The 287,059-nt window shown below is 47.2% G+C and overlaps 2 protein-coding genes and 6 long non-coding RNA genes across 15 annotated transcripts in view; 4 read left to right on the top strand and 4 right to left on the bottom strand.

Moving 5' to 3' along the window:
* The first annotated feature begins 3,741 nt into the window (after positions 1–3,741).
* Srl (sarcalumenin) lies at positions 3,742–47,883 on the top strand. 4 transcript variants are annotated; one of them, XM_063268900.1, is made up of 8 exons: positions 3,763–3,896; positions 29,452–30,744; positions 33,462–33,563; positions 35,533–35,628; positions 37,692–37,727; positions 40,196–40,312; positions 41,411–41,644; positions 44,761–47,883. In XM_063268900.1, the coding sequence occupies exons 1-8, from the start codon at positions 3,836–3,838 to the stop codon at positions 45,570–45,572; spliced, it is 2,751 nt and encodes a 916-aa protein (XP_063124970.1). In that variant the 5' UTR covers positions 3,763–3,835; the 3' UTR covers positions 45,573–47,883. The 4 variants fall into 4 exon arrangements, with proteins under 4 accessions (XP_063124971.1, XP_063124970.1, NP_001358562.1 ...); XM_063268901.1 differs by lacking the exon at positions 29,452–30,744 and having other exon boundaries at positions 3,742–3,896; NM_001371633.1 differs by lacking the exon at positions 37,692–37,727 and having other exon boundaries at positions 3,820–3,896.
* A 20,905-nt stretch (positions 47,884–68,788) lies between these two features.
* LOC134480754 (uncharacterized) lies at positions 68,789–72,523 on the bottom strand. Its single transcript, XR_010055520.1, has 2 exons — positions 71,711–72,523; positions 68,789–69,806 (listed from the first exon to the last, which is right to left on the bottom strand). It is a non-coding gene; the product is annotated as an uncharacterized LOC134480754 (long non-coding RNA).
* A 53-nt stretch (positions 72,524–72,576) lies between these two features.
* Positions 72,577–83,652, top strand: LOC120095031 (uncharacterized). Its single transcript, XR_005490023.1, has 3 exons — positions 72,577–72,683; positions 81,232–81,303; positions 83,150–83,652. It is a non-coding gene; the product is annotated as an uncharacterized LOC120095031 (long non-coding RNA).
* A 7,272-nt stretch (positions 83,653–90,924) lies between these two features.
* On the bottom strand, positions 90,925–96,777 carry LOC120095032 (uncharacterized). Its single transcript, XR_005490024.2, has 3 exons — positions 96,252–96,777; positions 94,718–94,964; positions 90,925–91,291 (listed from the first exon to the last, which is right to left on the bottom strand). It is a non-coding gene; the product is annotated as an uncharacterized LOC120095032 (long non-coding RNA).
* An 11,972-nt stretch (positions 96,778–108,749) lies between these two features.
* Positions 108,750–231,839, top strand: Adcy9 (adenylate cyclase 9). 2 transcript variants are annotated; one of them, XM_008767525.4, is made up of 11 exons: positions 108,750–109,402; positions 109,587–111,322; positions 192,710–192,900; positions 204,111–204,272; positions 205,188–205,405; positions 209,909–210,011; positions 212,511–212,719; positions 217,456–217,615; positions 219,524–219,672; positions 221,938–221,979; positions 227,641–231,839. In XM_008767525.4, exons 2-11 carry the CDS (start codon positions 109,630–109,632, stop codon positions 228,833–228,835), a joined length of 4,122 nt encoding a protein of 1,373 aa, XP_008765747.1. In that variant the 5' UTR covers positions 108,750–109,402; positions 109,587–109,629; the 3' UTR covers positions 228,836–231,839. The 2 variants fall into 2 exon arrangements, with proteins under 2 accessions (XP_008765747.1, NP_001358619.1); NM_001371690.1 differs by having other exon boundaries at positions 109,222–109,402; positions 204,111–204,215.
* LOC102551062 (uncharacterized) lies at positions 231,794–243,084 on the bottom strand. 3 transcript variants are annotated; one of them, XR_005490026.2, is made up of 4 exons: positions 242,666–243,084; positions 241,969–242,077; positions 232,621–232,763; positions 231,794–231,931 (listed from the first exon to the last, which is right to left on the bottom strand). It is a non-coding gene; the product is annotated as an uncharacterized LOC102551062 (long non-coding RNA). The 3 variants fall into 3 exon arrangements; XR_005490025.2 differs by lacking the exons at positions 241,969–242,077; positions 242,666–243,084 and adding an exon at positions 234,877–236,101; XR_005490027.2 differs by lacking the exons at positions 241,969–242,077; positions 242,666–243,084 and adding an exon at positions 232,944–233,716.
* Positions 243,085–283,920: 40,836 nt separating this feature from the next.
* Positions 283,921–284,801, bottom strand: LOC120095034 (uncharacterized). Its single transcript, XR_005490030.2, has 2 exons — positions 284,279–284,801; positions 283,921–284,149 (listed from the first exon to the last, which is right to left on the bottom strand). It is a non-coding gene; the product is annotated as an uncharacterized LOC120095034 (long non-coding RNA).
* The window catches only part of LOC120095035 (uncharacterized), a 14,775-nt gene continuing 12,354 nt past the window's right edge, over positions 284,639–287,059 (top strand). Inside the window, exons 1-2 of one of the 2 annotated variants that reach the window (XR_005490031.2) lie at positions 284,639–284,808; positions 285,286–286,045. This is a non-coding gene — a long non-coding RNA (uncharacterized LOC120095035). Of the gene's footprint in view, positions 284,809–285,285 lie in introns of both variants that reach the window. The other variant, XR_010055528.1, reaches the window with a different exon arrangement.

Here is a 287,059-nt window from a genome sequence, read left to right on the forward strand (position 1 = left end):
CAAGTGCTTAACACTGAGCTACAGTCTCGTCCTGCATGCATCCCCTTGTATACATCCACTTAGTTCTCACCTATCTGGTTGGTTACTGAAGGTGCCCTCATATAAATGGAGTCACAGGATGTCTGTTAGGACTTGTCTGTTGTCTCACACCCCCATGTCACGTGTTGAATCCCAACCCCTAGCACCTTAGCATGTGATTTAAAGATAGGACTGATAAAGAAGTAGTTAAGGTAAAACGAGGTCACTGGAGTGGGCCCTAATCCAATCTAACTGGCGTCCTCATAAGAAGAGATTAGGCACAACACACACACACACACACACACACACACACACACACACACACAGAGGGAAGACCATGTGAGGACACAGGGAGAAGGTGTAACTTGCAAGCCAAGGACAGACACCTCAGAAGAAACCAATCCTGCTGATACCTCGGGCAAAGATTTCCAGCCTCCAGAATTATGAGACAATAAATGTCTGTGGTTCGTGATTTCTTTTATAGTAGCCCTAGAAAAATAATGCACTCTCCTATTTCACTCAGGGTAACATTTACTGGAAGGTTGACACGTGTCGAAGCGTGTACTATAGCCTCATATCCTTGTATGGCTAAGTGGTACTTCACTGTGTGAAAGACGGAATTTTGACTCTGTTTACTTGCAGAGACACATGATTGCTTCCAGCCTTTGGCTACTGTCAGCCATGCTGTTATGAACGTGGTGTGGTGTCTGATACTCCAAACAAGTATCTCCCCATCTCAGAAGCACTGGGCCTATGAGCACTTGTTCTTCTTGCCCAGGTTTTAATTCTCCGGGCTCACGTTGACACTTGTGTCATCCCCATATTCTTGTATTCCTCAGCTCCTCTTTGCTGACATTGTAATCTTTTCCCAATGATGGTGTTCACTACTCTGATTGATGGAGGGGGTCACAGGTACATTAGGAAGACTGCTAGGGTCAAATTCACACAGCAGCGTTTTGACTGGTACTGCGAAGCCTGACCTGGCTTCCCTGACCCTTGAACTGGTGGTGAGGTGGTGAGAATGTGCCTGCTTCTCACTAAATGTGAGGCACTCAGCACAGAGAAGGTGCTTTTTTTTTCCTGTGACCAACTGTTCCTTCCTCTTCTGCAGTGACTGCTCAGCCATGATGTGATTGTGACAATCCTTAGTGATGTGTTAGATTAGCAGGACCAGTCGATGCTTTAGAGAGAGAACTTGAAGGCTGGAGAGATGGCTCAGTGATTAGGAATGCTCGCTGCTCTCCAGAGACCCCGAGTCTGCTTCTAGCACCCCCACCCCGAGGTTTGGTTCACAACATCCCACAACTCCAGCTCTGGGGGGGGGGATGCAATGCCTTCTTCTAATGGTGACCAACATGTGACATACATGTGCACGCACACAGATGTGAGTTAAAAGAAAAAAGGTTACTAGCTTTCAATTTGGAAGGAGAGAACTGTCTTCTGGCCTGTGTGTGCACCATAACGTGTGTGTGTGTGTGTGTGTGTGTGTGTGTGTGTGTGTGCGTGCACGTGTGTGTGCATGCACACACATCCTTGTGCACATATATGCACACAAAAATTGTTTAAAAAATAAATCCTTCAGCGAGGCACACCCGTGCATCTAAAGAATGCCTCAAGGTAAGGGCTAAGGCATGCTCAGAAGGGAGTTCTTGAGTTCTTGGCTGGCACATGGAAGGCCTTGAGTTCCATTCTCAGGACCACACATACCCACTAAGTCAAGTGTTAGGTCGGGCAGGGGCTGAAACTCTAGTGCACCTTTGGGAACATAAAAACAAAATAGTACAATCACCAGGGGAAATGTTTTAAACATATTTATTGTTGGCATTTTGCCTAGGCTCCGCCCTACAGTTACCTGGCAACAGCGAGGTATACCTGACTCACTATAAAAGGGGCTGCTTGTCCCCTCCTCAGTTTCTTGCCCTTCTTCCTCTCTTTCCTCTCTGTCCCTTCTTACCCCATTCCCTTCCCCCCACTCTCCACATGTTCATAGCTGCCACCCACCTATTTCTCTCTCTGCCTTTCTCTGTCTCTACTACCCTTCAACTCCCTTCCCCATACCTAAATAAACTTCTATACTAGATAGTCGTTATGGCTGGTACCTTAGGGGGAAGGGATGCCTCAGTATGGGCCCACAGAGGCACCCCCTTCCACCTCATCATACCTTGCCTCTACCAAATATGTCCCTGGCTTCTTTTTCTTTTTTATAAATCACAACAGATATCATATGACCCAACTATTTCACTCCTAGGCATTTACACAAGAGAAACCGAAGGTTCGATCTGTACGTTGGTATAGATACAAATAAAAGTTTATAACAACTTTACTTGGTCTAATCTTGGAGACAACCCAACATGCCCATCAGCAGGTGAGTGGATCACCAATTGTGGCTTGTTCCTCCAATGGACAGCTGGTCGTTGATAAAAGGGAACGGGCTATTGACACAACGGATGAATCTCGAAATAATTGTGCTAAGTGAAAAAAGCAGATAAAGATCATTGATCGCACTTGCAGCCATAGTTGTGAAGAGCAAACTAGTGTGTGTTGACAGCAAGGAGATTAAAGGTTGCCAGACTGTGAGGGGAGGGATCTGTTCGTTATCTTAACTGTGCTAGCGTACGTGACATTGCAGACATGGGTCAGATTTTATCAGTTTGTACCCTTTAGATAGGTGTGTGTATTAGGCATGATGGTGCACACCTTTGATCCCAGCACTTGGGAGGCAGAGGTAGGAGAATCCCCAAGTAGAGGCCAACCTGGTCTACAGAATGAGTTCCAGGACAGCCTGGTTATACAGAGAAATCCTGTCTCAAAAAAAGCAAAAACAAACAAAAAACACCCAAGAAACCCTATGTAGTATATTTTTTGTTGATCGTAGATCAGTAAAGCTGCATTAAAATGATAAAGCACAAGAGTTGGGAATATGGTTCTGTGGCAGAACGTTCTGGCCTAAGCCGGATGTTCAATTCCAGTACCATGAAAACAAGCTTTGAGAAATGTCAAGTTCCTAGCACAGAACAGGTGCCCAGTTTGCTTTTTGTTCATTTACTCCATGGTCAGTTGCTGCCTCCTCCCTTCCTGGTGACACTATCCCCCTGGCTAGACAAGCCAGCGTCTGTTGTCTCTCAGCTTCCTACAGCTGACTTTCAGGGCTACCGAAAGCCCAGAGGAAGACTGCATCCTAAAGCGCTTTGGAGAGGCGACTGAACGTTCAGGAGCCCCTGCCCACTGGAAATGGATCTGCCTCTCCGACTGACATCACGTCATTCAGGCGATTCTCTAAGCCCCCTTTTTCCCTCTGCTCAGCATTCTCTGAACAGAGGCCCTGGAAGGACAAGCTTGTAGTCATCGAACTCAAAGGTCAGATGTCGTGTGTTTTTCTATTTGCTAGATTGCAGATCAGTGACTATCAGATAGGACTGGTTTCCATTTGGCTGATAGTCCCTCATTTGGAGGCATTTCCAGGTCCTTGACCTATCTGAGACTTTAGTTCAAGGTAGCAAATATTCTAGGAAGACTCAAGTTCCTAACTCCTGGACCTCAGCCCAAGGGGCGTCTTTATCCCCTTATCCCCTACCCTGGACTAAATGATCCTGGGCATGTTAGGAGAGCCCACTGATGGGCTCTGCTTCTGATGCTTGGAGCCTAGGACAACGCCCACGGTAGCCCTTGGGGGTCTGGGCTTCTTCCCCATCATGTTTGCCCAGTTGCCCCAGTGACTGTGTGACCCTTCTCCCCCGCCCTCCGCCGCCTGCTGCGGCCGCCTGCACCCACCATATAAATAGAGGCGAGGAGCAGCTGGGCTCTCTTGGCAGTCACCATGAAGGCGCTGCTCCTGCTCTGCTGCTTCCTGGCCTCGCTGCTGCTTTCAGGACAAGCAGGTATGCCCCCTGCACAAATGACTCCCACCGCGCCCCTCATGTTCCCAAGCTTTCATCGGAGTGGAGGGCTGGGACGACGGCAGAAGTTTGCTTCTAGCTAATATCACTGCCCTTCTCCCAGGGGCCTGGGACACAGGGATGAGGTGCTAGAGAGAAGTGGGGGCCGGTGAGGGATTCTGAGAAGAAATGAGAGCAAATGGTCCTGAGGTCTAGGCCAGGTTCAGAGAGCGGCATCTGACTGGAATATGCTGGAGAGAGGACCCTTCAGAGTCAAGCCTAGAGGAATCTCTGAGATGGATAAAAATAAGATAGTCTTGGAGCTGGAGGTTGTCTGCGTTAGCATCTTGGTGGGATAGGACAGAGGACTATTTCGGTGAGTGACTTGGGAGGTTTGCATGTCCGTGGACGGAGCGGGACACTGCAGACAAAGCTGGAAGTCTTCTTATGGACAGTGGGACAGAGTTGGGATTGGGAAAGGGTATGATTGCATGGGAAGCGGAGAACTGGTGATCGGGTCGAGAGCAACACGGGATGCGAAGAGAGCCTTCCGAGGGGCAGGGCCTTTCATCAAGAAGGGGGCTCGCCTCTGCACACCGTGGCTCTCCTTTGACATCTCAGCACTTTGTGCTGCAGAGGTGGTGGCTTGGGTTGCAGCATGAGGATTATTTATAGGCTGCAGAGGGGACACCCGATCTTTCTGCCACCTCTCTTGTTCTTTAGGCTCCCAAGGCTGGCTTCCCCTTGGGGATTCTTTGGGGAGGTGCTCTAAAATTCCCCCTAGGGATCTAGGACACCCTGGTCTGTCTCCTGAGCTAGCACTTCATCTTTGTGAGATTTCTGGGACTACGTTTTACCTGTAAGATTCTGTCTCATGGACTGGAGTGACAGAGGTGCAGTCCCAGTGAGAGTACAGGCATTTGAGGAACAAAAGCCATTCTTTGGGGGGTGTGAGAGGTAAAGCTGCGTGCTCTAGGCCATTGAGCTTGCTACTGGGCCCTGCCCTTGTCTGCCCTTGAGTTAATTTGGTCTCCATGGGGCTGTGGTGGCTGGAGTGGCGAGTATTCCAAGCGGCAAGCGGCTGTCAGGTGGCTAAGTATGGAAACAGTCCTGTAATTGGATCCCGAGCCCCAAGCCACTGCCACCCTCTCCTCTTCCCAGCCCCTCCTCTGCTGGGTCCAGCCCCAGCTGCCACCTTGAAGCTTCCACATAGCAGAGTCCCAGGAATTTCTGTCCTTTTAGGGGCATTTAAACATTTTTCTTTCTTTGTACAGAGGGGGCAGGATTTCTAAGTTATTCCAAAAGCTCTGCTCAGAGCCCTTGCTATGGGAAAGAGGCATGTAATTTCTGGGAAGGTTTTTCTAGGCTATTGCTTTTTTGTACCCAGGAGTGTGAGCTTGCTCCTGCTTGTCCATTAGTGTACAGATTCCCCTGCTGGCTTGTTCTACCACAGGCATCACTGCTTTGCCCAGTTGTAGATTGTGTATCCTGAGGTGGCTTCCACTTCAACTCAGTGAGAGGTTACAAGACACCTGATGGTTTCCCTATACACCTATTTTCTCTTATTCTTTCTTTCTTTCTTTCTTTTTTTTAAAAAGATTTATTATATATATACATACACACACACACACACACACACACACACACACACACACACACACACACTGTTGCTGTCTTCAGACAATACCAGAAGAGGGCATCAGATCCCATTACAGATGGTTGTGAGCCACCATGTGGTGGCTGGGATTTGAACTCAGGACCTCTGGAAGAGCAGTCAGTGCTGTTAACTGCTGAGCCATCTCTCCAGCCCCTTCCCTTTACATCTATAATAGCAGTCTTTGCTAGTGGTTGATTTCCCCCCAGAACTTGCCATGTTAAAGGTTAAAGGTCATGTCTTTGTATCTGAACTCTTGTCTCCCCTCTTCTTCCTGTCAAGAAGCAAAAGTCTTCTCCAGCTCTACCCCCATTTCCAAAGATAGGAACCCTGGAGCACAACTGACCTTACCTCCCACATTGCTCTCTCGGTTTCTCTAGACTGGGTGGTTGACTCAGAAGCTCTTCTCATTAGGAGACCCAGCACCCCTGTTTCTCTAGACATTTGTCACAAGTACCTACACTAGAACTTGGGAGCAGCCGTTGGCTCCTGTCACCAGGCTCCTCTGGTTCCTTCCCTTGTCCTGCTGCCCCTAGTTCTTTCTAATTACCTGAGTTGTCTCCATGGTCTAAAGATCTGGAAGGGAGATAGGTCTCACCAAGAACTCCAGAGATGATTTAATGAATGTTTTCATTGGACAGTGAAGGAGAGAAAAACCCAGAGAAGTGATGGGACCTTCCCAGTCAGGGACAGAAGCACATGCTTCAGTGCTGTTAGCACTCCACTGGGAACCATGTCTCTCCCCTGCCAGCCTTCCTGTGACAGACCCAGTGGATGAATGTGAAAGGGGTAGTGGACGAGGACATCCAGGAGGTTTCTGAGAATGTTGCTTCAGATCCTTTGACCCTCACCCCTCCATCCCAATGGCAAGAGATTGGTGTGTACTGGGGGTGCCCATCTACAGACCTAGGATGTGTCCATCTCATTCCCTGAGAGCACAGGTTGCCTCCTCTTTACTGTAAGGCTATGTATCTAGAAGGAAACCTCCTTTCTGTCTCTCCCACAGGGCAGTCCAGCTCCTACTGTCTTCTGTTGGGAGGTTTTAAGAGGAGTGAATTCAGGGTTCCAGGGAGAGCCGACCTCAGAAGCCTCAAAGCAATGTCCCCTTGTCTAACGTGTGAAAGCTGGACAAACTCATAGGGTGCATCTTGTTTCCCCACTTTCCATATAGAGCCTGTGATGTGCTGTGCTAGGATGTGCTTAGAAGGATGTGTGGGGTCCACAGTTTGGGAAATCCTGCTTTTGCCCCATATATGTTACAATGAGCACCATATGTTACAGTGAAGGTCAGATAACTGTCAATGGCCAGTCAGAACAGGATTCAGGTCTCTTTTCTTCTCACCCTGTGCTCTTGCCCATTTATCCTCCTGGGAAGGTGAAGAGAAGGCCAGATGCAACCAACTGGCCTTTGATGTCTGCTTGTGAAGGACCCAACTTCCGTGAACACAAACGGAAGACAAGATGGCTGTTCTGTTGCTGGCTGGGCCTCAGGGGTGGGGGTGAGGCTGGGTGCTGTACTTGCTGGCTGGGATGAAGGCGACAGCTGGAAGAGTGCGCCATGTGGAACAGGGTCTGTGACTGTGGGTGGGGGTGGGCACACTCTACTCTTAGTCCAAGTCCAAGTCTATTGTGTGGAGTGTTGCTCGAGGAGTTGAAGCCATTCATTCACACAGCTTGAAATAGTTCATCATTTCACATTTGCTGTGTCTGCTGTTTTTAAAGTATGATATTGGAGGAATTTGGAAGACATTTTCGGCATACCTTTGGTCTAGAAGGAAGGAGAAAGACAGCTTTCCCCTTACACAGATGCTGGGCTGATAAGATACTATCATAATGGAGATTTGAGAAAGAGAGGAGCTGAGGTAGGGCTATTGGACTGAGAGGAATGAAGAATGTCTTTTTTATGAAATCAATAATGTTTGCACTTAATGATTGGGAGAGGCAAGTGTGTGTCCCAGCATGTATGTGGAGGTCAGAGGACAACTGTTGGGAGTCTTGGTGGTCTAATTAGTGTCGTCAAGCTTGGCAGCAAACACACTTTCCTGCTGACCAACTTGATGGCTCTGAGGAGAAGTTTCAGATGAAGTGAGATGAGTTTGGACCTTGAGGGAAGAAGGATTCCGCTGTGAGAAGATAGCAGGAAGGGAATGTGTGTGAAGGGAACCAGCCAGCCTTCTGGAGTGAGCCGTGAACGGCCTTGAGCGAAGGCTGAGGAAGTTCCTGGCTGAGGAAGAGAGCTTTCTTTTGTGGTCAGTGGGAGCCATGGAGAGCTTGGAGGAGACGTGCTTGGCTATGTTGGTAGGAAGGAGCAGGACTGGGGGAGACATTAAAGTCGGCTATGTCAGAGAGTAAAACGCCAGCGAGTGTGAGAGTAGGTAGAAGAGGCAACCCAAGCAGAGTTAGGATCCCCAAGCCAGACTTCCCCACCTGGGCAGGACCCTTAAAACCAGACTTCTCAACACCAACCCTCACAGGCTTCCTTGCAGTCAGTGGAGGAGTTGTCAGAACAAGACACTACCATGCAGGAGAGAACACATGCTAGATGTTCAGTTTGGGCTGAGTGTGGTGATACGCGACTTTCATGTTAGCCCTCAGGAGGCAGTGGCAAGTAGACTCTGTGAATTAGAGACCAGCCTGGTCTTCCTAATGAGTTCCAGGCCAGCCAGGCGTGAAATTCTGTTATACATGCACCAAGTTCAGTTTGGGTCGTTTTGAGTGCCACAGACTATGGGACATCTGGATGGGGATTAGAAAGACTGAGTGTGTTGGCCCATGCTCATAATCATAACACGGAGGAAAAAGGTAAGAGGATTCAATTCTGCATTCAAGTCATTCTGGGCTCTAGAGAGGGTCTCTGTTTTAAACAAATAAAGGAAAACAGAGGAAAGATGAGATTGTAGCCTGGAACTGGATAAAAATAAGGCCTGGGAATGCAGAAGTTCCGTTCATTTACAGAGACCAGCAAGGCTGGGAAGGAGGGGGCCATTGCAGAGGGAGAAAAATAAGACCAAGAACTAATCTTTGAAGGACACTGGAATTGAAGATTAGGAAGAGGAAGAAGATAACAAATGAGTGTCGGAAAGACGGAAGAAATACCAGGAGACGGAGTGTCCGGTGGCCAAGGGAAAGGGTGTCTCCTAAAGGAAGGGGCAGTCAGGGGATTAAACGCCACAGAGACCTGGGGCACGAAGAGGTGTTGATTTTGACCACCCAGAGGTCACCGTCAGATTAGGAGGGATTTAAGAGTATTTAGTGGTCACATTGAGGCGGCATATTTAGATGTGGGGAGTTAAAGATTAAATCAGCTGGATAAAAGCCAGTAACAGAATTTCGGGGCCAGAAGGCATTGCAGACACAGAGAAACTTTAACACTGGGCACGTTTCTGAGCCAACAGGGAAGGCTCCTGTTGAAAGGAAAAGATCTAAGAGCACAGGGAAAGGCTGGGGTTGTGGCTCAGTTAGCAGAGTGACTGCATAGCATGCATGAGGCCCTGGGTTCAATTCCCTGCACCATGTGAAACCGAGGATGGTGACGTGCTCTGGTAATCCCAGCACTTGGCCGGCGAAGAGAGGAGAACCAGCAGTTCAGGGTCATTCTGGGCTACGGGGTGAGTCAGAGACAGGCTGGACTTCATGAGATCCTGATTTAAAAAAAAAAAAAGACAAGAATGAGATGGCCAATGGGATGTCTAAGATGTCAGAATTCTCAAGGCAGACACAGAAGGCCTGAGCATACTGAGGCTCTGATGAGAAGCGGTGAAGAGACCTTGGATAGATACTGTGTTAGAATCAGTCTCAGTGGCCTCTGCTATCCAAGGCGCTGAAGTAGGCAGTATGTTTGTAGGATCTGCTGGGGATTTCTCTAGAACAGTGGTTCTCAACCTTCCTGATTTCCTGACCCTTGAATACATGTGGTGAAGCCCAATCATAAAATTGTTTTTGCTGCTACTTTATAGCTGTAATTTTGCTACTGTTATGGATCAATCATAGCGTCAATATCTTTGAAGGTAGAGGTTTGCCAAAGAGGTTGTGACCCACAGGTTATGGAAGGCCATAGAAGGGAGAACCTGACAAACCTTCCAAGAGCTCTGCGTAGCTAGGGAGACTGGTTACTCTGAGCTCGAGTTGAAGCCAAGCCAGTGTCCACTGTTGAGAAACAACTGGGAGATGCCTGGAAGAGAGGGCTGAAGGTGGGACCCCAAACCAGCACAAAATCTCATCAGTGAATGTCAGGGGCTGCCACCTCCAGTCAGAGTGGCTGAACTTGCCCTGACTCCATCACCCAGGACGTGTACTTAGCAGATGCCTGTGGAGCCTGCTGTGGTTTGTAAAGCACTGCTCGGGGCCCCTCTGGACTCGAGGTTTTAAGTAGATAAAGTAGATACTGACAGGGGAAGCCCATGGCCTGGGTGGTGATCTTGCTATTGACGAGAGATGAAGACAGGCTCGGCTCGCCCCTCTAGCTCCATCTTGGCTTGGACAAAAGGGACAGACAAGATGGTGAGGCTCCTCTCCTTCTTTTCTACGTCGGGAGCCCTGGCTCCTCAGAATCTGCAGACCTCACCCGCTTTCTTAGGAAGGCATTGGAGCAGAAGCTGCCTGTCCTCAGGAGGCATCCATACTGCAGGGTCCAGTGATTCTTTCTCGGCTTATTTCTCCGTCTCCCTGCCAGCCCTGTGCCTCTTCTTCAGATCATACCCTACCACAGTTTAGTCAGGAAAAGCTATACTCGTGCCAGTGGAAGACCAGGGATCAATAGCTTGAACCGTTGTTTTTATCTCAAGAAAGGCATCTCTAAGGTAGAATTTCCCATTGGTTTGGTGAGCAAGGCCTGTGGAACCCCCTAATTACAATACAGAGCAATGGGTAGTCCCTGATTTCTGTAGACTGGGCCTCCTCTACCTGGTGCTGAGTAAGAATTGGAGACACAGGGAGCCCAGGTGCAGGGCTGCCAAACTGGATCTGTTTAGTGTTCCTCAGGTCTCAGTCTCCCGGGTCCATCCCAGCCAGTATGCCCAGCAGGAGAATTACAACAAACGTAATTCAGGGAACAAATGGGACTGTCAGATTCAGCTGGGATTTTGGAGACTGGTCTCCAGACTGCCCACTCTGGCCTGACGGCTCTGCTGTTGTGAGGATCGAGGAGTCTCCCCCATCTCTCCCTGCCTGAGAAAGAGTTTCTCTGTGCAGCCCTGGCTGCCCTGGAACTTCCTCTGTAGACCAAGTTGGCCTCTGACTCAGAGATCCGCCTGCCCCTGCCACCCGAATGCTGGGATTAAAGGCATGCACCACCATGGCTGGCAGGAGTCTTAACCCATCTGGTTTCAGCCTCCTCCTTCTCCACTCTTGAAAGTGGTTTTACTAACGATCAAGGTCCCAGGTCCCTTCCACCTAGGGGGAACATACTTGTCAATTGTCAACTTACACGTATTCACCTTCCCTCCCAGAGCAGCCAGCCGTTCCTGAGCTGCTCAATTGTAAGATAGAAAACGTGTGGGGCTGGGGATTTAGCTCAGTGGTAGAGCGCTTACCTAGGAAGCACAAGGCCCTGGGTTCGGTCCCCAGCTCCGAAAAAAAAAAAAAAGAATCAAAAGAAAACGTGTGAGGAGAATCAGAATTCAAGTGTCAGAATTAAACCAGAAGTGTAAGTAACAATGCATTATATTTTATTAATAACTGGATATAATTAGTTAATAAGTAGAATTTAATCAGAATGAAAGGGCCACGAGATCAACTGTCCACACCTCTAAGGCCACCACAGCCTTTTTTTTTTTTTTAAGATTTATTCATTTATTATATATAAGTACACTGTCGCTGTCTTCAGACACACCAGAAGAGGGCATCAGATCTTATTACAGATGGTTGTGAGCCACCATGTGGTTGCTGGGAATTGAACTCAGGACCCCTGGAAGAGTAGTCAGTGCTCTTAACCACTGAGCCATCTCTCCAGCCCCCCCACCACAGCCTTATAGTGGGTTCTTTAGTCCAGTTTAACAGTTCCTCCTCAGCTCGTATGGAGGAAGCTGCTTTCAGCTGCCCTGGGGTGAATATTCCCACGGACAGATTCTGAAGACACAGAGAAGGTATTGTGGCCAGTGGGAGACAGCATGGAAGTCTGTCTTTCCTGAGATGGTGCAGTGCAGGGTGTAGGAAAGCAGAGGGATTCTATGGGACCCTGGCTGGACTCCTGGCTCTCTGTAAGAGCTTTAGGGGACAGAAAAGGGCTGTTCTCCATTCACTCCTTCCCAGGGTTCTTTGCACAGCCTCCTTGAGAGTTCTTACTTCTTCCTCTGTTTAGAGTATGCTAGGTACTGTGTGACTGTGGGCTATGTGCCAGCCTTTGGGAACAGAGGGCTCATCAGAGGCCCTCAGAGTATTTCTGTGGTCTTCCTTAGGGAACTCCCTTTTAGATAAGGAGATTGGGTGGATTCCAGTCAGGACATAATCAGAAGGAAGTGTGAAAAAGCAACAGAATGACCAAATTCTCTGGGAAGTTGAGTGAGTCCAAGGAGTGGGAGTGTTTTGCCCAAGGAGGGAGAGCTGAGGCAGATGTGGGGTCTTTAGCTCTCACAGACCCTTCTTGGCACCTCCAAGGTCCTGGCAGAGCCACATGGTACAGGCAGGAATGGACTGGCTGTGCCTCTGCCCTGGAGAGCTGACCTGCTATTTGGAGAGATGACTTGCACTGTAAAAAAATGTTACTAACACCCCCTGCAGCCTACACTCTGGTTGGAGTACAGAGGAGAGTTAAGAAGGTCGGCTCCACAGAGGGAGTCAGCCACACTTGTAGGAGGAGACAGTCATCAGATAGTCTGCTTCTGGAGCCCAAGAAACTGCACTTTTATTATTTCTCTTACAGACACATAAATAAGTAGTTTTTTTTAAAATCATGGCTTTGTTTTCATTTCTGACACTCCACCATGGTCCAAAAAGATTAAAAGGGAAATCCCAGAAATAAGCAATTCAGAAATTTTAAATAACTTTTTTCTTTTGAAGCAGAGTCTCACTCTCTGGTTTTGGCCTGGCTGGCCTGGAACTCCCTGTGTAGAGTAGACTGGTCTTGAGCTCTCAGAGACCGCCTGTCTCTGTCTCCTGAGAGTAAGGACTGCCCGACCACTGTCTAATTGTTCTAGTTCATTATTAGTTTTATTGTTACTCTTTTCCTACCTCCCCCAGCCCTTCCAGTACTGAGGGTCTCATGCAGTCTGGACATGGACTCTGCCACTGAGCTAGATCCTCAGCTCACTGCGCCTAAGTTTTAAAATTTTATCACATTTATTTATTCTGTGTGTGTACACATGCACACTCACACTCACATACACACACATATATACAGACACACACATACAAACACGCACACATGCACACACACATATGCACACTCACACCACACACACACCCACACACACATACAAACACACACACACATACACAGACACACACACATGCACACACACATGCACACTCACTCATACCACACACACCCACACACACATACAAACACCCACACACATACACAGACACACAGACACACGCACACATGCACACGCACACACATGCCTTGGTGCATGTGTAGAAGTCAGAGGACAACTTGTAGGAGTCAGGTCCTTTCTACCACTTTAGAGTTCTGGGAGTCAGACTCGGGTTATCCAGGCTTGGCAACATCCTTCCTACTGGGTCATCTGGTTGCTACCCCACCTCCCTCTTCTTGAGGCAGGATCTCAGATAGCACAGCCTGGCAATGCTGTGTAGCCCAGGATGATTGTGAAAGGTTCTTCCTGCCTCCACCTCCCAAGTGCTGGGATGATGTTTGAGCACTGCCATGCTCAGTTTGATGTGATACTGAGGATGAAACCCTGGGCTTTGCTCAGGCTAGCAAGCACTTTATCAAGTGAGCTACATGTCCGGGCCATCACTGTGCTTACTTTGTAAATTAAAACTGTATAGAGCCAGTGAGATGGTTCAGCAAGGGAAGTCATTTGCCACTAAGCTTGATAACCTGAGTTTCGTCCCCAGAACTCATGTGGTGGATGTAGTGGATGTGGTGGACATGGTGGAAGGAGAGAACTCACTCTGGCAAATTTCCTTCTGACCTCCACACACGTGCCATGGCCTGTGTGCATCCTCCTCACCAACAAATAAGTAAAGAAATAAAAATTTAAGAGGGTTATCATAGGTAGGTATGCACAGACAAAACACGCCCGATGTAGAATTCAGCACTATGTGGTTTCAGGCCTCTTCATGGGACCTGGAAACGTCCCCTGTAAGACCAGGGGGACTCCTATTGTACTGTATTACTAACACTCAGCATGGAGCTTGGCTCACCAGAGGCACTTAATAATGTCTAATGAATGAGCAGATGATTTCTGAAAGCAGCGTGATCTACAGGCGTGGGGGAAGCTCAGAGTTTTGCACTGGCAGGAACAGGATGAGAGCCATACTGGCTAGAGTGGGAAGCTCATGTTCAGGGGAGACAAGGCCACCCTGATGGATTGGAGCCAGTTGGGAAGAACCTTGAAGGCCAAGCTAAGAGGCTCTCTCCCTAGCCTGCTCTCCTTTTGACTAGACCCCACCCCCTTCTCCTCCCTCTCAGATATTTTTGGATCCTTCTAGAGCAGGGACAGCACCCTGAGTTCAAACAGGTGCAGGCAAAGCCTGGCCTGGAGTTTGGTGCTTACAGGAAGTGGGTTGTGCTGGGAGCTCAGCCCAGAACCAAGCCAGGGGAGAGCCCTGGGCCTAGGGAGTCCCCTCCTTCCTTCCCTCCTCCAGCAGGCCACTGCCAAGCTGCAGCCCCTGGTCCTCCTCCAAGTGGCCATTGGGTTAGAACCTAGCTGCCCAGTTGTCTCCAATAGAATTTTCCCTAGATGGCAATAGGTAAAAGTTTGACTGACAACACCAGACCCTTGGCTCCTCTTTCTCTCTCCTTTGTGTTAACAGTGTCTCTATGTAGCTGGCCTTGAACTCATAGCCCTTCTTCCTTAACCCCCTAAGTGCTGGGATTATAGACATGAACCATCTTGCTCTTTGGGGATAATAATGCCTGAGTTCTTGAGAACGGAGGCTATGTGACTAAAGTAAGAATAAGGGAGCTGGAGTGGGGAGAGCTCAGTTGGTAAAGCGCTTGTCTAGCACATGAGAAGGCCTGGGCTTTATCCTTAGCACCACATAACTGGTCATGGTGGTGTATGCCACTTGGGAGGTAGACCCAGACGGATCAGAAGTTCAAGGTCAACCCAATATCCTGGGACATGTAATGAGTTTGAGGCCAGATTGGGATATACAAGGCCCTATCTCAAAAAAAATGTCTGTCGGATGTTTAAAATATTCTTTGAGTCAGGCATGGTGGTGTACACCTCAGTCCCAGCATTCATGAGGCAAAGGCAGGAGGATCTCCGTGGGTTCGAGGCCAGCATGCTCTATATAGTGTGTTCCAGGACAGGCAGAGCTACATAGCAAGTCCCTTTCTCAAAAAAGTTCTTTGATATTTTTAAAATGTTTTTTAATTTTTTTTAAGATTTATTTATTTTATTTACAGATGGTTGTGAGCCACCATGTGGTTACTAGGAATTGAACTCAGGACCTCTGGAAGAGCAGTCAGTGCTCTTAACCATTGAGCCCTCTCTCCAGCCCCCAAGTTCTTTGATATCCCATGACTTTTTTTTATGCTAACAGGGCTGTGACAGTGGTGGCACGTTCTCACTGTGGAGCATATGTGCTGTCACTTGACATGTGCTGCCAGTTTCCCCAAATATCATGGGACAAGAACAACCGAGGGACTCTATCAGCGTTCCACTCCCACTGGGGCTGTTAATATCTTTGGGATTCTCTGTCCTCAAAGAGCTTACAAACCAGGAGAGGGGTTACTCCATACTCATGAGATGAACAGAGAGCCATATAAGGTAGATGGAATCAGGGGCTAAAAATAAGTAGCCAGAGAAAGAGAGAGAGAGAGAGAGAGAGAGAGAGAGAGAGAGAGAGAGAGAGAGCGCGCAGTGAAGTGGGAGCATTTGTCAGGCTCTGTGGCTGGGAGGGGGCGCTCATGTGATGCCAGGACGGTAGGGTAGGGACTGGGGCTTGGGACTAGTGAAATCACATCTGTTAGTGTGGGAGAACGTTTGACAGATTTCAGAGGCCAGGTTTAAGCGTTGGTTCCTCAATCATTTTCCTGTGGTTGCCATAACAAGTCATCCCAAACTTGATGGCTTAAAACGTTAAAAAAATGGCTGGGTGTGGAGGTGCACACCTTTAAACCTAGCACTTGGGAGTCAGAAGCAGGTGTGTGTGTGTGTGTGTGTGTGTGTGTGTGTGTGTGTGTGTGTGCATCCAAGTCCAGCCTAGTCCACATAGTTAGATCTCATCTCAAACAAAACAAAACAAAACAAAACAAAACAAAACAAATCTCACGAAAATATTCTGGCTCAGTTATAGAGTACAGAAGTCTAAAATCAACACATTGGTAGGGCTATAATTCTGAAGGTTCTTGTGCTTTTTCCAACTTCTTGTAATTGCTGGTAATTCCCAGTTTTCCTGGCTTCCAGCCTCACTACTCCAATCTCCCCTCTGCCTTCCCATGGCCTTCTCCCCTGTCTGAGTGTCTATATTTTTTTCCTTACCATATAAGGATATTAAAAACATTGGGCTTAGGGTGCACCCTAATTTACACGACCTCATCTTAACTAATTACATCTTCAAAAATCATATTTCCAAATAAGGTCACATTCTCAGGTCATAGGGGACACAAAGGTTGAAAGGACACCTTTCAACCCACTATAATTTCTTAACTGTGAGCCTCAAGATGTATAGTAGTTATGACCTCCAAAAGTCTAGTCCTCATGTTCCTTGTCTTCTGCTGGGCAGAGGGGCACCTCTTGTCTTGGCCCCCACAATGACCCGATGGCTAATATGGAGTTCTGTTGACACACCCAGCGGGAACATGTTAAATGAGTGTATAGACAGCTGGTTGCAGCAGAGGATTCCAGAAGCAGCTGCCCAGCTTACAAGGGTGCTGGGGGGGAGGGTGACTGTTCCAGCTACAGAGCAAGTTAGAGGTGGAAGACCCTGGGGAAGGGAGAGCTAGTTTCTGGACGGCTAGTGATAGAGTGTGCACAGCTTGCTTTCTGTGTGACAGCCTGTGTCAGTCCCCTTGATCTCAGCTTTGGGGTGTTGTAGGAGCATGGGATGTGGATTTCCTTCCGATCCTTTGCAGAAGCTGCTCAGAAGGTGGCCACCCTGTGAGGTCACCATTCTCACAGACCTCCTGCCAAGTAGCAGAGGTTCCATACAGCAGAGTAGAATAGCTGGTTCTTCTCACAGGGGGTGGTGGGAATACCCAAGTCTAGGGTATCTGGGCAGCAGGAGAAGGTAGGCACTGAGGTACATCCTGGTCCTAGAGGAAACAGGCTAAGGGGATTAGTGTTAGTCTTCGTTCATCTAGGCCTTCGGACCTTTTCAGAAATATCCATCCGTGAGTATTGAAGAGGTTGTCTGTGGTTAAGGGTACTGCTCTTGGGTTGGGGATTTAGCTCAGTGGTAGAGCGCTTGCCTAGCAAGCACAAGGCCCTGGGTTTGGTCCCCAGCTCCGAAAAAAAGAAAAAAGAAAAAAAAAAGAGTACTGCTCTTTCCAAGGGTCTTATTTTGGGTCCCTGTGCCCACACGGCTTGTCACTGCCTGTAATTCCAGCTCCAGGTTATCCAATGCCCCCTTTTGGCCTAATCATGTGCCCACATACACATAGTACACGCACACATACACATAAATAAAAATAAATCACTTTTTAAAATTTGGTCTTTCAACACAGGGTTTCTCTGTTTGGTGCTGGCTCTCCTGGGACTCTCTTTGTAAACCAAGCTGACCTCAAATGCACAAAGATATTGCCTACATCTGCTTCACAAGTGCTGAGAGTGAAGGTGTGGTCTACCAAGCCCAGCAATGTCTTTTTTTTTTTTTTTAAAGGACAACAACAACAAACGCTCATCAGTGACCACAAAGGCCTAGGTCACAGGATCCAGTGGTCTCCACCGTTAACCCTCTGAGACCCACCAAACGTTCTCCCACACTAACAGATGTGATTTCACTAGTCCCAGTCCCTACCCCTACCGTCCTGGCATTGCACGCTCTGAAGCCTGGCTTGCACTGTCTCTAGCTCTCTCCTACCCTTTTAGCCACATCACGGCTCCTCACACACTTGGACACTCTCCCCGCAGTGTCTGACCCCAAATAACCTCACATCTCATGAGCAGCTACTCAGCGCCTGTGTCGTCCACGGTCGCTTCTCTGGCATGGGAACTGATGCTGGGCGGTTATCTCTGCCTTCCTGTCTCCTCACCGGCTCCTCTAATCAAATTTTAATGTCTTCAAGGGGAGAAGACTTTGTTCAGCAATTCAGTTCAATGGTTATTACATGGTAAACTAGGAAAGCGACTCTCCTAGGGCCCTTTAATCACCTGAGATCTAGGCCTGTGGAGGCTAAGTACTGACATTAGCACACAGCTCAGAGGCCCTTCTGACACTGAGATGAAGAAAGGACTTCATTTTGTCACCGTCCCTCCCATTTCCATCCAACTATCTGTTTTCTATCCATTCATTTTGTATCCAACCACACGAATAGCTATTCTAGGTGCCAAGGAGACAAATCCCAGACACGACGCTACATAAACCATGCCATGTGTTGGTGCTGTTGTAATATATTTAATAACTTTGTTAGTTCTTATTATGACCCAGCCACTCGTCAACAATCAAGTCACAGTCTTATCAATTTATTTAATTGCACAGTTGCTGGGCGATTAACCCTAAACTATTTTTCTACACTAGACTGGTTATTTCCCAGTTGTGCTCACCAAGTTGCTGTTTGAGTCTCGCCTGGGTTATTTCTGCTCCATCAGTCTGTCCTCAGGATGTACTTCTCTCCCTTGTCCAAGCTATGGTCCAACCATCTAATGGAGACCTCCTGCTCTCTCCACTTTCTTTCTCTTTCTCTCTCCTAGCAGTTTCTATCTGCAATCCCCAGCCTAGTAACCAGAGCCACGCCCACCTCTATTCTCCCCAGTAATCGGCTGCCAGCCCCTTTTAAACAGTCAGAGAAGATTGGCAAGCAAAGTTTACACAACTTATTTTGGTGTATGTGAGAATATACTCGTCAGAACTGCAACCAAATCTTGGGGGCCAGTGTTTAGTATCTGAATACAAAGCGGTACCAGACCAACCCCCAACATATTAGGAAACAGTGAAGAAAAATAAAAACAGGGAAAGGAAAGACAGAGGCTAAGTGGGAGACAGTCTTCACCGAGGTGGCTGGAGGAACCCCCACAGAGATGCAGTATCAGAACACAGTTGTCTGGGAAGAGCACACTCTAAGAGAGCACACAAAGCACAGTGAGCCAGGAGGGAGCCTGGGGTGGTCCAAGAAGAACACGAGTTCCCAAGTGTCTGGACAGAGCGGGCAAGGTGGCATCAGAGAGGAGAGGAGGTCACAGGGGAAGCAGGGCAGAGGTGTGAGCCTCCGGGTCACTCACTGTAGGGCTAGAGCTTCTCCTCTGCGTGAGGTAGGAAGGTCTGGGGTTGGTGCACTGAGGATGGACATCCCTCCTCCCTCTGGCTATGCAGCACACTCAGGGGTATGGGAAGGGATGGCTGTGTGGTCCTTTTTTAATGTTGACTTTTTTTTTAAAGATTTATTCATTTATTATATATAAGTACACTGTAGCTGTCTTCAGATACACTAGAAGAGGGCATCGGATCTCTTTACAGATGGTTGTGAGCCACCAGGTGGTTGCTGGGAACTGAACTCAGGACCTCTGGAAGAGTAGTCGGGTGCTCTTAACCACTGAGCCATCTCTCCAGCCCGTGGTCCTTTTTTAGATGGCCCTTGAGAAACACTGGCTGGAAAGGAGGCTTCTTGTCATGTGCTCTCAGTCGGGAGATAGTTGCTAAGTCAACATCTGTCTTCTCTCTGGGGATAAAGGTGACAGGTTCTTCAGGAACATAGAGCAGGTACACCTAAGTTTGAGGACCAGAGAGGGAATCCCTAGGGGATGAGGCCCAAAGCTGAGCTCTGAAGTACGATCAGGGATTGGCCTTGGGACAGGAGTGACCTGAGACTGGGATCGTGGGGACTGGTTAGAAGTGCAGTGATCTGCAGGCCTGGGTGACAAACATCTAAAGAAGGACTGGATATGGACCCTTTCCTGGAGATGTCAACCTGGGAGATAGGTCACCACCATAGGGTTTGTGTCTTGTCATGCCACTCAGTGCAGTCTAGACATGAGTAATTGAGGTCAGAGACAGACAGACATCCATGTGGCCTGAAGACATTGTGAGGGGTGTGGGAGGATACATGGCTAACAAGAGGAACAGGTAAGGCTGGAACCTATAGAAAAGCAGAGGGAGTACCAGGTATAAAGACCATCACAACGTCTGTTATGAGATCGATGTTTAAGCCCTAACCCAAGTGCCTGGTTTTTTTTGGAAGTGGGGCCATTGTGGCTGTTGCTAGTTGGATTCCTACTGGAGAAGGGTAGGCTCTATGTCCAAAATGGTGGCTTCTCTCTGGGAAGAGAAGGAGGAGAAGGTCATGTGAAGATGGAGACAGAAACTGAAAGAGGCAGCTGTAAGTCAGGGGTTCCCTGCAGACACAGGAGCCAGGGAGGCGAGACAGGTCCTCCCCTATAAATGAATTTTTATTCCTTTTCTTTCTTTCTATTTAAGATTTATTTATTATTATTATTATTATTTTTTGGTTCTTTTTTTCGGAGCTGGGGACCGAACCCAGGGCCTTGTGCTTCCTAGGTAAGCGCTCTACCACTGAGCTAAATCCCCAGCCCCAAGATTTATTTTTATTCTTCTGTGTGTGTGTGTGTGTGAGAGAGAGGGGGGGGTGGAGAGAGAGAAAGAGAGAGAGAGAGAGAGAGAGAGAGAGAGAGAGAGAGAGAGAGATTGTATTTTACATATAGGTGGGTGTCTAAAGAATAAGAAGGGTTGTAGAAACTGTAGCAGGCGGTTGTAAGCTGCACTGTATTGGTGCTGGGAACTCCACTCAGGGTCTCTCTGGAATAGCAGCAAGCATTCTTAACCAACAGCCATCTCTGGACTCTTCCTTTTCTTTCTCCCCCCTCTCTCTCTTTTAGATAGTGTCTCAGGTAGCCCTTACAAGTCTGGAACTCACTGAATAGCTAAAGATGACCTTGAACGTTTGGCCCTCCTGCCTCTCTGCCTTGAGCACTGGGATTACAGACTGTGCCACTACCCCTGACTTTATGTAGTGCCGCAGATTAAATCTAGGACTTCATGCACAACACCCTGAGATATGTCACTGTCCCCTGCATTTCTACCTTTTGAAGTCTCTAAATTTGTGGTGCTTGGTTTTAGAGACTTTAGGAACTAATGCAGAGCTGTATCCAGGCTTGGGTGCAGGGATGTGGCTGATGTCCAGGAGGGACTGAGAGGACCCTAATAGCAGGTTGAGCTATAACTTGTTGTTATAGCCCACTCAGCCCCTCAGATCCAGCTTTGTGGCCCTCAGCATTGACTGGGGAGGGTCAACCAGGATCAGGAAGCGTAGAATGTGCACTCACTCTAGTCCTGCCCTTGGCTTTGACCTTCCTCCCCTAGAGTGAGCCCCTTAGGAACTAAGGAATATATGGCCTTCTGTGGCTCTGTTTGGCCACAAGGCTGCCAAAAACAAGGTATGTAACAGATTAAGGGCCCCCTGGTGACAAGACCCTCCTCTGGTTTCAGTATTTGAATAGGTGAGGTTGGAGTACCTAGAGCTCCGGTTCTCAGTGACACTGAAAGCCACCAGAGAAGGCGCCTGTTTTCAGACTGATCTGCCTGTAAAGACTCCTTCCTGAAGGGTTACATGTCCAGAGAGAGAGTGTCCAGAAAGCTGGCCTGAGGGATATTTTCCAAGGGGATGTGTCTGAGATGCTGGATCTAGGCCACTTGGGAAAATCCCAGATTTCTGGAGTGGTCTGCTTTAGAGTACGTTAGACATGTTTGCTTATGACATTCCAGTCTTGGAAGGGATAATTCAGGGCAACGGTTAGATCTGCTCTAGAACAGCAGTTCTCAACCCGCAGCTTGAGACCCTTTGGGAGGTTGAAGGACTCTTTCACAGGGGTCACCTAAGACTATGAGAAAACACAGATATTTACAGTATGATTTATTACTAGCCAAATTACAGCCATGAAATAGCAACAAAAATAATTTTATGTTTGTTGGTCACCACGAAATGAGGAACTATATTAAAGGATCTCGGCTTTAGGAGAGCTGAGAACCACTGGTCTAGAGGCTCTGAGAGTTGGTACTTTCCAGGCAGCACACAGGTTAAGGTTGTCCCTTTGCTCCAGTCACCAGACTCTTCTGATGATGAGGAGTGAGACGTCAGATCCCACTAGTGACTACAGATCCCACCTCAGCTGTTTGTGGCTGGTGGCTGGAGAGAAGGAGCTCTGAGTAGAAAGACCTTCTCTAGCCTCTTGACTGAGCTCCCAATCCCAGAGGGTCCAAAGGAGCGAGGTGAGGGGTTAGCCTTGCACCTCCTGTCCAAAGTTGGTTCTGCTGTAGCCACTCAGTGCATTTGGGGTTTGTCCAGGTGTCACTGCTCTTCTAGGTATAAGTGCCACAGATAATGTTCGTTGGATGTTCTCAGACATCATTACAGTGTTCCAAAGGGGTCACCAAAGCAGGGTATTAGGCTCTGCATTTTGTCAGTGTGTCAAGGGACATCCCAAGGCAACATTATGGTTCGGGCCCAGACTGGGAAAGTGTTAGATCTACATCCCAAGCTGGAGAACCAAGCCGACTTCCTCCAGCCTCCTTAGGTTGGGAAAGAGGTGGGTTTGGTCTTATCGCTTCCTTCATGGCCAAGCCCCAGTGACTCCAGCCCAAGGCGTCTAGAGAGAATGCACTCCCTTGGTTCCATGGTCTTTCCTCCTGGCGCTCAAGAGTTAACCCTCAGTTCTGCCAGCGTCTTTCCATGCAGAACCCAGGGAGGTGTGATTCCTTCAGGCTGGGAGGTGGGGAAACAGGGGAACCAGACTCCAGCCCCTGTCTTCCTCAGACTCCACCCTGCACCTATTCCTCCTTCCTTGTCCTGGCCACTGGCTTAGTCCTTCCAAGGTGAAGACATTATTATCCATGGCTTCTTGTGAAGATATTTATGCTGATCTCTGGAAAAGCAGCTTTCAGTAGAGCACCTCTTCTATGAGTCCACTCTAAGCAGCAGGACTGAATCTTTCTTGTTTGTTTGTTAGCCCAGGCTGGCCTCAAACTCCAAGACCTCAATCTTTAGATCCTCTTGTCTCCACCTCCCAAGTACCAGAATCATAGTCAAGTGCCGCCACACTTGGTTTGTGCAGTCCTGGGGATTGAACCCAGGGCTTTGTGTGTGCTGGGCCAGCCCTCTATCATCTGAGCTATACTCCCAGCTCAGGACCCAATGCTGTGCTTCTCAGAGAGATATTCATCTTTCAAAATAAATAAGCAAGTCAGGTGTGGTAACATACACCCGTAACACCATCACTTGGGCTAAAGCAGAAAGACTGCTATGATTTCTGTGTGTACCAAGCCTCCCAGAACTATATGACAGGAACAAAACAATTAGCTGGGCAGTGGTGACAAATGCCTTTGATCCCAGTACTTGGGAGGTACAGAAAGATCTCTATGGGTTCAAGGCCGGCCTGGTCTATAGAATGAGTTCCAAGACAGTCAGGGCGACACAGATAAAGAAACCCTGTCTCAAACGACCCCAAACAAAAAAGCAAACAAACAAAAACCAAAACCACACAAAAATAAAAACCAATTGTCTGGGCCTGGTGATGGATTAGGAACTTAAGACCAACCTTAGCTACATAATGAGTCTGAAGCCACGCCATGATATCTGAGAGCTTATGTCAAAGACCAACAAAGCCAAAAGAACCCAACCAGCCAACTAACCATCCAAAACGAACAAACATTGTCTACATCATGAACCCCCTGGCATCTACCACAAGCCCTACGAATCTGCCGATGGTCAGAGGATTTATAGCAATTTCTCCACAGATCTCTCAAACCAAATATTCATAGGAACTAGGTATGAGGTGGAAAATAAAGTTATTCTGTCAATTTGGTGTACTTTATATTTAAAAAACAAGTGTGTTAAAGTTTTTGATCTTTTTCAAGGGAGACAAAGTAGGTGGGCTGGGAATCCCCTGTTCTGAGGTAAAGGTGGCAGATCTCTGAGTGTGAGCCAGCCTGGTCTACAGAGTGAGCTCCAGGACAGCCAGGGCTACACAGAAAAAAAAATCTGTCTCAGAAAGTAAAAATTTAAAAAAAAATGAGGAGGAGGAGGAAGAGAAGGAAGAAGAGGAAGAAGAGGCAGAAGAGGAGGAGGAAGAAGAGGAGGAAGAGGAGGAAGAGGAGGAGGAAGAAGAGGAGGAAGAGGAGGAAGAGGAGGAGGAAGAGGAGGAGGAGGAGGAGGAAGAGGAGGAGGAGGAGGAGGAGGAGGAGGAGGAGGAGAAGAAGAAGAAGAAGAAGAAGAAGAAGAAGAAGAAGAAGAAGAAGAAGAAGAAGAAGAAGAAGAAGAAGAAGTTGTTCTAAGCTAAACATGGCTCTGTTATTGCTAAGTAGAGGTGGGAGTGAGGATTTGGCTTAGCACAGGGACAATTTCAACATTGCAGGGAGCTGGGTTCTAGAAGCAGATGCTGCCAATGGTTCTTGTGGCCTCAAGGCAGGCGCTTTTTAGGGTTTTGCTTAGTAAAGTTAGAGTAAGCAGTTGGTCACTGAGATGATTGTCTGTGACTGCTGTTGGGTCCTGTCCCCTTGCTGAATCGCTGAGGGCCAGGGATGAGCCACACTGGTGGGATTGCCTTGACCTTAGAGACTCGGCCATGAAGCCAAAGAAAACCTCCATTGCCTCTTCTACTGGACCCTGTCTCCCTGAGGAAGGACTAGAGGCCAAAGGAGGCTGGTTCTGGGCCCTGGGAGGACATAGACAACCTTCCTCTGGCAGAAACTTCTCCTTGAAAGCCTAAATGGCATCAGCTGGCAGCCACATTGTTTAAATAAATAAACTAATAAGTAAAATGAATACATTAATGAACACTGCAGAAGAGGCTGCTGGTCTAGGTTTGCCCAGCCCAGCAGTGTCCAGAGACGAGATGTGGAAGAAGGGTCGGCGGAAGGTAGAGGGTGTGAGATAGAAGATAGAGGGTAAGAGAACAGCATCATCGTGGGTTCTAACATTTCCCTGGTCACTTTGGATTCACAGCCCATGAGAAGCTGACATGAGAGCCAAGGGCGGCTGGTGGGACTTGGAACTCCCGTATGCCCCAAGGCCAGCAACGTCCTGATAGTGTAGAGCCAGGAAAGACTTTCCCCCTGGCACCTTTATTACTACTGATGGTTCATCTGCATACGTGTGTATGAGTGGGGGTCAAAAGGAATTGTGGGTGTATGTGCCTGCGAACTTCATAGTTTCAGACCAAGTGGATGAGAAAGCATGGAGGAGAATGACGTCACCCTATCGTTAGTGAAGACTGCTAAGAAGCCAGCACATGCCTTCAGTCACAGCACTCGGCAGGCAGAGGCAGGTGGATCTCAGAGTTCTGAGTTCAGTCAGTCTGGTGTTTACAAAGCAAGTTCAGGCTGACCAGGGACACAAAAGTAAGAGTCTCCCAAACCCCCCAAAAGAAGAAGTCCTAAAGAGACCATCTGCAGTGGGACTTGCATTGAGGTGACCTCCAAACAGATCAATAACAAAGCTCTTGGGTTCTGAGAGCTGTTCTTTGGGACAAAGCTCCCTGGTACTTGGTGCTGAGGAAGATTTAGCACTGGGGGCCTCAGGCCCTGGCGTTACTGGCCCAACCCCAGAGCCTGGGTTCAGGGCTTGAAAAGCGTTGCAGGTGTGGTCACACCGTTCCCAGGAAGAAGACGCAGGAATGGCTTGTGGAGCAAATGTACTCTGTTTCCTGTGTCTACCTCCTCATTTCAAGGGAGATCGATAAACCTTGCCTTTTCTGTCTGAGAGGGCCGTGAGGAGGATCAAAGAATAAGGACCCCAAACTCTCTCAGGGCCACGAGGGCAAGACAGGATCTTGCTCAGAACTTTGCACCCGTGGATCAGACAAGTGAAGGGCTGCCATCTGGGAGCAGAAAGGAAGAATTGTGAGTGTTGATCTTCTTCCTTCCTCCGCACTCTAAACCGGGCAGACACACTGAGGGAGGCCTTGTCTTTAGACTTTCATCTCCCTCTCCCCTTAGGTACATCCTGGAACCTCGGAGGTTCAGTGGGAACACTAGACTGAAGGCCACAGGGCAGGGCTCTGTCCCAGCCTGACCTTGTCCTCTGGCCAGCCCTTAAGCTGCTTCCCCCTTTCCAGCTGGACTCATAAGGCCCTCGGAAACTCATCTCCAAGTCCACAGGAGGTGCTGTGGAAGAAGAGAGGAGTAGAGGAAGCAAAGTTAGGGTGCTTGACTCTGGGGAGAAAAGAGAAGAACCCAGCAGGATGGGGGAGCTACTGCTGGGATGTGGGATTGGTAACACAGCAAAAAGCTTAGATTTCCCGAGAGGGCTGATGGTAGATGGGTGTCCAGAGAGAGGTAGCACTGCTTGTGCCGGGCTGTGCCTGAGTGTGAGTGACCTGAGGTGCTGGGTCCTCCCATGGGCCTCTGGGAATGAGCTGGGGGCCTGCTATTCATGTGCCCTGACGTCAATGCTCCGGCCTGGCCAGAGCTGAGGTGGCTGTGCTGGCAGTGATTCATACAGTATGATAGTTCACATCCTGAAATGGAACCACACTCATTCCACTAGAACTCAGCCCACCCAGGGTCCTCTGTGTCCTCTCAGCCCTCTTCCCTTGGGCACCAACAGGGGCTCAGGCAAGAAGCCAGGGAGGGAGGAAAGGAAGGACACCGGCCTCGGGGCTCAAGGAACTGAGCATCAGATGTGCCTCCCACCACAGTCCAATGCTTCCTGAGGTTGAGCTCTGGGAACCCTAAGAGCACAGCTGGTTTCATAGAAAATCTTTCTGCCAGAGCAGTTTTAGCCTGAGAAAAAAAGGTCCTGGGGGCATCAGTCTTTCATTCTAAACCATTTAGCAGACATTAGGGCAGGTTGACTCTAAGAGGTAAAAATCAGAGGTCGGAGATATCAATGCATATATACCCATAGTCTGGTATCTAAAAATGGAAACACAGCAGTCTGAAGGCCACAGGTAATCCCTCAACCTCTGGTTTCCCATGCTCTTTTGGATGATGCCACTCTCATTGGAGTCAGGAGTTTCTTTTGAGAATATCATAAAAATAATAAGAAGTCAGACCTAGAATCTATTTAGCACAGTATCACCACTACAACCGTCATTGTCGTCATCATCATCATCAACAACATCACCATCATCATCATCACCACCACTGCCACTACCAACATCATCATCATCATCATCATAGAGCAACAGGAGCCTGTGGAAAGGGTTAGATTCATCAGAGGAACAGCTGGTAACTACTGCTTTTCCAAGGAAAGATGCCAGGTTTTGGAGCCTTACCCCGAGTTGGGAACTCCCAGTGGGGATCCTCTCAATGTGGAGGGGCTGGGAATAGAAGCCTTGGGGTCAAAATTATTTTTCTTTGACGCTGCAATGGCTTGTAACTGTGGGACCTGTGTGCTGGGATTACTGAAGATACTTTGTTGTTGCTGGGGCTGCATCCTGGATAATTTAAATGTGAAGGGGAGGGACTAAGAGTCAAGGACAAGGTGATTCCATGTGTTGAGAACCCCAGGAAGGGAGCAGAGAGGAAGTGGTGGCGATCGGAGCCTCCCGATCCATCGTTTTCTGTACATTGGTCACCTGGGTATTACTGATCCGTGCGTCAGTGGCCCGAGCTCTCTGTCTCCAGAGAGTTCTGAGGCAATGCTGAGGAAGAAGCTGGTTTCTGGGCCACAATTTGAGTAGTGATAGCCCTGATTAGAGGTTAGGCCTTTCCAAAAGTCCTCAGTCTGTTATTAGCTATGTGACACCGGAAGGACCCAGAATGTTAATCTCAGCTATAAAAGAGACATAAGTAATACTTGTTTACCAGAAGCAGGTCACTCTAAGTCTTATGTGAGACCGAGATGTTTCCTATTGCCTGGCGTGGTAAATAATTATGACTGTTTCTCCCACATATTTATACATCTTGCTGCCCAGAGGACTGTCAGTCTCCTTAGGTTAAACCAAATTCCTGCCACAGATTCTTCTCAGGGACTAGGGAGCTAGAAACGCAGGGGAAGGAGTTGGGGCAAGTGATGTTTAACTCCCCCTGCTGTGACCAAGGGACTGGGAATTCTTACTGGTACCTACATGTAAATGCAGACTTCTTCTAGAACTTCCTCTAGGGCACCCGAGGGTCATACACACTGGGAACACACAATTAAAACGCAAATTCTCCTACCCAGGAGCCAGGTTCATAATCCTGGAAAGGGAATAAACATAGCAGGGGCTGGGTTCCCGTCAGAAGGTTCCTGTATCCCCTGAATACATCATGGACCAGGAGTTGGCATCTCTGTGTTCTGGTCACCTTCTAGTCACATGGTGACCGTGTATGTGTCTGTGGCAAAGCAAAGACCATCACCAATTTAGGTTTAGAATCTTCCAGACAGGATGAGTGAGCTCATGAATGGCCACGTACACTCGCGTGCTTGGGGTAAAGTTTTACACATTTTTATATAGGGCTCCTCTATAATAAGTGCCCCAGAGCTTCCCATCCTTCAGAGGCTGGCACAGGTTGGCTAATCATGGGAGCTAATGAGTAAACAGCCATCCCTGAAGGCTGGAGAGTGCCCCTGCCTTTTGAGAGCTGGTAAGGACTGAGGCACCTAGAGATGAAGAGTTTTTACCTCAGTGAAGGAGGCCCTGCACGCACTAGGCTTAGTCTAAGAGGGGGTGCCTTTGCCAGCACAGAGGTGGAGAGAGAGGTCTTAGCCACACTGAAGCGAGGAGCCCACATCCCACCCTATTCCCGTGGGGTTGCAGTTTTCTCTGCAGGCCTCCTCTTTAAGCAGATCCCAGTTTGGGAGAGAAGATCAGAAGGGCTAGGCCCAAGCTTTGCTTCGTACCCCATTTTCCAAAAATATCCGTCTTGACCCTCGGTGGCCGTCTCTGTCGTGGACTGGGCCCCTGTTGTTCTGTTCTCCCTGTGCCCTCTGCACTGTGGGTACAGTTGCAGGACCTTAGAAGGGGATCCCCTCAGAAGGGGTTGGCTGAGGCCACTAGGAAGCCCAGGCCCTGCCCACTTGGGATGCCTCCTCCTCAGGCCCTGTTTCCTCTAATCTGAGGCAGGGAGGCCAGCAAATGCCTGCCCTTAAGGGGACAGGGTTAGATGTGTGACTTGACAAAGCTGAGAGCCACAAGTAATCCCCTAAGTACTCTGCCTTGTAACCTAAGATTATCTGGTCTACGAGCACCTGTTTTCACTCCTTCGCCGATAGTAGTATAAAAAGCTTGCTGGTTAATGACTCTAGGAACTGACAGGGAATGGAATGAACTCACATTTGTCCCATCTTGGAATATCTCCTCAGGAGCCAGGTGGCACGTGCCACGCCTGCTCCAAGGTTGAGGAAGGGCTGGAAGGGCTCACCCAAGTTTCTCTCCATATATAGTCATTAGGACCCAGGGGGGAAGACTTGAAGGTCAGGGTCACTTGGCAGCTCTTGGGTTACTACAGAAACTAACACCCTTAGTGGTGGACGGCAGGTCAATCCTTTACGCCCTACTCTGGAGACCCTACAGGCATGGAGGGAGGCAGGTGATCCAGAGGACCCGAGTTGGGAGGCCTAACACTGGACAACCAGGCACATATGGCGCTTCCTGCAGCGGGAGCTAGATTGACGTAGACTCTTGAGAAACAGGGCGGTGCCAACCCTGTGAACTGACCAATCATGTTCTAACCATTTAGAACTGCAAGTCTCTGCTTCGGGTGGCACGGAAGATGTTGGCAATTTGTTGGAGAATCATTTCTCTGCTGGAGACGCAAGTCTAGAGGAGAAAGAAAGGGCGCTTTATGCAGATGCGGCCCCTGGAGACAAGAACCTACTCCTTCACTACCCAGACGGCAGGGAGGCTGAGAGCTTCGAGCAGCCTCCTGCAGGGGCCCCTTCCACTGCCAACGGCCAGGGCTCCGAATCCGAAGCTAGCCTGTCCAATTCCTCAGCTGCAGAGTCAGCTCCACCCGGGGATGTCGAAGGGCCCGGGGAGGAAGAGGAGGGCCCACATGCAGCAGGCACCCTTCCTCCGGGAGGGGCTGAGGGGCCAGAAGAGAGGCCAGAGTTCAGTTCTGGAGAGGAAGCAGGACAGGAGGAGGCTGGGGTGGGGCTCCCCACAGAGGGGGCTGCGAATATGGAGGCAGAAGCACAAGAGGAATTGCAGGGGCGCTTAGGAGATGGGCCTATGGAAGAAGCAGCAGCCGGGGCAGCAGAGCCTGTAGCTCCCCAGTCCACAGAGGGTGAAGAGGCAGAAGGTGAGGGCAGCATAGGCTCTGATCACCAATCCACAGAGCTAGATGGAGCCCAGGATGCCATACCCGCTGGAGAGGACTCAGACGCTGACGTGGCTGCCGAAGCCAGGGAGGAGGCAGAGGACCAGCCCGAGGACCACTCCCTGCCGTCAGAGGATGCCGCACCCCCAGGGCCTGATCACCAGCCCACAGACCCACACGCAGTCTCTGACATGGCATCTTCCGAAGTAGGGGCAGAGGAAGACGCTGAAGACTCAAAGGCTGAGGTGGATGCAGAAACTGGGGAGGAGGCTGAGGACCAGGGGGAGCCTAGACCTAGCCTGGAGGCTGGCTCAGCTAGAGAGGCCAGTGAAAAGTCCGAGGACACCCAGAGTTCCGAGGTGAGGGAGACAGAGGGCCAGGCATCAGGGATGTCGGAGGAGGACCTGGCTGAGGCCTCCTCTGAAGAAGAGGGCGGTGAAGAAGATGGAAGGGAGAATGGAGGACTTCCATCTAAAGAAGAGTCTGGAGAAGACAGTGGTGACGGAGCTAGCTCAGAAGAAGAGGGGAGCACCTCCGGGGAGGCTGCAGAGCCCCAGAAAACACCAAGAGCCACAGGACATGAGGAGGAAGGGGCCCAGCTTGATGTGGAAGATTTGAACACAGGGTCCGAGGGCGTCAAGACCCAGGACACAGAAGCAGAGGCATCTGAAGAGAGACAACAGGGGAGAGGGAATCCTGTAATTGCTCATCAGGGTAGGAATTAATTCCTCAGGGCAAAGAATCTCCAGCCCACACATTCTTTATGGAAATCTTGTACATTGTGGGACGAACAGGCTGGGTGGAAGAACCCCTGCTTAGTTCTGGCCCTTGGATCAGTCTAGAGAGTCCACTAGGGCACTTCCTTAGCCGCTTACCTCAGTGTAGATGGGTCTATTAAAGAGGCTCCAGAAGGACCTGGCTACTTGTGAGTTAGGGCTGCTAGGAGTGGATCAGTCTTATAGACAAGGGGACTGATGGTAGGTTTATGGTCCTGAGATTGGCTGGTGGAGGGAAGCGTAGGGAGTCGGAGGGGCAGGTTAGGAACCGCAGGCACTCCTCTCGTGTGCCAGAACCCAAGTCTGCTCTTGAAGACCTCCTATGTGAGGTGTCAAAGTCAGGAGTCAAGGGGTCAGGATCATGATGTAAGAACCCAGGCTGCTGGCAGCCTCCAAGTGTTCCTCCAGAGTAGAGCAGTCCTCTGAGGACAAGGGAAGGGAAGGAGAGGGGCTGAGTTGTCGGGCAGCATCAGGGGTGATGTGGTTAGGGCCCGCAGCCCTATGTGTGTGGATAGAAGAAACTGGCTTTCAGTGTAGAGGCTGCCATTTGCTCACTTTTCCAGATGGCTTCCTTACAGATTTCCTTAAAGCTGTTCCCCCTTGAAACAGGAGCTTATGTATTTCAGGCTGGGTTTGAACTCATTATATAATGGTTAAGGTGGCCCTGAGCTCCTGGTCTTCCAGCCTCAGCCTCTAGAATGCTGTGAGATTGTAGGTGTGCACCACGGGCCTGCCTTCTTACAGAACTTAATGTTCATGTTCTCTTTATGCACTCATGCTTTCTACAACGAGGTAGGGCTGCAAACAGTGAGCTTTCCTTATCCAATCTGGATCTGGGAGCAGGGACTGCCTACACCCTGCACAAGGCATGCAGACACTGGCTCCCCTCTATCCACAAGCCTAAGTGAACTCTTCTAATCCTAGATCCCTGACTAGGCAGCTCTGCTAGACATGAGTGACCTCAGAGGCCAGGGAACATGCACAGCCTCCTTCCCAGGACTCATCAGTTATGGGCATCGCTCGTTTGCTTTGTCAGTGGGACAGCCGACCTGTTGGTGGCTGTCAGCACATACACTCACCTGCCTGCAGTGGTTCCTTCCACCCATTTCCAGTCTGTGTTATCCTGATACGATGTTCGTTCAGTTGGTCTTGTGTGTGAGCAGTCTCTCAATGGCTTTCTTTACCCTGGAATCAAAGCAAATCCCAGTGGTGGTCTTTAAAGATGTCTAGTCAGCTCCTGGAGCACCTAGCCCTCTCCTTGTCAGGCAACCTGTGTGGCTCACCATGGAAAATTCTTTCTTTTCTTTAGTGTAGCTCAACAGCAGATGTCAGGGGAGGGCTCTCTGGCTTCCCCTGATAAACCTGCAGATACTCTCCTCAGACCCTCAAAGCCACCATAACTTCCTCACTACTCAAAATTACCACATAGTTTAAAGACAGCTCACCAGTGCACTCCCATTAGACTGCAGGACAACTCCCTAGGGGTAGGGGCTGTGCCTGTGTGAGCCTCACTGCATTGCCAGCGTGGCATTTGCACTGGGCATGTGGTAGGTGTCCAATTTGTTTTACTTTTTTGAAACAATGTCTTTCTATCCAGCTTGGCTCAGCCCCAGGCCTTAAAATTTACTTGTCTTGCATCTAGAGTGCTAAGATTATAGGCATGTGACACCACTTCCTGTGTTCTATGTAGTTAAAAAAAAATAAACACAGTAAATGGGGCCAGGTGGTAGTTCATCAGCCTCCTGGTTTGTGTTCTGTTGTGATAAAACACCAAAAACAACTTGGAGGAGAAAAGTTGTGTGGCTTACAGACTACAGTCCATACACTTGAGGGAAACTGAGGCAGGAACTGAAGCAGAGACCATGAAGGAACACTGCTTAATGACTTACTCCCCCTGCTTTGCTCAGCCTGCTTTCTTATATAACCCAGGCTCATCTGCCTAGGAATGACGCCACCCACAATGGGTGGGCCCCTATATTCAATTAAGGGAATCAGGACAAATGAGGCTCAGGTGACACTGGTGTGTGGCAAGTTGACACTAAATCCAACCACCACAGACAGTAAAATGCTCACTTCACAACTGTGAGGACCTGAGTTCTCCAGTACCCACCTAAAATGCTGAGTGTGGTGTTGTGCACGTGTAATCCTAACACTGGTGAGCAGAGACACACAGATCCTCGGCTGTTTAAGCCTCATTGTTGAGCCCCAGCGGCCAGTGACAGACGTTATCAAAAATAAAAGGCAGATGAGTACACAAGAGGAATAGATCTGGAAGAATGACACTACGGGTTGACCTCTGACCCCCACATGCCCACACACATGATTGTGCACACTCTTGTGAACGGGCATGCACAGGTCATGGGTCTTCAAAGTTGTGTATACCTTTAAAATCCAATCAGTTTGGCAACTTAGTTCTGCATCTTCTTCTTCTTCTTCTTTTTTTTCGGAGCTGGGGACCGAACCCAGGTCTTGTGCTTGCTAGGCAAGCGCTCTACCACTGAGCTAAATCCCCAACCCCAGTTCTGCATCTTCTTGAGGCCCAGCCCTTCTCCATGCTTGTGAGGCTCCAAAGCAGCGCTACTCTATGTGAAGCTGAAGCTCACAGTGCTACTGGCTTAGTTTCGCTGACCCCGCGTTGTCCGTTTCTCTTCCCAGAAGAGGCGGAGGATGTGAGCGAAGAGGCTCCCATGAGGGATCGCTCCCACATCGAGAAAACCCTGATGCTGAATGAGGACAAGCCAGCGGACGATTACTCAGGTAACTGGGGAAGGGAGATGGGCTGGGATCCAGGCCACCAGAGCTCTGTAGTTCTGAGGCCGGGGTTGGGGGTCGGGGATGCGGGGCCCAGGCCGGAGGAGGAAGATAGCCAAGCTGAGGCCGCAGTGTCAGAACAGGAGGTAAACTTCAGAGCCATCACCTGTGCATCACCTGTGGGATGCACCCTGCCACCCGCCACCTGCCACCCGCCACCGCCCTTGGGCAGGAAGGATGGCTTGCTTTTGGTTTTTAGTTGACAAAGCTCGTTCGTGTCTCCTGTTCTGTTTTGCCCCTATAATGAACCGAGGAGTTCAGTGGGGGCTTGTTGTTCTTTCTTAACTGATTAACTAGTCGGGCTCAGATTAATACAGCGGTTCGCTCTTGGCAAACAGCCAGAGCACAGCAGTGCAAGGACTAGATCTAATCTGATTATCACTCCTTACACTGCCCTCCTGTGCTGCACATGCCCCAAAGCTCTCAGTCGCACCCTGGGTTTCTGCTTCTCCAGAACATGGGGCATGTCCCAGGAGGGTTGTGCCACGGGCCTGCTGGGCACCTGGCCTCCTTACCTTCTAGACCTTGGCAGCATAAACAGGGGCAAAGACATAAGATTCTCATTGCCCAAGGAGAGAGCTTTCAGTCAGGCTGAAGGCAATCTCGTTTTTCTGAATCCAGCATTGAAGTGAGGAACATAGTATAGGGTTTATTTAATTTTTCCTGAGACCTGTCTCATGTAGCTCAGGTTGGCCTCAAACTCCTTATGTAGCAGGGAATAACCCTGAACTCTGGATCCCTCTGGTGGGGAGCATAGGTGTGAAGTACCTGCATTCTTTTTTTTTTAATTTTTAATTTTTTTTATTGGTATTTTTTAAACTTACATTTCAAATGTTATTCCCTTTCCCAGTTTCAGGGACATAAGCCCCCTATCCCATTCCCCCCTTCTTCTATGAGGGTGTTCCCCTCCCCAACAACACCTCCCTTTCCCCCCAACATTCCCCTACATTGGGGGGGGGTCCAGCCTTGTCAGGACCAAGGGCTTCTCTTTCCATTGGTGCCCAACAAGTCCATCCTCTGCTACATATCCAGCTGGAGCCATAGGTCAGTCTATGTATAGTCTTTGGGTAGTGGTTTAGTCCCTGGGACCTCTGGTTGGTTGGCATTGCTGTTCTTATGGGGTTGCAAACCCCTTCAGCTCTTTCAATCCTTTCCCTAATTCCTCCAAAGGGGACCCTGTTCTCAGTTCAGTGGTTTGCTGCTAGCACTCGCCTCTGTATTTGTCATGCTCTGGCTGGGCCTCTCAGGAGACAGCTATATCAGGCTCCTGTCAGCAGGCACTTCTTAGCTTCATCAATATTATCTAGGTTTGTATGTAAATGGTCTGTATACCCATGTGGGGCAGGCTCTGAATGGCCGTTCCTTCAGTCTCTGCTCCAAACCTGCATTTTGTTGTTGTTGTTGTTGTTATGGTGCCAGGGATTGAACCCAGGGCTTTGTGTTTGTGCTAGGTAGGTACTTTGCCTACAGAGCCATATCCATGCCCAACAACAACAGCTATTATTATCATCATCATAGACAGTGTCTCACTATGTGACCGCACTGGCCTGGCACTCTCCATGGTACTCTCCATGTAGACCACAGTACCCCTGGAATCACAGAAACCCAGCTCTTCTGTCTCTCGAATGTTAGGATTAAAAGTGTGTAACACAGTGCCTGGCCAAGATTTATCTTTTCATTTTATTTAAAAAATATCTCAGGAGGCTTTTCAGATGAGGTAGGAAAATTCGTCTGAACTGAAGGTTTCTGAGGGTGGGGTGTGGACCAGCTCCTCCCTCAACACAATCCCTTCACCATCTCGGGCTGCCGATGGCTCTTCTCACCAGGGAGAGATAGAATCTATGAGAACACTGTAGGCTGAGGAGCAGCCTGGGGCGGCCCTGCCTGAAGCTTACTCCTTGCCCCTCTCTCCCAGCGGTGCTGCAGCGGCTTCGGAAGATCTACCACACATCCATCAAGCCCCTGGAGCAGTCTTACAAGTACAATGAACTTCGACAGCATGAGATCACAGGTACAGCGTCATGGCCCTGAATCCAGCTCTTACCTTTACCCACCCTGGTGCCCACATAGGCTCCTGAGATCCATACGTAATGTGTGCCAGGACTCCAGGAGCTGACCCCTTCCTGAGGGGTGGAGGACTGAGACTCAGGCCTGGGAAGTGGCCTCTCCTACAGGAGTGAGTACTGTAAGAGTTTGCCAGAGAGATTTCATTGCTAAGCACTTTGTCTCAGCAGGAGGCATTTTGATCGCTAGGGTCCAGGTCCCCGTTTACACTGGCTTCCACATGACCTAGATTCTTCCTTCCTCTTTATTGTTCCTCCTGGCAGGCCTCCTGTGTCCTGGACGATGGTGAGGATGACCATGATGATGGTGAGGGCGATGAGGACGATGAGGGTTTTCGAGGCAAGGTCTCACTATGTAGCTCAGGCTGGCCCTGAACGTCTTGAATCTTAGAACCGCCTGCCTTGGCCTTCTGAGAGCTGGGTTTACTCATACACATGACTGTACCCAGAAAGGGCCTGGGTCCTTTTAAAACTTGGTTTTCAAAATAATAAAGTAAGACATACTTGTTTCAACTGTATTCAAATAATATAATTAAGCCAGGCAGGATGGCGCATAACGGTCATCCTAGATTTGGGGAGGCACAGGCAGGGGAATTGTAACTGTGAGGACAGTGAGGCTACTCAGTGAGTCCTGGGCTACGACATGGCAAGACCCTGTTCCCAAAATACAGCATCACACTATGACAACCCTCCCCGCCCCCACCATTTGATTCTTGATCTCCAATTTATCCAGTTCTACTCCCAGAGACGCCCGCTATCACAGTTTGTTATCAAAACAACAGGATGTAATAGATTCTTCCAGACATTTCTTTTATATCTATGAGCATAGAAACGTCTTTTTTCTTCTTACATACATGGAATCATGTTATTCCAACTGTGCACATGTAAATATACATGCATGTATATACATGTACATGTATGTGCATGCATGCATGCATGCATGCATGACTTATCCTTATTCCCTATTGAAGCTTCTTGGCCTTGTCTTCTAAGAAAACGCCAGGTTCTGTACAACCAGCATCCAGTTCCTGAGGGAGAATAGGTGATTTAAATTCGCTAGGACTTTAAAAATGAAGGCAAATAGCTGTGAGTTCGAGGCCAGCCTGGTCCACAAAGTGAATTCCAGAACAGCCAGGGCTACACAGAGAAACAACAAACAAGTGGGAGCTAGTGAGATGGCTCAGCAGGTAACAGCACTTGCACCCAAGCCTGAGAGCCTGAGTTCAGTTCCTGCATCAGCTCCTGCGAGTTGCCCCTTCTGACCTCTGTACACATACCAAGTTGTGCACACTCCCTCTACACACACACACACACACACACACACACACACACACACACACACACAGTGTTCCGAAGCTTGGCATGATAGCTAGGCCTATAGTCTCAGTACTTGTAAGGCTGAGGCAATAGGATGACTAAGAATTTAGAGCCAGCCTGGGCTACAGAGTGAATTTCAGGCCACCATAGGCTTTAGAGTGAGATGCTGTCTGAACAAAAGGAAACCAAACCATTCCAAACACCAGCATAACCGCTATATATTTTGTGCACAGGTGTTTGGAGGACATGTTTTGCTTGCCTGTTTGTCAGTAAAATAGTACAGTAGAGGGGCTGGCAAGGTGGCCTAGTGGGTAGGCGCACCTGCAGCTCCGACAGTCCCTGGGCCTGCGTGGTGGGAAGAGAGAACCAACTCCCGTAATTTATCCTCCTGCATACCCCAGCCCCACAAATACATGCTTAAAAATTATTGTAGAACACTAGAATCAAGCATTTCGATCATTGATAGAAAATTGCCTTGAAATACTCCAATCTGTATTCACAGGAACGTACCGGAGAATTCTTTGTTCCACGTGGCTTGGCCTCTTTAAAAGTGTCGCTCGTTTTTTCAGTGCTGGGAATGCTGGGGACACAACCCCAGACTTTAGACGTGCTAAGGAGGTGACGTTGCTGACCTGCACCCACAGCTACTCCTGGTTTAAAGCTCTCATAATTGTGATTTTTTTTTTCTTTTCAGTTCTGGGGATGGCACCCAGGGCCTTGAGCATCCTAGGCAAGTGCTCTGTGACGGAGCTATGACCCCAGCCCTTGTTTTAATTGTGACTCATATCACGAATCTCTCCCTGTGTTACCCGGCAATCTCCGCACTACCTTGAGGCCTGTTGAGTAGCAGTGGTATCTGAGGGCATCCATATTCCTACTCTACAGAAGAGAAACCTGTTGCCCAGGCAGTGCTGGTTGCCCTGGCCACTGTCAGGACTGTGATTCTGTTTCTTTCCCCAGGGAGTAAAAACCCTGTTCTGTCAGTTCCTATACTGTTCTTACAAACCTAAGAGCCAGCCGCCCTCTCCTGCTTCTTAGAGCATATGCAGACCTGGTATGAGGTAACAGAATCTGCCAACGGCTGGCTTACTTCTGTCCTCCGGACTTGCCTTCTCTCCCTACTCTGACACCAAGTGTGGCATGACCCTCCCAGAGGAACTCCAAACTTAAAGCCTCAGTGGCCAAGGGGCTGCCAGCCGCCCCTGGATTGGCTCTCAGCGAAGGCCAATTGGCTCTTTTCTGGCTTCCCTTTCTGGACTTGGCTTCTCTGTCCTAATGTCTTGCCAGCTTCCTGCATGGCCCCTGTCCCTCAAGCTTATAACTGGCCTCCCACATATGCCCATGATGCCCTCTGCTGTGTAGAGTTGGAACAGCAACAGCTGAAGCTCTGTCTCATAACCAGCACTGGCTTTTTGGAAAACTTCATAACTGGGCATAACCCCCTTGACCTGCTTATCTACCCTGTCCCCAGGCTGAGCACTTCTCGTGTAGATTTACACATAAGAGGGAAGGGCCAGCCTATGAACTTGTGCTCACCTTGTGGAAGACATCATCTTTTAGGGCTTTGCTTTACCCCCAGAGGAACAAAACCAGTACGCCCAAAGGCCACGTGCAGAGGGGAGTCACACTGCACACTGTTCAGAAAAGAAGGGACAGTGGTGTATGCAGTGCGTCTTTTTTTTAACAGTATTTTTTTAAGAATTATTTATTTTATGTATATGAGTACACTGTAGCTGTCTTCAGACACACCAGAAGACGGCATCAGATCCCATTACAGATGGTTATGAGCCACCATGTGGTTGCTGGGATTTGAACTCAGGACCTCTGGAAGAGCAGTCAGTGCTCTTAACCTCTGAGCCATCTCTCCAGCCCCTGCAGTGCGTCTTATACACAGGCAGCTGACACACGCCAGAAATTAGCATCGGTGTCCAGGGTAGTAGTACGCCACTATAGATAATCCCAGCTACTCTGGAGGCTGAAGCAGGAGAATCACTTGATTCTTGAGCCCAGGACTTTGAGAGCAGCCTGAAAAATATAACCTCACCTAAGAAAAGAAAAAAGAAAAAAATCAAACCAAACCCTCGCCTGCCCAGCTTTAGTTGCCTAATAGTTCTGGCCTAGACCGACTGGGGCTTTTTGTATTTCAGACTTTTGAGTCAGCAAGTGAACAAGAAGTCTAAAAAGAAGGGCTGTACTTTGAGGTCTATGTGCAGGCTCAGGAAGACAGAAGTCTAGAGAGCCTATGTGCTCAGTGGAGCTCATTCAGAAAAGAAGTTAGCGGACCAGAAAGCAGCAATGAGAAACCACATCTCTGTCTGCAGGCTCTCGCTGCTTCTTTGCTCACATCTGGTTTTCTTTGATATGTCTGCAGTGATGGGGACTGAACCCGGGGCCTCACAATACTGTGCAAATGCTCTGCCAGTGAGCGCCCTCCTAAGGCCCCAATCCGTACTCTGGAAAACACTAGAGAATTCCGCTTCTCACACACCCCTCTCCCCCAGTAGCCTTAGCAGGGTGTGACTCCTAGCATGACGTCTTGGAGGACCTTGGCCTCGGGGCCCAAGGCTCTAAGGGTTTCAGAGTTTGGTTTCAGACCCTGGGAGACGTGTCATGGACTAAAGAGACCAGTGTGAGCTTGAGGTGAGGATCTGAGAAGCCACAGTGAAGAGACGAGGAGAGCTGCAAACAGGCAGAGGCTGGAGTTCCGGTGGCTCAGCGTTGTGCATGTCTCTCCCATGTTCTTTTTTTCTCCTCTGGTCCTTCTTGCTGCAGATGAGCTCATCTTCTTTCCATGTCCTCCCTTACTACTGACCCAGGTAGCCAACTTCAGTCTTTCTCAGTGTGGAAGTTCTGTCCTTTTTGTGAGCCATTCTCTAGATTAAGTCAGGAGGCTGCACCCAGCGTGAGCACTGAGCCTGTAGGTATCAATCCAGCCACCTCCTCCTTCGGGTGCAGGCAGATGTGCCAAGGATCTGGAAAGGTCACAACAGTGGTTCCTGGTGCCTTTGTAGTGGATGCTCTTATGAAGCAGGATAAGTGGCCCCTGACCATTGCGAAGTCTGATCCACACGGAACCCCACAAGCTCTGGATGACAGTGGGGGAAATGGGGATGCGGATTGCTTTGGATAACAGTGCTGCCCCTGTCAAGTAAGAACTGATGTTAGGTCACTTCTGTTTCTAACCCCTGTTGTCCGCAGACGGGGAGATTACTTCCAAGCCAATGGTGCTGTTCCTGGGACCGTGGAGCGTTGGCAAATCCACCATGATAAACTACCTCCTTGGATTAGAAGATACTCGATACCAGCTTTATACAGGTGAACATTTTGGGAGGGGGAGCGTATAAATTGTGAAAGCAGATGAAAAATTAAAGCACTTGCATGCCTTTAACAATGTTAGTGAAAAATAACATGTAAGAAACAGAAGCTCGGCCACCTCCACGCAGCCTTACTCACAAAAGTCCCAAAGTAGAAACAACTCAAGGGCCCACTGCTGGATGAAGGGATAACCAACATGTCGTCTGTGCATACAATGGAAAGGAATGCAGGGCCGGGGAGAGGGTTCCGGGATAGGGGGCTCAAAGTCAGGTCCTCTAGTACCCACATAAAAGCCAGGTGTAGTAGCACACACATCTGAGATTGCAGAACTTGTATCGGGAGATCGGGGTTGGAGATGGGAAAGTCCCTGAGCGCTAACTTGACTTATGCAGCAGTGACAATCTCTCCCCTGCATCAAACAAGGTAGAAGGTGAGGACACCCACGGTCGTCTGTCCTCAGACTTCCACCCCTGTGCCGTGCAACTCTCTCTCTCTCTCTCTCTCTCTCTCTCTCTCTCTCTCTCTCTCTCACACACACACACACACACACACACATTTGCACAGATAGAAAGGGCTGAACCATGTATGTTGTCAGAACACATCAGACACATCCTTGCCACAGCACAGATAAACCTAGAAAACAATGTGCTAAGCAAAACAAGCCAAGCACTAAAGCAAAGACATGGTTTGAGTCACGTCTACTCATATGAGGTGGCACAGCAGGAAAACTTCAGAGACAGAAGAGAATAGAGGTTGCCCGGGAAGGGATGGGGAGGTGCTACGCAGGGGAGGCCGTTGCAGTGTGGGAAGACGATGAGGTCCTGGAAATGGAGAGGGAGGACAGCTGGCTTCACGACGATGTGTACGATAATGTGAATTTATTCAGTGCTACTGAATGATAGGCTTAAAGATGATCAAAACGGCGAATGTTATGTTCTGTGTGTCTGGCACAATTAAAATGCAAGAGGCAGGCAGGAACCTAGCAAACCTGTCCTATCTTTGTGGAAGTCCTTTCCAAGACTCTTTGGTTGTTCGCTCCCCCGCCCCCTTCCAGTAGTCTGTTCCTCAGTGTTTGCTGTTTTCTACCCCTGCACTCAGGTGCTGAACCTACCACCTCTGAGTTCACTGTCCTCATGCATGGGCCCAAGCTGAAAACCATTGAGGGCATCGTCATGGCTGCTGACAGTGCCCGGTCCTTCTCACCACTGGAAAAGTTTGGCCAGAATTTTCTGGAGAAGCTGATTGGCATTGAGGTTCCCCACAAGCTTCTAGAACGAGTCACTTTCGTGGATACTCCGGGCATCATTGAGAACCGCAAGCAACAAGAAAGAGGTAACTTAGGGGAAAGGGGATATGCTGAGCGGGGAAGACCACTTGCTCTGCAAGCATGAGGACCCTGGTTCAAATCCTCAGTGTCCATGTAAAAAGTCAGGCAAGGTTGCCTGTGTCTATACCTCCAGTGTTGCAGGGGATCCCTGGAGCTCTGTGGCCAAGCTAAAATGAGAGACCTGTCTCAAAGAAATGAGACAGAGGGACGTAAAGCAAGACACCTACCATCCCCCTGTGGCCAATATATGCACACTTATGGACACACACTCACCCTTACAAATAACACACACACACACACACACACACACACACACAGAGAGAGAGAGAGAGAGAGAGAGAGAGAGAGAGAGAGAGAGAGAGAGAGAGAGAAAGAGAGAGAGGTCATTTCTGAATAGCAAGAGCTCTGTTTTAGGACACTGTGACCAACAGAGGTAGGCTGGCAGAGAAGAAAGGATGGTTGATGTTCTCGACTGAGAGACGAATTCTCTTCTTCACTGCTTCTCATTGTGGCTGTGGTGACACTTCGGGGTTTGGAGTGTCTTGTTCTCTGCTTCCTAAAGGGCTGAGTTTGGAGATGGCCGGTATTTTCCTAGGGGGAGTACTGTTCTTCTCTGTAAGATCTAAGAGATGTCCACGCTAGGAACAAGTTGTCTTTCCTGAATAGTGGAGGGCCTGGGCTAATTGTGTCCTGGTGAATGGTGAATTATATTTGAATTCTGGCTAAGCTGGGACTTGGACTTACTCTCCATTGAACATGGCCTACATCTCTTCTTCTCCTAATGTCTGTTTTGTCGGGCCTGCTTCAGCCTAAACCTTCATTAGGTATCCCAGAACCCTGCTTGCCTTCGGATGACACGGGATTGCTATCCTAGGCCTGGTAGCATGAGGCCATGGCACAGGGATCTCTGCACTCGTGCCCTCAACAGGGCAGCCATACTAACATATGACCAAATGGCAAATCTCAATGTATGGTTACCACCTGCATCTGGGTTATAACCAGACCTGGTTTATTAGTAACAATGTGATTTATAGTTAATGACAACCTTTTTATGCCCCATCATCAATCAGATAACTTTATGCATTATTTGATTGGTAATTATATAAAAAGAATCAGTGTTCTCAAAACTGTTGTATTAGTCAGGGTTCTCTAGCAGAACAGAAATTATAGAATGGATCTATCTATCTATCTATCTATCTATCTATCTATCTATCTATCTATGTATCTATCTATGTATCTATATATCTATCTGTCTATCTATCTATGTATGTATCTATGTATGTATCTATGTATGTATCTATGTATGTATCTATGTATGTATCTATGTATCTATCTATGTATCTATCTATGTATCTATCTATGTATCTATCTATCTATGATCTATTAAAGTGGCTTACAGGCAATGGCTGTCTACCAACAGAAAGTCCAAGGATCCAGTAGTTGTTCAGTCTGCCAGGCCGGCTGCCTCAGCTGGTCTTCATTATACACTGGAATCCCAAAGAAGCAGGTTCTACTGCCAGGCAGGAAATGGAACTGGCAGGGAGATAGAGGGCGAGCCAGCACAGAGAGCAAGCTTCCTTCTTCCATGTCCTTTATAAAGACTGCCCGCAGGAGGTGGGGCCCAGACGAAAGGCTGTTCTTCCCATCCAAAAAAGATCTGGATTGAAAGTGGGTCTTCCCACTTCAAATCATTTAATTAAGAAAAGTCCCTCGGGTGAATCCAGCAGCTCAGGCTTTAGTTACTGCCACATGCAGTCAAGTAGACGACCGACAACGGCCATCACAGTGGCAGTCCATGTCTTCTGGTTGGTAAACAAGAAAGTCAAGGAAACAAGGGAGAAGAATTAACAGATAGTGATGGCCTGTGTGACTGCAGACTGAGCTGGGTGTTTACTGTTCCACCACACAGTAACCTCTCTGTCTCTGGAACTTGCCGTGATGACCAGGCTGGCCTCACACTCACAGAGATCCTCCTGCCTCTGCCTCCTGAGTGCTGGGACTAACGTCAAGCACCACCACAGCCAGGCTAGCCCCATAGTCTTTAAGTCAGCTTTGGTATTATTGTTCTTTCTGTAATTTAATAGCTGATGAACAAGAAATTAAGAGCAGGTGCCATCTGGCTAGCCTATAGCAAAGTCAAAAGTGCTAGCCCAGGTCATGGCAGGCATTCAACACTTTCTTTCCACAATTCTTTCCCTTAAACACACATTCTCGGGGTTGGGGATTTAGCTCAGCGGTAGAGCGCTTGCCTAGCAAACGCAAGGCCCTGGGTTCGGTCCCCAGCTCCGAAAAAAAGAAAAAAAAAACACACATTCTCTCTCCCTCTGGCTTCCTGATATTCTCCTTTCAGCATCTCTGCCGTTGTCCTAGATCTTTCAGACGTTTGGAACATCATTTGCTTTTTTCCTTTAAATATTTTACTATTTGTTAGCTGGGTCGTAGTGGTGCACACCTTTAAACCCAGTGCTTGGGAAGTAGAAGCAGGCAGTCTGAGGCCAGCCGGGTCTACAGAGTGAGTTCCAGAACAGCCAGGGCTACAGAGAGAAACCCTGTCTCAGAAACTAAAACTAAGATAAAATTAAAAATCTCTTATTATTATTATTTTTTTGGTTCTTTTTTTCGGAGCTGGGGACCGAACCCAGGGCCTTGCGCTTCCTAGGTAAGCGCTCTACCACTGAGCTAAATCCCCAGTCCCAAAAGGTGTTTTGCTTGCTTGTAGGTCTGCACCACGTGCAAGCCTGGTGTCCACAGAGGCCAGTAGAGGGCGCTGGCTCCTCTGAGGCTCAAGTTACAATTGTGAGCAGCATGTGGGTGCTAGGGGCTGAATCCGGTCCTCAGGAAGGACAGCCAGCATTCTTTTTTTTTTCCTTTTTTCTTTTTTTCGGAGCTGGGGACCAAACCCAGGGCCTTGCACTTGCTAGGCAAGCGCTCTACCGCTGAGCTAAATCCCCAACCCCGACAGCCGGCATTCTTAACCAATGAGAAATCTCTCTAGTCCCATCTCCCCCTTTTCTTTGCTATGGTTCTGCTTAGCCCATACTCTGCTTTGGTACTGAAGGGGGGCGCAAAGGGTCTTGTGTGTGCCCCACGTCATCTGACTCCTCATTCCCGTCTCCCCAAGGTTACCCCTTCAACGATGTGTGTCAGTGGTTCATCGACAGAGCCGACCTCATCTTCGTTGTCTTTGATCCCACCAAGCTGGACGTGGGCCTGGAGCTGGAGATGCTCTTCCGACAACTAAAAGGACGCGAGTCCCAGATAAGGATCATTTTGAACAAGGCTGACAACCTGGCCACACAAATGCTCATGCGGGTGTATGGGGCTCTCTTCTGGAGCTTGGCCCCTCTCATCAATGTCACGGAGCCTCCCCGGGTTTACGTCAGCTCCTTCTGGCCACAGGACTATAAGCCCGATACCCACCGGGATCTGTTCCTCAAAGAAGAGATCTCTCTCCTGGAAGACCTGAACCAGGTGATAGAGAACAGGCTCGAGAACAAGATTGCTTTTATTCGCCAGCACGCCATCAGGGTCCGAATCCACGCCCTTTTAGTTGACCGCTATCTGCAGACTTACAAGGACAAAATGACCTTCTTCAGTGACGGGGAACTGGTCTTTAAGGACATTGTGGAAGATCCTGATAAATTCTACATCTTCAAGACCATCCTGGCAAAGACCAATGTCAGCAAGTTTGACCTTCCCAACCGTGAGGCTTATAAGGACTTCTTTGGCATCAACCCCATTTCCAATTTCAAACTCCTCTCTCAGCAGTGCTCCTACATGGGGGGCTGCTTCCTGGAGAAGATTGAACGAGCCATCACCCAGGAGCTCCCCAGCCTTCTGGGTAGCATTGGGCTTGGGAAGAATCCAGGTGCTCCTAACTGTGACAAAACAGGCTGTGGAGAGACCCCAAAGAATCGCTACAAGAAGCACTAGTTTCTGCGTAGCTATCCTCGGGTCCCCGTTGGTGAATAAGCTTGCGTCCTAACTGTCTGAGAAGTCCTGGTTTGTTAACCCTTTGAGCCATACTGGCGACAACCAGTCTGCATTGGAGATTTGGAAGTTCACTGAGGCCGGTGAATCAGGGAAGGCACAGGGTTCTAGGGAGGAGAGCGGTAACTGTGAATCATAGTGTGCTTGTCCTACTGCTTCAGTTAGAAGGCCTGACACAGGCCAAGTCAGTCTACAAAGCTTCCCTTGTTTTTTCTGGGTCCTGTCTTGGAAGGGCAGAGAGCAGCTAAATCCTAATGAATACTAAGATAGTGAGGTTCTAATAAGCTAAACTCATGGAAATTTCCTGAGTAACAGAGGCTTCTCAGGTCTGTGTCAACTCCTTTCACACACGTCTTCTGTTTGATCCCTGTCCCTCCTTGGCTCCCTCCTAAGCTTGGGTTGATTTTCAGAAGTGGACAGTCTCTTGAGTTTGATCTTCATGAATTTTGAGCCTAACCTTGGAATCCTCTCCCAGTTTTCTCAAGGGGCGGGGCATCCATAAACCTAAAACAAGAGTTTTTAAATTAGGGTGTTGATCTGCCGCCACTGGTGTCCCAATTGGGGATCTCAGACAGTTGTCCCTAAAAGGAGGGTGAGTGGGTGATGTACTCAAGTACCTTCCCCTCCTTACACGGAGGTATGAAGGGCTCCGGGGGTTAATTGGTTTGCAGTGTGTCTTTGTCTGTTGCATGTCTTGGAAAGCTCAGATCACAGAGGTGTTGGGTTTCAGAGTGGACAATGGAGACCTTGCTCCTAGTCCTTAGAGGGTTCTCTGGACAGACATTCTCCCAAGTTTTGGTGGAAGCTGTTTCTACAGCTTCTTTGTGGGAGCACTTGACAGAGGACTTGCCTCCTCTGGTTCCCAGAACCATGGTTTCTCTTTTCCTTTCTTCTCCATTCCCTGATGCATCAATACTTCCAACTGAGAAAAAGTCCCTCGGATCAGAACCAGTACCAGCCCCTTGACATTGGCATTGGTGCCAGATAAGGCCTGAGGTTAGATTCAAACTGAATTCCTGCAGATACCCACCGAGTGCAGTCAGGACTGTCAAGGCCTTCAAACACCAGTGAATGTGCACTTAGTGTGTCCACTGTACAAGAGACAGCCCGGAGGATGACAGATTTGAGGGCACAGAGAGAGGACTCCTGGGAGTCGTGCAAGGCACACATACACTGCCACCTTGAAGTGCAGGAGAGCAAGACGCTCTGGAAGGGTGAAGAGCTTTTTGATGGAGCAGGCAAGGTGAAGTTCAGCCTGCCTTGAGGGCTTCCTCTGGGCACAGCCAGCTGCTTTCGTTTTGGAGCAACCTCTCCTGGAGGCCTTGATTGTGAGGCATGGGTTGGGATCCAGCAGCAGCAGGGTGTCATCTGGAGCAGAAGGGAAGTGGGAGGGAAGGCTGAGCCAACGTTATTCTTTCTGAGGATCAAATATGCAGCGTAAGCATATTGGTAACCGAGGAGGCTACACAGAGAACATCAACTGAGGGGTTTGTGTTTCTCCGAATTCTTTGAAGTCTGGTGCCTTCTAAGGAAGGCTGCTGTTTTGGCTCCTCGTAGGGCCCAGGACCTGCTGCCGTAAGTCAAAAGCTCCAGAACTGCCAGGACAGTGTCTCCAAGGAATGAGTTCCTCCCATAAGGGTCATTCATGGAGCTTGGTGGCTAGGGTAGATGAGCTGCAATCTGTCTTGGGTTTTTCTTCCCAAACTCCTCCCCTCTTCTCTCCATCATGCGCTCTCTGGAGAGACTGTCCCTCCCACCCTTCTCCTTCCTGCCCCTCATGCCTGTGAGTTTTGTGTGGCAAATCTGTTTTTCTCTCAATGCAGAAACGGGGGAAAAAGCTGAACTGTATGGAGCCTGTCCTAGCTGTCAGTGCCTGCATGCTTCGGGGGAAGCAGGTGAAATGAGGCCAATGAATTCTTACAGCATTTGCGTTTGGGGGGAGGCACCTGACTAGTGGTACCTTCCTTCCTTTTGGATTTCTCTCCATCCATTTCTTCTCTGCCTCCATTCTGTCTCTCTCCCACTCACAGGCCGCTGACAGTCCCACAGCTTTCAGCACTCAATCTTTGCCTGGCCGTGCAGAGCTGGGTTTTGAGCAGGATTCTGACTAGGAGGAGGGAAAAACGTGGGATGCAGAGATTTCCTGAGGGGAACATCTGTGTCTGTGCCTGAAGAGTGGCTGACCTTTCCAGTGTCCTTTCTATTCTGATTTCATCAGGGAGAACGTCTCAATAAAGTTCCAATCTCTCTTCAATGCCTTGGCCCTCTTGATTGTCTCCAGCTAGGGGAATTTCTTAGTTTCTTTTTTATCAAGTAGAGTACAGTTTGTTTGTTTCTTCCTTCCTTCCTTCCTTCCTTCCTTCCTTCCTTCCTTCCTTCCTTACATTTATTTTCTGTATCTGAGCACTCTATCTGCATATACACTTGTATTCTGGAAGAGGGCATCAGATCCCATTACAGATGGTTGTGAGCCACCATATGATTGCTGGGAATTGAACTCAAGACCTCTGGAAGAGCAGCCAGTGCTCTTAACCGTCAAGCCATCTTTCCAGCCCTGAGTATACTCATTTTCAAGTTTCTGGAGGATAATTTGGAAATTCATAAACATCTGCCCCTGTTTTAAATGTTTTCCGGGGCCTCTTTTGGTAAAGCACCTAGCCTCCTGGGTATGGAAGATAATTCAGTTTCTTGATAGTAGTATAGAGGCCAAGGCCTACTGTTGTACTATGGGAAACCCAAATAATTTTTTTCCCAGTAGAACCTTAGTTCATTATTCCCAATATCCAGGGCATCCCTTTTGAATAGGGTTCACTAGAAATGTCTACCCCCAGGTCCTTCACAGAAAGAGTGCAGATAATGGAACCAATTGGTTGGTGCCCTCTATTATACAGGCAGCTCTTGACCTCCATGGCTGGATGGAGTAAAGTGTGCTGGGATGGTAAGGATGGCCACCGTCCTCTGGCTGTTCCAGAAAGTGTCCATCCCTCTACAGGTGTGGGCATGTGTATTTTGAACATGTCTCAACTCCTCAAGCCAGTACAACCTACCACATTTCACAGTTTCTGGTCTCCTGATAAGAACAGGATTCCCTTAATTTGGAAGCTTTCTGCTCTGAGATCCTCCCAAGAGGTTTCATAACCCAGCATATGAACAAATTTGAAAGGGAAAGACATGGGCTCTGGGGAAGAGGTGGACGGTTGGAAGGAACCCAAAAGGGAGATCAGGGCCCATAAACCTAGGCCATAACCCATATAGTTATACCAGGAAGGGTGCCAGTCAGTGGCTGAGGCCAGTGGGTTCTCTGGCTTTGAGCATCTGATCCTAGGGCTGGACAAGTTGGCCATGTTCTCCCAGGCTCACCTTATGTAGGTCTGCTTTGAACAACTGGACAGCCTGCCCTGCTCACCTGCTGCAGCCTAGACAGCCTGCCCTGCTCACCCGCTGCAGCCTGGACAGCCTGCCCTGCTCACCTGCTGCAGCCTGGCCCCTCTCTCTCTCTTGCCTACGCCAGAAACACAGTTTTGCTCTGGAAGACGGAAGGCAAGCAACAAGGACTTTTTCAAAGAAAATACATGTAACAGGCTGAGTTCTCCCTCGAATTTGTCCTTTCCACAGCTCAGGGTTGCCACTATGGGCGTTGAGAAAGAAACAGAAAGTGGAGAAGGCAGAGCCAAAGGCCATTCCAAACATAGTCAGGAAAGGTGAGGATGGGAATGGAGAGAATTTTGTAAGGACATATGTACATGTCATCTAACATGTTACACACACATATACATATATGTACACATACACACATACACACACACACACCACATGGGATTCAAAAAAGCATTCAAATGAAGTCGGGGGGAACTGAGAAGCCAGTGAGATGTGTGCTTTTGTGGCCAAAACATGCCTAAGTATCTAGGACAGTGTTGGGCACAGCCCTTCATTAGTGTGCTACTGGAGTGAATGAATAGATGCTGGAGGAGAAGGTGACTCTGTGTGTGTGTGTGTGTGTGTGTGTGTGTGTGTATGTGAGATTGTGTGTGTGTGACTGTGTGCATGTGTGTGTGTGTGTGAAACTGTGTGCATGTGTGTGTGTGCATGTGTGACTCTGTGTGTGTGTGACTGTGTGTGTGTGTGTGTGTGTGTGTGTGTGTGTGTGTGTGTGTACCTGGATAGCCCACCTAGGATGGAAATCCAGGAAGAGGCATTCAATGAACAACTCTCTGTCAGCTCCTGGCTTTGCATGTGTGTCTTGGCCTTAGACATCTCACAGGTACTGGCCAATTCCCCTCAGTGACATGACACAAAGCCTGGGCTTCTCCTAATACAAAGACATTGTTCTCTAAAAGATCATCAAGGTGATGAGGAGGAGACAACAGAAAACAACCACAACAACAACTGATTAGTGGCCTAGAACTGTATGCAGTGTGATCAGCAGGTCTTGTCCTCCTGGTTGTCCAACCTGGTTGAGCCAGCTTGCCATCCTCACTATATTATTTTCTTCTTTTTCTTAAAAATAGATTTTTTTAAAAAAAGTATTTTTTTTATATGTAAGTCCATTGTAGCTGTCTTCAGACACACCAGAAGAGGGTATCAGATCCCATTACAGATGGTTGTGAGCCACCATGTGGTTGCTGGGATTTGAACTCAGGTCCTTTGGAAGAGCAGTCAGTGCTCTTAACCGCTGAGCCATCTCTCCAGGCCTTGAAAATAGATTTTTATACAATATATTCTGTTTATAGTTCCCCTCCCCCAACTCTTCCCAAATACTCAACCCACCCAAATACATACCTTTTCTTTCTCTCTCACATTAGAAAACAAATAAGAATCTAAAACAATAAGATAAAATAAAAACAGACAAGCAAGAATACGAGAAAACAAACAAACAGAAGAAAAAGAGTCAAAGAAAAAAATCTTAAGAAACACATACATTAGAAAAAGATCTTTTTGAGCTAGACTTTCATTATGTAGCCCAGGCTGACCTTGAACTTGCTTTGTAGCCTAGCCTGTTCTCAAACTCATGGTTCTCCCTGCCCCCAGCTTCCCAACTGGTGGGATTACAGGTGTGTGCTACCAGGCTTAACTCTACTATAGCCTATCACCACTGATGTGTGCTGACCTGGAGCCTTAACCCACGGTACATAGTATGTGTTTCTCATACACTAATAAAGGTGACTTTGAGCTTGGTGTGGTGGCTTGTGTCTGTAAGCCCAGCACTCAGGAGGCTATAGCTTGAGACTGTCTCAAACACACACACACACACACACACACACACACACACACACACACACAGCCCATAAGAAAAATAAAATTAAAAAGCAACAAACAAAAGATAATTTTTGTGAAGAGTGGGAACTATCTGCTATATTTCCATTAATTCTGGTGCTAGTGGCTTTCTCAGTACTATTTCAAAAGATTTGGAACTTTCAGATTCATAAGTTCTAATCTTGGGAAATGACTATGCACTGGGGATCCAAAGCATAGGAAGGGCAGTGATCAGGGAAGACCCCAGGAATAAGATGACATTTTTCCAAACCATATGATCAGGACAAAAGACTTTCTTGCCCACTTGTTTTTCTTTTTCTTTTTTTAAATTTATTTATTTAATGTATGCTGGCACACTGTATCTGTCTTCAGACACCAGAAGAGGGCATCAGATCTCTTTACAGATGGTTGTGAGCCACCATGTGGTTGCTGGGAATTGAACTCAGGACCTCTGGAAGAGCAGTCGGTGCTCCTAACCGCTGAGCCGTCTCTCCAGCCCCGCCCACTTGTTTTGAGATGCGGTCTTGTTATGCTGTCAGGCTGGTCTCGAATGCCTGGGATAAAGTGGTTTTCCCGCCTCAGTTCTCAAGTCTTTTTCCTTTTTCTCATTTGTAAAGAACCAATGAACTGACATCATTAAATTTTTGTTTGAACAGTAGTGTATTACTTTTGTTGAAAGGGGTATTTCCATAAAATCAGGACTCTTCTCTAGAATACCAGCAACGGAGACCAGCTTCGTAGGGGGAGAGCAACTTCAGCTATTCTTTGATGACTGGACAGGATTGTAGGACGAGATCCTGGGGAAGGTGAGGGTTTGTACTCACAGCAAGGTGAACGCTTCTGTGGCAGAGATGTATAAAGGACAGATCAATCAAGGAGAGGAAACTGGGCTTTAAATGAAATAGACCAGGGAGTCTAGGCCACTTAAAGTTCTTGGGCAGAGAACAGCATGAAAAAACAGAAGATCCAGCAGGAGTTTCCTGCTTGCTCCTGGACCTGTTGGTTAGGATGTATTGGAGTCTGTTTTCTCTTAACTCTGTCCCACTCCTAACAACTAAGGACCTGGAGGAAAAGCTCAGTCCATCAACCTGACTCTGTATGCCCGGGCTGCACCTTGTTTCCACGTAGGCACTAAGGAAGCCCAATCCAGACCGGTCTCTGGTTCCCTGTGACATTTTGGGATAGTCCACCTCACGAAGCCAGCTAACAGGGGGCAGTGTGTGCGAAGGCAAGGGTGTAATGAATGTGTTCCTGCCCCTGCGTCCCTGTGAAAACACAGGACTGCTATTGGTCCTCCACCTCCCGATTCTGCACGGTCACAGATGGACAGGGCAGGGAGAGATGCACTTGTGGAACGCACGGGTTGCAGTTGGCATCCTTTCTGTAGCTAAAGCTGGTTCCTCTAAAACAGCCAGAGACTCTGTGGCTGTACCTGGCCTTGGCCATCTTCCCAGGTTCGCCTCCTGATCTTAATGAGGAAGGTGAGGCCAGTTCTGAACCCGGGTCCTGAAGGTGGGGGGAAGTAGGGCTCCTCATGAACGTGGCTAGTCTCTCAAGCCAGGCTTCTTTCACTCATTGTCTTCCTGATGTGGGGCTCACCACCTACGGGGCAGTCACTCGGCCCTGGCCCTACAGGCATCAGCCACAGAGCAGGTTGCAAGCTAAACACTACGCGCAGGAAACAAAGTTCACAAGGCAGCAGTCTTGGTGCGCATGCGCACAGCCGCATTTGCTCCGTCGCGCCCCCTAGCGGCTAACTCTTGACACTGCCCGTGCTGACAGAGCGCGTGCGCAGACGTGGAAGCGGGTTGCGGAGCTTCCTGGAGGCTCCACTGAGTCTCGGGTAGGCGGGAACTGGGCGTTCGGTTGCAAGATCCCTTCAACTCCCTCGTGTCCGAGCCCGAGCTTTGTCTTGTATCCGAGATCTAGTGGACGCGAGGTAGTTGCACGCCAGCCCCGCAGGTCCCAGACATCCCCGGGAAGCGTCCTTCCAGGCGGTCACCCTCACCCTCCAGCCAGGGGACACCTAGGAGCCCGAAGCCGGCCCAGTTACCCAGGGGACAAGGCTGTGTCCTGAAGGCCGTTGTTGGTGAGGCTCTACCCTTCGGAAGCTGTGGTACTGACTACTTTGAAGCCCTGAGGGGACCTGCAGAGTTCTGATTCAGGACCCACAGAGGCCTTGTGCTGTGGAAAGTACATCACAGAGAATTTGGTGCTTGCTGTTTTTAGAGGGCTATTTTCTCCTGGGCCAGCCCCCAGCAAAAACAGGAAGTGAGGCTTTTAAGAGATGATCCTAGGAGCTTGAAATTTAAGCTGACCTCCTCTGTCTGTAGCCACAAAGCTGTAGCCTAGAGTGGTGGCTCATGTCTTTAATCCCAGCACTTGAGAGGCAGGTGGTGAGTACGGGCCAGCCTGGTCTACAAAGCAGACCCTACAGAGAAGCCCCATCTCAAAAAGGTAAACCAAACCAAAATCAGAAAAGCGTCCACTGACCCTGCGTCCAGTACGCTGACTTTAGTATGGGGGCGGGGGGATACTTCCCCTTCCCCCACCCCCCAGTGAGAGAGATGAAAATGGCAGCTATAGGATACCAGGGGTAATATTGTGGTTGGCTGTCCTCCAAATCATCAATTTTAGGAGCTGAAAGGACTTAAGAGATTCTGTAGTAGTTTCCTCAAGAAGCCACCGCTGGCTGTGGTAGCCCATGCCTTTAGCCGTAGAATTAAAGGAAGAGAAGGCAGAATCAGGCCGAGTTTTGTGAGTTTGAGGCCAGTCAGTATACATAGGGAGTTCCAAGACAGGTTGACTACATAGAGACCCCGTTTCAAAATAAATAGGTAAAGAAACCAAAAACAAATTAAAGAGCCATAAGCCTTGGAATATAGGCAGAGTCCTTGATTACCAGGTGTGAGGCTCCCTCCCCTACAGACGTCCTGGTCAGAAAATAAAATTATTAGACTCTGTTTGGAACAAGCCCCGTGACAGGGATCTGAATTCAGAGCAACATGTATCTTCCATCAGGGTTCAGGGTAAGCTCATTCAGTGCTAGAAGGCAGGAATCTCCCCAGCATGAGACAAGTGTGGCTTCCCTGTGCAAGTCTGTGGAGAACCAGACAGACACATTACATGTGGCAGGGCTCACCAAAGGATTTTCGCTTGTCTTGGGACTTGTCTTGGAGCAGCCACAGGACATCTGCATGAAGAAGCCCCATGGGGATTGGCATCTCCCCTAATGGCTTGAATAGGCTATCTTTAGGTTAAAAGAGCAGGCTTGGGAATCTGAAAAAGTATCCTGGATTTCTGTTTGGTTTCCCTAGTGTCAGAGAGCTTTGGGAATTAAAAAACCCTTCTGTCTGGAGCCATCTTTACCCACCTCCTGATTCCTGAGATCCTCCACAGTCTGGGCAGGGACCCAGGGTGCTGTCTCTCCTACTCCATGTTCCACCCACAAGCTCAGTTCTGCTAATTGCACTTCTGGTGCTGCTGGAGGAACACTGAGTTCTCCAGGGATAAGCAGCAACCAGTCTGGTGGGTAGTTTCACCAGCACCCCTAAAATGGGGTGCTGTGGAGTCGAGAGTTTTAAAATCATGGAGCTCTTCCTCCCAGGCTTCTTCTTTCCTAGAGGCTTCGTTAACCCTTCCCCTACCCAATCTAAGCCCCTCACCAGAGGAAGTTACAGAGTTTGTGTGCTATAAGCCTCACACTGCACTTGCATAGCAGTCCATTATGCAGAAAGTTGGGTCTTTGTTTAGAGAACTTGAAACATATTTATACTTAAACGTTTCTATTTATTGTCTGTATCTGTGTGCATATACGTGCAGATACACTCAGAAGAGGGTGTCGGGTCCTTCAGAGATGGAATTACAGGAGCTGGGAGCTGCTCAGCAGGAGCTTTAACTGCTCCTGACTGCTAAGCCATCCATCTTGCCAGCCCTTGCCTGTAGAACATTCTTATTAAATTTAAATTTAAGACTTTTACATTTTAACCCCCACCCCTTTTCCCTCCCTTTAACGCCTCCTGATTCCTGCTCTCGGAATTCATACCCGGGATGCCCGACAACTACTACCTTCTCCTCCTTCCTCACCCTCTTCTTCCTGCCCCTCCTCCCTCCTCCTACTCTTCCCCACTTCCCTCCCCTCACCCACCTCTGGCACAACCTATTGAGTCCATTATAGAAATATTTGAAAACCACGATGTTAAGAGAAAAGCCAGCATTGATCTCATTCTCCTTCAAGGCTCATCCTGACACACTTTTCATTCAGAACAAGCCCTGTTGCTAGAGCTTGGTTTCATTTTGTACTCTGGCTACTGGAATCTTTTCCTTGTATGGTCGCTGGTGTCCCGAAGTCTCGGGAGTAACGCACATGCTGTTGAACCTTGTTTGTGGGTTTGCCTAATGTCTGCGGTGTGTATGTCTTATATCCCACCGGTTTCAGCGGTGTCTTCTTTGTTTACAGGCTGTCTCAGCTAACCAGTTCTTCAAAACTCAGCACAGTCGACACCTTCCACTCGACAGGCTTGCAGTTTCAAGAGTTCAGCTTTTGTAAATCTTCCCTACACTGACTGCATTTTCCTTCTGTTACAGCAATATGGATATGCAACTTATTTTCTTGGTCAGGCTGAAGTAGGGAATGTACTGTTTGTTAGTGGATGGCTCCTGTTCCTAATAGAGGATCTCACACTTTGTAAAGCACCAGGGAATAAATGCATTCAGCCTTTTATAGTGGACAGTGTTAAGTTTTTTGTTTTTTTTTTTTTTTTTTTTTTTGGTTCTTTTTTTTCCGGAGCTGGGGACCGAACCCGCGGCCTTGCGCTTCCTAGGTAAGTGCTCTACCACTGAGCTAAATACCCAGCTCCTCAGTGTTAAGTTTTAAACCCCTGACAAAGCGCTGAGGTGTCAACTTAACATATCAAAGCAGATTCGACTGCCAGGCTCCCCCAGCATCCCTCAGGCCCTACCTGTAACAGGCCATAGCTGGCATGTTCCACCCCTACCCTGAATGCTGCAGCCCATGGGGCTGGGATGCTCTTCCCTAAGTAATACAGCAGTTTTGTATACTTGCCCCTTTTGTACCTTTGCCCTCCTGGCTAATGCACCTTGGTTCTCTCGCTCTCGCTCTCGCTCTCGCTCTCGCTCTCGCTCTCGCTCTCGCTCTCGCTCTCGCTCTCGCTCTCGCTCTCGCTCTCGCTCTCGCTCTCGCTCTCGCTCTCGCTCTCGCTCTCGCTCTCGCTCTCGCTCTCGCTCTCGCTCTCGCTCTCGCTCTCGCTCTCGCTCTCGCTCTCGCTCTCGCTCTCGCTCTCGCTCTCGCTCTCCCCCCCTTCCATACCCTCCCCCTTTCCCCACGTGGCCAAGCTCAGTCTTGTTCACTCTGGACTCTCAGTCATCTCCGGCTCTGCCTACACTCTCCCACATACCTACAATAAACTTTCCCTTCCACCACACCCAGGAGTCGAGTCCTTTCCTTTCCTTTCCTTCCTTCCTTCCTTCCTTCCTTCCTTCCTTCCTTCCTTCCTTCCTTCCTTTTTTTTTTTTTAGATCTGAGTCTTTAAAAATATTTATTTATTTGTATGTATATAAGTATTCTGTCTTCAGCCACACCCGAAGAGGGCATCAGATCCTATTACAGATGATTGTGAGCCACCATGTGGTTGCTGGGATTTGAACTCAGGACCTCTGGAACAGCAACCAGGGCCGTCCTCCTCTTCCTCTTTTTTTTTAACTCAGGAATTCAGAATTTATAAAGTGAAGATGTTTCCCTTAACGTAACTTTGTTTAAAACAGCATTCTGCTGTAAAGTGAATGCCTTGGTAGAGCAGAGGGTGAAGGAGGGGAAGAAGTCCCTTGTACTTTTATTGAGAACTTAAGATTTGGAGGGCTGGAGAGATGGCTCAGCGATTAAGAGCACCTGACTACTCTTCCAGAGGTCCTGAGTTCAATTCCCAGCAACCACATGGTGGCTCACAACCATCTGTAAAGAGATCCGATGCCCTCTTCTGGTGTATCTGAAGACAGCTACAGTGTACTTATGTATAATAAATGAATAAATTAAAAAAAAAAGGTTTGGAGGAATGAAGAGACACCAGTTAGCCAGCAGGGAAGAACAGACTGCTTGTTTCCTCTCCAGAGAGGCCCCAACAGCCTGCTAGTTGTAACCGATCACCCTGAAGAATACACTGTAGCTTTTCCCAGGCTATCTCCTTTATGTTTGTCCAGACAGCAAAAGCATCACCCTTGATTTTTATCACTGCAGGGTGACGTAGGTCTTGCCCATAACTGCGCCTTCCCTTCTCTGTGGCTTGAGTTGATTCAGAATATCCAATTCCCAAGACAGACAGATGCTGGGCCCCTTCAGCAGAGAACGGGTGTGGGCTGGGGTGAGTCACCTGCCTTGTCACCGCCTACAGCTCGGCTCAAAGCCTTTGGGAATCAAAACAGTTCTCTAGAGAGGCAGAGGAGGCTCTCCTTAGAGATAGCAGCCTGGGATCCTGCAGACCACAGATGTCCCTGTGCTGGTGGGTCAGACAGAGTCCAGGGTAGCGAGGGCCATGTGGTTAGACAGCTACCCTAGAAAGGAGTTCCCTTTCTGGACAGCAGAGGACTTAGATTCTTGCTTGGGCTCTACCAGGAGGTAACTGTTTCTGTAAAGGAAGGACCCTAACTCTTTGTTTCTATCTCTTTCTTAAAATCACCTCCAGTCCCTTTGTGCCAAGGGTAGAAGGGTTACATGAAGTGAATACCTCTCCTCTTCCCATCCACAATGGTGTCCCAAGTCTCTACGTATGAGCTATAGTAATGAATAAAATTCTAAGACTCTTTTAGTAGCACAGGAGAGACTAAGTCCGCCTTCCCAGGGTGGAAATGAACAGGTGAGATAGAATTTAACAGAGGAGAGGACACTTGAGTTAGGCCCTAAGAACAGAACTCCTTTGCCTCTAGGGAATGTTGGGTACTACTATGCCAGTGGAATGTGGAGGAGAGGAGGGTGAAAGCAGATGAGACTTGAAGATCTGTTGGGATCTAGTAGGAGAAGACCTTCGTAGACTATGCAGATTTAGGGCCTTTTCCTGAGGGCACAGGAAGGACTTGGACTGCTTTATTAATATTAGTATTATTAGTATTGACACTTTTAGTGCTGGGCATTTGCGTGCTATACAAGGACTCTGCTCACTGAGATATATCACGAGGCCTCTCTCCCCTTTTCAGAGGAAATCGAGATAAGATCTTACTAAATTGTCTATGTTGGGCTTGCACCCTTTCTCCCTTGGCCTCCTGACCTGGGATTGCAGGTGCACCTCACGCTGCCTAGTTCTCACGGTTAAAGAAACTGTGTTGTAGAGAGAGCCCCATGACAGAAATGCAGGGAATGAATTGGAAGAGTCAACAATGATTGATAGATAGATAGGTAGGTAGATAGATAGATAGATAGATAGATAGATAGATAGATAGATAGATAGATAAAATATGACAGAAAAGAAAATTTGAGGACCTTAACTATAGGGCTAGAAGAGAAGAGTGGAGTACACAGGATTATCTAAAACCAATATTCCATGCTCCTGACTCAACTGCCTCTGGGTGTTCGTTTGTTTGTTTATGTGCCCCTTCCTAATGCAGCCTTGGCTGACTATCATGACTTCAAGAACAATCAGGGGTCTGTGTCCTGTTTGGATTTTGAACCTATTGCATTTCCCTGTTTTATTTACCAACACTTCAGAGAATCCTTGGGAATCAATCAGGAAACCATTGCTAGCCTCTCCTACTGACTCTGTTGCCTGGCATTGGAACCGGGACTTTGGGTTGGTCATGAGATTGCTGTTGTCCTTGATCTTTCCAAAAGGAAGGACTAGACTCTGGTCTCGTTGTAAGATGCCCGACAAGCAGGAACTCAAGAACACTGGATTAATAACCAAGTTTGGGATCTCAGTCTTAAGAGAGATGGGAAGGTGAAATTCAGGACAGCCCTATATGGTGACCAAACATGTCTGAGTACCTTGGTTTAAATTTAGATCAGTTATATAAAGTGTAACCGGAAAATCAAAAGCACACAGCTTCTCAGTACCTCACTGTTGCCTCTTGGCTGGGGTCACACATGCTGGGGTCACACATACTGGGGTCACACATGCTGGTGTCACACATGCTGGGGTCACACATGCTGGTGTCACACATGCTGGGGTCACACGTGCTGGGGTAACACATGCTGGGGTCACACATGCTGGTGTCACACATGCTGGGGTCATACATGTTCCCCTTGCTTGTTCTATTTGTTCATGAAGCTGTCATCTAATGGTGCTTGGACCAACAGACTTTAGCTGTCAATCAAGTAGTTTCCTGCTACCTATGGTGTTCAATTTACCCTTAATTGTCAATTTGACACAGTCTAGAGCCGTCTGAGAGGAAAGCTTAGATTGGGAAATTGCCTAGATTGGATTGGCTTATGGGCATGTGCAGGGGATTGTCTTGATTGCTAATTGATGTAGGAGGCCAAGCCCACTGTGGGCAGTGCCATCTTGCGGTAGGCGGTCTTGAGGCTATATAAGAAGGCAAAAGCCAGCATGCAGCATTCCTCCAGGAATTCTCCCTCAAGCTCCTATCCTGATTTCCCTTGCAGATCTACATGACCAGGACGTATACGATGAAATAAATATTTTTCTCCCCCAAGTTGCTTTTGGTTAGAATGCTTTATCATAGCAACAGGGAGGAAAATAGAACACATGGTTAATTTAACGATTGACACTCTAGTGCACAGCTGGGGTAAGATAGAGACACCCCTTGGCTATGTTTTCAAGCAATCAGGAGACACTATTATTATTTTATTTTATTCTAGTTGGGAACATCAACACCATGAAAACCAATTAAAGTACAGAAAAGTAGACAGTTGGGCATGAGTGGAACAGACTACAATTACCACAGACCCTGAGAAAGAAGAAGAAAGGGATTAGGCCTTTCGGTCTCCTCAAGTTGCAAGTTGGATCTACTGAAATCAACCTCAGAAGTCTGAGCCAGATCCAACTAGTTGTAGCAACACTCTACCTGGTCTCCATGGGGCTGTGGCCCTGCATTCACCTGGTTTTCTTAGTCTGAATTCCCTAGAAACCAAGATTTCCCATCCATCCTTCAAGGTTCAGACCAAACACCTCTTGTTTTGTTTTGTTTTGTTTTGTTTTGTTTTGTTTTGTTCTGTTCTGTTTTCCATGAAGATTTGTCCCTCTCATTCCGGGATGGGTGATGTCTTCTTTGCTTGATCGTGTTTGTGATTTCACCGATTCCATTGGATGGTGAGGTGGTTGTTAGCAGGGCACATGGTCCGGTCCGATTGCTTTCTCTAACTAGGAGGCTAGACTGGAGTGGATCTTCACTCAGAAATTGTTTGCTTAATGGATGGAAATAGTTAAACAGATTTCATTCTCCCTGGCACTTCAGCTATATAAAATTGGTTCTATAAGATTAGTACTAAAATCAGAATGGACTGCTCCTGTTTTCTGGGTCCAGTTTCCAGCAGGACACATAAAGAGTAGTTGGGGACTTAGTTTGGTGGCAGAGTGTGGGATGTCATACAGGTGATGTGGATACAGGATAGAACTAGGCGTGTCATTGGACAAGAAGGAAGGATGGGTGGGAGAAAAGTTTGGGGGAAGGGGAGGAGACTGGAACAGAAAGGAGGAAGAGACAAGGAGAGACTTGAGAGTAGCCGCGGAGAGAGCATGGAGGCTGACGTTAAGATTCCACTCTGTGTATTTACAGGTTGTTATGAATATTCTTAAGGGATTGATGTGTACAGGGCTTTGTATGTTTAAGTGGACAATTATATCTTATCAATTGGATCATAGGTTATTGTGTTGTGTGTTCTTTCTTGTGGCGATTTAAGTTTAAGAGAGTGTGTGGCGGCTAGAGACACTGGGCCACCACGGAATTGGGATGTGTATGTCTGGCATGGTGGCAGCCTGCCTTGGGAACTGGATGGGTAGAGAGATTTTTGCCAGGCTCAGCGAGAAGCCATTGGCAGTGTGATATGGGATGGAGCTGAGCGGGTGAGAGGCTTTGCTGACTGAGATTAAGATATCTTTCAGGGGGTTGGGGATTTAGCTCAGTGGTAGAGCGCTTGCCTAGCAAGTGTAAGGCCCTGGGTTTGGTCCCCAGCTCCAAAAAAAAAAAAAAAAAAAAAAAAAAAAAAAAGGAGAAAAGAAAAAAAGATATCTATCAGATATCTTGGGGTGCTACGGTGCTGGACCTAGAGCAGGTAAAAAGACTGCCTTATTTTTTATAATTTTACAAAAACAGCAGAGCACTTGGCTATAGAATTTAAAACAAAAGGTTTGATTCCCAGTCTCATAAACAACAACAAACCCCAAGATACATAGAGATGAAATTGAAGGGATTTAAAGTAGGGGTTATGTAAACATAGGACGAGTGTTCCACTCAGTCTCCTCTAGGTCTCGCCCTCTCAGGACCAAAGGGACAAAATGGGGTATGAGAGGCCAGAAGGCTTTTCCGTACTGCATAGAGTCAAAGAACTGGGGCCAAGTTCTGATGGCTCTTTGGTGGCATGAAGGGTGCCTCCCTAACCTGATGGTATGTAGACCAACTAAGGAAACTCTTTAGGATACAAAGCCCTACTTGTATGTTAGGCAAAGACCTCTTCATGTCTCCTGCTAAACAAGCCTGGGGTCACTGTGTCCCCACATTCTCAGCCCCTCCTTTCTGTAAAGAAAGCCCTCACACACTAGCCCCTAATATCTGCCTAGAATAATTGAGTCCCTATTTATTTCCAAAGGATAGATCCAAAATAGTAGTCAGAGAAGAACATTTTTTTTAAAGCTTACATTTGTTTTGTTTTGTTTCGTTGAGACAGGATTTCTCTATGTAGCTGGAACTACTAACTGTCCTTTAACTCACCATGTAGACCAGGCTGGCCTTGAACTCACGGAGATCTTCCTGCCCATGCCTCCCAAGTGCTAGGATTAAAAGTGTGTACCACCATGTCTGGCATAGTCTTTAACGTTATGTTTGATTTTGTGCACATTTGTACAGTCCAAGCCTAAGGACCACCAACTTAATTTTTGTCTATCTCTGGGGTACAGCTTGGTGCAGATGCCCTCAGTTCTCTCTGGAGCTGGAGTTACAGGTGATTGTGAGCTGCCTGATGTGGGTGCTGGGAATTGAACTCCGGTCCTCTGGAAGAGCAGTGCGTGTTCTGAATCACCGAGTCATTATTCCAGCATCTAGATCGTGTGTGTGTGTGTGGTGGGGGGAGGGCTTGGTGGTAAAGGCCTTTACTCGCTGAGCCATTTGCTGGCCCAAAGAGTGTGTATTGTGTTTTACTTTGCTGGCCTTCTGCTCTGAGCCTAGTTTCCCTACCTGTAATGCAGAGATAATGGTATCTGTCCCACCCACCTGTAGGGCTACTGGGAGGATCCAATGAGACAAAGAATGTGACAGCCTACGGACTGTCAGCGTCTGTACAAATGCTATAGGTTTAGTTTTGAATCTCTGCTCCAGGGCTTTGCCAAGACGGTTGCACATCTAGACAGTGACATCATGTGCATGTTATTGGAGCCCAGGGTGGGGCACAGAAGACAGACCCAGAATCTTGGGGCAGGCTAGAATGTAAAAGGGAGCCCCACCCACTGCCTGCCTGCAGAAAACCGAGTCTGTTGCCTTCGTTTCCCTGGCTCCTAAACAGTCAGAGGTTTGCCCACCTCTGTGCTGGGGCATGATGGGATCGCCAGTCAAGTGCAAGAACCACACCATTCTATTTCTCTATCTCCAGGGTAGAGCTTGGTACCTGGACGTGATGGGTATCCCAGATAAGAATTTTGTTCAACAAAATACAGGCATTGCATTTCGTGAGACCTCCTCATTGCCCCTTTCTCATTTCCTCTGTGTTTGCAAATCCTACTTGTAAATTAACATGAAAAACCAGGACATGATTCCGAGAAATGGAGGCCTGACTCGTGCATAAGGATGACTGGAGGGCTTCAGAATCTGAGTCTTATTAGGTTTGTTGATTCCAGTGGCCGTGAAGCACAGCGTGCCCATAACCAGACAGTTTATGAACACCTTCATAGGCCCCCAGGTCACTGGAGCAGAAAGGAAATGGTTTTGTTAACAAAGACTTATATTTATTGTGTGTTTGACTCTGTTCTGGGTGCTTTGGGGAATAAGATAAAGGATGTTGGGGTTGGGGATTTGGCTCAGTGGCAGAGCGCTTGCCTAGGAAGCGCAAGGCCCTGGGTTCGGTCCCCAGCTCCGAAAAAAAAGAACCAAAAAAAAAAAAAAAAAAAGGATGCTATGGCTTCTGAGCTAGCAATTCTTTTTTTTTTTTTCTTTCTTTCGGAGCTGGGGACCGAACCCAGGGCCTTGCGCTTCCTAGGCAAGCGCTCTACCACTGAGCTAAATCCCCAGCCCGACTTAGCAATTCTTTTTTTTTTTTTTTTTTGGTTCTTTTTTTTCGGAGCTGGGGACCGAACCCAGGGCCTTGCGCTTCCTAGGTAAGGGCTCTACCACTGAGCTAAATCCCCAGCCCCTGACTTAGCAATTCTTAAAAGGATGGTTACGATGATGGCAGGAGGCTCGGTGGAATCCCGGCTGCAGGCAGCTTTTGCAGAGGACCAAGGGTGTGGTAGAGAATCACTGATTTAGAAGACAGGCAGAGGCGGGGTGATCCTCAGAAGCTGTAGGGCGGGGATGCTGTCTAGTGGAGGTGGAAGCGTGAGGAAACACAGGCGACTGTGGACACTTGCTTTCCTCAAGCTGTCTTTCTGACCCAGTCAGTTTTCAGGCCCAGTTGCTGCCTTACAAAATGCCACAAGCTCGGCAACTTAAAAGAAGGCATCCACGTATTACGTCAAGGTTCTGGAGGTCAGAAATGCAGGCGTGGGGCTAGGGACGTAACCCAGTTGGTGGAATGCTCACCTAGTATGCAAAGAACCCTGGGCTTAAGCCTCGGTTCTGCATAAATTGAGCGCAGTAGCAGATGCCTGTAATCCGGGGGGTTGAGGCAGGAGGGTTATAAATTGTAAGCCGTCCTCAGTTAATCAGACAGTGCAAGACTGGCCTGGGCTACACAAACCAACCAACCACCATTACCACCAAGAACAAAAAAGAAGCCTTCAGGCATAGTTTTCCCTGCTTTGGACATCACAAAAAACCGGAATCAGCCAGTGTGCAGTCTGGGTAATGAGCTGAGGCCTGCTTCTGAGCTCACTGAAGCTGTGGTGGAGTTCATGTCCTCACAGTTGAAGACCCGAGCTCCCTGTTTTCCTGGTGTCATCTGGGTTGTTCTAGGCTCCCAGAGGCCGCTCCTCACACACCTTCTTTCTGTGGTCCCCCTCCATCTGCAGTTTAGCACATTAAACCTCCCTCGCGTCTTGAGCCCCCTACTTCCTTTCTTGTCTTCTGGGAGAAAGGGGTCTGGTTTGGAGGGTTCATGTGATTACGTGACCAATTGGAAACTAGAATTACCCTTGCAGATATCACCTCTGCTGGGCGTCCTCACATAATCGCAGTCTTGGGAAGGGAGTAAGAAATCTTGCAGGCAGGAAGTTCGAGTTTCTGCTGTCACAGATAAATGAGAAAGCAAGGCTCACGGGGCTAGCCTTAGGGCTGTACAGAAGGGAAGGTGGAAGCTACAGGTGACAAGCAGTGAATCAGGCAGCTTTGCCAGCAGTGCGGCCGTCCTCACAGCAAAACTAAAAGCACGCGGGTTTTCACTTGCCTCTTTTTTTTTTTTTGTTACAACACTGAAGACAAAGACAAGAAGAAGACAGCGACTCAGTGACAGCCCACCCCCCCCCCGTGACTCCCCAGCATCAGCCTTCAGTACTGGGGATGAACCAACCATTCTGTAGAGCAAAGCAAGGAGCCCAACCTGGGTCTAGAAGAGGCACAGAGAATGGAGGTCATTCGTAGAAGTATTCCCACCTCAGCTGTTTATCGAATGGATAGTCCATTTCCGTGTGGAGTCAAATACTCAGCATCCTCGGGCTACACAAATTCTGACTTTTTACCTTCAGAAAATCTGGTTTTCCCAGCAAGGGGAGGTCAGGGCCATCCCTGTTGTATACTCGCATGCCTGGTTACTGATTAAAGAACACGAGAAGAGCTGAGGGCCCACTTAGATCCAAGCAGGTCGAGGGAGGAGAGAGAGGGAGGAGAGAGAGGGAGGAGGGTGGGATACGGAAACCTTTGTACCTAGCGTTATGGGCAGCGCTCAGTGCTCAGATCGGTTTTATGGTTTTAAAAGAGCTCTGACTTTGAGAAAAATAATTCGACTTAAAATTATCCTTGGGAGACAGGTTGGTAAAGAAGGCTGAGGAAGGTTTTTTTGGGTAGATCTGTTTAAATAGGTCCCCAATTGATGGGAAAACGATGCTTCCGTGTTTTGTCGTTGAGTTGGTTTATCTGCGTCTATGTGTATGAGCCTGCTCATCAGGGTATGCACTGCAGGCATGCAGGTGCGTTGGGATGCCAGACAGGGCATCGGATGCCCTGGAACTGGAATTACAGGAGGTTATGAGCCACGATGGGTGTCAAGCATTGAGCCCATGTCCTTTGCAAGAGCAGCAAGTGCTCTTAACCTGAGCCATCTCTCTGGCCTTTTTTTTTTTTTTAGGACTATTGTTCTTTAATAAAACCAGCACTGGTTATGGAGTCTGAAGACTGGGTTAAGTATCAATTCCAATATGAGTTCTGTCTTTGGGCATTTTTTCTTTTTTACTTCTTATTGGTTCTTAATTTCATAATCATGCACCCCAATCCCACTCATCTCCCCATCCCCTCACCCTCCACCCTTGTAACCTCCCCCACAACAGAGAAACAGAAACCTCATGGTGGAAGCTGTGTGTGTGTCCCAGTGTGTCCCACAGTACGTTTGCCCACATTTCTTTGCTGCTCTCCTGATCCCAGGGACAGCTCTCGCACCTATTATAGGTGGCAAGGGTGGCGGAGGGCATCCCTCTCTTGTCCACCCTGCTGCACACAAACAAGTTGGGACCAGCTCTTCCATGCTCACACCCTTGGGGCTCACTCACCCAGACTTTCACCACCAGGGTCAGCTCTTCTGTGCTGCCCAGTTGAGGTTCAGGGCCCGTTCTCCTCCCGTTCTCCCATTCTCCCAAGGGCTGCAGCAGGTGAGGTGCAATAGAGAGGGAAGGGGATCTCTCCCTCGCTAACACCACCATACAGCAGACAAGAGGCAGGGCTGCCTCACCCACAGCCCTCCCACACAGTGCTAGCTGTACTATGCTGCCCAGGGGAGGTGCAGGGACCTCTCTCCTGAACAGTAGGTGGGGGGGGCAGCTCTCCCATGCTCATGCCCTTGGGGTGCTCACCCACATCTTAGCCACCAGGGTCAGCTCCACTGTTACAGGCAAGTGGAGCTCATTTTTATTTTCCAAGTCCAGGCAAGGTGCAGAGACTGCTCTCCCAAGTGCTGCAGTGGCGAGGGGTGGGGGTAGCTCTTCTCCCTGGTGACTCCAGGACCAGGTCTGCCACCTGCTGCACACGTCAAGGGGGGGAGAAGGATATCTCTCTCTTCTCCGTGCCACCTCACAGAAGACAAGTGTCAGGGACAGAGACAGCTCTGTTTACAGGGTGATGTGCAGGGACTGCTTTCCCCGAAGCCGCTAGGGGTGGGGTCAGTTCTCTTGCTCTCATGCCCCCAGGGCTCCCAAGATGTTGGACAAGTTTTTGAACACCTTTGAACCTTGGTTCTACTTCTGAACACTGATCCAAGTATCAAGATCTACCTCATGATATCAGAAAGAGTATGTGAAGAGTCTGGCAGAGAGCTCAATTGGTGATCTTTAGCACTCACGTTAAAAAAAATGTGTGTGGGGTTGGGGATTTGGCTCAGCGGTAGAGCGCTTGCCTAGGAAGCGCAAGGTCCTGGGTTCGGTCCCCAGCCCCGAAAAAAAAAAAAAAAAAAAAAAAAAAAATGTGTGTGAACCAGTGTGTCTGTATCATGTGCTTGCCGCTCTTTAAAACACACATTAATTTTAATGTGTGCACATGCACATCCTTATTTGCCATGGTGTGCATGTGGATGTCAGAGGACAATGAGGGAGTGGGTTCTCTCCTCCCGCAGTGTGGAATCTGTAGCTGGGATGTGGGCTGTCAGGTTTGGCAGCAAGCATCTTACCTGTCAAGCGTCTCTCTGATTCCCTGTTTGTTCTTCTTTGCATTTAAGCATTCAGTAAATTGATCTTGCAGAGATCATTGATCAAGCCTGTTTGGTGACGGTCGAGAGCTTCTGAGCAGAAAAACCTGAGCCTATGTGTTTATTTTTCAAGTGTACTCTGTGTAATATTTTTATAGTGTTGCCTAAGATTAGCTGTTCACTGTTTTTAATGCCACTACCATTTTTATTTTCAAAAAGAAAAATTGTAGGCTTATTTTTTTTTCCCTTCAGACCCAGAGTGTTATGTAGCCCAGGTTGGCCTGAAACTCCCTGCATAGCTGAGGACAGTCTTGAACTCCCTACCCTCCTACCTCCATCCCTCGAGTGCTGGGATTACAGGAGTGTGCCAACATGACTATTTTTTCCCTCAGTGCTGTGTGTTGAACCTGCTGTCTCATGCATGCGAAGCAGGGTCTGTACTACCGAGCTACGTCTTCAGCTCACTTCATACTTTTTATTTTGACTCAGAATCTTATTAAATCGGCCAGGCTGACCTTGAACTTATAATCCTCCTATGTCAGGCAAGTGACAATTTTTAAGTATAGTGATACTTATCTTTATGGTACACACTATGGGGACCTAAGTCTGAGAAGAGCTGCTCCTTAGAGTCAGAGGACACCAAAACTACCAAATAAATGTCCTGGTAACAGACTGGGAGGTGGCACAGGCAGTAAGGCCCTTGCCTTACAAGCATAAGGGCCTGAGATCAATCCCTAAAACCCACCTAGAAGCACTATGTGTGGCAGCGCACACCTTTAGTCCCAGCACTCAGAAGGCAGAGGCAGGAATATCTGTGAGCTTGAGCCTTGGTCTACAGAGTGAGCTCCAGGACAGCCAGAACTGCAAAGAGGAACCCTGTCTCAAAAAACCAACCCCTCCCCAAAAGAACAATAAAAAGCTAGATGTAGGGGTTAGAGAGGTGGCACAGGGGTTAAGAGCACACACTACCCTTGGAGGATTCCAGTGCTGTTCCAACACCAGCATCAGGTGAGCTTACAACCACCTATAACTCTAGCCTCCATCTCTAGTGGCATCTGAAACCCTCCTCTGGCCTTCAAACACCATGTGCTGTTTACCCATACATGTAGGCAAAACACTGAGGTATATAGAACAAACCAAAATAAAACAACAACAACAACAACAACAACAACAGCAACAGAAATTAAAGCTTGGTACCACATACCTTTAATTCCAACACTTGGGAGGCAGAGACAGGAGGATCTCTGTGAGTTCTAGGTCAGCCTGGTCTACAGAGTGAGTTCCTGGTCAGCCAGGGCAACAAAACAAACAAGCAATCAAAGAATCAGAAATAATCAAAAAGAATGAAAGAAGGAAGGAAGGAAAGATAAAGACAGACAGACAGACAGACAGAAAGACAAATTGTTCTCCAAAGGATACGTGTGCAATGTCATTCCTGACAGTAGTACCTAAAGTTGTCCTCTGATACACACACACATGTGCACATGTGTGCATTTGTACCTGCATGTGTCCATGGGTGCACACACATGTTAGAAATAAAAGCATGTTCAAGTAAATATCTGGTGTAGACTCTGATGACTCAGCCCTTCACAGATTCTCACTTGCCTTTCTTCAGAACCAAGTGACTGCTCTGCGGTAGGCTGTACCAGTGAGAAGCAAAACAAGCAAGCAGAACCCCTTGTCCTTACCTAGGTGACAAGAAAGACAGACTTCCAGCATGTAGTCGCCAAAGCAAAGAAGTTACAGGAGGCCATTGTTTTTTTTTTTTTTTATTAAATCCCTTCATTAAACCCTAAAAATCCAGATGAAAAATATTTATAGTGATGCTAGGAATGGAAACTAGGCAGTGCTCTATCCAGCACACAAGAGTTTCAGATTGTAGTAAAACACAGATAGTATAAAATTTACTCTCCTAGACATTTTTCAGTGTATGGTTTTGTGGTATTAAGTTCCTTCACGCCGTTGGAAGCCATCACTCGCTGTCCATTGTCCACAGCCAGACTATGCTGCGCAGCTGAAAGTCTGCTCCCACTAAGCCCCGCCCCTCTCCAGGCCCTAGCTCCACCATTCTTTCCTTCTCTGTGAATTCGGTAGCCGCAGCGAAACCTCACATAGGCAGACTCGTACAGTATCTGTCGTCTTGCGAGGTGAACGTGATAACCACGACACTATGGAGGCTGCATAATACTTACCGTTTTGTGAGCCGAAATTCTAGTTAATGCCCTCAGGATTAATCACTATTGTGGACTATGTCAGCACGTTTCCGTTTTGTGGTTAAGTGATGTCCCCTCGCACCCTGCCCCAACCTCGTTTATCCGTCCATCCCTGAGTGCGGATGCTTGAGCTGCCCTCACTGTCGACAGTTGAGCAGAATCCCACTCGGTTGTGAACAGCTATGCAATGAATGTAGCAATGTTGCTTCCAGCCCCTGCTTTCGATGCTCGTGGGTGTGTAGCCCACAGTGAAATTACAGGAGCCGCCGTACTGCTCTGCGCAGCAGCCTCGCCGTTCACACACCCACCAACAGGGAACGGAGATCCGTATCTCTCCACAACGCAGCCTACACTTGTTTTGTGGTTTTTATTAAAAGCAGTCATTTCCCAGCGTCTTAGGCGATGTTTCATTGTGGCTTTGATCGCTTTTCCCCATTGGCTGGGGTTGCTATGGGTCTCCAAGTGTTTACTGATCCTCCGCGTAGGGGTCCTGAGATCTTGATTAAAACCCCAAGGCCACGTGACAATGGAATATTCTAGTCGCAGAAGAATGACCTAAAGGGGAAAGTGTTATTTCTTTAATCCACAGTGATAGAAAGGAGCTTAGAGGTTACCCAGGGTGCAGGTAGATTAGGAAGTGACTGCTGCTGGGTAGAGGTTTTAGGGGATAACACAGTGTCACAGGATTATATAGTTAAGCGACTGTGACCGTATTCGAAGCTAATGTGTTGCAGCTTTTGAATGGTTTTTAAATCAGGTGCAAGCCAGGCATGATTCACACATCTTTGATTCCCAACATTCAGGAGAAAGAAGCAGGTGGGTCTCTGTGAGCTTGGGGCCAGCCTGGCTTACATACGGAGTCCCAGGACAACCAGAGCCACGTACTGAGGCCTGTCCCAAAAGCTAAAAACTAAAAACGAAATCACTTGCCTTATGCCTCCAGAGACCTTTTCCGGAGGCCATCCGGAGGCGAGCTAGTGCAGAGACAGCAATACAGCAAGTGTTGCTGCTCCCCGAGCTGGCTGCACCCAGCCGGAGTGGCGCCCGCACAATTCGGGTGAATTTTCATCTGTTCCCAGAATTTCCGTCCTCCCTCCTGTCCCCATTTCTCCCCATATATCCTGATTCTTTTCATCCGTCTCTGTCGTAGGGATCGTTCAGTTCCTTCTAATCTAGGAAACATCTTCAATTCATCTGAGTGGTGAACGAGCCTCCCGGCGTACTAAAATGTGGACGGGAAGAACAAGCCAGCGTGTGGACTCTGAGCTTCGCAGAGGGAGAACGTCCCAGACAGCGGCGCATCCAGGGGTAGAGTGGGCCACTGCCAAAGCCGTGCTCCACAGGCCCCGGCCCATTGCCTTTGCAGTGACCACCCTAGGTCAGCGGCACCTCCTATGGGCTGGGGATACACTGCTACGAGCTGGCGACTCAGGTGTGGCAGGAGTCTACATGACAGAAGGTTTTGAAGTTCTTTGAGTCAAATAAGTTCGGCTAGGTGGTGGGACAGCCTTGGACCAGACACCATAGAGGAAGATGGGTTCATAGCGAACCTTTATTGGTCAGGAAAGTGGGCGACAGCAATGGACTTGTATGGGTGCAAGGTACTTATTCTGCAGGTCTCCTCCTTAGTGGTTGTTTGGAAAACCTGGACAGGTGGCTCCTTGCAAGCTTCATCCCTGACACAGTAAGAAAGCTGGATAGAGGGCTGGAGAGATGGCTCAGGACCTGCTCTTCCCGAGGTCCTGAGTTCAAATCCCAGCAACCACATGGTGGCTCACAACCATCTGTAATGAGATCTGATGCCCTCTTCTGGTGTGTCTGAAGACAGCTACAGTGTACTCATATATATAATAAATAAATAAAATATTTAAAAAAAAAAAGAAAGCTGGATAGAGTCTCAGGTGGCAGGTGGTATTTTGGTAGAATTGGGGGTAGAGAGCTGTCAAATTCTTATGGTCCAACAATCTCTCTGTAGGTGTTCGATCTTTTACCAAAGACAGAATGGACCCTCCACCCACCCTTCCAGGTGAGATGGCCCCAGAGAGAGGAAATGACTGGCCCAAGACTGTACAGACAGTGAGTGGCTGAGACAGAACTCCCCAACTCTCTTCACGTGCCACAGACCTAGCGGACTGAGGCCGGCAGCCGCTTCCGTAGCACCCCTGGCTGAAGAGCAGCAAGGGTCCTGGATTCTGCCGTGTGTCTGTGCCAGGTCCAGCTTTCCCCACATGTTGCTCCTCTGGCTCTCCCTGGATGTCTTCTCTCCTGGTTGGCATCCTGCCCTCTCTGCTGCACCCCCATCTCCATGCCTGCACCATCTGGGACTCGGTTTTTAATCACTCTGCCTGCCCCCTCCACCATGTTCTGCCGAGTGTGGGCCCACACCAACGCAGGCTTGCTAAGCACAGAAAGTTCTCCTTATTCATCTCTGACTGCTTAGAAAGGAAAAAAGAACTTACTTCTCAGACTTCAGAGTCCCAGCCCTGGAACAGTGTTAAGTTAAAAAACGATTTCCAAACTCGTCCCCCTTGGCATTTACTAGAGTTCCTCCTGTGACCTCTCTCTGCTGATGCTCGTCCTTGGCCTGGATTTGCACTGCAGACGGGATCCAGCAGTGGTTTGTTACATTTGTTGCCTTGTTTTGAGACAGGGTGATCTCACCTGTAGTTCCGACTCCTCAGACTCAGTGGCCGTCCTCCTGGTTCAGCCTGAGTGTTAGGATTACAGGTTTGAGTCACGAGGTCTGGCTTAGGATCAGTGGTTGAAAGAGGTCTGTCCCCCTGGTCACTGCCACGCACATCCTGACTGTCACCGAGGTCAGGAGTCCTAGGAAGCCCTCAAATGTTGGAGACACTGGCCCAGACAGATCCTTTTGCACAGAGGAGCTGCTGCACCCGCCTTCTCAAGCTGTGGCTTCTTTCCTCTGCTTCTCCCCCATTCTTGCTTCCTTTCTTTCTCCATCCAGCTTCTTTCGATAGCAGATTTACCCATCTTGTGGTCAAACCGACATCATCCACTTGCTACCCATGCGCGATGCCTTGTCAATGACACAGCTGTTTTCTGTATGCTGATTTGGTATAGTGGCTCCTCACGGCCCTTTGGGATACCAACTACCTAGGAATGTCTGAAACCAGAAGCCAGCTAGAGAAGTCGGCTGCTCCAGCATGGGACTCTGTCTCTGGAGGGAAATGTGTGGCTGCTTTGTGAAGCCAGGGAAGTGAGAGGCATCCAGGCATAAGTGGGCTCAGAGTTCTTCAACCTGTGACACTAGCCTAGGCTTTTTTTTTTTCTCTCTCTCTCTGTGATGAAGATTTTTATTGTTTCTGTCAAGGCTTCCTTCCCTTAGGCCTCTCCCTATCTGTGGTGAGCCTTCCTGCAGCGGCTGGGAGGAACTGAAAAGCGGCCTAGAGAGCAGCCATGAAACAGCGGTCGGTATGTAATCAGGAACTGCCTATCTCGGCTTGGTCTCTGGTCTGTCCGTACCCAGTTAATCTGTGGGTGGGAGCCTGGCTTGGTAAATGTGGTTCCATTTGCTTGGTACCCTTTCCTCAGACTGCTTTGTCAAGCTGAGATCTCCTGTGCTGGGACTTCCATCCTGTGTGAAGCTGTATTCTTTTTTTTTTTTTTAAGATTTATTTATTTATTATATATAAGTACACTGTAGCTGTCTTCAGATACATCAGAAGAGGGCATCTGATCTCTTTACAGATGGTTGAGCCACCATGTGGTTGCTGGGAATTGAACTCATGACCTCTGGAAGAGCAGTCGGGTGCTCTTAACCGCTGAGCCATCTCTCCAGCCCCCGTGAAGCTGTATTCTTGGGTCTCCTGGCTGCTACTGTGTTCTCCTCTGCCTCACCTTTTTTTTTTTTTTTTTTTTTTTTTGGAGCTGGGGACAGAACCCAGGGCCTTGGGCTTCCTAGGCAAGCGCTCTACCACTGAGCTAAATCCCCAACCCCCTCTGCCTCACTTTCATCCAAGCATTCACGAATGAGGCTATGGCCACATGTTGTTTGCCTGCTTCTCACACCAGGTTCTGGGCTCTCAAAGGACAGGAAGAAGCCTTGCAATAGCTCACTGTGGCTCTGTTGTGGTTGCCTTCCGGGTGAACGAAGCGGCCTCTGCTATGTGCACACATTTGCAAAGAGTGTGTGGATTCCGGCTCTTTTTGTTGGAATAAAAATTTTGGAGGGAAAGATCTCCATGCAGAGCATTAAGAGGGGCTTTATATAAGGGATCGTGTGCAGGCTGTATATTCTGCTGGTCCACTATAACAAACGCCTACAGACTTAGTGGTTCCAGGCACACACTGAGTAGCTTGAAGTTCTGAAGGTCAGAAGTTTGCAGTCACTATCACGGAGTTAGATTACAGCATCTCCGGGCTGTCTGAAGGCCGCAGGAGAGAATCCCTTGCCATTTAAGCATCTGGAAGCTGCCTACATTCCTTAGCTTGTGATTGCTCCAACCTCCTGCTGCCAGCTTCACTCCCAGAACTGCGATCTCTTGCACCCCTCTCCTAAGAGCTCTCATGACTTTCCTGGACCCACACGAATAGTAAGGATAACTTCTCGTTTTCATAATTACACACACAATATCCCTTTCGTCATGTAAGGTGACATGTTCACAGGTTCTGAGGATTAGAGCCTGACTGTCTTAGAGGAGCCCTGTTGTCCAGTCTGTTATATGCACAGTGATTCCTCTGCGTCTTCTCATCTGTTTGTGTTAGCTCCTCCTGCTATGGAAGACCTGTTCTGCCTCCTTCCTGAAATCTTCGGAGCACGGCCCCCAGCTGGATACTCCCCTTACCTCAGCTGGATGCTTCTTCCCCCTCAGCTGGATGCTCCCCCCCACCACAGCTGGATGCTTCTCCCCCCTCAGCTGGATGCTTCTCCCCCTCCCCCCAACAGCTGGACGATGCTCCTCAACCTTGGTTGCTGCTGCTGCCCTTCACCCTGAGCACCTCTCTGGTTAAAGCAAGCGTCCCTCCGCGTGTATGTGTCTCTCTCTGTGTGCCTTTATTCCAAGAACCATGGTTCTCTCAGGAAAGTCCCAGCCTGATGCTAGCTTACCCGCTCTCTTCCACAAAGTGCCCCTTCTCCACGCCCTTATTCTCAGGCAAAGGTTCTAGACTGGTAGGCCTGGGACACTTCTACATTTTTTTTTTTAAAGATTTACTTATTTTATGTATATGAGTACACTGGCTCTATCTTCATGCACACTAGAAGAGGGCACCAGACCTGATTATAGATGGTTGTGAGCCACCATGTGGTTGCTGGGATTTGAACTCAGGACCTCTGGAAGAAGAGTCAGTGCTCTTAACCACTGAGCCATCTCTCCAGCCCCCGACACTTCTACATTTTAACGACCACTACAGTGCACTGCAGTTCTTTGCAGCCAAGTCTACAGGGCCAGCCCGGTGAGCGAGCCTCTGGACACTGGTTGTCTTTAGGAAAACCATCTTGGGGTTGGGGATTTAGCTCAGTGGTAGAGCGCTTGCCTAGCAAGCGCAAGGTCCTGGGTTCCATCCCCAGATCCGGAAAAAAGAAGAAAAAAAAAAAAACCATCTTACCCTAGGCATCAGTATGGAGCACAGCCCATAGCACATGTGGACGGGGCAGGGTGAATACTGTTTGAGCTTCTGTGGCATCCATGAACTATACCTCTCTTTGGTACAGCAGTCGGTGTCTGCTGACATCATTGTGTCATGCATGTGTACTGCTCTCAGTCCCTGCCCCCAAACCCATTGGGATCAAGGTCTCCAGTGCAACACACAGTGTTCTACTGGGTCAAGTCAAGTGAACATGAACTTGAAGACGTGACCGTTTGCAGCCTACAAGCTTGTTAAGGGTCTTTGGACGAGGGAGCAGTCGCTCATCATATTCCGACCCATTGGTCACCACATCTACCCTGCCAGTTCTGGAGTCACTTTGCAGTTCCCTCATCCACTTTCCCACCACTCCCTACTGTGGCTTTCCTCTGGCGCTTTGCTTTTTAAACGTGCCGTCATCTATCAATGTATTGATTAATATCAAGAACGGGAACTGCCAGGCTGACAGATCCTATCTCTCTTGCAGCAGGAAAACTTCCCCTGAAGGACAACTTCGCCTATCAGAGTTGCCTAGGACGCAAAGGTCACAGATGACCTCCAAGAGAACATGGAGGTCACTCAGCTCCAGGGTCCAAAAGGGGATGGCCTGGGTCAAAGCAGACAGGCCACAGCCCCATGGGGCCCCTTCATCAGCAAGTAGGGCCTAAGGTGGTGTTATATCCTGCTCAGTCTGGTTCTGGAAAACTGTGTGTGAATGAAGAGACAATAGAGACAGACACACAAAAGCTAGGCTCAGGTGGGTTTGCCAGCTTTGATGGATCCCCTCCTCCACCCACTAAACCCAGAAACTCTATTACAGACAGCAGAGGAGGAGGCCTAAAGTCCTCTGGGTAGGAGGTCTCTCTCTGGAGGGATTAGTCCCAGGTTGTAGTCATTCTGGAGGAGGAAGCTGCGGTTGCTGGTTTTTGCACACACTGTTAACATCCACAGGCCATCAGCAGAAGGCTTTGCTACTTCTATAAGCTTTCTCCTTGGATCTGAGACCCGGTGCCTGGCTGAGGTCATGTAAACAGTACACATTCACGGCGGACTCCTCCTACCCATGCTTCTCACAAGGTAGCTCTGTAGGGCTGAGTGCACCCTGAGGCAGGTGGGCAGAGTTGATCAGGACGCACACCCACATAGCCTGGGCATCGTGGAAATGACCTTACACACGGCTCAGTCTCCTCCAGTGAACCATTGGCTCTTGCTGGACTCTTATAACTTGCAATGGCCATGCCAAAGGAAGGAGAGGATGCAGTTCCTGAAATGTAGCTTTTCCTTCCTCTCTTCTTCCTTCTGCCTGTCCTTTCTCTCATCTTTTCTTTTGGGGATTATGGCTGGATGCGTTTTGATGAAAGTAGACATTCATGCTGACCGAGAAAGCCGTCCTTCCCCACACGGATAGCAACCGAAGTGATAAATGAACGAAGAAAATACGGTTCGACCACGCAATAGAATATTACCCAACCACGAAGGGGAATGTATCAGCACACAGACGAATCTAGAGAACGCTCTAGGTGGAGAAAGGCAGCCACGAAAAGGTAGTACATTGTCTGGAATGCTAGACTAGGCAAACAGGCAGAGAGTAGGTGAGCAGTTTCCCTCTAATTAGAAAAATTACCTGAGCATTCCTGCAACGGGAAGTGAGTGCTAAGGGTACTAATTTTCCTGGAATTAAATACTGGCGAGAGCTGTATAGCTGAATATTCTAAAAACTGCTGGAGAGAGGGCTCAGTGGCTAAAAGCACATGCTGCTCTTGCAGAGGACCCAGGTTGGATTCTCTGCACCTGTATGGAAACTCACGGCCATCTGTGACTCCAGTTCCAGGGGAGAAGACAGCTCTTTCTGACTCCAGAGGGCACCAGACACGTGCATGGTATAAATACATATATGCAAGCAAAATACTCATATACATAGGATAAACAAATACAATAGAAAGACCCGATGATAACTTATTATTATCGTTATTAATTTTATTGTTACCATTATCTTGTTTGTTTGTTTGTTTGTTTGTTTTTTGGAGACACGGTTTCTCTGTGTAGCCCTGTGTGTCCTGGAACTCACTCTGTAGACCAGGCTGGCCTTGAACTCAGAGATCCACCTACCTCTGCCTCCCAAGTGCTGGGATTAAAGGCGTGTGCCACCAAAGCCCAGCCTCATTGAGCACTGAACTTCATGTTATGTAAAATATCTATCAGTAGGACTGAGATCTTAATGAATGTAGGACATTGTCATTGTACAGAGAGTGCTCCAAAGGCTGCAATCCCGATCCATCCCCGCTCCCCAGAGCACAGCACCTACAGAGACCAGAAGAGGGCATTGGCTCCTCTATGGTTACAGGTGTTATGAGAATCCAGATGTGGGTGCTGGGACCTGAATTCAAGTTGTCCTGAAGAGCCCCAGTGCTCTTAACCACTGAGACATTTCCCCAGGTCCCTAGTTCAGCTTCACTTTGTGGCATGATATAACAAGTTGGAGTTCACTCTTGCCTTTTTTTAAAAATTGGTGCCTTTGTTGGAAAATCAAACTTTCACTGACTATGCAGGTCTACATCTGGACTTCCAGGTTCTATTTGTGTGTCCTCTCGCATTACCCAGCATCTTAAAAGCCGTTGCTCATGGTACATTTTAAATCCTCTAGTGCGACGACTCCGACTTTGTTCCTTATTAGCAACATTTTAGCCCTTCTACATCTCTTTTTAAAATCCCACTTAAATTTGATCCGCTTGCTGACTTCTGACAAAATAGCCTCTGGATCTTGATTATGTCAAACCTGCATTTCGGTTTCAGAGACATCCTAATAATATTGAGTTTTTCAACCCATGAGCATGTGTGTATTTAGCTTTCCTTTAATTTAATTTCTCTCAACAGTATTTTGTACGTAGTCTTTTTTTTTTCTTCTTCTTCTTCTTTTTTTCGGAGCTGGGGACCAAACCCAGTGCCTTGCGCTTGCTAGGCAAGCGCTCTACCACTGAGCTAAATCCCCAACCCCTGGGACGTAGTCTTTACTCAGAAGACTGCAATACACACCTTTTACTAATGTATTGCCAAAGTAGCGCTTTAATCCTATTAGAAGACACTAGAATTACCAGACAGGTGAAAGTGAAGCCACAAGTAAAACAGACAGTGAGGTGATGCTTGGCCTGGGGGCCTGCTGGGCCCTGTGAATGATCCCTTCCTCCATTTGGATATCAGAGCCAAGCTGACTCTGTGTGGGAGCATGACAGTGAGAAGTCTGGGTTCTCCTTTTCTTTGTCCACGGTGAGCACCTTCTCGGTGCTCCTCTCTGATCCTGGTTGTTCTTCACAGGCCGGTTGGTCACAGGCTGGTGGGGCTTGCGTGCCTTCCCTGGCTGACCTCTGGTGTGGGCAGCATCTGATGAGTCTCTGCGGTTTGTTGCCAGAACAGCAGCAACTAAATGCCCACTGTCAGGCCTGGCTCCGTTGCTCCGCTGCTGCCGACTGGAAAACGTGGTGGAATCAACCACGTGCTTGACTGGGAAGAGAAGCAAAGAGGCAGAGCCAAGGAGGGGGAGCTGGGGCACTTTAGCCGCAGAGTCCTAGGTTATGAGTCCTGAACGCTTCAGGGTCTGTCAGACTTTCTCAAGGTTCCTGTGAAGGTTGGGTAAACTCGGATTCATTTGTTTCTCATTTCCACTAGTGGCCAAGCAGCCTTGCCCAGCCCTTTGCATGAGCAAACTTGAGGGAATGGTTGCTTCTTGATCCTGGACATGCAGAACTAACATGTCTGCTGCCTTCCCTGGGGTCTCTGGTACTTCTAGCTTGGAGACTTTTTTTTTATTCATGTAGGTCAGTAGGTTCCACGAATATAAACAAAAAACAAACCAACCAACCCCCTGGGGTTTTCCTTTTTGTGACACAGAGGCAGAGGAGTTCTAGGAACTTTGGACTGAACCTGTTGGAGCCATTCTAAAGCCAAAGAGAGGCTGACAAGAGTGTCCCCCAAGAACACCTCAGAGAACTGGGGTTCTCAGGAGAGGAGCTGGCAGTGAACTTTGGAGACTGCTCCCAACCTGAGCATACTTGTTCTGGTGCCACATGGGGAACAGCATGGACAAAGATTTGGCTCAGCGTAAAAATGTTTCAGGAGCTGTACAGCCTAGGAGCAGGCCTCCCCACCTGCCTGAGAACTCGGGACGCAAGGCGTGCACCGGTAAACGCCTTCAGAGCTTCCTTCACTGGGCACAGGGGTTCAAGGTCCACTTGATTCTGCTCTGACGCTTTACCACGTGCTAGTTGATTACTCCTCCTCTCCCCCCTCCAAGACTCAAGAGCAACAAAGGAAGACTTTTTTTTTTTTAAGTAAAAATTTAAGAGCATCGATATTAATTGTAGAGAGGTTTTTCTGGCCAAGGGTGAAGGGTTGCCACCCCTAAACTGAATTGGAGCTGGCTTACAAGATCAGCCATCACCCACTGTACCCCATTCTCATCCTCACTGATCATTGATTGAGCTCCCCGAAATTAGTTGAGCTCCCCTGCCTCTGTGCAGCTGTATCCCTGAGAAAGTACCAGAAGGGATGGCATCCGGGCTGGAGGAGAGAGTGGGGGCTGCAGGCTGTGGGCGCCTACTCAGGCTCTCAAAGGAGGCACGCTTCTCTCAGCAAAAGCTTGGAGCCAACTTTTCTGTTTCTTATGACTCAGCCATAGTTAATTAGCAAAACTGCCTGAGCGTTCTTCTTCAATTCAATCCAAAGCTCTGCCCATGCGCAAACTGTCCGTCCGCCCGCATTGCTCCCTCCTCCCCCGCAACCCCCTTTCCCTTTTTCCCACCGCACTTAAGGTCCCAGAGAGAGCTTTTCCTCTCCACTGGCCTTCTCCACAAGTTCCCTGTGGTGGAGGGCCACGTACTTTCCTTGTACTTTTTTACCAGGCCCTCTGTGATGTATCTCTCTAGAATACTTGCCCGGGGTCCAAGTGGGGAGCAGTGCAGGGGACTAGGGGTGAGGGTGAGTCACTTTCATCATGGGATGCGAGGCATCATGGGTAAAGAAAAGAGACTTGAGGTTGTTGAGCCTGATCTGTTTGCCAGTCTCAACATGAATTAGCAGTGTGACGCTGGGCAGCTGCTTAGCTCGCCGGGGCCTCAGTTTCTGTACGACAAATAGGAGGTCATGACGTCTCTTGTGCTAGATTGCTGAGATTGTTGGATGAGATAATGGAGGTAGGATACTGGAGGTGGAAGCAAACGGTGTCGGACTGGCTTTGCCATCCTGGCTCTGCCCCACCCCAACCCTCTCTGGAAATTCTGATTTTCATTTTGCTGGAGTTCTCTTTGGTGGCCTCCTAAGCAGGTGGTGATGGGTGTGGAAAGTCCCAATTTATGGGATGGAAAGTCTTGCTTCCGTTTGGGGCTCCCACGGGTCCAGAGACCCAGTATGTGGACACATTCTGCTACCCGAGAGGGTGGCCTGGGAAGGGACCACACACACCATCTGTCATTTGTTTGCTTCCCTGATGTATTTGCAGTTCCTCCCATTAGTCATGGGCATTTTCTATTGTCTTCTAGAAGCATTAGGCACACCTGGAGAAAGAGTCTGTAACGGTCTGACCCTAGAAAGCCCTTTTCCAGGGTGGAGACCAGGACCATGGAGGCCAGCGCATTGGCTCCCTCTGCTCTAGTACTTCATGGGCCCTCTGAGAAGGAAATTAGCTGACTGACTCAGAGCCGAGGCTGCCATACACCTTTTCCCCCTCAGGATCATTGGGTACAAGGCCCTGCCTGTAGCATGACTTCACAGAAAGCTCATCTCTAATTTGTACCGTATCTCGTCTGTTTTGTATGCATATTGTGTTTGTGTATAAGTGGAGTATGTGGGTATGCTGTATATGTATGTATATTATATATATATATATATATATATATATATATATATATATGTGTGTGTGTGTGTGTATGTGTATGTGTGTGTATATGGTGTATATGCGTGGTATATGTATATTGTGTGTCTATGTGGTATATATGTCTGCGTGTTCGTGGTACCATGTCTACACATGGGTGCATGTGGTGTATGCATGTGTATATGTCATACTGTGAACAATATGTATGTGTTCACAAGCACACACGTGAACAGAGTGGAGATCAATGTCAGGGGTTTTCCCCAATTGCTCTCCACCTTATTTTGTGAGACAGGGTCTCTCTGAACCTGGAGCTCATTGACTGACTAGATCCCCCTACCTCTGTCTCCCTACTACTGGAGTTAACAGGCATGGCCTCCACATCTGGCTTTCCACGGCTGTGCTGTGGCTTGAACCCAGGTTGTTGGGCTCACATAGTAAGCTCTTTGCCCGTGGATTCGTCCCTCAGTGAATGTGTTTGAAGAATAATGTGGCCTTTGACATGATGTGACTCCAACAGTGCTGTCTCTCCAGGACACACGCTGTGCCAAAGGAAGCGTGGCGAGACCCTGCTCAGATGGGCGTTTAGAGCAGTCAGAATCCCAGGTGGGCTGGGGCGGGGCGGGGCGGGGCGGGGCGGGGCGGGGCGGGGCGGGGCAGGGCAGGGCAGGGCAGGGCAGGGCAGGGCAGGAGCTAGGGTTGGTGTTTAGTGAGGACAGAGTTTTAACACATACGGAGACGGATGGTGCTAGTCATGCCCGTAACGTTACACGGATGTTACAAATTACACCAATTACATACAGCAAACAGGAAGTGTCATGATGACATGTGACCTGAAGACCTTTATGGGCTTTCTCCTTTTTCAGCCAGTGCTCCTTGGCTGCTGGCTCCACCAGACTTGTGAGCTAATCTTGGGGATGGAGAAGCCGTCACGTGTCGGCTCCCAGGTCTAAGTTCAAATGTAAGAGCAATGTCCTGGCTGTGCACCCGATCTGCCGATCGGCCGACTGCAGCTTGTTCTCTGGCAGAAGACAGGAAGGAGTGATGGCTTCCACCTGGTGTTTGGGGCCGCTTTAGGGGAGACTTGCTCGAGGCTGTATTCATCGAGGACCTGTTTCAGGAGGGTCTCCAAAGAAGGGGGCAAGGAGAAAAACTGTAGGAGGAAAATGGGGCCACCCCTTGTGAGGTCTGGACCTCCTGACCATGGTAGGACGCTTGGTACAGCTCAAGGTGGGGTTTGAACATTGGAGTAATTTCAGTGTCCTTCAACCAGGTCCAGCTTCAGTTTAATTTCTAGATTAAACTATTGACCTTGGCTATAGAGCTCAGTTTTTATATCAGTAAAAGAGAGATAATAAAATCAGCTTCTCAGGCTTGTGTGATTAAGTTAGATAATTTTTCTGGTCAAGTGTGGAACAGATATACCCATATCTGTATCCCCATCTCTTATCTGTATTGGTAGAACTGTACGGCCCATGCCTGTGTCTGCTCTCCACACACAGAGATAGATCAGAGCAGGAGAATTCCATGCATTTAAAAACAAGCCTTGATTATTAGTTCTGACAATCTGAAATTACACCTATTTACTGATTTTGTGTGTACATGCACATCCAGAGGACAGAATGGGGGAAGTCATTCTCCTTCTACTATATAGATCCCAGAGGCTGAACTCAGGTCATCAGGTCTGGTAGCAAGTACCTTTACCTACTCAACCATTTTACCAGCCCAAGCCTTGATTATTTATAGATTTTATTTCTCTGCTTTTCAACAAGGGTGTTTTGTCTGTGGGGAGTGGTGAGATCATCTCGGGTGTGCCTGACGCCCTATGTCTCCCCAGCCTGGCCTCTCTGTCAGAGTGTTGCTGGAAGGAGGATCTGGATAGGGTCTAGGGATGACTGTGAGGGTGGGGATCCGGGCTGTCGAAGCTTGAGGCTTGGCCTTTCTGTGGTCCCTGAGTCAGCAGAGTCCTGGACAAAGCTCTGTGTCTCTGAGTGGCCCATTTGCTGTTTTCTGAGGAGACTTTGCCTCAGTGTGGAGAAGCAGTTTGGGAGGCAGTAAAGTCATCTGTCTCTGTCAGTAGAAGACGATGTCCTCTTGTACTCGGTGGGGCATCAAGTATTGGTGACTTGGAGGTAATAGAGCCCAAGGACAATTTGCTTGGAAACGCACAGTTGGAAGGCGAAAAGGGAGGCAGCCCCGCCCCGGGTCTCAACAGCCCTCTGGGTTTCAGCTTAAGTCATTTTGTCAGCTCTCATGGCCACTGACAGCTCTGCGGGGACACTGAGGGGTGTGACACAAAGCATGGGAGACACAGTGAGATCGGGAAGTCATCTGAGAAGGCAATGGTGAGCCTTTGAATTCGGCCAGTACAGTAGCTAACCCTCGCTGAGCACTTGCTGTCTGCCAGGATCCGTGAGAAGCGTTTCAGACCTCTCTGTTTTTCTATCTTTAGAATAAAAACGGTTGCATCTTCTGTCAACATCTAGAGTATATTTAGCATGTCCTTCAACTACGGGTATAGCAACAAGCCGCAATTCACAACTATTCACAAGGATGACTTTGGCCCTGGGTATCCCAGACTGAACCGAGGAGAGCACAGAATGGAGCAGAAGGATCTATCTCTACTTCGGCAAGCTCAAGAAACGGGCGTAGAAGTACAATTTTTTCGTTGTTGCTTTATGAGCCATGTTGGCATAATCACTGAAGGAAGATGTGTGGCTCACGGCCAGAGAGACAGTGTGAGCAACGCTTCCAGGATTTCGCTGGTGGAAATTTCCACAGATGTGTCTTCAGGGGAGGAGGTCAACTTATTGGATTCGTATGGAACTACGAAAAGGGCTCTGATTAATTTGTTAGCTCTCTCTCTCTCTCCATCTCTCTTTCTCTTTGTGGTGGAACCAAGGGTCCTTTGATATGCTCAGAACTCTGCAGATCAGCTAAAAACGTACCATTTTAAACTGCAAAATTTATTGATTTTAGTTTTTAATATGTATCACTATTATCAACAATTATTTATTTAGATTCTTAAGGATGGCTTCAGGTAGTCCAGGCTAGCCTAAACTCACTTTGTAGCACAGCGCCGTCATAATTCCTGACCCTTTTGCCTTTGCCTTTTTTTTTTTCTTTTTTCTTTTTTCCGGACCTGGGGACTGAACCCAGGGCCTTGCGCTTGCTAGGCAAGCACTCTACCACTGTTGCCTTTGCCTTATAAGCGCTAGGTTATAGGCATCTATCACCAGGCCTGGCCTCGGTGAATATTTTCATACATCCGCAGAGGTATGCATGCTCTGATTCTAGAACACTTATCACATTGAAGAACACTTCTTGGCATAAATTATTTACACTGGCCCCTGGCTCTGGTCACCACAAGTCTACTTTAAAAAATGTTATTATGTAAGTGTGTGCGTATGTGTACCTGGGGTAGAGGCCGTGCATATGTGGAGGCCAAAGGACAACTCTGCGGAGTTCGTTCTGGGACGGAGCTCTAGGTAGTCAGGCGTATGCAGCAGCTGCTCTTTACCTTTGTGTAAGAGCCTCAGGGCAGTGAGATGACCCAGGAGTGCAGGCGCTCACCCCCAAGCCTGGGGACTTGAATTCAGTCCCTGGGACCCACGTGGAGGAGAGAGAACTGGCCCTTTCTAGTTGTCCTCTGACCTCATCACGCATGCTCTGGTATGCACATGTGCATATATACACATGCATGTACACTAGATGGTGTACACTAAATGGTGGTGCACACCTTTAATCCCAGCACTGAGGAGGCAGAGGCAGGGGGATCTCTGAGTTTGAAGCCAGCCTGGTCTACAGAGCGGGTTCCAAGACAGCCAGGGCTACACAGAGAGATTCTGTCTCAAAAAACATCAACCAACCAACCAAAGAAAATAGAAAGTGCCTATGGGATGGCAAATAACTTAATCACTTATTTATGCCTGGTCCATTTCCTACCTTTTGTTTTTCTTACTATGTTATTACGTGACTACAACCCTTCAAATGACATTGAGTAGAAAAAAAGCAGGGCTACCTGTCTCTCTTGTCCTGTTCCTGATGTTCAAGGGGTCAGTGTGTGTGTGTGTGTGTGTGTGTGTGTGTGTGTGTGTGTGTTCCTGATTCTCTGGAGTTGGGGTTACAAATGGTTGTGAGCCAACTGACATAGGTGTTTTGAACCAAATTCAGGTGTGAGTATTCTTAACGACTGAGATAAGAACACCAGCTCTCTTTAAAAAAAAATATAGATAGATAGATAGATAGATAGATAGATAGATAGATAGATAGATAGATAAAGGAAATCTCTATTCTTACTTAGTTTCTTGAAACTAATATCAACTATCAACAGTCGTCAGTTTTGTAGTGTTTTTCTGCATCCGTGGACTCAGATCAAGTGTGGTTCTAGGTTTAATTACACTGGCTGATCTGCCCACTCCCATGGTGCTGTGGGTTGACCCATGTATACGCCCAGTTCCACATTACTAAAATCTCTAATATGGTGACAGACTTGTATTTTTGGAACGGCTGAGCTGCACATGAGAGGGAATATAAACTTAGCAGAGAGCTCTGGGAACGCAGGCAGGACTTGCAGAGCGGTCTTAGGAAGAGAACCACGTGCTGCAGGGCACTGGAGGTGGCTGTGGAATCCTAAACCTCTTAGACACAGAACAAAGGTCCACGGGGCTAGTCAAGGAGCGATCAGAGAACTATGAACCATGTTAATCCTGGAGCTTGTAGAGGGTTAGGAAACATTTGACTTTGCCCAACTGGAGTAGAAAATCCCTTAGGCACATGTATAACATCCAGGAGAAACTTCAAAGGTTAACCCTAGCGGCCAGTGTGTTTCTAGAGTAAAGGCTACTGAAGGCCTTAAGAGCATCTCTCAAAAGAGTCAACTGTATCTGCAAGCAGCCTGCCTCCTGTCAAACAAATTTTAATGCTCTTAAAAATTAACATGATTAGGCGCACCTGGGAAGGGGAGAATGGAGGAGGTAGCATTTGGGCTATAAATTAATTAATTAATTAAAAAAATTAACATGAGGTCTAACATTCAACAAAGTAGGCTTTATAATAAAACGCTCCAGACAGCAAAACAAAGAGGCAAAATGCAGTCCGTGACCGGAAACAACGGCAGCAATGGACACAGACCCAGAGAGCAGAGGCTGTGCTACTGAGGGCAAGGACTTTAACATACCCACTGAATGGAAGAGAAATTACTCATGTTTGAGGAGAAAAGTGGAGGCTACTTAAAAAATAACCAAGCCAGGTGCAGTGGTCCATGCCAATAATTCCGGAACTCAGGAAAAAGGCAGGAGCACCAATGCAAGAAAGATGTCAGCGAGTTCCAGGCCAAACAGCAACAAAGAAAACCCAAATGCTGCCAACCCAAGTTCGATCCCTGGAACCTTCACGGTGGAAGGAAGAGCCCCCCCCCCCCAGTTGTCTCTGACCTCCACATATGCATGGTAACACCAGAGTGCCTGCGCTCTCACACACGTGTGCACAGTGGCACCGGTACTCACATACAAAATACAGGCTTCGTGGCTCACACTTGTAACTCCAGCACCTAGGAGACTGAGGCAGGAGATTACCATGATTTGAGACCAATTGGGGGGATAGAGTGTATCAACCCCTCCCCCAAAAACCCCAAGTTTTCTTAAAATGTCTTTAAAGGACTGTTGCTGTGTGACACAGTGCTTGCCTAGCATGAACTTGATCCCCAACGCTGCAAATATATACACATACATAAATATATCTGTGTACACACACACATATTAAAGAAACACACACACACACACACACACACACACACACATACACGTTTCTTTAAAATATAACTGCCAGGTGGTGGTGACACACGCCTTTAATCCCAGCACTCAGGAGGCAGAAGCAGGTGGATCTCTGTGAGTTTGAGGCTATCCTACTCTACAGAGTGAGTTCCAGGGCAGCCAGGGCTACAGTTTTTCCTCTAAGGAAACCAAAGTAAGTAAATAAATAAAAGATAACAGCGTCAGGGATGGTTTACTTGTAGCAGATGGTAAAGTCAGGACAGCTACAGAATGAAGAAAGGGAAAGGAAACAGAGTCTCAAAGAATTAGCGGAAATACTGTATTTTTTAAAACCATCACTGCGTCCGAGTTTTCTTCTCTTTGCTCCATGTTTTTTTTTTGTTTTGTTTTGTTTTGTTTTTTGTTTTTTCTTTTTTCTTTTTTTTCTGAGCTGGGGACCGAACCCAGGGCCTTGCGCGTGCTAGGCAAGCGCTCTACCGCTGAGCTAAATCCCCAACCTGTGCTCCTTGTTTTATAGTGGTGAAAAGAGCCCAGAATAAAGAGAGGTGATACTAATTAAGAAAGAAAGAAAGAAAGGAAGGAAGAAAGGAAGAAAGAAAGGAAAAAAGAAAGAAAGAAAGAAAGAAAGAAAGAAAGAAAGAAAGAAAGAAAGAAAGAAAAGCAAACCAGGAACCAGTATTTCCTTGAATGCCTGGAAAGGTTACGTGTGGCCATCCGAGCACTTTCTGGCCAATGCCCAGGGCTGGAGGTGTTGTGTGGTTCTCAGGAGACATAAAGGCAGAGATCAGGCCTCTCCTCTCACCTCCTCCTCCACACCTGGATTCCTGGCTGGAGCCTGGCAGTTATCTTGGATAAAAGGCTGAACTTTGTACCTCCGACCTTTACTCTTCCTTCCTGGGCAAAGAGAATGTAAGAAGACCTAAGGAACTTGGCTCCCTGACCCCGTGGGTCACCAACTTCGAGTTGCACCTTCTGGACATATAGCAGCAAGGAAAAGAATACATCTTGTTAAGCCACTGTCTGGGTAGATTCCTCTAACTCTGTTTTAACTAGTGTGATTCGTTATTTGAAAGAGTCAGGTAGTTATTAAACCCCTGACACAATGACATAAAAAAGAAGAGAAAACATTAATGAACAATACAGCTGTTAAAGGAGGGAAGAAGGGTTATTGTGAACAGCCCTGCCTTAGTGTGCAAGAACGTAAGCACTGGTGCTCTGACATACGAAGAGTCAGCAGACCAGTGGGTCCCTGAGACTTGGTCAGAAGGAGGGGGCTCATAAGTGGTGAGGACAGAGGTCACTTCAGTCCGAGGCAAGTGTACCTAGTTTGTCTGCAGCTGCTATCAAAGACTTCGAATGCACTCTTGGTGCTGGCCTGACAGGGTCAAGGTACAGATGAGGCCACAGGCTTTGGTTTATTTGTCGTATGTATGCTGGGAAACTGCGGAGAAACAAACCAGGAGTTCAGAGGGGCAATCGTCACAGTTACCAGTCAAGATGGCCACAATTGGGTGAAGGTAGACATTGCATAGTATAGCGGAGATCTTGGGAGAGATCATGAATATCATGACAGAGTATGGAAACCCTTTTGTTAAAGTCTTTCACATTAAAAAAAAAAAAAAGAGGGGTTGGAGATTTAGCTCAGTGGTAGAGCGCTTGCCTAGCAAGCGCAAGGCCCTGGGTTCGGTCCCCAGCTCTGAAAAAAAGAAAAGAAAAGAAAAAAAAAGGAATAGTTTTTTTGGGGGGGTGGGGAGGAAATTATTTATAGGAACTGTGACTAGAAAGCAGTCATTTGTATGTGAGTATTCATGTTATGCACAAGTCAGGGCGTTTGTAAGTGAAGGTGCAGACAGATAAACAGAGTTCAGAGGGTATATGCCCATATCTCAAGATAACAGCCTTCAAAGCGAATGAAACTTTCTTTCTCAGTATTGAGGGAGCAGGGTCACAGTCACCTGCATTCAGGAATTTGAGACTAGCTTGGGTGACAAGAACAAGATCCTGCCTCAAAACCCAAACCCAAGCCAACTGAGACACAGAACATACAACCACACAGTACACCAGGCATGGTATGCTAGGTGGGATAACCCGCGTATAAACCATTCTTGAGGTATTTACTTGTATGAATTTTCTAGAATGGTCAAATTTATGTATAAACAGAACACAGACTGGGCTGGGGAGATAGCTCAAAAGATAAAGATCTGTCTTTGAAAGGTTGAGGACCAGAGCCGAGATTCCTAAGTGGGCAGATGGGCGTGGGTGTCCTCCTGTGATCCCAGCACGAGAGAGAGAGAGAGAGAGAGAGAGAGAGAGAGAGAGAGAGAGAGAGAGAGAGAGAGAGGAGATGCTCTGAGAAAGCTGACTAGTGGGGGTTGGGGATTTAGCTCAGTGGCAGAGCACTTGCCTAGGAAGCGCAAGGCCCTGGGTTCGGAACCCAACTCCGAAGGGGGGGAAAAAAAAGAGAAATCTGACTAGTTAGATTATCTAAATTCTGCAGAGTCAAGAGTAGTGAGAGACCCTGCCTCAGTGAACAAGTGGCGAGTAATAGAGGAAGACACTGAACATCACCTTCAGGGTTCCACATGTATATGCATACATGTGAGTTCATAGCACATGTAGAACATACAAACATGAGAAAGGGGCCGGAGAGATGGCTCATCTTCAGTTCCCAGCACCCACATCAGGTAGTCCTGCTACAGGGAATCCAAATCATTTGGCCTCCATGGGCAGTGCACTCCCATGTAGATGCCTTACAGACACACAAGTGCTCACAGAACTACAAATTATAAAATAATTTTGTAAAAGAGAGAGAATAGTCATGGACTTGGGGACGTTCACCTTTCATGGGGGGGGGTCTGTGTTTAAGAGATGAAGTTTGTTAGATGGTAGTTGTACAATGATGTGGACACATTCAGTGTCACAGTAACTGTAGCCTTAATGATTGTTAAGATGTATCTTCACAGCCATTTACATTGTTATTACGGTGTACTATCTTACCAGTGACTGTTTTTCTATTTAGCATTGTCAGGCCTCTATGCTAATAGAAACAGGATGCTGGCCATGACATTCTAAAGCATCTAGGCTGGTTCCTTCTGTCCTTGTCCTATCTGGGCACTTAAATGATAGGAGGAAGATGATGCAGAGATAGGACATGATAGCAAGGCAGGCACAAAGCCAGGGACCGTGGTGTGTTCCCATAATCCCAGCATGCAGCAGGCTGGAGCAAGCGGATTATAAGTTAGAAACTAGATATTTATAAAGAGGAAGAAAGATGCCCCTAGAACTATCTGCTCTACCTTGTCACCAGAGAGGCTGTGCCCATTTCCTCAGGGAGCCAGCAGGGGCTTCTGTTTAGTTGCCTCATGTGAGTGGGGCTTTCTGACCTGGCCTGCCCTTGGAGTTTCTGTGGGAGTGACATTCATTTGACACCAGGGCTCTAGGACAAAGCCACCTCCCTCTGCCCACCTTGCAGAACCTGTCACTGGATGCTGCTTACCTGGACAGCTTACCTAGAGAATTACCCGAGTCTCAAAAATGCACCAGGAATTCACTTTGGAGCATAGCACATTCCAGATCCCTGTTGTTGGGCGCCGCACCCAGATTCCAGAGGAGAGCCTCAACAGCCCTGGCTCCTCCTGCAGGCCTTCCCCAGCCTCTCAGGTGTATCTGCCTCGTGACTTTGGACCAGGTGCTGTCATGCCAGGATGCGGCTGGCTCCTGCATTTCTGAGTGACGTCCCCTGTTCTGGGCAGGAGGTAGACCTCTTCCCCATCTCCAGCCCTCTTCTCTGACTGCCCGGGCTCTATTTTGGTAATAGGTATAACCTGGTGAGTCTGTGTAACATAGTTTGTCAAGGACTCTTCAGGCACTTAACTCCACCATCAATCTCCTAAGGGTTTCCGTTTGACCTCTGAGCCTCCTCTCAACCTGCCTTTCCTGTGGCATTTCCAGATGTTTCCTCCTGTGCCCTGTGCTGTGGTTTTCCTAGCCTGCTCATCCCCCACAGTGCAGCCTACATTTTTGCCTGGCAGAATGTCCTTGTGGCTCCTGGCTACCAATCTTGTGGTATTAGAGTTATTATTCAGAGAAACAGCATGGAGGGAGTAGATATACAGCTAGGTCTGTACCTCCTACCCACCTAAAAATGCCTGCCTGCCTGCCTGCCTGCCTGTCTGTCTGTCTGTCTGTCTGCCTGCCTGCCTGCCTGTCTGTCTGTCTGTCTGTCTATTCGTCCATCTTCTGTCACCAGTTCTAGAAATCTATTACCTGTTGTCATTTCCTTATCATCTATATGTCCATCATCAAATATCAGTTTATTTTAAGGAATCGGCTGCCATGATTGTGGGGGTTGGAGTCTCAAGGAGCAGTTGTTGTTACAGTTATTAATCTGTGGACAGAATATCTTCTTCCTCAGAGAGCCAGTCTTTTTCTCTTGAGACTTTCAACTGATTGGATGAAACCCACCTATGTTATGGAAACTTATCTACTTTATTCAAAGTCTACCAATTTAAATGTTAAACACATCTAAGGGGAAAAAACAAAACAAAAACAATCCCCAAACAAAAATATTCCCCTAGGAATATCTAGACTGGTGTTTGTTTATGTGCTGAGGTCGCAGAGCCTGACCCTGCAGACAGATACCTTTAGCCTTCACACAGGGCTTCTTCAGGGCTTACCTCCAGTGTGGTAGGCTCGTAGCAGGCAGGCGTTAGTTAAATATTCGCCACACACCAGGTACTGACTGCATTCAGTTCTCTTTGGCCTTTTTGACGTAATCTTCACCATAGCACTATGGTGTGGGTTCTGTGGTCATCTTCAGTCTACAGAAAAGAGGATTAAGGTTGAGAGAGGTTGAGTGACTGGTTCAAGATCACACAGAAGCTGAGGAACAGGTTGGAGGTCAGGAGCTCCCACCGCAGTGCCCACTGCATTAGCTGCCTTTTTCAGAGCCCACACAGAACGCCTTTCCAACGTAGACTTATGGACTGTTTACAGGTTTCGGAGGTAGTTTTCCATTGTCTGCCTGTGTCATTTTCCTACTCGTTGGAAACAATAGTAGGTTTTTTGCATGTGAGTAAAACCCCAGATTGCATGTGGCCAGGCATCTTGGACATCTCTCTTCTTTGTCCCGGCTTGAATACCTGGACATTTATGCAAAGCTCTGTCACAGACTACAGGGCCCTGAGTCCTAGCCTCAGCTGATAAGGAGTGGGGAGGAAGCCTGGCTCTGGGTTGTGAAGTCAAATGAGGTTAGTTAGCCCCAGGAGGGCACTGTGGCCTGGCCTAGCAGAGGCCATCAGCCCAGGTCCCCGCCCTCTCTGGATAACTGAGTTGCTCAGGAATTCAATCCGAGCCCTGTCTTAGCAACGCTGCCCCGAGCTCCAGCCTCTCTGACCCTTACAAACCACAACTCTCATACTGGTTGCTCCAAGAGCCAGCATGCTGGCCTCTGGCCAGCCTTGGCCCCAGGGGATGGAAGCCGCTTTCTCACTGCCTGCCCCACCAAGGTCTGGCCTGAGGGACAGAGTGACTCTGTGGGCTTAAGTCAGCATTTTCCTTGAAGTGAGTGGGTAGCATCTCCCACAAATGATTTGTCCACCTCTCAACTCTGAGCACCTGTGCGTCTGATCTCATTTGGAAAAGACGTTTGGGCACATAAGAAAGCCAGGGATCTAACGACAAATCAAATCATTCTCTCCTTTCTTTCCCCTCTCTACCCCGAGTCTGACCTTAAACCCCAGTTCCTCAGATTGCTGTGCATGCTCACTAACCTAACACGTAGCCCAGGCTGTTCTCAAATTTGTTAGGTAGCTGAGGATGACCTTCAACTTCTGTCCTCCCTGCCCCCACCTTTCAAGGATAGGACCACAGCAGGTTTTGTGTGGTGCTAGACGCAAGCCCAGGGCTTTGTGCATTTGTACGCACTAGGCAGGTAAGTACACTGACTCAGCCACATCCTGGAGCACAGGAGGTTTTTGGGTTTTTGGTATTTTGTGGGGATGGGTGAGGGTTGGGGTAGGAAGATCTCACTAAGCAGTCCTGGCTAAGCTGGAATTCCCAGTGATCCTCCTGCCTCTGCCTCCTCAGTGCCAGCATTAGTGGTGGATACCATCATACCTGCCCACAGGTATCCTTTAAAAAGAGAGGTATGGGAGGTGTGTGCAAAGAGATGAATATGAAAGTCAGACTGCCTCAGGTAAGACATACCGAGACGGGCTAGAGGCTTGAGGGCCAAGGAAGTATCCTTTTGTAGAGCCTGTGGAGGGAACCTTTATTAGAGGAAGAGTGTTTTTCCCCTGGAATCTGCTAGCACCTTAATCTTAGACTTCTGGCACCAGACTGTGAGTGAACGTGTGTCTTTTGTCATAAGCTGCCCACTTGTGTGATTTGATAGCGGTCCTTATATATCAATGCCTCTCATCATGGGCCTGGGGTACAGAGAAGCAAGCCTGTGCAGTGTTGCCTGGCTGTCCTGCCCTGCCCTGTGAGACAGTTTGGGCTAGCCTGTTCCTTAGCTCCACAGCATTCAGGTACCCAATAAAAACTGGGGGGACTCGAACTGGAAGAGACAGACAAACACAGGACACCCAGCTGTGGTGGAGATGGTCTCCAGGCTCTAGTTCTCGGATTTGTGGGCCAAAGCCTGATTTCCTTGAAGGCTGTTGGAGGACCGAGGGGAATTATACAGGGACAATGGCAGGCACAGGGGAGGTGAGTGTCAATGGTGGTTGTTGCTCTCAGGGCAGAGCAGAAAAAAATATAGGACCAGAAAACATGGAGTGCAAGCCTGGATAAACCCCAGCATGGCCTTGCCAAGAGCTCTGCCTGCACCCATTTTCACTTCAGGGACTGGAGTGCCCTACCCCTCCCCCGGCGCCCATCACAAGACTATCATGAGACTCATAGGAAGGAGGTTAGACACAAAACGTTTACAAACTATGCTCACAAGTCCAAGCTGTGCACACCCTGGTCACACAGTTATTATCTGTGTCCCAGTGTGTTTGGACCCTGGAACCTTCAAAAGTGCCTTCGTGCCATCCGAATCAGTGGAAGGGGCAAAGGGAAGATCTCAAGTCTTCAGTATTAACTAGATTTGAATTGTGCTTATTGAAGAAACTTGGCTCTGGGGATGGAGAGGTGGTTCAGTCCTTTAGAGCACTTGTTGTTCCTCCAGATGACCTACATTGATTCCTGGTACTCCTGTGGTGGCTTATAGCCATCTGTAACTCCAATTCCAGGGGATCCGATGTCCTCTTCTGATCGACAGACATCAGGGATACACAATGCAATACACATACGCAGGCAAATATTCATTTACATGCAGTAAATAAATCTGAAAATAAAACCTGGCTCTAGAATGGAGATTAAAACCGTCTTTCAGCCCATAACTCAAAAAAAAAATTTTTTAAAGCCTGGTAATGGTGACACACATCTTTGATCCCAGCACTCTGGAGGCAAAGGCAGGTGGATCTCTGAGTTCAAGCCCAGACTGGTCTACAGATTGGGTTCCAGGACAGCCAGAACTACGCAGAGAAGCCCTGTCTTGAAAAAACAAACAAAAAATTTAAAAAGATTTATCTTTATTATTTTTAATCATGTGTGTATGTCTGTGTGTCTGTGTGCACGCAGGCACTGGCACCTGTGGAGCCAGAAATGTCAGCTCTTCTGGAGCTAGATTTACAGACAGTTGGGAGCTGCCTAATGGTGGTGCTGGGAGTCGAATCCAAGTCCTCCAGAAGAGCAGCATGTCCTCTTGGCCACTGAGCCATTTCTCCAGGCTCAGCTCACAGCCTTCTGGGTCTCACACTATGGTCACCAACTGACTTCCTACAGCAGCTCTATGGAGAGATCCTTGTCCAGGAGCCAGGTCGCTTCAACACCGGCCTTTCCTATACCCGTCCCTGCTCTCCCACCTTAAACTGCGTTATGGTGAATCGTCAGCTCCAGGCTGTTAGAATACTGAGAGGGAACAGGTTCTTCGCGCTGGACACGTGAATGAAAGCATGTCACAGAACAGTTCCAGGGCCATTCCCATGAATCTTAAGAACTTGATATTCCTGTTCCCCCAAATTCCTGGTTACAGAGGTGTAAGGGGGGCAGTTGTATAAGGTGAGGGGTGAAGCAGGGAGAGGCATAAAGAAGAAAGATCAGAGGAACTGGAAGTTTTAAAGTAGCTCTTCCCACACAATGGGGCGGAAAGTCCTGCTTCTCTTTGAGTTCATACCCCTCCCCTACCCAGAGCTTACCTTTCCTCTTGACCCTAAGGCTGCCTGTCATGGCTCCTGCTCTGCTCTGCTGAAGATGCTGGTCTAAGTCTCTGTCCAGTCACTCTCCTCCTCTCTCCCTCCCTAATGGGTTCCTCGCACAGGCACTTCTCATATCCGGTTGTGCTGGACTGCGGAGGGCGGAGGGGGGGGAGCCGTCGCCATCTGGACGTGCAGGTGGTCGCTTCTCTCCTGAACATTCTGGGCCTGTGATTATTCTGCTTCTTAACTGGGAAAGCACAAGCAACAACAATAACAGAAGTTGTCTCACATAAAGTTACTTTCTTAGGGTGGACACAGTACAAAGTATCACTGACAGGGCGGCTCACCCAAAGGAAACTTTTTTTCTTTTTTCACAATTCTAGATGCAAGAACTCTGAGACTGGTTTTCAAACAGCCATCTTTTCTAACCGTGTCTTCCCTATATACCTATCTGCCACCAAAGTTCTTCTTATAAAGCCAATCATTTTGGATTTTGGGTTAGGACCTACTCTAACAACTTCTCCTCTCCAAACACCCTCTTTTCCGGTGCACTCAGTGCTGAGGGAGTGGGGCTTAGTGTGTTAACAGATGAGCTTGGAGGCGATGCGATCCAGTCCATCCCAACACCGTTCTAACTGTTAGGTGTATCTCTGTATCTGTAAGTGTTTGCTGTATCTACATTGTATGTATAACTGTCCCCACCATCCATCTCTAAAACTGGGCCAGGGCCAGACTAGTGCAACCGAGGAGTAACTTCAGGAGCCCTGTCCAGGGTGGACAGTGGATGATCTCAGTGGGTGTCAGCATGGGTGTCATAGGTAGTAGAGTCCTTCTGTCTGTCAAGGACTTTCACCATGTCCCTGTTAGAATTCGACACCAGTTCAGAGGTAGTGTCAATGCCATGAGGGTCGGAGCACCGCAGACTGGTAGTAACTTTAGTGTTAGGGAGCCTGGTTCCCACCCTTGACTGCAGCCTGGTGTGGCCGTGAAGAAGGAGGGCTCCTGGAATGTCATCCCCAGGGGAGCACTGCCCTGGGCTGTGCTGGCTGCTTGCAGTGGATTGCTGGCTCTGCATGGCTCCACAATGAAGGGACAGACTATCCTACCAGTCTTCATTAAGGCTGTTGGTGTCCTCTTCACTTCTTATATTGATTGTTCTGCAATATAAGAGGGCCCCAGCCAGCTGAGCCCTAAAGAGGGGGCCTGGCTCCCGGTTACCCAGTTGCCATCTGAGGGATCATTGCCTACCCCAGCCACAAAGTGAGCTGCCCCTCAGTTCTTCCTAGATGGTTTACCTCCAAAGGTGGCCTGGTGCCTACATAGCCTTGATACCTTCCAGGGAGGGCTTTTTCCTTGTTCTGTGTTAGGGTGAGGCATCCCAAGGCATGGTCACATTGAGTCCTCTGTTAGTCTCTCAGGGCACCACGGCATCACAAATGAGATAAACTCTTGTCCCAGAGCCTTCCTGTACACTCAGATAAGTATTGAAAGGCAATTTGAAGTACAAAAAACAAAATAAAAACTGAACCTGTACCTTTTTAGTAGCTCTCTACTTCTTTTGCTTAGCATAATGTCTTCAAGATCCACCAGTGTAGTGGACTCAGAAGTTTCTCTTCTTTTACATGCTGACTCATAGTCTGTTGTGTAGAGGGAAGCAGTTGAATCTTTTAAGTTTATTTTTAGTTTACCAACTCAGCAAGCTACTTTGAATATAGTGTGTAGGGCCAACCTCTGTTTAAATTTGGTGAGTTTACCTGCATGGGGTTGGGGTCAGTCCCGAAAAAAACTCTAGGTATCCAGTACCACTCCAAGGACCAGGACCTTCAGCTTTAATGAAAGTATAAAACAGAATCTCCTAGTTTCTAAAATATGGCAGGTATAGCTTAAAAGCAGAACTCTTGTTTTTAGTTGAAGAGTTAATGCCCAAAGAACACCAGGGTGCCTAGAAAGTTACCCATCTCTTCCCAGTTACCTGAGTTGGGCTAAGTGGAATGCCCTGGAAAGATTTTGGCATAAAAGAAGGAAGTGACTCAACCCTCATATCTGCTTCTAAGATACCATGGTCTGGACTAGAAGGAACTTGGGTCAAGTATACAGTCTCTGTGGAGGGAGGCACAGAAGGACTTGGGTTTCCTTTGTCTTTGGAGAAAGCAGAACAAATCTTGAATTTGCCATTGCATGAATCTTTAAGAATCTTTCGCTTCCTTTTCAGTTGTAGTTGCCTTAAGCTCCCTCCATGTAGAAAATCTCCTAGGGATGAAAAAGGGATGAAAGGTTCAAAGAAAGAAAGATGGCTGGGAACCCCCAGATACTTTACATCTGGCCCATGGACTGGTTGAGTGCTTACCACTGGGGCATGGATGTGTTGGGTACTCTGGGGACACGCTCCATGCATGATCACGAAGAGCTGGTGGTGCAGGAGGAACTGTGGAACGATTCAGTTCCCACCTCCGGCCATCTGCTCAACTCCTCCCCGATATATACTGCATTTGAGGAAGACAAAACTCTTTTCTGAGTGATGCAGAATGCTGAAGTAAAGCCTGTGAAGTATAACACCTCCGTGTGAGTTGGTAGTGCATATTGCCAGAGCTTTATTCCACAGATGTATCTCTTTCAGCACCACTGCAGCCTGTTAGAGAAGATCCCGTGTCTAGCCATTGCTGTGACCAAGTAGAACCCAGATGGAACTCAAGCCCTGGAAACCCGCTGGCTCCTTCAAGGTTAACTGTCTTATAGCTGTGGTTAGGAGGATGCAGACATTGCCTTAAACGATATGGCTGTTCTCTCCCCCCACCCCAAGATGGCAGGTAACCCCCAGATACTCTACATCTGGTTCACAGATTGATTGTGTGCGGTTGTAGTCAGGGTTTCTATTCCCACACAAAACATCATGACCAAGAAGCAAGCTGGGGAGGAAAGGGTTTATTCAGCGTACACTTCCTGCATTGCTGTTCATCACCAAAGGAAGTCAGGACTGGAACTCACACAGGGCAGAAACTGGGGGCAGGAGCTGATGCAGAAGTCACGGAGGGATGCTGCTTACTGGATTGCTTTCCCTGGCTTGCTCAGTTTGCTTCCTTGCTTTCTCTCTTTCTTTCTTCCTTCCTTTCTTTCTTTCTTTCTTTCTTTCTTTCTTTCTTTCTTTCTTTCTTTCTTTTTCTTAAAATGTGAATCGTGGAAACATTTATTAAACATTTCCTTTACGTTACAGCACAGATAGAATAATGGCTACAGCATACAAATACTCAAGTCTTACTTCTTTATATCAAAAAACATTTTGTTCACCTGCTAGTTTAATAAGTAGCTCTGTTAAGTTATGTCTTTAAACAGCATTGAGTGAATTGTGATTATGTTCCCTGGGCTGCCTAGTTTTATATCAGCCTGCAAAACTAGGGTAATCTGAAAGGAGGGAATGTTAATTGAGGAAATGTCTCCATAAGATCAGGCGTTTTTGTTTTGTTTTGTTTCTTTTTTAATTGGATATTTTTTATTTACATTTCAAATGTTATTCTCTTTCTCGGTTTCTGGCCACAAGACCCCTATCCCATCCCCCTACCCTTCTTCTATAAGGGTGTTCCCCCTCCCCAACCACCCCCATTCCCACTGCCCTCCCTGATATTCCCCTACACTGGGGCGTCCAACCTTTGCAGGACAGAGAGCTTCTCCTCCCATTGGTGCCCAACAAGGCTATCCTCTGCTACATAGGCAGCTGGAGCAATGGGTTTTGGGGTAGTGGTTTAGTCCCTGGGAGCTCTGGTTGGTTGGTAATGTTGTTCTTATGGGGTTGCAAGCTCCTTCAGCTCTTTCAATCTTTTCTCTAATTCCTCCAACAGGGACCTTGTTCTCATTTCAATGGTTTGCTGCTAGCATTCGCCTCTGTATTTGTCATGCTCTGGCTGAGCCTCTCAGGAGACAGCTATATCAGGCTCCTGTCAGCATGCACTTCTTGGCTTCATCAATATTATCTAGTTTTGGTAGCTGTGTATATATGGGCTGTATCCCCAGGTGGGGCAGGCTCTAAATGGCCATTCCTTCAGTCTCTGCTCCAAACTTTGTCTCCATATCCCCTCCTATGAATATTTTTGTTCCACCTTTTTTTTCTTTTCTTTTTTCAGAGCTGGGGACTGAACCCAGGGCCTTGCGCTTGCTAGGCCAGTGCTCTACCACTGAGCTAAATCCCCAACCCCTTTGTTCCACCTTTTAAGAAGGACTGAAGCATCCCCACTTTGGTTGTCTTTCTTCTTGAGCTTCATGTGGTCTGTGGATTGTATCTTGGGTAATTTGAGCTTTTGGGCTAATATCCACTTATCAGTGAGTGCATACCACGTGTGTTCTTTTGTGATTGGGTTACCTCACTCAGGATGATATTTTTTTTCTTTTTTTTTCGGAGCTGGGGACCGAATCCAGGGCCTTGCGTTTGCTAGGCAAGCGCTCTACCACTGAGCTAAATCCCCAACCCCAGGATGATATTTTCTAGTTCATCCATTTGCCTATGAATTTCATGAAGTCATTGTTTTTGATAGCTGAGTAATATTCCATCGTGTAGATGTACCACATTTTCTGTATCCATTCCTCTGTTGAAGGGCATCTGGGTTCTTTCCAGCTTCTGGCTATTATAAATAAGGCGCTATGAACATAGTGGAGCACGTGTCTTTGTTATATGTTGGAGCATCTTTTGGGTATATGCCCAAGAGAGGTATAGCTGGGTCCTCAGGGAGTTCAATGTCCAATTTTCTGAGGAACCTCCAGACTGATTTCCAGAGTGGTTGTACCAGTGTGCAGTCCCACCAACAATGGAGGAGTGTTCCTCTTTCTCCGCATCCTCGCCAGCATCTGCTGTCACCTGAGTTTTTGATCTTAGCCATTCTCACTGGTGTGAGGTGGAATCTCAGGGTTGTTTTGATTTGCATTTCCCTGATGACTAAGAATGTTGAACATTCCTTTAGGTGCTTCTCTGACATTCGATGTTCCTCAGCTGTGAATTCTTCAATTTGCTTTCTTATAGATCCCAAGACTACCAGCCTGGGGATGGCCCCACCCACAACAGGCTGGGTCCTTCTCCCTTGATCACTAATTGAGAAAATGCTTTGCAGCTGGGTCTCTTGGAGGCATTTCCTCAAGGGAGGTTCCTTTCTCTGTGATAACTCCAGCTTGTGTCAAGTTGACACACAAACTAGCCAGTACATGTGCTTACCACAGGGGCATGGATGTGTCCAGTGCTCTGGGGACACACTCCGTGCATGATCACAAAGAGCTGGTACAGGAGGAGCTGTGGAACTACTCAATACCCACCTCTGGCCATTGCTCAACTCCTCCCTGGTATGAGCTTATGGCCATCAAGAGCCCAAAAGCAGTTAGTGGACACAAGGCACTTCGATTGGTCATGGAAATGGCTTGGGAACACATCTTGGAATCTTACATGAGCCTCTGCTGCTCACTTCTTACCAGAAAGGCTGGTCTCACTTTACACAGCCTCCTCTACATAGTGAGGAGATCTACAAGACCCGGAATAGTGATCTTGTGGGGGAACGTGTGTGCACATACACAGGTATGCTCACATGTAGAGCTGGAGGAGGGTGTCGGGTGTTTCTCTCTATTACTCTCCATTTTATTTTTGAGACTGAACTGAAGACTTACTGATCTGCCAGGATCGGCCTGCCTCTGTCCCCCAGTGTTGAGGTTAAAGGCATGAGTGTGGCCGTGCCCTGCCTTTATGTGCGTGCTGGGGATTCAAACTCGGGCCCGTACACTGGCACAACTCTTACCCACTGAGCCATGTCTCTGTCTGAGGCTTTTGTTGTTGTTGTTGCTTTGAGACAAGGCCTAGGTTGACCTGGGTTCTGTTTGCCTAGCCTAGTGTCAGGGTTACAAGCCTGCACCACCATGTCTGTCAGAGCTGGGCTTCTATCATGGCTTGGGTAAGATTCCTGTCAGGAACCACCAGGACATGACAAATGCATTGGGATGGCAGAGACCTCCAGCAAGAACTGTTACGCCTCTGTGCAGCCTGCAGCCAGCAACGTAGACGGTCTCCGGTGTTGCTCTGTGCACTTCCTCTTGGAGTCATTCTGTGTTCATGATGTTTGTTGGGATTTTTTCTAGCTTGCGACCATATATTTGAATAATGTTAATGATTATATTATACTACCATGAGCCCAGTGTAGAACTGGGTCTTAACAACCAAGCTTCAGGCTCCTACCATGGTGAATACCAAGCTTCATCCCAGTGGGTGCAGCAACATCTGTAATGAATCTTAAAATGGTTAAACATGAATTCAAATGGCCCCAAGATTGGGTTTGCATGCCTGTGTTTGCACACATGTGTGTGTCTGTGTGCATGCATGCCAGCAGTTCATCATGGCTATCCTCCTGTACCTCTCTCTCTCCACCAGAATTCTTAAGGCAAGTTCCTCCAGTAAGCCAGGAACTCATCAGCTTAGCTGGGCTGACTGGCCAAGTTCCAGGGCTAGGATTTCAGGCACTCGTGCTCACACATGCGTGTGTGCGCGCACGCACGCACACACACACGCACGAGTGTGCACACACACACTCATGCACACATGCACGCAAACACACAGGCACAGGCACACACGCCCATGCCCATGCCATGGCTCCACTTTTCATGCGGGAGTGGAACTCTTCAGAAGGTTTGCACGGCAGGCACTTTTCTCAACGAGCTCTTTTAACTGAAGGTTTAGCTGCTGCAGGATAAGACAGTCATCTGCCCTTTCCGGCTGAGTGGCAGTGGGCTGGAAGAGCTTTTATTCATGAAAATGTGATTAACCCAAGGATGAGACCCGAAAGATATTGACGAGGGAACATTCTAGAGCACAGTGATCTACATCATCATTATAACTAGAGTGTCAGGAAGGGAAGGTGGAGTGCAGGAGTCATCGACGATCGACGACACAACTTAAGAAAAGTTTCCGGGTTAAATGAACTGAAAGAAAGCAGGAAGTGCCTGACACAATGGATGAAAACAGACCCCCCCCCCCCCCACACCCTGGTAAAACTTTACAACCTCAGGGAGAACTTACGGAGGGCAAAAAGCAAGTTCCAAGACCAAGGGTTAAGAGTGAGTCTTGCACCTGATCTCAGAGCACGGGTCCTGGGAGCCACAAGATTCTTGGCAGCTCAATAGCACAGGCCAAGAATTTTACTTCTTAGCTCCAGTTCTTTGCCCATAAAATGGGCACAATGTTTCAGGGTCCTTTAGAGATTTTCTGAATAGAAGTAGGAAGAACTTCCAGCTTCCAACTGGTCTTGTGATATCCTTGGGAACTCAGAAGACCTTGGGCTCTTACGGTGCTGAAGGTCTGCTCAAATCTGCTGGGAAGTGGGGGGGTCACCACCCACCTATCCTCTGGTTTTGTTCGCTCTGGTTAGAGGAGTCACACAACAGTTCTCTAAGTCAGGCTCTTGCAATTTGAAATGTCTTGCATTAAGCTCCCAACCCATTAAAAAACTGTCTACAGTCTACAATCTAGGTTACTCAGAGCAAGAACAATTTACTCCCTTATAGATCTAGAGGCCAGGATTCTGAAATCAGAGTGCTAGTGGGGCCATGCTCGTGTGTGTGTGTGTGTGTGTGTGTGTGTGTGTGTGTGTGTGTGTGTGGTGTGTCTTATTTATTGAGATGAGTCTTGATGATGCAGTCTTGGATTACTTAGAACTCAGGGAAATCCTCCAGCCTCAGCCTCCCAGGTGCTAGGATTACAGATCTGAACCATAATGCCTGGCAATACACTCCTACCGAAGGTTCTTGGGTAGTGGTTCTCAAGCTCCCTAATGCTGTGACCCCCTTAATACAGTTCTTCATGTTGTGATGACCCCCAACCATAAAATTATTTTGTTGCTACTCTATAACTCTGATTTTGCTACTGTTACGAATTCAATATAAATAAGCCACCACAAGGGGTTGGAACCCACAGGTTGAGAAGCCCTGTTCTGGGCAGATCTCCTCTTGCTTCTCCTACCTCTGGTAGCATCTGTCAGTGCATTCCTCTCTCCCCATTTCCATCCGTACATGGCCTTTCTCCATGTTCCTCTGAATCACCTATTTAGTCATTGGATTTAAGCCAACCTGGATCCAGGATAGCCTAACTTCATTAATTACATGTGTGCAAAGACCCCATGTCTCAACCAGGCTTGGTGGTATGCTATAGCAACATTCAGAAGGAGTAGATAGGATTGCAAGTTTGAGGACAACCGGGGCTGCATAGCAAGACACACACACACACACACACACACACACACACTCACCACCACCACCACCACCACCATCACCACCACCACCACCACCACCACCATCACCACCACCACCACCATCACCACCACCACCACCACCACCACCATCACCACCATCACCATCACCACCATCACCACCACCATCACCACCACCACCACCATCACCACCATCACTACCACCACCATCACCACCACCACCATCACCATCACCACCATCATCACCATCACCACCATCATCACCACCACCACCACCATCACCACCACCACCACCACCACCACCATCACCACCACCATCACCACCACCACCACCATCACCACCATCACCACCACCACCATCACCACCACCACCACCACCACCACCACCATCACCACCACCACCACCATCACCACCATCACTACCAGCACCATCACTACCAGCACCATCACCACCACCACCATCACCACCACCACCATCACCACCACCACCATCACCACCACCATCACCACCACCACCACCATCACCACCACCATCACCACCACCATCAGCACCACCATCAGCACCACCATCACCACCACCATCACTACCACCATCACCACCACCACCATCACCACCATCACCACCATCACCACCACCACCACCACCACCACCATCACCATCACCACCACCACCACCACCATCACCACCACCACCATCACCACCACCACCATCACCACCATCACTACCACCACCATCACCACCACCACCATCACCATCACCATCACCATCACCATCACCACCATCACCACCATCATCACCATCAGCACCACCATCAGCACCACCATCACCACCACCACCACCACCACCATCACCATCACCACCATCACCACCACCATCACCACCACCACCACCATCACCACCATCACCACCACCACCATCACCACCACCACCACCACCACCACCATCACCACCACCACCACCATCACCACCATCACTACCAGCACCATCACTACCAGCACCATCACCACCACCACCATCACCACCACCACCATCACCACCACCACCATCACCACCACCATCACCACCACCACCACCATCACCACCACCATCAGCACCACCATCAGCACCACCATCACCACCACCATCACTACCACCATCACCACCACCACCATCACCACCATCACCACCATCACCACCACCACCACCACCACCACCATCACCATCACCACCACCACCACCACCATCACCACCACCACCATCACCACCACCACCACCACCACCACCACCACCACCATCACCACCATCACCACCATCACCACCACCACCACCACCACCACCATCACCACCACCATCACCACCACCATCACCACCACCACCACCATCACCACCACCATCACCACCACCATCACCATCACCACCACCATCACCACCACCGCCACCACCACCACCATCACCACCACCATCACCATCACCACCACCGCCACCACCACCACCACCATCACCATCACCACCACCACCACCATCACCACCATCACCACCATCACCACCACCACCATCACCACCACCACCATCACCACCACCACCACCATCACCACCATCACCACCATCACCACCACCACCACCACCATCACCACCACCACCACCACCACCACCACCATCACCATCACCACCGCCACCACTACTTCCACCCACCCCAACCAACCCTCATGTCTAAGCCTGGTTAACTTCTGAGGTTCCCTGTGGACATGGATTTTTCAGGATACTGTTCAAAACATTCCACAGCTCCTGCAGCTTCATGTATTCATTCTTTTCAGTTTGTCATTGTCAGCCATGGAAGGGGATGACAAAAGCTTAACAAATACTCAGTGGGAGCTGGGCCAGGTGACAAACCTAAGTGATGGGCACCATGTCCTACTTAGACCCTCCCATCCAGTCCTCCTCTAAGTTTACCTTGCTGAAGCCACCAACCAGCTCCTCCTTACTTGGAACAGCAGTCACTCGAGGGGGCTTGTCGTCCCTGCTCCAGGAGATTTTAGTTTTGGGTTCAGAGCAAACCCTCAAGTGTAGGTAGAAAAGATCTGTCAACACATGAACATTATATAAGGTGTTGCTTGTCCTGCTTATTAACAACAGCCGAACTGGGTGTGGTGACACATGTTGGTAATCCCAGCACTCAGGAGGCAGAAGCAAGAATTTAAGAATCAACAACCTGACAAATTCAGGGCCAACCTGAGCTACCAGAGACCCTGTCTCAAAAAAGCTAGAAATAATAATAACAAGTCAATAAAGATAAAGGAAGCTAAGAGTAATTATTTTCCAGACATCTTTCTTATCTTGTGTATTGACTCACTGAAGACTTGCTGGGGGATATCCATAGCTAGTTTGAATACTCTTGGATTATGAGGGAATCTGCAAAAGAATTGGGTAGTCTTCAATCAGTCTTCTTTGCTTGTCTGGGACAACTGGCCCTGTCAACGTCAAGGCAGCTACTCAAGACGCATGAACACTACCAGGAAGTCAATGGTAGAAAAGTGTGGTAGTGTCTGACAAGCTCACCCTCACCGGTTGTACACATAACTTGCATTGGCAGCCTTGGGGATGACTCAACAGAAGTAAGAGGATTGCATCTTCCAGTGGGAGGCTCTGCACCATCCTTGCCCTCCTGACTATCAAAACATGGGCACTGCTAAGATCTCAGGGTCTGTCATGATGACTGCCCAGAACTCAGTCAACATGTTACTTTCTCTCAAGGCTGTGTGTGTGTGTGTGTGTGTGTGTGTGTGTGTGTGTGTATCTATCTACCTGTGTGTAGAGACCGGAGGTTGATGTCAGGTGTCTCTCTTAGTCACTCTCCTCTTTAATTTTTGAGACAAGTTCTCTCATTAACCCCAGAGCTCACCAGTTTGTCAAGACTAGCTGTCCAGCGAGCTCTGGGAATCCCCTTGTCTCTGGCTCTCCAGTGTGGGATTATAGGTGTGTCCTTTCTCTTACCTTTCACGTGGGTGCTGGGGAATTTGGACTCTTGTCTTTGTGTGCCTGAGGCAAGTGTTTTACTAACTGAGCATCTCCCAGCCCTTTCGTGGTTTCTTATGCTTTGCCATCAAAGTTCTCAATGAGCAGGGAACCTTACATATGAGGGAAAGTGAGATCAGAGGCTGGGACAGGTAAAGCATTCTGTAAGTGTTTGTAGAGTTTGTGTAAACACATTCTAGTTCATACTGGGTCAGAATGTACACTCTTAGCGAATCTGAGATGGAGAGATCTGGTGGATCTGGTAGCACCGTGTGTTGGGTGTTTGGAGAAAGCCATTCCATCTATCCCATACATCCTAGGTATGAAGGCCTTTGTACTTTGTGGAGATGGAGAAGTAAGACTCTTCTGTGGATCCCTCTGGCTTTTAGCATTGTGCCATCATGATTAATATTGTTTTGTAGAACTCTCTGTTACATCCAGTCTGTCTCCAGGCAGAGTTGATCCTGTCCTCATAACCAATCATCCTTCCACAGCATAGGAAAGATACGAACGCACATCACTGTACCAATGGCTTAGGTACAGTGCTGGTATCTTAGTCCCAGACCTCGAGGCCCTACAGAATGATCCACACCGTAGCCTAGAGGGCATCTCTGGCTGCTTGTAGGCTTCGACAGCAGGGGATGCAGCCTCACCACTTCCAGAAACACACAGACAAGAGAAGGGAAGCCATAAGTATGCTCATCTCCCACATCCAACAACTGATGTGCCCTGCCGCTAGCAGGGTGACGTCAGGATTTAAAAGTTGCTGTAAATGATGGGTGCATTGAGATGATCTGTGGGAGGCAAGGAGAAGTGCGGACAGGTGAGTTTTCCCATCTTTTAAGGTGACCAGGAAGGGAGGCAGCAATGCATTTAAGGGAGAAAAAATGGAAATGGTGAGACCTGCCCCTCAGAGCCTCTCACCAAGGTGGGTTGAGAGAGGAGATGGGCAGGTCCAGTGCCAGGTTGCGGTGAGCTTCAAGAGTGTAATAGCTTCCAAAATCTGAGGTCTGCTTTTAAAACACGAACTTACTATTGCCCTTTGTGGGACTTTGGTCGCGTTATGTTCCAGTACCCGTCTTCACATCTCTAAGTGAGGGACAATAATGTCTTCCTCGGGGGTTGTGGTCAGCAACAGGTCATGAGGGAAAGCGTCCCTGGTCTCTGGCACTGGGGCATTCAGGCCAGTATCAGCTGACCACTAGAGCTTGTTAGCTTTTGCTGTGTGTTCCAGTTTTCCAAACCTCAGATACAGAGGCACATAGTAACTGCTCAGTAAACCTCCATTTTTATCTTTATTCTGAAATAATTTTAGAGTTAGGAGAAAGTTGTAGAAATACTAGGGCGTTCCTCTGCGCCTTACACTCAGTTTCCCCTAATGTTAGTGTCTTAGGTAACCATGGGACATCAGAATGCCATTAAACAAACTGCATGTTTCACCAGCCTCCTTCCTACTGTCTCTTCTTGTTCTCCGGGCAATTTGGCTGTGGAGTATTTCTCGGACTAAGTTCCTTCCTCGGGTGCTTTCTCACAATTAGGTGGAGGTTTTGCACTTTGGGCTGGAACATATCAGCCGTGACACGTTTACTTTAAAAAGTTCCTATCCGTTTACTCTGGTGCAATGCACACCACATAAAACCCATCATTTGTGCTGTTTTACTTATCATTAAAGCAATTCAAAGGCACTGACCGGTACATTCATAACGCGTGCACCCTCTGCAGAACTCGCGGCGTTCTGTTCCTGCTAGTTCATCTGCTAGTTCCAGACTTTTTCATCACCCCAAAGGAAGCCCCGGGCTTGATAGTGTCGTCAATATCACACATCCATCACCTGTATTCTCTCTGTGGATTTGCTTGTTCTGGGCATTTTACATGAAAACAACCACACAACATGTGGTCTCTTGTGTTTGGTTTCTTTTACCCAGTGTGTCTCAGAGGTTGTAGTAAGTGTGCTTCATTTTTATAATTGAATAATATTCGGTTGCATAGATTTTACTTTCCTATAATTCCACAGTGAGTGTGGACTTCTGGGATGGGCCTAAGAGTTGTGGGAAGGAAGAGTCATTCCCCTGGGGTTGGCAGAAAAGCACTGTACCGTGAGGCGGCTAGGGTGGGACCAGGGAATATAGGATTGTGTTTATTCGGGCCGGAGTTTACACAGACCAGTGTAGAACTTGTTCATGGGAAGCTGATTTCTTTGAAAGTTTCTCCTGTGGAGAGGGAAAAAACAGTTGTTCGTGTGAAGGATGAGAGGTCTTCAGAAAACTTCCCCAGGGGTTGGAAAAGGTGATTCTCAGTGGCGCTGACTTTAGAAGCTATCAGAGGCGGCTTGGCTGGTGATGATTATTTTCATCCCTAAGCAAGTTCAGAGGGGCCTAGCGCCACTGGGAACACGCCTTTATTGCTGGCAGAAGGGGAGGTCACAAAAGCCAGGGGTTGAAAACTTCGTTGTATCCAAAAGGTAACCTGCCCTCGGATGCTTCCTGTGCGGACTTGGGGGGCCAGGCTGCGGGGCGGGTAGTCAGAGGCAGTCAAGGCCTTGGAGGAAGGCGGAGGCCTGGTGCCCACAGCAGGCGGCCAAGGCGCCGAGCGGCCCGGGGCGGAGGGCGGAGCCCACAGCGCGTCCGCCGGGCCCCGCCCCGCTGCAGCCCCGAGCCCGGAGCGCGCTCTTAGGCTGGGTGGCGCGCTGCGGGTGCGCGTGTCCCGGGCTTGGCGGTGGCGTGCGCGGGCCGCGCGTGCGCGCTGCGGCAGGGTAGAGGGGCGGCGCGGGCGCGCGTCTGTCAGTGACAGCGGGAGGGGGAGGGGGAGGGGGCCGGAGATGGTAGTGGTGGCGGCTGCGGCGGCTGCTCTTCCGACATGAGGCAGTGACTGCGGGAGAGCGGGCGGCGGGCGCAGCCGCAGCGGCATCTGTAGCTCGGGCAGGGCCCCTGGGGCGTGGGCGCGGCGTGCAGGCGACAGGCGTGCGGGCCGGCCGGCGTCGGGGGAGTCAGACTCTGCGGCAGCCCGCACCGCCGTCCGCGGAGGGACCGGCGCAGTGCCCCGAGCTCGGCCCTGGGCAGGGGTGCGGCGCGTTCTGCTGCGGGCAGCAGGCCCTGCTAGACCGGCTGCTCGGACCGGCGGCCCTCGGGCTTCGCAAGCTCGCGGGCCGGGGCACCGGGCAGGGTAGCCCGCCGGTGCTCAGCGGCGCGGGGACGGGACGCCGCAGGAGCCGCAGGTCGGCCCGCGCGCTTTGACGCACCGGGCGCTGCTGCGGCAGGATGAAGCGCTGCTCGCCTCCGGCCGAGTTGTTTTTGCGAAAGCTGCTCCTGGTGCCCGGAGCGCTCAAGGTCTGAACTTCCCTCTGGAGCTGCAGTTGGAGGCGCACGGGGAGAGGCCACCAGCGGGCGACGGCGCCCGAGGGGGAGCGCAGCGCAGCGCGCCAGGGACTTAAGACTCAGCGCGGCCGCCGCACGAGAACCCCGGGAGCACCAGGTACGGCCGGTGCGGTTCTCGCTTGCCTTGGCGCTTTTATTCGCCTTTATGGGCAGTTTTTGTGAACATATGGTGCCTTCCCAAGTGGCTCGCCAGAGCTCGCACTCGCCACAGGCACGGGTCTCGTGGCCCTCCGGGAGTGTGTGTAGTAAGGCCGCTCTAATTCTGCTGCTTTTGCCTGCAGGTACCCCTGACCTGTTCGGGAAAGGTTCCAAGAGCTCGGCAACATGGCTTCCTCACCCCACCAGCAGCTGCTGCATCACCATAGCACCGAGGTGAGCTGCGACTCAAGCGGAGACAGCAACAGCGTGAGGGTCAAGATCAACCCTAAGCAGCTGTCCTCCAACACCCACCCGAAGCACTGCAAGTACAGCATCTCCTCCAGCTGTAGCAGCTCGGGAGACTCAGGGGGCCTTCCCCGGCGGGTGGGCGGCGGGGGTCGCCTGCGAAGACAGAAGAAGCTGCCCCAGCTGTTCGAGAGGGCCTCCAGCCGGTGGTGGGACCCCAAATTCGACTCCGTGAACCTGGAGGAGGCCTGCCTGGAGCGCTGCTTTCCGCAGACCCAGCGCCGCTTCCGGTACGCACTCTTTTATGTGGGCTTCGCCTGCCTTCTCTGGAGCATCTATTTCGCTGTCCACATGAGATCCAAAGTGATTGTCATGGTGGTCCCGGCTCTGTGCTTCCTGGTGGTATGTGTGGGCTTTTTCCTGTTTACTTTCACCAAGCTGTACGCCCGGCATTATGCGTGGACCTCGCTGGCTCTCACCCTGCTGGTGTTCGCCCTGACCCTGGCTGCGCAGTTTCAGGTTTGGACACCTCTGTCGGGACGTGTTGACAGCCCCAATCATACTCTCACGGCCAAGGCGGCGGACACTTGCTTATCTCAAGTGGGGAGCTTCTCCATGTGCATCGAAGTGCTCTTTTTGCTTTACACGGTCATGCATTTACCTCTGTACCTGAGCTTGTTTTTGGGGGTGGTCTATTCTGTCCTTTTTGAGACCTTCGGTTACCATTTCCGAAATGAAGACTGCTTTCCTTCCCCGGACCCCGGGGCCCTGCACTGGGAGCTGCTGAGCAGAGCCCTGCTCCACGTGTGCATCCATGCCATTGGGATCCATCTGTTTGTCATGTCTCAGGTGAGGTCCAGGAGCACCTTCCTCAAGGTAGGACAATCCATTATGCACGGCAAAGATCTGGAAGTAGAGAAAGCCCTGAAGGAGAGGATGATTCACTCCGTGATGCCGAGAATCATAGCTGACGACTTAATGAAGCAGGGGGATGAGGAGAGCGAGAATTCTGTCAAGAGGCACGCCACCTCCAGTCCCAAGAACAGGAAGAAGAAGGCCTCCATCCAGAAAGCGCCCATAGCATTCCGCCCCTTTAAGATGCAGCAGATTGAAGAAGTCAGTATTTTATTTGCAGACATCGTGGGGTTCACCAAGATGAGTGCTAACAAATCTGCTCACGCCTTGGTAGGGCTACTCAATGATCTGTTCGGCCGCTTCGACCGGTTGTGCGAGGAGACCAAGTGTGAAAAGATCAGCACCCTGGGAGACTGTTACTACTGTGTGGCAGGGTGTCCGGAGCCCCGGGCAGACCATGCCTACTGCTGTATCGAGATGGGCTTAGGCATGATAAAAGCCATCGAGCAGTTCTGCCAGGAGAAGAAAGAGATGGTGAACATGCGAGTCGGGGTTCACACGGGGACGGTCTTGTGTGGCATCCTGGGCATGAGGAGGTTTAAATTTGATGTGTGGTCCAATGATGTGAACTTGGCTAACCTCATGGAGCAGCTGGGAGTGGCCGGCAAAGTCCACATATCCGAGGCCACTGCAAAATACTTAGACGACAGGTACGAAATGGAAGATGGGAGAGTTATGGAGCGTCTTGGGCAGAGTGTGGTCGCTGACCAGTTGAAAGGTATGTGCTCTTCTTTGGCATCTCCCTCCCTGTCCTGCTTGCACCCCACGATATGAACAGCACTTGGAAATCCTAACCTGTCCAGCATTATTGTCTGCAGGCAGTCGGTTGTCTCGGGACAACTGGCTGTGGGGAGTCATTGTGCTTGTTTTTCCTAGCGAGTCGGATGTTACAGACCCAGTCACACTGCAGACAGGGACACGGAGACAGGGCTGACCTAGATAAGACCTTAGAAGGAAGGAGGACTTTGAAAACTCACACCCTGCCTATTGGCTGCAGAGTCTCAGAAATTCTGCTGGAAAGCCGGGTGGGGTAAGTGTGTGGGTTATCAGAGACCTTTGGAAGTTGCAACTTTTTAACACTTAAAGGAATTGCCTTGAAATCCCGAGCAGGGCAGATGTTTCCCTATCTCTTTTGACAAAATGGTCAACCCCAACGAGCCCCTTGTTTTCTTCAGGTCTTGCTTTGGTTATGGTCAAAATTGGGCTAGAAGACTGACTCTTCTGTAGGATCTTGGAGAATTAGACATATGTACCTGTCAGCACACAGTACCTTTGCCTGAATCAGTCAATGCGTCCCTTCTTCCCTCCCTCCCTTCCTCCCCACTCTCCTGAGTTTTCATTTCTGTCTTTCAGCTTTCATTCAGTGCTTTGTTACTGTATCTGCCTGGCTTCATACAGCCCAGATTTCAGAACTCCCAACTCCACAAGCTGCGAGGTGCTTTGGAGGTGGAGTTCTTAATGTCTCCCTTACTCCCAGAGCCTTCACATCTAGCTCTTTGTCTTTAGTCTCAAGGTCCTTACTGACCTTGGAATTTTTGCTGAGTTACATCTTACTTTAGTTTATTTTCTTATTTTTTTTTTTTTGGTTCTTTTTTTCCGGAGCTGGGGACCGAACCCAGGGCCTTGCGCTTCCTAGGTAAGCGCTCTACCACTGAGCTAAATCCCCAGCCCCTATTTTCTTATTTTTATATAGGACAAAAGTCTCTGAGGTCTGGGAAATGGATGAGTAAAATGGGACCTGAAACAAGTATCCTTAGTAATCTGCTACATTTCTTGCCCCATTTCCCTGCAATTTTAAACAGTCCCTGTATTTTACTATACTTTTTTATTTTTGTTTTTGGGTTTTTGTTTTGTTTTGTTTTTTGGAAACAGGGTTTCTCTTTGTAGCCCTTGCTCTATAGACAGACTGGCCTCAAACTCACAAGATCCTCCTGCCTCTGCCTCCTGGGTGCTGGGATTAAATGTATGCACTACCACTTTATAAATCTTCAGGATTTATAAAGGGACATTTATTTTAGAAGTATATAAAGAATTCGCATGGACTTTGAAAAGCTACATTAAAGCTGTATTGTGTTCTGTGGTACCCAAATGCCACACAATTACACAATTAAAAATCCCCGGGAGAGGGAACTGAGAGGTGACGGCTTAAATCGGACAGGGAAATCACAGAGTGGCTGAGTTGTACTAGTGTGCTCTGTCTGCCTTACAGCACTGAAGAGAGTTCAGAGGGAGTTTGTGATCTGGGCTCTCTTGTCATTTATTCTTCTCTGGACAGGGAGGGTTTTCTTTCTCCTGAGTTTTTGTTAGTTGTTAAACTATTTATGGACATAGCAGGAGAAATTTCACCAGAGACTTCCCTTGGTTTAGAGAGATTCAAATGTGGGCATTGACCAGCTCACAAATGACGCTTTGAGTTCCCTTGGAAAGATCTCGCTATGACAAGTGACTTTGTAGTTATGACTGTGGCACCTGCTTTGGGGCTTCATGGTCCTGGTGCCCTCCTTGACATTTTGGTGGTTTTGGGGATTGTGGCACAGTTGTAGGCTGTGGTGCTGGACCACACTGCAGTGCAGTGTGCGTAAAGATTGAGTGTGTGGGTCTCAGCGGAGGCAAGGCAGTTTTGTGACATAGCGTACTTTGTGTGAAGTAGCCTTTGGATTTCAGAAACAATAGGTGTAGTTTAACTGTATTTGGAAGTTTTAAAGTCATAGAATTCTTGGAAATACCAGTATTTGTTAATTTATTGGTGATATTTTTCCCCTTTTAATTTATAGACCAAGGGTTTCAAAGAAATCCCCTCAAGAAAAAATACAAAAAGAAATCCCGGGTAGGGGTTGGGCGATGTTTTTTTTTTTTCTTTTTTAAAGTTTAATTGCAAATAAACTTAATTGTTTCTAATAGTGTAAACTTGGTAAGTCAACTTAAGAAGAAATGTGCATTATGTACGAACAAAAAGTTTGTAAATGGACAGAGAAAGGAAGAAGCAGAGGAAAGGAAGGAAGAAAAGATAGAAGGCTCAGATGAGATAGAACGCTGGGTTGGACCGTTGCTGATTTTTTTTTTTTTTTTTTTTTTGGTTCTTTTTTTCGGAGCTGGGGACCGAACCCAGGGCCTTGCACTTCCTAGGCAAGCGCTCTACCACTGAGCCAAATCCCCAACCCCCCGTTGCTGATTTTTAAGTTCAGTATTCTCTCCTTGAACCATTTTCTCAAGACTGGTGTATGTATGTATGTATGTATGTATGCATACATGTATTTATTTTATGTATGTACATACATGTATGTATTTTCCTCTGCTCATTTTGAAAAACCGCATGGACAGGACTCTAGCAGTAGTGTCTGTCTGCTCAGCTCCCCGAGCCCTTTTCAAAGTGTTTACCTTCTTTACTTCTTATCCCCCTTCATATTCTGGAATTGTGGCAGCATGGCAAGGCCAGTTCTGTCCAAAGGACCTGAATAGAATGCTGATCTCTTATTTCTTCCCGTTCATATTTTCTCCCTCTGTTTTCCTTCGTCTGTCTGTCTGTCTGTCTCCCCCGACTATAACACTCCTATGTCTGTCCACCACTGTGAACAGACCCATGGCAGTCCCAGCCTTGGCAGAGTTGTTGCAGAGTGTGTCTGTATGTTTGGGACACAGAGAGAGACAGGGGCTTGAGTGAGCCCTGAGACCAAGCTCTACAGTAGGCAAAGGAAGAACTCTAAGTACAGAGCAGACAGCTTGGGCCTAGGCTGTCATTCGTGTTTCTCAGTAGGATTGGGCTGTTGGACCCAGCTCATCGGGACTGGGAAGGCAATGGGTGACCTGAGGAGTTGGTTGGGGCTTATGTAAAAGCCCTGGTGATCTCGAGCTGAGAACTCAGTTCTGGTGCTCGTGGCCTGGAAGGGGGATGAGCCTGGAGATGAATGTGCTGTTTGAACAGTTCCTCGGTGAGAGGGTCGGGGGCAGCCTGAGGGGAAGTGTCGGTGGAGATGAGGGGACAGGTGCTAGCTGTGTTAAGATAACCCAATAGGACTCCAAGCCAGGCTTAATCAGAGGCTGGGCTGGGGTGTGGCGGTTTCATAGTTTGAAAGTGAGAGAGCCTTTCAGGTTTCTGGAACTGGCCTGGAGATTTTCGGATTAAAGAAGGGTCGGCATGGCATTGCTGTGGTGAGAAGGAGGGAGACGGATCTGGCTGAAGAAGATTGAACAGGTCTGGAAACCTTGACTCAGTTCTGGGTTCTGGGGCTACAATAGGGTACAAGAGATAAAGCGTCCTGTTCTCATCATGTGGAGGCTGGAGTTCGAATGAACAACTGGCTCTCTTAGTCTCAGACAGGGGAGTTAGCTTGTGGGTTAATTGAGAAGCCCAAGATTTTGGAAATGATCCACAGAGTAACAGCGGTTATGAAACCAAGGCGAAACAGCTAAATTTGAGCCACAGGAAGAGTGCTCCTGCTGTAGTGTTGAGATAAACCTCAAAGCTAGAGGGATCCTGGCCATTCTGTGTGCTGCCACCAATGGCTGAGGCCTGCTATCCAGAGGTTTGCTTCTTCCTGTGGTAGATGTGGAGTTCTGGGGGGGCAGAAAGTGAAACTGTCTCCAGCTGCCCTCTCCCCCTCCATGTGGAGAGGGTTAAGCTTCACAGAAAGAATTCCTGGTTGCCATTGCACTGTTAGTCATACAGATAAAGACATTTCCCCAAAATTCAGGCTGTGAGGCCTCCAGGAGAGAAACTCAGCTTCCACCACGTACGTGCTAGGGTAGCATCTCCCATACACACAGAGACACAGCTTCTCAGGAAGCAAGTGGCTTAGAGAAGATGAAGCAGAAAATGTGGCTTCACAGCTGGCAAAGGAGACCAAAGCCAACTGTGGAGAGGCGGCCCTGTGAGTTCCGTCTGTCTGAGACGATGCCTTGCTAAGCAGTGTGCGTGAGTATAACCCAGGCTGGGCTTAAGCTTGCAGTCCTGCCTCAGCCTCTCCAGTTCTAGCATGTGCTGCCGTGCCTGGCCTTTTCTATGTCAGTCTTTTCAGGCCCTTTGGGACCAAATTACATGGCTTCCAATAAGACGCACACAGCTGTTAATTCCCAAGATAAGCTTTTGAGTGAATTAACTTTTGGCAAGGAAATTAAGAATAAGGTTTGCTGATTTCCTGATGGAATACAGAGGGAGAAAAGGTAATCTTTTTGGGTAGAATTACTAAGAGGGAGGAAAACTAAGAACAAGATTCATAATAATTGTTTCTGCTGACCGGCCAGAGGTGCAAAGCCACACTGACTTTCCTATGCTTGGGTACACTGTGTGCAAGTGCGTCTGGTGGTCATGGTTTTGGTGTTTCTGGTGGGATTTTGGTGTGCTTGTCTACCCAGTCATCATTCATCGGTGTGGCTACCTTTTTGGTGATGACAAGAAACTGGTGGCCACAAAAAGAGTGGGACAAAGTGGCACCATATCCACTGGGCTCTGGCATTCATGTGCAGTTTGCATTTGCGACACTTCAGAATTCCCTAAACAGGACCTGGAACACCAGGGGGATTTTATAAAGAGAAGGAGCTGAGCTTCACAGGAAGGGATACCTGCAGATGGCCAGGGGAAGGGGCAGGTTTCCCCAAGGAACACCAGGGAAAGCTGAGATGATGTCCTACTGTTGAACCTGCTACACTGTGTCGGACCAGCCACCCCGTGCCTCAACTTGACTGGGAATTTGTGAAGGAAGCCGTAGTGGACTCTCCTGCCTTTGGAAATTGGGTGTGTACTGTAACATTTATCAGTGTACTGGAGTGTTTGGTACCCTCTGTGTTGAGTTGAGTGGAAGACTCAGGTCCTTGGAATAGGTGAGAATGTCAGTCTTCTCCTCTATAGTGCAGTAGCAACAGGGTAGAGGCCCTGGAGGCCGACAGTGGGACCCTCGTAGATTTGAGCACAGGGTGAAGAAAGTCCTAGGCCTGGGACATTCTGGTTTATGAAGTTTTCTGCAAGCTAATAGCTCAAAGCATTTGGTCTCAGGGTCCCTTTGCGCTCCTAAATTATTGAGGTCACTGTTTGTCCATAGATTTTTTTCTTTCACCCCATTAGAAACCAAATAGAGAAATTTAAACAAATATTTTGAATTTAATTTCAAAATAACGAACTACCACATTACTATAAACAATATTTTAATAAAAATGAAAACATCTAAGAAGTAACTATTTTCAGACATAAGGAATTGGTGAGAATGGGAGGGTCTGTTTTGCAAGTTTTTTAATGTCTGCGTTAATGAAAAGTTAATTTGAGACATTATAGACTCCATACAGTGGACCCTCCGTGTTAGTCTTCCTTGAGTGCCGGCTGTGTTGTTGTAACTGCCTCAGTGTGCACTCTGTCCCTGGGTATGAAGGACGCTTAGCGCATAGCACATCTGTTGATGCAGATGAGGCCTTGGGAAGTGAAGGACCGTTTTATTGAGATCACTGTGGGCATTTTTCTTTCTCCATGCCAACATTAACAAACAGGAGTTTCTTAAAGCTCCGTGACGACATGGAGCCCTGGGCCTTGTTCTCGGTTTCTTTTGTACGTTGTCACAGGATGTTTCACTGGATCTTCAAATGAGTTTTCTCTTCAGCTGTGACTTTACGGTGACATACATTGGTCATTTGGAGAAGTCTGAAGTCTTTTCCCAGTTCCAAACACGTCCTAAGTGTTGCTGTCAGGACAGGCTGTCTATAAACACTGGGCAGATGCTGACTTGACAGTGTCTGGTATATATAGAGCTCTCCAGAATTCCCATCTTCACATCAGAGTCTGAACTTTTATCGCTGACAGCAAACAGTTTTGATTTCCGTGAAGCGGCAGCCTCATTTAGTTTTTCAGACACAGTCTGACAGCACTCAGGCTCGTGTAGAGTTTGTCTGTAGGTCAAGTACTGATGGTGTTCCAGGAGAAAGGCCAGCAATTTAGCTTGCAGCCCCTAGCTGCATGGCGGCAGTCCTGACAACCTTGGGACCTTGGTGTGTGACACAGTGCTGGAGGCATGTTTCCCATTTTATCACAGAGACTACTAAAGAGACACATACCCAAGGCTGAGATTTAATAGTCATTACTGCTTCATCAAGGACGTTCTTCAGTGAAACTGTTTTCCTCTGCATGCATGGCATGGCTAAGAGCACCATGACAGTACAGTTTGGTCCTTTGCCTTGTGTAGCACATGGTGTTAGCGTTTTTTTACCCCGGTAGCTATCGTAACACCGTAACACACCTGAAAAGGCAAATAAGGTCTTTGAGACTTTATGAAAATAGTTTTGCCCTCACGAACTCGTCCTGCTGTGTGATCAAAAAAAAAAAAAAAATCCCAGCTAGCAGTGTTTGTCCCTACCACGCATGGTATTATGGGTTTGATCTGCAGCATAAAAGTATGGCGGTCATGCCTGTATTCTCAGCACGCAGGGCGTGGCAGCAGGGTCGGAAGTTCAGGGTCGTCCTCAGTTACATAATGAGTTTGAGGACAGTCTGAATTAGATGAAGCCCTGGCACGTACAGAGAAATAGAAAAAAAAGGCAGGGCTAAATGTATATTGCCCAAATATAATCATATACACGACAGGCATTTTACGTGTATTGTGGAAGGAGCTAGTGACTTTAGTTCAAAAATTTTGCTTTTCCTTAAAGCTCCTCTGTGAGAACTTTGGTGTTGTTTTGCAGCTTTTTAAAGTGTCCACTCCATTGCCCTGTAATTTAGTGGTTAGGTGCTTGGATTAGGTTTTCTGTTCTGTGTCTCTTCACTGCAGGACCTGACAAGCTGCCTGGGGGCTCTAAGTGCACAGAGGACAGATCCTCTGATAAGAGGGGAGAATCAGATGAGATGCTTCAAGTGATTGGCATAGGGACTTGTTTACATAGTGTCAGTGGCCGTTCAGTCACCAAGAACCAAGTCTCCCCCTCTGGGGCAAGTTATATTTTGTCCTCACAGAAGGCCCTTCTCCTTTGCTACACTTGTCTGGTGAACTCTGAAACCCAGAACACACCAGGGACTGGGACTGTGTCAGTTTCTTGAATTCAGAAGGACAAGTATCCAGACTGCAAGCCTACAGCTTGCTCTGGTTACACTGTAGCGGCTGAGCTTGGCAGCTTCCTCACTGCAAGCCCCGGGGGAGCTCACCAATATTGTTCTTGGGCAGCTTCAAGTCCCTACAGCTTTGAGGTACTTAGAATGATGTGGCCCTAGATAATTGAGGAATTATGGGAAAATCCTCAGCTTTGGGAGCCTGGGGATATGGCTGAAGTTTAAGCAAAAGCTGTTATTCTACTGTAAACTCTTTTTATTTACTCACTAAAAACTGAAGGAGTTCGTACCCTTGGTGAGGCATGGACAAAGACCTGGAGACAGACTGTGGTCCTCTCCTGGAGTATATGACCTGGATGTGTGAGGACCCACCAGTCAAGTGACCACACAACAACTGTGTACCAACCAGACTTGCCAGTTTTATGTTTATATTAATAGACATATATTTATGTAAGGCCAAGCAAGACAGGCTTCTGTTGTCTCCATTTTGTGAGTGAGGGAATTGAAATAGGGAGAGGTTCGGTAATTTATAATATTCCTTCCACTGGAAAGAGTTACCAAGTGGTTAATCCAAAGGAATGTATCAGAACGGGAGTACCCACCTCATTGAGTTGTAGCGATTAAACGTTAAGTACATGTCAAGTGCTTAGGAAGGACTTGGCACACAGTAACTGGTCAGAGAGGTGCAGCAGCTGAGTGCTTTGAAAGGGGTGATTCTTCAGCAGCACCCAGAGCAATCGTACCTCTCTCTACCCCTCTGTGGTTCACACAGCACCTTTACATGTCTGCCGTCCCAGCTGCTGTGAAATCCTATCACTGTGACACACGTGTAAAAGTTTTTATGTCATTGGCCTCATTCCTTCCCTTTTTATTTTGGTTGGTTCTTTTTAGAACTTTTTGTTTATTCTGTGTGTGTGTGCATGTGCTCGCTCACCCGTGTGTGTGTGTGTGTGTGTGTGTGTGTGTGTGTGTGTGCGCGCGCGCGCGCGCGTGCGCGTGCGCTCCTGGAATGTGGAGGCCAGAGGAGAACTTTTGAAAATTGCTTCTTTTCTTTCAGCATGGGACCTTAAGCTTGTGTAGCCAGTGCTTTTACCACTGAACCACCTTGCCAGCCCTGTTTCAAATTGGTTTTCTTAAGAAGAGATTATTTTAATTATACACGTGTGAGGGCTTTCCTGAGGAGGCCAGAGGTGCTGGATCCCCCAGAGTTGGAGTTATGGATGTTTGGGAGCCACAAATGTATGGGATGTAGTTGCTGGGAACACAGCTCTCTTCTGCAAGACCAGTATGATCTCTTAAGCTGTGAGCCATCTCTCCAGCCCCCAGTTGTTTCCTTAACAGCTTTCTCAAGGAAACAGTGGGTTTCTTCATGATACATATAGACTTCTCTTTGATTTTATTTGATTTATATTAGTTGATATTCCATTACAGATATCACTTTTTTTTTTCCTGAGTCAGGGTTTCTCTGTGTAGCTCTGGCTACAGAGTCCTGGAACTTGACTCTTAGACCAGGCTGGCTTTGAACTCAGAGATCTGCCTGTCTTGCCTCCAGTGTGCTGGGATTAAAGTCATGTGTCACCACACACAGCTGAAGATCTTTTTCTGAAATATTTTTATTTTTAATTGTGTGCATGTTTGTGTATCTATGTGGGTATTTGTGTGTGTGAGTTCAGTTGACTGTGGAATCCCCTGGAACTGGAATTATAGGTGGTTGTGAGTCAACCAACATAAGGTCTAGGAACAGACTTCAGGTCCTCTTGAAGAACAGCAAGCACGCTTAACTGCTGAGCCACCCCTCTACAGAATGCTCCATTTTGATACCCAATTCGTGTCACCTCAGGCATGTGAGGGTCCCCAGAGCTTGGCTGACATAACCTTTTCCATGCAACCCCAGTGGCTTATGGTAGATTTTCTTCTCGGTAGCATTTTTAAGTAGCCGAGAAATTATAGGTATTGAAATCTCATTAATTCAGTTTTTCTGATATGTTTATACAGAGAGACAGCTAAAGTTTACCCTCTCCTGTTTTGAAAAGAAAATTAATAGCATATGCATGTTTACATGAAGAAATAAACCGCAGAGGAAAGCCACGTACATCTCCAAGTTCCTGGGAAGCTCTAATTTGCATCCTTGCAGTTGGCAATTATGAAGCAACGTGGCATTTATTTTTACAGCGTCTTCCCACTAAGGTCCGCTGAAGGACATGCAACCTCGAACATAGATAAATTGCGGCAAAGATCAGCAGAAAAAAAAAAAAACCTACACCAAAATGAAGATGACCTGTTTGTGGCTGAGATGTATACTCAGCATAGCTATGGAAGGTTCCAGAAGACAATTGCAGTAGTCCCTTCTTGGGAGCCTTGTTCTAACAGTGCCTCCTGGGGGTAGGGGGAGTACTGGGCCCTCTCATTTCCCTCAGGCATCCTTGGGTTTGACTTACTTATTCGTGGGTGGTTTCTCTCCACTGTGCTGCAGCGTTTTGAGATAAGGGCTTTTCACAATTTAAGCCCTGCTGACGTATTATAGCTGCTCAGTGGTCACACAGCAGTGGTCACACAGCCCTCTGTCTTCTTCTGGGTTGCATATCTGTGGACTTAATCAACCTCAGAGAGAAAATATTCTGAAAAGCAAATTGTGTCTGCATTGTATATACAGCCTTTTCTTTCTTGTCTGTATTCCCTGCACAAGCTAGTGTAATGTCTACTTACCTATCACTTATAGTAGGTATTGTAAGTAATCCAGGGCCACCAGGAAAATATGCACGGATTACGTGCAAATGCTGTGTCTTTTTATAGAAAGGACTGGAGAGTTTATGAATGAACACTGCTATCCTGGAAGCAGTTCCCTACCACTCCACAAATACTAAGGGACCGCCACTTGGTTTTGAAAATTTAAGAACCACTTTTTAAATGTCTTAGGGAAGATGTAAAGAGAATATAATTGTTTAAAAAACAAGCTTAATTTTTCTCTCTGTGAGTGTATGTGTGTATGTGAGTGAGAGTGTGTGAGTATATGTGTGTGAGTGTGTTGTGTGTGTGTGTGTTTGAGAGAGAGTGTATGTGTGTGTGTGTGTTTGAGAGAGAGAGTGTATGTTTGTGTGTGTGTGTGAGAGAGAGAGTGTGTGTTTGTGTGTGTGTGTGTGTGAGAGAGAGAGAGTGTATGTTTGTGTGTGTGTGTGAGAGAGAGAGTGTGTGTATGTTTGTGTGTGTGTGTGTGTGTGAGAGAGAGAGAGAGAGAGAGAGAGAGAGAGAGAGAGAGAGAGAGAGAGAGAGAGAGAGAGAGACAGGGCAGCCTTGGTCCTTCCTCCACTTGCTCCTATCTAGTGGAGGAAACATTACCACAGTTTCTTACATTCTACATTGTGGACATTGTGGAATGCTCAGCAAGACTTAAGAGGACCTGCGTTCAGTCCTCACTACAAAAGAACCCGACCCAGCCCAAAGCAAACAGTAACCCACCTGCAGCTTCTGTTCAGTGAACTACCTAGCCATTCCTAGCAAAGCCTTGTGGCTGTCCCTGGCCTGCCTTCCAGTTGGTTCTGTGTAAGTGTTGGGGTATAGTCTGGCATGGAACAGAATCCATTCCTGAGTTAAGTCTTTAACACAGAGGGGCCTGACAGGAACTAGAGTGGGCAATGGAGGGGAGAGAGCCAGTCGATACTCTGGGCTTGAGGATGTGAGCAGCCAAGTCCACAGCCTCTGGCCTGGTGTGTTCCTGTGGCTGGAAGGCCAGCAGAGCAGCCTAGGCTGTGTGACAGGAAAGCACAGGATTAGGGATGTGGGAAAGGTAGGGTGAACAAGCTTTGTTTACTCAGGCGATCTGCAAGCTTTAAAATGGACTGTTCAAGAAGTATATCTTAGTAATTTGGTATTCGTGATAATTCTTTATTTGAAATTTATGTACATTAAAAACCAGCATTATCCACTCATCTGCACCCCTTTTGGGGGACCAAAGCTTCAGGTTATTTGTCTCATGTAATTTCTAGGATTTTTTTTTTTTATTTTTGGAGCTGAGGACCGAACCCAGGGCCTTGCGCTTCCTAGGCAAGCGCTCTACCACTGAGCTGAATCCCCAACCCCAATTTCCAGGATTTTTATGTAATTTCATTAAATTCCGTTTAGTTTCTTTTTTTCTTCCAAAGGGGAGAAATGTGATGCAGAAATCAGCTTTTCATTCATTTGTTTCCATGTTTGATTTATTTGCAAAATATTAGCTGACTTTAAAAAAAATAACCATCTGGTCTAGAGAGAGAGGAAGAAAATCTATAGTTATCTCATATACTTTTTTTTGTATACAGATATTAAAATACATTGTGTCACAAAAGCCGTGATGTTCTAAGTAAATGTTGTTTATGATTGAGCCAGTTAACTCTTTACATTGTTAAGTGTGACTGCTTGAAAGTGCAGGTTTTTGGGACTCTGTGCAACTGAGTTCTTATCTCCAGGAGGAGTTTTTAAGGTCATCTCCATTTCTTTTTTGTTGTAAGGAAGCTGTTTGATAGCTGGGGGTGGGGGCTGTGTCTGAAGGGGGAGTGTTGTTACAGAATTATCACAGTCGTGAAGTGGACTTGCTCTTGTAGATTAGCTTTCCATCTTAAGATGCTTTCCCCACCCCCAAGTTCAACACATTTGGCAGAGATCCCCCACCCCCACTCCTGCTTAGCCTTGCTGGATTTCTCTTGTTTATAAAATATAAACTCTGAAGTGGCTGAGCTTTAAGGTCCCCACTGTCCTCTAGGAATAGCTGAGATTCTCTCAGGATTGGAAAATAGTACTTTTCTTAATACGGAGAAGTGGTTTCCCCTTTGTCCATTTATTTAAACTACGAACCCTCATTTAGACAAATTTAGCATCGGGAAGCTCAGATTTACGGAACCACTAAATTATGGGGTATGTTCGAGATTCTTAACTTCATAGAGGACTCTTTGCTTCCTTTAAACATAAGTAAGGTTGAATTCTAGAAGTATAAATTTGCACATGGGTTTTCAGGGTCACATGTTATACAAAACAAGAATATCCGATGAGGACCCCTACTTCACTTTGAAAGTTTAGGAACTGTTTTTGAAATTGCTTGGGGGAGCTGAGAAGTGAATATGGTTGTTTAAAAGAGGCGTCTCTCTCTCTCTCTCTCTCTCTCTCTCTCTCTCTGTGTGTGTGTGTGTGTGTGTGTGTGTGTGTGTGTGTGTGTGTGGTAGGCAGGGGTGGTGTGCATGGGTGTCTGTGAAGGTCAAGGGTCGCCTTGGGTATTGTTGGTCTTTGTTTCAGACAGGATCTCTTTGTTGGTGCTGCTGTTTTACACCAGGCTGGCTGACCTGGGAGTCTCTGGGGATTCCCCTCCTCTGCTACCCACCTTACCTTAGCACAGGGTTTACCCGTGTGTGCTAGCCACATTCACCTTAGCCTATACATGAGTACCTGAACATTATGTCAGAAAGAGACCAGAAGATTAGTTGTCAATAAAATGAATTTCATGATGTTGGCAAGTTTTTCATTAGTAGCACTGAGCAAATATTAAGACTAATAAAGTCATTACCAAGTGTGCCATTTGTGAGGTGCTTGTTTCTCCTGCCTTTAGCCCTCAGTTTGGCTGCCACTTATAGCATATCAGAGGTCTTTCTCAGAGTCCCCAGATATACTTGAACTCTGGATATTGTAAATATTTTTATGATTTTCTCTGTATACTTTGCTTCATTTCAATCACTGATATAAAACATTTGATACCCCCCTGCCCCCCCCACCACCACACACACAGTGGGAAGATTGTACTAGAAGGGAACAGAGAGCCTAGAGATTGGGCACCACCCTCTGCTTTGTTTATGGTGGTTTGAACCTTGTCTTTCTTTTCTTTGCATTCTTCATCCTTTCTAAGGAATAACAAGGGCACTCCTGGCAGGGAATGTAACATTTGCTGTGGTTTGCAAGACTAGTGAAATAAAGTAGCAAGAGGGAAGCTCTCTATTTGGTTTTGAAATACAGTGTAGTCATTGAGTACCTTTGTCCCATGACCTGCAGGCAAGCTTGAACTCCACAGAAGCCCAGGTAGTGAGACTGTAGCTGTCCTGAGTGCAGTTGCTCAGAGCCTGCCAGCCTGGGCCACCGCAGACATCCAGACTGATGGTGTTCCTGTCAGTTTGCAAGGCTTAGAACCTTAGGATCGACGTGCAAACAAGAACTTCAGAGTCGTTTCCTCGTCTTTTACACGCATTTCCCGGAGAATTTCTCAGCTGGAATAACTTAGCACAGTGTTCTTTCTGGCTCAGGAGAGAAATTTTTATCATGAGTGCTTTGAGAGCTGAGGGTTCTAAGATGTCAGCTTGGTTCCTCTGCTGTGGGAGCTGGAGTGGAAATGTTTGCTTTCCCAGCTCTGCCCATGCTGTTACTTTATTTAGTAGCAGATGAGTTTCTGATGCCTCCCTTGGAGAAGCCTGGCCCTGCAGTAGGATTTCTGTCTCTTCTGCAGCCTTGGCTGAGGTGTGTGGACTGTCAGCAAGTGTCGCTTGGGTGATAAATTTGAACTCCTCTTTGATTTACTTTTCCATATCAGAGTTTTTTTTAGATACAATTTTCATGGCATGCAACGTGCTTACATAAAGCATTCAGTAAATAGTTTTCAAACTACATGTACTTATTTATTTGTGAGTATGTATATAGGTGCATGTGTGCCAAAGCATGCATGCAAAGGTCAGAGGATAACTTGTGTGAGTCTCCTCTCTCACGCAAGAGGGTCCTGGGATTGAACATAGGTTGCCAGCCTTGGCAGCATGCAGTTTACCCATTAAGCCATCTGACCTAGTTATTTATTTATTTATTTTTCTTAAAAAAAAAGAGCTGTGGGATCATTGCCACAATCAATTTTTGGAATTTTATTACTTAGTAGCTGTCACTTCCTGTTCTCCCCAAGCTTCCCTCCTAGCCTCTGTCGGTGACGGTACAGAGCCTGCAGACTTCATTCAAATGGAATCGCCGGCCCTTTGATAGATATCTCTTGCTAGATATCATGTGACCCTCCCCTACATGCTGGAGATCAAAACTAAGAGCCTACAAGCTCTTAGGCAAGCACTCGATGCTCTCTGCAGCCCCAGTCTGGTGCCTCCTGAGCTCAGGACATCCCAGCAGGAACTCAGCACTTCACCTCAGTGCAAGGGCAGATCATTTTCTTTGTCCATCCATCAGTCAGTGGAGAACAAATTCTTTTTCTGAAGCACTCAAACTGATTAAAATAAGTTGAGTGATAGGGACCTTTATTATTTAGTGACCGAGATGTAGCTTTTTTATTTTTGCCAGTATTTGAGTTTTTCTGAAAGAGGTAGTTAAGTGAGAATTAGTACTGGATTATAATTAAATGTACATGTTTTATATAACCAGTTTGGTTAATGTCTTTTACTAGTCAGCCTCTCTTCTAGGCCTATTCCAGGTCGATTAAACACCAAGTTCTTAGGGGCTTTTCCTTTTCTTCCAGCCACTTCCTTAATGGAGGCTTTCAGGGGGAAGCATGTGGCTGAGTATGAAGCCGCTCTCATCTGACATTATATAGATGTGAGTACCAATTATAGTAAGTCCCTCTGGATGGCTGCTGAGTTCTCTGAAGAGCTGAAGATTTCATCTAGTAGTCAATCAAAATATCCGTTCTCTTTATTTATTTTGGAGACAGGGTCTCCCTTTGTAGCTCAGGCTGGCCTTGAATTCTTGGCAAGCTTCCCTTCTCAACCTCCCCAGTGCTGGGATTTCAGGTATGAGTCCCCTCCCGTGCCTGCCCAGCAGACGTTTTCCCCTTTTAACCAATCAAAACCTCTGGCTCTACGTTTTCGCAGTGTGTGAAACTGCATAGAAGTGAAATATGCCAAATAAAATGTAATTTTCTTGACTCAGTTATTTTTACTACTTGTTATTTGGCATTCACTAATAGAGAAATTTCCTTTTAAAATAGTATTTTTTTTTTCTTTAAGCAAATGGAGATCGCTCTGTTTTTCTAGTCCTTACATTTTAAATATGAATCTTTTTGCTTGGCCTCTTTCTGTCAACTCTTACATAACTGTTAGCATGTTTTCATGTAGCAAGTTTGCTCTGGCTTTTACTTTGTTCCGTTAAAACAAAACAGAAAACATTCAAGCACGTTAATCCCGCTGGGACAGCTTGGTTAGGACTTGGGGTGTGAGCTAGGCTTGTGGTACTGGCCTGTAATCATAGATAGCACTCTGGAGGGACGGGAAGGAGTATCAGGAGTTCAGGATCATCCTTGGCTATGCAGGGAATTCAGGGCCACCCTGGGCTACTCGAGACCCTGTCCCAAATAAGAAACAACAAAATAAGAAACAACAAAATAAGAAACAACAACCTAGAAAGCAAACAAAAGGACTAAGAATGCCATCTTTGGGCCATTTTTTTTCTTGGTATAAATTCTGAATAAATGAAGTTGCAAGGTACATGAGTTCAGAATGAGTATATTAGCTTTATTTATTCTGGTGTGTGTGTGTGTGTGTGTGTGTGTGTGTCTGTCTGTCTGTCTGTCTGTCTGTCTGTCTGTCTTTGAGACAGGCTTTTTAGCTACAGCCTCAGATACACTATCTTGCCAAGGCTGTCCTTAAAATCCTTCCTGTTTCTACCTTCCCAGAGCTACAATTACAGGCGTGTGCCACCATGAATATTTTCTTTTTTTTTTTTTTTTTTTTTTGAGACAGGGTTTCTCTGTGTAGCTCTTGCTGTGCTGGAACTCACTCTGTAGACCAGCCACCTGCCTCTGCCTCCCAAGTGCTGGGATTAAAGGTATGCACTACCACTGCCTGGCACTTTTGAAGATTTTTAAAGGGGGAGAGAAAGAAATGTCATTGGAATTTGTATCCTAACCAAGACAACATGTTTGTTCCAAAAAGTGGATTTCTTTTCTGCATGTAAAAATAAAAGGTGGAAATTCTAGGCAAGACTCTATAATTGCTAATTAGAGTTAATAATGAACTCCGTAACTAGTTCTATTACAAACCTAAAATGTGAGTTTTACAGAAAGGATGATTTTTTTTAATTAAACCGTACCAAAATTTCCCAACAGTATTTTGCAGAACTCACAAGAAACATCTGGAGAACTGTAGAAACCATTACACGTATAGCAATTTTGTATGTTCTCTGACACATCACCATGGAGAATTGGCTAGCTCCCCTCTTCTCTGGCTTAAACTGAAGGTATGTGTGGAGTTTTCTCCTGGAAATCTTGTCACCTGATGCTCAGTAGTGCTGACAGTGCTGGCTTGTCACATGTGTCTGGAAGGTCTGTGCTTGTGGAAGGGCACTGTGAGCTTGCCCCGTGCAGGCTGCCGGTGCCTTAACTGTCAAGGTAGCCTGTCATTTAAAAATGGCGCCTAGTTACTTAAGCAACCTGAGTCTCTATTTTCTCCTTGGAAAAGAGACTCACTGAGCTTGAAGGGTGTGGAGTACGATTGATGAGATCATGTGTATAGAGTTATTGGTCCTAGTGGATGTTTGGAGAACATTGATTTTACCCTGCTGGTCTCTCCCAAAGCCTGTTTTCATCAGCACTGAAATTCACATACTTGCTGCTACCCTATATATGGGGGCTTAGAATGTCACTCTGACTTTTCAGGGATGATCCCTTACTGTCTATCAGAACTGTACCCTTCCTGGCCTCCTTAAACCAGAATCTCAATGTGCCAGCATCTAGGGTCTCCAGGCCATGGCCCTGGTGCAGGGCACCATGCTGTGACTGCAGCTAAGAGGCATAGTCAACAATTACAGCTGCAGTCAGTCATTTCCTCATCTGTGGACACATGCCAGGCCCCTTCTCACCACCACAAAAGTCCCTGCCTGAGGGGACTTATCCTGAGGTAAGAGAGACCAGTGACAGACAAATGCAAGGTCAGATGGACTCTGTGTCCAGTGGTGGTGTAAGGTGGGGCTCAGATGCTGGAGTGAGTGCAGGCACAGCCTCCAGGAGGTATTTAACAGTTCCGAGGCTGTAATAAGACTGAATGTGCATTAGTAGGGGTGGTTCATGCCTGTCGTCCTGGAACTCAGCTGAGTGAGGCAGGAGGAGTGCCACATGGTCTAGGCCAGCCTGGCCAAGAATAAAACCCTATCTCAAAAAGCAAAACGAGAAGAAGCCGGGGTGGCAGTTCATGCCTACAATCCTAGCTCCTAGGCCTCATCGGCGGGAGGACGACTGGGAATTTAAAGCCAGCCTGAGGTGCAGAGTGAGGCCCTGTACCAAGCAAAACAAAACCCTCTCATGTGGCTGCATGAATGTGGGGCTTCTCAGTGCTCTGTGACAGTCCGCCTTTTCAGGGCTCACAATCTGTCACACACACGCCCCCAAGCCTTGCTGTTACTTTTTTGATTCTCTGTGCTCTGTTAACTTTTTAAAGCATCTAAGTGAAACATGAAACCATCAGTTGGAAGCAGTTGGTTCCGCGCGCGCGCGCGCGGGTCTGGGTACCTTCATAATGTGCTGCTGTCAATCCGGAGCAGCTCCAGCTTGTTTTCAAGACATGCCAGAGCCCCAGGAAGCAGTCCCTCCCCACTTCCCCCAACCCAGCACCTGCCAGTCACTCATCTTTGACTCTCTAGGAGTCACATCTTCTAGACGTTTCATGTAAGAGAAATCCTGTAACACGTGGCCTCTGTATCTGGTTTCTCCTGTTCGTATGTTTTCAAAGTTTATCCATGTTGTCTCCCAGTCATCACGACTGCCATGATTTTCCATCCATTTAGTGATGGCTCAGTGGTCAGTGAGACTATATTTGTGTACAGAGTTTCTATATGGGTTTTGAGCTCTTGTGTCCTTATGCCTTGGCATAGAAGTGCTGGGTCACCTGGTATGTATAGCTTTTGGACAATAGTCTGCCAGTTTCAAATAGAAAGTCACATCTGACAGCTAGATGTTTTGAGGAGGGTCCCAAGGGTTTAGAGTGAAGCCTTAGTTCTAAGAATCATATAATCTTGTTTGTTTTGTGGTTTCGTTGTTACCGTTTTTGAGGCAGGGTCTCAATGCATAGCCCTGGCTGGCCAGGAACTCGCTATATAGACCATGGTAGCCACGAATTCAAAGATACCCTTTTGCTTCTGCCTCCTGAGTGCTGGGATTAAAGGTGTGCTCAACCTGTTCCTTGGCTTCTTGAGACAGGTTCTCTATGTGTGGCCCAGACTGGTTTCAAACTTGTGACCCCTTTTCCTCAGCTACCTGAGTGCTGGGACTATAGGTATCTCTGTACCCACTTTGAGTGATGTAATCTGGATAGCATTACTTTGTTGACTGTAAATTGGAGTAATGTTGAGATTATAGGGAAGATCCGATGTTGAGAGGCTTTTTAAACACGTAGACACGGCCACTTTGAGATTATGTGGTAAACAGCACCTAGGGCAAGCTTTAAAATTGCTGTGTAAATACAGACTATTCCAAACAAGTCTAGGAAGGTTCTTGTTCAAGTTAACTCGAAGTATCTGGATGCAGTGTGGTAAGATGCGGCTTCCCCCATGCTTCATGAGCGCCTGTGCCCAGCTGGGCTGCACTGCTCTTACCAGCTGCCCCGAGAGCCTGGGACAGAGATACTTTCCATAGCCGGCCTCGTTCCCACACACTTCCTTAATATAGAACGTTTTCAAAAGAAACATTGGCCACCAGCAAGCTCTGCTCCCATACATGGCCATGAGTTCATAGTTCATTTTATTTTGTTTTCATGCAGTTAAAACAAGGATAATATGTAAACTTTTCAGTGTAACGGAGTGTCAGTATGGCTCAGGGTGGAAAAGGAGCAAATGGAGTTTCAAGTCAGTAGAGGAGAAGGCAAAGTCCCCCTGCTGCTGAACATGTGGTGTAGGGGTTAACAAGGCCTTCCAGAGAAGTTGGGGAGGGTGGGAATTCCCACAGGTTATGAGTGTTATGTCCTGACACTGAACTGGACTGGACTCCCTTCCCTTTCAGTGGTTTTAACTCTCCACTGGTATGTATTGGCCCACCTGAAAATAGAACTTTGTGAGCCAGCTCAGAGTGAGTCACAACATGGCCAGGTTATACCCTGCACTGGATGGCCTCCAAGGCTTTTAGCCAGCCCTCAGTCAGAGTCCCAAGAACTGTATACTGTTAGCTGAGATGTAAGTGATGCCTGCAGATAAAATTGTTCAGGGTGAATGGAGCTTCCCTAAGGGACAAGGGGAGCTGGAATGGGTGTCAGGCACAGAATGTGCTGGAAGGTGACTGGCACTGTGTAGTCAGGCTTCATTTTGCTCTGTTTTGTTTTATCATGTTGTATTTGGGGCAGTCTTGCTTGGTGGTCTGGCACTCACTGTGTGGGCATGGCAGTTTTCTGGCTTCTGCTTCCAGAGGCTGAGAGAACAGGCATGTGCTATCACTTCTAGTGCTGATGTCTTTTAACTTGAATCTTTTTGTTTGATAATTTTATACACGTGTAATAACTAACAGCAACACCTGATTTTTTTTTTTAAAAGCCACCACACTTGTTGGTTGAGCACAGGTTTTTAGTGCCTGCTATAGATAAAGATATAGGTCACTATCTCAGGATCTCCCAGAATGTCTGACTCTGCTGGTGGGGATTATAAGATTGTGTAGCTATTATGGACAGCAGTGTGGCAACTCTTGAAGGGAGATACAGAGTTACAGTATATCCCAACAGTTCTGCACTCGGGAGATAGAGTTACAGTACGTCCCAACAGTTCTGCACTCGGGAGATACAGAGTTACAGTATGTCCCAACAGTTCTGCACTCGGGAGATACAGAGTTACAGTATGTCCCAACACTTCTACTCTAAAGCATACACCCAGAAGTACTGAGGACACAATCATGCAAAAAACTGCTGCACAGATGTCTATGACAGCTCAAAAGTGCAACTCAGCTAAATGTCTGCTAGTGAGTGAATAGATAGACAAGTGTGCACTGTCTGCATGGTTGAATATTGTTCAGTCATAAACATGAATGGCCAACTGATGCATGCTACAAGATAGATGAACCTTGGAAATGTGCTGAGTGAAAGATGCTAAGCACAGTCCACTGGTAAGAAATGCCCAGAATAGGGAATCATAGAACTAGAGACAGATGAATAGTTTGGAAAGGGGGAGGGGGATGCTTGCTTAGTGGAAATAGAGTTTTCTTCTTAGGACGATGAACAGTATTCTGAAGTCAGGCTAGTATACACCTGCCATCCCAGGAAGGAATCTCTTTGGGTATGAGTTCAAAGCCAACCTTGGCTACAGAAACTTGGTGTGTGTGTGTGTGTGTGTGTGTGTGTGTGTGTGTGTGTAGAACGAGGGAAGGAGGGAGAGAGAAAAAGAGAGGTCTGAAGCCGAAATGCTTATGCAGTGGCTGGCGGCTGGCAGCTGTAGTAAGGATCACTGGATTTTATACTTAAGTGAATGAGTTGTATGGTTTATGAGTTTTATTTAAATATAGCCATTACTAAATACCAGAGTAAAGTTAACAGCTCGTTAGGCATATTAACACACTGGGACTAAGCAAGTGGAGATTGGTGGTGCACAACTGTAATCCCAGTACATAGGAGACTGAGGCATTGAGACAGGAGCATCTCTGGGAGTTTGAGGCTAACCTGTTCTACATATTGGGTTCCAGGAAAGCCAGGACTACACAGTTGAGACCCTGGTTCTAATCACCATTCCCACAAAAGAAATAATGATTTATGCAGATAAGTCTGTGATGGATGCCATTGTAGTCTTTGGGAGAGACAGTGATCTTGATTTGAGGTCAGGTCACAGGTTAGCAGATTCAGTGTCTTCATTTCTGTGTTCAGACTTGTGTAATTTTGGAGACCTGATCTGGGCTAACCATGAGACCATCTGTAAGCAAAGGTGCCAGTGTATTAAGTTACCTTGGGGAATAGTATGTACTTTTCCAGTGTCAAGAATATTCCTACCTACTGCCTGGGCTCTCCCTCCATATCAGGGTGTCTGGTACCAATATGTCTGCTTACAGAGCAGAAAGCTATGTTATTCAGCCTTGAGGAAGTCAGTCATCAACCCTATCTCAGGCAGAGAACTTGAGTGTCTTCCTGAGCCAAGTTCTTCCTTTTGCTGTCCTTAAGAGAAAAGGTGTATAAGACAAGTCCACGTGCAAAACGAAACCTCCCTGTATGATGTGTAAATGTACAACTGCAGATCAGGTAAGAGGTTTTAGATCAATGGAGTGCAGATGAAGGGAATCTGCTGATAGGACGTAGGCAGGCAGAATCCATAGACTGGTAAGCCCTTTCCCTAAGGCAGGGATGTGGTGGGGAGAACAAAGAGAGGGGGGTTTCTCCAGAGATGGGCCTGATAACTGTACTTTACTCATGGTCACATGGTATAGATGTACTGTGATCCACACTGGAGAAGGCTATTTCAGTGTACAGTCAATGTGGACATGCTGATGAAGGTGTTGGTCACACATCTTAGAAGTACAGAAAAATAGTCCCAGAAGGAGCCTGGGTCGTCTGAGTCAGCTGATGACTTCCTGCTGGCAATAGGCGGGAACAAGATGCTCAGATATGATGGCCACTACAAAGCAGTCCCAGTGTGGGCCACTGATTAGCCGTGGAGAGACTGTTGAATTGATATCTGCCATGAGTGGGGGCAGGGCTGGGTCTCTCTCCTTGTATCACCATGTTGGAACTGGAATCCTAAGTGCCCCCTACCCCCCCATCTCCTGGTCACATTTTGAAACATGATCTTTCACTAGAATCTCACAGATAGAGAAGAGTCTGCTATTTCCTGATATGATGTGTGTTTTAGAGACATTTGTGGATATGGATATAACCTATATCCTGCACTGTTACAGAGAATGAAACCTCCATTAAGTAGAGCCATTATTCTGTGGGCCCTGACCCCTCCACCAGCCTCTGGGCTCTTTGCAGGTCTTGATGTTTCTTCACAAGTGTCTGGGTTCTTTGTTGCCAGACATGAGGCTGATGTTTCCTTCTCAAAATTCCTGGGAACCTGGGGTTAAGTGGGGCCCTTCCTTGTCCTGGAGCACACAGGATGCTGCCAACTGTCTTCAAAGCCTAGACACAGGATTCCTCTTCCCCTCCCTCTCCACTGTGCAGAGCCCCACAGCAGAACACCACCCTCCCCTGCCTCCTCTGAGCTTTCAGCTCTCACCTGCTGTCATGGAGAGCTTGTGGGTGTGATGTGATGTGGTGGGAGGTAAAGTCCTCGGGAAGGTTGTGAGCAGAGCTGAATGCCAAGGTGAATGTGCTTTAATGTGGTGAGAGACTTATCCCTTTAGCAGTCACCATGAGGTGCCTTCCGTTTTGCCGATTTGTCTTTTCAGAAAACGTAACGAGCATAATCCTTCAACTTTGGCCTGGATCACCATGAAGTGTCACTTGTTCTTGGGAATGAGCACCTCCCACAGGGCCAGCTCTTCTGTGTCAGGGGCCTCTCTCGGCTCTGAGGAGGACATAGGAGTGGGCAGCTGAACTGTGGTCCAGTGTGAGTGGTGTAGTCTTTTCTGTAACACAAAGTGGCCAGTTTCTCAGGTGCCTGTCAGTCCTAGCTCTGACCTGCGGTCCATGAGAAAAGACGCAGGCAAGGTGCCTGCAGTTCCAGGAACACAAATATAAATGTTCCTCGAGGGTTGTCCCCCATCTTAGTCCCTCCCAGGTCGCCCCATGCACATACGCAAGCTTGCATTTCCTTCTTCATAAAGCTCCCGCCTATAAATACCCCTCGGTTTAAAAATAATGTTTCCCTACCGTGAGTCAAGGCTCAGCTCTTCTGTCTAATTTTAGCTCCTTGTTTTTATGAACTTGGAGATGTTTTCCTTAACCAAAAAACAGAATAAAGAAAGAAAAGAAAGAAGAAGCCACAGAGATGAACGGTCCCCATGCTTCATTTCCCATCAGCCCTCATCTCTGTGGTGATTTTTTTTAAATATATATTGTGATTAAGCATCTGACTGAAAATTAAAATTGTAAATTCAGACAGGTGTTAGTGAGACACACAGGGAAAAAGAAGCTTCGGTCAGTCAGTTGTGCTGTGGGAAAGGGTTGGGAGTTTAAGACTGGTGTGGGAGCCTGCCAAGAAACTCATGTTAGAGGCTAGGGAGGACTGCCCTGGTTCTGAAACCACCTAAGTCACTTCTATTGTATCAATTTTGAGTGAAAAAAAAATTAACGAAGAATTCAAAGTACATAATTTGACTCCTGTTACCAAAACAACATCTGTGTAAGACTGTGTAACTTAATCTTGTATATAGACAGTAATTATTTATTGATTAAAAGGTACCAACCGGGCTGGAGAGATGGCTCAGCAGGTAAGAGCACACATTCTGTTCTTAGCACATGTTAAGTGGCCCACAGTTGTAACTCCAGCTCCAGGGGATCTGACACCTCTGGCCTCTACAGGCCACACACTCGTGCACACACATACACACACTTATACACAATTAAAAATAATAAAAGCAAAATATTTAAAAAAGTGATACCAACCAACTTCTCTTAAATTTCTATTGCTATTTTTATGAAGTTGTGTGTGTGTGTGTGTGTGTGTGTGTTGTTGTTGTTGTTGTTGTTGTTGTTGTTTTGAGACTGGGTCTCACTATGTATCTTAATCCTGCCTTGGACTTAATATTTTACCCAAAATAGCTTCAAACTTGCAGCGATCCTCCTGTATCAGGCTTCTGAGGATTGAGATTCCAGGCGTGTGCCAGCATACCATCTATGTAGTCCACACATATTTATTTATAAGGTGGCAGTTCTTGAATTGACAAAGCCACAGTTCGATATTGCATTTCTTTTGTAAGCTTTTGGATTGTTTCAGGTTTCTGCCCCAACCTCTTTCTTTTGCAGTTGTAGCTCTAAGGAGTTTGCAACTTTCAAACTTCTGTATTTAGGCAGATGGCAGGGGAATAGACATTTACTTCTTGATTATAAAGAAAAACATGTTTATACTTTTAAGTCTTAGAAAAGTCTTAGGGGAGAAAGGTTCTAAGCTGTTTTTATTTTTGTGTGTTAATTATGATGGTTTATTATGGCATTTCATACATGCGCACATGCATTTGGATCCTACTGACCTTGTAGAGATCGTCAGGTCTCGTGTAGGCGGGCAGAGCTGCTGGAGTTGAGAAGTGCAGTAGCCACAGCCTGGAAGTCAGCACTCCAGACCTCTCTGGAGCTTCCTTTGGCTCTTATGCTCACTCTGAGCCTTTCCTCCAACCCCTGATGTGCCCTTATTTTTGGAGAAGATGGTATAGAGGCCCTATTTATGAGAAAAAACTTTGAAGGTAATTACCACCGGAAACAACATTATTAATGTTTTAGTATACTGCTTGGTTTTCTTTCAACGCAGATATCAATAATTATCAATATGCATCAATAATCATCTTGTGAGCAATAGTATTATTGCAAGCATGGCCTTTTGAAATCTTATTTTTATATAAACAGACCAAAGACTTCTTTTTCCTGATATTGTTTGTATGTATCTCCAATTCTACTTTAAGTGATTGTTTGTTTTATTATATTTATTTATCCAGGAAAATCCACCTTGTTGAGCTTGTGGTTGCTTCCAGCATTGTATATGGCATCATCATGATGCTGTATGTACGTTTTCCAGACATGTCTCAAACCAGGCTCTGGCGTAAGTGGTGCGCCATGTTTATTTGGTAGCATTTGGTTCCATTCATAATGGAACACAGAGGCGTCTCTAATTTGATGGGACAGCCGCGGTTTTGTAGGCACGAGTGGCACAGGGATTAATCTTATAGGCAGTCTTTGCCCACATTAACTGCTAGTGAAACCAAATGCGTAGGTTTTACTGTTTCTCATTCCAACTACGGATGTGATTCTCTCCCAGCAAGACTTCCTGTAGGACACGGTTAGAACTTAGGAAATTTGCCAGTTTCCATCATTTGCATGGAGTAAAATCCACAGTTGGATGAGTTTTGATAAAAGCCTGCAGTTTGCTAACCACCGACACATTCGAAGCACATGGTAGTATACCTAAAGGTTTGATGCACACGACACTATACCTAAAGGTTTGATGCACACGACACTATACCTAAAGGTTTGATGCACACTACACTATACCTAAAGGTTTGATGCACACGACACTATACCTAAAGGTTTGATGCACACGACACTATACCTAAAGGTTTCCTTCCGCAGCCCACCCCTCTCTCCCCATCAGCCTTGGTGATGTTGATTTTCTCCATTTTGCAGACCGTCATGGAAATGAGATTATAGGGCTAGAGAGATGCCTGCTGTTTCAGAGGGTCCGGGTTCAATTCCCAGCACCCGCACAGTGTCTCATAAGCATTTAATTCCAATCCCAGGGCATCTGATTTTCTCTTCTGTCCTCCGGACACATGTCATGTACAGACATGTGCAGGCAAAACACCTATACATAAAAATAAATTGTATTTTAATTAAAAAAGAAATCATATTATATGGTGTGTCTTTGGTGACTGGTGTTTTCTCTCCCTCCCTCCCTCCCTCCCTCCTTCCCTCTCCTCCTCCTCCTCCTACTCTTCCTCCTCCTCTTCCTTCTCTTCCTCCTCTTTCTCTCCATCCCTCCCCTCCCTCCATCCCTCCCCTCCCTCCCTCTCCCTCTTTCCTTCCCTCTCCCCCTCCCCCTCCCCTCCTTCTCTTCCCCTCCTCCCCTCTCCTTCCTTCCTCCCTCTCCCCCTTTCCCCCTCCCCCCTCCTCCCCTCCCCCTCCCTCCCTCTCTCCCTCCCCTCCCTCCCCCTCCCTCTCGGAAAGCTGCTTTTGCGAGTCCTGCATGGCCTGCTGTAGTCGTTTGCCCTGTCCTGACCTTGCTGGAGAGTATTCATTTATTAGGAGGCCCACAGTTTTAATCAGCTTGTTTATCTGTCAGGGAACATTTGGTTGTCTTCAGTTCGCAGATGTTATAAATAAAGCGGTTGTGAACATGCAGATGTGTATCTTTGTATCTCTTAGGTTAAACAGCGAGCGAACCATATGGCATGTTTAACTTCTAAAGAAACAGTAAAGTTCATAATGTTATTTTTCGGGGTTGGGGATTTGGCTCAGTGGTAGAGTGCTTGCCTAGCAAGCGCAAGGCCCTGGGTTCGGTCCCCAGCTCCGAAAAACAAACAAACAAACAAACATAATGTTATTTTTCTCTGAAATTGGTCACTTAATTGGAATGCTTATTGGGTCTAATTGTTTTTGACACAGTCTCTCACTGTGTAGTTCTTGATTGCCTGGTGTTCACTGTATAATCCAGGCTGGTCTCAAACTTACTGGCTGTCCCCTCGTCTCTCCCTACAGTGCTGAGATTGAAGGTACTTAGAGCTATGCCCAGCTTGGATCGGAACGACAGTTCTCTATATTCTTTGGAAGAAAAAAGAAAATAAGTGTAAAATCCCTTTTAATCTTTATCTTTTTTTAAGATTTGTTTTATTTCACGTGTGTGAGCTTTTTCTCTCCTAAATCTATGTAAGTAGGACTGGAGTTACAGACAGCTGAGACCCGAACCTGTGTCCTCTGGGAGAACAGTGTTCTTCACCTCTGGGCCCTCTCCCCAGTCCTCACCTCTCTTTAATCTTTAGTCTTAATTCTTTTTGTTGAAACAGAATGTTAAAGGTTTATAACAAATGTCTTCTCTTAAGAGTTATGGTATTGGGCTCATCTGTTTATTTGTGTATGTGTTTTCCTTCGTAAGACAGCTATCGAGTCACTGGCTTTGAGGAAGGACAGTTGATCTCCCCACAGCTGAAAACACCCCAAGAAATGTTCCCTGTTCGTGACAATGTTCTCTCTTGCACTCAGAGGTCATGAGAAACTGTACAGGGTTAGAGTGAGACTGAGCCGTTTAAGTAGTGACCTCTGCTGCTGTCCATGAGTGTGAGTCTCCTCCAGATAAGGCTTAGCTTGTTTCTTTGTTTGTTTCTTTGTTTGACACAGGGATTCTTTGTGTTGCCCTGGCTGTTCTAGAACTCCCTCTGTAGACCAGGCTGGCCTCAAAGTAATTTATGAATATGATAAGCATTAAGTTTTATACCTCCATTTTGGGTTTAAAATGTATTAACTTAATATACAGACTCCTTGGGATTTATTTTCATTTAAAATTAAATCAGGCTCTGAAATATAATGAACATACACTGAAATTCAGCCTTTTCTGTATATATTCTAGCTGCTGGGAACAGATGTTATTCCTGACTATGTATTTATTTGTTTATTTGTTTGTATATGTATGAGAGAGATGTATATGTATGTATGTGCTCGTGTGTGTGAGATGTGTATGTGTCTATGTCTTCATGTAAGAGATATGTGTGTATGAGCTCGTGTGGGTGTGGGTATGGGTGGGAGATGTATGTGCTCATGTGCGTGTGATGCATATGTGCGTGTGTGTGTGTTTGTGTGTGTGTGTGTGTGTGTGTGTGTCTGTGAGAGAGATAGAGAGAGAGAGAGAGAGAGAGAGAGAGAGAGAGAGAGAGAGAGAGAAGCAAAGAGAGAGAGAGGAGAGGTATATGTGTATATGTGCTCGTGTGTGTGGTTGAATGAGCCCAAGCCAGAAGTTGATGTTGAGTGTCTTCCTCTATTACTCACTAACTTTCTTTCATTCATTCATTCATTCATTCATTCATTCATTCATTCAAGACAAGGTCTCTGACTGAACCTGCAGCTCACTGTTTCTGCTAGACTATCTGGCCAGCAACCCCTTAGAATCTGATTATCTCTGCCCCTTCCTCTAGCTGTGGGATTGAAAGCACACTCAGCATTTATGTGGATGCTGGGGATCTAAATGCAAGAACTCATGCTTGCATAGGAAACACTGCCCACTGAGCCATCCCCCCAGCCCTTCACGTATTCAAATGATTCTAGTTTTATATTCTTTCCTAACATATTCTAGTGATTGCCCAAAGTTTACGATTTATATCTCTACCTTCCTTAGTCTGATTTTAAAGGTCATGTTACACACTGCATTGTGTAAGAACCTAGTAGCCAGGTGTGATGTCGTTTACTGGTTGAGTACTCAGGAGGTCCTGGCATGAGGACTACAGGTTCCAAGACTAGCCAGGACTACCTAGTGACATTCTGCCTTATAGGAACAAACTTACTGAGTTCTTTGTCCCGGGTTGTCACAATACTGTATTTTACACATACTATAAACTCTATAGCACACTGTTTTTGTAACTAACCGCCCATGGGAGCTGCATGTTTCAGTTTTACCTTTCTGCAGTGATGGGAACATTGTATCCTATGGTGCTGTATGGTAGGCGCTGCTGACGGCAGTGTGTGGCTAACTGGGACTGAATAGCTGAGTTTTAAGTGATGTGATACCAAATGAGATAGTGGAGCTTTACAAAGATAAAGACTCTAGGGTTTTGTACTCACCTTCTTATGCTCTCTCAGGACTCGGGTGTCTGCCCGCTCTTTCTCTCCTCCCTCCTTCTCCCCCTCCTTTCCCCTTGTCCCTCAGTTCCTCCTCGTTTCTTCATTTTTTAAGGATGAGGTCTCCAAGAAAACAAGACACTCTAAATAAACATGAACAAAGTTCGTATGAACTCACAGAGACTGAGGCAGCATGCCAGGGTCTACAGAGGATGGGGCTGCACCAGGCTTCTGCGCTACACTTTACAGCTCCTGTGAACAAGTGGATACCTGATTCTTGTGCCTTCTCTTGGGCTCTTTTCCTTCTGCTGGTCTGACTTGCCCAACTTCAAAAGGGTTAGGATTTGCTCTATAGTACTATATAGTACTATATGGTATATTTTTACAATGAATGAATGAGTGAATGAATGAGTGAATGAATGAATGAATGAAAACCTAGCTACCAGGTGATTCTCAACCTTCCTAATGCTGCAACCCTTTAATATTGTTCTTCATGTTATGATGACCCCCAGACTATAAAATCATTTCATTGCTACTTCATAGCTATAATTTTGCTACTGTTATGAATTATAATGTAAATATCTGATATGTGATTCCCCAAAGGGATCACGACCCACAGGTTGAGAACTGCTATACTAGGGTAGAGGTTGCCAACTGAACTGTGGTGTATATCTGCTAGGAGAGGAAAAAATCAATTTTCTCTGATGGAAATGACACTGGGTGTATCAACCAGGCCAGGGCAGGCATGGCAATTTTTTCTGTGTTTTAGTTTGAAGATATACACATGTAGAAATCATAACAATAAAGATATTTTCCAAAGTAAAAAATTATAGATGATTTGGAAGTGATATATATATTTGTTTGAAAATACAGATAAGAAAGATTTAAAGTAATCTTACATGCTTTATATTTTACAGCTGTGTATACTGCTTTTTCATTGTAGCAATTTTTGAAAAGATGTATGTATGATCTATCCAGAAAGTTGAATATTTGTAAACATGTCTGCAAATGAGGTAGATCTGCATGCACTAACCCACAGCTAATTAATTGAAAAGAATAAAATTGCAATGCCATATGTACAACATTACCTCACTCCCCATGCATATTTATGAGGCTTGTATGAAGTATATGTGGATGAGGCATAGAGGTGCTAAAGTGGACTTTGAAAGACACTCATCAGTCTATATCCATTGGATTAGGGAATGTTCTATTAAAAAAGAAACACTTTCATTCCTTCAGTTTTCTTCCTCGCTCGATATTTACCACTCTTGTTAGCAGGAAAAATAAAACCCTGATTACTTCTTTATATTTATTTACTTGTGCATATGTGTGTATATGTCACATCATGCAAGTGGAGCTCAAAGGGCACTTGTAGTGGCTCAGTTTCTCTCCTGCTCTGTAGGTCGTAGGGATTGAACTCAGCCCCTCAGGCGTGGTGGCAAGCATCTTTACGTACTGAGCTATCTGACTGACCCATGGTTTTGAAAAATAATTCACCATAGGAGTTATCCTAATTGGGGGTAACATGTTTAAGGCCTTCTGCGAGGAAAGCGGATGTAAATCACCTCGACTCTGTGCTGATCTGAGCCTTGATACTAAGACTCTTTCCCCCATAGAAAACTCTCCTTAATTAAAACCTTCAAGCTCAAAAGGGAAAGAAGAAACAAAAACACCTCCTCTATGTGTTTACCCCTAACCTGTTTAAAAACAACATTGCTTTTCCACCCAAAGTGAAACTGTGGTGTTAGTCTGGTCCCAAAACAAGGTTGAGATTTGTATCTGCAGACTCTGTGAAGGTACAGAATTTCAAGCAGCAAATATTTGCATGCATGGCTGACAGTGTAAGGCGTGTTTAGGGAGGGAGTGCCACGTTACCTACTTCCACCCATCCTCATGATCAGTGGGGAGCCTGCTCATGCCGCCTTGCTGGCTCCCTGTTAGGACAGACCCTAAGATACAACCTTCCTGGGGTGCATAGGGTTACCCCAAAGCAAGCAGTCAGCTTTGAGGTAGACTCAGCTGCTGGTGTAGGGTGGCTGTGTTGAACCAGGATGATCCTAATTTGATAACTATCCTAATTTGAACCAGCAGTCTTGGGTTTGACCCAGAACCACGTTGGTCTGCAGTGGAGTCATGGTGTATGTAATGCTGTCAGATGATGTTCATTGTTAGAAGCCAAGGGAAAGGAAGTGACTTGTTTGGCCAACACAAAAATAGCTAGTGTACAAGAGGAAGGATTTAAAGAATGAGTATTTTACTATCTTGTGGTACAATGTCGGCTATAAATACACGAGCGCCGTCAGTCCATTTATCAGTCCATTGTGTTTTTTTTTTTAAACCTGCATTTTTGACAGGGTTCTTATTTCTAAGTTGAGGTAATTTTTTTTTATTCTCTTCTCCAACCTCATTACTCCAATGGCTTCTTAAACCTGCCATTTTAGTTAAGACTGTCTCCTGTGAGAGCCAGGCATCAGCAGCAGATTTCTCTAAGTCTCAGATGGTGACTTACAGTTTAGTTGTATGAAAGGTAAGAGAATTGGACGACGTTGGCGCAGATGCTTGGATGTTTTAAGGGAGGCTTTCTTTATCTCTGGCATCCGAAGGACATCCGACATCCACACAACAGTGAAGTCTTTCTTCGTATGTAAACGAGAATGTTGGAACACACAAGGTTGTGTTTGACCTGGTTTCTCTTAAGTTCAGATGGCTGCTGCCCGTCAGGTTCTTTTAAGACTAAGGGTTTTTGTAAGAATGGTATTTTAAGTAGTTATAGTCACTTTTTCCTGGATATCACAAGAAAACTAGTGAGAGGAGAAAGGAAAGCAGTGTACTAAAGAGTAGAAAGAGGTTTGACATGGGAAGTGGAAGTGAAAAGGCCAGAAGCACTCGTAATAGAGATTTCTGGGGAAATGGATGTAAGTGTTTAGCCAGTAGCTTAGTGGGTAGTGTTTACGTAGCATGTATGAGGCCTTGGGTTCCATCCCAGCACCACATACATGAGTTGTGCTAGTGCATGCCTGGTATCCTAGTACTTGGGAGGTAGAGACAGGAGAATCTGAAGTTCAAGGCCGTCTTCAGCTATGTAACTCGGTCGAGGCCAGCCTGGGATACAGGGGATCTGGTCTTAAACAAACAGCACACAAAAAGAACTATTTAACAGTTCTTAAAACTTGAGAATTACAGCAGGGGACCGAAAAGATGGTTCAGCGGTTAACGGTACACGCTGCTATTCCAAAGGCCCTGGGTTCGACTCCCAGAACCCCACTATAACCCCAGGGCATTGGACGCCTCTGGCTTCATCAGGCACTCACATGCCTACGAGCAGATATACATATAATTTAAAAAAAAATCTTAAGGGAAAAGAATTATGGCATGGTGGTGCACTTGGGAGGTAGAGAGAGGTGGGTCTCTTTGAGTTCAAGACCAGCCTCATCTACATAGCAAGTTCCAGGGCTATGTAGTGAAACCTTATCTTAAAGACAACAACAAAAAAGCAACCAAAACCCCACAGCCACAAACTAAGAACATCTTAAGAATCGCATGGTTTCATAAGGTGGACCCTTCTCTACTGCCCCTCACACTGTCCAGGAAAATTTATATTCTGCACCCATTCCTCTAGACTGGTGTCGCCTTTGCTGCTAGAAGTTATCCCTGTGCCTTAAGGCACAGCAGCAGGAAGTGGGAGACATTTCCTATTTGCTTAAAGTGTGGGGCCTGGATGAGAGGCTGGATTCCATGACATGAGACCTCTGCCCTTTTGTCAGGCTTGACCCCACCTACCAGGCCACAGTGGTCTCCTGGGGATCCGGCAGGCCATGGATGGATAATGCTTTACAAACTCAAAGAGTAACACCTTTGGGAAGAAAGTCCCGGTGCTTGGCCGAAAGCAAAACGAAGGTTAATTTTCCCTCCCTGCCTGGCTCTCCAGAGTATACTCGGGAACAGAAAGTGAAAGGAGAGTACAGATGTTTGGGGCAGGACGACGGGGTTGTGCGGAGGAAGTAACGATAGCAATATTAAAAGGTCGGGCTTACCAAAACTAGGTAAGGTGGATGAAGCTAAGAAGTGCATGCTGACAGGAACCGGATATAGATCTCTCCTGAGAGACACAGCCAGAACATGTCAAATACAGAGGCAGCCGCAAACCACTGAACTGAGAATGGGACCCTCAATGGAGGAATTAGAGAAAGGATTGAAAGAGCTGAAGGAGTTTGCAACCCCATAAGAACAACAATGCCAACCAACCAGAGCTCCCAGGGACTGAACCACTACCCAAAGACTGTACATGACTGACCCTGGGCTCCAACTGCATAGGTAGCAGTGAATAGCCTTGCTGGGCACCAGTGGAAGGAGAAGCCCTTGGTCCTGCCAAGGTTGGACCCCCCAGTGTAGGGGAATGTCGGGGTTGGGAGGGTACTAAGGGGGGTGGATAGGGAGGGGAACACCCTTATAGAAGGGTAGGGAGAGGGGTTAGGGGGCTGATGGACAGGAAACCGGGAAAGGGAATTACATTTGAAATGTAAGTAAGAAATACCCAATTTAAAAAACATGGAAAAAATTAAATTAAAACAAAACAAAACAACAACAAAAAACAAACAAAACATTAATCTGATTGATACATTAATCTGGAAGCACCAACCATTTCAACTCAGACAGTTGCCATGCAAATGCCACAAAATCGCCCATGGCTTCCAGTCTGGCCTGTGGAGTTGCCATCAACTGTGAGACGGAAGCCTGGTTGGTGATGGGTGGTTTGGCTGGTGTCAGTGACCCTTTACCTGCCTTCCTGTGTCTTCCTTAAGTGCCATCTTGAATGCTCCCACCCACTCATTCACTACTCGTGCCTGCTGAAGTGGTCCGTGAGCAAGGATCAGCCTGGAGGATGAAAAGGGACGTCTGTTAGGGCAGTCCTTGACTTAACTGGTCATTTTTTTTTCCACTGATATTTTTAGCAAACAAAAAGCCCTTTATTATGGGTAAGTTCAAGCATGTAAAAGAGAATGGTATCTGTCAAGTTAGGGTTTATTCTATAAAGAGCTTTCAAGATGGTGCTGAGTCGGTAGACTTAATTTGAGAAGAAATACTCAAGCCAAGTCCTGCAGGCCACGGTCATTCGTGTATTTAAATGTCAAAGGCAGTTTATGATTATTTGATTCTTAAATATTGATTGGAAATGTATAGGTTTGCACACCTTTTATTACATTTATTTCTGAGTGGCTTCTTGGTTTGGTTTGGTTTGGTTTGGTTTGGTGTGTTTGCCACAGGGTCTCTATATGAAATCCTGGGTGTCCTAGAACTCACTCTGTCAAGTTAGACCAGGCTGGCCTCTAACTCAAAGAGATCCCCCCCTGCCTCTGTCTCCCAAGTGCTGGGATTAAAGGCGTGCACCACCACTGCGTGGCTAACGTAGTTTTTAGTTTGGATGCTACCATAGGTAGGGTTCTTTAATTTTTTTGAGATTTATATATTCTTATTTTATGTGTATGGGTGTTTTGCCTCATGTGTGTTTGTGTGCCATACGTGTGCCTGGTACCTGCCGAGGCCAGGAGTAAAGATTGAATCCCTTCAAACTGGAGTTACAGCCGGGTGCTGCGAATCCGACCCAGATCCTCTGGAAGAGCCGTCAGTCTATTAGCCTCTGAGCTGCCTCTCCAGCCGCTGGGATTATTTCTTAATTTCGTTTTTAATTCTTTATTGATATAGACTATCAAGTCGATCCTCTCACACTGATCCTGTATATTATAAACACTCTAAATTTGCTTATCAGCTTTGGTAGTTTTTGCAGTCATTCGGGTATTTTTTACATAGGGCATCAGCCTTGTCATCTTTGAATATGAACAGTTTTACTCCTCTCCGATATCTGTTTGTAATTCCCTTTCCTGCCTGATTGCACCGGCTAGGACCCTCGGTGTGCAGAACTGGAAAAGGTAATACTCTCGCCTTGGACCTAACTAAAGGAACCAGCTGCTGGTTGAATTGATTTCCTGCTTACTGTTCAACTTTGGTCTGCTAATACATTTCTTGTCTTTTTGAAAACTCTTTATAGAAAAACTCTTTAGTTCGCAGTAGCCACTCCCTGGCCCCTGTCCAAGAAAGTTTGCCTTCTTTTGAGCGAACCCATTTTTGTTCCTAGCAAGCGAGTGTGGGGAAGTTCTAACCTTAACTTCTCTCTTGAGCTTCTTCTCATAGACTGGATCGTCTCGGATAGCGGTGTGAGTTCTCCTCCACATGCCCTCTCTTGTGTAAGGACAGAGCTGTTTCTTGCAAACCCCTTCATCCATTGATAACGTGTGCAGTCTGTAGTTTTCTCTCCCTTCGGAGCTCTGCATGATCTCCTACCTTGAACGCCTCACTTTCAGAGTCATAACCAGGAAATCCTCTAGTCCTCAGATGGACACACAAGCCTCCATACTGCCGGTTGTAGTTCAGCAAAGCCTGCCTCCAGACAACAAGGGAAGGCACAGAGGCTGGCTGGCAGCTTTTATTTAGCACTGTGAATATAGCTTGCGTTGTTTCTAATGGAGAGTCAGCATTAACCTCTGGTGGTTCCCCTTACAGCTTCTCTTGATGCAGTCAACATTGTCTCTGGCATTCTGCATGTCCTAGTTTGTTTTCTATTGCTATGATAAACACATGACCAAAATCCGTTTAAGGAGGAACAGTTTTATTCTGGCTTGCAGGGGACAGTCCTCCATTTTAATAACCAGGGCAGGAGCTCAAGGCAGGCACCTGGACGCAGGAACTGAAGCAGGCCGTGGAGAGATGCTGCTACTGGCTTGCTTTCCACGGCTTCTCTGCTTTGTTTTGTTGTTGTGTTTTCTGTATATAACCCAGGGTCACTTGCCCTGCCCACAGTGAGCTGGCCCTTCTGTCACTTCAATCATTAGTCAGGAAAACAGCCCATACCTTTGCCCACAGGTCAGTCTGATGGAGGCAATTCTTAGCTGAGGTTCCCTCTTCCCAAGCGACTCCAGTGTGTGTCAAGTTGACAACAATATAGTCAGCACCTGGAGGTTTAGGCAAATGTGTCATGGCTAATCTCTATGTTATTGTGTGCCTGTGTGTGTCATCCTTGGAAATGCTTGTGATCTCAGGGCATGTGGCATGTGGAACTAGAATAATCCGTGAGACTTACTGGCTCGTCTGACAGACATTTCCAAGGATGACACTGCCTGGAATTTTTGCGTGGGTTCTGGGATCCCCATACTTAATAAGGCAAGTGCTCTCCTGCCTGAGCTCCCTCATGGCCCTGTTCTTTGGCTTTTGAGACAAGTCTCCTTCTGTAGCCGGCACTGAACAGGAGAAGAGCTTCTCTGTTAGTTTCCCTGGTGCTGGGAATACAGGTGTGCACCACCAGCCCTGTGAGTTTCCCTTTTTGCTTTCTTATACAAGGTCTTACCGAACAGTTGAGGCTGCCCCTAATTTTATGACCCTCCTGCCTCAGACTCTCAAGTGTTGGTATTGCTGGAACTCCTGTGCATTGGTATGCTTAACAGTATTTCGTTATCTTCATTAAAAATGCTTTTTCATATTGGATAGCTTTATGACCCTCGATCACATCTTAAATCTGAGCTCCAGGTGGTGAACTTTTTATTATAATTATTATACCTTTGAACTTGGTTCCTTTTATAACTTCAGTCTCTTTATTGGTCTCCCTTAGTTGTAACTGCACTTGCCCTTAACTCTTTAAATATAAATTTCTTCAGTTTTTTTAAAAATATATTTATGACAGCTTCTTCGAAATCTTTGCTATGTCCAGTGTTGCCCCTCCTCAGACTTTGAGTGATTTTTTTTTTAAAGACAAGGTCTCAGTATTTAGCCTGTGCTAGCCTTGAGCTTACAGTGGTCATCATGCTTTTGCCTTCCAAGTGGTGGGGTTATAGGTGTGTAGCAGCCCACCTGCCTAAGGTTTCTTTCTGTTCTGTTTTATGTTGGATTTTTAAAGGCAGGAACTCCAGGATATATGTAATGTCTATAGACTATAACCATTACCTTTGATAAAAATCTAAGATTTTTTTGTTGTTTGGGTTTTGCTTATTGGTCATCTGGGTTGACTGTAGAGACAGTACCTGAGGCACTGTGGTTTCTCACAGATTACATAAGATCTGCAAGTGGGTTGGCAGGCATGCTCACCATTCAGGCCTTAGAAGTCAACCTTGGCCTTTGCCAGGCCTCCCCCCATTTCTTCTGTGCATACACTTAAGCTCTTGCTGGAGCAGGACTGAGCAGATACCTAGAGGCTCCCCAGGGTCAGGTGGGTGTTCACCTTGCCCACAGAAGCTCTGAAGCTCTTTCTCTTTTGGCTGGTGTGTTGGTCTTGCCACACCAGTATTGCAGCCTCTCGCTGGCTGAGGTGCTGACCTTCTACAGTTTTCCATGACCACTGTTGTTTGTGACAATGCCCTTGGGCGTGTACCCTGCTCCAAGTGAAGCCACCCCTCTGGGAGCAGGCAGCGGTTTTCAGAGCCCGACCTGCTCTGGTTGGTCTGTGACAAGGGAGAGCTGAGGTTAGGGAAGGGCATCCCAGGAGGCCAAGCCCACCGGCTGTATGGTCCCAGCACAAAGCTTCAGAACAAATACTTCTGGGTGTGTCATCTTTGGTAGATATGCAGCCCTGAAACAGTTGTTTTTGACAAATTCATCCAGTTTTATAATTTCTTTTTGAAGAGTTTTGCCAAGTTTTTACTCTGTTACCCAAGAAGTTTTACCCTACTCTAAAGCTTCTTAATTTTTTTGGGGTTATTTCCCCAATTTTCTGAATATTGCAAGTTCATAGTGAAAGCTGCACATTGTAAAGATGTATAAAGTAGAAATGCAAATCGTTAATTCCATTTCGTGGACGGAGCCCGTTCACCGAGTGCGGCTCCAGAACGTTCCCATTGTTTCTTCAGCTGTGCTCTTGGCATCTCAGAAGTGCTGAAGCCGGGGAGACTTCCTTTAGCTTTTCCCACTTAAGGGGAGACACACTAGCAACAGATACTCGATAATGATTCTGCTGCTTGTCCTGTTCTCTGCCTGTTCTGTGATCTGGTAAGAGTGATCCAGCTGGGGATCTGGTAAGAGTGATCCAGCTGGGGTTCCTGACCATCTCTGCTCTTTGCTCATTTAAAATCATTAGACCAGGGCCTGCGTGTGCTAGGCAAGCACTCTACCATTGTGTCCATAAAGAAAGCAACTTTGAGCCTGCATGGTAGCACCTACCTGTAACTCAGTACTTGAGGGCAGAAGCACGAAGATAGGAAGTTCAAGGCCATCCCCAGCCTCACAGAAACTTTGAGTCTTGCCGGAGACACCAAGTGATGCAGGAAGGGGCCTTCTTCTCCTGGGGTTTTGCTGCTCATGAGACTGGAGAGACTCATTCTGCTTCGTGAATTGCTCTGCAAAGCAACCCAAGGCCACCTTCTCTTGTGGAGCATGTTCAAAGAACTGGCTTTCTAGATGGTCTCTTCAGTGTTGGAGAATTAGCCTTACCCAGAGACCATGGTGGCCCTGAACCTGTGGTCCACTTGAATTCTGCTTTTCTGCCTTATGCTCCGGCTTTCCCTTGAGGCCCCGATCTGGTTCTTTCTGACCCTCTGAGGCTTTGAGATTGGGGTTGTATTAATTTCATCTGCTGAAGTCATTTATTAGGGTTGCTAGTGTACTGATGTAAGAACGGTAACGACACGGGGGCTGGAGAGATGGCTCAGTGGTTAAGAGCACTGACTGCTCTTCCTGAGGTCCTGAGTTCAAATCCCAGCAACCACATGGTGGCTCACAACCATCTGTAATGGGATCAGATGCCCTCTTCTGGTGTCTGAAGACAGCTACAGTGTACTCATATACAATAAATAAAATCTTTAAAAAAAAAAAAAAAAGGTAACGGCAACCTCAGGAGTTGTTGAGTGACTTGTGGAACTCTTCTGCATAACTTGATTTTATAGGCAGTCACTTGAGTAGGGATGTACTTTTCCATTAGCAGGAGACTTCTGGCATCTAATATCTCTAGCAAGCACAGTTGTCAAGTGAGCAAAGGAATCTCGAATGGCCAGTGGCATAATTTGAATGAGAATTATTTCAGACATGAGCCAGTTACCAGGTATTTGTTTAGTCCACTTCCATTTCCCCATGTTGTAAATTTGTGAACAAAACTGGAATCCTCACAGAATTGGTAGTTTGTAACTTTGGGACATAGGAAGATGAAACAGGAGGATTACCGTGAGTTCAAACTTAGCATGCTGAGTGTAGACCAACCGGGGCTACATAACAAGGCCCCATCTCAGGAAATCTAGAAAAACAAAAACTGGAATATCTATGGGGGCTGGGGAAGGCTGCCATCAAAGTCCGGAGCCCAGTACCAGTCAGTCTTCAGGATTTATATGTTTCCTGAAAACATTGTCTCTGCTAATTCAAATATGTGCCCAATAAATTGTGCTGGGTGCTGTTTTCAGCTCTGCAGAGACACCAGTTAACAACAGCGATGTAAACCCTGCTTTTGTGGGACACACTGAGTAAGCAAGTCCAAAAGTCGGCACGTCTGGGAAGAATATGGGGTGTATGGAGTATCATTCCTTTGGCCGTATGCCAGGAAAGTAGTCTATACTTTGAGCAGGGGAAGACATGGCCTTCTCGGGGAGGGGGCAGTGGAACTCTTGTGGTGGTGTTGATGGCCCTGGTGAGTGGCCGGGGAAGTCCTCACTCCTCTGGGCATTCCCTATTGCGCAGACTTTTGCAAGCCTACGGGGCTCTGTTTATTACCAGGAAAGAGTCATTTGTGAGCTTGCTGAAGCAGAGAACTTTTGAAGTTGGCACCAGCAGGATATTGTGCAACTGGGCTCGCTGGCGGCACCCCAGCCTCCACATCTGATGTGAACCCCAGCCTCGCAAGTCTTCCCTGTGCCATCCAAAAATATTTTGTGACCTTGCCGGTTGGCAGTTTTTTTTTTTTAATGTTATTTTAAATCTCCAAAAAAGGGAAACAGGAGAGTGCAGGCTGCCCATCCATGTGCATCTAGAGACACACTTACAGCTGCAAGATACAATCCACTATTGTAGCGACATGAGGCCCGCTGTTATAAATAGACAGGGCTCGCATGCGGAACACTCCAGATGAAGGGCAAGTGCACGGGGGGGATGAATGCCAACTGCTGTTCTTGTCGAAAGTCCTTCTCAAAGATCAATATTATTTTTTGTTTCACTGGCCGAATCTAAAAAACAACTGTGAAAGGGCTGCCTAACTTAACTGTTTGTACTGTTCTGGCCCAAATGTCTTTTTCTCTCTTCATTCAGCGGTGTAGGCCTTGTGCTTAGTTAGTGATGGTTGCCTGATGGCTCACATCTTTCTTTGCACTTAAAATTTTGTGTGGTCTGCTTTTAAACAGTACGTTTAAGGATAATGCATCTACGTATGTGGAATGATTTGTGGCTGGAAATGTGCGTCTGGTTTGTTGCATATGGTATCCCCTATTCTAATGAACTTTTATAGCTCACACGTGACATGTCGAAATGTCTTAACATTTCGTATAAAGGGTGCTCGCTAATATACAAACCAGTCTGTCTCTTAGGAAAGAAAAGTACCGTGTGGCACTCTTGGTCTCAAACAAAGTCGCATTGTTCTTGGATTAGCTGGGCAGCAGCACAGTGTCAAAGAGAAACTGTGATTATATACTCTTGCAACCCTGGGACTGATGCAGTGTTAAAGTGGTTAATCTTCGTAGTTAATGTGTTAAGGGAGAGTTTGGTGTAGCAGAAGAAAACATGTTACATGTTCTTTGCCTTGGTATGAGCATCCTCTGGCTGCTGTAACAAAACCCCTGAAACTGAACACCTAAAACAACAGAAGAGGGGCATGAGAAGGTGGGCAGAGAGGGTTCTGGAGTCCTCAGGACAGTCCATCCTCCCTTTCTGGTTCCAGCCAAGTTGTTTTCATCCTTGGCTTGGGACTGTGTCTCTCCAGTCTCTGCCTCTTCATACACAGCTCTGCTCTGTCTCCTCGCTTTGGCTGTAGCTCTCAAGGACACGTTCTTGGGATTTAGGCCCTACTGTGTTCTAGAAGGATCTCTCGTCTGTCCTTAAATCACACTTGCAAAAATCACACTTTTGGATGAAGTCACAGTAGCGGGTGTTGGAGGCTTGAATTCTTCTGTTGGGATCCAACAGACGCATGAGCTTGTACTGGGTACTTGTTTGCTGAACACCTTCATGTGAGTATGTGTAAGTACTGACCACACCCTGGAAGCGGGGTGGAGGTCCCAAGACAGTTAGATTGCCCTCTCTTTGACAGGCTTACAATGTCCCACGACCAATTTTTTTCAGATGCCATTTAGTATTTAAGGTAAGAGAATAACAAGCACCAGCAGTCATTTCCACTGGGGGGGGGGGGCGTAGCTGTTACCTGGTGTCTCCATGTTACGTGTGGCTGGCCTGCGAGGGACCTGACCGCTGGAGGACTGGCTAGTGGTAGGGTCAGCACATCTCCTCCTGGGCCCCACAGCTCTTGTCTTTTATTTCTTACCTCCTAACTTGGTTTATTGCAACAGATCAGTCTCACTTTGGAAGTAAACAGCATTTCCTTTGAGAATTAAAAACCTCCATTTTCACTTGCCTGCCAGGAGTCATTTTAGTTGAGGGCAGTGACAAAAATTTCTGGAGTCATTGTCCTTGATAGAAATGACCCCCTTGACATGACCTTGAGGTCATACTCTGTGACCTGTGGGTTTTTTTTTTTTTTGAACTGAGGAGGATTGTGCTGGCGTGGACAGTGGTGGGAGCTCAGTGAGTAGTGGCTCCTTCTGACCAGTCTGTGAGAATGCTAAGCCATGGAGAGCTTGGAGTGCTGTACTCTAATGCTCATACTTCCCGGCTGTCCAGAAAAGTTTCAGAATACCCCAAAAGTTCTGACTATATTTTTAACACTCACTACGAAGTGGACGCATACATGTGCATGTGCCATAAACACACACCCCTTCCTTTTCTTTTCCTCTTCATTTGGCAATCAGGTTTCAGCCAGCACCCCTTAATATTCCTGAATATTTCCTAAAAACAAGTGCCCCTTCCACACGTCCAACAACCTTCCACCTTCCCGAGTCAGGAAGTTAACACTGCCTTCATACTTAAGCCACAGGCAGGCCCCTGCATAGTGCCAGTTGCTCTTTTGAGGAATGTCCATCAGAGCCGACCCGTGCCACCAGTTGTCACAGCTCTTTAGCTTCTTCCTCTAGTCTTTGTCCTTTCATGACCTAGACATTTTAAAAGACAACTGGTTAGTTATCTTGTGTGATGGCCATTAGTTTCGGTTTGCTCCTGACTAGATTTAGGATGTGCCTTTGAGGGAAGAATACTGCAGAGAGGCTGTATGATTCCAGCCCTTCTGATGGTACGTGCAGTTTTTATTTGTCCCATTCCTAGATCTGTCAGGTTTCATTACTTGAGGCACAATTGACACGGTTTTCCCATTATAAAATTAATTAGTTATCGTTGGCAGTGTAGTTAAATTAGCACTTTATAAGGGAGACATTTGTAGCTGTTAGGATTGTGTCTCTTGGATGCATCAGTTAGTATGGCGCTCACCAAATGGTGATGTTCTTATTGCACTACTTCACCCATGTGTGTTAGTCGTCGTCCCACTATAGGAGAGTGAGTGTGCCTGCCTCCCTGCCTTCCCCCTCCCTTCTCTACCTGCTCCTCCCTCTGTCCACACTCCTTGGGTTTATGTAATTACTAGTCACGTTTGCTTTCAAGCACCAACTGTCCTAATGGGAGCTCGTTCATGCTGGCTTCCATGTCCTGTTAGCGTGTCCCCACCATCCTTGAATATCCCTTTACCTTTTGACAAAATATGTTCCAGGCTCTTCATGAATGTTCCCTTGCTCCAGCATTGAAATTGGCCTTTTCTACAATAGCAGAGAATGGTAAGCACTATTGTCCATTGCTATTGGCTGCTGAACTCAGTGGACACAGGAAGTGATGCATAAACACAGCTCCTACAGATACATGTCTGTTCCTGTGTTGGGTAGGGGGGCATCTAGAGTCCTGTATCTACCCACCTAACCAGCTGTAAGAAACAAGATGCAATCTTCATCCCATGGATAGATTTTTTTTTTTTTTTTTGGTTCTTTTTTTCAGAGCTGGGGACGGAACCCAGGGCCTTGCGCTTCCTAGGCAAGCGCTCTACCACTGAGCTAAATCCCCAACCCCTGATTATTTTAACTCTATCCCATTCCTCTGCTGTTTCTCAATGCTAGGAGAACCAGGTGCTCTCATTGTCTTTACTGTTGTCGGTTGTTTGGGTTGTTTGATCTGTAGTCTCGTGTGTAAGTATGTAACCAGTCTTCTGACCTCTGGGCCATCTGTCCCTGCACCTTGTCACCAGCATCGGGAGAATGGCAGCCTCAAAGCCTTGGTAAGACCACAGCAGACGAACTCAGGCCAGCTCGTGCTGGCAAACATACAGTGTGTTAGTTACTTTTCTCATTGCCATGATAAAATACCTGACAAAAGCCACTTAAGGAAGACTTCGTTGGCTCACAGTTCAAGGGTGTTATGGTCCACTGTAGCTGGAAAGGCAGGAACTCGGGGCAGCTGGTCACATTGTATCCATTGTATCCATCGTCTGAAAGCAGAGTGGGTGGCCAGTGCTGGTCCTTGGCTCTTTTTCTCCTTTTTATTTACTTAGAACAACAGCCCAGAGAACTGTGATACCCATATTTAGGGTAGGCCATCTATTAAAGTGATCTAAAAGCCCCTTACAGACATGCCCAGAGATCTGTTTCTATTAAGATTTTAAATCCTGTTGACCATCAAGATTAACCCTAACAGCTATTTTAAAATTTTAAACTTTTCTCTTAAAAGGTGACCCTGCTAGTCTGGGGGTGGGTATTTGTGGTAATAGCCTAAACAGAACTGTTATTCAGCAAAAGACCTTCCTCATCAACACTTCTCAGTCAGAGGGAAGGTTTTGACCCTGAAGAGTAGCTGACTCTTGATAAAGGAACCACAGGTTTGGACCGGCCAGCGGTGTGGATGTTTGTGGCAGTGTTTCTCATCACAGAGTGGCTCTGTGCTTTGCTCTGTGGCTGGAAGAACTATCCATTTTCAAGTCAGCACTGGGGCAGGGTTAGGCTTGGGTTTGAGCTGGTTGGGCACATGCAAGAGAATTGGTTTTGCCCTGGTTAGGTCAAGGGTGTCTGTGTGTGTGGTTGTCTGTGGCCAACTGCCCTGGTACAACATTTTCTTTTTGGTCTGTGTGGTCCCAGGTTAGGATCTACACAGCTCTGCAAGGCAGGAGCTCCTTGTCTTCAGCCACTTGTAAACTTACAGGCAAGCAGGTGACAGAGTGAAGGTTTCCCAGTTTTCCAGTGAGGTAGAAATCCCCTCGGCTAAGTCTTCCGGCTCAGTGCTATGAGTCAATTGCTTGGTAGTGACCTTTGTTGCTCCAAGCCATCTGCTTCTCCACGTTTAGAACTTTCCTGTTCAGAAATTACTACTGTCCCCTCACTGAAATCAGGAAAGGTTCTTGGAGACATTATTGGGTTTTCTCCAGTGAGAGATTGGAGACCCTGCGCAGGTGGTTCTTGGAGACCCTCCAGCTTGAGAGTGGTCAGAGGACCAGGCAGCCAGCTAGAGTGGGCTCAGCTGGAACAGGTAGCTGTTGCATCGTCTAAGCCAACATCTCCTGTTCAGTCCCTGTGCAAAAGACATCACAACAAGTTCTGGGAAAGTAGAGAGGAGTCCTGTGTACCTCCTACCCTCCGGTAGGGCAGGGCCAGCTCCTCTTGGGAAAGCGGGAGTTGGCACCAGTGTGTTCTTGGTGGGTCACCATTTGGCCTCACGTGTGTCTGGATGAACGCCCGTCCATCTGCCCGGTTCTTGCAAGTGCACTGATGTTCCTTTCCACCTGACCCATGCCCTTGCCAAGGACAGGAGCCAGGGGTTGCGTTAGGCTCACGTAAGCCTGAAAGCTCAGTTTTCAAACTCTGTTGTGACATTGTCCTGCCACTTATTGGATAAAGAAGAGTCACACAAGACACAGAAGAGGAAGCCATGACAAAGAAGTAAACTGTTGTGTTTCACAGTCAGTGTGTGGAACTAATTTAGGATGAGTTTTTTCCCACTGTCAAAGAATTAAATGAAATTTGAACAATGCACAGTCAATTTCTTTTAACTTCATCTTAATGCTATTAATGTTTCTGATTTTAAAATGGCAGCACAAATACAGCTTTAAAACAGTACTTACAGTTAATTAGATTTCTTTGGTGTTTCCCTGACAGCTCCTCACTATTGGGCACTCTGATTCCCTCCTGTATTCATTTCTGTGTGCTGCCCCAAAGGCAGAGTCCAGAAACCAATGAAGAGCTCTTTTTTGCACCCTTCCCTAACTCAGACTTGTTTAGTCCAGGAGAACACAGTACAGAACTGGGTTGGTTCTTGTGTCCACACACGGCATGTTTCCCAGAGGACCATGGTGGGCTCTGAGGAAAGGCCAAATGCACACTTGAGAGCAGTAAGCTTGAGAGGTCTTACTCTTGGTCTAAAGTCCAAGGTCTTTCTTCTTACCATGTTCTTGGAATTCAGTCTGAGATCCCCAGGCAGTGGAGTCCAGTCTAAATAATGAAGATGGACTTCAAGTCCAGTCCAGGAGCAGTGTCTGGTCTTGAACCTTGGCTGTGCTGTAGCACACTGCCTCTGCTGGGCCTCCTGCCACCCAGTCCAGTAGAGCCCCATGAGCAAGGTTCTCCCAGCATTCTCAGACCTCCAGCAGCTCCTCTCAGCCATGCTCACCTGTGTCCTCTGTGCTGGAGACTGAGTCTGTCTCACCCACCCACTAAAAACCTCGCCATTGTGGAATGACTACCCTTACTATGGAGGAAAACTGTGTTCTTTGCTTGTTCTCAAGCCAACATGCACTCAGGGTTGGGAGAAAACAGAGAGATTTCATTCATCTATCTCTGAAGTATGAGGTGTGGCTGGGGAGACTGATCCTTCAGGTCACGAGGGATCAAAACTCTTCAGTCAGAAGACTTGGGTCCATGAGGAGAGGCCGCGAGGACCCCATGGGTGAGATGCCCATGTCCTTTTGATTTCTGACCTGAATACCAGCATATGGCATAGATTCCTGTGTCAATCTATTAAGGCAATGGTTCTTTTTTATTTTTCTATTTTAGCATAATGACTTGGTAGGGAACCAGCTGTTCATCGCTGAAAAAGAAACGCTGTCTGGAGAAGTGAAGCACATGAAAATGTTTTAGATTATGAGTGTAAATCAAGTAAGGAGGTCCATGGCTGTAATTCCAGGTCTGGGGAGGCTGAGGCAGAAGGCTCAGTGCAATTCTGAGCTCAGTCTTCATACATATAGTTTAAGATGCAGCCCCCGCCCCCCGTAATTCAGTCAGAATGAGAATTAAAGTTTCAGTCAGTGCCACAGCCTCTCTCTCTCCCTCTCCCTCTTCTTCTCCCTTCCCCTCCCCCTTCTGTCTGTCTCCCTCTCTCCCTCCCTCAAGTTTTTTCCCAACCACAGCAACATTTTTTAAACTGCTCTGACCAATTAGCATAGAGACAACAATTTCCCCTCCAAACCCAGACATATTTTCCTTTATCTCATGGGATGTAAGTCTAAGCCTCTCCAATTTTGTATGACCATTTCTGCAAGGGAATCTGACAGTTGTTACAGTACCTCTACGTCCCAGTCAGCCTGTCTAGTTGGTTTGGAAAGCATCAGAAGAGGCACACTTAGTCAAACCATTGGTGCATGCCCACCAACCAGACTTGAGGGCTCAGTAACACGCCTGTCATCCAGATGAGCTAACACAGAATGATGGCAGAATGGCCACCCTCAGGATAAGGGGAAGTGTCTAGGGTAAAGGTTTTGGGATATTAGGCAAAGTTTAGCCCATTGTAAGTTGTAGTCCTCTGGTGTTAATGTGGGCTGCCCCCAGTCACAGGGAGTTTTGTCAGTCAGTGGCCTGACAGTATGGCTCCTCCTTATCTCTGTGTAGCGAAGGAGATGGGAGCCTAAGGGGACCAGCAATCCTGGCCGATTCCGGCTGGGAATGATTAACTCCATCCCCAGTGTCCCTTCCTGTGGCATAGAGTCTGATTCCTGTTTCCTAAATGCCAGAATCTTTTTAAAGGAAAATTTCAGGAAGCCTGAGTTTTACAACCCCAATTTATGCAGTGGAAACTCCCTTGTTTCTGGCAACCTTGGGGCAGGAGCAGCCACAGGGAATTCATAAAGTTACAATTTCTGTATTTCTACATCAAAAGATAAATCCCCATATCTTTTCCTTGCTTTCCCAGACACTTAGAGTGGGCATCGCGGGTTGCTGGTTTGTAGTCGCTTTAGACCTGGTTTCATCTTTTACCATGTGACAGCCATGGCTAATACTTTCCCTGTTGCGATCTTTTTCAGTTTCTAGTCCAGCCCTGAGGGCAGTAGGGGTTGGACTATGGCCCTGTGTTTGTAACTATACTGCAAAACCCACGTTTCAGGAGAAAGTAGTGGGGGCAGGAAGTAGAATGGCCCAGGGCCTCAATGAAATCTTTACTTTTCCACAGGCTAGACTGTCTGTTTGGTCATATCCTAGCTCCCACTTTCTTTTTTGTTTTGTTTTGTTTTTGTTTTATTTGATATTTTTAATTTACATTTTAAATATTATCCCCTTTCCCGGTTTCCCCTCCAGAAACCCTCTATCCCATCCCCCCTTCCCCTGCTTCTATGAGGGTGCTCCCTCACCCACCCACTCCTTCCCACTTCTTCCCACTTCCCTGCCCTGATATTCCCCTACACTGAGGCATTGAGCCTTGACAGGACCAAGGGCTTCTCTTCCCATTGATGCCCAACAAAGCCATCTTCTGCTACATATGTAGATGGAGCTGTGGGTCTATCCCTGTGTACTCTTCGGATGGTGGTTTAGTCCCTGGGAGGTCTGGTTGGTTGATATTGTTGTTTTTCTTATGGGGTTTCAAACCCCTTCAGCTACTTCTGTCCTTTTTCTAACTCCTCCACTGGGAACCCCATTCTCAGTTCAGTGATTGGCTGCAAGCATCCACCTCTGTATTTGTCAGACTCTGGCAGAGCCTCTCAGGAGACAGTTATATCAGGCTCCTGTCAGCATGAACTTCTTGGCATCCACAATATTGTCTGGGTTTGTGGCTGAATATGGGATGGATCCTGGAAGTGGGGCAGTCTCTGGATGGCCTTTCCTTCAGTCTCTGCTCCAAACTTTGTTTCCATATTTCCTCCTGTGAGTATTTTTGTTTCCCCTTCTAAGTTCTGAAGCACCCACACTTGGAGCTTCATGTGGTCTGTGAATTGTATCTTGGGTATCCTGAGCTTTTGGGCTGATATCCACTTATCAGTGAGTACATACCATATGTGTTCTTTTATGATTGGGTTACCTCACTCAGGATGATATTTTCTAGTTCATTCCATTTGCCTATGACTTTCATGAAGTCATTGTTTTTGATAGCTGAGTAGTACTCCATTGTGTAGATGTACCACATTTTCTGTATCCATTCCTCTGTTGAAGGGCATCTGGGTTCTTTCCAGCTTCTGGCTATTATAAATAAGGCTGCTATGAACATAGTGGAGCATGTGTCTTTGTTATATGTTGGAGCATCTTTTGGGTATATGCCCAGAAGACGTATAGCTGGGTCCTCAGGTAGTTCAATGTCCAATTTTCTGAGGAACTGCTAGACTGATTTCCAGAGTGGTTGTACCAGTTTGCAATCCCACCAACAATGGAGGTGTGTTCCCCTTTCTCCACATCCTTTGCTAGCATCTGCTGTCACCTGAATTTTTGATCTTAGCCATTCTGACCAGTGTGAGGTGGAATCTCAGGGTTGTTTTGATTTGCATTTCCCTGATGACTGAGGATGGTGAACATTTCTTTAGGTGCTTCTTGGCCATTCAGTATTTTCAATATTTCTCTCTCTCTCTCTCTCTCTCTCTCTCTCTCTATATATATATATATATATATATATATATATATATATATATCCCATTTTTTAAAAGGGTTATTTGATTCTCTGGAGTCTTAATTTCTTGAATTCTTTGTATATATTGGATATTAGCCCTTTATATCAGATATAGGATTGGTAAAGTTCTTTTCCCAATCTGTTGGCTGCCTTTTTTGCCTTATTGACGGTGTCCTTTGCCTTACAGAAACATTGCAATTTTATGAGATCCCATTTGTTAATTCTTGATTGTAGAGCATAAGTCATTGGTGTTCTGTTCAGGAAATTTCCCCCAGTTTCCATGTGTTCAAGGCTCTTACCCACTTTCTCTTCTATTAGTTTCAGTGTATTTGGTTTTATGTGGAGGTCCTTGATCCACTTGGACTTGAGTTTTGTACAACTCGATAAGAATGGGTCGATTTGCATTCTTCTACATGCTGACCTCCAGTGGAACCAGCACATTTGTTGAAAATGCTGTCTTTGTTGAGTATAGTTTTTGCTATCCTGGGTTTTTTTGTCATTCAAAATGAACTTGCAAATTGCTCTTTCTAACTTTGTGAAGAATTGACTTGGGATTTTGATGGGGAGTGCATTGAATCTGTAGATTGCTTTCAGTAAGATGGCCATTTTTACTATATTAATCCTGCCAATCCATGAGCATGGGAGATCTTTCCATCTTCTGAGATCTTCTTCAATTTCTCTCTTCAGAGACTTGAAGTTCTTGTCATATAGATCTTTCACTTGCTTGGTTAGGGTCACACCGAGGTATTTTATGTTATTCGTGACTATTGTGAAGGGTGTCGTTTCCCTAATTTCTTTCTCTGATTGTCTGATTGTCCTTTGAGTAGAGGAAGTCTACCAATTTGTTTGAGTTAATTTTATACCCAGCCACTTTGCTGAAGTTGTTTATCAGCTGTAGGAGTTCTCTGGTGGAATTTTTGGGGGTCACTTGAGGATACCCCAAATCATCTGCAAATAGTGATATTTTGACTTCTTCCTTTCCAATTTGTATCCCTTTGACCTCTTTTTGTTGTCTAATTGCTCTGGCTAGGACTTCAAGTACTATGTTGAATATGTAGGGAGAGAGTGGGCAGCCTTGTCTCCTCCCTGATTTTAGTGGGATTCAAGCTCCCACTTTCTTGACCTCGATGTGATACTATCTGCCTTGACAGTCATAGGAGAGAGAGCCCGACAACTGCTGGTCTCTGAGCCTGGGAAGCAGTGAGAAAGGTCTTCCAAAGATAATTTCATAGAGGGTAAATCCCTCCCTAAGTGGGGTACAGCAGAGTACATTAAAGCAAAGGAGGGAGGCCTAGCCACCTAAGGGGAGTTTTGCTAGAGTTTCTTTTAATGCCCTGCTTATTTTTTTAACCTGAGGTTTTTTTAGATCAGAACTCTGAGACCTATATGCACAATAAAGTTGTACATATAGTTTTCAATCTACACCTAAAACCTTAGCAATTAATTGATTTGGGCTATGAAAGCCAGACCATTGTCAGACCCCGTTGCTATGGTGAGGCCAAATCAGGGGACCAATTCCTGGAGTTTTTAACTATTTGAGCAGTTTCAGTCTGGATAGGATGCACTTTTACCTACCAAGAAAAGTATCTATAAAAACTAACAAGTAGTCGTAGTTCCCAGAGTTCACCGAAGTGTTGGCCTCTCTTTTGGACTCCTTCCTGGGTAAAGGTTCTCTGTTTTGGACTTAGTTAAGCAGAAAAAGCCTGGCATCCAGCTGGACATCCTGCACTAGGCTGTCCAGTATAGGCATAACACACATGGTCTGAGCAGCTTAGAAATTCTGTGGTCCCCAGATGAATAATCCGGTGAAGGTTGTTTACCAGAATCTTGCCGGTTGTTTCTGGGAGAATTTTTTTTTTCCCTCGAGTGTCCTCTATCAACCTGTGGGTTTGAAGTGTCCATTTCTTCTTTACCATGGAGTCTTGGACAGCACAGGGTTGGGGCATGCCATCAGAATTTCAGTAGGACCCACTGGTCTTAAGGGCTGTATGTTGGGCAGTCAAGTTGAGCAGTTGAGCGGCGGAGGGCAGCAATTTGTAGGGGAAGGCAAATAGCTACTAGGAGGGCCAAGGGGTCCCCTTCGTTTAAATGTCCTGTTCTCAGAGACGAAAACCCTCTTCCTCCCATCAGCCACACTGTGGGCATGCACAGTAGTAAAAGCACAGTGAATGACTGTGTACATTGTATATGGATTTCCCTTTCCCCATCGGAGAGCCTGGATTGGATTGACCTCCTCTGCTCATTTCAGTTGAGGTACCACAGCTCTCACATAGCCTGGCTTCATCGTTCCTTTCATGACAGCCGTGGATGAGCATTTGCCATGGATGAGCATTTTGCCATGGATGAGCATTTGCAGGTTGGCATCAGGTAAGAGGGTAGCAGATTGGTGGCAGTGGCTTTTTCAAACAGGACTCAAGGAGTAGGGCCTGATACTGGGTCACACAGTCTTTAGACAGCCAGCATTCTGCTGTTCCTTGGGGGAGGACCTCAACGGAGTAGTGGGTGCTGTGAGGATAAGATCTTCACCCAGACTTAACTCGTTTCTTGTTTTTGTTTTTCATTAGAGTAGCAGTAGCCTCCACAGCTCTTAGACGGGAGGGCCATTCTGTGGCCACAGGGTCCAACCGTTTGTACAGCTATGTCACAGGGCATTTCCGTGAGCGTAGAGTTTGAGTTAAATGATTGGGATGCAAAGTGAATATAAAAATAATAAATTATTGGGGAAAATTCCCTTTTTAAGGTCTTTTGTTTCATGGACAAAGAGATGAAAAGGTTTGGAGACATCTGAAATGCTAGGGCTAGAGCCAAGGTCAGAGCTGTTTTTAGAGCTTCAAATGCCTGTTGTTTTCAGTCCCCCGCCCCAACCCACCCCTGGTGCTGGTGTATAGAGAACTTGCTCTTTCCACGAACTCTGGTATCCAGAGGTAGCAATGCCTAGCTGCACCTAGGTACGCTCAAACCTGCCTTAGCCTTTGGAGGTGGGATCTGAGGGATGGCAGCATCTTACTGAGTCAGGCTCCTTTTGCCTCCCCTCAGCTGGTAGCCCAGATAGGTAGCCTCTGATGCACAAAGTTGGGCTTTGTTAGCTCACATTCTGTAGCCCAAGCTCTGTAACTCTTGCAGCAGCCCCTGAGCGGGTCTTTCATAATCTGTTTTCCTGGGAAACCTCTGACGGACGGGCAGGAGGCCAGCCTTTCATGTCTCATCACACAGCATTGGAGAATTTTTGGTTCTTTTTTTTTTTTTTTTTTTTTTTCGGAGCTGGGAACCGAACCCAGGGCCTTGCGCTTCCTAGGTAAGCGCTCTACCACTGAGCTAAATCCCCAGCCCCGCATTGGAGAATTTTTAAATCCTTGGGCAACCCGGTCTAGGTAACTCGTCCGCTTTAACCTCTCTCTGGGTCTGTCCATTCAAAAGCAAAGATGGGTTGAGTTACCTCTGCCCGTGGGAGTCTGAAGATGCATCTCCCAGGCCCTAGACAGTGAGCACCTGTTTCTCCAGATTTCTGTGCAGGCAGGAGACACATATTCCAGGAGCCTGGCAGGGCACCAGGACGTCTGACTTTTCAAGCCAGGCAATGCAGATTGCAATTTTCTCTTTGGTTTCCAGGGTTATTGAGTAATCATTTAATTTAGAGAGATAATCTACCTATATCTTTTAAGTGGGAGCCGAACTTTCAGCTAAAAGGTATTCTTCTGACAGAGGCTAAGACACCACAATTCTGCTGAGTGTCTGTAAGTCTCATTATCAGAGAAGGTGATGGTGGCTTCTAGTTAATGAAAAGGTCTTGTCCCAATCAGTTCTCTGTTATTTAAGCACCCTTTGAGCTATCTCTGGCAACTGGGACCTTTACTTATGCCTTTAACTTTTATAACTTTTTTCTAATATCTGAAGCTGACTGGGTGTCAAAAAAATCTTTTTTAGTGGCTGTGTTTAATCCTTTAAAAAAGGACTTAGCAAAATAGAGTCTCTTTGATCAATGTTGAACAGAAGGGGAAATCTCTTCTGTCCAGACTACATTGTCTGGTTGTCTGGTATTGATCCCCCCAGGGATGGTTTTACTATATATGTCTGTTTGTCTGTCTATCTGTCCCTGTGTGAGTCTGTCTCTCTGTCTCTCTCTGTCTCTCTCTCTGTCTCTGTCTCTGTCTCTCTCTCTCTCTCTCTCTCTCTCTCTCTCTCTCTCTCTCTCTGTCCCCCCCCCTCCATCTCTTCCAGTTTCCCAAATCATTGGTTGAAAAGGAGACATAAACCCAGTGATGGCAGTACAAATCTTTAATCCCAGCACTCAGGAGAACTCTGAGTCTGAGGCCAGCCTGGTCTATAGAGTGAGTTCTAGGACAACCAAGATACACAGAGAAACCCTGTTTTGGAAAACAAACCAACAAAACCGAAACCAATCAAACAACAAGAGACATAAAAAGGATAATTTCCCTCCTTTCTTGGGCTGCTTAGAATAGGCACAGAGCAGAAGGGTGCGTACCTGGGGAACTGGTTCCCTTTCCCTCTGTGCTTTCTGCTTAGATGGCAGGGGTGAGATGTACAGGTGGATGAGAGGCACAGCTCCTCCCCACCTCCCAACAGGGATCCACCCTGACCATAAGCAAGAGTCAAGCAACAAGACAAGCAAATGCTTTTGCTTCCTCAGTGAGACAGATAAGTGGGGAGCTTGTTTTTTGTTCTCTTTGTGGGGGTTCTCTGAGCCACTTGACAGAGACAAAAGGATTCTGGTCCCCAACCAGGATGTTCTAACACCAGAGCAAGCTACCGCTCAATACAAGGTAACAGAATTGATACAGATGTATAGAAAGACACACGTAGAAATACACAGGCACATACAGAGATGGCACATAGGTGTACACACACACAGGGACCACACATAGGCGCACACACAGAGACAATACACAGGCACACACACACAGATGACACACAGGTGCACACATACACAGGTGACACACAGGTGCACACATACACAGGCACACACACACACAGGTGCACACACACACAGGTGCACACACAGGGACCACACACAGTAAACACAGCAGGGGTGACTACTGCACATCCGTACATCTAAACAGATGGAAGGATCCAGCAAGGTCTTTCATAGATCAGCAGCTGTGTCTGACCTCTCTTATGCATCCAAACAGAAGACACCTTAACCAGACAGACTTACCTCCAGCCATGACAGACTAGGTGGCTTTCTATTGTGTTTCCTCCTGGGGCAGAGAGGTCAGACCCCTCCGAAGCATTAGGCATTGATTATCGAAGGGAGGCCTAGGGACCTGGGATGTCTCGGGTTGTACACCTTCTATTGATCCCCTGGCCACCGCACTCTTCCTCTATCCAAGGGGCTCCGAGACTCTGGTGTCTTGAGAATCTCTGGGATTCTGGTGGGACCTCAGAAAAGTTGTGGTGCATTTGCCAGAGAAGACTGCTCCGACATGGGTTTAAGCTGGTAGAAGGTCTTTGTTAGCCAGCAGCTACACTGGGTCTTTGGGATCCCAGTGTATCCCTGAGCCTTTCTTGGGTTGGGTTTTTAAGCACAAAAACCATGTTCTGGGTTGGCTTCAGTTATCGAGAACAGTTAGCCAGAAGCAGAACTACAGAAGCCCAGAAAGCAAGGTTAGCACATTTTGAGACTTTCCCAGAACCTGGACTTTGATGGATTAGGTCTTTGTTTTCATTTTGTCAGGTGGTGCTGTCTGTCTGCTGAGTTTTACAGCCTGACAGAATGACACTCCCATCATGGAGTAGTTGGGCTGTGGTCTAGGGGCCTGTTACAATTACTAGGCTTAGTTTAAATGCTTGTAAATTAGCTTCAATGAGGGTTGGGGATTTGGCTCAGTGGTAGAGCGCTTGCCTAGGAAGCGCAAGGCCCTGGGTTCGGTCCCCAGCTCCGAAAAAAAGAACCAAAAAAAAAAAAAAAAAAAAAAAAAAAAAAAGGGACCAATTAGCTTCAATGATTGTGTGTGTGTGTGTGTGTGTGTGTGTGTGTGTGTAATAAACACGTTTATTATTGCTTTGGAAATTTCTGCTAAGGCATTCATTTAGAAGTTGTCCTTTCTCCAGATCCAGTGCAAATGTTAGCTTCTTCAATTACTCCATTAAATATCTTACAACAGACAGACAAGCAGCATTGATTAAACTAAAACAGGAATCGTAGCTGCTTTCCCAGCTCAGAGCTGTATAGAATGTTATTGATGTAAGTTGTAGGGGAGTGCCGTGGCCTCTGGTCCGGTGCTGAGCCTTTCATACCACTTATCCTTTCTGACATCTGTGACCTTGGGAAGCTTCTTAAACCTCGGCTTCCTAACTGTTCATACAACTTACAAATTTATAAGAAGTTTCACAACTGGTTACCTAAAATCTCAACTCCTTAGATGGACCAAGAATCTTGGAAGGGGCTAGGCACAGCAGTGCATCCTGGTAATCCCAGCACTTAGGTTGAAGCAAGACTTCCAGGCCACCCTGGGGTACGCAGTAAGAAGTTGTCTCAAAAAAACAAAACAAAATTAAAAAAAAAGTAACAAACAAACAAACCTCAGGAGACAGAGGCAAGGAGGATCAGGGGTTTGAGTCCTCCCTTGGCTGCATCAGATCTGTCTGTTTCCTTTTCCCACCAACAAAAGATAAATAAAATAAAAAGGTAAAATTATGTCATCCGTAATTAAAGCAGAGAGAAAGCTACTCATTGTTCCCCAGGCTTTGTCTTCTTAGTCACCCACTCTAATTCTGATCTGCTCCTCACAGATTTTCAGAGTCTAAATATGGTGCTAGGCTCCTCCATTCAGGACTGCACCCAAAGGATTTGTTATGATGTTTCCCTGATTTTTAAACTAGGGAGATTGAGTTAATTCATGAGTCTGTGTTAATAAATATTTATTGCATGCTTGCCCCATGAGCAACACACCATCAGCAGATTCATCTGTCAGAGAGCTTACAGGAAGAAAGGGAGCCAGGAACCGATCACTGTCACGAGGGGAAGCATGATTGTCTGGGGGAAAGAGTTATTGTTCTGAGTACAGTAAATGTGGGTGGAGAGTCCATCTGTCTGTCCTGGCTGTGGGTGAGGCCCGAGAACTCAGTGGGATGAGACTTTCTGCAGGCTCCAGTCTGGGGCACTTCCTAACATGTATAGTCTGAGTCCTTTCGGGCCCTCCCCAAAAAAGAGCATCCTCGATATTGGGGTTCATGAGCCTCCAGAAATGCAGATAGATGTATGTTCAAGTAGTTGCTAATTTCCCAAGAATAAATGCAGTATGCATGTTCACAATGAGGTGAACTCTAGTAACCGAGTTTTCAATGATTTAATTCCACAGGTTTATACTAGAGATGTCTAGCCTCTCATATAGCTAAAATCTTTTTCTCAGTAATCTCTTTTAGATATCCTTTGCCATGTGTTGTTAAACATCTTGAATAAAATGGCTTGATCAGGTCATAGAAATTTTTAATTTTATAACTCATAGTGTTTTTATAGTCAGAGTCTTTATGGTTTAGATAACTCTAGTCAAGCTATTTCATTTTAAAATTTTAAAGGTTTGTTGATTTTTTTAAATTTTATTTCATGTGCATTGAATTTCTGCCTATATGATGTATGTGTACCCTGTGCGTCCGGTGCCTGATGAGGTCGGACCCCCTAGACAGGAGTTATGAACGGCTGTGAACTACCATGTGGATGCTGAGAACTGGACCTGGGTCCCCTGCTAGAGCAACAGGTGCCTTAACAGCTGGGCCAGCTCTCCAGCCCCATGCTATTCCACTTTGTTTGTTAATGGAAAGAACAGTGATCCATGGAGCTTCAGTGCCTGCCCAAGGCCACAGAGATGCCCAGTGACCTTGTTACTAATGTCCTCCTTCTTGCTGTTCAAAGCAAAGGGCAGACTACCCCAAGGAGTCAACTATTATGTTGCTAATAAAGCTCGAATAGAAGAGTCATGCATATTTTTCCATTTTTTTGATATAAAATCAAAACGTGTGTGTGGGAGTGTGTAATATGGGAGTGTATGAGAATGCATGTTTGTGTGTGTGTATGTGTTTGTGTGTGTATGTGTGTGTGAGCATATAATATGGGAGTGTATGAGAATGCATGTTTGTGTGTGTGTATGTGTTTGTGTGTGTATGTGTGAGTGTATGTGTATGTGTTTGTGTGTGTATGTGTGTGTGAGCATATAATATGGGAGTGTATGAGAATGCATGTTTGTGTGTGTATGTGTGTGTATATGTGAGTGTGTGAGTGTGTGTGTATGTATGTGAGTGTGTGTGTATGAGAATGCATATCTGTGTATGTGTGTGTATGTGAGCATGTGAGTGTGTGTATGAGAATGCATGTCCGTGTGTATGTGTGTATGTGTGTGTATGTGTGTATGTATGTGAGTGTGTGTGTATGAGAATGCATATCTGTGTATGTGTGTGTATGTGAGCATGTGAGTGTGTGTATGAGAATGCATGTCCGTGTGTATGTGTGTATGTGTGTGTATGTGTGTATGTATGTGAGTGTGTTTGTATGAGAATGCATGTCTGTGTGTATGAGTGTGTGTATGTGTGTATGTATGTGAGTGTGTGTATGAGAATGCATGTCCATGTGTGCATGTGTGTGTATGTGAGTGAGTGTGTGTATGAGAATGCATGTCTGTGTGTGCATGTGTGTATGTGTGTGTGTATGTGAGTGTGTGTGTGTATGAGAATGCATATCTGTGTATGTGTGTGTGTATGTGAGCATGTGAGTGTGTGTATGAGAATGCATGTCCATGTGTGTATGTGTGTATGTGTGTGTATGTGTGTATGTATGTGAGTGTGTGTATGAGAATGCATGTCCATGTGTGCATGTGTGTGTATGTGAGTGAGTGTGTGTATGAGAATGCATGTCTGTGTGTGCATGTGTGTATGTGTGTGTATGTGAGTGTGTGAGTGTGTGTGTATGAGAATGCATATCTGTGTATGTGTCTGTGTGTGTGAGCATGTGAGTGTGTGTATGAGAATGCATGTCCGTGTGTGTATGTGTGTGTGCGTGTATGCGTGTGTATGTGTATGTGTGTATGTATGTAAGTGTGTGAGTGTGTGTGTATGAGAATGTATGTCTGTGTGTATGTGTGTGTATATGTGAGTATGTGAGTGTGTGTATGAGAATGCATGTCTGTGTGTGCATGTGTGTGTGTATGTGAGTATGTGAGTGTGTATGAGAATGCATGTCTGTGTGTATGTGTGTGTATATGTGAGTATGTGAGTGTGTGTATGAGAATGCATGTCTGTGTGTGCATGTGTGTGTATGTGTGTGTATGTGAGTATGTGAGTGTGTGTATGTGTGCGTGTGTGTATGTATGTATGTGAGTGTGTGTGTGTATGAGAATGCATGTCCGTCTGTGTGTGTGTGCGCGCGCGTGTGTGTGTATGTATGTGAGTGTGTGTGTGTGTATGAGAATGCATGTCCGTGTGTGTGTATGTGTGTGTGTGTGTGTGTGTGTGTGTGAGAGAGAGAGAGAGAGAGAGAGAGAGAGCACAATCTTTAGATATCACTCCTCACTTCTCTATCCTGTTTGAAACAGAGTCTTTTTGCCAAACTAGCTGTCCTGGGAGTCTCCACTGACTCTTTGTTGACATCTTCCATTTCTTAGCAGGGCTCCCAGAGATTACAGACAATCGAGCTGCTGTCTCCAGCTTGTGTTTGTTTGATTGTTTGGTTGGTTGGTTGGTTATTTGGTTGGGTTTTTGTTGTTGTTGTTTGTTTGTTTCTCCGTGTAGCCCTGGCTGTCCTGCAGCTCACTCGGTAGACCAGACTGTCTTCAAACTTAGAGATCTGCCTGCCTCTGCCTCCCAAGTGCTGGGATGAAAACACTTGGAATGGGTCATACCACCCGCCCTAAATTAACTTTTAAAGGGATAGAGATTTTGCTGTGTTGCTCAGGCTAGCCTCAAACTTCTGAGCTGACAAAATCCTCCTGCCTTGGCTTCTCCAGTAGCTAAGTCTACAGACATGTGTCACATTACCCAGTTGTTGTTTTGTTTTTGAGACAGAGTCTCACTGTGCAGTCCTAGGGCTTATACCTCAGAGCAGGCTGACCTTGAACTCACAGAGACCCATCTGACATTGTCGGCTGAGTGCTGAGTGCATGTACCGCCATTTCTGACTCAACATTTTTTTTTATAGATAGGATCTCTACATAGCTCTGGCTGTCTTGGAACTCACTCTATAGACCAGGCTAGCCTCAGACTCACAGAGATCCACCTGCCTCTGCATCTCAAGTGCTAGGATGAAAGGTGTGTGCTATCATACCTGGCTAAATTTTTTTTAAAAATAGAAACAACTAAATAGATTTTAGAGGCATAGTTGTTAACTGACAACATACAGGATGGTTTGGAAGAGGAGTAATGCAAACCAGTAAATTAGATAGAAAGTATTTGCATAGACCCAGAAGACATTAAGGGGCAGGCAGTGGGAATGGAGATCATGTCATTCATTATAGGGGCTGAAGGGTGGGTGAGGAAATGAGAAGGAAGTACCTAGCAGGCGTTGTAGATAGCCGAGATCCATGACATCCTATTGCAGGGCCTGCAGGATTCCCTCTCAGGCCTTATGTGGCGATCCGTAACGCAGGGCTGCTCTGCAGAGCAGACAACATGGCTGGTCCCAGGCAGAAGCTTGATACACAAGCCTCCCCAGGATGTATGGTGTGTGTTGGAGGGGGACTGGCGTTTCCTATGAGTTAGTCATAAGAAATGGGATGTGGAAGATGCAAGGTGTCTGTCTGCTGAGCAGGGATGGAAGCCGCTTTCTCACACAGAGATTCTGGGGAATGGGCTTTGTGTTTGCCAAAGACTGGGGGCAGAGCCCTTAGAGTCTGTAAGTCCGGGAGCTGGGGGTTGGAGATTTAGAGATGTAATTAGGGAAGGAAGGAAGGGAGGGAGGGAGGGAGGGAGGGAGGGAGGGAGGAAGGAAGGAAGGCAGAAAAATAGAGAAAGGAAAAACTGAAGCACTGGGAAAAGTAAAATTGTCCTTCAGGAAGAAGGGATGAGAGTTTCCTGAGACAGCCCAGCTGCCAGACATCTTCCCCTCTCCGCATATAGTTGAAGTGACATGCAAACAAGTTTTGGGGAAAGAATATGTCTGCTTATGTTTTTGTATAATAAATTAATGGGGTTATGAGCTTGCATAATCACTCAACCTGTCAGCTGTACTCACATTAGCTTTCAACTTAGCAACAACTGGTACGGAGTAATATCCGTACATTAGTGCGTATTCTCTGTTAAGTAGCTCTGAAGACGCAGCCGCCTGTTCTCCGTGAGTAGAGTGCGGTGACAGCGTTGCTGTTGGATGCCTGGGGTGGTACTGGGGAGTTTCCTGTGCTTTCCAAATAGTCAGTCAGAGCAGTGCCACATTCCTAGGATGGTAGGAGCTAAGTCACTCTGGTTACTACTGAAAGACCAAAAAGATGCAAGGGTGGTGGTTCCTGCCACATCTCCATTCCGTCCACAGTAAATACATGAGGGGCCTTGTACGGGAGATGGGTGGATCTCAGAGAATGCCAGGGGTTGTCATGGATGTAACCAGGTAGAGATTTCAGAAGCAGAAGCACTTCACTCCATCCATACGGCACCTTGCAGAGTTGTACCTTGGGGTGTGATCAGCTTTCTAACCAACTGTCTTATAACTTTGATCCCACGTGGTAGCTAAGGGATATAACTCAGGTAGAAGAGAACTGAATAGAGGAGGGTACAGGACTTTATTTTGGAGAGAGGGTTAGTATATTTTGTACTGTAAGAAGGGCACTGCATTGTTCTAGGTGGGACCAGGTTACTACAGACTATTTCGAAGTTAAGAACAGTTACAAAGGGTTCGGAGGGATGGCCCAGTGGTAAAGAACATTGGTTGCTCTTCCAGAACACCCGGGTTCAATTCTTAGTACCCACAAGGCCGCTCTCAACCATCTGTAACTCCAGCCCTAGCAGATCTATTGCCCTCTTCTAACCTCTTCAGGTATAGGAATACAGGTGGCACACAGACACACAGACAGACAAACACACATACACACAAAAATACATTTAAAAAATAAAAAACGATATGGATGCCAGGTTCGCAGCAGTAAACCGTACTGAGGTCAGTGAGTTACGTTGGAAGTCCATGTGTGTCCTAGACCACAAGAGACAGTTGGCACGGGCTCCAGATGGGAGCAGCCACCACCTCCTCTCCACCATCACAGAGCCAGTGCTGGAAGCAAGCAGGAGGTACTGTGTCTGCTGGACATGGTGCTGATGTGACAGCTCACCTTGCTGTCACACCTGAAGATCCTCTGGTGCCAGGAGACTATGGCTCTTCTGTCTATCTACATCTGTGGCCAGGTGATCGTAACATGTTGTTGTTGTTGTTGTTTTGAGACAGGGTTTCTCTGTAGTCCTGGCTGACCTGGAACTCACTCTGTAGACCAGGCTGGCCCTAAAGTCAGAGAGATCCACCTGCCCCTGCAGGTCTATTTGTAGGTGACCTCGATGGTGTGCGCCACCACTGCATGGCCTCATAACATTTTTTAACAAGCTAGAGTGGGTGTTTGTGTGTATCATCTGCATCTATAAGCACAGTACAAATCTTTACTCATGTAACATCTGTCGGGTCTGTAAGACAGGTGATATTATTATAACCTGCCAGAAGCTGAGACACGGAGAGGGTAAGTAGCTGCCCCCAGCTGCGCAGGCTCCGTAGGGCTGGGATCTGCACCCAGGCAGTTTGGTTCTGGAAGCCAGGGGCTGAGTGTAACCATGACCAGCCTGTCAAGGGCCTTCAGTGAGAGAGTCCATGGTCCACCTACCCTAACTGTGAAGGGGACCTGCCTTCAGCTTAGAATCTGGCATAATTAGCTTGGTAATAAACCAGCTAACCTGCTCAAAATTAAAGAGCTCGGTGGTCAGGCATGCTCGCTGCAATTCCTGAGCACCTAAGCCTGGATCCCATCACCCACACCCGGTGGCTAACAACTGGGCTCCTGCTCTGGGAGGCGGGGGGGTCCTCTGCCTCTGGCTTCCTCAGACCTGCACTCATGCACACACAGACAGGCACACACGCATAACTAGTGAGAATAAGCCAGACAGTGACTGTGAGCTGAGGTGGACTGTACACAACGGTGTGGTCTGGTCATAGGCAGGGGACTGCCAGAATCCACCAGGCCATCTGCAGTGAGCAGCCATCCTTCTGTCTTCTCCCTACCACGGTAGACACGTTCTTACCCCGTCCGGTGCCCGTGTCCTTGCTCTGCCTTCTGGTTTTCTTACTCAAGTGTAGGCACGGGCCTTTGCCTGTCTGCTGTGCCTGCTATTTGGTTTGCTCCTGGGTTTGCTTTCTATTTTGACAAATTTCAGACCTTCAGAAGTTGAGAGACCAGCATAACAGACATGATAGCTCACCCTACTTAGATTTACTAATCACTAACACCTGCCACATGTGGATACTCCATAAGTGTATGTTCTTAAATCTTTCCTGAACATGTGTGTATACATGTACACCTATGTGCTTGTGTGGATCTTGCTGTGTTGCCCTAGCTGGCTTTCCAACTCCTAAGTACGTGAGATCCTTCTCCCCGAGCCCCTGAGGAGCTGGGAGTGCTCACACACTACCTGTGTGGATCTGTATCCTTCCTTTTGGAGCCTTTTTAACCATTACAGAGTAAAATGTAGGCATCATGGCCCTGTACTCCCAAATTCTTTAGCAAGTATCTTGTGAGGGCAAGGATATTCTCCCGCATAGACAAACTTAGCCTACTCAGGCATGGTGGTGCATACTTGCAATGTTAGCACCCAGGAGGATTGTGAACGTGAGCCAGCATGTGCTACTTAACAAAACCTTAACAGAAACAACACACACACACACACACACACACACACACACACACACTAATAATAGCAACATTTGAAAACCAGGGGGCTGAAGATGAAGCTTGGTGGTAGCGGACTCGCCTAGCATGTGTGGTCCCGTGTTCAACACATTGTGAAAAGGGAATGTGATGTCGGCAGAGTCCTCTCATACAGTATGCTCTCATGTCCCCATTGTCCAGTGGTGTCCTTTCAGAGACTTTATTGTCTTCCTTGCTCGTCAACCACTGCATTTGGTAGTCACACCTGGGTCCCTTTCTGTCTAACCAGTGCCTCTGCAGCATTTGAATGGTTTGCTGTCTGTTTTCAGCTCTCTGTGTGCACGTGTGTGCGTGCCATAGCAGGCGTGTGGAGGGCAGAGGACAACCCTGGGCATTAGTCACTGCCTTCTTCCAGGTTCTGTTCATGGCTCCTTATGCCTGGCCTGCCAGCCTGGAGCTTCTTGGATCTTCCAGTTTCCACCTCCCGCCTTGCAGCGAGAGTTCTGGGATTCCAGATACACAGTCCTGTGCCTAGCTCCCATTGTTTCTCGGGGGTTGGAACTCAAGTCCTCATTCTTAGGTGACAGGTCCTTTTTTTTTTTTTTTTGCATTTAAGTGCGATGTCCATGCATAAAAAAATGCTTGAGACCTATCACAAAATAAACTGCACCTCCACAGACGTCATTCGGATAAAATAGAACATCCCATTAACTCCCTTACTACTACCTATGTCCTCCTCCTAACAGGAACCGCGTCCTGACTTCCGGCCTCATAGACTGCTTTTGCCTGCATTTGGGTTTCATATAAATGGACTCTGAGGTCTGTATGCTTCTGTGGTTCCTTTCTGTGCAGTACCTTGTTCAGAGATCATTCCTCTGGCTTCTGGTTGTCATTTCTTTTTCACACTGCAGTAAGTTCTCTGAGCACAGCGTAATGAGCCCACCCCGAGCCTGTGTGGACGTTTGGTTTTTACAGAGTTCCTGTGAAAGTTCACTTACAGCATCCTGGCGCATACCACCCTGCATTTCTGTTGGATAAGTGAGTGTTCAGAACAGGAACTGCTGGACCACAAATATGAGTGCCTCGCAAGACAGCCTTGGAGTGGATACCAAGTGCTTTAACGTCGACATGCCCGTCCACAGGGTTTTCGAGCCTCCATGGCTCCACCTGCTTCTAGATCTAACTTTAGCCACTCTGGTGGGTGGGGTAGCTGCCTGTGGCAGGTCCTGGCTGAGTGCCTTTTCACAGTCAGTTGGTCATGGTGCCTGGCTTTGCTCCCTGTGGTTGTCCACTCGTGTTGCACATTTCTACACAGTGCCTGGTTTTGTGTTCTTGGTGAATTTTAGGTGTTCTTTCTATTTAGATTGAGTTACATGTGCAGTGTAATTCTTCTCTCATATCGGGCTTCCCTTTTTACTACGGAAGTGCTGTTTTATGGGTCATTTGGTCAAATGTTGACTATCAGCATGAATTTTACCATAGTGGAATGTTTATTCGTCTTTCCCTCGATGGGTCTGTATTTTCTGTGCCATATTTCCCTATGTCCCTCTGAGGCCATGAAAGTCTTATGCTTTCCAAATGTTCTGTTGTTTAGCTTTTCAAATGTATGTCTGTAATCCATGTGACGTTGATATGTGTGTGTGCGTGTGTGCGTTTGTGTGTGCATGTGTGCATGTATGTGTTTGTGTCTGTGCATGTATATGTGTGTATGTGGGTGGTGGGCAGGGGGCAAGTTTGCATTAGAGCAAATAAAGATATCTACTCACCTCAACACTATTCCTAACCATTTTATTAAGGTGTCGTCTGCACACCACAAAGTCCCACTGTTACAAGTGTGCAGTTCACCTCTGGGGAGACAATTTAGAGAGGTGTTTAAAAACACTCCCATTACCCACCAGACTCCTGCTCACCATCAGGTAGTGCCTGCCCCCGGCGCCAAGCCTCAAGTCTATTTTGTCTTGCATTCGTCTTTTCTAGGCATTTCTTGTCACCAGAGTGATGCCGTGTGTGGCCGTTTCGCGTCTGACTTCTTTCACTCAGCATTTGGAGAGTGAAGTTCATCCGTGATGTGGCACGGATGAAGTATCCAGTTCCTTCCGATTGAGTCAGTTTCTAGTGTGGACCGCGTTCATCCATTCACCAGCTGCCGCACATTCGGACGGCTCCCACATCTTGGCTCAACAAATAGAGCTACTCTGAACACCACACAAGGCTTGGTTTGCATGGATACGTTAGCTGCTCATAAGTAGCAGCTTGTCTGGCTGTGGTCGTAGGATTTTATTCTGCTAATTATCTTTGTAAGGTGGCTTTGTTTTTTCTAGGAATAACAGCTCTATTCAAGTTCAACCAGGATACTGAGCAGCCCGGCCCGTCACTTGCCAGTAGCGCGTCCTTGTGGTGACCTTTTCTAGGCAAGTTCTGGGCCGCTCCCTTTAGGAACACATCGTTGAGATGGAGTCATATGGTGTGTGGCCTTTATGGCCGGTCTGCTTCCTTGTGAGACTCATCCTAACTGTCGTGTCTGTCTGTAACACTCTTGTACTCCTGAACAGGGCTCCATTGTGTGGACAGATAGCCATGGTGTTTATCTGACCACCTACTGAAGGGCTGGAAGATTTGCTTCCAGTTTTGGGCAGCTGTGAGTAGAGTTGCTGTAAACATTGGCATATAGTGTTTTGTGTGAACACAAGGTTTAATTTCTCAAGGGCAAATATTCAGGGTTGAGGTCACTGGGTTTCAGGGCTGAAGGTTCCTCGTGGGGATCATCCCGTTTCCAATTGCCACCCCCATTTCTGCTGCAGTTCCTGTGATGTCAGAGCTCAGAAGGACTTAATGTCTCATTTATTAAAATTATACTAATAGGTATATAGTGAGGCCCATGAAGTTTTAATTTGCACTCTTGAAATGATGAGTGCAGGGCCTATCAGGTACAAATTGGAACTGGCAGCAACAACCGGTGTCCACTCTGACCCCAACCCGGTCCTCAGAGCCGCCCTTCCCTTGTGCTCCACCGTGGAAGTTTTATTGTGAGTCAGATGATACATTGTTTGTCTTTGCGTCCATGATACATTGTTTGTCTTTGCCTCGGTACCCACAGCCCTAATCACTTCAACTTTGTGCCGGGCACTGGAAGCCTATAAAAGTCTCCCCCACTGTTCTCCAGGATGTTTACATAGATGGAACCATACCCCGTGTGACCTTTCAGGTCTGTTTTCAAGGTTCACTGTGTCGTAACGAGTGTCCTGCTTTATTCCTTCCTCTGGCTGAACGATATTTCATGTGTGGATATGCCACGGGTTGGGAGTCGGCTGGATCATTTCTGCTTGTAAAGAACAATGGTGCTGTGGACAGTAGTTTACCTGTCTTTCTGTGGATGAGGGCTGTAGTTTCTCTCTCACTGTTCCTCCCAGCAGAAGTCCTAGGTCACATTGCCATTCTCTGTGTAGCACTTTGAGGAACTGCCAGACTGCTGTCCGAGGCGGGCCACTTCATCTCATAGTCTCAGAGAGTGAGGCTTCTATTTTGTCCTCATTCTCACCAGTGCTTACTGTCATCTTTGATTTTGGTTGTCCCCTCTTAGAGGGTAGAAACAGTGATTGGTTTACTCACTACTTTTAATTTTTTAAAAGATGCATTTATTATGTATATCATATAGAATATTTCATTTACACTTGAGAAGGCTTTACCTACACGCATGTATGCATACTGCATATGTGCCTGATGACCTCAGAGGTCAGAAGAGGGCATCAGGTCTCCTAGAACCGGACCTAAAGATGGTCATGAACTACTGTGTAGGTGCTGGGAACCAAATCTGGTTGATGTTCTTAACTGGTGAGCCATTTCTTTAGCCCCCTGTTTATTCGTGAGGGGACATATTCCATGTGGAAGTCAGAGGACAACTTGTGAGGTTCAATCTTCTCCTTCTACCACATAGATCCAGGGGCTGAACTCCGGTTCTTGGACAAGAGCAGCTCATGCACTGAGGCGTCTTACCAGCTCATCATGGTGGATTTTTTTTTTTAATGTTTGAAATAGAGATGTAAATATGACGTTTTCCCCTCCCTTCTCCTCCTTCCCATATACCTCTGTTTGCTCTTTCAAATTCATGACCTCTTATCTCACTAATTGTTCTTATACGCATGTTAGTATATACATCTATATTCCTTAATATAATCTGCTCGATCTGTAGAATGTCACTTGTGTGTACATTTTCAGGGCTGACCATTTGGTACTGGATAACCAGTCGGTGTGCTCTCCCCTGGGGAAGACTATTTCTCCTGCTCCCAGTGTTCCTTGGGTGCCCATGGTTCTTCATGTAGGGCTGAGGCTCAGTGGGCTTCCTCTCACCCACTTTGTGGTGCCCATCGATGTCATTTTGTTCAGCTCATGTTAATGAGATTTTGTGGCTTTAGCTTCTGATATTCCTAGGAGACCCAGTCGTACAGCAGACTCTGCTCCCCTGGCTCTTATAGACTTTCTGCCCCTTTCACCATGACCCCATGCGGGAATGTTTCTGTAGACATATTTATTCATGGGACTGTGCTCCACAACTCTGTGGTTTTCTGTAGAGGTTTTCATCTGCCTCAAAGACAGATCTCCTTGGTAAGGGCGTATCTGGGGTGCATGGGCAAATGCTTAGATTGTTCTTAGGGCTCGTGCTGATTTAGTAGGTTCTTCTCTAAATGCCCATGACTCCATTGGTCCTGAGTGATTGGCTAGATTTCTCATACGGGCTCATCGTAGCTTCGATTGGTATATTCTTGATGACTAATAATGTTGAGCAGCTTGGGGATGAGCATGCTCTTTGACCAAATGTGCATCTTCTTTGAAGAATTCAATTCAGATCCTTTGCTTTCTATAAAATGGGCATTTTAGACCTGTTCTTTTTTTTTTTTTTTTTTTTTTTGGTTCTTTTTTTTCGGAGCTGGGGACCGAACTCCGGGCCTTGCGCTTCCTAGGTAAGCGCTCTACCACTGAGCTAAATCCCCAGCCCCAGACCTGTTCTTGTAGGAATGAATTGCACACAATTACTCCACACCCTGACCTCTGTCTCACCTCTGGCATAGCCCTGAGCCTATGGCTGATTTCTTGACGTATCCGTTTGCCCATTACTCGACATGTCGCTGCTTTTCATATGCCTTTCTGTTTCTTCGCTGGCAGTTTAGAAAGAGCTACTTCCCAATGTCGTTTGCTGGCAGCATGTTCCTCTGGAAGATTCTAGAATTCTTCCCCCTGAGAGCCTTTATTCCAGTGGGAACCTTGGGATATCTTGTATCGATCATTCAGAAATGCAAACTGAATCTCCACGACATCGTTCTGGTTTAGTTAGAGCCAATCAATGCTCTAACCATATTTCAGTAGTAGGAATTTCTTGTCACGCTCTACCAAGCAAAACCCGCCCTCTTCCTAAGGCCCACTCCTGAGTTTTTCTTTCTTCTTTCCTTTTCGTGGGGTTTATGTAATCCTGCCGCTGCCCGCCGAGTCTTCATCAGAATGTCAGGTTCTTTCTTTCTTCTATTTGACATTACTCTTAGATGTCTCCTTACATCTGTAGTCCCCTCTTCCCTTGAGCCTTCTCACCACATCCATCCTCCCAAGCTGCCATGGCACTCCATCCTGCCGCCGTACTTCATGGCTGCACTGACTCTGCACACCTCCCTTCGACAGGGCTAGCCTGCACTACCAATCTGTGTCCTTTCCTGCCTCGAGGTCTCTCCCCAGCGAGGCCCCCGACAGACTTTCTGGTTGTCCAGAGTCCCTTTTCGGATGGCCTCATTCTTTCTAGCAGCACTTGACCTAGCATTCCCATCCTGATTTTCTCCACCCTCTTGGCTGCCTTTGAACGCTCTGTTTCTGCTTATACCCGTGCCACTTGTTGCTCCTCAGACCCATTGCCAGACCCACCTCCCTCATCACTGCTGAGTCTCTCACTTCCTCAGGCCCATTTATGCTCCACTCTGTGGCAGGAGGATGGACGTCTGTGATTTTGGTGGCCTAGCCACATTAGCACCTTCCTTCGGGTAGAACCACATTATCGATAGGTTCTAAGAGTATTTTATTTATTGAAATAATGAATGATTAGAGTTAATATTCCCTTTTAAAAGATGGTTTGCATTTTTAAATAGTCTCTATATGTGTGTATATTTACATATACATGCACATGGACATATATTCTTTTACACACACTTTTATACATGTATAGAATTGTGGGATTCATTCTCTCTCTCTCTCTCTCTCTCTCTCTCTTATTTTGTTTCTGTAGGACAGGGTTTTCTTATTATAATTCTGGGGGACCTGGAGCTTGCCAAGAAGTTGTGGCTAGCTTTGACCTCCATATCCTCTTTCCTCTACCCCCCAAGTGCTAGAACGTACATGTGTGCACCACTATTCCCAGATTTCAACTACTATTAAGGTCACTTCCCCTGCTGAACACTCACTGCCCTATCTAAGGGAAGCTGATTAAAGGCTATGCAGAGGAGGTATTTTGGAAATTTGCTAGAAATGTTTTTGATGGTCTCGATGATTAAATATTATGTTGTCTATAAATTGGATTTTATTTCCACTTTGGAAAGAAGGCATTACAGTTTAAGTGTGTGGTAAAGATAATAAATGTTTAATGAAAAGGAGTCACTGGGTCTGCTAGAGTCGAGGACCTGTGGCTTGGCCTTGCTTCCAGAATGTGTTACTATGGCTGCTCAAGGGGATTTAAAATATTCCAAAGAACCTCACAGAGATCTTATGATGAGCCCCCAAAAGGGGAGAACCTTATGCTAGCTCTTCTTTCTGGAGGTCCCTTCATGCAAGGCCTTGTAGAAACAGACCAGATGTTGTAATAGAGGGACTTCTGATTTGCAACCAGGGACCCAGATATTGTCAGCCACATTTCTGTTGAGTAGCTATGCTCTTAATTACTTTTCTCTTGCTGTGAAGAGACACCATGACCAAGGTAACTTGGAGAAGAAAGAGTTTATTGGCACAGCGTTAGACTATGTCTGCAACTGTCATGATGGATAACATGCACTAGGCAAGCAGGCAGGCACAGTGCTGAAACAGTAGCTGAGAGCTCACATCTGGAGATGCAACCAGAAGGCAGAGAGGGAAGGAGGGAAGGAAGAAGTGAGAGAGAGAAGAGACACACCTTCTCTAGTAAGGCAACACCACCTTGCCAAAAAGTTCCACCAACTGGGCACCAGACATTCAAATACATGAGCCTACAGGGGCCATGCCAGCTCGGTAGACCACAGAAGCCATTGAGCGGGAGGCTGGTCTTTGTGCTCAGTTGACTTGGTAGTGCACCATGGGATTACACTGTGCTCACAGTCCTGGTGGCTGTTCCTGGACAGCCATACAATAGGAGGGAGAAACGGTAGGGTAACCTTGGAGACATTGACGTTCAAGAGGAATTGAGGTGACCCAAGTTGGATTCTGTCTGCTTTCTAAATTCGCCTCCAGTAAGTCCTCAATAGGGACAGTGGAGTAAAACCTTCCCTGGAACGTGTTCTCTGGGCTCAATCCTATTAGCATTGTGGCCATGTGCCCAGTTAAACATTCAAGCCCCCAGCACGGTCATTTGTGCAGTGGTGTGTTGAAATACCTGTGTCACTTGTAATGGGTGTGAAAGGTCAGTGAGCTCAGGTGTTTGTGTCCCCATCTATTTTTAGGAATCAAATAGTAAAATTTAGAGTGTGCAACAAAGAGGAACGTATGGCCTGGTTCACAAATATTCACACCAAAAGCATCTTTGAGGATATCGTGTCAAGTTCGAGCTAAATAGATACAGATTTTGAATTGTGTTAAAAATCTTTTGGATCTGTTTGCTTTTGCAAATAGATCTTCTGCCTACATGTCTGTCTACATATTACACGTGTGCCAGGTATTCAGGAAGGTCAGAGAAGGATGTCAGATCCCCTGGAACTGGAGCCGTAACCAGTTACAAGCCATCATGTGGGTACTGGGAACTAAACTGGGCCCCTCTTGAGGAACAGCCAGTGCTCTTAACCTCCGAGCCATCTCTCCAGCCCCTGAATTACATTTTTAAAACCAAATTTTCATCTCATTTAAGTTTTCCTGAAGATATTCCAGTGTTACCAGCAATTCTGTTTCTTAGGACATCTGCCATTCTGCATGAATCTGCTGTGTGCTTCTGAAGTGGCTATACAGGGAAATTTCCACCTTGTAGTATTAGCCCCTGAGCGCTATCCATAACAAGAATTTATATTTTCAACGGTTTCATATCGAGGTACACTTCTTCTGTACCCATTCTGTGTTTTTTTGTCTTTAACTACCTGGCGGCTGTTTAGTAAGGGGAAGAGTGGCGGTCTTCAGTTCATTCAATCCTGGCCATAAGGGTGAGCGTGGAGCCTTGCTGTCCATTATGGTAGCTGACAGCCCTATATAGCTACGTAAACTTTAATGCATTAAACAACAACAACAAATCCAAATTCTTGATCTTACTTGTCTTGTTTGATGCCTCATTTGCATATGGCTAGAGACCCCTGAACTGGACAACAGCAGGAGTCTGCTCCTTCCAGCCCATGGCCTCCCCATGCATCATCTGCTCCTTGCAACAAGCTTGGGACCTTGAAGAGAAGCCCGCTTCACTTCTGGGACCCTATAGAAGGTCCTCCTCTGGATCTAGAACTTATCTCTGCTGAAGTGTTGGGACCCTTTTATCAGCAGTAACCTGGCAGAGACTTACTTCTGACCTTTGGTGATGGGGGTGTTTCTGTGGCTGTTTCTCGTCTCTTATTGATGGCAGATGTAGGCACATTAGCCTCAACTGACAGCCAGCAGGCGTGAGCACAAGCTCTCTCTGCCTGAATCCTCTTCCAGGTCTTACATTGTGCTGACCTGAAACTGTGTATCCCAGGTATGGCTCACAGTGGTCTTTTGCGTATTTTAATCCTATTATCATATATTGTGTTTAAGATGGTCTCATGAATCCCCCTGCCTCAACTCCCACATGCTAGGATTACAGGTGGGCACCTTCATGCTTGGCATCTCTCTTACTTTCACCAGGACTCGGGGGTTCGGAGTTGGTGTTGGGCTAATGCTGCTTTTCTTTTTTTTCAAATTGTAGAACATTATTCAGTGGGAAACCTCACAATATTGAAAATTAGTGAACACAAATCTCATATATCAAGATGAGCAAGTCTCACAGAGAGAACGCTCCACAAAGACAGCAGCTTCTAGAAAGAGTACTCGTAAAGTGATACCATCCATATGAATTAGTAGTAGTCCATGCATCCATGCATGCGTGTGTGTGTGTGTGTGTGTGTGTGTGCAGCCACATAGAGGTCGGAGGACACCTCTTGAGACTAATTTCTCTCCTCCTGTGATTCCTGGGCAGACTCTGGTTCTGAGTACTGAGTCACCTCACCACCTGCTTTAACGGGTACATTAGTGCTACACGTTGTTTAAGAGCCTGGGGAGCATGGGGCTAGATCAGTGTGATGGCTTCTCTATCTGAGGTAAGTCAGATCACAACTTTTCAGCACATTTTTCCTGACTCATTTTCTTTGTCTAAAATATTCTGAAACAAATTCCGATTTTCACCTTCCTCTTCCCCCTCTCCCCCTCCAGGTTTTCTGTTGTGCTGGCCTGGAACTCGGTAGGATTGGCAGGCTCCTCCCTTCTCCTCCCTTCTCCTCCCTTCCTCTGCCCTTTTCCCCCTCCCTTTCTTTGGAGACAGTCTCGTGTAGGCCAGGCGGGTCTCAAACTTCACACCACAGAAAAGGGTGACCTTCAACTTCCCATCTTTAAGTATGGGGTGCTGGGTTTGCAGATGTAAGCCACCACATGGAGTTGATGCTCTTTGAAAGCACAGTACAGATGAAAATACGTAATAATATAGAAAGCAAACCTTTCCTGTCATCCGGGACCCTGCTACGTGCTGGTATACACTATGGTTTGCTTTAACGAAGCCAAGCGGTAGTTTTAACTAGATTCTGCTTTCCTGTGGCACTAACTTCTCTGGGTACTGTGTCATCTCAGGGGTGAGCACCTCTCCTCTTCTGGAACCTTCTTTCCTGGACTGTTGCCCATTTCCTCCTCTCACAACAACTGTTCCCCCCAGGGCCTACAGTGAAGTTCAGTAGCCATCCTGTGGCCAGGGAGCCTCCGAGGGTTCCTCCAGCCCCTTCTCGTAAGTGAGCTCTGTCCCTGTTGGTGTTTTCCATGAGCTGTGTCTGTGTCAGGTGCCCTGCCACACGGCCCTCCTCTAGAAAGTCACACACCCCCTTGCTTTTGCTTTCATTTTGTATGTGACTCTGCAGCACAGCTGTGATTTTTCTCAAGGCACCCATGACAGTCCTACTACACCGGAGTCCCCCACTCCCTGACCTTCCCTCGGACCAGAGGATCAGAGTCACATGTGCACAAGCAGCGTCTTGGAGGTTTGGATACCAAACAATCGGTCACACAGACAGTTCTGATTCCCCTGAAAGGAGAAAACAAAAGACTGGTGCTCCTGCACAGATGAAATCGGAGGCCGTGGAGATGCTTACAAGGAACAGGGTTTAGAACACGGCCGGTAGCTGTGATCCCTGCTACTTGGTAGGCACGGCAGGAAGAGTGCCACTTCAAGGCCTCAACTACAAAGTGAGTTCAAATCCAGCCTGGGCAACTTAGTGAGACATTGTCAAAAACAGTATAACGAGGGCCAGAAATAGAGCTCGGCTATAGTCTGGGTCAGTCTAGTCCACAGAACTCAAACAACAAGCAGAGGGTTGGGGACTTGTCTCTGCCATGTGCCCCGTAAAACTGCTTCAGACACTGGAGCAGCCCTCACACAGAATGTTCATCGAAAGAAAGAGCAACAGACTGGAGAGCTGGCTCTGTGGTTAAGAGCACTGGCTGCTCTTCCAGAAGACCTGGGCTCAGTTCCCAGCACTTACAAAATGGTTCACTACTATCTATAACTCCAGTCCTGGGGGATTCGGTCTTTGTCTGGTCTGTGCACGCTTGCAGACAAAATATCCAGCGCGCACACACACACACACACACACACACACACACACACCACACACCACACACACACATACATACACCACACACACACACACACACCACACACACACACACACACACACACACACACACACACACCACACACACACACACACATACACACGGGAGCAGGGGAGGTGCAGGGAGGCAGAGACAGAGAGGCAGGGATATAGATCCTGATGGTTTTTAAAGTGGGAAATTGTGGGAAATTTGCATCAGGCCTGTCCCTCTAACTGGAGTGTGAATTAGAAGAAAGCCAGAAACTCAAATAGACATTCTACAAAGCAACCAATGCTGAAGCCTTGTGCGACTGTTTAAAGGTTAATCAAGTTCTTAAGAATCCTGTCATCCCTCTACATAACCTGAAGGTAGAGACTAGGTTGGCACCCATGGTCTGTTGGCCTGTGCACCATCCTTCCCAGCTGAAGATGCTTCTCAGAGGTGTGGATGCAGGTGCCACAAACCATGAGTCAGCAGAAATGCCCCTGCCCAGGAACACATGCCCGGGAGAGGAAGAGCCAGCCTCCCGCCTTTGTGGCCACATGTTGGGAGCACTGTGAGACTGCGTGGTACACCACATGCTGTGGACGAGCTGTGTTAGCAGGCTAACACCCCAGCTGGGTGTTGGCGCAACCTTTCTGGCTACACTGCAAATATGAGAATTACAGATCTGGTGATTCTTCGAGCTATCTTGTGAAGGTCAAGTTTTGTTTTGTGAGTGTAATCTCTCACAGACTTTTGAATTCTTGCCATGTAGAATTTTCAGCTCTTCAAGGTTATTTAGCACTATTTCTTATTTACATGTTCTCTACTGTAGCTCTACCACATTATCTATTTCTAAGTTCCTTTTAAGAGACAGGTTTACCCCCCCTTTATTTGACCCCTTGGCTTTGTTTTGCATGCTTAATGCATATTTCTTCCTGGTTTTATTTCCTCCCGCATCCTGTCGGGGTTCACTTAGTTTTATTTCTCTTTTGTTCTTAAAACATTTTTGATTTATTGAGGAGTGATTCTCTACAGTCTGCAACTCCGTGATTTCTAGTGTATTTAAGAGTTGTGTAACCATTACCACAACTGTATTTGACAGGTCGGTCCATCATGCTGCAGAGGAAACCTCTATCTGTTGCCACGTGTCCTGGGCAGGCTTGGGCTGTAGCGGCTTCTGGTCTTTTAAGCTCTGGTGTCTCCTAGTCCTCCACAGTGCTCAGGCTGGGCCTCCGTTTCCCCTCACTGCTTGTTTAGCTCATTGTCAAGATGCCTATGTCTTTCCTGAACAGCCTATCATCCCCTCAGGCCCTCAGCCAACATCAGGCCGCTTTCTGTCTCCTCCAGTTCCCCATTTCGGGGACATTGCACTGAAATGGAACCATTTGCAAGTGACCTTTTGAAACTCGCTTTCTATTTTTCCCCCCACTGAGGAACCTGTGGTTTCTTTTCTTTTTTCAAGATACTTTTCTATTTGGTTATTCCCCTGTTACATCTTCTCAGATTTACTTATTAATTTGCAGCGTGGTCTGGAAAAGAGCCTTGTGCAGGAAGGGCAAATATCCTACCACTGAGCCACACCCGCTTCTCCAATCTTAATTTCTATTCTTTCTGGAATCAATTTTCCACGTGTCTGTCCATACTTAAATCCCTGGGAACTGAAACAGGCTCAGATACCTTTGCTGATGCACAGGGAGGCTTGCCTCCTCTGAGACACCGTAGTTGTCTGTTTCTCCCAGCTCCTGGTGTTGCGCCTAAGCAGATTGACTAGCAACATTGTCTGGCCCTTTAAGCCCTGGGGTCTCTGCTTTCCACAGTAGTTACCCTGGACCGCCACTTCTCTTCCGTTACCCACTCACTTTAAAAGCTTTCGTGACTCCTGAGCACAGAGTCAGCAGGAGCCTGGGACCCACGGATCCCCTCTTGTTGGGGATTGCGTTACTCTCTCGTTTCCTGTCCTTCCCTTCACACCAGTTGCCGCTCTCCTGTTTAGTCCTTCGTGTCCTTAGTTTTCCTCAGTCAGTCCTCAGCTGTCATGGAGTGCCCACAGCAGCCCTATGAAGTGCCATCACTACCATGTCGTAGCATTTTCGTTTTAAAGACGAGGGGACTAAGGTCAGCATTTTCGTTTGACGCGGTTTCCATAGCTGCAACAGTTTCTGTGTTTTAGTCCTCAGCCCAGGTCCTGATGCTCACCGAGGACTCAGTGTGGATTGGGTTTGCTGGGCTGGGACCAGCAGGCTGCTGTGAGTGTACGCAGTGCGCTCTTCCAGAGTCGCTGCTCCTGCAGCCTGGTGAAGACCACCATAGCTGGGGGTTGACGGTCATTTGGATTTAATTTCTTTTCACAGATAAACTCTCACAAGTATACACACACTGTTTGGTGAAACCTGTGATTGTCATCAAGCGGTGAGCCAAGCAGTCAGTCCCCTCAGCCATTTGTTTTACATAGGTGTAGAAGAATTTGATCGATATAGAATTTTTTATTATTAAAAAATGAAATACTTTTAAGCAATCTTCTTCTCTTAAGCAGAAACATTAAAGAGCTAAAGTGTTTTCCAGGTCTTGGTGATTTGATGTGTTAAGAGTACTTTTAATTCTTGTTTTCCTTATTGACCGATTGAACTTTAGCTTAAAAATAATTTTTATTTTCTTGGTCATTTCCAATCCACAGGACAAAGGGAAGAGACATTTTAGGGTGCTCTGAGGCAGCCTAAGCTCGGTGCCTCTCTTGTGTTATTGTTTAAATCATTAGTGAGCTCAGCTTTTAGGCAGTTGTTATGTTGGTCTTTTAACCCCCAAGTCAATCTTAGGCACTTTTTCTCGGCCTTTTTTAAATGTCTTCTCTTTCTGGAGCACTGACCACCAAGTCCTTAGATTCTTGGTGACTAAGGAGTTCTCACTCCCAAGCAAGCACCCCACTGAAGAGGACACGACGGAAGACTCTATAACCACTCTTCTCTAAGCTGAGCTTGGTCATTTCCTCAGTCACTAAAACTGATCATCAGTGTGTACAGGACAGGGGTTTTGTCCTCAAAGAATTGGTGATACACAGTCGTCCCCTGGTATCATTGGGGGATTGGTTTAAGGATTCCCTGTGGACACCAAAATATGAGAATGTTCATGTCCCTTCTGTAAAATGTCATATTTTCGTATACTCTATTTAAATTGTTCTGTTTACTTTAGATTGTCTCTAGATTACCCAGAACACCCAGTACAGTGTAAACACTATGTCAATGTTTGATACACAAATAGACAAGGAAAATGTCTGTATATGTCAACTCAGATACTTTTTTTGTTTTACATGTATGCATATGTGATATGCACGTGTATACATACATGTTTGCATGTGTGCATGTGCTCCCATGTGTGAGTACATGTGTGCGTATGCATGGGAAGGCCTGAAGTTGATGCAAGGTGTCTCCTTCCATAGCCCTCCCACTTTACTTATTGAGGCATTTAAACCCAAGCCATCAATCAGCTGGACTAGTTAGCCAGACTTGTTCTGGGGATCCCATCTCTGCCTCCCAAGTGCCAGAATTATAGGTAGCTGCTCACATCTCCCTCACTTTTACATAGGTTTTGGGCATCTGAACTCCAGTCCTAATGAGGCATTTTATCCACTGAGCCATCTCTTCAGGCCCCCTGGATATAATTTTCTGAAAAAAATATTTTTGAGCTGCAGTTGATTTCGTAGATGAAGAATCCACAGGTGAGACAGATAAACTAAAGAACACTAGGGATGGAGAGATGCTCAGTGGGCAAGAGAGCTACTGTAAAGCCATGGGAATTGGAGTTCAGACCCCTAGCACCCACATAATAAGCCGTGTGTGGCTGTAACCCCAGTGCTGTGAGGTTGGGGGCAGAGCCTGAGTGGGGTGGGTGCAGGTAGGATTGCCTTAGATCCAGTGTCAATGGTAGACCTGGTCTTGATGGAATAGATGGGGAGAGAGAGAGCAGGATTCCCAGTGTCCTCTTTTAGCCTCTCTGTGTTTGGACTGCACATAACACACGCCCAAGGAAAGCTGGGTCTAGAATCCTAGCTACTTAGGAGGCCAAGGCGAGAGGATTGAATAAGGCCAGCCTGGGCTACCAAGTGAGACTGAGTCCAGCCCAAGCAACTTAGTAAGAGAAGCCTCCTGTGTGCGTGCAGGCATCGGTAAGTCACCAAGCTTCCATAAATAACTCCTCACTTGTGGTCTTGTGAGCAACCCTAATTAAACTCATCGGGTTACCAAAAATCCTATAGAATAAAATAAGAGATACAGGGAATAATGAGCATGAATAGGAGCTTAACAAGAGAGGGAAATGGTGGTAAATATGACCAAAATACATTGTATATATGTGTTAAAGTGTCCTAACAGAACCTGCCTACCATGCACTGGGTCAGGGCACCGTCTCCAGTGTGGAAGGGAGGGAGGGAAATATTCAAGGAGGAGAACCGTGAGAAGCCTTGCATATGAATTCTTTCACTAGGTGGGAACACATTACGAGGAAGCACCCCCCCCCCCCGCAGCCCTTGTAAACTGAAGCTGATAAAAGATAGGAGTGTTGTGAGGTAAAAAAAACAAAAAATGAATTACCAAGAAAGCTCTCAGGAAATAATACTAATTATTCTCCCATGTGTGCACATTTAACAAGATAAATGCTTTGTCTGCCTGGTTTTGGCCTTTGAACCCAGATGAGCTCTTCGAGTTGCGTCGGAAGCCAGGGTCTGTGAGGGTGGTTACCCACAAGTCTTAACACTCAGGCCCACGACTTCCACAGGCTCAAGCCCAGAGCCTCTTTTGTCACCGTGGATCTCACTGGACGCTGAACCTGCCTTTCTGTTTCGTGCCGACGTCCCTTTAGTGTGGGCAGCAGGATTTACTTTAAATTTAGCTCTCCATGCTAAAGCCTAAACAAAAAGGTACTTCTCTGTCAGACCTCCTTGCTAGAGATGCCTTGTAGGTTTGAAGTTTGTGCAAGAGCAGTATTGTCTCTCCAAGTTGGTCATTCTGAGCTCCCTGAGGGGGACCCAAGTGCAGAGCAGACTGGAGCAGTTCTGTGCCTGCTTTCCTGTGTAAAGGGCTCTTGGGGATGAGCACATCAAGCACATTGACCATAGCAGCCACCATTGTCAGGCATACCGTGCCGTCTACGCGGACTCTTGGAATGTCACCCCAGTCTCGTGGGTGACAGATGAGCAAGCAAGATGAAGTATTCCATACACTTAAGAGGTAATGGACCCCAAGCCTCACGCTGAGGGCTCCTCTTCAGAGAACACACCCTGATCCTGTATTGGCCTCCTGTCACCACCACCCGCTCAGCCTTTTGCACTGGCCCCTTACTCTTTTTCCCTGCCTCCCTGTGCCATCCATGATGCAGACTCTGGTGACATCTGTAGATGAGTGCACTGCAGGAGAGCTGCTCTCCTGGCTACACACACACACACACACACACACACAAACACACATACACACACACACACATACACACACACAAACACACATACACACACAAACACACATACACACACAAACACACATACACACACATACACACACACAAACACACATACACACACAAACACACATACACACACATACACACACACAAACACATACACACATACATACACACACAAACACACATACACACATACAAACACACATACACACACACTCACACACACACATATACACACACAAACACACATACACACACAAACACACATACACACACAAACACACACACACACACACACACACACACACGATACACAAAGAGATTAGCCATGACACATTTGCCTAAACCTCCACGTGCTGACTATATTGTTGTCAACTTGACACACACTGGAGTCGCTTGGGAAGAGGGAACCTCAGCTAAGAATTGCCTCCATCAGACTGACCTGTGGGCAAAGGTATGGGCTGTTTTCCTGACTAATGATTGAAGTGACAGAAGGGCCAGCTCACTGTGGGCAGGGCAAGTGACCCTGGGTTATATACAGAAAACACAACAACAAAACAAAGCAGAGAAGCCGTGGAAAGCAAGCCAGTAGCAGCATCTCTCCACGGCCTGCTTCAGTTCCTGCGTCCAGGTGTCTGCCTTGAGCCCTGGTTATTGTAATGGAGGACTGTCCCCTGCAAGCCGGAATAAAACCGTTCCTCCTTAAACTGATTCTGGTATCACAGCAATAGAAAACAAACTAGGACATGCAGAAAGCCAGAGACAATGTTGACTGCATCAAGAGAAGCTGTAAGGGGAACCACCAGAGGGTTAATACAGACTCTCCATTAGAAACAACACAAGCTATATTCACAGTGCTAGCCAGCCTGTGTGCCTTCGCTTGTTATCTGAACTACAGCTGGCAGTATGGAGGCTTGTGTGTCCATCTCAGGAACAAATGACACACACACATACACACTACACACACACACACACACAGAGAGAGAGAGAGAGAGAGAGAGAGAGAGAGAGTCCCAACCAGCCATACTAAGTTTAGCATCATCTGTTGACTACACCTACCAGAGGCTCTTTTATTGGTGGGGTCCCCTTAGACTATGAAATACCACTGTCTGGGGATGGGTGCCTGGGCCGACCTCACTTGGAGGACATGCTATTGGATGAAGTTTTCTGTCCTAGTCTGATGGTTCTGTCATAACAGAATACCACAGACTAGGTAATTTATAAAAGTTATGTCGGACTGGAGAGATGGCTCAGTGGTTAAGAGCACTGACTGCTCTTCCAGAGGTCTTGAGTTCAAATCCCAGCAACTACATGGTGGCTCACAACCATCTGTAATGGGATCCGATACCTTCTTCTGGTGTGTCTGAAGACAGCTACAGTGTACTTATATATAATAAATAAATAAATAAATAAATAAATAAATAAATAAATAAATAAATAAATCCTTTAAAAAAAGTTATGTCTCAGAGCTCTGAATGTTTTTAAGTCTCAGATCAAGGCATTAGTGCTGATTTGGTTGCCTGGTGAGGGCTGTATCCTTCTGAGGCACTGTTGTCACAGGGCTGAAGGAAAAGCTATTCCAGTACCACATAAAGCCTTTATAAGAACCTCAGTCATCCACAAGGGGGAAGCTCCTTGTGACCTATCTGCCACTGGTAGGCCTGCCTCTTAATCCTGTTGGTAGCGGCCTTTCCGCATTGGAGAGGACATGTTCACACTCTTTGGTTACCCGGTATATACTTACCCTGCACGCTGGTGACAAAACCTCTGTCACACCCATCCATCCATCATCTGGGCTCCCTCTTCAAGTGATAGATTCCACACAGGTTCCAACCATGGTTTGTTCATGTGCCCTCCTGTCCCCCCTGCATTCCTCTTAGTAAATGTAGAGTGGAGGAGTGCCTGATGATATTGGCAACAGCCGACCCCAGGGAGCCGTGACAGCAGAGACAGGCTGCCGCCACAGGGTGCTTCTGAGGGTGTGCTCGGCCTGGGACCAAGAGGCCATGCTCAGGCTCGGGGCTCTTAAGGTGCGCCTGCTCAGCCCTTTCTCTAGTCTGGGTGCCACCTCCTCCAGGAGAAGCTACATTTTCTCCTGCAGTGCAGTTGGACAGTTTCCTGGATGAAGAACCCTGCCTGGTGTCACGGTCACCCTCGAGTTGATGACTCCTTACTATTAATGGTCAGAGATGGGCATTCGCAGGTCAGAACCAAACCGAGCAGACTGGGGAACTGGCCGTCAGTCTGCTCTGCCTCCTCCACAGAGCAGATGCGAGATGCCTCCGTGGAAGAGCTGTTAACATTTATTATTTTAGTTCCCAGAGGTAAACCGTGCAGCCAGCCACGGGCAAACATTGTGGAAATAAACAGTGTATCTTGGAGGCAGTGGTCTCCGAGGCTCCTCTGTCTGGGAAGACGGGAAGGCGCGGTAGGTAAGCTTCGGCCCTCACGGTTCGCAGCACCATGCTTCACCTTCCACAGAGAACAGGAGCCAGCCAGCTGCACTTGGGCCAACCATACTTTCCCTCTGTGCTGATTGTAACTTTTATCCGTCATAGGTTTGAAGACATACCTGATATCGGGTCAGAGAGCCAAGGAGTCCCACTGCAGCTGTGCAGAGGCCCTGCTTTCTGGCTTTGAGGTCATTGACGACTCACGGGTGTCCTCAGGCCCTAGGGGACAGGGGACAGCATCGCCAGGGAGTGTCAGTGACTTGGCGCAGACTGTCAAAACCTTTGATAACCTTAAGGTTAGTTTTTTTTTTTCCTCTCTCTCTCTCTTTCTCTCTTCTACGACTTTGTAGTAATCCTACAGTAGAAAACATGAACTAATCAATGCCCTAGGGCGCACGACTCAGGATGCCTTTCAATTTAGTTTTTATGGTTTAAGAATCTAGTATATTGGTCCCCAGCTCCGAAAAAAAGAACCAAAAAAAAAAAAAAAAGAATCTAGTATAAAGTTAGTTACTTTGCACATTTCTAATATCCTTGCCTTTTTTTTTTTTAACACTTTACACACCTCCATTTTCTCTCTGTTCTGCTTGAAGATATTTCTCAGCTTGGTTAATTTTTTTTTCTTTAGCCTGTGGTGTCTTTGGGGGCTTCTCAAAGATAACGACGACACCAGTAAACCTCCCTTACGTCATGTGTGCAGAGCTAGAATCCGTTTTATTTTGGAGACCACCTTAAATACTTTTGTTTTTTGAAATCCACAAGTAAATGATTACCTTTTCTGTTTTGTTGGGTTGGGTGTTGGTGTTTTGAGATGGGGTTTCTTTGCGCAGTCTTTGATATCCCGGAACTAGCTGCAGACCAGGCTGACCTCACACTGGCAGAGAGTCACGCATTGCCCTGTCATTTTGTGATTATATAATTGTGTTGTATGGGTGAATCTTGCAATCTAGTGCTATTAGAACAGTATTGGTGAGAATATTCTGATGTTTTGCTAGTGCGACAGAGATCTCCCGTGACAGTCTAGAAGTGCCTATGTCTGGACTGACGACAGGTCATTAAAAACTACTGAGGGACTAACATACTCAACCTCGGGTCTGAGAAGTTTTCCTCATTGTGTACTGTGTTTCCCATATCTATTGGGTTTAGTTTCCCAGTTGGGGCCTTTTGTTTGTTACTTTTACTTTATTTATTCATGCTCTGTGTCTCTGGCTCTGTGTGTGTGTGTGTGTGTGTGTGTGTGTGTGTGTTCATTGAGGCCAGAGGTCAGCCTCTGATGTCTCCCCTACCCGCCTCCCCCAACTCCTCCTTTAGAAACAGCCTCTCACCAGGACCTGGGACTCACCAATTAGACCCTGCTAACTGGTAGGCCAGTGTCCTGTCAGCCCCCTCAGCACTCAGAGTTTAAGTGTAGGTCACAGCCCCGGCTCTTCACGGGGAACTGAAATCAAACCCAGGCGCTTGAGTGTTCACTTGGAGCATCTTACTGATGGTGCTTTCCTTGCCCCTTCTGTTTATTCTCATGTTTAAATATTTGCTGTTTCCATTTTTAAAAAGAAAGCAAGATGCTTCTGATAGTTCTCTGCCCTTTGGAGCTCTCAGAGAACAAAATGGTGGGTGGTGGGCTATGGGAACAGCTGTTGTCTAGTGTGACTCACCCATGTTCATTAGCTTTCAAAGCTAGCTGCGTGTTTTAAGCTTGAGTGTTTCTGTAGGCTGGGTGGCTTATCATTCTAGCATCCAGGAGGCTGAAGCAGGAGGATTACTGTGAGTTTGAGAACAGTCTAAACTAGAGGGCAAGACCCTGTCTCCAAAATAAACAAACAGAAAATAAGCTAGCTTTGCAATGTGGCGGTCGTTTGACATGTCCATGTTATTTTACACGTGAAGGTTCTGAACCTCGGTGCCGGTTGTCTGATTACTTCTGGTCGCGCCGTGTCTAGGTTTATTGAAAGCTCACTTCCCATGTCACTCGTGTGCTTCGTTAATTTAAAGAACGTTCTTTACAGTTCTAACATTTCAGACCCAATAATCCTGAATATTGGGCTGTGCTGTGTATTTCCAGATGGTCAACCCCATCTCTGACCTCTGCCTACTAGTACCACATATCCCAGTTATGCTAATCCAAATGTCCCCATCATTGCCCAGTGTCACCTGGGCTACTACCATGGGCGACAGCTGAGGATGGTAGTGTTAGAGCCCTGTATATGCAGGGCAGTCAGAATATCTGATTTAAAGGGAGAATTAAAATAAAACAAAACAAAAAACAAACAAACAAAAAAAACCCACGGTTTTCCAAAAGTGTTCTTTGTGCGTGGGGAAAGATGGCTTCCCCTAGGCCTCAAACTGAGCCTTACTTAGTGGAGAAATAGAGCTCAAAACTCAAAATTAATGACTCGTATGTGTCTGCCTGCTGGGCATGCGTGGCTGGGTTCCCCTGGATACACCAGCAACTCTAGTGCCAGGGATTCTGGGCTAAAATGCCTTAAGACAGATCTCTCTTCTCTTGAAAAACTATGTTCTTGTAGTTGCAAACCTGTTTTGATCAGAAGGGTAAAAACTATTTATCATATTCTGTTGTCATGTTCACGTTTCCAAATGCATTTCCTGGAAGTGGAAGACAGGGTCTGTTGAGTTGACTGAATGGCCAGGACATTTGCGAGATAGGGGAAAGAAGGCCCTTGTGTCCCTTCCAGGAGGGAAGGATGAGTTAGCTCATAAGGTATAATGTCTGGGTTCTGGATGGGTGGTTTGGCCACGTGGTAAGGGTTCTTCAGACTAGATCCCAGAACACTGGTGTGGGTCGATTCCACATTTGGGGTATACAGCACATGAAGAGATAAAAGGCAGGCCACAGGGTGGAGTCGGTACTGCCAGGAGCCCTTCTTACAGTCCCATCTCCCCAGCACCAGAAGAGAGCAGGCATCCAGGCCTGAGAACTCAGTAGCATTGCATAACTGTGCGCCGATTCTACCCAGAGGGGTAGAACGCTGAGTCTGCATCCAAGACAGTGAGGATGATATCAGCCCTATTTAAGACCCATTCTTGAGCAGATTTTGTAAAGTGTCAGTTGTCTGCTCTGCGTTCTTTGTGCCAGTCTCCAGTCACCTGTCAGTCAGTGCCTTGAACTCATGACATTAGTAATGCTGTCTGCCCTAACGTGAGCTTTTCCACTGCTCTGGGATCCTGTGCAGAGTCTGTTTGCTTCCCCTTCAGCAAACTGCTTTTCCTGTGTCAGGGACCACTTTGTCCAAGAGAGTAAAGTCCTGGTGGATTTATGACTTGGTACCCTGAAGAGGCCTAGCATAGAGTGGTGTCTCTCAAAATATGTTCCCTTTTGCAATAGAGTCTCAGGATGAACCCAGGTTGAGATACAAAAGAAAGTCCGGTTGGCTTGTAAAATTCTGAGTCAACAACCCAGACAGGATTTCTCTAACCCCTGGGCTACCACACCAGCCATTGCTACCTGTTCTACAAACTGAGAAATCAGAGAGGCATTTGGGAGGAATCTTACCATCTAACCCAGAGAAACCTCACGCTCACAGTCCTCCTGCCTCAGTCCCCCAAGTACTGAGAGTACAGGTATGTGACAATGTTTTTGATCCTGTTTCCCACAATTATAAGTCAGAAGATATTTTTAAAGACATTTTGAAACCCACGAGATGGCTCACGAGGTAAAGGTGCTTGTCACCAAACCTGACAACCTAAGTTCAGTCCTCAGGACCCTCAAGGTGGCCCACACAGGTTGTTCTGATTTCCACATGCATGCCCCAGCATGCACACAGCATAAGGAAACAAAAGTGTAATAAAGCACGTATGTTAATTAAGTGGACAGACATGCATATGTCATTTGAGTGCTATTGGATGTATAGACATTTCCCAAAATACTATTTTTCTTATTTTGTTTTTCTGATGGAATTTTCCCACAACATAGTAACGTGGTCTACTAAAACTAATCTAGACTTTTTTTTTTCATTTTTCTTTCTCTTTTCTTTCTTTTTATAAGATAGTGTCTCATGCAGCCCAGGGCTATCTCAGAACTCCTGATCTCTCTGCCTATGCCTCTGGGATTATAAGACTGCACCACCGTGCTCAGCAGAATCTGATTAATCCTTCACCTGTGTGTGTGTGAGTGAGTGTGTGTGTGTGAATGTGTGTGTGTATGTATGTGTGTGAGTGTGTGTATGTGTGTGTATGTGTGAGTGTGTGTGTGAGTGTGTATGTATGTATGTGTGTGTGAGTGTGTGTATGTGTGAGTGTGTGTGAGTGTATGTGTGTGATGTGTGTATGTGCGTGTATGTGTGAGTGTGTGTGAGTGTGTGTGTGTGTGTGAGTGTGTGTATGTGTGTGTATGTGAGTGTGTGTGTATGTATGTGTGTGTATGTGTGAGTGTGTGTATGTGTGAGTGTGTGTGTATGTGTGTGAGTGTGTGTATGTGTGTGTGTGTGTGAGTGTGGGTGTATGTGTGTGTGTGTTGAATCAATCTTGGTTTTTAGGTTCAAAAGTCCTGTAGAGCTGAGGAATTAAATGAAAAGTTCAGAAATTACTGTTCTTTGATTCTATACGAGGTGACTTTGAAATCTTGTGTCTGAGTTTTAAAGTTGTTTATTCATGGCTTTGCCTCCAGTGTTCTTGAACTGTCTTGCTTCCTGTTCTCACAGATCTGTGGAGCCTTTCTCCTCTGTGATCATTGCCGCTCTGTTTTCCTGTAAGGATTCGTTTCTGTTCACTTCTGGTATTTTCTCAGCAGAAATCATCTGTTCTGAAAGTGTTAGTGTGTGTAGTTAGGGTCAAACGCTCTTCTGTTTGGGCTCATAGTTCCCTGGTGGCAGTCTAGCAGGGTGACTATATGTGAGCCCCTTATCTTGTCCGCCTCGGTTTCCTCTTGTATGAAATGGAACTTACTGTGCCTGTGTTGTGGGAGTTTCTGAGGAGCAAACATTGAGACATAAAGAGCTTCAGGGGGATTTCAGTGATTGTTGTTGTCATGCTTACCCCAGCCAGCCATGTCCAACGTGAGCCTCGTGGAGAGGCCTCTTCTAGTACCAGGACACAATGCTAAGTAGTCAGTGATCTGTAGACTAGACAGGCATACCCAGGGCTGATGTTTCCATCCCCCCGAGAGGCTTCCCTGGGGCAGTTATGGAAAGGGACAGGTGTTGACTTCACAATGATTTATCTTGCAAGAGCCTTGAGTAGAAACAAACAAAGAAGCCCAGCAACCCTGCTTTGTAGCTCTGTGCCAGGTATTCTGACCAGAATTAGGGGCATACGTTGAAACACACGAGAAACAAATGAAAATGGGTTCGTATGTATCAGAGGAATGGTTTTGGTTTTTCCTTCAAAGCCTGTGTCCATCAAGGGTGGAGGGGGGTGGTGAAATGTGCTCTCGGTGAGTTTCCAAGGACTCTCAGGTTACCCCGGCAACAGCCAGCAAACTCCTTGGCCTGTAAAGATGCCATTTAGGGGATGTTTGCTCCCTTTAGTGTGTCTGTGCCAGTAGAGCTACTCAGAAGAGCCAAGGTGGAAGTTACAGCGGGGAAGGTGGGTCATTTCAGGTGATCAGAGCCCAGCAGATCAAGGTGTCAGGATCATTTCCTTGTGACAGGAGAGGCAGCCAGAGTCAAGTCCCATGGTGGTCAGGGGCCAGGAGCTCTTGAGTCAAACCCCAGTGTCCACAAACCATCCTCTCTTCAGAAGGCTCATGCCTTTCCTTTGAGTTTGTATGTGCTTGTGTGTGTGTGTGTGTGTGTGTGTGTGTGTGTGTGTTATATGCAGATGCATACATATGTATGCAAATGTGTGTTCTTGTGTGTGCTTGTTTGACAGCCAGCGGAAGACATTGGTTGTCCTGCTCTAATCACTTTTTTCCCCGCTTCCCTTGAGACACTGAGGGTCTCCCTGGAGCACAGTGCTTTCTGGCTAGGCTGCCCGTCCAGCGATCTGGGCCTCAGTCCTCATGTTTGCACAGCAGTGGATTTTCTCAGCAGCAGCAGAGCCTCCAGAGTCTTGTACACGACCAGACAACTGTAAACCTATTGTCATTACCTCTAACTCATAGCTGTTGCCGTTTTGACAGTGAACTTACTATAACATGCCTGCCAGCCTTGCTCCACAGCGAGCCGTGCCTTCCAAGGTTCTTGTGCGGGTTGGAGGTGGGAGGTTCTTGGCATTGTGGAGATGCCAATAGCAGAAGGGGGAGAGAGATGGACGTTCTTGGTAAGCGGGGAAGGTTTCATGGCTGTGTCAGCTCATCGAAAACTTCAGATTCAAGTTAGGCCATAGAAATCGTCAAAGGAAAATCCTGTTGGGGCTGTAGAGAATGACGTGAAATACACACCATTGTATAGTAAAGGGCCCATGCTACACAGGGGCCTCCAGTCTGAATAGGGTGTTGAGACAGGGGAGTATCTCTCCCAGGGAAGGTAGATTTTTCTGAAAAAAAAAAATGAAATTTCATTTGTTCTAAACTTCTTTTTTTTTCCTTTTTTATTTTTTTTCGGAGCTGGGGACCGAACCCAGGGCCTTGCGTTTGCTAGGCAAGCACTCTACCACTGAGCTAAATCCCCAACCCCTGTTCTAAACTTCTAATCAAGAAAATCTCCCCAAAAGAAAGTGGCTGAGTGTCTTAGTCAGGGTTTCTATTCCTGCACAAACATCAGGACCAAGAAGCAAGTTGGGGAGGAAAGGGTTTATTCAGCTTACACTTCCACATTGCTGTTCATCACCAAAGGAAGTCAGGACTGGAACTCAAGCAGGTCAGGAAGCAGGAGCTGATGCAGAGGCCATGGAGGGATGTTACTTACTGGCTTGCTTCCCCTGGCTTGCTCAGCTTGCTCTCTTATAGAACCCAGGACAACCAGCCTAGGGATGGCTCCACCCACAATGGGCTGGGTCCTCCCCCCTTGATCACTAGTTGAGAAAATGCCTTACAGTTGGGTCTCATGGAAGCATTTCCTCTAGGAAGGCTCCTTTCTCTGTGATAACTCCAGCTTGTGTCAAGGTGACACACAAAGCCAGCCAGTACACTGAGAAAGAAAGACAGACTAGCAAAGAGCCCCATTTTAGAATTGAGTGAAATGATTTGCTGTAGGTCTCAGTCTCCCTGGTGCCACCCAGCTAAGAAGCCCTGAGACTTGCTCTTCACCACCATGCTCTCACATGTCCAGCCTTTTGTCCATGGCAGACATCACTAATCAATCAGTTCCCTCTGAGTTGGCACACAAAATAAAACTGCTTTGAAGACGTGTGTGGCGGTAACCCCAGCACTCAGGGTATGGGAGCAGAATGATTGCAACTTAAGAACAACCGGAACTAACTAGATTGTGTGACGTTTGAGGACATCCAGGGCTACACGGTGAGGCCATGTATTAAAACATATTTATTTTACTTTAATTATGTGTGTGTGTTAGTGTCTGTGCACACTTGTATGGGGCGGATCCCTTGGAGCTGGAGTTACGGGCGTTGTGAGTCTCCTGACATTAGTTTAGGGGTCTGAACTCCAGTGGTCATAGTTGAGTAGCCAGTGCTCTTAATCACTGACTCATCTCAATCCATTGAGCCTAAGGCCGTGTCTTAAAAATAAATAAATTGATTGATTAATTAAGTAATTAATCAATCAAATAGCTGCTTTTGAAATATTCTGACGTACTTTACGTGAGCACCCCCATCTTCCCCTTACAGCAAGACCTTCAGGTAGACATAATAACTCCATTTCATACAGGAGGCTTTGGAGAGATCCCACATCTACTTGTGTGTGTACCTGTTTGGGGCAGAGCCAGGGCCACCATGTCAGGCTGGTGGCCGTGTGGCTCTTCTCCAGGCTTGATGTTTAAAATTGGCCAAAGAAATAATAGCTTTGTGCTGCTTTGCCCTCCTGTTTCAAGATCTGTGGCACCTAAAGGTTTGGATGAAGTTAGTCTTTCAAACCGTAAGGTCAGCCTGTCCCCACTAAGCTGTGTCCTTCCCTGGTCAACTACTTGGTTAGTGAAATGTTCAGTGTGCCCTCTAGAGGAGCAAGCAGGCACTGCACCAGAACCAAGCTGACTCACCCGACCTTCCAAACAGCTCAGTTAGAATTAGGTATCTCTTGGGCCCATTTACTTCATTCCTCCACTAGAGGCTCAGAGGGTCACTTTGTGCTTGATATTGTGTGTGTGTGTGTGTGTGTGTGTGTGTTCATGTGTGTTTGTGCAGTATGGGTCAGAGGTCAATGACAGGTGTCCCCTTCACTTACTCTTCATCTTGATGAGACACAGTCAGTTCCTCACTGAACCTGCAGTTCCCTGATTCATCTACATTCGCTGGCCAGCAAGGCCCAGGGATCCTCCCATCTCAATTTCCACAGTGCTGGGATTACAGGTGCTCACCTGGCTTTAAAACATCAACAAAACAAACAACAAGGACGACACCTGTGGGCTCAGGGGATGGGACTAGAGTCCTCACACTTGCATGTGTGGAATCCTTCACTGACTCTTAACCCTGTCCCTTAGCAAATGTTTGAACTTTACCTCAGTCAGTACCACAAGGTGTTTTAAAATTATTTCACTATAGCGTATAGTGTATAAAAATTATTTCACTAGATATGGCAAATCCCAGCAGTTGGTAGGTAGAAGGAGGAGAATCAAGATTGTCGATACGTAAGTTCAAGACTAACTTGAGATATATGAGAGACCATCTTGAATCATTGCACTGATTTACGAATGGAGCACTTCTGTCTTTTTGACATCAGTTTGATAGTGTAAGCACAGCATCCGCGAGGCGCCTCTCTGGGGAAAGTGCTTGCCACACAGCCTGAATTTGATCTCCAGAATCCACTTAAAAATAGAAGGAGAAAACTAACTCCAGGAAGCCGTCCTCTGACTTCTGCGTGCTCCCCAGCCCAGCAAGCACACACTTGAAGATGAAGGGTGTAAGCAGACCTCACCTGGGAGCTAGTTTTGTCCGCACGTGCTAGCTAATAAATACTAGCTACCTTGGCATGTGTACACCCATCTTTGAAATGAACATGGATATTCAGTCTGCATTATGTCAGATTCCCAGACTGTGGGACTCTTTAGAATCTTTGTGCTTTCATCTCATTTCATGTGACCTCAGTTTGGATGTGAACTTGGGCCGTACTCTTACCTTTAGGCTCCTTTCAATTTCTCAATAGCATCTAGTCTTCCATAATTAATCATAGTGATTAATAGTTCTCGCTGAGAAGAAGTCATCTTCACTGACACCCAGCCCTCACCATGATATCCCTAGGCTGCTGTGTCACTTTGACCATAGCAATGACTCTGCTTGGGATATGGTGAGTCCCAGGAACCGTTCAGTTATACACACACTCGCTCCATTTAATCCTTAAAGCATCTCTCCAAGGAAAGTTTTCACTTTCACCTTACACATGAGGGTCCTGAGGTAAAGTCACTTTAGTCAGGGGATTAGTGAGTGATTGAGCCGAACCCTGAAGCTCCCGGAGATTGGAAGCAACAGCCTTCCTCTTTCTGTACCTGTCTGTGCTAATTCCTACAAGCTTGGAATTCCATGTCTTACAGGACATATCCCTAGTTTTCAACCCAGCTGCCCAGCAAAGAGAGCTCGTAGACCTCAGCTTAGCTCTGTCATCTCGAGGTGTGATTCACCTAACACAGAACTGATCTTTTAATCATGTACGTTTTCAGTGTATTTGCAAGGTAGTGTAACCATCGTCATGTTACTTCAGAATATTTTCATGACCCCTTAAAAAAAAAGAAAAAGAAAGAAAAGTCCATTTTCCTTCAGTTAACTGATATCACAAAAATCCATCAACCAGCCGTTTGATGCCCACGGTAGGAAGTTACCGCCATGCTGGAGAGATGGCTCGTATTGGTCTTGCTGAGGACCTGGATTTAATTCCTGAGCACTCGAATTAGGCAGATCACAACTGGCTTCCTCAGGAACCACTCCTGTGTGCACATAATACACAGAAGCACAATTAAAAATAAATGCAACTTAGGGGGGAAAAAGTTACTGCTCAGTGCTACTGCTCGCTGTTTTGGAAGCCAATACATTTGATATCCAGTGAGGATGTGACGCTGGCTCACAGATACTGGCCCTTTCTCACAGAACAGGAGTGGCCAGAGAATTGATTCCCTTTTGTAAGGGCAACTCGTAAGATCCCACTCATAAGAGCAGGACCTCCTGACTCGATTACCTGCCAAAGGCCCTACCTCCTGTTATGTCATCATAGGCTTCATGCTGAGAGAGGGGCACACAAGTCTGCAGCAAGGCAGTAGCTGTTAGCCACCACTGTTTCCCCTCCCAACGGCCGTCACCCTTTGTTCTTTCTCTAGAACCACCTTTACTGGGCATTTCACAGCTTCTCAGATGGAGTAGATAGCTTTTGTTCCTGATTTTTATTGTTTGATTTTTTTTTTGGCAGTGGATGTCCTTGGCTGGCTGGCCTAAAAACTCATTATGTCATTGTGTCGATTGGGCTGGCTTTGAGTTTGTGATAATCCTCCTGTCTCTGCCTCTCGAGTTCTGGGATTACAGATGTTCGCCACCATGCCTAGCTTTTTCAGAAAGCATGACAGAGGGCATCCAGGTATACACAGCCCTACAGCGCACATTGGAAGCCGCAGAAGTAGCCTGGGGCCAGACTCAGCTGACTGGCAGTGAATGCAGAACTCATGGTCACCTGGGAAACTGAGTATAAAGGCCCTGAACAGGACATTTATAGCACCCTTTGCCAAACGCAGGGAACATCATAGAAGATGGGGCAGAAGGAACATAAGAGCTTAAAATTAGGGGGAAGGGCAGAAAAACGCCATTCTTCTAGGTAGGGCACAGCTATTGCAACTCACTGCAGCTTGGTTACTGGCACCAGACAGGAGTCAGTAATGGATGGGGCTGGGGCTCATGGGACTCTACCCCTCCTGCTAACCTTATTGGCTCCTGACAGGTTCTGGAAGAGGCTGACTCTTTGTCTTCAGTTGCGTCTACACTCATAATCCCTCCAGGTTCTAGTGGATAATTCCGAGCCGATGGTCACACAGATGGTTCTAGATTAATTCAGATGAAGACTAATCAAAAAGACAGGAGTGTGGGGATGATACTTGTAGGAAGGTGACAGGGATAGAAGAGGGAGAAAGGAGAGTAAGGTCGGGAATAATTAGAATGTACTATATACACACATGAAATTGTTAAAGAACAAATTTAACTCAAAATGAAAAACCGCACAGTGTGTCCAGGGTTTGTTGTGCTGTGGCCGAATGACCACGGTCGGCTGACCCAGCAGCCAATGGGCATCTGCATTTCTTTTTGGCTGTGTGCTGCTCTCAGATGTGTAAGGTTTGTCTCCCTTTTCATCGTACCAGTCGTTTGTCCTCGGGTCTCCCCGAACCTGTGTGGTTCAAGGAGCCTTCCACTTGGCTCCGTCGTTTCTGTGGAAGGGCAGGTTGTAACAGCAACCCTGAATTGTTTGGATCATGTGTCATGGAGGTATTTTTCCAAGCATATTCCTATGGCCTGTGTTTTCCCTCAGACTTGCCCTTCATGTGGAATCACATTTGCTCCCAAATCTGAAGCTGGTGCAGAAGGAGGAGCTGTGCAAAATGGCTGTCAAGACGAGCCTAAGGCCAGCACCAAGGTAACAAGCTCATGGCTGTTGTTCCTGTCAGTACCTCTCCTGGCGCATCCACCTAAGGTGACATTCCTGTCTCGTCAACTTCCTAGCTCTGAAAATAACTCCTCTTAGGTAATAGCGTTCTGCACCTTTTAGACTTTGGGGTTGAATAGGCCATTAAGGAAGATGATGGCAGGGTCCGGGAGTACAGCTCAGGAGTGGAGGTAGAGCATGTGTTGTGCATGCATAGGCCCTGGGTTTGATCCCCAGCACGTAAACAAAACAATAAAAACCAGGGTGGCTGGTTAGAGCCATCTGGTATAAACTGGACTAGATTCCTCAGGGGCAGCCAGTTCCAAAGGCTTGTGTTAGAGGGCTGTGGGCTGGGCTTTGTGTATGGTAGAGTACCGAGGTGCAAAGAGGACCAAAGGCCTCCTCCAGGTAAGAAATGCACCCAAAAGAGAGGCTCCTAAGGCAAAGCTGAGCCTGGGTGCTGCCTGGAGCCAGGCTTTGAGACCAGGGCAGGACTGGAGTGGAAAGTAGGGTAGAGCCTGAAGGAAGAGCTTCGGGGAGGCTTTGGAAACTGCTTCCTTGGGAGCCCCTGTCTGTCATTCTGCACCTCCCAGTATCTCAGGGGACTCAGATGAGTGTCTCTCATAGCCAGAGGCACCTTCATCCAGAAGCCTGGGTTTCCCTTCCACAGAACTGTCCTTGAACCTCCTCTCCCTTCCCTGTAGCCCTCTTGTGTATTCAGCTTACTTTCCTTGCTCCATGGCTGTTCTACAACCTCTTTCTTCTGACCGCCAAACACCCAGACATGCCCTGTCCCAAAGCAGAGCCTCGAGGGAAGCAGGGCTGGGGGAGAAGTGGAGTATGGGGTTGGGATGGATTCACAGTCCTCAATGTGGAGGCCCCAGCATGCCGTGGGAAGGGTGTGAAGCAGGCGCTCCTGGCGACCATTTCACCCCCTGTGCTCCTTCCTCTATCTTGAGGCAGGCTTCTGGAGGACCCAACTCCAAAACCCAGAACGGACTCCTGAGCCCTCCTGCAGAGGAGAAGCTCACCAACAGCCAGACCTCCCTCTGTGAGATACTGCAGGAGAAGGGACGGTGGGCAGGCGTGAGCTTGGACCAGTCAGCCCTCCTCCCGCTCAGGTTCAAGAACATCCGTGAGAAAACTGACGCCCACTTTGTCGATGTCATCAAAGAAGACAGGTAAGGCCCCACAGCCCACAGCGCTGGCAGAGTCCGCAGGTTCTCGGAGCTGCCTCATCCGTGTGTCTGCTGTCGTTATATATCGCTTTATTTTTGTCCTGAGGTACCTTGAAGCTCACTATACACTCTGCCTGGCACACTCACTTTTAGCATTTTATTTATTTTCTTTATCGCTATTTTTCTGTCATGTTTGTGTCCCTGAATTTGGGTACGATACACATTGGATGTCAGAGGACAGCTTTTAAGAGTCGATCGAGGATCAAGCACAGACTGTCAGGCTTGCCTGCCCCATTTTTTTAAAAATAAAATTTTTTGGGTACCAGACGATGACATGGGTTTTGTGATACATTTATTGTTTTTATTTACTGTCCCCAATCGTTTTTGGGAACAGTGGTTGACTCAGGGTCTCGCCGTATAGTTCCTGGAGGACCTGGAACTTTCTATCTAGATCAGTGTGGCCTTGAACTTGAAACAGTCCTGCTCCGGCAGACACGTGTGCTGACACCCAGTATATATTTAATATTCAGTTCTCTCCCCCATGCCCTTCTCCCACCACCCTTTTTCCTTCCTCCCTTCCTTTTTTCTCTCTCTCTCTCTCTTTTTTTTTTTTTTTGAACCAATCGAACCAGGTATGTTGGATTCAGTCCGCTCATCCCCACTTCGTATGTCAGTTCCTAAAAATAATTATGTTGTTGTACATACATGAAATTCGAGACGTTTGGGAATATGCTTCCTAGCCTTAAGACCGTGTTCCAGATTGTCAAATGACCCATCATGTCGCTGGCAGCGCGCTCTCCCTCCACCCCAGGATCTCATCCAGGCTCACGTGTTGTATCTGTTACTGATCAGTCCTCCAGTCTTTTACAGTCTGGGCTTTAACATCTTTGGCTGTCTTGTTTAGTCTCTTAAGATATTAACATTTGAAAAGCGTACAGGCTGACCAGTTTGTACAAAGACTTGGATGTTGGATTTCGTGAATTCCCGCCTCAGACTCAGGTTCTACTCTCTGGCCAAGGCCTAATGGGGGTGAGGTCTGTCATATCCAGAGGACACAATGCCCACTGGTCCTTAGTAAGCGATAGCATTTGTGCTGGGCGAGGCTTTACCAGTTCCTCTAAACAATTACAGTTTTCTCACTGTGACTAGTAGGCAGTCAGTGGGAAGATCCCACTCCTCGTCAGACTTCCTTGGGGCTAACCTCTGTTGACGAGCCTTGTCTGAAACTGTTTTTGCTGTGGTGGTTCAGGTGGTGGATGGCGTCGGCAGCATGCCGCCATTGGTGTTCCACAGACACTGTGAAGAGGTTCCCTCCCTGGTACTGCTGTATCCACTGATGTTAGCCTGAACTCACACACTCCTGTTCTGTCCATCCTTGTGCCTACGACACCCGATTGCTCGACTCTGTGTGGTGACCCCCTTAAGACTGGCGAGTGGGTCCTTTTGACATGGCCCCTCGTTTGTTTGACGTGGTCTCTTTAACAGGACGGGGTGTTCCAAGCTCACTTCATCCTTCCCTGCTTTAGCTTAGAATTAGCCTTTTCTCCAAGGTGCCCTGGCTCCCTTTCATGATGGGGATATGTTATTAACACCTAATTTAATGCTATTGTCCAAGCACACGCTCTGTGTGGCTTCAGTCCTTTAAACTGAGATTTGTTTTACGTTCTCATACAATGTGATGTGGTGGCTAAGACGTATGCACTTGCAACGTGTGCTGCTCGGTCCTTAACTGCTTTGCATTGTGCAGACTGGTCTGAGCTGTAAGCGTCAGTTAGGTCCAGGTGGCCGTCCGTATTGTTCTGATAATCCGTATACTCCATGGTTTTCCGTTGTTCTAGCTAGATGCCCAGACCACAGTTAAGTTGTAGCTCTAGGAATTAACAGGCACGTCCCCATTCTGGTTTCTATTCTATGTGTCACAATCCGTAATTGAGGGAAATCAGGGCAGGAACTCAAGGCAGGAATCTGGAACAGAAGCCACAAAAGAACACTGCTCATTGGCTGGCTCCCAGGACCACCTGCCCAGGCATGGCCCTGCCCACAGTGGCCTGGGCCCTCCCCGTCAATCAATAGTAAAAACCACTGGCCAGTCTGATGGGGGAAATTCCCTCAGGTGAGACTCCCTCAGAAATGCCAGGTCTATCAGCTTGACGCTGAAGCTAACTAGGACAGCATCCTTAGGCCTTATCTGTGGGCTTTGAGTGAATGTTAAGTCGCTTCATTTAAATGAACTCTTGCAGTGTATGCCTGTGACCCTCTCTTGTTATTCATGCCCTTGCATTCAACTACATGAATTATAAGTTCCTATTCTCTTACCCCAGACTCCCTGAAGTCTTGAGTGGATCTACAGGGACCGTATTTCTTTTATGTGGAATTGCGTTTTCCAAATTCTTTGCAAGCCTAGCAATGTTGGATTGTATTGCCATTGTGACACTTAGAAAGTCTGAAGGGTCACTTTATCTCCTTGGAGAATGCTAAGTGTTTGTGTCAGCAAACAGTTTACTCACCTGATTCAAATCAAATGGACTCTTTCAGCTTTAACTGGGCTGCTTGGGGTCTGCCAGTCCCATGCAGTGAAGATGTACTTTCAAGAGTCAGGCTTAGATGCGAGAACAATTTATATGCAGAACCTGGGCTTCTTCCCCTACCCTGCCTCTGGATTTTCTGGGTTTTCTGACCTCATCTTTTTATCAGTAGTCACACTGTATTTCTATAATTGGGGTTAGCTTAACATTTTTTAAAAGAATTATTTATTTTATGTAGATATCTTCAGACACACCAGAAGAGGGCATCGGATCCCATTACAGATGGTTGTGAGCCACCATGTGGTTGCTGGGAATTGAACTCGGGACCTCTGGAAGAGCAGCCAGTGCTCTTAACCACTGAGTCATCTCTCCAGCCCTTAACTTAACATTTTTAACATTTATTATTTTATTTGTATAACTATGTGTCCTGCAGGAGTATGTTGTGCACCACATGTGTGTAGCTAGACGAAGACATCAGAGTTTCTGGAAGGGAGTAGTAGATGACCGTAAGCCACCATGTGGGTGCTGTAATTGAACCTGGGTCCTCTAGAAGAACACAACCTGAGCCATCTCTCCAGCTCCTAATTCCTAGGTTTATTTTTTATGCCATTAAGTCTGACTTTTAGAGCCAGACATAGTGATATAAATTCAAGATCCCAGCATTTGGGGAGTCTCTCTCTTCTCCCCGCCCCTTCCTTTCCTCTCCTCCTCTCTCCTTCTCTGCCCCAACCCCAGTCTTATTTATATTTATAGCTCACATGTCTTTAAGCCCATGACCTCCCTGCCTTGGTGTTCCTAGTGCTGGGATTTCTATTAGAGGCTCGGAGTGGTGCTAACTAATATCTGTCTTCAGGGAAACAAAGCGAAGGTGAAAGGTGGGAAGCTTCCCTGACTTCCCTCCCTTCCTCCAAGGATGTTCCTCTCCTTCCAGCGGTCTTGACTACTCTGTCTTGTGCCTCCCGGCAGTTGCTTTTATATCTTCTGTGAGATCCAGAAGCAGAGACTCCCAATATTAACTGAAAGAACCATGTGGCTTCCACAGGGTTGATCCTGCCACTGGACTGCTGGCTGCAGACACCAGATTCCCCAGTGACTGCCCTGTCATTTTATCTCTGCCATTGGAAAGGAAGGACAGTTTTTCCTCTTTTGAGTCTGAGAACATCTTGAGTTAGTGCTTCTTTGTCACAGAGAAGAATCCATTCCGCGGCGAGGGAAGGAGGAATGCGCTCTGGGACAGGCACATCCGAGGCTCCTTCCCTGTTTTACATGACTTCAGGCTAAAGGTTACTGTGTGTGGGAGAGAGGTTACATCCATATTTGTGTTTACCTTTTGAAATCACACCAGCATTCCCTTAAATTCATAGTAATCCTCCAGTGCATAGCAAGGATATTACGATTTGCTGACAGTCCGAAAAGCAGAAGAATGCCAGAGTCACGTAGATCAGATTTGATTTCTCAGCTGTTAAAGTCATTGAGCGTGGTCATTGTCAAGTCTCACCTACATTCTGAGAATTTAATAACAACCCCACAGTTACCCCATCTGCAAAGACCAGGAACCACTAGTTACATTTGAGGTGCGTGACTGTCAGTGTTCTGGATGACAGGAAGCCTCGGGACTGCACTCAAAGTCTCCAAATCTCTGTAAGTCCTCTCAGCATGAAGGTCTGCTGGCTTTCCGAAAAGATCACCTCACAGGATAAAAGAGCTGCCGTCACTGTCTTCCCATCCTGGGTGTGTGGACCATGTATTCAGAAGCACGGTCTGATGAGTGTAGTGATCGTGCACAGTGGTCACTCCCTAGTGAGGGGAAACCGCAGATGATGGCGTCCAGACACAAAGGACTTCGCTAGAGGCATGTCTGTGGTGGCAGCACCCGCCAAGCGGTGACTTTCAGAGGGACGTAGCTCCGATGTTGTACTCGGAGAGGTGTGTGAGCCTGTCTCTGCTGATGTTGATGGAATGCATTGGTTGTATCTTCCAGCCTGATGAAAGATTATTTCTTCAAGCCGCCCATCAGTCAGTTCAGCCTGAACTTCCTGGACCAGGAGCTGGAGCAATCCTACAGAGCCAGCTACCAGGAAGAGGTACGTTCTCACTGCGGCCTCACAACACAAGCCCGGACCTCATGGGACACCGTACGTGCATGATTTACCGAGTAGCATGAAAATGAAGGCTAATATTGATTCCCCACAACCAGGAAGCCCTGTGTTGGGACTGTATGCGAATTTATATCTTTACCAGGGAGGAAAAGCCCAAGGCTCCATTATCTTAAACCCACAGCACACCCCTGCCAGACTGTCTCTGCCATAGCTGGTGTTTCTGGTCTTCTAACTGCTACCCAGCCCTGGAAAGATGCCCGTTCATACCTGTTCTGGCCTCTTGAGTGACGCTTCTCTCCCGATATCAGGAGGTCTAGAATGCAGGGTTCACCCCCATCCCCGATCACACTGCTACCTTGACTCCCTTGAGTTAAGGCAGTTAGCGTTCCTCTTAGCCTCTATGTCATGTTCCCCGTAGAAAACGTCCCTGACACCAGCTGGGTTTTACTGCCCTGTAGGCTTCTTTACCCGTCGTGTGCACCTCACATTGGAATCCCATGTGGCTTCTGAATCTAACACCCAGCTCTCTGTTTCTGTGCCGTCTAAATCCCATCACACACACAGACACACGCCCAGTCATACTCAGCAGGGATGGAAGAACCTGGAACCTGGTTGGAACTCTAGGTAGCGCGGATCCCAGCTTTCTCTCCCTTGGCCTCCCGACCCAACCTGAGTGTTCCAGAGCCCAAAGTGTGCCATCACCTGACCTGGGACCAAGAGGGCTTCCACTCAGATTTCACTTGCTCATTGAGTGGCAGAGTGTGATGTCTGTAATGTCTAGACCAGGGTGTACAAGCGATGGCTATTTGCTTTGTGTGGTTAAGAATGGCTGCTCTGTCAGCCTCCCACTGGACAATGAATATCATCCCCAGCACGAACCCTGCTGGCGCCTGCCTAACACAAAAAATGCTAAGCTTTAGCATCTAGACCAGGAGTTGGGAAAGTTGGGAAACCTGGGTATTCAGGTGAGAGTGAAATCACCCCCATAACTCAACCCGCATCCCCACTGGCTGCCTGAGTCTTCCCTGACCAAGCCCTGGCTACTCCCTAGAATGTTTCCCAGATCCCCAGGAAGAGCGATACATTCATGTGGCTCTGCAGAGGTCACTGTGGCAGCCTCGCCTCCCAGATCTTAGGTCTTTTAAAGGGACCTTAAGTTAGGACCAGGCCCACAGTCAGAGGTCTCAGAGCCTCTGAATTCCAGGGATGAGTAGAAGGCCGTGACTCTACCCCTGTGCCCGCTCTGCTCAGGTGAATTCAGTCGTGACACTGGGACTGCCCTCTCATTCCCCAAGGCCAAGTCCTGACTTCCCATTTTCTCCAGATCCTCCCACAGACTTCCAGTCTCTTCCATCCCTGAGTCCTGAAGTCCCATCCGCCGTGTGCCATGTCCCCCTTTCCCTGTGACCCCTGGCTTGACATTCTGTATCTTCCTCCTAAGACAGGCCTGGGGTGCTCTTGGGGGGTCAGTTCATCTGACTGCAGCCCACTCTGGCTCTTCATCCCCTGTGTTCTTTGGGACAGCCACCCTGGACCTCCATCTTCACACAGGAACCATGTCACCTCTTCCTCTGTCGGCTGTGGAGAGCTCTGACTGAGGTGGCACCTCTCTGTAGGGCCTGTAGGGGTCTAGAACCGGTTGTACTTTGGACACGTCACGTGGCATCAGTTTCCTTCTCCGGAATTCCCTGGCAGCGTGCACGTGGCTCCTTAGTAAACACCACACAGTGCCCTGTTTCTTGGGCCCGCTGTCCACCGTCAGGCTGCCTGATAGCCCTTCAAGTTTTGTTTCACTCCCACCCTGAGCCCAACCAGCCCAGAGCAGGCCCCACAGGCTTTCTCCCTTACAACATACACAACATACAGAGATTTTACTCTTTTTTTTAACATGTGTGCTCTGCCTTCATGTATGTATGTGTACCACATGTGTGCCTGGGGCCTGTAGAGGACAGAAGAGGGTTTTGGATTCCCTGGGAACTAAAGTTAGGCATTGTTTTGAACCACCATGCATGTACTGGTCCCCTGGAAGAACAACGAACACTCAACTCCTGAGCCTTCTCTCCAGCCTGGAAGGCTCCGTTGATAAAGGTTATGTACACTCATTCCACACACAGAGGCTTTCCTCAGCTGCTGCTGCTGCTGCTGCTGGAGTAGCTACCTGTCTTCTGGTGAAGCTCTCACATCCACCCATCCCTGGAGGCCCCCATCACCTGCTGCCTTCCCACTGCCTTCCCAGATGTGTTCTCCCGACCTCTAAGGCAGTGGTTCACCTTTCTGAGTGACTGTGTGACTGTGTGAGAGAGTCTACCAACTTACAGTCTGCTGCTGTGCAACTCTGGGCAAGTTCCTTAACTTTAAATGCCGCAGTAGTGAGGAGATAACCATCCGTGTGACCCATGCCGGCTTCTGCCTGTCCCTCCCCACCGAACTCCCTGGCCATCTGAAGACAGGTCAGCTCACCCTGTCCTCTCCTGCTCTAAACAGGTCATAAAGAACTCTCCCGTGAAGACGTTTGCCAGTGCCACCTTCAGCTCCCTTCTGGATGTGTTTCTGTCAACCACGGTGTTCCTGATTCTCTCCATCACCTGCTTCCTAAAGTACGGAGCCACCGCCACCCCTCCCCCACCGGCTGCCCTGGCCGTCTTTGGTGCAGACCTGCTGCTGGAGGTGCTTTCTCTCATAGTGTCCATCAGGTACGCCCCGCTGGGGAAGTTGTCGCCAATGTTTAGCCTCTAGCTCCCCCTTCTGGCTCCATGGTTAATGGCAAACTGATGAACACAGGGACCAGGTGCCTGAAGAGAACAGAACTTCATTTCCTTCCTCCCACCCCATCTCAGGGATCCTCAGGGCCAGCACCGACCTTCACTCCACACCGGTGGCACACTAGAGGGTCAGCTGCCCTGCAGCCCAGCTAATGCCAGATCCAAATTAGAGATTAAAAGGAGAAGTGAGAAATTCAGAAAGAAGAAAGGGAGGAGGAAGTGCAAAGCCTCTGCTAACCTAAGGGCCAAGCTAGTCCAATTGAGGAAGTTGTGTCAACTTCTGAGCTTGGGACAGGCAGTACTTAGTTAGAGATGTCACCAAATGTGCAGGCTGCAGGAAACACAGATAACTGGACTTTATAAGTGTGTTTACATGGCGTGTTACATAGGATACGATCAAAACCAGGCACGGTGGCACACACCCGTAACCCCAACTCTAGGGAGATAAAGGCAGAAGGATCAAGAGTTCAAAGCCACCTGGGCTGCTTAGCAAGTTCAAGGCCACCTGGGCCACACAAGACCCTGTCAGAAAACAAACAAAATAGCCTAACATGGAGAGAGAAACCTGGAGTGGGGAGGAGTATCGATCACATCTGTAGCCAGGATCTAATATCTGTAGTGTATCACGTTGATACCACTCAGTCATAGAAAGACAACCCAGCCCATTTTATTTTTTAATTGAAAATAATTTTTAATACAATATATTCTGATCATAGTTTCTACTTCCTCAGCTCCTCCCAGATCCCCTACCTATCCAACGTCAAGCCTTCTTCCTCCCTATTTAGAAAACAAACAAGCCAAAAATGGAGGGTTAAAAAGAGAAAGGAAAAGCACAAGAAATATAAAACGTCGAGTTAATTTTGTGTTGGCCATATGCTGCTGGTATGTTTATATACCTAGTGAGACTCCATCGGAGAAAATTGCGTTTGTTTGTTTGTTTGTTTGTTTGTTTGTTTTGCAAGCAGCTGTCAACTGCAGATAGTTTCCTGGTTAGATGGGAGTTCTTATCCACTTTCCCACTCACCTTTGGGGTCTCATCTGGCTTGGACCGGTGCAGGCCCTGTGCACACTGCCACAGTGCTTGTGAGTTCATGTATGCATCTGTCCTGTTGGATCTGGAAGACACTGTTCTTGTAGGATCACCCATCCCCTCTGAATATTACAGTCTTCCCACCCCCTCCTCTACACAGCTCCCTGACCCCTGAGGGAGGGTTTGATAAAGACAGTTAGGATCCAGTGGTTTGAGGTCTCTGACTCTCTTCACATTGTCCACTTGTAGGTCTCAGTTTTCCCTTCTATTTCAGGAGGGAGCTTTTCTGACAATGACCTATCTTCTTTTATTTATTTTATTTACATGAGTACACTGTAGCTGTCTTCAGCCACACCAGAAGAGGGCATCGGATCCCATTACAGATGGTTGTGAGCCACCATGTGGTTGCTGGGAATTGAACCACTGAGCCATCTCTCCAGCCTCAGAATAAATATTTTCAATAGACAAAAGGCTGGCCCAAGGTTCTGGGAAGACCTAGTTTTCTCCATGTCTTTTGGGTGTGGGTGCCCAGAACACTCTCTCTCTCTCTTTTTTTTTTTTTTTTTTTTTTTTTGGTTCTTTTTTTTCAGAGCTGGGGACCGAACCCAGGGCCTTGCGCTTCCTAGGTAAGCGCTCTACCACTGAGCTAAATCCCCAGCCCCCAGAACACTCTCTTTGCATGCACACCCATGCCAATACATGCCTGCCTCTTGGCTACTGTGACAGGCGGTCTTTGCACCATGCCCAGCCTCGTTCAGTCCACTGATAATTGCCCCCAGGAGCTAAGGCAGAAATGGCAAGAAGTGCCTTGTCTGTGAGTCTCTTATCTGTGAGTCTCTGCTACTTGCACTCAACACCCAGTGCAAACAAACCAACCAACCAACCAAAACAACAGGACAGCTTGTGTTTGGCCCCGAGACTTACATAGTTTGTCTTTTCTCCCTTTGGAGTGGGCTGTGTGGGATACCCCCTCCCTCCTTTCTCACCCACAATCCTTCAGTTCCCTCCTTTCTCACCCACGATCCTTCAGTTCCCTCCTTTCTCACCCACAATCCTTCAGTTCCCTCCCTGCAGCAGAGACTGCCCTCTCCCCCAGCTGAAATGATGTGTCTGCACCTCCCCTTAAATTCTCTTTCAGAATCAAGCCCTGCCCACAGCAAACAACCCTCCTGTTCCTGCCCCCATTCACCTGTGTCCTGTTCCCACTCCCCAAGACATGACTCATACACAATCTTACCAGGGTCTACTTCTGTAGGACCCAAGCCAAGAACTGCCTCAGCCTCTAAATGTCCTTTTTCTTTCTTTTGTGTGTGTTGGGCAGTGCTGGGGATTGAACCTAGGTTCTCTCGTGTGCTAGGCAAGTATCATATCACCAGATACACATCCTCACTTTCTTTTTCTTTTGAGACAGAGTCTCACTGAGTAGCTTACTCTGACCTTGAACTCATTCTGTAGCCCAGGCTGGCCTTGAATTCACTCTATAGCCCAGGCTGGCTTTGAACTTCTGATTTTCCTGCCTCAGCCTCTTGAGCACCTGATGTTGCAGTCCTGTGCCAGCATCTCTGGATTGTTGTTTTAGTTTACACATGAGCACAACTGAGCATTGCTGTGATACGTATTATTTCGAACATTTGGAGAGTGGAGGCTGAAGGACCTGAAGTTATAGGTTCCCCTTGGCAACAAACCGAATTTGAGGCCAGCCTCAGATGAGTTTGAGCCAAACTCAGAAATGAAAATTGAAAATAAAATGAATTTTATTGTGACAATTCACATGCAACAAACTCGCTCATTTAGGTAAATAATACAGTGGCTTGGGATGAGGCTCAGTGGTGCAGTCAGGGTCCTGGCAATATATAAATTATATACTACATATACATATATAGGTATAATAAACACACAGAGTTGTAAAAACATTATTGAAATGTGGTTTAGGATATTTCTGTCAACCCAAAGAGCCCCTGTGCCTGTGTGTGCTCTCCACACCTGTGCCTGGGTGTGCCCTCTGCCCACTTATGCCTGTGTGTCCTCTCCACACCTTGCCTGTTGTGCTCTCCACACCTGTGCCTGTGTGTACTCTTTGCACCTGTGCCTGTGTATATTCGCCACACCTGTGCCTACTCTCCACACCTGTGCCTATGTGTGTTCTCCATACCTGTGCCTGTGTGTGCCTTCTGCCCACCCATGCCTGTGTGTACTCTCCACACCCGTGCATGTGTGTGCTCTCCACACCTGTGCCTGGGACCCAGCTCCATTTGTGTTCCTCTCTCGGGGCCCTGAGTTCTGCCTGTGAAAATATCCATGGTTTTTCCTCAGTGATGTTCCAAGGCCTGTGTTTTCATTTAGATTTGAGGAAGCCAGAATAGCCCAAGGACTCTAAAAGTGTACTTGAGTCTCTGTGAGCAATGCCAGAGGATTGGGGGTTGCTGGTCATGGCTGGATGTATAGGGTTAAGACCAAATGTGCAAGTTCTGGGCATGTTCAAGAAGTCTCTGCTACTGATCCCCAAGTAGCTCCTGACTAGATGTAAACACAATGAGCCTGTCCATCCTCCCCAGCACAGGCCTGAGTTCTGAGTCTCCACTCGAAGGTCCCAGCGTTCTCTCTTCCACCTGCCCTACCCTGTCCTGGGGGTCCCCTAAAGGAACCTGACCCTTCCTAGTCACAGTTCTCCGTACTCTCAGTCCCCACTCTTCATCAGAGGATTTACCAGATCACTGTCACTTTCCTGAGGTGGCCCCGATCTACAACGGTGAAGAGTCATAGGCTCTGTCACTGGAATAGGAAGGCGACTTCCAGGAAATAAAGATGTCTGCCGTGGGGAGTGGTGGCACACACCTTTAATCCAAGCTCCAAGAGACAATATCAGCTGGATCTCTGTGAGTTTGAGGCCAGCCTGGTCTACAGAGCCAAGGCTACACAGAGAAACCATGTCTCAAAAAACCAAAACAAACAAACAAAACGACGACGACAAACCGGCCCACTGTGTTTCTCATAGTTATGATCCAAGTTGTGAATGAGGCAGTTGAACACACAGGGACGCGGTTAGTGGCAGTGGGCTGTCTTCGGTACGTGACCTATTTTGCTGAAAGGACGAATGGCTCTTCGTGTCCTAACCCAAACAGAACCTGTTCAGCTGCAGCAGAGTTAACACCTCCAAAAACGTCCTGCTTGTGCACGGAGCTCAGCGAGCCCCAGGCTGAGGTGCTGTTGGCAAGGTTTTCACCTCTGTGTTTCCAAGGAGGAGGCAGTAGATATTGTGGGTCCCAGGGGAACATGGGGGAATGTCACTGTGTGATCCTGGCAAGGCATCTCTACCTCTGGCTACCAACAGCAGCCTTCCCCCCCAGTGGGACCCCCAGAAGACTCAGTAGAACACCTCTGGATAGGTCCCACTGAGGACTTCCTGGCTACGGTAGGCTTTACTTGGGGCTCGTTCCTATCTTTCTCAAGCTCTGCAGACCTACAGAGGTCTCTGACATGTGCATTTTGTCCAAATGGAGACGGTACGCTTACAGTTGGATGTGAGGGGCTTCATATGCCCACTTGCCCCAGGCAGGCGTCAGACACGGGGACATGGGACCCATGACGGTGTGGCATGCTCACCCTCTGCTCCAACCTTCTCCCCTCTGTGTCCCAGAATGGTGTTCTTCCTGGAGGATGTCCTGACGTGTACAAAGCGCTTGCTGGAATGGATCGCTGGCTGGCTCCCTCGCCACTGCATTGGGGCCATCTTGGTGTCACTTCCTGCCCTGGCTGTCTATTCACACATCACCTCCGAGTTTGAGACCAACATAAATGTAAGTAGCTGCAGGCCATCTTCTCTCCATGATGCCCAGGCTCCCTAACCTCTTCTCTCACTTCCAGGCTGATCACTTGGGCCAAAATTCATGTCTTTAAAGAGGAGCTTTCCATCACTGCTTTTAGCCATCCTCGCCATCCTCTGAGAACAGAAAGCCTGAGCTAGCTGGGCATGGTGGGACACACACACACACACACACACACACACACACACACCAACCACATCCCTGCACCACACACACACACACACACACACACACCAACTATACCCCTGTACCACACACACACACACACATACACCAACCATACCCCTGCACCACACACACACACATATACACACACACATACACCAACTACACCCCTGCACCACACACAGACACACTCACAGACACACAGACACACACACACCAACCACACCCCTGCAACACACACACACACAGGCATACACACACACCAACCACACCCCTGTACCACACACACACACACACAGACATACACACACACCAACCACACCCCTGTACCACACACACACCAACCACACCCCTGCAACACACACACACAGACACACACACACCAACCACACCCCTGCAACACACACACAGACACACACAGAGACATACACACACCAACCACACCCCTACAACACACACACACACACACACCAACCACACCCCTACAACACACACACACATACACCAACTACACCCCTGCAACACACACACACACACACATACACCATCTACCCCCCTGCAACACACACACACACCAACCACACCCCTGCAACACACACACACACCAACCACACCCCTACCACACACACACACACACACACACACACACACACACACACACTCTGTTCCTTTTAATTTGGGGGTGGGGTGGGGCCTTGCTTACACTAGGCAGATGCTCTACGACTGAGTCACATCCCCAGTCTTTTACCTTGTGAAGGACTTACAGAGATGGAGTCCCACAACAGTTTAAACATTTGTACTTTTCCTCACGCACCTGCCCCACGTGTCCATATGCTACAAGGCAATGTGCCGGCCTCTTAAAGTCTCGGACTGGCACCTGGAGTAGCTGCAGCTCTGGGAAGGAGCTTTGGAATTAACTCCACAAAGGGTGAGGTCATCGTGGGAAACATTTGCGCCTTGCCCATTAGGCTGAGATCTAGAGCGGTGTGCTTGAGTGTAATAGAACTACGTGGGAGCATCCGATGTCCTAGCATCAGATCACGTCTCAGTGGTTCACAGCAGGAAGTGTTTGGAAGGCGGACCCTCCCACAGTGGTAGGGCCCCAGGAAGCAGCCTCCCTTTCCTGTCGATCAAATGACGTGTGCCATCTGATATGCCTGGAGGAATATTCTCCTAGCAGCGTAGATTTGCACCTAAAGTGCTGTGATCTGTTTTTAAAACCAGTAGGTGACCCAAAGGAAGACTTACTGCACACCTCCCATTTCCTTCTTGTCACTGTGACCGGATGAGAAACCCGTAAGGGGTGGAGACTCACCTCCGGTTTGGGCCTGAAGGGAGCAGTCGGCCACAGCAGGGAAGGCATAGCTCCACCGTGATGGGTTTGTCAGGTTCAGACTCTTCATCTTACAACCTGCTTGAACAGGAAACAGCGATGGCATAGACCAGGCTCTAGACCTCAAGGCTCTTCTCTCCAGAGATCCACTTCCTGCTGCGAGGGTCTACTTCCCAAAGATCCCACAAACTCCCAGAATGGCACCCCTGGCTGGGGACCAGGCATGCAAACGCATGCGCCTGTAGGGGACGCTTTACCTCTGAGCCATTAGAAGCAGCACCGGAAGTGTGGGCGAGTGGGTCTGCAGCACCGGAAGTGTGGGCGAGTTGGTCTGTGACGCACGGATTGGATGGAGGCTCTCCTAACACTGTGTTCTCTTGCAGTTCACCATGCTCACGGGCTCTGCAGTGCTGGTGGCCGTCGTGCACTACTGTAACTTCTGCCAGCTCAGCTCCTGGATGAGGTCCTCCCTCGCCACCCTTGTGGGGGCTGGGCCGCTGCTTCTGCTCTACATCTCGCTATGCCAGGACAGGTGTGTGACGGTGTAGCCCTCGCCTTGCATCTCTCAGGGCTCAGCAGCAGTTCTGTGTCAGTGCTGTGTCATGCGTTTCCTCCATAACTTGAGAGCCCCCAGCACACGTAGTGCTCAAAGGGTACCAGGTGGGGGTGTAGCTCAGCGGTAAAGGGCCTGCCCAGCACGCAGAGGCCCTTGGTTCAAGTCCCCAGGAGTACCAAAACCACACACACACACACACACACACACACACACACACACCAAATATATAACCCAAAAAGTAATAAAGTGCCCTAAGAGTGATACGGAAAAGGAAAGGAAGTCATTAATAACACCACACAACAGGCTGTGCGTGTGAAACGTAGACACTGAAACATAAACGAACATTGGATTTAGACTTCATTTCTATCCCTGAAAGGCGCCTCTATCATCAGTTATGTACAGACATGCAGAATCCCACAAGACTTTTGATCCCACACACTGGGACTTGGGAACGCAATCTGTAAATATTTGACGATAGATGTCCTTGGGTACCTGCCTCTGTGAGACATGACGATTGCAGGGTATTTGAACTTTCCTTTGTAAGTTGTAATCTAAGAAAGTAAGAGCTGAATTATTTTACATGAGAGCATCAGGATGAGGAGAGACAAGAGGGAAAGCCTGAGTAGTGCAAGCCTGGAACCCTACTACTCAGGAAGCTGAGGCAGGCGGTCTAACCTAAGCTACATGGCAAGACTCTGCTGGTACATGCATGTCATCTCACCACATGGTAAGCAGAGGCAGGATAATCAGGGGTCCCCAGTCTTCCTCGGCTCTATAGAAAGTCTGAGGCCTTCTGGGCTACCTGAGTAGAAAGTATGGTGTGGACAGAGATTAGAGTCCACGATGGACCTCTGGAGACAGGAACAGTTCTCCATTGTGCTGTACAATGATAGGGACATTTAAACCCAATAAGAGCCAGGTATGGTGGCACACACCTGTAATCCCAGCTGGTGAAAGGGAAGTGGATGCAGAAGGACAGAAAGTTTGAGGGTAGCCTGGGCTACAGAGGGAGTGAGACCCACCCAGTGCAGTCGGCACAGCGAAATGCCCTGTGTGGATGACAGTGAGGTTCCTAACTCTGCAGGCTCCACCAGGGGGATCTCGTTGGCTCCTTGGTTTGTTACATGTGTCTCAAGTTTCCTGTTACATGCTAGCGACTGGCTTTGTGGCTTTTACTCTTTGTCAACTAAACAGGCAGTTGGAAGTAGAATAGAAACTCAGGTACCAGAATGTATACAGTACATTGTTGAAACATCTCATGATCTCTTAAACCAATTAAGCTTCCGTTTGTGTAACAAACAGCTAAATGCCAGGCCTTTCCGGTAACTTCTTAGACAGGTGCTGCCCAGGTGCAGCAGAGAGCCACATAGCCAGGGAGCAGGCAAGCAGGGTTCGTTGTATGTGGCAGGACATCCAACATTCCCGCTCCCTAACGTATTGTCAAAAGCAGGGCCTTCCACGTTTCCCGGGTGCCCCTTGGGATCGGCACTGGTGTCCCTGAGGACCACTGCTTTACTAAGTGCCATTGTCAGCAGCATCAAGAGTCTGTGAGAATCACAGTCCTCTGTCCTCAGTTTCCTGCCCGTATTAATAGCAGTGTGAAACGTTCGTGTTCTCTACAAAGCAAGATCAAGAGGGACTCTGGATTAGAGCCGCAGTTCAGGATCCGAGAAGAAGCAATGTGCGACCTCCTCCTGCCTTTGGGGAACATCTGGGCTCAGGGTCATCCCAATGCTTTGTACAGAGAGTATGGGATTCAGCAGTAGCCTTTAGCTTCAGATGCCTCGTGAACCCTTCAGGGTGACATTTAGTCATAGCTTTGGCTTCTCCTCTTGGATCCAGAGCGGCAAAGTGGGGGTCTCCCCTCTGCCTCCCAGCTACAATCCAAACAGCAGATTTTGGCGGAAACTAATAGATGAACCTTACCCTCCACGTGGAGGGTTCTCTGAGCCACGGCCCAGTCCCAGTTGCAGCTGGGATTAGCAGGGCACGGTGCTCACTGGGAAGTAATCAAAACCTGAGCGCACCTTTACAAAAGAGAGGGTGTCCATCACTTTCCTGTTGCTGTGATAAAACGTCCAGGCAACTTATAGAGGAAAGTGTTTAGTTGAGTTTATGGTTTGAGAGGGTCATGACCAAATATTTACCTCATGTCCCCAAAAGAGAAGTTACATGAACTCTCGGGTTGCTTTTAACAATGCCTTTTTGTTTCCTATAATATTTCATGCATTTTATTTCCAGTTCCATTGTGATGTCACCCTTGGACACAGCACAGAATTTCAGGTAAGCTTCCAACCTGTGGCCTTATTTCCCGAAAATATGCGCGCGCGCGCGCACGTGTGTGTGTGTGTGTGTGTGTGTGTGTGTATACATAGGTTGAGAAAGCAAGCAATAAGTGCATATTAAAGTATCCGATCACAGTTGTTTCTTACTAGGAAGGTGAGTAGTCATTAGACATGTACTAGAATTAGTTTAATTTTATGTAACAGGAAACCTCACAGAAAATGTTTTATCATTTAAAGAATTTTGACCTGGAGCAGCCAAGATGTCTTAGCTGTTCAAGATGCTTGCTATGAGACTCTAGCAACCTGAATTTGATCCCCAGGACCCATGGTTGGAAAGAACCCTGTCTACAGTTGCCCTCTGTGTTACCACCACACATGCCCCTTGGGACACATGCTGCATCCTCACCCATGCACAGGCAGACAGTAATAATAAATAAATAAATAAATAAATAATAATAATGATAATAAATAATAGATAAAAATAAATAAATAAATAATTTAATTTTATATATGACTATGTATCTGGCTAGAAATTTGAGATGATAAATATTTGAATTTTTAAATTAAATATTGAACCCTTGCTTCACTATAAACAGAAAAGTAAATCCAAAATAAATTGAAGGGTGAGATATAAAAATTATGTGTGCTGTGTACATGCAGATCTGCAGCCACTCGTGCTCCTATACGCACACACATACCACACAAAGAAATAATTAAACCATGAAGGCTAGAAAAATATTCATGTTCATGCCTCTTAAGACAGATAACTTTCCAGTGTTATCAATAATAAACAGGCCCACGAGGAAAAGACTGAATGACAAATTGGAAGGGACAGAAAACGTACATAGAGCATAAACCCCACACAGATGAAGTTCACAAGGTCTGTCACATATCAACCACATTCCCCCGCTCCTGGGAATCAAACAGGACACCATCCATGCTGTGCAAGTGTCCCTGCTGATCTTCAGCTCAGCTTATGCTGGACCCTCAGAAAGTCTGGCGATCAGGCTTGTAAGACTAGTACTCTGGAGCCTGAGGCGGGGGGCGGGGGGGATTGCTGTGAGTTTGAGGTCAGCCTAGGCCTATAGCGTGGCACTCTCTATACTGTGTATTTGGGATAGATCCCAAATGTTATTAGGTACCAAGCAAGGTGTCTTGCTGGCTAGAGCTGAAAGCTGGCCCTTGCTTTCTCTTTACCTGCTATTTCAAGTATCTCTTTTCCATGATGATAGATTTTAGTCTTTTACTTCAGCTTCCATCCAGTATTCAGGCTCTTACATTCCTTCATCATGGACTGAGTGTGAAGAAGGTGACAGCCTGTAATCTCAGCTATGAGAGCGGACTCACACATCGTGAATCCAGTGCAGAGTGAGCTCAAGGCTGGCCTGGGCAGCTTTCTTTGAGAGGCCATCTCGAAGTGGGAATGAAAACTGAAAGAGCTTGGAATTGCTCAGTGGTAGAGCCCTTACCTAGCACAAGGCCCCGGGGTCACTCACCAATGACAAACACACCAAGAATCCTCTTCTTAGAGACTGGCCTTTGCTATTTAAATTTAGAACTGGATTGGCTGCTCTTGTCCACCTGTCTTAGAATAAGAATCACTGGGTATGATGGCATATCCCATAATCCCGCACTTGGGAGGTGGGAGCAAGAGGATCAAAGTTTCGAGTTCATCCTCAGCTACATAGTGAGTTAATTCCAAGACAGCTCAAGCAACATAAGACCCTGTCTTAATAAAACAAACCACAGGGCAACGTGGATTAGCAGGTAAGAGTGCTTTCTGCTTCCAGCACAAGGAGACCTGGTTCCACAGACTTATCCTCGGACCTGGACACACTCCTGGGTGTCTGCATCCACCAATCACATATACACATAATAATAAAGTTGTTTGGGTTCGGGGTTTGATTTTTTAAGGTATAAGTCAATGAGAATGCTTGTGCATGCTGCTTCCTACCAAACCTGTTGACCTAAGTCCAGCCCCTTAGGAAACTTACTACAAAGAGCTGTTCCTCAATGTCACAACATTGGGCAAAGTAACTTAGCTCCTGACCCAGCAAGCCATGCTCACAGGAGATACCGTTGGTTCCTCCCCAGAGAAACTGCTTAAAAGCCAGGCAGAGAGCCTGGTGGTGGTGGTGCTCACGCCTTTAATCCTAGCACTTGGGGAGCAGAGGCAGGCAGATCTCTGAGTTGGAGGCCAGCCTGGTCTACAGAGCGAGTTTTCAGGTCAGCCAGGGCTACACAGAGAAACCGCCAAAAAAAGTCAGAGAACCTCAGGCTAGACTAAACTGTGTTTTAGTCAGTTAAACAAAGTGCTCACTTTGCTTAGCATTTGAGATTGATAGACATTATTATTCGATTCAGTGCTTTAAATGAAATAACCATGGGATGTCCTAGGATAGAGCTTTGTCCTGTTCCCCACCTGCTGGTCTAGGAAACCTGACTGGTGTCAGGTCTCCTGTCCGCCTAGCTGGACTCCCAGGCTAGCTCAGCATAATTACAGGGAGAAGACACCAGAGACAGCAAAGTGAAGCGTTTCTCCCAGTGAGCTGTGACGATGGCCCTAGAGGATCTCAGTGAAGACAGGCGGCTCCGAGCTTCTAATATCCGCATAGGAAGCTCAGAGGGAAAGCAGGTGTTCAGAAAAGCTGCATTGTCTGCGCACGTAGCCTCAATACCACAGCTGCTGCTACCATCCAGGGACCCCTCCCCAGCCCAGCCCAGGCCTCTCTGAAGATGATAACCTCCCCTGGGGAGCTGGCACAGCTACCCTGAACATGAAGGGAAAAGGGACTTGGCCACGCACCAGCTAGTCTTCATGGTTTGCACATGAGGAAACCAAGGCCTGGCAGATGATATGGTCACCCAAGGCCTCCACTTGTCTTACCAGAGCAGCTACCCCAATGTCAGGACTTTTGTGGTGGTATTTTGAGGAGCGTCTTGAGTTCATCTATCTGTCTGTCTGTCTGTCTGTCTTTCTCTCTCCCTTGTTCTTTTTCTTCTTCTTTTTTTTTTGAGATAAAATATTATATAAGCCAGGCTGACCTTGAACTTGCTGTGTACCCAAGGATAACCTTACACTCTTTTTTTAAAAAAAAAATTTATTTATTTAATGTATATTACAGATGGTTGTGAGTCACCATGTGGTTGCTGGGATTTGAACTCAGGACCTCTGGAAGGGTAGTCAGTGCTCTTAACTACTGAGCCATCTCTCCAGCCCAACCTTACACTCTTAATAGTCTCTCACTAGTCTCTCACTCCAAAGGCTAGGATGTTAGATGTGTGCCACGAGGCCTTGCTGCATCCACTACTTTAAAATACCCTTATGTCAAAAGTGACAATAAGACCTTAATTAAATACTGTAGCTAAGGAACTAAGGTTTCTGGGTTCTAGATCTCATCGGAGGACACATCGGCTTTATATCCTTTATATTTACATAGTGAGCAATTCCACCATTACATAAAGCCCGACAACCTGCCTTGGCCGATTTAGAAATGCACTAACAAATAAAACTTATAGGAACTGAACAGTCAAAGTTTTGTTAAAAATAGAAGGGGGTGGCAAGAAAGGGATGGGGAGAAGGAAGCAGGAAATTCAAATGTTAATGTAAACTGAAGTAGGACAAGAGAAGAATCATTTTTTTTAATTCTACTTTCCCCCTAAATTTTCTATGATTGAGTATGCAGGATTTTTACAGAGGAAAAAACTGAGCGAGTCTGGCAGTGTATGCCTATGATCCCAGCACTTGGAAAGTGGAGGCAGGAGGATTAGAAATTCAAGGTTACCCTCAGTTATATATAGCAAATTCAGGCCAACCTGTGCTACATAAGATCCTGCCTTAAGAAGAAAAGGGTTGGGCTGGGGATTTAGCTCAGTGTAGAGCGCTTGCCTAGCAAGCGCAAGGCCCTTGGTTCGGGCCTCAGCTCCAAAAAAAAAAAAAAGAAGAAGAAGAAGGAAAAAAAAAAATCATGGTAGCTCTCGGAGCTAACTTGGTTTCAGCTGCAGGGGCCTCGGTGGCACCTGCTTGCCGGAGAATGGCACGGCTGGATGTAAGTTCAGTCATCCAGCAAAGGGGACAGGAAGTGTGGCCTAGGACGTTTGTAGGCCAAGGTTATTGCTTAGAAAGAGAGCGCTCGTCTCCATGCACCAGGCTCTGGGCTCAGTCTATGCCTGTATGAGGACTTCTTGGGAATCTCTAGTTAAATCCTAAATGCTCTGCATTTGAAATGATTCAGTAATTCCAGGGTATGCAAAGACGAGGGTAGGAATGTTCTTTGAAACGTCATCTCTTCTCATAACTATGGTGTCCCTCAGTGTGAGTGTGGTACACCCATGTATTAACCTATGCTATAGCCCGGGGAAAATAGCTCTGCACGTTACCCTGAAGGAAAGATGTTCTGCTCTTTATGCTGCTGATTGATTTCTCACCGTGTGTGTGTGTATGTGTGTGTGTGTGTGTGTGTGTGTGTGTGTACATAGAGATTTTATATATATATATATCATATCTTAAATGTATACGTCTCATTCTTTTTGGAAATGTTAAGATTTTCTTGAATAACTTTGGTGAAGCAAAACTACCTAGAAAGGGGGATGCGTTCTGTGAAAGTTTCATACAAGTTGAGAATAAATAAAGTATAAAACAGTCTTCGTAAAATGATGCCTGTTGCTTAGAAATCTGAGAATAAGGGGTTGGGGATTTAGCTCAGTGGTAGAGCACTTGCCTAGGAAGCGCAAGGCCCTGGGTTCGATCCCCAGCTCCAAAAAAAAGAACCAAAAAAAAAAAGAAAGAAAGAAAGAAAAAGAAAAAGAAAAAAAAGAAATCTGAGAATAAAATCTATCAATATTCAGTTTCTTAGGTACAGTGATGACACTGTGATCACTAAGGGACATGTCTGTATCCTGGGAGAGACATACTTTCGAAATGCTTAGGAAAAAGCATTTGGGTCATTTTGTCTTTTTAGATTTATTATATACACAGCGTTCTGCCTGCATATATGTCTGCAGGCCAGAAGAGGGCAGCAGATCTCATTACAGATGGTTGTGAGCCACGATGTGGTTGCTGAGATTTGAACTCAGAACCTCTGGAAGAGCAGTCAGTGCTCTTAACCACTGACCCATGTCTCCAGATTAGGAAACAGTATTTGTGTGTGTCAGTTATGTCTTTGTATGTCACATGTGTGTATATATGTACTGTGAGGAAAGCAGAGAGGCAACATTAAACAGTTGAATCCAGATGAAGATTTATGAATCTGGATCCGAGTGTTATGAAATTTAGCGTTTCTATGAAGTTGGGATTTTTCTAAAAGAAAGAGTTGAGGAGAAATCTAGTAAGTTTTTCTAAAAGGCTGGGCCTAGTGGTCCAGGCTTGTCATTCTAGCATACTGGTATGGAGGCAGGACGATAATTCCAGGCCAGCCTCCAGCTGCATAGCAAGTCCAAGGCCAGCCTTGGCTGTATACAACAAGAAACCAAATTAAATATCAATAAAACAAAAGCGCCGGTGAAGCCTGCAAAACACCAGGCTGCTTTATGGCTTCCGGTGCTGACGGGGCGTGCTCAGCCATGCTCGGCAGAGGGCTCACTGTCTGTGTAGGTTTGCAGCTCTCCCTCACGACGCGCTCTGTGCGGCTGTGTAATGTCTCCTCTCTCCGCTCTGCAGTGCCTCCGAGAGGAGCCCGTGCAACAGCTCAGTGCTGCAGGACGGCAGGAGGCCGGCCAGCCTCATAGGCAAGGAGCTCATCCTCACCTTCTTCCTCCTGCTCCTCTTGGTCTGGTTCCTGAACCGGGAGTTCGAGGTGAGCTACCGGCTGCACTACCACGGGGATGTGGAAGCAGACCTACACCGCACCAAGATCCAGAGCATGAGAGACCAGGCCGACTGGCTGCTACGGAACATCATCCCCTACCACGTGGCGGAGCAGCTCAAGGTCTCGCAGACCTACTCCAAGAACCATGACAGCGGGGGAGTGATCTTTGCCAGCATCGTCAACTTCAGTGAATTCTACGAGGAGAACTATGAGGGGGGCAAGGAATGCTACCGCGTCCTCAATGAGCTGATCGGTGACTTCGACGAGCTCTTGAGCAAGCCGGACTATAATAGCATCGAGAAGATCAAGACCATCGGGGCCACGTATATGGCAGCCTCGGGGCTGAACACGGCCCAGTGCCAGGAGGGCGGCCACCCACAGGAGCACCTGCGTATCCTCTTCGAGTTCGCCAAGGAGATGATGCGCGTGGTGGATGACTTCAACAACAACATGCTCTGGTTCAACTTCAAGCTCAGGGTCGGCTTCAACCACGGGCCCCTCACGGCAGGTGTCATCGGCACCACCAAGCTGCTGTATGACATCTGGGGGGACACCGTCAACATCGCCAGCAGGATGGACACCACCGGGGTGGAGTGCCGAATCCAGGTGAGCGAGGAGAGCTACCGCGTGCTGAGCAAGATGGGTTACGACTTTGACTACCGAGGGACCGTGAACGTCAAGGGGAAAGGGCAGATGAAGACATACCTTTACCCGAAGTGCACGGACAATGGAGTGGTCCCTCAGCACCAGCTGTCCATCTCCCCGGACATCCGCGTCCAGGTGGACGGCAGCATTGGGCGGTCTCCCACAGATGAGATCACCAACTTGGTGCCTTCTGTTCAGTATCTGGACAAGGCTTCCCTGGGGTCTGACGATGGGGCGCAGACCAAGGAAGCGACCCTGTCCTCTAAGAGGCCCTGGAGAGAGCCAGTCAAAGCAGAGGAGAGGTTTCGATTTGGCAAAGCCATAGAGAAGGAAGACTGTGAAGACACAGGCGCAGAAGAGGCCAATGAACTCACCAAGCTCAACGTCTCAAAGAGTGTGTGAGGCAGCACAGAGGAGCTGCCGAGGTGCTCTGCTTGTCCAAACACAATAATATCTGTACCGATGGGCTGTTGTGCTAGCTAGCACCTCAGTTTCTGTCCCCAGATGTGGTGTCACGTGGTCATTTCAGCCCTAATCTCTGTGTGGAGCACAGTTATTTAGGGTTCATTTCCACCCATTTCGGTTTTTCCTTTACTCCCTTTCCAGGAAGCCTGCCCCCAGCCTGGGGGATCCATTCAGCAGTGTGGAGGAATACAAGTGCCTTCAGGGTTTGGCCTTGCATCTGGGGCTGAGGCCACTGGTGGAATCATGGCCCTGGGGATTATCTGACTTCTTTAAGAAAAAAAAAAAAAAAAAAAAAGGAAAAAAAAGCTGTGGTTAAAATACCATTTTTATTGCCTTTTCTCACAAGGTTTTTTTTTTCTCATACAGTGTTTTCCAGTTTATTTTTTCTATATATGTAATAGTATTTTTCAGTCACCTGGCCTTTCTAAGCACATACACGCACACACTTGCATTTATGAATCTGATATAAAGTGCCAGTAACTCACCTGGGGGAGGGGCTATAAAAGGGAGCAGGGCTAGAAGCTCAGCAAGCCCCCTCCTGGCATCTCTCGGGTACCTGGGCCCACATTCCTGTGGTCCACAAATGGGCCTCTCCGCCCCCAACACTGGGCAGCTTCAGGGGCTCATCTGCACGCAGGCCAAGATTTCATATGCTCGCCAGGCGCAAAGCTTACAAACCAGGCCTCAGGAATCTCAAAGCCGTGTTTTCATCCCGACCCCCTCCACACACAGAGGGGTCTTCCAACCAAGAGTGAAGATGCTTGTCTCAGATGCTGACCCATCTGAGGGAGACGTTTAACCATCTGAGGATGCATTTATTTATTTATTTATTTATCAAAACATATGTATTACGGGGGAGGGGCCACTGGGTAGTTTTGGTAGAGGGGGAAACAGGGAGTGGTCAGGGCAGTTTGCAAAGGACACAGCTGACCAATGACAAGATGTCCCTCTATGTTCCATGTCTCATCCACTGTGGCCCACGGTGCCACCCAGGGTGCTGCTCCCCCTTGTGGGGATCCAGAGTAAAACTGGCTCGGCGCCAAGCGGGATTCTGCAAACCTTTTGTCGGCCCCGCCCACTGTCGGACTGTGCAGGCTGACTTGTGGTGGGATTTAATTCTGTCGAAGGGGGTTTCCTACGGTGCACAGAGGGACAGAGCCATCTGTTTTGCCAAAGGAGATGCAGACAGCCAGTCACAGAGACGCCGTTCACGTTGCTGGCTGCCGCTTGCTTGTAACGAAATTGTTCTTCCATGTTGAGTCCCAAGTTGACACTGGGTGGAGCTCAGGCTGCTACAGTTGCCCCACCGCCATCATTTTTCCAGGTCACGCTGGAGTGCAGCTCATGAGACAACTGAGGACCAGCTCTGTGTCTGTTGGAGGTCTTCATGCCATGCCCTGTGGTGTGTTCTTCCACTGGTAAACTTCACTGTCTAACTTTCACATCTGAGTTCAGCCCAGTTTTCACTCCTCCCCAAAGATGGACAGAACCTGCTTGTGCTAGCAAGGTGACATCTTAGTTCTTAGTCACTTCCCCAGAGACACCTGGGATGGCCACCCAAGCAACAAAGCCATGCCAGGACCCAGAGTATTCTTAGTGACTGGAAGATCTCTCTTCCCAGTTGGCTCCCTGTTGGTCTTCCAACTCGAAGAACAGAGAAGTTGTGACAATGCCTCTTACTTCTAAAGAATGTATTCCTGTACAATGCCACAGATTTTTCTTTTCTTAAAAAACACTACCTGATTCTTTCCTTGTGCTAGGGGTTTAGGGCATGCTGGGGTCTCCTGCTGTCAGTATTAGGGTGTGCTCATCTGAGAGAGGATCGCTCTGTCCTCTGTCCTCATCCAGGCTTCGTCACTTTGAGGAGCCAGCTAGTGGTCGGGGAGGGGAAGGAGGAGGGGTTTGCAATCTTGGTTCAAGATGTGCTTTGCCAAGTTCATCTCTAGCCGCATCTTCCCTCTCAAACTCTTTCTTTCTCTGCTGCAAAGGTCTCTGTGACTCTTTCCCCAGCCCCAGCCCCAGCCCTGCAAACCAGCTGGGGAGAATCGTTATTAATCTTGAGCAGGGGGTCCGGTTCTGCACCGTACAGAGAGAGCCCTGGCTGAAGGGCAGCTCAGGCCGAGTGCAGCGGTCTTAAGCAACACCCTGAGCCTTCCTGAAGAACCAGTGTAGACATTCTTCTTTCAGGGTGCAAGGCCCCTGGGGCCTTTCCAGCTCCCTGCCCCAAAGCATACCTCAACACAGAACCACGGGGGCTCTGTAGCACATCTGCCGTGCAGCTCGGTCTGTTGGCACTGAACGAACAGCCGTCGCAGGAGACAGTTGGGCTTCTAGGCAGTGGACTCGAGTGTCCATCAGATGGCAATACTCCTTAGGAACCTAGGGCAGGACGCAATACTCCAGAATTGAATGTGTGTAAATAGTTGCTTTGCACCGCAATTGCCCTTTCCCTCTTGGCCCAAGCTCAGATCAATTTTATACATCTGTCTGATCAAGCACACATAATTTCATCCCACACCAATGGACGTAGAACGTCGGTTATCAACCCCCAAACTGCTTGACGAGCCCCTCAGATGTGCCGCACCTGCGCATGGCTCCCTCCGCCCTAACGTCACTCCCAGGAGTGCGCCCTGCACATTTGCACACGACACGGCGAGCCAAAGGCAGTGTGCGACCATCACCTGGGCTGTAGTCACTTGTAGTTTCCAAAGATAAGTCTGCATTCGAATTTCTTGATTTTCGAGGTAAGCAATTTTTTTTTTTTTTTGGATTGGTGGTTTTGAAAATTGCATCGAGCCTAGAACCTGAAATTCTGTTAGCAAAAGCTGACTGTTTGTATTCCCGCATTTTCCTTTGCTCTGCTCTTTTTAAATTGTTAATTCTAAGAATTTCAAAATGCATCCACTGAAAAAAAAAGGATATTAAAATGTTCTAAAACTTACCTTTGGTGCACCGTATTTCCTCACTGAGAAGCGTGGTCCCTACGGCCTCACTTCAGGTCGGGCCTCCTCTCACCCCGTGTATGTTCTGCAACTTGGGACCAAGACAAGATTTGCTTTTCATTCCTACCATGGTTTTAAAAATAGGGAGGAAAATTCTACCTTTCTGTGTTTCTGGGGCTATGTTATTATTTTTTAAATGAATTCACCTACTGTAGTTAACTTTGGTTGAGAAATGTTTATTTTTACATAGAACATTAAAAAAATAAGGCTATAGAACACATACATTTGATAATTTCACTAATCCCTTGGGAGTTTTCACGAAGTCCCACCCCCACCCCCAGCTCCCCTTTCTCTCTGGTTTGGTTGGTTTTGAGACTGGGTTTCTCTGTGTAGCCCTGGCTGTCCTGGAACTTGCTCTGTAGACCAGGCTGGCCTTGTGGTGCACAGCATTTAAATGAAGGAAGAGATTGGCTAAGAGAACACAATAGGTTTTCTAAAAAGAGACCGTGAGACATCTGAGCCTCGTGGTGATTACAGCACTGGAATCTCGCTGCTTCTAGGTCCCAGCCCGTTTCAGAATCTAAAGTTACAGAACTGCCCACAGTTGGTGAGTACAGCTGCCATCTGGTATGTAGGAGACAGTAGCAGGAAGATCAGGATTTTGAGACCAGACTCAGCTACATAGAGTTCAAGGCCAGCCTGGACTATGTGGGACCCTGTTTTGTGCTTTTAAGTCATAGAAGCTCTCCCAAGGAAAAGTACATGCCATTTTGTACGTACCTTTAAGGGTTCACAGTGCCTCTAAATCCAAAACCAAACTGTAGCTCTTCCAGGGTGTAGCCCTCTTCACCTGAAAACTTTTCTTGGTGGGTCAAGTGTTGAGCCATGTCCAGACACAAAGGACCTCTCGTGGGTTGCAGACTCTGAGAAGAGATGAGGACATGGCCTCTATCCACTTGTCTATCAGCCTACAGAAACCCATCGTCTCCACCCACCAAGAGCAAAAGCACATCCGCTGACCAGGGTTCTTTCCTGACAAACAGTGCTTGTTGACTTCCCTAGGAGCCTTTCCCCAACTAGGGAGCAAGGACCCTCACCCTCACCATGCTCAAGGTCTGACAGGAACATGGTCTTAGGCCACGAAGGGCACTCGGGGACTTAGACAGCTTTGCCGATGGGAAAGGCAGCCTCTAATCTTTGCAGTATGAGTTATCATTTGTGGTCTCTCTCATCTGAGATCCTTTCTGCACACGGTTGCTTTTCGTGCCGTCGGGCTCTATCGTTATGGCCACCTGGGATGGGTCCCAAAAAGAGGCAAACTGGAGGAATCAGCAAGTGAACGGGGGTGATGTTAAAAGTTCATATTTGCATATTATCTACGTGCACATTTAAAAGCACCCCAGTTTTTATGTCCATATCGTTTCTTTGTAAGAAGAAAGTTAGGATTTGAGTAATTAAGCCTTCGGAACTCTCTTCTCCCTGCTGGGTCTGCAAGTCTACAGAAACCAGAATTAAGCAAACGTCTGCTGTTGAAGCCTCACTTATCAAAAGCAGTAGATTCTTTACTTTTTATGTTTTTTTTTAAACTCCAGGAGCTTCAATAATTTGATGAAAGTTGTGACCTCGTTGAAAAAAATGCTCATAAAAACAAAACAAAACAAAACATAACTACTCTCTTAGGGCTGAGCAGATGGCTCAGCCAGAAGTGTTTACCTTGAAGCTTGAGGAGCAGAGTTCTGATCCCCAGAAATGCCGAATGGGTGTGGCGGCAGAAACAGATTCTTGGAAGCAAGCTACCCCAAACAATGAGCTCTCAACTCAAGTGAGAGGCCTTGAAGGCACCCAACACCAACCTCAGGCCCATAAGAACATGCATGTGTACACACACACACACACACACACACACACACACACACACACACACACACACAGCATTCCACACAAATGCAAAAAAGAATACACTCTTTGATATTGCATAAAATTTCAAATTCAGCACTCAGGAGACACAGGCAGGTGGAAGGAGACCCAGGCAGGTGGGCCTCTGAGTGTGAGGCCAGCTGATCTACAGAGCAAGTTCTAGGACAGCTGGAGCTACATAGAGAAATCCTGTCTTGAAAAAAAAAAAAACCTAAAAACCAAAGATTTCAAATTTTGGGTTCTAGTAAACTACCCCTCGCTTGCAATAGCTAAAGGAACACTGAGGTTTTGTTCTTTGTTCTTTGACTCTAGGTGAAGCCTCGAACATCTGTTTAAAGACTCCTGTTTGGAAACATGGAAATGCTTCTCCATTACATAAACATTTTTATCCGAATTATAATTTACAATTCTATGTGTATCGTAAATATATTTGAGGACCCTCAACTTTTCATGATATAAATATCAGTTTCAAATTACTTGAAACAGGAGTAAAATTGATCCAGGATTTATTCATAAAAAGCCTACTGTGTGCCAGATAACACCCCAAAGCTTCCTTGATTTGGGTCACTTAATTTTTTTCCTCTGGTACTTAAGGACATCTGAGAAGCAGCTATGAGTTGAAACTGCTTTTCAGGATGGCTCTCCCAGACACCAGAAGCAACAGTAATGTCCTTTTCCTGATTGACATCTCTAAACAGGGTTCCTTAGTTCATCCAGGGCTCTTAGTGGGTCTGTCACTTGAAAGAGGAACACACTTTTAAAATAATTCTCTCAGTAACTAGCAGGCACTGCTTCAGGTTGGCTTTGATGGAAGGTCAGGAGTGACATACCACCCAATTAAGGTCTTGACCCCAACTTGAAAGCAGAGTTGTTGGCTAATCCGATGTCTGCTAGGCCTACCTCAGCTCTGAAAGGAAGAGGCACTTCCTCAAAAACTGCTCTTAAGTGTCTTTCTCAGATTTAAGACAGAGACAGACAGACAGACAGACAGAATCCAGGTTGGCCTGGACCTTGCTATGCAGAACAGCTTAGCTGAACTTAGGGTGAATCTCCTGCCTCCGTTGTACCTACCATTACAAATGGCCTCTAACTCATTTTCCTCACCACACAACCGGTTACCTTTCCAAGTTGAGCTGGCCCGGAAGGAGAGAGGTCTGGATTTGACTGCTGTTCTAAAAGTTGCCACCATCAGGAAATGTTTAATGTGCTCCGAGAAGGGAACAAAGTGGGCCCCAACTATCTGCATACAATTACCTAGGCTCAGACTGTTAGGTCTCAGATTTAGGACAAATGGCTAGCAAATCAAAGCAGACTCTGGCTCCAGTCTTCCCTCAGTCCTACAGGGAAGTCCTCCCAGCTGGCATGCCCCGCCCCCTACCCGGAACTCTCCAGCCAGAAGCATGGGCTGCCTTCTCCGATTCCTGTATGACGTCAGCCATTTTGGCTACCAGTCCTTTTTTGCTTCTTGGCTGCAGCCTGCCGCTCTTGGTTCCCGCTCTGCCATCTCCCTCCTTCTCCCATACGGCTCGATTCAGCCCGCCAGCCATGTACACTCTAGACTCTTCCAGATGCCCCTGCCTATGCCCCCGCCCCATACCGACAATAAACATCCACCATACCAAGGAGCGCCAAGCCCTCATTTTCTTATTTCACTTACAGACATTGTTCCCCAGGACAAACTTAAGCAGCCACCTGCACCCCGCCCCGTCAGGACCACCCGTTAGTTGTACCCACGGTTATCCAGTCCTTCTTCCTGTCTCCTCAGATTGTCCTACGAGAGGCTTCAGTTGTAGCCCACTCTTGCTCTCTCTTTGAATCTGTCTCCAGAACGCTTTCCTTCAAGAAGCCTCAGGACACGTCCGTCCGTTCGTTCTCCACTTAACCACCCACCTCTGCATTCATGTTTGATCTCTGCTGGTCTCCTGTCAGGACTGGGCGCGTCCGTTAACCTTGAGTAACAGGCCGGAGAGACACTGCTCTGGCCTTATGCAGTATTCACTTAAAGAAAACTATTTAAATCAGGCTGTGGGGGCCCAGACCGATAATCTCAGCACTCAGGAGGCTTGAGACAAGAGGACTGCCATGATCACGAGGCCAGCCTTAGCTGGAATGTGTATTATGTTTTCCAGGGCTCGCAAGACACTATCTCAAGAAAACAAAAAGAGCTGCAGGTAAGAACACTTGTCACCAAGCCGGGGGAACAGAGCTTGATTCCCCAGGTGCTGCATAGAAGAGAGAATGGACTTCTACAAGTTGCCCTCTGACCTCTACCCTTGTGCTCTAATGCACCCATGCACACACATATACACATGAATTAAATAAATAAATGAAAAAAAAAGATAGTTATATGGATTTTCAGAGAATTAAAGGAAAACAAAATTAGATGCAACTACTTTTTTTTTTAAAAAGTTAGATTAAAAGCAGTCATTTAGATAACTCTTCCCTAAAATGCTTTGAGTGAGACAATGAACTTCAGTGGGGCAGTGGTGGCTCACGCCTTTGATCCCAGCACTCAGGAGACAGAGGCAGGTGGATCCCTGAGTTTGAGGCCAGCCTGGTCTATAGAACTAGTTTCCAGGGCACTTGGGGCTGCACAGAGAAACCCTGTTTTGGAAAACAAAAGCAAAGACAGTGAGTTTCTTGCATGGATCTCATGGATAGTGATCCAGACTTCCAGGAATTTGCTGTCTGTCTCACGGCTGATTCAAGGGGCCATTTCCACCCTTTTCAGCTCCTTTCCAAATTCTCTCCTCTCCTTATCCAAGTGTGCATTTGCCAGCAGAATTACGACAGGCTTAGACATGTGAGATGTGACAGGAAGCACGGCACAGCTAGGAAGCGAGCATACGTTCCGTTTGGCCTCTAGTTGGCAACAGTTACTGGAACCCCCAAGAAAGCCGCCCATGTTCCTGGCCAGTGTCTTTCCTCTCACCACTGCAAACGTTGGGGCTCCCTGTTGGCATCCATCGCAACACCTTGAGGGTGACCTCAGCTCAAGCTTCCCAGAGTCACACCAATACCAGCTGCACACTGCACATCCCATTCCTCTGTAGCCACACCCACCATGTGCAGTATCAACCCTGGCAACCCTTGAGCTTCTTGGTAAACCCCACGCTGTGTCTACCACATTTTCTAGGTCTAGTATTCCTTCATGGTCCAGGTGAAGACTGGGCAAGCTTACTCCCCATAGGTTCTTGTGTGTACTAGATATACTCCTGCGGTACTGAAAGCCTTCCAGAAAGTTACTTGCAGTCCTTTCTCAGTTCAGAGAGAAGCTGCTGCCACTGTGACCTACTGGGAGCTTTGAGCCTACACAGGAAACATGGCACCTGCACTCCTGGGCCAGCCCAGGCAAGCCCTTGTATCAGCTTGGAACTTAAGCAGAGAATTCCTCACCTCCACCATGGTGATCCACACAAGTCCTTGCAGTTGGGAGAGAGCCATGACAGAAGAGGGAAGCCTGGACGTGGGTGTAGAACAGGTCACTTGGGTCCAGGGAAAACACAAGAGCAGGCATCCTACAAGAAACTGTGAGTCCTGCATACTGCAGTTTGGAGCACGTCAGAAGGCATCATCCAGGTACGACAGGCACGACTCCATGTGAACCTTTTCTAATCACACCATTAAACCAAACCACTAACGGTGTTGCAGATGAGCACAAATAGAAAATTAAAGCCTTAACGTATCTGCCTTGAGATCCCTGCATTGGGCTGGAGAGATGGCTCAGTACTTAAGAACATGCACTGCTCTTGCCCAGGGCCTCAGTTCAGTTCCAGCATCCTCATCAAACAGCTCACAACTGCCTATAACCCCAGCTCCAAGGGATCTGACAGCCTCTCCCTCTGCAGATGGTCTTCTCTCACAGCAGACACATACAGATAAACAAAACTTTCTCTTTTTTTCCATATTTCTTTTTTTTTATTTAATACTTAATAATAATTCTTTGGTTTCCGGGCAAACATCCCCCTCCCCCCTCCCCTTCCTTATGGGTGTTCCCCTCCCAACCCTCCCCCCATTGCCGCCCTCCCCCCACCAGTCTAGTTCACTGGGGGTTCAGTCTTAGCAGGACCCAGGGCTTCCCCTTCCACTGGTGCTCTGACTAGGATATTCATTGCTACCTATGGGGTCAGAGTCCAGGGTCAGTCCATGTATAGTCTTTAGGTAGTGGCTTAGTCCCTGGAAGCTCTGGTTGCTTGGCATTGTTGTACATATGGGGTCTCGAGCCCCTTCAAGCTCTTCCAGTTCTTTCTCTGATTCCTTCAACGGGGGTCCTATTCTCAGTTCAGTGGTTTGCTGCTGGCATTCGCCTCTGTATTTGCTGTATTCTGGCTGTGTCTCTCAGGAGCGATCTACATCCGGCTCCTGTTGGTCTGCACTTCTTTGCTTCATCCATCTTGTCTAATTGGGTGGCTGTATATGTATGGGCCACATGTGGGGCAGGCTCTGAATGGGAGTTCCTTCAGTCTCTGTTTTAATCTTTGCCTCTCTATTCCCTGCCAAGGGTATTCTTGTTCCCCTTTTAGAGAAGGAGTGAAGCATTCACATTTTGATCATCTGTCTTGAGTTTCATTTGTTCTAGGCATCTAGGGTAATTCAAGCATTTGGGCTAATAGCCACTTATCAGTGAGTGCATACCATGTATGTCTTTCTGTGATTGGGTTAGCTCACTCAGCATGATATTTTCCAGTTCCAACCATTTGCCTACGAATTTCATAAAGCCGTTGTTTTTGATAGCTGAGTAATATTCCATTGTGTAGATGTACCACATTTTCTGTATCCATTCCTCTGTTGAAGGGCATCTGGGTTCTTTCCAGCTTCTGGCTATTATAAATAAGGCTGCGATGAACATAGTGGAGCACGTGTCTCTTTTATATGTTGGGGCATCTTTTGGGTATATGCCCAAGAGAGGTATAGCTGGATCCTCAGGCAGTTCAATGTCCAATTTTCTGAGGAACCTCCAGACTGATTTCCAGAATGGTTGTACCAGTCTGCAATCCCACCAACAATGGAGGAGTTAAACAAAACTTTCTAACAAACCTGTGTCTGTCTTGTAGGTCCTGTTGGGTTTTAGCCTGAGATGATGCGGCCCCCTCTTCCACCTGTAGTCCTCATGGCACCATAATTCAGGGCACATGGGTCACGGTGGTGCAGGACCTGACACATTTTGCCTAGCATGACATGTCAGTGTAGGGAATGTCTTCTTATCTTCTTAAGCAGCTGGAAGCGACAAGGTGATCAGGCGTTGCAAAATGCCTCTTTGTTTGCTTATCTGTCTTGTTTTGTTTTTGAGACAGAGTTTCTTTGTAACAGTTCTGGCTGTCCAGAACACGCTCGGCTCCACAGACCAGGCTGGTCTTGAATTCACAAAGATCTGCCTGCCACTGTCTGGAGAGTACTGGGATTAAAGGCATGCACCACCACCACCCATCGTAAAATGAGTATTTCATACAAGCTGACTGGGACTTCCCATCTGTGGGCATTGCAAATTCTTGTCCTTAAATAAGTGACGGAAAATCATAAATAAATGTTTCATTCCAACACCCTGAGTACCTTTTTAAAAAAAAAAATCACGTCCTAGAATCAGATAGCTTTCCCTCCTCTACTCGCTAAGCTTCTTGACTGCATTTCTCTCATCCTGTCTTGTCTAGAGGACAAGACATCCCTGTTTCATTTCAGTGAGTGGGCAGCCTTGCTCTTCAGGTGCGTCCGTCACTGTAATTTTAAAAAGAAGGGAAGGCAGGGCTGGTTAGATGGCTTGGGGTGTTAAGTGCTTGTTGTGCAGCTGAGCTCACATCCTAGCACCCACATAGAAAGGCTGGGGGTAGCAGCACACACTTGATTTCCTGGTACGAGGAAGGGAGGATCCTAGTGGCTCCCTGGCCAGTGTGGCCAAAGTGGTAGGATATGGGTTCAGTAAGAAACCACGTCTGAAAAGAAAAGATGGAGAGTGATTGAGGTGATTGAGGGAGACACACACACACACACACACACACACACACACACACACACACACTGCCCTATTCACTGTTAACCTCAAACAGAGTCTGTAAGATTCTGAGCTAGCTGTGTACCTAGAACAATGCACAGTATCTTTAACTCATTACCGAAGCCCTGAAAAAACTATCAAAATGCTTCTCAAAAGTTTATTTTGAAAAAGTATATTCAAAAGCTTTTCTGCATCAGAGAAAACCGTGCATCGCAGATCCAGAAAATCTTGGAAAATAACTCAAACGCGCTACGATTAAATTCAAATTTCATTGTTGGTTTATTTTGGGCTCGTTGCGATTTCAGATAGAAAAATCTGTGTAATGGAAGACACTGGCTAGACAATCTGCTTGTAAGACTCTTGGAATGCCTTTTTAACACAATACCAGCTCACAGGCAAAACTTCATTCATTGGGGCTGGGGATTTAGCTCAGTGGTAGAGCGCTTGCCTAGGAAGCGCAAGGCCCTGGGTTCGGTCCCCAGCTCCGAAAAAAAAAAAAAAAAAAAGAACCAAAAAAAAAAAAAAAAAAACTTCATTCATGTATACTCAGTACAACTACCAAGGGACACAGCCTGGTGGCTGCATTGAAGGGCCTGGGGGACTTGAGGAAGTCTTTGGACTCAGGGGACTGGTACTTGGCCCTGATGTGGCCATTTCTAGTAGGATCGTGTGGCAGACTTGATCCAGTCTATTTCTGAGGGGCCACCCTCACCTGATTGTCCAGAATTTGTAGCTGGTTCCCAGTTTTTGGAGTCAACATTCTCTCTGCAGGAGTGAGTTTCAGAGGCCCCTTTTTTCCAGCATAAAGCTGCATAACCAACCTTGCAGCTGAAGAGAGGTGGGAGTGAGGAAGGAAGACAGCCTGTGGGCTCAGTGACACCTCCACAGGGCTCAGCCGCACCGGCTTCATGGGAGCTTCTTCAACACCAAGTGCACAGACCAGAGTCAGATGAGGCTTACTTGCTTGGCACTACTTTGAGCAGGAATAGAAGAAGGGCTCAATTTGTCCAGGATTTTAAAATTCTTCAATAATAGTACAGATCCGAAGTATTTAGTCACTGGCTGGGTTTCCCAATCTCTTCACATACAAGTGTGACTGTCAGTTCCCCAGTTCTTAAGAAGACACTGAAAATGAGTCACCAACCTTTGGTGCCCAAGAGTGAGATCGTTTTCCGTGGTGCGACAAGATTATGTTCCCAGACAGGACAGTTGGGTAAGTAGCTTTTAATACTGAGTACAAGTTTACAGCAATGATTAAACAAATGCAGTGCAGAGAAAGACCCTCTCTGGGAGACACTGGCAGTCTTATTTATCCATTGATTCATTCTGTTCTAACAGCACAGCTACTTAGAAAGAAAAAGCCCAGTTGTGCATGTTGAAACGCTCCTGTAATCACAGTGCTCAGGAGGCTGAGACAAGAGGATTGCTGTAAGTTCAAGGCCAACCTGGGTTCTAGACCAGCCAAGGGCTAAATAATTACTACTACTACTACTACTACTACTACTACTAATAATAATAATAATAATAATAATAATAATATAATAATAATAATAAACCTACCTCAATTACAGAATAGAATAGAACAGAACAGAATAGAATAGGAAGAAGGGACTAGAGAGTTGTTCCAGCAGTTAAAAAAGACTACTTCACTTCCAGAGGACCCAAGTTCAGTTCCCAAAACCCATGCAAAAACTCACAAATGCCTGTAACTCTAGCCCCAAGGATATTCAACACAAGTACATATAATTAAAAATAAATATTTTCTTAAAAAGGAAAGAGTTAGCCTTGCAGTGGTGGCGTATGCCTTTAATCCCAGCACTGGGGAGGCAGAAGCAGGTAAATCTCTGTGTTCAAGGCCACCCTGGCTACATAGTTCCAGGATAGCCAGAAAACCCTGCTTCAAAAAGCAAAAGAAAAATAAACAAGAAAAGAGTAAATTCAGTCTCAGGAGGATCTAGCTCCGTGGAGAAGAGGCTATGTGCTTATCCATAAAGGAAAACTACATGTGCCCCTCTCCCTCCTCTTCCTCTCTCAACTCATTCTGAGCCATTCTCAAATCACTACATAGACAAAGATGACCTTCAACCTCTGTCCGCCCGATGGGACTCCGTCCATGAGCCACAGTGCCTGATTTGTGAGTGCTGGAGATCAAACCCTAGCCTTCTTGCATGCTGGACACTCTACCAAGTGAGTCTACCCCATTTCCTCCCACACCTGCTCCTTACATAGTATCCTGGTGACGCCTCCTGTGTGACTGGACACTAACAGCGCCCTGTCTCTTCTCCTCTGGAGATCCGTCAACTGTGGCCGCCAGCAGATCAGTGCCGTAATGCTCTTTTTGAAAGTAAGAGGTCTTATTTAATAAATTTCCATATGCTTGAGGGGGGAATCTAAGAGTAAACATCAAATTCCAGTCACACACACACACACACACACACACACACACACACACACACACACACATTTTGGGTTAAATGTACTGAATCGTTTTTGCTAGGAAGCTTTTTTCCCCCAACCAAATTTGTTACTTGTACACTATTGTGAGCCATTTGTTTTAATTTCATGGCTTTCTAAAGTTTACAGTTTTACAAAATTTGATATTGGTGAAATTCATTAGAACGTCCACCGTCTGGTGAATTTGGCATCATCTGTCTTGCGTATGCCCCCCGCCCCGGCAGCTTTCGATGGCCTTGACACATCTCAGACATGCCCCCGACTTATCAAACACACATATGAACACTCGTGCATTGAGACCCAGCTGGCTCATAAACTATGGCTGTCTCTGACGTGGATTCCATTTTGCACAAACGGGTCCTGGTGTCTCTACAGAAAAGCACGCACATACTGGGGTGCTCTGGAGCACTGATTTAAAAAGGGGTTCCTTCCAGTCCAGCAACTCTCCCTTTGCTCCTCTCCACTCACCACTCTTAAGTTTGCAATAAACCTGACAAAAACTTCCAGAAGGAAAATAAGAACGTTCGCTCGCATTTGAAGGAAATGTTGGCAGACAGCCACAGCCCGAAAGTACACTAGCTAATTTTGCTCTTGTTTTTCTGCCAGTAACTCCTTGGCCTCTGCACACCCCACACAGGCCAGCCGGCCCAGAGACAATTCCGATCCTGTTGAAAACTCTTGGCACGTGAGTCGATGAATCATGGCGACTTGAACTTCCTCTATTCCGGATGGACCGAGTGTTTCTCCTCACAGACTTGGTCAGCCCCAGTGATGGGACAATGAAGACATCTTAAGGGAGGTAAAACTGCTCAGCTTGCTTGTCACACAGGAGGGTGGGGCCAGCCAAAGGAGGTCCACTTCAGCTGCTGTCCCTCATTTCCAGATAGAGGTGACCCTTCATTTTACTACAGAGAGGGAGGAAGGAGGGAGGGAGGGAGAAGAGGGAAAGAAGGAATAAGAGAAGGGAGGTTTGGGGCCTGTGGTACAAGACTGAGGAGGCTGAGGTAGAAGAGCCTTCAAGTTTGATAATAGCCTGGCTACAGAATGAGACCCGGTGCAGAAGAAACGAAGAAAGGGATGGGTGGGGGTGCTGGAGAGATGGCTCAGCGGTTAAGAGCACTGACTGCTTTTCCAGAGGTCCTGAGTTCAAATCCCAGAAACCACATGGTGGCTCACAACCATCTGTAATGGGATCTGATGCCCTCTTTTGGTGTGTCTGAAGTCAGCAACAGTGTGCCCACATATATAAAATAAATAAATTTTTAAAAAGAAGAACAAGAAAATGCAAGAAAGGAAGAAGAGAGGGAGGGGAGCAAGAAGGCAATGCCTTGACTACTGTGTACTTGGTGTTGACTTTCAAATACACCCTCTAGACCGTACTTCCGAATATTACTCCTGCCTCAGATTTCTTCCCGACTCACTCTGCAGACCCAAAGATCTACACCCCATCTCAAGGTGCTGGCTGCTCCATGGGATTATTTATTTTCTGAATTTGTGGTGCTCGGGACAGAACCTAGGGCCTCCTGGATGCTAAGCCAGGTCTCTAGCACTGTACAGTACACCCACAGCACACAGCCCAACACCCAGGCAGAGGTTAAGCTAAATCCTGAGGAGGGCTAGAGTCTGACCCATTCCATCCACAATCTGCAAGGCAGATCAGAATGTGATGGGTGCAGGGGGAATCATTTAAATTTCTTAAACGAGGAACAAAGGCTTTAACCACCCCTGCACCAAGGTGATCAGGAAATAGAGTTGAGGGACCTTCCCCAAGAATGTTTTTATGAGGTCGGGAAAGAAGTTGGGATGGGTTGAATACCAGCATGTCACCCCAGAGAGATGACAGACAGTCCTGCAGGGGAGCCAGCACAGGCTGTAAGTCTATCCCACAGGAAGGCTGCTGGCCTCTCTAGCCAGAAGGCCTAGGTGACCCAAAGAGGCCAGAACCACCATCCCAGAAAGATTCAAAGCCTTATGAACTTTCTGGGAACCGGAAGGCAGGGGTCTCGTTCCGCTCAAAGACACCTGGAATGTGTCTAGAGATAAATGATTGGAGCTTGTGCTGGATAGTTTTATGTCAGTTTAATACAAGCTAAAGTCATCTGAGAGGGGGAACCTCAATTTAAAGAAAAACGTCTTTATAAGATCTCATTGTAGGCATTTTAAAAAAAGATTTATTATATTAAGTACACTGTAGCTGTCTTCAGACACACCAGAAGAGGGCATCAGATCCCATTACAGATGGTTGTGAGCCACCATGTTGTTGCTGGGATTTGAACTCAGGACCTCTGGAAGAGCAGTCGGTGCTCTTAACCGCTGAGCCATCTCTCCAGCCCACCAGCAATTTTCTTTATTAATGATTGTCTTAGTTAGGGTTTCCATTGCTGTGAAGAGACATCATGGCCAAGGCAACTCTTAGAAAGGACAACATGTAATTGGGGCTGGCGAACAGGTTCAGAGGTTTATCCCATTATCATCATGGCCGGAAGGTGGGAAGCATGGCAGTGCGCAGGCAGACATGGTGCTGGAGAAGGGGCTGAGAGTTCTGCATCTTGATCCGAAGGCAGCCAGAGGGAGACTGCCTTCTGTAGGTAGCCGGGAGGTGGAACACTTCTGCCCTGCAGAGAGCCTGAACACTAAGACCTCAAAGCCTACCCCAGAGTGATGAACTTCCTCCAACAAGGCCACACCTCCGAATAGTGCCACTCCCTGGTCCAAGCATATTCAAGCCCCCACAGTGATTGTGGGTGGTACAGTGCCTGGGATGCTGGTCCTGGGTTCTATATGAAAGCAAGTTGAGCAAACCACGGGGAGCAAGCCAGTAAGCAGCACCCCTTCATGGCCTCTGCATCAGTTCCTGCCTCCAGGTTCCTGCGTTGTCTTCCTTCCGAGTTCCTGTCCTGTCTTCCTTTTGATAATGAACGGTGATGTGAAAGTGTCAGCTAAGTAAACCCTTTCCTCCCTGGCTTGTTTTGGTCCTGGTGTTTCAGTGCAACAATGGAAACCCTAACTAGGACAGCCCACCTGGTGCAAAGGGACTTAGTGACCTGACGTCTCATCAGGAGACTTTGAAATGCCAACCCAAGAGTCAGCTCTCTGGAGGCAGGCTCCTCACTACAGCAACAGTTCTGAAATGTTCCAGAGTCTGTTATAAACTGTGTTCTGAGACATCGGTCCTGTGGACTCTACCATGCACACTGGATGGATGGACGGATGGAGGAAGAGAGGGAGGGGGAGGGTTGAAGGAAGGAGGGAGTCGTGCCCTCAAGAAGTCAAGGTGGAGCATGGAACATGGTCCCCTGAGGAGGGAGGGCAGCCATCTCACTGCTGTCTCCAGTGCAGACAACATGGGGAGCAGGTGACCTCACGGTCCTTGTCTTTGTCGAATGTGGCTATACCTCTCTCAGACACGGGTGTGGGGAGACCAGAGTCACCAAAGAGAGTTTGTGTGTCACCGCCAGAACCCACATTGAGCTCAAGACAAAAGCTGAGCCAGGCACAGTGATGAACGCCTATAATGCCAGCACGCGGGGAGCAACAACAGGAGGAGCTCACATTTGAGCTGCATGGTGCTTTTAAGATTAGCCTAATGTTAGGCGATGGTGCCACAGCCTTTAATCCCAGCACTCTGGAAGCAGAGGCAGGAGGACCTCTGTGAGTTTGAAGCCATCCTGATCTACAGAGTGAATTCCGGGACAGCTAGGACTACACAGAGAAGCCCTATTTGGGGTTGGCGTCGGGGAGGGGGAAGATTCACCCATCTGCAGAACAAAACAGTCCAGAAAAGCAAAAGGAACAAAAAGCCCTTAAGTCTGCTAACCCACAAAGTGTCCCTTACAGAAAGGCCAATCAGGGCTCTGACAACATACATGGGAGACAAGGCCAGTGTACAGTCAGACCAAGTGTTCTTCTCTGCCTGTGCCCCCGAGGAGGGAACAGAGCTCAGGCCCTCTGCTTCCTCCACACGAGAATCCCACATCCCCTGTCTCAGGAAGAGCTCCTGCAGGACCGCCTCTGGAAGCACATATTCCCAACTGCTGTGGTTTCTTGGAAGTAAGCCAGGAGTAAGCCTGTGGCTTAAATTCCTCACCACTCAGGGTACGTGGCTGGCTCACGTACTAAAGCTTAATGCTCAGCAAAAGTGTTCTGTGGCTTTTTCAGTGAGGTCTGGGCAGAGCTACATGCTTTTGTCCCTCTGCTCCAGCATTAGTAAAAGCTGAAGCCTTAGGTCATAAAATGCCTCTTTCAAAAAATAGTATGTTACTTTATTTGTACATTTGTGAACGCATGTTCTTGTACATGTGGAGGGGTGTGTGTATGCGTGTGCATGCACGTGCATGCGTGTGTGTGTGTGTGTGTGTGTGTGTGTGTGTGTGCGCGCGCGCGCGCATGCCGAAACACAAGAGTAGAGCTCAGAGGACAGCTTGTAGTTATCTGTTCTCCCAGGGTTGTGAATCCCAGAGACTGAACTTAGGACATGAGGCATGGGTGGTAAGTGCCTTTGCCCTCTAAGCCATCCCCCAAACCCAAAATGACTCTTTTTAAACTGAACAGTGCAAGTTAGGTGTGGTGGTGTGTGCCTGTAATCCCAGCATTGGGAGGTAGAAGCAGAAAGATGAGGAGTTCAAGACCAGCCTCAGCTACATGGTGAGTGGTAGGGCAGCCTGGGAAATGTATGGTCCTACCTCAAAAAACAAACAAACAAACAAACAAACATGGGGTGGGGATACAGCTCGGTTGGTAGAGAATTTACTTAATGTGGACTGAGCCCTGGGTTCAAGCCCCAGCTCTCCCTTTAAAAGGACAGAGAACTAGGGAGAGACTTAACGGAGAAGAGCTTGTTGCGCAAGTACAAAGACCCGGACTCAAATCCCGGGTAACCTGAGCCTGTGAATCCAGGGCTTGTGCTGAGATGAAGGTCAGTGAAGACCCTGTCTAAAACAGGGTACAAGGGGAGGAGCAACTCCCAAGGTTGTCCTCAGACCTCTGTATACAAGCTCAAGAACACGTGTGTACACACACACACACACACACACACACACACACTTCCAGTACCTCAGTATTCGATGGTGTTAGGAAATAAAGCCTTTAAGGGGTAATCAAGGTTAAGGGGCTGGGGATTTGGCTCAGTGGTAGAGCGCTTGCCTAGCAAGAGCAAGGTCCTGGGTTCGGTCCCCAGCTCCGAAAAAAAAAAAAAAAAAAGAAAAAGAAAAAGAAAAAAAAGAAAAAAGGGGTAATCAAGGTTAAATGAGACCATTAGAGTAGGGGAGGCCCTAGTCCAATCCAAATGGTGTCCTTCTAAGAAAAGATCGGACACATATTTAGAAAGAGGGACACCTTTGAGGTTAGGGAGGAGGTGCTTCCTACTGAGGGACTAAAACCACAGCAAGATCCACCCTGCCATGGACTCCAGGCCTAGGATTGTAACAGAATCAGCTGGTGCTATTGAAGCCACACAATCTGTGCTAATTTACCTTAGCAGCCCAGGACTTTACCCCTCAGGTCTTCCTCTCAAAAGTCAGTAACGTGGGCCAACCGTAGAATGCTTACCTTTCATGTACAAGGTACTACATTCCACCCCTAGCAACACAAAAGGTGTGTAGGGGGAAGGGGTGCTGAAAAATTAAGCTAGACCTAGTGGTCTACAAGTAATACCAGCACTTGGGAGCAGCTTGGAGATCAGGATTTCAAGGTCACCCTTGGCATATCCCAATCCAGGCCACTTAAGACAGGGCTGTTTAAGATGCTGTCTCAAAAAGAAACACTTGAACAAATTATCTGTAATGTCCCCTGTGTGATTCTGTGAGACCCACTGGTCTTATTTATAAACCTTCCTTTCCCTGAAGTTAGAGGGTGGATCTCCTACGGCGATGATGGGTCATTTCCTATTATTTGTTGGGTTTTCTTATTTCCAGAGCATAACTCAGAAGTTGGCAAATAAATGTTACCAGAATAACTTTTTGAAATAAAATGGGAAACGAGAGAAAGGAATCATTGGTAACACAGGGAAGGTTATTTTCATAAACCAAACTCTAGTTTCTCAAGAGGAAATCATTCAAACAGTATCCAGCTCTTGAGAGAACTTCTTACTTCAAAGAATGTGTGTCTATGCTTTTCGTGTGTGTCCAAGGGTGTGTGTATGGGTGGTTGGGTGGGGGTTCTGTAGTAATTTGTAATGTACTCTTTGTTTTAAATTTGTAAAAAAAAAAAAAAAAGATCAGTCCCTCAGGATGGTGGAGATGGCTCAGTGGGATGACTTGTAGTTTAGCTCCAGAGCCCACCGGAAGGCACAGAGGGTCTGTAATCCCGGAACCAGGAGATGGCAGCAGGAGAGTCCCTGGGACTTGCTGCTAGCTGGGCTAGCTTACTGGAGAGCTCTAGGTTCAAGTGAGAAACCCTGCCTCAATATCTAAGGTGTAGCTCAGGGAAGACACCTCACATCAACCTCTGGTCTCCCAGAGCATACGCGTCGTGCATATGCACACACGAGTGAGCATGAGTACACATGCACACCACGAACCCAGAAATGTAAAGCATAGTATCTGAACGTAATTCTCAATAAAATGTGTCTCTTCTTGATTCTGGATGCTGCCATGATTTTTTGTTTGTTTGTTTGTTGTTGTTGTTTTTTTTTTTTTCAGATCCTGGATGTGAGATCCCTCTCCTGTCACACTGTAAGAAATACATTCCTTTCTATCTGTTTTGATGGATCTCTTGTATTTAGAAACAATGTGATTTTCCTTTTTTTTTTTCTCTTCCTTTTCTTTTGCTTTTGTTTTGCGGAGACAGGATCCCTTGTCAGGGATGTAATTTTCTTGCCAATCAACAGTCTCCTGAAGCACAGCGTGAAGCAGTAAATCCTTGAAGTCTCTTCCAGGTTGGTCTAACAGCGATGCTCAGCTGGCCTGGGAGAAGAGGTAACCTGGACCAGTTGTGCCACCTGGCTGGAGCCCACCCGCCATCCTATGAAAGGTGCGACTGATCCCCACCATCAGAGAGGCGATGCTCTGCCCCAGAGCGCTCCCTCGCGACCTCAAGCTCCAGGATCCTATTCTCTGGGCCCTCTCCCTAAACCCACGCTCCCTGTCGACCCAGCTCCGAGACCCGGGTGCCATTATCTTTTCCCCCAGGATCTCACACCGCTGCCCTGTGGCCCACGCTGGAGCGGGCTCGGTGCTCTCGGCGCCGCCTAGCGCTAGCCAAGTAGGCCTCCTGCTGCTCTGGGACGGACGGCCCCACGCCCAGGCGCAGTCGGCCGTAGCAAGCTTGGGGTGGGGCAGCCTTGGGTCCCACTGCCAGCGCTGGCAGCCATCGAGACTGCTCCTGCCGTGGGATCCTGGCGTCTCTCTTTGGGGTCTCAGAGACGTGAAGTGTGCAGTGAAGGGCACTGGTGGGACGGGGTGAGGCCCAGGTTCGTTTTCGGTTCCTTCCACATCCGCTTGTTCCTGCAACGGGAGGCGCCCTGCCGCTGCGCAGGGCCAGCTTCGGAAACCATCCCTGGAAGAGGTCCAGACGCCTGCAGTTTGTTAACCTTGGCAGATCGCTAGGACCTCCGGGAACTTTTAAGAAGACAAGTATCTGGACCCCACCCCAGGCTGACTGACTTGGGAGTAGTATTGCCCTGGGCCCTCGGTGTGAAGAGCACCTATTAACTGTGAGCTGCAGTTCTCTTTTGCACTAAGCCCGCTTAACGGCTTGTGTGTACCCCGCTGTCCTTCCAAAGACTTGGCTCTGCAGAAGCACATGTTATGGGTCTAGCCTGGGAGTTTCACCTCACCCAGGAGGAGCGGGGTCTCTTTGTTTTGCACTAGACTCCTGCAAAGTAATGCCCACTGTCCCCAGCCAGGTTAAGGCCGACTCCAGACTAGGATCTGGATCCTTGAACTTCCTGTCCAGATGGGGTTGCCACGTCTAGCAAATAAAGGTGCAGAGTGTTCGGTTCAATAGGACTCTCAGATCAACCATGAATAATCTTTTAATTTATCTGAAATGTTGTGCAGGGAAGCCTGTAAACGCGGTGCCCAGGAAGTGTGGGAAGAGAGGAGTTATGTGAGGCCAGTTAAAGCAACTGGAGACCCCCTATCTCCAAAAGAAAAGGGAAATTCAAAAATGTGGGCTGTCTGTAACAGATCTGGAATCAAGACGTAACAAGGTATCCTGTATTTTGCCAGAGGACCCTCCCACCCCTGCCACGGGGGATCCTAGCTGCCTATCTAAGGCAAATATGTGTTCAGGCTAAATACCGGGAGCCCCCAGCTAGCCTGTCCTTGCCACACAGTTTGAGACTCTTTCCCACCCAGCTCCAGTCCTTGCTACACGCTCTCTCTTAAAGCTACAGGGTCTTCTTGGAAACTTCCTGGTAGGTACAGAGCCAGGCAAGGCTGCAATGTCTACAGCAGTGCCAAATACCTAGGAAGTGGAATGGCCGTTGGCAACAGTAAAACCCAAATTTAGGGTTTTCCCCAAAGCTGGTCCCCTAGACCGCCAAGCCAGTCTCGCCGGTGAGCTCCAGGTTCAGTGAGAGATCCACTCTCAAAAACAAAAACAAACAAACAAAAACCCTCAAGATGATAGTCTGGAGAGATGGCTCAGTGGTTAAGAGCAATGTCTGCCCTTCCAGAGGACCTGGGTTCCAGGAGGTCTCATGTCCTGCTTCTAATATCTGAGGCTACTGGGGGCAAATGGTTCATGCAGGCAAAGCATCCACACACATAGAATTAAAATAAACTTTCTTAAAAGGCGAAACATGAAGGACCAAGGCACGGGACATTAACCTCTGACCTCTGTTAGAATATGGCAGCTCGCACTTGCACACTCTCACAGGTACACCCTGTGTGGGGTTTTACAATCCCACAAATCCCTGCAGCTCAGGACCTGGCAAAAAGTGACAATGGAAGCCAGGACAAAGCCAGTGAATGTCACCTGGGGTGAGCAGTTTCTGTTCTCTTCTACTTTCTTTCTGTGGGGATCGTGATGGTGGTATTCTTTAAGCTTATTATTAGTTTCATCCTTTTCAACATATATTTATATATACATATATATATACACACACACATATATATTATTTTATGTGTCTCAGTGTTTTGCCCAGATATATGTTTGTGCACTATGTGAGTGCCTGGTGGCCACAGTGAGCAGAAGAGGGTGTCGGATCCCCCGGAACTGAAGTTACAAATGGCCGCAAGCTGCTGGGTGGGTGCTGGAAAACAAACCCAGGTCCTTTGTAAGAGCAGCCAGTGCTCTTAAGCGATGAGTCGCATCCCCACCTTTTTCTTGATACAAGGTCATTATATATCTCACACTGCCCTCAGCTTCTCAGTTACCCTCCTGCTCCCAGCTCAGGAATGACCTACCATGACATTTTTTTTTTTTTTTTTTTTTTTTTTTTGGAGCTGGGGACCGAACCCAGGGCCTTGCGCTTGCTAGGCAAGCGCTCTACCACTGAGCTAAGTCCCCAACCCCCTACCATGCCATTTTTTAAAAAAGATTTATTTATTTATTATATATAAGTACACTGTGGCTGTCTTCAGACACACCAGAGGAGGGCATTACAGATGGTTGTGAGCCACCATGTGGTTGCTGGGAATTGAACTCAGGGCCTCTGGAAGAGCAGTCAGTGCTCTTAACCGCTGAGCCATCCCTCCCTGACATTTTTTTTTCCATCTTTATTAACTTGGGTATTTCTTATTTACATTTCGATTGTTATTCCTTTTCCCGGTTTCGGAGCCAACATCCACCTAACCCTCCCCCTCCCCTTCTATATGGGCTTCCCCTCCCCATCCTCCCCCCATTACCGCCCTCCCCCCAACAATCACGTTCACTGGGGGTTCAGTCTTGGCAGAACCCAGGGCTTCCCCTTCCACTGGTGCCCTTACTAAGATATTCATTGCTACCTATGAGGTCAGAGTCCAGGGTCAGTCCATGTATAGTCTTTAGGTAGTGGCTTAGTCCCTGGACGCTCTGGTTGGTTGTTCATATGGGGTCTCGAGCCCTTTCAAGCTCTTCTAGTCCTTTCTCTGATTCCTTCAACGGGGGTCCCATTCTCAGCTCAGTGGTTTGCTGCTGGCATTCGCCTATGTATTTGCTGCATTCTGGCTGTGTCTCTCAGGAGAGATCTACATCCGGCTCCTGTCGGTCTGCACTTCTTTGCTTCATCCATCTTGTCTAATTGGGTGGCTGTATATGTATGGGCCACATGTGGGGCAGGCTCTGAATGGGTGTTCCTTCAGCCTCTGTTCTAAACTTTGCCTCCCTATTCCCTCCCAAGGGTATTCTTGTTCCCCTTTTAAAGAAGGAGTGAAGCATAGTGAAGCATTCTCATTTTGGTCATCCTTCTTGATTTTTAATGTGTTCTGTGCATCTAGGGTAGTTCAAGCATTTGGGCTAATAGTCACTTATCAATGAGTGCATACCATGTGCGTTTTTCTGTGATTGGATTACCTCACTCAGGATGATATTTTCCAGTTCCAACCATTTGCCTATGAATTTCATAAAGTCATTGTTTTTGATAGCTGAGTAGTGATCCATTGTGTAGATGTACCACATTTTCTGTATCCATTCCTCTGTTGAAGGGCATCTGGGTTCTTTCCAGCTTCTGGCTATTATAAATAAGGCTGCTATGAACATAGTGGAGCATGTGTCTTTGCTGTATGTTGGAGCATCTTTTGGGTATATGCCCAAGAAAGGTATGGCTGGGTCCTCAGGTAGTTCAATGTCCAATTTTCTGAGGAACCTCCAGACTGATTTCCAGAATGGTTGTACCAGTCTGCAATCCCACCAACAATGGAGGAGTGTTCCTCTTTCTCCACATCCTCGCCAGCATTTGCTGTCACCTGAGTTTTTGATCTTAGCCATTCTCATTGGTATGAGGTGAAATCTTAGGGTTGTTTTGATTTGCATTTCCCTTATGACTAAAGATGTTGAACATTTCTTTAGGTGTTTCTCAGCCATTCAGCATTCCTCAGCTGTGAATTCTTTGTTTAGCTCCATTTTTTAATAGGGTTATTTGTCTCCCTGCAGTCTAACTTCTTGAGTTTTTGTATATTTTGGATATCAGCCCTCTATCTGTTGTAGGATTGGTAAAGATCTTTTCCCAATCTGTTGGTTGCCGTTTTCTCCTAACCACAGTGTCCTTTGCCTTACAGAAGCTTTGCAGTTTTATGAGATCCCATTTGTCGATTCTTGATCTTAGAGCGTAAGCCATTGGTGTTTTGTTTAGGAAATTTTTTCCAGTGCCCATGTGTTCCAGATGCTTCCCTAGTTTTTCTTCTATTAGTTTGAGTGTGTCTGGTTTGATGTGGAGGTCCTTGATACACTTGGACTTAAGCTTTGTACAGGGTGATAAGCATGGATCGATCTGCAAACTTCTACATGTTGCCCTCCAGTTGAACCAGCACCATTTGCTGAAAATGCTATCTTTTTTCCATTGGATGGTTTTGGCTCCTTTGTCAAAAATCAAGTACCCATGGGTGTGTGGGTTCATTTCTGGGTCTTCAATTCTGTTCCATTGGTCTATCTGTCTGTCTCTGTACCAATACCATGCAGTTTTTATCACTATTGCTCTGTAATACTGCTTGAGTTCAGGGATAGTGATTCCCCCTGACGTCCTTTTATTGTTGAGGATAGTTTTAGCTATCCTGGGTTTTTTGTTATTCCAGATGAATTTGCAAATTGTTCTGTCTAACTCTGGATTGGTATTGGTATTTTGATGGGGATTGCATTGAATCTGTAGGTCGCTTTTGGTAAAATGGCCATTTTTACTATATTAATCCTGCCAATCTTTGAGCATGGGAGATCTTTCCATCTTCTGAGGTCTTCTTCAGTTTCTTTCTTCAGTGTCTTGAAGTTCTTATTGTACAGATCTTTTTACTTGCTTGGTTAAAGTCACACCGAGGTACTTTATATTGTTTGGGTCTATTATGAAGGGTGTCGTTTCCCTAATTTCTTTCTCGGCTTGTTTCTCTTTTGTGTAGAGGAAGGCTACTGATTTATTTGAGTTAATTTTATACCCAGCCACTTTGCTGAAGTTGTTTATCAGCTTTAGTAGTTCTCTGGTGGAACTTTTGGGATCACTTAAATAAACTATCATATCATCTGTAAATAGTGATATTTTGACTTCTTCTTTTCCGATCTATATCCCAGTCTGCGACCCTGACATTTTTTTTTTTTTTTTTGGTTCTTTTTTTCGGAGCTGGGGACCGAACCCAGGGCCTTGCGCTTCCTAGGTAAGCGCTCTACCACTGAGCTAAATCCCCAGCCCCGACCCTGACATTTTTAATTCAGGTTTTTGTTTGGTTTTGTTTAGTTTGTTTGTTGAAATTTTGTTTTGTTTTTTTGAGACAGGGTCTCTCTGTATAGCCTTCACTGCCCTGGAACTCACTCTGTACACAAGGCTGGCCTCAAACTCACAGAGACCCTCCTGCCTCTGCTTTCTGAGTGCTTGGATTAAAGGGGTGCACCACCACAGCCAGGGTTGACTGACTGGATTATAAGAATGTGTGTAGCCCATGGGGTTGGAGATTTGGCTCAGTGGTAGAGCACTTGCCTAGGAAGCGCAAGGTCCTGGGTTCAGTCCCCAGCCCCGGAAAAAAAAAAAAAAAAGAAAGAAAAAAAAAAGAAAAAAAAGAATGTGTAGCCCAGGTTAGTCTCACGCTCGCTACACAGCCAAAGACATGACCCCTCTTTCTGCCTCTACTGCCTGGAGTGCTCAGATTGCCAGTGAAGGTTACCATGCCCAGACAGAGACAGATTAAAGTGCCCGAGATCCACATAAAGTACACCAGCTACACTGAGTTGTCATTGTCAAGGGTACTGCCAGCCTAGGCAGGAAAGCCATTATCCAAGGCCATATGGGTGATTCAAACTGACTCAAACCCTGGAAAGGAAGGCAGTGACATCATCACAGGGAGCAGGGAGCAGTGCCTGGCCAGCTCCAGGGAGTGGGGACCACAGAGAGCCCAAGGGTTGTGGGCAGAGAAATCTGTCATATTCTGAGACTGCAAACCCAACATGTGCCACATTGTCCCTTCACGGCAAAACACAAGTTAACATCCGGACAATGACTTGCTTGGTAAGTTGTTGTCATGCAAGCCTGAGTGCCTCAATTTGATCAATAAAGCAACCACAATTAAAATAATAAACCAGTGGTATTACCTATAATCCCAGAACTAGAGAGGCAGAGAAAGGAGGGGTCCCAGGGCTCACTGCCTAATTGTCTGCCTAATAACAGGCAAGTTCTGTTTCAGTGAGAAACCCTGTCTCAAAAGATGACGTAAGACTAATAAAGACACCTGCTACTGACCTCTGGCCTCCATGTGAACTCACATACATGTACATCTGCACATGCGTGTACACAGAAACACGTGATACACTTTAAAAAAAAAACCCAAAAGGTTAAGATTAAGAGTTTGTTACCTAGGAAGCGCAAGGCCCTGGGTTCGGTCCCCAGCTCCGAAAAAAAGAACCAAAAAAAAAAAAAAAAAAAAAAAAAGAGTTTGAAGCTGGGAACAGCAGAGGTTTGAACTGGCAGTTGGCCTTGTTCAACCTGTGGTGTGCTTAAGTCTGCCCAGGTCCAGCACAGTATCCAGGAGCCTCTGCATTAAAGAATGCCCAAGTTGACTTCTGGGACTCTGGAAACAACGGTGAGGACTTCCAAACCTGACTCATAGATTCTGGGTCTAACCCCAAATTCCTAAACTCTTCTCCAACCAAGCCCTGGTGGTCCCATCTGCTGTTTTTGTTTTGTTTTGTTCTTTAGGAATACTCTAGCTGCATTTAATAACTAACCCCTCTGTGCCTTGCTTTCTTATCTGCAAAATGGGAGAATAATGGAATCTTCCTCTTGGGATTGTGGTGAAGCCCCAGTGAATTTCTACAACATAATGCGCTCAGAATGCTTTGCGATGCACTCGCTGTACATGTGAAATGATGGTTAGTCCGTATTAAGAGTAGTCGCTCTGGACCACATGCAAGAGTAACTGTTGCCTGCTTTGTCTTCAATTATGTTTTTAAATACAAATAGGTCTTACTCCAGAAAAAAAAATAACAGAAAGAATGAATTAAGCGCAATATGGTGGCGTATGCCCATAATTCCAGCACTCAGGAGGCTCAGGCAGACCCAGGCTACATAACGTGAAACCTGTCTCAAAAGCAGAGAAAGCAACAGGGCCCATGGAGCTGCTCTCTCGGAGGACCAGGGTCCTAGCACCTCCACTGCCAGCCTCTTCTGGCCTTGCAGTCAGCCGTCGTGCACTCATTTCTGTGTGCGTGCTGGACTCCAGCTAAGACTCTGGAACACTAGGAAGGCGTTAGGGATTGCAGGTGCCTGCCACCAGCTACGTGTTCGAATTCAAAGCCAGCCTAAGATACCTAAAACCACATCTCAAAGAAGACAAAGGCAGTGTCACCTTCTGTGCACAGGGTAGTGCCAGTCTAGGTAAGAGACTGTAAGCTGGATGTGGTGGCTCGTGCCTGTGATGCCGACACTCAGAGAGGTATACAGGCAGGAAGGTTTCCAGTTTAAGGCTAATCTACACTATATAGTGAGTTCAAGGCCATCTTGAGCCCTGGAGTACTTTACCCAAGGTCTTGCAGCTAGAAGATAAGAAATCGATAACAAGGCTTATCTTTGTGTCTGTTTTGCAAAGCCGCCCCACGCTGTTCAGTCAAGTCGGGATTTCTCCTACTCCACCCACTCTGGGCGACCTCTGATCCCTCCTACTCCTCCTGCTCTGGGCAACCTATGGACACCTTCCTTCTTTCTGTTCCAGAGCTCTAGATAGCTGGAGTCAGCCTGCATGGCTCTCTAAGGCTCTGGCTTCTTGTCTTGTCCTCTTTGTTTTGCTTTTGGAGATAAGGTCTTCAAGGGTAGCCCAGGCTAGCCTGATACTCATCCTCCCACTTAGACCTCCCGAGAGCTAGGGTCATGGGTGTGGTCTGTAAACTCTGTCCAAGGCACTCGTGGTTCAGCTAGTCTCTTCCTTTTGGTGACGGAAAGGGGATTGTCTTGATCTCTCTGCCCACTGGGGAGTGTCTGGGTTGTTTCCAGTTTGAATACCCATGCTGCTGCTGTGACCATTTGTGTACAAGTCACTCTGCAGAAGATTCTCACTCTCCATAGGTAGGTGCCTAGGGGAGTTTCTGTCAGAGAGGGACATATGTTTAACATTCTGAGGTATTTTCCATGGTCTTGTATATCACACTTTCTCAAATAGACTGAATCATCTTGCCAGCACCAAAACATCACTGATTCCTTTTTTGGGGGGGATGGGTGCTGTCTGTTTTGTTTTAAATCCTATCCTATTCCTATTCTACCAGTGTAGAGAAGCACTCGTTGTGAAATTGTTATGTTGAATTTGTTTTTGGAGGACCAGGGTCTCACTGTATAGCCAGGCTAGCCTGGAACTCTTAGAAACCCTCCAGCCTTGGTCTCCTGAATATTAGACTACAAACACATGGCACCATACCTAGTTTCCTTTATGTTTGTGAGTGTGCATATGAGTGAGCTGGGATTCGAACTCAGGTCCTGATGCTTGTGCAGCAAACATTCTTTCCAGCTGAGTGATTTCTTCAGACCCCCTTTACATTTCCTAAATGCTATCCCTTGATAGGGAGGTGCAGGGGAGATGGAGATGGCCCAGGAGTGAAGAACGCTTCTTCTCTTGAGGGGACCTGTGACCTGGAACCCCGCACTTAGGAGGGCAGCTCACAGCCACTTCTAACTGCAGCCCCAGGAGATCCAGCACCCTTCTTTGGACTCTGCAGGAACTTCCACTCATGTGAACACATTTCTGCATAATTATAAATAAATCATTTTGAAAACAAACACTGACGAATTGTTTTAAATGGAAGGGTTGCGGCATCCTCCATCAAGGCATCGTGGCCTCATTCCCAGTTGTGCTGTGATAAGTAGCCAATGGGATAAGGCTAAGTGCTAGACTGGACCTCTTCCCCCCACCTCCCATTCCCTGGCCACTTCCTCTCTCCTTCTTTTCTATCTTCTCTTCTTATACTGGGGATTGAACCTAGGTCCTGTCCATATTAACCAACCCCTCACCACCAAGCCGCGTTCCCATCCCTAGCAGCCTGGGTCTCTTAGCATGTAAGTCAGATAGGCGAAGTTGGAAGCAGGGTCGCTATCCTATAGCAAGGATTCCGTGTTACGTCATCCAGAAGCCGCCATCTTCTAGGCAGGAGCCCGTTATGCACAGGCTCAGAGAGACTACAGCATTGGGCAAGAAAACATGTCTTCTGAGACCCGAATGCTTATGGCTTTTCTTCAGGGATCCAGTCACAGTCTTGGACTCAGAACACTTAAGAACAAACAACACAGCCCTGCAAAATATTCCAGACCAGGCCAGGATGGAGAACAGTGACGGAGATGCTCCGTTTCATATTTTGTCCTGGTGGAAGTGGGACTTGAAGGTGCCTCTGGGGACCCTGTGCCATGTCCTTCTGGATATAGCAAACTCATAGCCTTCAGCAAGCCATCTCCCTGCGCTGTCCAGGCCACTCCCTTTCCCCATGCCCTTTGGTACAGCACAGTTACGCAACTGCTTAAGCAGCTGGGTGTGGTGGCGCGCGCGGGTGATGCCAGTGCAAGAAAGGCTGAGGCAGGAGGATCTTCGGTTCCGGGCCAGCCTGGGCTATGGGTTGAGACAAAAAACAAATTAGTAAGAGTAAAAAATAATAGAGGCTAGAGAGATAGCTCAGTGATTGAGAACACTTGCTACTTTTACTAAGGACCCTGGTTCAGTTCCCACAACCCTCACGGTGGCTCGAAACTGCTTGTAACTCCAGTTCTGGGAGGGTCCAGTGCCCTCTCCCTGCTTCCTTAGGCACCGCATGCACGTGGTGCACAGACATCCCTGCAAGCAGAACACGCGAATGAAAATAAACAACTATTTTTTTAAAGAAGAATAAAAAGCAAATGTTTGCTTTGCATGTGGTCTCATTTTTATCTCTCCAACGAGGCATCTATGACACTCACATTGTGATGTATGAGAAACAGTCTATATCACTTTTATAAACATTGTAGTCAGGCGGTCGCGGAGCATGCCTTTAATCCCAGCACCCGGGAGGCAGCGGCAGGTGGATCTCTGTGAGTTCGAAGCCAGCCTGGTCTACAGAGTGAGTTCCAAGGCTACACAGAGAAGCCTGTCTCGAAAACCCCAAAACAAACGCTGTAAAAGACAACCACCCATCTATAGAAGGGTGTACATGAGAGTTTATCATGACGCAGACACCTGCATCATCACACCCAGCTCCCCGGAAAACACCTCGTGCCCTTTCTCATCAAGATCTTCTCGCCTCACACCCTAATTTGCATTTCATTCCTTTCTTGCTTAGACTTATAATTTTACGTACATTCCTAAACCCTGAGGCCCATCTGGGAGCACGTGCCGCTGGCTTCCGTCTGAGAACACGCTTGTCGCTGCGTGCTGTCTGCTCAGCCTCTGAGCAGCCCACAGTTTGTTTATCCCTTCTACCGGGGGTTGCCCTCAGTATGTGGGTTAGGCCCAAAGGTGGCGCGCTTACCTCGTTGAGTCTCTGTGTACTTGGATACATTTGTTTGTTTGTTTGTTTGTTTATTATTTATTTAACTAACTTTTTTTGTTTTTGAGTCAGAGTCTTGCTATGGAGCGGAGTCTGGCCTGGCATCCCCTGTGCAGCCCAAGTTCATAGCAATCCCCCTGCCTTTGTGCTGACACTGCAGGCATGTGTTACCGTGTCCAGGTTATTTTGTTGTCTTATTAATATATACTACTGTAATACTATGAGAGTATTACTATATTTCCTTATTTACTTTTTATTTTTTTTCCTAAAGAGGTCTTATAAGGACAAGACTAGCCTTGAACTCTTTCTCATCCATAGGCCTCGGCCTCCTAAGTGCTGGGACTGTAGGTATATGCACTCTCACGGGAAGCTCTTTTTAAATCTTTTGTAGTAATATAAATTTTATTTATTTATTTATCACTTATTTATTAGGTGTGTGTACATGTGATAGTGTGAGTGTGGAGGTCAGAGGTCAGAAGTCAGAGGGAAACCTGTGAGAGTTGGCTCTCTCCTTCCATTTGGGTCCTGAGGATCAAACTCGGGTCATCCACCATAGTGGCAGGTGCTTTTTCCGACTGATACACATTACTGACCCCTTAATATATTTTCAAATAGAAATCAAAAGGTTATTGAAAAACTTTAATTTTTTTGTTTTATTCCTTGGCATGCATATTTCTTCCTTTCTTTTTTTTTTTAATTTTTAATTTGTGTGTGTCTGTGAATGCCATGTGAGGGAGGGAGCCCTAGGGCGCCGAGAGCAAGGCATCAAGTCCTCTGCTGGAGTTAAGACAGGTGTGTACCATCCAACTTGGGTGCTGGGAATCAAACTCAGGTGCTTTGGAAGAGCAGGAAGCAGGGTGACACTGAGAAGTCTCTCTCCAGTCCTTCCTCCCTGCCTCAGCCCCCTATGTAGCCAAGGGTGACTCTGAAGTTCTGATTCTCCTGCCTCTGCCTTCCCAGTTCAGGAATTTCAGGAGCACTGAGTTTCCAGCAGGGTCTCTTCTTGACTTGTTTTTCTGTTTACTTCTGGAATGTGTGGACTGACTCTGTGCTTAGTAACGGTGCTAAGATTGTTTTCTTTAAAGATTTATTAACATTTATCAGTAGAATCTTCTTTTTTAAATATTTACTTATTATATATGAATGAGTACACTGTAGCTGTCTTCAGACACACCAGAAGAGGGCATCAGATCCCATCACCGATGGTTGTAAGCCACCATGTGGTTGCTGGGATTTGAACTCAGGACCTCTGGAAGAGCAGTCAGTGCTCTTAACCGCTGAGCCATCTCTCCAGCCCCCCAGTAGAATCTTCTAAACTGCCTTTTTCTGTTACTGAAGGAAAAAGATGGCGTTTTAGTCTTCTCTCCCTTCAGTCCTTTGTGTCTTTTTATCTCTGTTTGTTTTGTGTTTGTGTGTATGAGACACGGTAGTCAAGGGTAGCCTCTAACTCTACTGTAACCCAGGCTGGCCTCAAACAGGATCATCCTCCTGTCTCATCTTCCCAAGTGCCAGACTCACAGGCATAATAAGCCAGGTAAGTCTTTTTCTTGCCTTTCACACCTTCTCACCGAGGCAAAAGGCAAGTCAGGGCAGCAATGGGGTCTGGGGAGCAGTGGGGTGCAGGAAGCAGTGGGTAGTAGCGACAGTGGGGTACCAGGAAGTGCACAGAACTTCCCCGGTCTCCATTTCTCCTCTGACCACTGGTGACACTTGCCTGGTACCTACAGCTCGGGGGTCTCTGTGGAAATGACTGTGTGAAGACTGTGATAGCCTGAGGACCGGGGAGTTTGCTGTGAGAACGTGTGCCATAGAAACGTCAGATGTTAACTATAGTCTTCCTATCATGGCTGCCCAAACAGGAGCTGAACAAGGACCACAGCCATAAACATGCCAAGGTGGGTGTTTATTATGCCAAGAGGAAAATCCCGTAAGGCCTCAAGTCCTGCAAAGATCACAGGCAACTAAGGGATGCTGAGAGGAGGAGAGGGTCTTCCTCAGGCTCGAAGGCGCTAACTGGTTATCCGGTACCAAATGGTCAGCCCTGAAAACATACATACTAGTAACATGACATAGACTGGGCTTGATATATTTATGTATTTATGAATATATGTGTATTACATATATGTATATAACAATAAAAAAGGAAGCCATGATTTTGAAAGACAGTAAATAAAGGTATATGAGAGGGCGTGGGGGAAAGAAGGGAGGGAGGATGACATAATTACATTATAATCTCAAAAATAAGTATTTATTTATTTTTAAATAGGGACTCTCTGTGTAGCTCTGGCTATCCTGGAACTCACTATGTAGACCAGGCTGGCCTTGAACTTAGAGAGCCACCCGTGTCTGCTTCCTGAGTGCTAGGATTAAAGGTGTGTGCCACCCTGTCTGGCAGAAATAGTTTTTAAAATGCTGGTTTTGTTTGTTTGTTTGTTTGTTTTGTTTTGTTACAGCTGGGCGTAGTGACTCATCCAAGCACCTAGGAGACCAAGGCGGCCAGACTGCCAAAAGTTAGAAGCCAGGGCTGGAGAAAAGGTCCAGCGGCCACAACAGGTAGTTCAAAAACACCTGTGACTCCAGCCCCAAGGGATCTGTTGTGCTCTGCTCTTCTGGCCTTCTTATGTCACAGGCATATAGACAGACACACTGACACACACATTCACATTTTTAAAAAAATTGGAGGCCAGCCTGAACTATATAGGCCAGCCTGAGCTACAAAGTGATGAGACTGTTTAAAAAAGCAGCGAAAAGGTTTTCTTAAGAGTGTCACAAGTGAGGAGGCAGAGGCCAGTGGGTCTCTGTGAATTTGAGACAGCATCGTCTACAGTGAATTCCAAGCCAGCCAGGGCTGCACAGTGAGTCCCTGTCCAGAGCGGAGACAGCAGCTGGAGAGACAGCTCGGTGGTTAAGAGTGCACACAGTTTTCAGCCAGGACTGCGGTTTGGGGGCAGTCAGGTGGCTCATACCCACCTGTGACTCTGCCTCCAGGAAACCCGGTGGTTCTGACCTCTGAGGACAGACACTTCCCCACGTACACACCACTAAAAACAGTTAAATAAATAAAAAAGGGAGATAAGAAGAGTGCCGCATTTAAAAACAAACGTTATGTTAGCATGATTGTGAAACTGGACTAGACTGGGGTAAAAACATGTAAGGGAGGGGCTGGGGATTTAGCTCAGTGATAGAGCGCTTACCTAGGAAGCGCAAGGCCCTGGGTTCGGTCCCCAGCTCCGAAAAGAAGAACAAAAAAAAAAACAAACAAACAAACAAACAAAACAAAAACAAAAACATGTAAGGGAGCCCATCTGCAGGAAGGAGAGACAGCCTTTCCAAGAGGCATTCAGCCCCTAAGGCTTACTTAATGTCCATTCCACTGATTCAGGCTTCAACTATATAATTTTCCGTTAAACTCTTCCACTGAATTTTTAATTTTTCTGTAATAGTTTCACGAGTTCTTTGAGAAGTTCATACATGCATAAATGCATGCATGCGATATATTTGATCATATTCACCCTCCTCCTATTCACTGCCCACCCTTTTTTATTCTGATGATGCTTTTTTTAAGTTCTAAAATTTCTTTTTTAAAAAAGATTTATTTATTTATTAAATATAAGTACACCGTAGTTGTCTTGAAACACATCAGAAGAGGGGCATCAGATCTAATTACAGATGGTTGTGAGCAACCATGTGGTTGCTGGGATTTGAACTCAGGACCTCTGGAAGAGCAGTCAGTGCTCTTAACTACTGAGCCATCTCTCCAGCCTACCAAGTTCTAAAACTTCTATTTGGTTTGTTTGCTTATTATTTTTGATTCCTGTAGCCAAGGCTAGGCTTGAGATCCTACTCTTTCTGCATCTGCCTCCCAAGTACTGGGATACCATGACAGGTTTATCTGGCTCCAAAAACTAAAACAAACAATTTTTCATAGGTTTTAAGAATAAACTTTCAACGGGCTGCGGCGTCTGCAATTCCGGCACTTAGGAAGTAAAGTCAGGAGGATCAGCAGTTCTAGGCCAGCCTTGGCTACATAGTGAGTTCGAGGCCAGCCTAGACTATATGAAACCCAAACCCAAAAAGCAAAGACTGGCCTGGGAAGAGTAAAGTGTTTGCTGCACAAGTATGAAGACCTGAGTTTGATGGTGGTGGTGGTGATGATGGTGGTGGTGGCAATGATGATGGTGATGATAATGATGGTGGTGGTGATGGTGATGATGATGATGGTAGTGGTGGTGGTGGTGGTGGTGGCGGTGGCAGTGGTGGCCGTGGCAGTTAGTAAAATGGCTTAGTAGTTAAAAGCCCTTACTGCTCTTTCAGGGAACTCAGGTTTGGTTCTCAGCACACACTTGGTGGCTCACAACTATCTGTAACTCCAATTCCAGGTGACCTGATGGCCTCTTCTAGCCTCTGAGGGTGCTAGCAGAAGAGAAGGAGAAGGGGAAGGAAAGGGCAAAGGAAGAAAGAGATTAAAATACCTCTGTAACTTGTACTTCACGGACAAACATATAGGTGTGATCTCTGTCTTGGGCAGAGTAATCAGTTATTTTACTAATCTGACTTTTAACATCCAGAGGCCACCTGAAGCCTTTCTGTTGCCAGCCATGCCTACTGGTTCTTTCTCTTTCTGTCAGGCCTATGTGCCTGATTCTCTCCCCAGTGCACAACCTGTGGTGACAAATTAGTTGTAGGAAAGCAAGGACGCTGGGAAGGTGCTCTTTTCCAGAGAGGATTTCCCTTGCTTTGTCCAGGTGCCTGGTGACATCAACCATCTGGGACCTCCTCTGTCAACATTGGGCTACCTAAGGGCTGGCCTCTGGACTCCACAGCTGTGTTACTTCCAGGGTACCTTTCCTCCTGAGGTGCCGCCCTTTGAAATCAGAGCCGGGGCAAGGAGAAGCACGGTCAGCAGCCTGTGATTGGCAGGCCTAGGACTCAAGCTTTCCCCACAGCTCTGTGAAGTTGTAAACCGTGGAGTGTCAACCTCCCATGACAGAAGTGGTTGCACACTGGGTGGGCAGCAGACTCCTTTCCATGGGGGGTTTACTTTTCTCCAGGCTTTTTAGCTGCTTTTGTAGGGCAGGTTGGTACAAATTACATATATAGCGACAATTCTGCTATTTTTGGTTTGCTTGAAAAACACAGAAATATCAGAAGATGCTTTTGTTTTAATCCCAGGTGTGGGATATGGGGCTGCTTCACCCTGTCCACAGCAGCTGACTGTGATTTGCCTCATGCTCTGGTGGGGGCGTGATTTTGCCAGCTGCGAATAGTTTCTGTGATTGTGTGACGTTTGAAATTCTGGGGGCTTTTAACGGGGTGGAGAAATGCTAGGTCCCCGAGAGATTGGTGGGCTGTTGGTTAGTGGTTGGTTGCTGTTGGTCGCAGTTTGTTAAGCAGTCCTGCACAAAGAAGAAACAAGAAGAAAAAGTTAGGGGGTTGGGGATTTAGCTCAGTGGTAGAGTGCTTGCCTAGCGAGCGCAAGGCCCTGGGTTCGGTCCCCAGCTCCGAAAAAAAAAAAAAGTCAAAAAAAAAAGAAGAAAAAGTTAGATATCCTGAAGGTCAAACTTGCCCCCCAAGGAACTCAAGGGCCGTAATGAGCAGGAAATAATTTAATAAGGCTTCCCCCTTTCCTTCCCATCCTTTTTTCCTCTTCTATCTGGAATTAGGGAGTTGAAAGGGTAGAGAAAGGATGGAGAGAAGGAGAAGAAAGAAGAATCCACAAAGTAGTCAAAGACACAGATAGGCCTATATCATTGACTTCTAGTAGACGTGTCCACCGTAACCAAATGCCTATAATTCCAGCACTCAGAGGCTCAGGCAGAAAGATGAAGCGCTCAAGTCTAGCACAGGTTACTTAGTGAGACCCCGTCGCAAAAACAAAGCAAACACCCTCAAACCCAACAGACCTCACCGCCTTCCGTCTGTGTTCGGGTTTGTGTGGCTTGTGTGGTTTGCTTCAGTCTGGATTTTAGTTCTATTTGTTTGCTTTGTCTTGAGGCACATATTATACGCTCACTGTGTGTAAGTTACTAGTTTAAAAACATAAAATATTCAAGATAAATAAACAAGAGCTCTCTATCCAGAGGCAGCTTGAAGTTTCCTGGACAGGATACCCTCATACTCAGCTCGCCCGAGGCCAGAGACACACAGTTTCGGGTAGTAAGACCGCATGGCAGTGGGCAATGAGGACAGAACCTCAGTGTGTCGTGTTGGCTGTGCGAGCACAGGGGCCTGAGTTCAGATCCCCAGCGCCCAGGTAAAAGCTAACGCATGTGTGTATGCCCATAGCCCTGGGGACGGGGAGCCAATCAGATCTGGCTGGTGGTCAGTGATCCTCAGGTTCAGCTGGAGACACCATAAGGTAGAAGGTGAAAACAGAAGACATTGGGCATCCATCTCTGCTTTCCACATGTATGAATTCACATGTACCACATGTGTCTGTATGTACTACACATACATGCACACACACACATACAGGCTCCTGCAAGATGGGCCCCAAAATGAACTGGACATTTTTCTTTTTGCAGTTTATTAGTTTTAAGTTCAAAGTAAAATCCAGCAGAAAGAAGAGAGTTGTGCCTAAATCCTAGAGAGTTCCGGGCCAGTGTGAGCTACAGAGACCTTCTATCCAGAAAGACAAAAACACGAAAATAAAAAGAAGGGAAATGAAAGAGAAAAACACCAGCAGACACCAGCCAAGTGGGTGTGGTGTGTGCCTTTAATGCCAGCCCTCGGGAGGCGGAAGCAGGTAGAGCTCTGTGAGTTTGAGGCCAGAGTAGTGTAATGATGGCCTGGGCTGCACAGGGAAACCCTGTCTCAAAACAAAACAAACAAACACAAAAAACAGAAAGCTTGCAGAATGGAGTTGAGCAGGAAGCACAAGGCATCTCAGCTGCTCAGGACCCTGTATCAGCTGCAGGGTCGAGGCAAACCAAGTGGAGAGTGTGTTCAAGCCCAACCCGGGCACTTTAGTGAGACTCTTTCTTAAAAAGAAAAGAAAAAAAGTAAAGAGAACTGGACTGTGCCCCAGCCAAGGCCTCTGCCCTAGCATGCGCAAGGAAGGCCCTGGGCTCAATCACTGCAAACCCTGACCAGCACACAAGGTAGACATTACTAATTACAGTTGTTCATACGCCCCCTCCTCCCCCATACACTCGGCCTCCCCAGACTGTCCCCAGAGTGGCGCTTCTGTTCCAATTGCTGAACCCGAGGCTGAAGTCTCTATCAGGTTTCCTCTTGGTGTTGTGGATTCTGTGACTCTGGACAAATGCATAGTGACACTTGTCCACCATGATGATATGTTGAACAGTTTCATTGGCCTAAGAGCCTCTGTGCTTCACACACCTATCTCTCTTCCCCTGGCTCTGGTCAGCCCTTGATATTTTTTTTAATAATTTATTTATTTTTTATCTCATGTACATTGGTGCGAGGGTGTCAGGTCCCCTGGAATATGAGTTACAGACAGTTGTGAGCTGCCACGTGGGTGCTGGCCATTGAACTGTGGTCCTCTAAAGAGCAGCCCGGGCTCTTAACTGCTAAGCCATCTCCCCAGCCACATGCCTTTGATCTTTTTAACATTTCCAAATTGCCACAGCCCTTATCCTTTCTAGAAAATCGTTATCTTGAAATCATCTCCTCGGGCTTGGTGACAAACATCTTTGCACACAGAGCCATCTCACCAGCCTTTTGCTATTTTTAATTATTAATCTATTAATTTAATTTATTTATATAATTGATCAATTTATCTACCTATCTATCTATCTATCTGTTTGTTCTAAGACAGTCTTATTGTGTAGTTCTGAGGCTGGCCTGCCTCTTGACCTTTTACCCATTTTTTTTCTTTTTGGCCAATTTATTAATTCTCTTACAGGATCGTGAGCGTGTACTGCCATGTTTAGCTTCTTTATTTTTACATGGGTTTTGGGGATTGAACTCAGGTCCTTGGCACTTTACCAACTAAGCTATCTTTTCATCTCTATACCCCTTATTGTAATAGTTGTTTTGATAAGAAATTTCTATCGAGGCAGGACAGCACATGTTTGTAACCCCAGTTCTAGGGAGGTAAAAGCTGGGCGCTCACCTGTCCAAAGCCAGGCCTGGCTTCATGAGACCCAGGCTCAAAAAAGAAAGCCATTTCTTCTTAGAACTCATAGTATGTTTGTCTTCTGTGTGTGTGTTTTGGCTGTATGTACGTCTTTGCTCTGTCTGTGTGACTGGCATCAGCAGAGTCGGGAAGAGGGGCTTGGGTCCCCTGGAACTGAGTTACAGCCAATTGTGAGCGGCCTGTGGGTCCTGTTGTGGGCAGATGATGGAGGCTGGGAATCGAACCTGGGTCCTCTGCAACACTAGCCTGTGCTCTAAACCATGGCACCATCTCTCTAGCCCCTTTCTTGTTAACCCTACGTGGCCCACATCAATCATTTCACGAGGAGCTGGAGGATTACAAGACACCCACCACATGAGTTGAGAAAAAGATATTTCCTGCCCCTTCCACCCTGCTCTTTAAATAGCTTTATTGAGCTATAATTCACATAACTAAACATACAAGTCCAGCTGAGCACGGCAGCACACGTGTAATCCCTGTGCTTGAGAGAACGAGGCAGCTCTTCCACTCGGGGTTACAGGTGTGCACTAGGAGACCTGGCTTCTCTCGCCTGTTTTTAATTTCAGCTGTTCATTGTGTTTCTTTTTTTATAAATATTTATTTACTTTACATATAAATAAATAAATACATATTTAGTTACTCACTTTAAGTATACTTTACATACACCTTAGCTGTCTTCAGATACACCAGAAGAGGGCATCAGATCCCGTTACAGATGGTTGTGAGCCACCATGTGGTTGCTGGGATTTGAACTCAGGACCTCTGGAAGAGCAGTCAGTGCTCTTAACCGCTGAGCCATCTCTCCAGTCTGCTCATTTTCTTTTTAATTTTATTTATTATGGGTGGTGTGAACGTGTGTGTGTGTGTGTGTGTGTGTGTGTGTGTGTGTGTGTGTGTGAGAGAGAGAGAGACAGAGACAGAGACAGAGACAGAGATGCATGTGGAGGTCAGAGGACAACTTTCAGGATTCTGAGAGAGCAGGGCCTGAACTCGGGTTGACTGGGTTTTGCAGTTAGCACTTTTACCCGATGAACCATCTTGCCAGCCCCCACAGCTGTCTTGTTCTTAGTGTTGAGTTTTAAGACTTTTCCAATTTGTCAGAATTTCCCCCGTTCCAAATTTTTCCAATGGCTTTGTATTTCCTCATTCCTGTGCATTTGAGGCCAGCCTGGGCTATGAAGTGAAACCATAATTCAAAACAACTATAAATTTGATAAAAGCAAAAGGATCAAATACTAAAGTGCCCAGTTCGGTGGCTTTTCAGATAGTCTCAGAGTTGCCTAACCACCAGCATAATCTCGCTTTGACCATTTTGTGCAGGTGGAGTCATGGAGTTTGTGGCCCTCTGGGACTCATCCCTCATTGAACACAACATGTTCAACACTCACACACACTGTATGGACAATCAAGACTTCCTCCATTTTTGATGGATGGATACTCTTCTCTTGTAAAGCTAGACCACATTTTCTGCATTGAGCCCAGTAGAGCGCAGACTGTTTGACTCTGGGCTATAATAATAGCACTGCTGTGAGCATCCATGGACAAGTTTGAACAAACGAGCAGGTTTTCTTTCCTCTTCTCAATCAAACAAGAAAGCGCTGGGCCACGTCGTAAACGTTTTTACACTTTTGAGAAAATCCTAGACCGTTTTCCACAACGGCCACACATTGTACATCCTCACAAGATCTGTAATAAGGGTCTTCACATCCCTTGTCAACACTCCTTACTCTGTGTACCTTTAATCATGGTCATCTTGGTGAGTGACCGGTCTTCTTCGTTTCCCTTGTTGACCTCCTGCAAGCCAGGCACACATTCTACTACTGAACTAAGTAGTCTCTCTCTCTCTCTCTTTGTAGTTTTTATTTTTGAGACAAGATTTCACTAAGTTATCCAGGTTGGGCATAAACTCACTCTGTAGCCTATGCTAGTCACAAATTTACCATTCTCCTGCCTCAGTCTCCCAAGGATCCGGGATCACTCACCTGCACCATGGGCATAGATAGCTCCCTAGGGTTCTCACAATATCCTGGGTTGTTGGGATGACAATGCCTCCTGAAGTGGAAACTTATGATTTCTTTGGAAAGTCAGCTGTGTTGGATGGTGTTTTGCTGGAGCAGATATGCGAAGCAGACACAGGTGAAAGGATGTTTTGCTAAAAGCAAGCATGAGAAAGGATGCATGATGCTAAAAAGGACACAACAATGGTGGACAACACCGGGTGGTATTAATACACCTTGCTATTCCTTAATGGTCATCATCTGTCGTGACTTCATAGAAAGAAACACACCAAAAACTTCTGGTGGCGTTCTGGTGACTTCTTGACACTTCCTCAGACTCTGGCTGAGTAACTGAGTGAAGTCAGCTGATACAGACTCATATGGAGTTTTGCTAAGACAAACTCACTTGCTGAGGTAAGACCCATGGAAGGACACATGATGTTTGCAGGGAGTATAAACAGGACCCAACGGACAGTGACAGTGGGGTTTCCATAGCAACATAGTGATGGTGTTCCATTGCAACACTTCAATGGTCTCTCTGATTTGCGCTCGCTGATCTTCACTTCATTGAGTGGGGCACTACAAAGAACTTCTCCTGGTGTTCCTGCTGACCCAGGCCAATTCAAAGGAGACCTGACTGTTTCTGCTGGGTCTCGCCACTGCTGCTGATTCCTGTTGGCTATCCTGACACTACTAAACCGGACGGCTAGTATCCTGACAATGCAGATTGGATTTGCTCCAAAGAACTATTTCTAAACAGGTCTACTTCCCCTGTAACCTAATAGCCTTTCTTTCCTACTACCTCTGGTGGATGGTGGGCTAGAAGGGAGGTTAAAGCATTTAAGAACCCTTATTACAAGTAGGTTTTGAAAAATCAAAGCCTACAGCCCCATCTCTCTCTCTTTCATCTGTTTCATGCTCCCTTTATTACTCTCACTCACCAGAATTGAAGTGAACCCATGGAGCTCACAGACCCTCCCAGCCTTCATCTCCAAGCCTGGTCTGGCCAAGTTTCCAGGTTGTGTCCAGCCTGTTGCCAAGAGCTGCGTGTACTCCAGGATACCCAGCTTTCTTCACAGGAAGACTTTTCAGGGGGTGAAGTGGAAATTTAAGGGTTCTTGGGAAAGTCGATTGGTTGGTGTTTTGCTGGGGGCAAACACATGAGGAATGTTTCGTTAAAGTGGACACAGATGAAACATGTGATGAAGGATTCTTGGCTAAGGACATGCATGTATTGGTCCACCAACTTCTTCTGAAGTTCATTCCTCTGAGTCCCTCCTGCTGACTCAAGCTGAGGTGGGAGCCCGGCTGTCTCTGTTAGTAGTACCACCACTGCTGATCGTGTTTGCTCTCCTGACTCTACAGAACTGGACTACTGATTTATCCACGAAGTGTTTGCGAGGAGATCAAGCTGCTGCTGCTGCTATCCTGTGAACTGAACTTATGATTTCCAGACAACACAGATGGGAGTTGCTCCAAAGAACCTTTCTAAACAGTACTACTTCCCCCATTTCCGTTCTTTCCCACTACCTCTGATGGGTGATGGGCTAAAAGGGAGGTTAAAGCATTTAAGGACCATCATTAAAAATATGCTTTGGAAAAATTAAAGTTACAAGGGGTCCCCCAAGGAGATAGCTGCCTCCAGCACATTTAGAAGAAAACTCAGATGATGTTCATAAAGCTTACTGGCCACTAAATGTTCACAGAGTTTCTGTTGTGTCCCAGCACCCTCCCAGATCCTGTGGCAAGCACACAGAGCTCTGCTCCTGAGCAGTCTTTAATGCTGGTATGGGCTTCAAAGAGTAAGTATGCCAATGGGATATCTTAGCTGGTGATAAAAATAATCAAACCATATGGCAGAGAAGACCCAGTGTGGGGTTCAGAAAACAAAAGAGATTTGAACAATAGGAAGGTCTGAGGAAAGACTGTTTCATGTGGGAGGACAGTGTGGTCTGACATGTTTAAGGGGCATAAAAAGGAATCTGAAAGTGTGGGGATGGGGATAGGGCATGATGCATGGTCTTACAGCTGTGGTAACTCACTGGGATTTCTACTCTATGAAAGAGATTCCATTGAGTATTCTGAGGAATAAGTGGTTTGAAGTGATTTCCATCTGAGACATCTCATTCATGCTTCTTGTGGAAGACAAGCTTGAGCAGGGAGGTTGTACATGGAGTTGCCACGGGATACAGGCTAATTTCTTTGATCTTTTGTTTAAAAGAGAGAATGGGGCCTCCCCATGTGCCAGGATGCTTGGCGGGCAAAGCCAGGAGATGCACTGAGAGAAAGGGAGGAAAACTGTCTAGAGGACTGGCCCCTGGATAAGCACAACCCTAATCTCAGCTCTCGTGAAGAAGGCCTTGCTAAGATCTAAGTGGAAAGGGGTTGATAAATTTGTGCAGATTAACCCAGTGAGTATGGCTAAATACCCTGAGATGCCTATATTAGTTATCTGCTGCTTATCCCCCAAGATTTAGTATAAGACAATGAACTTTTTCAGGGAGATGGTGCTCATCCCTTGAATCCCAGCACTAGGAGGCAGAGGCAGGCAGATCTATGTGAGTGGGAGGCCAGCCTGGACTATAGAATGAGTTTCAGGCCAGCCAGGGCTATACCAATAAACCCTGGCTTATCAAAAACAAGCAATGATAATGAAGTTCTATTATCTTATAATTTCTGTGGGTCAGGAATCCAGAAGCAGTTGAGCTGGTTGGTTCTGGCTTCTCCGGAAGCTGTCAGTCATTAGAGACAGTTGATCTCTGAAGGGTGATTGGGGCTAGAGGAACCAAGATGGCCTCTCACATGGCTATTGGCTGGAGTCTTCAGTTCTTCACCAGTAGGCTCCTGTTCATGATGCAGTAGCTGGTGTCTGGAGCCAAGGGGGAGTCAGAAGGGAGCCAGGACATCCTTGTTGCAACATACATGTTTCTGAGTGCACACTGTCACTCTGGATTTATTCCGTCAGTTAGGAGACAATCTCTGATTCTAGCCCGCACTGAAGAGGAGGGGGATTAGGCTCTGCCTCTTCAAAGGAGGAATATCAGAGAGTTTGGGGCCATGCTTTAAACTCCAGCAGACAACATTGTTCACATCGAGGCTGAGCCTTTAACTATCTTGCTGTCACCACCGTACCAGGAACTAGATTAGAACCCAAACTTTCAAAGTCAAAGTCTCTCCTCCAAGGACACTCTGCCTTCAGGAGGGAGGCCACCACAACCTACTCAGCTCAGACCTTGTCACAGCCTCTGCCATGTCTCCACATATCATGACTACCTGGGTTCAAAGTGGCCACCACTTCTTCAGAAGGCCCTGGCTTTCCTGTCTGGTTATGGCAGTGTTGTCATGGCTGAAACAGTGTTTGGGCTCTGTTTTATAGGGTAAGTGAGCACCATTAGCTTTTATTTATAGCATGTCTGCCACCCCCACTTTCTTCTAGCTCTCTGGAAATACCAAATGAGTCTCCCGGGTGCCAGGTCATTAGGCAAAGCCAACAATGCTGGATTGACTCCCATCTCTGGCTCCTTTCTTGCTTAGGCATTATTCTTTAGAATTCCCTTGGCCTCTAGAGTTCTAGGGCAGCCAAATTCACCAGCTCAGCATATGTCTCCAAAATGGCTACATCCATTCCTAGCCTGGCCTGGGCACATAAACCACGGCTTTCCCACTGGAAAACAGAGAATACCTGAGGGACATAGAGGAGATCTAAGGTAAAAAAAACTGGGGCTCCGATACCACTAATTATACTGTCTGACCTTGAGGGGCCAGTCCACTATGAGGATCTCAGTTTGGCCCAATGGACCAGGGGATGGAGTCCACAGGCCTCTCCTGCCCTTCCCTCCCTGCCATCAGCCCATTACCAGGAAGTGTGTGTGGCATCTTCAAAGACCCATGAGAGGCCGGCTGCTGGTATGTGATAGAACTTGTTTGGTCACTCCCAGCCATGCAATTAAGGGCAGATTCCCCACGCTGTGGGGAATCCACCTTCCCAGATGGGATGGATGTTCTGGCGGCCATTTCAGCTACGCTTCAGCTGTCCTGCCTTTGGGATGCTTCTCAGTGATCCACTAGGGAAACAAGAATCAGAGGAATGGCATCACCTCACAGGACTGTTGAGGGGTTTGAGCAGAACTGAGGAGAAGCTTTTGACTGGGTCTTCCACACAGAGGCTCAGAAGAGGTGGCCCCATTTCACTCAGGGCCAAGCCTCCAACACAGGGGCCTATGCAGCAGAGTTAAGATCCAAACTACCACAAGGCATTAACAGAACCTGCACGGATAAGAGCAAGTAGCCGCGGACATCAGACTTAACCATAGCCGTTTGTGTCTCTCAGGAACGATTGCTGTGCTCCAAGGAGTGTCTTGTAGTCTGTGTAGGCAGAGCTGTTGATGTCCCCGGGACTGTGTGTCTGTCCAGGGCACACCTGGACTGTTTGCGAGCACTGAGAATAATAAAGTTTTTCAAAAGACTCATCAGAGCTCACAGTCAGACACAGGCCTATGCAAGTGGTTGAAGGGGAGAGAAATAGAAGAGACCACCAGGGAGCAGGCAAATGTGAGGCCAAGGGGAGCCAATCGCAGACCCCTTGCACTCTGTGGAGAAATTCGATATGCAGTGCGTTTAACTCTGGCAGTATTTGTGCAGCACTCCAAGCAAGAAGCACATAAATGCTATCCTTTCTCCCCTGGTCACAGTGAACGAGTTGCCCACTTGTCTGAGGAAACCAAGGCTTGGTATACACTTCCTGAAGTTATAGACTGGCATTTCGGACCCATCCGCTGTTTGGCCCAACACTTCATTTTTGTTATTTTGTCTATTTTTTTTTTTGGCGGAGCTGAGGACCGAACCCAGGGCCTGGCGCTTGCCAACACTTCATTTTTAATCTCAAAGATTAGGGCTGTTGGGATGCTTCAGCAGGTAAGGTGATTGTCGCCAAGCACCTGTGTTTGATCGCCGGAACACAGTTGGTGGAAGAAGAGAACCAATTCCTTCAAGTTGTCCTCTGACCATGACACATGCTGTAGTACGTGTAACCCCCACCCCATACATACAAATAAATACAAATGTAAGAGAAAAAAAAAAAGAAGCTGGCAATGGAGGTGCACATCTTTAATCTCAGAACCCAAAAGGCAGAGACAGGAGGATCTCTGAATTCAAAGACAGTATCGTCTACATAGACCCTATCTTAAACAAAACAAAATAACAAGTAGAGTTTAACATGAATAGTCAAGGGCTGGAGAGATGGCTCAGCGGTTAAGACCACTGACTGCTCTTCCCGAGGTCCTGAGTTCAAATCCCAGCAACCACATGGTGGCTCACAGCCATCTGTAATGGGATCTGATGTCTTCTGGTGTGTCTGAAGACAGCTACAGTGTGCTCATGTACATAAAATTAATAAATAAGTCTTTTTTAAAAAGGTAGTCCCTGAATCTACGCATGTGTGCGCAGAAAAGCACAAAACCCATGTGCTGCAAATTAAGTGCTTCCACATGTCATGAGTGTGAGGACCATACATGACTTCATCCCTTATTAGGCAGGACTCATAGTTTTAGCTGGGGCTGGCCCTAGACAAGCCATTAAACATTCTTGGTCCTCAAAGTAAATAAAGCCATAAACATGCAGTGAGCAGATGGACAGTCAGAATCACTTCATAGCTACCATCCTTCACAGGGCATCCTGCTACCATGCGGTTATGCCTGTAACACACTCCACGGTATTCAAAGTCCTGTTCCCGCTCCCACGTCATCTTTATGTGCCAGCAAACACAGTGGGCTCACAGAAGGAGAAGCTCACATGTGGAAGTCCCACTGTGCTCCCAGCCCTGAGCTACCTGCTTCCTGGTGATCCCCGTGATCCCAGTGACCTTGACTTTGTCAACACAGCCATGCTTCTTGGATTGCCACGATTCTTAAGGGGGTGTCTAGGTTCTGAGTCCCAGCTTGCCCGGAGTTACGCTAGTCATGATACTCAGCTTGCTGCCTGATGTGTGACAAAGCTTTTCCTGGGGAGACACAACATACAGATCTACTCACTCCAGATAGGAATCACTTGACAGGCCAACATGTGGATACCACCAACTTGGTGAGTGTAATGGCTATTCCTGGTTGTCAACCTGACTATATCTGGAATGAACTACAATCCAGAATTGGAAGGCTCACCTTTGACCCTGATCTTGAGGCTGGGAGATACAAGTTTCTGACCTGGATCTTGGTATGGAGATCTTGAGGCAAAGTGGCTATGAATCCCAAGAGCCTAAGGCAAGGAGATCTCTGAGTTCAAGGTCATCTGGGACAAAGAAAGTCCCAGATCAGGAGTGGTGGTACATACCTTTAATCTGGGACACACGTTCTGCTGGAGACCTACATGAGGACATTGGAAGAAGGAAGAGTCTCTCTTTTTGCCTGCCTTGTGGGACAGAGCCACTGCTAGATCCTTGGACTTCCATTCACAGTACTGCTGATCATTGTTGGGGAGTTGGACTACAGACTGTAAGTCATCAACCAATTCTCTTACTATAAAGAGACTACCCATAAGTTCTGTGACTCTAGAGAGCCCTGACTAAGACAGTGAGCCAGTGAGTTTTATTAGGGTTACTTACAGGAGTGTGGGTGAGGGGTTACAGCAATATCACCAAAGCCCACCCACTTCATGGAATAAGTAGCCAATGGGATAAGGCTAAGGTGCTAGACTGCTTGGGTGACAAGTCACAAAGCTGGGAACCTAGAGCACAGTGGACAACGGGTTGGAGAATGTCTTTTCCAGGTTGCCTCCAGGTCTAACCCTCTTCCAGGCAGCTCACCTGACTTCTGCTTCTTCTAAGCAGCTGGTCTGATCTCAGTGTTTGCAGCATTTCTTGCTTCCTCTGGCAGGGAGAGGCCTAGAGAACCTTGTCAGTTTCAGGAGCTTCCTGAAGCTGTTGAGTTTGTTTGCCTTCTTTTTTGTAATGTTTCAATTTCAGAGAAAACTCGGATACAACCTTTGGGGTTGAGGGTTATCACTCTGACTTCATTGGGGCCTTGTGACAACCTGAAAGTGAGTAAAGGTTGGTTTCATTGAAGGACTCAGTACTGCCCCCGCCTCTGTGTGTGTGTGTGTGTGTGTGTGTGTGTGTGTGTGTGTGTGTGTGTGTGTGTCTGTGTGTCTGTGTGTCTGTGTCTGTGTCTGTGAAAGATGGGACTAAGGAACTAGGGGACTGGACAAAGAGGAGAGACAAAGACAGACAGACAGACAGACACAGAGAGAGACAGAGACAGAGACAGAGATAGACAGAGGTGGGGAGAAAGAGCACAAGGGAGAGGGAGAGGGGAAGGATAGGGGAGGGGGAGGGAGAAAAGAAGGTAGAGAGAGGGAGGAAGAAAGGGGGTGGGAGAGGGAGGGAGAGAGGGACAGAGGGAGGGGGGAGAGAGAGAGAGAGAGAGACTATAGAAATTGCATCCTCTCTGATTTTCTGGAACCTACCAACTGGTAGACCTATATGCCTCACTAAAAACCTAATTCCAGATAATGCAGATCCCGCAGTCATTGCGTTTGTAGACCCCAGCATTTTAACAACAGAAACATCTTTAGCTTCCCCATAGTTTCTAAAACCAAGAGGGTGTTTCCATTCCAACCTCTCTCATCTGGCCTGAAGTTTTTTTTTCTTTCTGTCAAAATCTTGGGGTCCCTAAAAGAGAGAGGAATAGAAAGAATCCAAATAATGGGCCAAATGAGGTTCATTTTTATATGGAGTGAAAGCCTGGCATGGTAGCACATGGCCTCCAGTCCCAGAACTTGGGATATAGAGGCAGGAGGATCAAAAGCTCAAGGTCATCCTCAGCTATATATCAAATGTTGAGACAGCCTCAAAACTAAGAAAGAACATCTGAGTGCTGGTACCAGGGATGCAGCTCAGTGACGGATTTGTCCTTAGCACACCAAAGGTTCTGATCTCCAGCACCACAGAAGCTAAAGATATCTATTGGCCATGGTTGAAGATAAGCTTAGAGGAGAAAGCACTTACCTAGCACATTTAGATCCTGGGCTTGACCCTTAGCACCAACACACACGCACACACACACACACACACACACACACACACACACACATGAGCATTGTGTCAAAGTAGTATTATTACCATGGTTGTGGTCATTTGCTTTTGTTTGTTTGAGTCAAACCAACCTGGAGCTCACTGTGTAGCCCAGGCTAGCCTTAAACTCATAGCAATCTTCCTGCCTCAGTCGCCTGCCTGAGTTCTGGGCTGCGGGTTGGAGCTAGAGCCACCACACCTGGTTTGGTGTTTTAATCTTGACAGCTTTGTGGGTAGAAAATAGTTATTTTTTTAATGCTCTGTGGGAACTTTCATAAGCCATCCATCAGCCTCCTTTCTCCTCTGTGGCCTTGTTAATATCCTCGAGTGGCAGGTAGACTCTTCTGATGGCTACGTACAAGGGGATGTTGGTAGGGGCTGTGCTCTGAGCTGCCCTCTGCACATTTTGTGGTGTTTTCTGTACTATCCTTGCAAGAGGGCAGTTCCTGTTGGTGGCAGATGGAGCTCTTCCTGTTTTCAGTCCTTCTGTAGGACCCTGCAGGCCCAGAAACAACTAACCCAAGTCCTCTCCTCACGTCCCTGAAGTTCATTCTTAGCTCTTAGTGTCGTGTAGAAAGAGAAGCCGAGGGTACTTGGAGATGGTTCTGTACAAGCGTGAGGGCCTGAGTTTGAATTTCCTAGCTCATGTAAAGTGCAGCTTGAATCCAAGCATTCCCACAAGGAGATGGAGAAGAGACCTAAGGATCCCTCGAAGCTCCTGGCCACTTAGCTTGCCAGTGGCAAGCAAGGGCTCCTGTCTCAAACAAGGTAGATGAGGACCAGTACCGGAAGCTGTCCTCTGACCCTCCCCATTTATGTGTAAAACCTTGTTCACAATTATAAACATGCACACACAAACACACTTACATCCATCATGTGTACACACAGGAAAGGAAGAGAAAGGGAGGGAGAGAAGGAAGGAGGGTAGCAGGGGCTACCACAGATGGAGTTGTGTCTCCCAAAGATTGCCTACTCTGGACCTCATCATGTTACCTCAGGCAGAATAAGACCCTCTGCGGGTGTTAATTGAGATAACAATTATCTGGAGAATTATCCTGGAGTGCTGATCACCGGAGAGAAGCCAAAACAGACACAAAGCGGGTGCCGGGCAGTGACAGAGGCAGGGGTGGGTTGCTGTAGCCACAGGCTAAGAAGAGAAGGCCAGGAGCCCCCTCAAGCTGAGGTAGTGGAGGAGGCTCTCCTCGGAGCCTGTGCGTACAGCTTATCTCTGGCTTTAGACTTGGTCAAGAACTGTGAGAGGAAATATCTATCTTTACTATAAAGTTCCAGATGGTGCTTCGTTATGGCAGCCCCGGAGGACTCACAGGAGCACTGTAGTGGGAGGTGCATGTGGGGATGCGTGTGCTGTCTGCTAGGAGATAGGTGTTTACAGGACTGGAGACTGGGATTGCCGCCTCACCAAGCCTCATTGCCCTGGTCATGGTGGCCCTTCCCACCTGGGCTCCCGTGATAGCTGACTTCCCATCCCATATCTTTTGCCTTGATGGCAGACCCAGGAAGGAGACGTGGGGTCAGGTAAATGCCATTCCTCACAGCATTCCCAGCGGTTGGGGTAGGGTGGCAATAGGAGGGAGATGTGTACGGTGGGAAGGGTCAGGTCACATCCCAGCCTAGCCAACACCAGGTTCGAGACAGCCTCTTCAAAACTTGAGTCACACCAGACAATTGCAGAGGGGTGTGTGTGTGTGCGCGCGTAGGGGTTCGGCACAATTTCTTGCTCCTCACACCCCGCCTCCCCTGCAGCTGGCTGAATATCTATCCCTGGTCAACAAGGCAACAACGTGGCTAATTACAGGTGCTTGCCACAGATGCCTCACTGCCGAGTTACCCAATGAGCACCCTTCATGTCACCCCCATATAGGTCAGGTAGGCCTTGTAAACAGTCTCCTCCCTCCCTTGCATGAGAAAGTGTTCTAAGCATCAAACAAGAGAAGGAAGTGTGTCTATCCCCTTTGCGCCTTCCCCAGCTCCTTAGGACTTAGGGAGGCCCATCCATCAGTGGCTAAACAGAGCTCAACCCCACCCTGGCATCTTAACTCAACCCACAGCTGATCCATCCCACAATGAGTCATTTGTAAGTGCCCAAGCGATGCCCAGGGGACTCCTCCAGTCTATCCTTAGAGCCAACTGTTGTGTGTTGATAGACTCTGATCCTCACGAGGCAATGGCTGGGCCACTCATTGAATTTTCCTTGTGATTTTTTTTAAACTATCTTTTTATTGTAAGAAAAAATACATAGTAAAGTCACAGTCCTAGCCATTTTAAGTGGTGTGTGTGTGTGTGTGTGTATGTGTGTATGTATGTGTGTGTGTATGTGTGTGGTGTGTGTGTATGTATGTGTGTGTGTGTATGTGTGTGGTGTGTGTGTATGTATGTGTGGTGTGGGTGTGTGTGTGTGTGTATGTGTGTGTGTGCCTTCAAAGTGTTGTGCAAGCTCCTCTAGTCAGTACCTGCCAATGTATCTCTTCATTTTCCTAAACCAAATCTCTATCCCATTAAACAGTAACTCCGCATTCTCCCCTCCTCCCCATCTTACCCATTTCTATCTCTGTTTTTGTTCTTTGAGACACCGTTTCTCTGTGTATCCCTGGCTGTCCTGGAACTCTCTCTTTGCAGACAAGGCAGTCCTTGAACTCACAGAGATCCTCCCACCTCTGCCTCCTGGGTGCTGGGATTAAAGGCCTGTGCCCCTGCACCCAGCTTTCTTGGGCAGTGTTGATCCTAGTGTGTGTCTGTGTATGGAGGGCCCATATGCGCCACAGTTTGTATGCAGAGGTGAGTCTCCCATATGCTAGAATTATAAGCACATAACCACCAGTCTAGTGTGTGGTGTGTGTGTGTGTGTGTGTGTGTGTGTGTGTGTGTGTGTGTGTGTGTGGTGTGTGTATGTGTGTGGTGTGTTTATGTGTATGTGTGTGTGTGGTGTGTGTGTATGTGTGTGTGTATGTGTGTGGTGTGTGTATGTGTATGTGTGTGTGTGGTTGTGTGTGTGTTCTTACCTTGGATCATTATTTTTACAAAATGGGCTGGGGGGACCACAAGACTTGTTTAAAGCCAAGCTTGCTGCTGTGAGCCTGTAATCCCAGCACTTGAGATGGAGATGGGAGAGTCGGAAGTGATCTTCAAGGTTATCAAAGTGAAAAACCTCCTGGCTGCCAGAGACACTGTCCCGACTTTAATTTTTAAAAACATCCAACTGGATGAATGTGTCTATTTTCGTTGGGTTTTCCTGTGTTTTGGACCCCAGGCACTGAGGGCTGAGGGACTGGGACCCAGTACCCATTTGTCCATGGTCGACCTCAGCGTCTGTCTCTGAAAGACCTTCCTTGCACTCGTAAAGATGTGGCTTCGAGTAGCCAAGGGGCAGGCCTGAAGGGATTCCCACCTGTAAGGTTATGGTTTCATTTCCTAGAGGCAGAAACTTGGATGTGGGCTATAGCCTAGGCCCAGAACCGGAGGGCAACCAAGGAGACTGCCTCAGCAGGTCAGAGGTCAAGCCTGGAGGCTTGTTCCTCAGGAGCAGAGGTTCCCAGGCTGCTTTGACATCTACAGGTGACTCGGGTAGGTTGCTGGCTTCAGTTTCTAGACCTTGCGGATTTGTCAGGACATAGGAAAATGAGTGGTAAGCCGAACCCTCTGGACTGTGTGCTAGACACCCCAAAGGCGGAGAACACAGAGCAGCACACACAATCTTCTGAGTTGTTGTCTTTGCCTACATTAAAGGTGCCCTAACTAGCTTCAGCTGTCAACTTGACACACTCCAGTCACCTGAGGGGAGGGAATATCAGTTGAGGAATTGCCTAGATCAGACTGGCCTGTGGCCATGTCTGTGAGAGATTGCCTTAATTGATGTTTGATGTGGAACGGCCCCACCTGTTGTGGACATGATCCTGGACTGTAAAGAAAACCGTGAACCACTAAGCAAGGCAGTAAGCAGTGTCCCTCCACCCCCACCCCACCCCCAGCTTTCATTTCAGTTCCTGTCCCGACTTCTCTTAGAGATAGGCTGCCACCTGGAAATGTGAGCCAAATAAACCCTTTCCTCCTTCCCAAGCTGGTTCCAGAAAGAAGACTAGAAAGGGGTGTGTGTGTGTGTCTGTAAAGAACATTAAAAACCTTTCAGGAGACTTATTCTCAAGGTCAAACTGCTGATTTCATCAGGGACAGTCAATCCTCAGAGCATCCTAGTGGCAGCCTCAGTTCTCCTAACTGGGATCTAAACCAGCACCCAGGGCCAGGGTAGAGGGCTAGAGAGAAGCCAAGTTTTCACTGCATTCTTTGAAATTCTGAAGACACGACTACGACTAGGACTACTCATGGTGGTGGCAGCAGCAGTGGTGCCTTTAAACCCAGCACTCAGGAGGCAGAGGCAAGCAGAGTTTGAGGCCAGCCTGGTCTACAAGCAAGTTCAAGTTACACAGAGAAATCTCAACAAACAAACAAACAAAATACAAAAACAGCTCTTGCTCTTTTCTCCTTCCTCCTGCTGCCTTACACCTCTCTCTCCACTTGCTCATGGCAGGCTTCTATTTCTCTCTCTCTCTCTCTCTCTCTCTCTCTCTCTCTCTCTCTCTCCACCTTTCTCTGTCTCTACTCCCTCAACTCCCCTTGCCATGTCCTAAATAAATAAAAAATAAAAATAAAACAAGAAAAGGAAAGAAACTCAAATTACAATCTATTTGTGTATATGTACGTATGCCTTTGTGAGCTTATGTGTAAAATGTGCATGCGTTGGAGCCTCTGAAACTGGAGTTGCAAACAGTTAAGAGCTACCTGACGTGGGTGTTTAGAACTGAACCTGTGTCCTCAAGAGCACTGACATGTCCTTAATCGCTGCCCCCTCTCTAGCCCCTCCCCCATCAAAAGAGGCGGTTCCAAGTAGGGGACCCAGCCAAGGGATCCTACTGACTTCTAATTTATGTCGGAAGGAGATTGCTGTGCTGAAACTTGCTATGAAACCAAGAGATTGCTTGCCTCCTTCCCTAGTGCTGGGGTTTAAGGCATGTGCCACCAAGCCCAGCTTCCTCCCTCTTTTTCTCTTCCCTTCTTCCTTCTTGAGATAAGATCTCATGCATGCCAGACTGCCCTGAAACTCTGGACCAAGCTGAGAATGATTTTGAACTCCTGATTTTTCCTTCCCAAGTGCTGGGATCACAGGTCTGTGACACCAAGTCTGACTAAGGACAGTGCTTTAAACGGAGTTTGGGGCATGTGTTATGCAGTAACAACACGTCGCTGTGTGCAGTGACACATGCTTGTAATCCCTGCACTCAGGAGGCAGAGGCAGGCAGGTTCTGAGTTCATGGCCAGCTGGGTCTAAAGAATGAGTTCCAGGACAGCCAAGGCTACACAGAGAAACCCTGTCCCAACAAAACAAACAAACCAGCCTGGGCTGCATATGCAGCACGATCTGCTTTTGTTGGTGGTGGGGGGTGGGGTGGGAGGGGTGGGGTTTTTATTTGTTTTGTTTTTTTATAGCTAGCCTAGTCCTGCTGCTAATAAAATTTCCCTGCTTCCTGACTGCCCGCCCCTGTGGCCCGTTACCTCGTGTTCTAAATTTGATGAACAGAAACTAGTCTTTTTTTTTTCTCCCGGAGCTGAGGCCTGAACCCAGGGCCTTGCGCTTGCTAGGCAAGCAATCTACTACTGAGCTAAATCCCCAACCCCCAGAAACTAGTCTTATTGCTATGTCTTCCCTGGTGTGCTATGGAGGTTCTTTCTGAAGTGTGAGCCAAAGTTAACTGATCACATTTTTTATCTGTTTTTTTTTTTTTTTTTTTTTTTAAAGAAAAAAAGCCAACTACATTCATTTGGAAAGTAGGGGCAGAGGCTTTCATTCTTTCTTGGCCTCCCTGTTGTACTGGGCCCTCTGTTGTCTAAGTGTGCTTAATGCAGTCTTTTAGTAGCCTCTAAAGCACTATGGGTAGACCACGTTTACAAGTCTGATGTGGCCATTCCCCAGCCACTCAGGGTTAGGCAGGGATCTAAAGGATCGGAACCGATAGACCATATTATTTTAAAAGGGGGAGGAGGTTCACTAGAAGGGCTTACAACCAGTAGGGTTTGTCCAACAGTGGTTGTCTCTACACTGGCGAGGCTGAGATGGGGTGACTCCCCAGTCCATGAAGCTGGATGCTTCAACCGATGTCCAAGGCTTGAGAGATTCCTGGAGAGCCACTGCACTGGTCTTCAGTCCCTGTTGGACCTGGAGAAACTGGATTCTGATACGTAGCAGTGGCAAAGACAGAGGAGCAAGAGGCAAAGTTGGGCAGACAAACAGCCCTGCCTCATCCTGGACCTCTTTAGATCTGGGGGGGAGGGGTCACTGGATTCTGCTTACTCTTTCTTACCGTAATCTTTTCTGGAAATCCCCCTCCAGATCCGCTCAGAGTTTGCTTCTAGCTTCTTCCCCGTCCTTCAGGTTGTAACTTAACCCTAGCCATGAGAGCCTTTGGGCTCCAAGTGTGGCCTTTGCATAGAGAATTCTGGGTTATCGGGCATCTCCCTCTGGACTTGAAAGCATGGCTTTCTGCCTTCAGCCTCCAGCTCCGCACTGGAAGGGCACTGTCTGTTGTCATCCTGATGCTGGTTCCTTACATGAAGCCATTCCTTGTCTATCTCCCTCTCTCCCTCTCTCGTTCCCTTTCCTGGAAGTTTTTAGAATCTTCTCTTTGTCCCAGTGTTCTAAAAATTCACAATGATGAAATAGACCCCTTGGTGTGGATCTGTTTCATTCAACAAAATGGAAGGGTTCCCTGAGACCTGGGCAAAGACATCTCCTGGGTTGGGCACCCCTCTTTAGGAGATTCCTGGCCATCCTCCAGCCAGGTCCCTTCCCAAAGGACAAGGACTCCAGGACAGCTCCAAACAGGCCATAACAGTGAGCACTGTATACACAGGGAGCCTGAAACCCATGCCGCGTCAACCCCGGTTTCTGGTGCTGGTGTCTTCTCAGTCTGTCCTCCAGGGAGTGACAAATAACCCCCTCTTTTGTTCCCTCTATCATAGGGTTTTAAGGACTGGGTGTTTATAGAAGACATGACCAGAGCTAGTTGTATGGAGTTGAGGTATCCAGATGCATGCACATGGGCCCCCCCATAATGTGGCCAGATCCAGGAGTTGGAAGAGAGAAGACTGGGTACAGAGCTCTCAACCTAACCCCCATGTGGAACAGAACTACAAGGAACATTCATGCTCTCTGTGTGTCTCTGTCTCTGTCTCTCTGTGTCTTTATCTCTTTCTGTCTCTGTCTCTGTGTGCATGTGTATGTAGGTAGACACGAGGTTTGCATTGGTGTCTTGATTCACTCTCCACCTTAGTTTTATTTATTTAAATATGTCCCCTCTTGATCTTACAGGTATGAGTGTTTCTACATGTGTGACTGTACACCAAGTACACGCTGGACTCCCTGCCCCAGGAGCCAGAAGAGAGAATCAGATCCCCTTGAACTCCATTGTGAACCTCCATGTGGTCTTCTGGAAGAGCAGTCAATATTCCCAGCCACTAAGCCATCTCTCCAGCTTCTCAAGGATGTAGCCCTAGTTGGCCCAGAACTCAATATATAGGCCAGACTATCCCTGAATTCATAGAGACCCACTTGCCTCTGTCTCCTGACTGCTGGGATTAAAGGTGGATGCCATTACCTTATTTTTTTTAAATCATTTATTTACTTTATTTATATGAGTACATTGTCACTGTCTTCAGACACACCAGAAGAGGACATCTGATCCCATTACAGACGGGATTTGAACTCAGGACCCTCTGAAGAGAAGTCAGGGCTCTTAACCACTGAGCCATCTCTCCAGCCCCCCCCCCCCATCATCTTATTTTGCCACATTTTATTTTGACATAGGATTTCCTTCTGAGCCTGGAGTTTATGGATTCGCCAAGACTAGCTGGCCAACCAGCTCCGGTTCTCCTGTTGTTTCCCCAGTGGTAGGCTCACGGATAGGTGCCATCCAGCCTAGGCTTTTCATGGGTATTGGAAATTTGAACTCAGGCCCCCGTGCTTGTACATCAAACACTTTATTGCCAACCATCTATCCCCTCAGTCTGGAGTCTGAATATCTTCTGTGGAGTCTGGACCTCCAGGGAGTTACCATGGTTCACTTGTAAAGGTAAGCATATGGCGCACGTTTATTGATAATGGTCAGATTAATTTTTGTGAGACTTAAATTTTAGGCATATTTACCGTCATTGTGCATAGTCTGGCCTAGTATCCTCTAAATGGTGGGTGGACTTCGCATCCGAAATGTATGTCTGCTTATTATTTGGGGTCTCACTCTGTGCCCACAAAGGCCTGGGACTTACCACGTAAACCAGGTTGGTTTCCAGTGCTCATCAGGTCTCTTGCCTTTGTCTCCCAAGTATTGAGATGGTTGCTGGCATAGCTCACCGTGCCTGGCCTGTTTAACTCTGTTACAAGTCAATGACTTTGACATATTCTCAGAGTTTCACAGCCATCATCATAATCTTTTTTTTTTTTAAAAGAAAGGGTCTCATATAGCCTAGGCTAGTCTCAAATTTCCTATCTAGTCAAGGGTATCCTCAAACCCCTGGTATCCCTGACTCTGCCTTAAGACTACTTATGTTTGTTTATTTGTTTGTTTATTTGAGATGGGGTTTCCCGTGTAGCCCTGGCTGTCCTAGAACTAACTCATTCTGAGGACCAGGCTGGTCTCAAACTCAGACATCTGCCTGACTCTGCCTCTGGAGTGCTGGGATTGAAGATGTGCGTCATCACTGCCTGGTATGTGTGCTGTTTTTACGGCTGGGCATAAAGCTGGCTGGCATCATGTTGCCAAGGTTCACCCACTTGTAGCACATCAGTGCTCCGTTCCTTTTTTGTGGCTGAGTAATATTTCATTATGCAGATGATATACATTTTATCCATTAATTAATTAGTTAATGGACACGAGATATTTAGACTTTTGGGACACCGTGGATAATATAGCTAAACATATTCATGAACAAGGGTTGTGAGAGCATATATTTTCATTTTCCTTGTTATATACCTAGGAATGGAATTTGGGTTACATAGAAATTCAATACTTAACTTTTCTAACTAAAACAGGGTCTCCTGTTGTACAGGCCTTGACCCCGAACTCCTAATCCTCCAACCCTACACTCAC

This window comes from Rattus norvegicus, chromosome 10 (genome assembly GCF_036323735.1).
Source record: "Rattus norvegicus strain BN/NHsdMcwi chromosome 10, GRCr8, whole genome shotgun sequence".
In the NCBI taxonomy this organism is placed as follows: Eukaryota; Metazoa; Chordata; class Mammalia; order Rodentia; family Muridae; genus Rattus; species Rattus norvegicus.

Bases quoted from the DNA above. Each gene is read 5' to 3' on its own strand.
- Srl (XM_063268900.1), top strand. From the start codon at position 3,836: ATGAAGGCGCTGCTCCTGCTCTGCTGCTTCCTGGCCTCGCTGCTGCTT. The intron at 3,897-29,451 runs GTATGCCCCCTG...CTAACCATTTAG, and splicing joins GCTGCTTTCAGGACAAGCAG to AACTGCAAGTCTCTGCTTCG. The intron at 30,745-33,461 runs GTAGGAATTAAT...TTCTCTTCCCAG, and splicing joins TCCTGTAATTGCTCATCAGG to AAGAGGCGGAGGATGTGAGC.
- Adcy9 (XM_008767525.4), top strand. From the start codon at position 109,630: ATGGCTTCCTCACCCCACCAGCAGCTGCTGCATCACCATAGCACCGAG. The intron at 204,273-205,187 runs GTGACATTCCTG...ATCTTGAGGCAG, and splicing joins TCCTGGCGCATCCACCTAAG to GCTTCTGGAGGACCCAACTC. The intron at 217,616-219,523 runs GTAAGTAGCTGC...GTTCTCTTGCAG, and splicing joins AGTTTGAGACCAACATAAAT to TTCACCATGCTCACGGGCTC.